This window comes from Lepus europaeus, chromosome 3 (genome assembly GCF_033115175.1).
Source record: "Lepus europaeus isolate LE1 chromosome 3, mLepTim1.pri, whole genome shotgun sequence".
NCBI lineage: Eukaryota > Metazoa > Chordata > Mammalia > Lagomorpha > Leporidae > Lepus > Lepus europaeus.
In genome coordinates this window covers 75,870,018-76,158,375 of record NC_084829.1, presented here as the reverse complement: position 1 = coordinate 76,158,375, position 288,358 = coordinate 75,870,018, and the positions used below count along the sequence as shown (strand labels likewise).

General features: G+C 37.2%; 2 protein-coding genes and 4 pseudogenes across 4 annotated transcripts; 4 read left to right on the top strand and 2 right to left on the bottom strand.

Annotated features, from left to right (window-relative positions):
- Positions 1 to 44,432: 44,432 nt before the first annotated feature.
- LOC133756969 (mortality factor 4-like protein 2) lies at positions 44,433 to 45,856 on the bottom strand (annotated as a pseudogene).
- An 18,345-nt stretch (positions 45,857 to 64,201) lies between these two features.
- PHIP (pleckstrin homology domain interacting protein) lies at positions 64,202 to 220,141 on the top strand. 3 transcript variants are annotated; one of them, XM_062186399.1, is made up of 40 exons: positions 64,202 to 64,447; positions 64,563 to 64,621; positions 64,762 to 64,791; positions 64,987 to 65,046; positions 81,457 to 81,607; positions 81,706 to 81,804; positions 103,419 to 103,579; positions 118,528 to 118,749; positions 119,022 to 119,122; positions 124,188 to 124,258; positions 126,606 to 126,706; positions 126,802 to 126,842; positions 127,589 to 127,687; positions 130,292 to 130,445; positions 130,885 to 131,019; positions 143,281 to 143,409; positions 144,488 to 144,713; positions 148,829 to 148,966; positions 149,828 to 150,011; positions 155,670 to 155,784; positions 158,757 to 158,897; positions 161,416 to 161,492; positions 164,254 to 164,485; positions 170,599 to 170,718; positions 172,379 to 172,486; positions 173,319 to 173,443; positions 173,571 to 173,653; positions 178,129 to 178,240; positions 178,424 to 178,485; positions 181,621 to 181,776; positions 182,998 to 183,118; positions 192,100 to 192,225; positions 196,546 to 196,615; positions 196,965 to 197,015; positions 197,422 to 197,571; positions 207,958 to 208,110; positions 208,865 to 209,028; positions 209,483 to 209,742; positions 210,143 to 210,334; positions 214,946 to 220,141. In XM_062186399.1, exons 1-40 carry the CDS (start codon positions 64,408 to 64,410, stop codon positions 215,581 to 215,583), a joined length of 5,457 nt encoding a protein of 1,818 aa, XP_062042383.1. In that variant the 5' UTR covers positions 64,202 to 64,407; the 3' UTR covers positions 215,584 to 220,141. The 3 variants fall into 3 exon arrangements, with proteins under 3 accessions (XP_062042383.1, XP_062042385.1, XP_062042382.1); XM_062186398.1 differs by having other exon boundaries at positions 64,203 to 64,447; positions 155,667 to 155,784; XM_062186401.1 differs by lacking the exons at positions 210,143 to 210,334; positions 214,946 to 220,141 and adding an exon at positions 209,135 to 209,205 and having other exon boundaries at positions 155,667 to 155,784; positions 209,483 to 209,573.
- Positions 220,142 to 236,866: 16,725 nt separating this feature from the next.
- Positions 236,867 to 249,078, bottom strand: IRAK1BP1 (interleukin 1 receptor associated kinase 1 binding protein 1). The gene is made up of 4 exons (XM_062187584.1): positions 248,521 to 249,078; positions 241,480 to 241,545; positions 237,672 to 237,802; positions 236,867 to 237,563 (listed from the first exon to the last, which is right to left on the bottom strand). The coding sequence occupies exons 1-4, from the start codon at positions 248,827 to 248,829 to the stop codon at positions 237,293 to 237,295; spliced, it is 777 nt and encodes a 258-aa protein (XP_062043568.1). The 5' UTR covers positions 248,830 to 249,078; the 3' UTR covers positions 236,867 to 237,292.
- Positions 242,061 to 244,604, top strand: LOC133756352 (ADP-ribosylation factor 1-like; annotated as a pseudogene).
- Positions 249,079 to 256,743: 7,665 nt separating the features above from the next.
- LOC133756967 (dolichol-phosphate mannosyltransferase subunit 1-like) lies at positions 256,744 to 257,906 on the top strand (annotated as a pseudogene).
- Positions 257,907 to 264,842: 6,936 nt separating this feature from the next.
- LOC133756580 (large ribosomal subunit protein eL43-like) lies at positions 264,843 to 265,124 on the top strand (annotated as a pseudogene).
- The last annotated feature ends 23,234 nt before the right edge of the window (positions 265,125 to 288,358 follow it).

Here is a 288,358-nt window from a genome sequence, read left to right as displayed (position 1 = left end):
ATCCTACAAGCTAGAAGGGAATGGCGAGATATAGCCAAGGTACTAAGAGAGGAAAAACTGCCAGCCCAGAATATTATATCCTGCAAAGCCCTCATTTGTGAATGAAGGTGAAATAAAAACCTTTCACAGCAAACAGAAATTGAAAGAATTTGTTGCCACTCATCCAGCCCTGCAAAAGATGCTTAAAGATGTGTTACACACAGAAACACAGAAACCCGGTCACCAATATGAAAGAAGGTAAAGGAAGGAAACCTCACATCAAAGATCATAAGGAATTCAAAGCATATATTAGAAAATATCTTTGGCAAATAATAGGGCAAAGTTACTACTTATCAATAGTAACATTGAATGTTAATGGCCTGAACTGTCCAGTTAAAAGACACTGATTGGCTGATTGGGTTAAGGAACAAAACCCATCTATTTGCTGCTTACAAGAAACACATCTTTCCAACAAAGATGCATACAGACTGAAAGTGAAAGGCTGGGGAAAGATATACCATGCCAACAGAAATGAAAAAAGAGTGAGTGTAGCCATCTTAATATCGGATGACATAAACTTTAACACAAAAACTATTAAGAGAGATGAAGGGGGGCACTATATAATGATTAAGGGATCCATTCAACAGGAAGATATAATGATAATCAATGTATATGCACCTAATTACAGTGCACCAGTTTATTTAAAAGATTTGTTAAGGGACTTTACGGGAGACTTAGACTCCAATACAATAGTACTGGGGGACTTCAATACTCCACTCTCAGAAATAGACAGATCAACAGGACAGAAGATCAACAAGGAGACAGTAGATTTAAATGACACTATAGCCCATATGGATCTAACAGATATCTACAGAACTTTTCATCCTACACATAAAGCATTTACATTCTTCTCAGCAGTACATGGAACCTTCTCTAGGATTGACCACATACTAGGCCATAAAGCAAGTCTCAGCAAGTTCAAAAGAATTAGAATCATACCATGCAGCTTCTCAGACCATAAAGGAATGAAGTTGGAAATTAGCAACTCAGGAATCCCTAGAGCATATGCAAACACATGGAGATTGAACAACATGCTCCTGAATGAACAATGGGTCATAGAAGAAGTCAAAAGAGAAATCAAAAACTTTCTGGAAGTAAATGAGGATAACAGCACAACATACCAAAACTTATGGGATACAGCAAAAGCAGTGTTAAGAGGAAAGTTTATAGCATTAGGTGCCTACATCAAGAAATTCGAAAGGCACCAAATAGATGAGCTTTCAAGTCATCTCAAGGATCTAGAAAACTGCAGAAACCAGGCCCAAATCTAGTAGGAGAAGAGAAATAATTAAAATCAGAGAAGAAATCAACAGGATTCAATCCAAAAAAAATTACAAAAAATCAGCCAAACGAGGAGCTGGTTTTTTGAAAAAATAAACAAAATTGACATCCCATTGGCCCAACTAACTAAAAAAAGAAGAGAAAACACCCAAATCAATTAAATCAGAGATGAAAAAGGAAACGTAACAACAGACACCACAGAAATAAAAAGAATCATCAGAAATTACTCCAAGCAATTGTAAGCCAGCAAACAGGGAAATCTATCAGAAATTGATAGAATCCTAGACACATGCAACCTACCTAAATTGAACCAGGAAGATATAGAAACCTAAACAGACCAATAACTGAGACAGAAATTGAAACAGTAATAAAGGCCCTCCCAACAAAGAAAAGCCCAGGACCAGATGGAGTCACCACTGAATTCTACCAGACATTTAAAGAAGAACTAATTCCAATTCTCCTCAAACTATTCAGAACAATCGAAAAAGAGGGAATCCTCCCAAATTCTTTCTATGAAGCCAGCATCACCGTAATTCCTAAGCCAGAGAAAGATACAACATTGAAAGAGAATTACAGACCAATATCCCTGATGAACATAGATGCAAAAATCCTCAATAAAATTCTGGCCAATAGAATGCAACAACACATCAGAAAGATCATCCACCCAGATCAGGTGGGATTTATCCCTGGTATGCAGGGACGGTTCAATGTTCGCAAAACAATCAACGTGATACACCACAGTAACAGACTGCAGAAGAAAAACCATATGATTCTCTCAATAGACGCAGAGAAAGCATTTGATAAAATACAACACCCTTTCATGGTGAAAACTGTAAGCAAACTGGGTATGGAAGGAACATTCCTCAATACAATCAAAGCAATTTATGAAAATCCCACGGCCAGCATCCTATTGAATGGGGAAAAGTTGGAAGCATTTCCACTGAGATCTGGTACCAGACAGGGATGCCCACTCTCACTACTTCTCTTCAATATTGTTCTGGAAGTCTTAGCCAGAGCCATCAAGCAAGAAAAAGAAATTAAAGGGATACAAATTGGGAAGGAAGAACTCAAACTATCCCTCTTTGCAGATGATATGATTCTTTATTTAGGGGACCCAAAGAACTCTACTAAGAGACTATTGGAACTCATCGAAGAGTTTGACAAAGTAGCAGGATATAAAATCAATGCACAAAAATCAACAGCCTTTGTATACACAGGCAATGCCACGGCTGAGGAAGAACTTCTAAGATCAATCCCATTCACAATAGCTACAAAAACAATCAAATACCTTGGAATAAACTTAACCAAGGACGTTAAAGATCTCTATGATGAAAATTACAAAATCTTAAAGAAAGAAATAGAAGAGGATACCAAAAAATGGAAAAAACTTCCATGCTCATGGATTGGAAGAATCAACATCATCAAAATGTCCATTCTCCCAAAAGCAATTTATAGATTTAATGCAATACCAATCAAAGTACCGAAGACATTCTTCACAGATCTGGAAAAAATGATGCTGAAATTCACATGGAGACGCAAGAGACCTTGAATAGCTAAAGCAATCTTGTAAAACAAAAACAAAGCCAGAGGCATCACAAAACCAGATTTCAGGACATAGTACAGGGCAGTTGGTATCAAAGCAGCATAGTACTGGTACAGAAACAAATGGATAGACCAATGGAACAGAATAGAAACACCAGAAATCAACCCATACATCTACAGCCAATTCCTGGAGTAAGGACAGTCTATGCAATAAATGGTGCTGGGAAAACTGGATTTCCATGTGCAGAAGGATGAAGCAAGACCCCTACCTTACACCTTACACAAAAATCCACTCAACAAGGATTAAAGACCTAAATCTATGTTCCAACACCATCAAATTATTAGAGAACATTGGAGAAACCCTGAAAGATATTGGCACCGGCAAAGACTTCTTGGAAAAGACCCCAGAAGCACAGGCAGTCAAAGCCAAAATTAACATTTGGGATAGCATCAAATTGAGAAGTTTCTGTACTGCAAAAGAAACAGTCAGGAAAGTGAAGAGGCAACCGACAGAATGGAAAAAAAATATTTGCAAACTATGCAACAGATAAAGGGTTGATAACCAGAATCTACAAAGCAATCAAGAAACTCCACAACATCAAAACAAACAACCCACTCAAGAGATGGGCCAAGGACCTCAATAGACATTTTTCAAAAGAGGAAATCCAAATGGCCAACAGACTCATGAAAAAATGTACAAGATCACTAGCCATCAGGGAAATGCAAACCAAAACCACAATGAGGTTTCACCTCACTTCGGTTAGAATGGCTCACATTCAGAAATCTACCAACAATAGATGCTGGAGAGGATGTGGGGAAAAAGGGACACTAACCCACTGTTGGTGGGAATGCAAACTGGTAAAGCCACTATGGAAGTCAGTCTGGAGATTCCTCAGAAACCTGAATATAACCCTACCATACAACCCAGCCATCTCACTCCTTGGAATTTACCCAAAGGAAATTAAATTGGCAAACAAAAAAGCTGTCCGCACATTAATGTTTATTGCAGCTCAATTCACAATAGCTAAGACCTGGAACCAACCCAAATGCCCATCAACAGTAGACTGGATAAAGAAGTTATGGGACATGTACTCTATAGAATACTATACAGCGGTCAAAAACAATGAAATCCGGTCATTTGCAACAAGATGGAGGAATCTGGAAAACATTATGCTGAGTGAAATAGACCAGTCCCAAAGGGACAAATGTCATATGTTCTCCCTGATCGGCGACAACTAACTGAGTACCGAAGGGGAAAGCTGTTGAAGTGAATTGGACACTATGAGAAATAGTGACTTGATCAGCTCTTGTCCTGACCTTTGATGTACAATGAATACTTTATTCATTATAGTATTTTTTTGTTCTAGTACTATTGTTTGAACTCTGTAATTAACACACAATTATTCTTAGGTGTTTAAATTTTAACTGAAAAGTGATCCCTGTTAAATATAGAGTGGGAAAAAGAGAGGGAGGAGATGTACAATTGGGGACATGCTCAATCGGACTTGCCCCAAATGGTGGAATTAGAAACGTGCCAGGGGATTCCAATACAATCCCATCAAGGTGGCATGTACCAATGCCATCTCACTAGTCAAAGGGATCAGTTTCAGTTCCCAATTGATGATAATGATAGGATTAAGTGTCAAAGGGATCACACAAACAAGACTAGTGTCTGCTAATACTAACTGATAGAATCAAAAAGGGAGAGAATGATCCAACATGGGAAACGGGATACACAGCAGACTCATAGAATGGCAGATGTCCTAAATAGCACTCTGGCCTCAGAATCAGCCCTTAAGGCATTCGGATATGGCTCAAGAGCCCATGAGAGTATTTTAAGCATGGAAAGCCAAGACACTCTGGAAAAAAAAAAGAAGACCTAAATGAAATATCTCTGTGAGTGAGATCCCAGTGGAAAGAATGGGCCATCAAACAAGGAGGTATCTTTCTCTGAAGGGAGGAGAGAACTTCCACTTTGACTATAACCCTGTCGGAATAAGATCGAAGTTGGCAAACCCTAAAGGCTTCCATAGCCTTGGCAACTCATGACTAGAGCCTAGAGAAATTACTGACGCCATAAACAAGAGTGTCAAATTGTTATGTCAACAACAGGAGTCACTGTGTACTTACGTCTCATGTGGGATCTGTCCTTAATGTGTTGTCCAATGTGAAGTAATGCTGTAACTAGTACTGAAACAGTATTTTACACGTTGTGTTTCTGTGTGGGTTCAAACTGATGAAGTCTTTACTTAGTATATACTAAATTGATCTTCTGTATATAAAGATAATTGAAAATGAATCTTGATGTGAATGGAATGGGAGGGGGAATGGGAGTGGGGAAGGGTGCAAGTGGGAGGGAAATTATGGGGGGGGAAGTCATTGTAATCCATAAATTGTACTTTAGAAATTCATATTTACTAAATTAAAAAAGAAAAAAAATAAAAAAGCTCTAATTTGATGTTAATAAGGGTGGCAGTGATTGATAATCTTGCCCTAGCTCTACTGGTAGAAAAAAAATGCGATTGTTCACTATAACATATTAGTTTGTGTAGCTTGTATTTATTTGTCTTTGTAGTTACTGTTTATTAGATGTAAAGTTTCTTTAATCCCTACTTTACTGAGAATTTGAGATAGCTGAGGGCTTAATTTTGTCAAATGCTTTTTCTTAATCTATTGGGAAGGCCATATCATTTTTCTTTTTGTTTCTTATTTTGGTGAATTACATTGATTTTCCATGTTGAACCAACCTTGTATGCCCACCCCCCCCAAAAAAAAACTCCACTTGGAGATGATATCCTGTATTTTAAAAGTATATGTAACGTATATAATTTACTGATATTGTAATGAGGATGTTTGCATCTGTGTTCCCTGGAGACACCGATCTGTATTCCCCCTTGTAATAACCATCATGTTTTGCAACCAGGGTAATTCTAGTCTTATAAAGTGAGTTGGAAAGTGTTCCTTTCTGTATTATTTTTCTGGATGAGTTTATATAGAATATATAGCACTTTTTTTAAATGATTGAAATAATTTGCCAATGAAGTCATCAGGGTCTGGAGATTTTTGTTTGTTTATTTGTGTTTAATTTTTGAATTATAAATTCATTTTCTTGAAAATGAATATTTGCTATTCTAGTTACTTATTTCTTTATAAGATTTGATATTTTATGTTTTTCAAGAAATTTATTCATTCATCTAAATTTTATAATTGGTAAGCATAAAATTGTTCATTATACTTAGTGAAATAAGCCAGTCCCCCCAAAAAAATCATGTTTTCTTTGATCTGTGGTAACTAATAGAGTACAAAAAATTTGTAATGTGTATGAGCAAAATTGACATTTTGGGATTTGATTATTTTTTATAGCCTTTCTCTGTATTGTTGAGGAACAGTAGTTTTTCTTTCTTCTTATTATTATTTGTTGAATTCTTTACTTAGTGGAGGCTTAAATTCATGATTATAAAATAAACTGAAAGTATGTCACTGTAAAAATCAAAAGAAAAAATAAGAAAGGAGAAGGGAAAGTGGAAGTGTGGGCATTAGGAAGTACCACTAAGCTCCTAAATCTATATATATGAAATTTATTGATTTTATATAAATAAAAAAGTATAAAAAACTGTTCATATATCCTTATTACACTTTCTTTTCAATGAAGACAAAAAATTACATTGGGTCATTTCTGTTTACATTTTTCCAAACTAATTTGTAAAATTTCCTAATTGATATATATTCATAATAAAAATTAAAAGAAAATGAAATAGAAGAAAAATAACCTATCCAATGTTTCCACTAACAGAAATACTCAGTGTTTTACATCTTCTTTAGTTTCTATTATTTTTTAAACACAATTACATTCATATTACACATGCATTTTGTATTCTGTATTTTTATTCATATAATGTTCCACAGATATATTTGCATTAAAAAAGATGCTGTGTTCTCATTACACTTTTAATAGAGGTATGCTCTGTGGTGATGCCTATTTTTGTATTCCTAGTGCTGTTATCTTTGTTTATTTATTTATTTATTTATTTACTTAGTTAGTTAGTTAGTTGAGAGGCAGAGAGAGAGAGGGAGACAGTCAGACAGATGGACAGAGGGCTCCCATACACTAATTCACTCCTCACCTGCCCACAACATCGTGGTCTGGGCCAAGTAGAATACAGGATCCAGGACCCCAGTCCAGATATCGAATCACCTGAGCTTTCACCTGATGCTTCCTGTGGTGCACATTAGCACCTCCTCCTTCCTTTATTTCTTCTTTTTTAAAAAAAAAAATTTTATTTATTTGAAAGGAAAAGTTACAGAGAGAGAGAGAGAGATCTTCCATCTGCTGGTTCACTCCCCAAGTGGCCGCAAAGGCTGGGGCTGGGCCAGGCTAAAGCCAGGAGTTGGGAGTTTCTTCTGGGTCTCCCATATGGATGCAGGGGCCCAAGCACTTCGGTGCATTAGTAGCAATCTGGATTGAAAATGGAGAAGCCAGGACTCAAACAGCACCCATATGGGATGCTAGTGTTTCAGGTGGCAGCTCTACCTGCTACACCATAATGACAGCCCCTCTCATTTCTTTTCAGATACCAGTGTTTCTCCAGATATCATTTTCTTCCTGTATGAAGAACTTCCTTTATGGCACAGATCTATATTTTCACTCACCTTTTACTTTTCTAAAACAAAGCAAAGCAAAAAAATCTACACTTTGCCTTCACTTTTGAAAGATATATTTTCTGGGTATAAAAACCCATGTTGATAGTTCTTTTCTTCAGTACTTTGAAGATGTCACTCCGCAGTCTTCTGGCTTGCTGTAAAGTTGACTTTAATTATTATCTGTGGTCCCCTGTATGTGAGATATGCTTTTCCCCTTGATGCCTTAATTTTTTAATTTCTAATTTTATAATTTTTGAATATTTTGTGTGCAGGGTTTCTAGATAGAACTTGAACTGGATTATGGTTTTCTTGTTGCTTTGATTACATTTCTTCACCTATTTGAATTTTCTCCAAGTTTAACTTGGAGTTAGAGTTGGGGATGTTACACTGAATGGTTTTTTTGTTCATTTGTCTGTCTTCAATGTTTCTGATCTACCCTCAGCTTTAAACCTTCCCTGTCAATTAAACTACATTGACAATTTTTTCCACCCTTAGTTCTTTCCCAGTGCTGCCCTGCTATTGCTTGGTATTCAGTGCTTTCCATAGGGGAAGGCCATGGAGTTGGTCTTTTGTCCTAGTTCAGCTCAGTCTTACTCCTATGATACATGCCTATGTCTTTGAAGTAGAACTTCTGGTGATCCTGTGCTTCCTCCCGTGAGAGTCAAATTCTACCTGTGTCTTTAGTGCATCTTGTTCACTAAGCTCCTTGTTCAGGAGCTTCCTGACCCTCTTCTAGCAATGTGAGAAATATACCAGTATTGATTGAGATCTGTTTCTAGAGCTTTATCTGGCCCTCTCTTATTTGTAGGTATATTTTCCTATTACCTGTGCAACAGCCACAGTAGTACTTCAACTGTTTCCTGAGAGTATCAGAATTTGCTATTTCTGCCTTTGCAGCTTAAAGCTTACATTTCGTGGGGGTGAAGTGTCCAAGAGGTGCTTCCTGTCTTTTCCACGGTAGTGCTCAATCTCTGTGAGTAAGCCTGCACAATTTAAGGGAGCTCTTTGGAGTCTCATCCTGCCCACAATATTTCCTATAAGCACTCAATGGAGTTTACAAGTATGTAAGAACTCCCTTTGTCTATCAGAATAAGACCAAAGTCAGCGAACTCTAAAGGCTTCCATAGCCCTGGCAACTCATGACTAGAGCCTAGGGAGATTACTGACGCCATGAACAGGAGTGTCAAATTGTTAAGTCAGCAACAGGAGTCACTGTGTACTTACACCCCATGCGGGATCTGTCCCTAATGTGTCGTCTAAAGCCAAGTGATGCTATGACTGGTACTGAAACAGTATTTTTATACTTTGCGTTTCTGTGTGGGCGCAGACTGATGAGGTCTTTGCTAATTATATACTGAAGTGATCTTCTGTATATAAAGAGAATTGGAAATGAAAAAAAAAAAACAACCTGGTGTTAAAATGGAAATGGCATAGAAAATTAATTATTTTGAAAAAAAAATTATGTAGGATCTCTGTCTTTAATGTGCTGTACATTGCTATTTAATGCTATAATTAGTAATCCAATGGTAGTTTTTTCACTCGATGTTGCTATATGGGCAAAATGTTGAAACCTTTACCTAATATATACTAAATTGATCTTCTGTATACAAAGAGAATTGAAAATGAATCTTTACATGAATGGAAGGGGAAAGGGAGCGGGAGGGGGGAGGGTTGCGGGCGGGAGGGAAGTTATGGGAGGGGGGAAGCCATTGTAACCCACAAGCTATACTTTGGAAATTTATATTCATTAAATAAAAGTTTAATAAAAAAAAAAAAAGAACTCCCTTTGTGTTTGTGGCTCTCAGGGATCTATAGTCTGACTCTAGATCACACACAGCTTTTTTTACAAATTTCTTAATTTTATTTACAGCATTTCATCATTTTCCTATGCTGTTTCACAGATAAACTAGCTGCTATATCTTTTCTCTCCTTTGAGGGGTCAGCAACTCATTGTTACAAACTTTTTGTCATGGTTATGGTAGAAACAGCAGTCTTTCCAGCTTGCTGCATACTAAAAGAAAGTCTTTGTTTCCATTACTGAGATATTTTTGGGATACAAAAATATAGGTTAAACTTTATTTCCCTTCAGTTTTTTAATGATGTTCCTTTGTTATCTTCCAGTCTGCACTGTTTCTTTAAGTACTTTTAAAAATTTCATACTTATTTATTTACTTATTTGACAGGCAGAGAGACAGACAAACCAGAACTCCCATCCATTGGGTTATTCATCAAATGCACACAACAACTGGGGCTGACCAAGGCTAAGCTGGGAGCCAGGAACTCAATCCAGGTCTCCCATACAGATGGCAATGACTCAACTACTTGAGCCATTATTTTTCTTTCTAACAATGCACATTAGCAGTTACTAGAGTCAGAAACTGGAACAGGGAATTGAACCTAAGCATTCGAATATGTAATGTGGGAATCTCAAATGGTGGCTTAGTCACTAGGACAAGTGTCTGCCCTGTGCATGGTTTTGGTTGAAAAGTCTGCTGTCATTTTGTCACTTTTCCTCTGAACAGAAAGTGTCTTTTGTCTCTGGGAACTTTTAAGATAGTCATTTTATCACTAATTTTTAGTAATTTTTTAAAGATTTATTTATTTATTTGAAAGTCAAAGTTACACAGAGAAAGGAGAGGCAGAGAGAGAGAGAGAGAGAGAGAGAGAGAGAAAGCGAGAGCAAGGTCTTCCATCTTCTGGTTCACTCCCCAATTGGCCACAACGGCCAGAGCTGCGCCCCGATCCGAAGCCAGGATCCAGGAGCTTCCTCCAGGTGTCCCATGCGGGTGCAGGGGTCCAAGCACTTGGGCCATCTTCTACTGCTTTCCCAGGCCATAGCAGAGAGCTGGATCGGAAGTGGAGCAGCTAGGACTAGAACTGGCGGCCATATGGGATACCAGCGCTTCAGGCCAGGGCATTAACCTGCTGCACCACAGTGCTGGCCCCTGATTTTTAGTAATTTGATCATGATGTGTGTTTCTTCATATGTATGCTGTTTGAGGTTGAAGTTGGATCTGTGGTTGTATAATTTTCATCAAATTTGGGAAAAAAATTTTTTCCCAAAGAAGCCTTTTATTTCAGGAATACAAATTTCATAAGTATATATTTAGGAATATAGTGATTCTTCCCACACTACCCACCCTCCTATCCACACTCCACCCCTCCTCCTCCTCCCTCTCCCCTTCTCAGTCCATTCTCCATTAAGATTCAATTTCCTTTAACTTTGTACACAGAAGACCAACTCTATACTAAGTAAAGATTTCAACAATTTGCACACACACACAAAAAAAAAAAACTGAGAAAAAGTTTTACAGTTAACTCTTATAATAAAACTCATTGAGAACAGAGATCTTGCATGGGAAATCAGTGCACAGTGACTCCTGTTGTTAACTCCTGTTGTTGTTAATTTAACACTCCTATATATGACATCAATGATCACCTGAGGCTCCTGACATGAGCTACCTAGGCTATGGAAGCCTTTTTTAAAATTTTTTGAAGTTTTCTTTTTTACATATTGCTTCTAAAACAGAATGCTTGTTTATCACATATTTTTTATACAGGCGACACAAACACAAACACACTTTTGTTTCTTCTTTCCAATCTTAATGCATCATTCCTTTTTCTTGTCTTATTGCTCTAGCAAGAACTTCTAGCATGATGTTGAAAGGTATGATGAGAGAGGATATCCTTGCCTGTTCCTGGTCTCATTTGGAAAACTTTATCACCATTAAGTATAATGTTAGTTGTAGGATTTTTGTAGATGTTCTTTTTTTCTCAACTTTTATTTAATAAATATAAATTTCCAAAGTACAACTTTTGGATTATAGTGGCTTTTCCCCCCATAACACCCCTCCCACCCACAACCATCCCATCTCCCACTCCTTTTCCTATCCCATTCTTCATCAAGATTCATTTTCAATTATCTTTATATAGAGAAGATCAGCTTATTATATACTAAGTAAAGATTTCAACTTATGGCACCACACAGACACACAAAGTATAGAGTACTGTTGGAGAAGTAGTTTTACCATTAATTCGCATAGTACAACACATTAAGGACAGAGATCCTACATGGGGAGTAGGTGCGCAGTGACTCCCGTTGTTGATTTAACAATTGACACTCTTATTTATGACATCAGTAATCACCCGAGGCTCTTGTCATGAGCAGCTAAGACTATGGAAGCTTCTTGAGTTCACAAACTCCGATCTTATTTAAACAAGGCAATCATCAAAGTGGAAGTTCTCTCCTCCTTTCAGAGAAAGGTACCCCCTTCTTTGATGGCCCGTTCTTTCTGCTGGAATCTCACTCACAGAGATCTTTCATTTAGGTCATTTTTTGCCACAGTGTCTTGGCTTTATGGAAACCTTTTGAATCCACAAACTCCATCAGTATTTAGACAAGGCCATAAGCAAAGTGGTAGTTCTCTCCTTGCTTCAGAGAAAAGTACATCCTTCATTGATGGCCACTTTTTTCTACTGAGTTCTCATTGAAATGCTTCATGTACATTTTTTGCCACAGTATCTTGGCTTTCCATGCCTGAAATGCTCTCACAGGCTTTTCAGCAAGACAAGGATGCCTTAAGGACTGATTCTGAAGTCAGAGTGCTAGTTAAAGTGACTGTCATTCTATGAGTCTGCTGTGTGGAATACTAACCCATGTTGGAACACTCTCTCCTTTATAATTCTAGCTAAAAAATTCTATTAGCATTACCAGACACTTGATCTTATTTATATGATGACTTTAACACTTTATATGTTCACTTTAACACTTAAGATGACATTTTTACCACCCAATTTAATAGGATTTGGGATTTTATGACAAGTTTTTAAACTGTACCCTTAGAAGTAAGTCCATGGGAATGTATGCAGAACTATATGACTTTTTTTTTTTTTGACAGGCAGAGTTAGACAGTGAGAGAGAGAGAGACAGAGAGAAAGGTTTTCCTTTTTCCATTGGTTCACCCCCAAAGTAGCTGCTGTGGCCAGAGTGTTGCAGCTAGTGCGCTGCACCGATCTGAAGCCAGGAGCCAGGTGCTTCCTCCTGGTCTCCCATGCAGGTGCAGGGCCCAAGCACTTGGGCCATCTCCACTGCACTTCCGGGCCACAGCAGAGAGCTGGACTGCAAGAGGAGCAACCAGGACAGAATCCAGCATCCCACCTGGGACTAGAACCTTGGATACCAGCGCCGCAGGTGGAGGATTAGACTAGTGAGCCATGGCGCCAGCCTGAACTATACAGCTTTACAGTTACAAACTTCCTCCTCCTTCTCTTATTCCCACTCTTATCCTTTACTGAGATCTTTTCAACTTACTTTATACACATGTGATTAACTCTATGTTAATTAAAGAGTTCAACAAATAGTTTGAAGGGGAAAAAAAAAACTGTTCCTCAACAGCCGAGACAAGGGCTGTTCAAGTCATTGCTTCTCGAAGTGTCAATTTCACTTCTACAGATTTCCTTTTAGGTGCTCTATTAGTTATCACAGATCAGGGAGAACATATGATATTTGTCTCTTTGTGACTGGCTTATTTTACTAAGTATGATGTTTTTCAGATTCATCCATTTTGTTGCAACTGATCAGAATTCATTATTTTTTTGTACCACTGTGTAGTATTCCATAGCGTACATATTCCATAATTTCTTTATCAAGTCTACAGTTGATGGCCATTTAGGTTGATTCCACGTCTTAGCTATTGTGAGTTGAGCTGCAATAAACATGGGGATGTAGATAACTCTTATTTCCTTGTTTCATTTCCCTTGAGTAAATTCCCAGGAGTGGGATGGCTGGGTCATATGGTAGGTGTATATTCAGATTTCTGAATATCTCCAAAATGTCTTCCATAGTGATTTACCTGTTTGTGTTCCCACCAACATTGGATTATGGTACCTTTTCCCCCACATCCTCACCACCATTTGCTGTCTGTTGATTTCTGTATGAAAGCCATTCTAACTGGGGTGAAGTGAAACCTCATTATGGTTTTGATTTGCATTTCCCTGATGGCCAGTGATCCTGAACTGTTTTTCTTTTGTCTGTTGACTATTGGATGTTCTCTTTTGGAAAATGTTTAAGTCCTTTGCCCATTTCTTAACTTGGTTGTTTGTTTTGTTGTTGTGGAGTTTCTTGATCTCTTTATATATTCTGGTTATTAATCCTTTATCAGTTGCATAGTTTGCAAATAATTTCTCCCATTCTGTTGGTTGCCTCTTCACTTTCCTAAGTGTTTGTTTTGCTGTACAGAAGCATCTCAATTTGTTGTAATCCCATTTGTTAATTTTAGCTTTGATTGCCTGTGTCTCTGGGATCTTTTCCAAGAACTCTTTGCCTTTGCCAATGTTTTGCAGGGTTTTCCCAATGCTCTCTAATAATTTGATGGTGTCAGGTCATAGATTTATGTCTTTAATCCATTTTGAGTGGATCTTAATGACAGGTGTAAGGTAGGGGTCTTGCTTCATTCTTATGCATGTGGAAATCCAGTTTTCCCAGCACCATTTGTTGAAAAGACTATCCTTGCTCCAGGGATTGGTTTTAGCTCCTTGGTCAAACATAAGTTGGTTGTAGATGCTTGGATTGATTTTTGGCATTTTTATTTTGTTCCATTGGTCTACCCATCTGTGTTTCTGCCAGTACCATGCTGTTTTGATTATAACTGCCTTGTAGTATGTTTTTTTAAAAAATCAGAGGGGAGGTTTATTCTGCTCAGCTGAGCTCCTCTCCTCAAAGGAGGTCAGTGCCTGAGCACTATCCTTAGAGGGTATAATATTCACCTGCTCTACCCTAAGTACTACACAAGGATCCATGCAGTTCTCAGAGTAAGCTCAGATTCCCCACCAGTGTCCCTCACCAGGTAACCAAGGAGCCCTGATCATGTGGAGCCTTCCACAGTGACTGCCCAAAGTCCCAGTCACACTATGAGCCCTCTCACACAGCCTCCAGTTTTTCACAGTCCCAGCACACAAGCCTCCCACAGTCACAAGTACCCAGCCCCCTCACAGTTCTCCCTACCAGACTCAGGAGTCTCCACTTGGCTGGTTGCTGGGTGCAGACATGAGCTTGGACAGCTGTTATGTATATCCAAAATGGTGTCCACTCTCTATCAGCTTGTTACAGGACACCATTGCAGGGTGATCGGAGAAAGAAAAACGTGCCCCTCCTTATTTTTCTCTCCTCTCATTTGGAAGGTACACTACCCACCAAGGGGCTCCAAACCAGATTCCCTCTAGGCTCTTCCTGCAGCTTTATCGCCAGTGGCTTGGGCTGCTGCAGTCTGATCTCACCTCACTCTCCAAAGCTGGTGCAGAGGCTCTCAGCTGCTGTGGTCTTGAGTTGTGGGTGTCCATGCCTTCCACGTAAGTTCACTGTGACCCTCTAATTTGCATAGAGATTCCTGTGCTGTTTTCTCCTTAACTCTTCCCTGAGACCGCACTCTCTTCACTTTTTTAAACTATCTTCTCCTAGACTAGAGCAGTAAGCTACCTCCCTTCTTCACCATCTTACTCCCCTTCAAAAGTCAGAAAAATTATTTTCAAAAATACATTTTATGCTTTTCCATCTTCTCCTGGTATTCAGTTACACATTTATTATACTGCTTTATATTGTTCCACAGCTCATTAATCTTATATGCTTTTTTTTTTACCTTTTGTCTCTTTTCATTTTACTTTCTACTGCATCAAGTGCAATAATCTTTTCTCTGCCTTGTGTGATATGCTGTTAACTTTATTCAGTTACTTTTCATTTCAGATTACCTATTTTTCATAAGTAGAAATTTATTTTATTTTAAACATATTCCATTTCTCTTAGAATTATGTTCATTCTTTCCTCTACCTTCTTGAACTTAGAAAATATATTTGCAATAATATTTTAACATCCATGTCAGCAACTTCTATTCTCTGTCTTTCTAGTTTTACCAGATTAATTTTGCAATACTCAATGCTGAATTTTGTTGTACTCATGTAAATATTGGACTTTGTTGCTTGGCATCAATGTTATCCTCTTCAGGTTTGCTTTTAGGCTTTGCGATACAAGTGTAGAATACTCTTTAGCTTAGGCTGATTTGTCTCCATTACTGAGATGCTATATGTTTGATAACTTAATGCCCATGTGTTAGAAGGTTGTTCAACTCTGCTTAACTGGAACATAAACTGTTGCTGGCTTCCTTGAGCTTAAGGATTGTTTAGTCTGTTCCTTCTTGGGGGTTCTTTATTCAGTCTCAGAAAGTTTCTTACATTCACAGATCACTAAACAGCTTCAAGAAGTGTGAGGCCAGCACTGTGGTGCAGTGGGTTAAAGCCCCAGCCTGCAGCTGGGCACCAGTTTGAGTCTTAGCTGCTCCACTTCCGATCCAGCTCTCTACTGTGGCCTGGGAAAGCAGTAGAAGACGGCCCAAGTCCTTGGGCCCTGCACCCACGTGGGAGACCCAGAAGAAGCTCTTGGCTCCTGGCTTTGGATCAGCTCAGCTCTGACTGTTGTAATCATTTGGGGAGTGAACCAGTGCAATGGAAGATGTCTCTCTGTCTGGCTCTACCTCTCTCTATAACTCTGTGTTTCAAAATAAATAAAATAAATCTTTAAAAAAAAAAAGAATTGTGAGGAACTCTCAGATTCCTGTCTCCCTCTCTCTCTCTCTTTCTCTCTGTCCCTTCCTCTCTTCCCCTTCTCCCCTCTCTTCCTTTCTATCCCCACCTGCTTCTCTGTCAGCATTAGCTTCATAAACTCTAGTTGTCTTCTCTCTGAACTCCAAGCTCTGTCTCTTCAACTGAGGAAAACTACTAGAGTTTGTTTTCATTCTCTCACTTTGCTACAACCTGGAAACTCTTTCTAGGAAGTAAGATGGATCATTCAAAAGGCTCACTTATTAGTCTTGTTTCTCTCAGGCATCAGTGTCCTGTACTGTCTAAATGTTTTCTTTGGTTTCTAGTTCTTTAAAGCAGGTTAAATTGTTATCGTTTATCATGTCTAGAAGTAAGTGTAGCACAGTTGACATTTTTAAGGTAGAAAGAAAATGATAAAATATGTAGTTAAATCATTCTGATGGGCAAATAAAGTATTAACTGGAGGACAGCAAGACTAGAAACCAAAATCAGGTTAAGATGCTAATCGTCACAGCCACAGACAGCAAGAACATGAATTCTTGGCAGTCGATACTGGCATGGAAAGAAGTAAGGGATATAATAAACATTTAAAGCAATAGGATCTCATGACTGATTGAATCTGGGAAAATCAAATGAGATAATGAACACAAAATCATTTTCAAACATCTATTTAAACATCCATTGAAAAACTACTGTGTGCCCAGTATGGTAGGTTAACATAATACAAATATACATAAGACATGGAAGCTTGGCTAAGAAAATGGACAGATTTATAAATACAATTACTAAACAATGTAGGGATGGTTATAATGAAAGTATAAACAAGGGAAGGGGCTACATTGTACACATGATGAAACAATAGCAGTTGAAGGAAGTCCTTCATATTTGAGATTGTTCTCAAAAATTAATGAGAGATTTTCAGGCAACTGAGGAGGTAAAGGACAGCTAGATCAAAATAAGTAATTTAATTAGGGGCCGGCGCTGTGGTGCAGCAGGTTAATGCCCTGGCCTGAAGCACTGGCATCCCATGTGGGCGCCAGTTCAAGTCCTGGCTACTCCACTTCCCATCCAGCTCTCTGCTATGACCTGGGAAAGCAGTAGAAGATGGCGCAAGTCCTTGGGCCCCTGCACCTGCGTGGGAGACCCAGAAGAAGCTCCTGGCTCCTGGCTTCAGATCGGCGCATCTCCGGCCTTTGCAGCCAATTGGGAAGTGAACCATCGGATGGAAGACCTCTCTCTCCCTACCTCTCCTCTCTCTGTGTAACTCTGACCTTCAAATAAATAGATAAATCTTTAAAAAAATCAGTAAATTAATTAAATAATCTACATATAGTAATTTGCAATAATAAAGACAGGTTTACTGTGAAGTATAGAATATGTTGTATAATCAAGATGTATAATATTACAAAAGCAACATGTTGTTATAACATCTCCAAAACTTGTTTCTGTGATATGAATATATCACTGGAAATGTGGACATAAATTTTAGTGATGCTATGGTACTCAGAGTAAACTCTATGTCATCACTTTCATCACATAGAAGAAATCAAAATTTGTGCCTACTTCCAATCCATGATATAAGAAATGCAATTACTTTATCCACATTTATGTACCAAGACAATGTTCAAACATTCCATGAAGCTTATAAGAAATAGAAATAAATATTCAAAATAACTCCAAGAAATAAAGAAAATGTTACAAAGCATTCATTACTTTAAAGTTCATTTTGGTAGGTGAATTCCATTGGCAATCATTTCTCTACATCAAAAGAATGTTTTTTGTTGTTGTTATTGTTGTTTTTGTTTGTTTGTTTGTTTTTGCTTTTTGGCTCCATATCCTCAGTGTAACACAGAGCTCGCCTTTCATACTTCACTTTTAAGGATTCTGATGTGAATTTTGACTTAATATACCTGTTTTTCAGTGGGAGCCTTCATCTTCAGTGTGCCTATTGTCCTCTAGTTAAGAACCTCTGCTTAACCCTCTCCAGAAAATGAACCCCCAGTCTGTTGCTGCATGGTAGAGGGCAAGCCACATGTCAGTGCAGAGAGGTGGAGGTCTCCATGAGTGTAAGTGCTTCTCAAACATTCAGCCAAGTCTATTATGGCAGGACAATTCCCTCAAATGGCAGAGGTTCTTGACACCAACTCCTGAGCCTCTGGGAAGGGAAGTGAGTACAGGATTCTCCATTGTAAATCAGACTGCGTCTCTGCTTTTCCTACTACAGTCTCCGTTCTCCTGGGTTTATTAAGTCAGCCACCATTTATCTTCCTTTTTTCTCCAGCTTTCTATATTTTGGTGGTAATTTTTGGTTCTTATTCTCTTTGTCCTTGTGGGTACATAACTTATTTTTCAAAATCCATTTATTATCACTACTATCAGGAAGAAGCTGAAAAATATATGTGTTCAATACTTCCTCTTCAACTGGAATTTCTTTGGCTCTTTCTTTTTTAATATCTATATGTGTGTTTGTCATGTACATAATATATTTGTACAATACATCCATACTTTATAAATAAATATCTACATATCACATTTCTCATTTAAAATTATTTTTTCTTCCTCTTAAAATAATAATGTATGATTACAAAGCTTTGGAAACCTCTGCTTTGCCTGACATTTAAATGGTGTTGTCCTTGGGGTCTGAGAGCTTGACTTTTTTTTATCTTTTTGTGCTAATACTTTCGCAAGGTTACCTCATTCAGTCCCAATGTTTGACTCCAAAATTTATACTTTTAGCCCTGACCTTTCCATTTAAATCCGGATATCCAGATTCCCTGTTGATGATGTCACTTGAATATTGACTAGGTATCTTAAATTAAAATCTCAAACAGAACTCTTGATTCCCATAACGCCACTCACTCCCCACACAATCTGTACCTCATCTAAGCATCAGTTAGTTAGATGTTGTATTGAATTTGATTCTTCTGATACCTGAGCCTGAGAACACAACACAAAACAAAACTGAAACGATTATTCTTATGCTGCTTTCATTCAGGAAGTGAGAGGGAGGAAACAACAAAGGATAAATCTATGTCTTGTATTTACACTTATTTTTATTTATCTAGGTTAAGTGCTTTGAGAAAAATAAAGAATGGATTTTCATGGGATGAGGTGTAGATATGTGTATCTGTGTACATACATGTGTATTTTCTTTCTAGCTTCCAAAATTTTGTCACTAATGTCTCCTCTTTTGTTCTCCTTGTCTTAATGAACTTTTGGGCTTAAAATAGATTTGTTAATCGCCACTCGCATGTGTGCAGTCCTCCACCTTTCTCTGGAAGTTGAAGAGTGTTAAGAGAATGTCTTCATGATAACGCGATACTCATGCAGAAACCTGAAAGAAGTGAGGAAATAAGCTATGCAAATATCTGACAGAGAGCATTCCAGATGGAGGGAGTTGTAAGTGAAAAAGGCCCTAAATTAGGACTGTGCTTGGTGTGTTCCAGGACAGCAAGAAGTCTAGTGTTGCTGCAGTGGAGTCGAGAGTGGAATGAAGGGGAAGTCTGTTATGAGGGAGGCTGGAAAGGTGGCAAGGTGCCAGATCATTTATTGGAGGCTATAGTGAGGATTTTTGCTTTTATTCAGAAAGAAATGGGGAACTATTAAAAAAATTTCAGCATGTTATTAAAATTATCTTTTAAATAAATTACTCTGGCTGCTATATAATATCCCATAGGGAGACAAAGGTAGACACAGGGATATCACTTAGGAGACTCTAGGCAAGAGATAATGATACTTTGGATTAGAATGGAAGCTATAGGGGCCGGCGCTGTGACGCAATAGGTTAATCCTCCACCTGCGGCCCCAGCATCCCATATAGGCACTGATTCTAGTCCCGGTTGCTCCTCTTCCAGTCCCGCTCTCTGCTGTGGCTTGGGAAAGCAGTAGAAGATGGCCCAAGAGCTTGTGCCCCTGCACCCGCATGGGATACCCGGAAGAAGCTCCTGGTTCTTGGCTCCTGGCTTCGGATGGGCACAACTCCGGCCGTTGCAGCCATCTGGGGAGTGAAGCAATGGAAGGAAGACCTTTCTCGCTGTCTCTCTCTCTCACTGTCTGTAATTCTGTCAAATAAATAAATGAAATCTTTTAAAAAATTTAAAAAAAGAATGGAAGCAATAAATGTGTAGACAAATGATGGAATTCTGGACATGCTTTGAAGTTAAAGCCAGTAGAATTTACTGATGTACTGGCCAGTAAAAAGTCAAGCATATTCCAAAATTGTTTACTTGAGCCAAATGGAACTAAGGTGTTATGGAGATGATGAATGCTGTCTCTTTCATTTTTATTTCTAGTCCTCAAGCAGTAGTTCTCAAACTTACTCATATCAAGAAGTTTGCAAACTAAAAGTATGCCATTGTAAAACTTAAAATGAGAAGGGCTGGAGTTGTGGCGCAGTGGCTAAAGCCACTGCCAGAGATTCCAGCATCCCATATGGGCACAGATTTGTGTTCCAGCTGCTCCATTTCCAATCCAGTTCCCTGCTTATGCACCTGGGAAAGCAGCAGATGACCCAAGTCCTTGGGCCCTTGTATCCATGTGGGAGACTCAGAAGAAGCTCCTGACTCCTGGCCTCAGCCTGGACCATTCCCAGCCATTGCAGCCATTTGGGGAGTGAACCAGCAGATGGAAGATCTCTCTCTCTGGATCTACCTCTCTCTTTGTAACTCTGCCTTTCAAATAAATAAAATAAATGTTTTTTTTAAAAAAAAAAAAGAAAAAATAAGAAAGGAAGGAGGAGGGAGAGTGGGAGCCTGAGCGGGAGGGAGGGTAAAGTGGGAAGTATCACTATGCTCCTAAATTTGTATATATGAAACCTGCTCACCTTATATAAATTTAAAAAAAATTTTTTTAAATAAAAAAAAAATCACTCGGGACCCCAAGAAGCTTTTGTGCATGTGGTTTAGATCTATTACTATTTGCTTTTAGAAACTGAAATTAAGAAGTTTAGAAAATATGTATTCTTCGTTTTAAAATAACATTAATAAGTCAATTATATGTTAATATAAAACATGGTTATGATGAATAATTCTATTTTCTAACACCAAAATAAAGTATTATTCTTAATTTTGCAAATCTTTTAAATGTCTGGTTTAATAGGAGGCACCTGTGTTCTGTATTCGACGTTCAGTCTGCTGTGATATGTTGTTTGGATAGAAATAGATGAAGATAATCTGTTCTCACACCAACATATATTTGGAAAGGGAATACTCCAGGCTTTCCAGATAATTGTTTGTATCTTCTTTGATACTACACTAAAGCTCAACAAATAGCAGTTCCTTAAAGGTTAATTACAGTGTGGAATCTGAAACCATATAAATTAATTTTTTTCACTTCATGTAAATTCATTGACCATTCTGAGATTTGAACAGACATTTTACCTATGTTTGATTTTGGCTATTTCATGAGTTGGTCATGTGGAAAATATTGATTCACTAGTTTATACAGATTTTTCACAGTTAAATGTTTGTCTCCTCTCAGTGACTAAGATGCCACTTGGAATTCTTGCATTCCACATTGGAGTGCCTTGTTTTAGTCCCAGCTTCTCTCCTGATTCCAGTTTCCTACCAATGTGCAGCCTGGGAAGCAGCAGGTTGAATTCCAATGTCATGGCTTTGGCTTAAGCCAGCCCCAGCTGTTGTGGGGATTTGGCAAGTAAACCAGCAGTTAGAAGATTTTTGTCTGTCTCTATCTCTGTCTCTGTCTCTCTACCTTCGAAAAAATGAAAAAAGTCAAATGCTGCCATATATTATAATATAAAATAAAAAATTACAGTTGTTTTGATCTCATCAGAAAAGTGGTGGTTTAAAATTTTTTCAAAATTCTAATTTTTATTTAAAAGTTTTAATTTTTATTGGCATTAAATAGTGTCAGTTATTCCTTTTAAATGGCACATACATATTTTTACATTGTAGAGAAAAAGTTTGCAAAATACCTATGTCTGAATAGTCATTGTTTGTCAGCCAGTTGTTCTGTCAACTAATTATGTTCTGTGAAAAAAATGTAGCTAATTTACCTTTGTTTTTTAAAGATTTTATTTGTTTATTTGAGGGAGAGAGTTAGAGAGGGGAGGAGAGACAGAGAGAGACAGAGAGAAAGGTCTTCTATCTGCTGGTTCACTCCCCAAATGGCCACAGCACCTGGAGCTGGGCTGATCCACAGCCAAGAGCCAGGAGCTTCTTCTGGGTCTCCCATGCAGGGGCCCAAGCACTTGGACCATCCTCTACTGCTTTCCCAGGCCATAGCAGAGAGCTAGATCAGAAAAGGAGCAGCTGGGACACAAACTGGCACCCATATGGGATGCCAGCACTGCAGGCAGAGGCTTAGCCCAATACGTCACAGCACCGGCCCCTAATCTAGCATTTAATCAAGTGACAAAAGTGGTTTTCCTGAAGATGATCATGGTAGCATGATACTACCATACTTAGCATGCATACTTTCCAGTTTATTACAAAATATTAAAAAGACACATTCAAAGGTTGATATCTAATTAAATTAATAATGTTTACTTTCAGCAAGGATAATCTTAATAAATAAAGCGTGCTATTTCTTCCCTGTGCATACATGTCAGTAAAAGACATAATGACCATTGGTACAACTCTGTGCAGCTGCCTAAATTCATGCTAAGACACTAGCAGTTTTACCTACCATTGCTTTTGCACCAGCACTACAGATGTCAACAGTAGAAAAAGCAAAAACACCTTAGAGTTGTTATGAGCATGGTTCGTACCCCACAGATCCCCTGAAAGGGCCTCAGGATCATTGACATCCACAGACCATACTAAAATAGCCTGGTACATGGTAGGAAGTCATAAAAATTTTCTAGTATAGGGGCTAGCATTGTGGCATAGCTGATAAAGCATCCCTGTAATGGTCCTATCCCATATAGGTGCCTGTTTGAGTCCCAGCTGCTTCACTTCAGATCCAGCTCTCTGCTAATGGCCTGGGGAAAGCAGCAGAAGATGGTACAGATGCTTGGGGTCCTACCACCCACATGGGAGACCCAGAAGAAGCTCCTGGCTCCTGGCTTCAGCCTGGTCATCTGGGAAGTGAACCAGTGGATGGAAGATTCTCTCTCTCTCTCCCTCTCCCTTTCTCCCTCCCTCTCTGTAATTCTGAATTTCAAATAAATAAATAAATCTTTAAAAAAATTTTTTGTTTTGGCGCCACAGCTCACTAAGTTAATCCTCTGCCTGTGGCACCAGCACTCTGGGTTCTAGTCCTGGTTCTGTCCCAGTTGCTCCTCTTCCAGTCCAGCTCTCTGCTGTGGTCCGGGAATGCAGTGGAGGATGGCCCAAGTGCTTGGGCCCTGCACCTGCATGGGAGATCAGGAGGAAGCACCTGGCTCCTGGCTTCGGATCGGTGCAGCACACCAGCTGTAGCGGCCATTTGGGGGGTGAACCAACGGAAGGAAGACCTTTCTCTCTGTCTCTCTCCCTCTCACTGTCTAACTGCCTGTCAAAAAAAAATTTTTTTGTAGTATAAATGAGAAATGATTTTTCTGCCACTTAAGTTTATTATTAGTCAGCAACTTCTTATTACAAAAATAATTAAATGTTAGAATTCATCATTTTGTTAGAAGCATTTTATGAGAAAAAATAAGAATCACTTAATGAAAATTACCTACCAATACCCATCTGTTCATGGAGCTTGTAGATGCTGCACAAATAAAGTTAAACAGACCTGCTTGTCTTGAGAAGTGCTACAGACATTAAGGATATAAACAGGGCTAATACTGAACAGGTACATTAAATCATTTAATGTCAATTTGCAGAGGGATAACCACATATTAGATAAGATAACATTAATGCCTAAATCCTCTAGGGGGAAAATTTAAAACCTACTAAATGACATTAAACTATAACTGAATAAATGGAGAGCTGCATTTAGATGGAGTAAATTCACAGTATAAAGACATTGACTATCTCTGAATTGCTCTATAAATTCATTGCAATCTCAATCTAAATGTCAGCTATAATAGATAAATAAATGAGTATAATGACATAAGGAAATAAGAAAAAGAAAGGGCATAATAACTGTAATATAAGAGGAAGTCCTAGAATCAGTAAGACTGAAAACCCTAGAAAGATAGGAAAGTGGAAAAACATATAAATAAATAACTAGCATATTATCTCAATAAGTAGAGAAGAAAATAAACAATAAGAAAAACAGCACAGGGGGCCGGCACTGTAGCATAGTAGGCTGAGCCTCCACCTGTGGCGCCAGCATCCCATATGGGTGCTCGTTAGTGTCCTGGCTGCTCCTCTTCTGATCCAGCTCTCTGCTTACGGTCTGGGAAAGCAGTAGAAAATGGCCCAAGTGCTTGGGCCTTTGCACCTGTGTGGGAGACCTGAAAGAAGCTCCTGTCTCCTGGCTTCGAATCAGCCCAGCTCCAACCGCTGTGGCCATTTGGGGAGTGAACCAGTGAATAGAAGACCTTTCTCTCTGTCTCTCCCTCTCTCTGCAACTCTACCTCTCAAATAAATAAATAAAATCTTTAAAAAAAAGAAAGAAAAACAAAATTTGCTAACATGGGGCAGAGGGGAATGTCCAGTTGGTTATTACTAAGTGTTGATGGGGAAATTAGAACTCCTTTATACTTGGCTGCTGCCATTTTGATGAGCAGTTTGACAAAATAAATGTAGGTACCATATTATCATCTGATCCTACTCCTAAAGGGGAAGGGGAGAGAGAGAAATCTTACAGAAAAGAATCATGTAAGATAATATATTTCTTCCCAGCACTGTTTCTGGAATCAGGAAATTTGAAGTACCCTCATGGACCACTTTCATATAATATGAAAGTTATGGAGACATAACATTGAATACCACACAGCAGTTTGAAACAACATAGATCTTTAAAAAATAATGAGTTGTGAAAAGGGGAGGGTGAGGTGAAAGTTATATTATGCAAATTTAAAAATATCTGCACAAAATATGCTACAAGATATATCTCAAGATACATTTAGATTTAGGTACAAACACTAAGCACATTACAGAGCACTCACCTAATGTTGGTGGCATGTTTTCCGGGAAAATTTTTTAATTGCTATTTTGCCTTGCTCAGATGAATGATGAGATTGTGCCATAAACCACAGTCTACACTGATCCCATCTTCTTCTGAAAGAAAGAAAAAGAAAGAAAGGGAGAGAGAGAGAGAGAGAGAGAGAAGGAAGGAAGGAAGGAAAGAAATGAAGAAAGAAAGAAAAACTAAACATATTGCTAAATGGTAACAGAATCACGTAGTCTGCATATTTAGACGAGGATAATTAGAAAAATTTGCTAGCTACTTCTTTTATGATTAATCAGGGGAATTAGGCAGAGGACTATAGAGTTCTTGAAGGCTGAAAGATCTCAATAATTTAGCCTTTCTAGTTCCCTGATTACAAATGTATCTGCTTCCTGACCATACTAAGCTGATTTGTGCCAAGTTTTCTTTGGAAAAATCATCGGCAAAGGAGACCCCATGTTTTCTGTTAATAGCCTGTTTTAATATTTAGCAAACATCCCTATTAGTAAATTTTTATGTCTGTACTATATTATCACAGTTTCAAGTAATTTCTGAGAGATGCATAAAAGTTGGTCTACATTTTGAAGAATGTTTCATGTATTAGGAAGCAATTATTGTTTCCAGACTAATTAATTCTAACACCTTCTATCTTTTCTCATGGGTCTTATTTATTCAACACTTTAATCATATTATTAATGTGCTCTGAACCTCTCCACTTCACAGCATACTCTTCAAGGTGAGGAGACATAAAGTGGGTACAACACTAATTTCACAATGGCCCAATGTATGCCTAATCAGGAGAGAAACTATTTGTAACTATTGCTTCCGTTAGTCCCCCAAGGTAATAACTAGAACCTGGGAAATCTTATAAACTTCCTAAAAATTCATTGTATATTTTTGAACCCATTTGAAGGGCACACACACGTACACACACATACAATGACAGAGGGGAGAGAGAGAAAGAGCGAGCGAGCGAGCGCTTTCGGTTTTCATTTGTTTGTTCATTTCCCAGCAATTGGGTCAGCTAAAGCCATCACCTGCTGTCTCCCAGGGCACACATTAACAGGAAACTGGAATCAGAAGAGGTTGTGACTTGAACCCTTGGCCCTCCAATAAGGGATATGGGACTCCCAAGCAGTGTCATGACCATTGTGCAAAATGCCTGCCCCTCTTTACAAATTTTAATTATAAAATCCCTTGTCTGTGTAACTGTTACTATTACAAAGCACTGCCTTATTTGATCTCTCAATCACATGGTAATGACAGGAAAGGTGTCATGATTCTCTTTGCTTAGATGACTGATGTGAACAGCAGAGACTAAGATAATTTACCTGCAGTCGTTGAGCTAGCAAGTGCCGGGGGTAAGACTAATTCTAAGCATGTATGAAGTATGTAAAGAATTTGAATAGAGGCCGGCGCCGTGGCTTAACAGGCTAATCCTCCGCCTTGCGGCGCCGGCACACTGGGTTCTAGTCCCGGTCGGGGCACCGATCCTGTCCCGGTTGCCCCTCTTCCAGGCCAGCTCTCTGCTGTGGCCAGGGAGTGCAGTGGAGGATGGCCCAAGTGCTTGGGCCCTGCACCCCATGGGAGACCAGGAGAAGCACCTGGCTCCTGCCTTCGGATCAGCGCGGTGCACCTACCGCGGCAGCCATTGGAGGGTGAACCAATGGCAAAAAGGAAGACCTTTCTCTCTGTCTCTCTCTCTCACTATCCACTCTGCCTGTCAAAAAATAAAAAAAAATTAAAAAAAAGAATTTGATTAGAAGGCAGTATGGAGTGGGAAAAAAAAAGAGCATGATTTGTTGCTGAAAGGACTTGGATTTAGCCTCTAGCTCTGCCACTGGCAGTTATGTGACCAAACAGGGATAATAGTGAACATCATGATTGAGGTATAATGAACTCTACAGATTTGGACTATTATGTTTTCCTTGTTTTGATGAGATGATTACTTCTGTCTTTAATACGATATTCTGAGATAATTTTTCTTCTCTGTTCTGCTCACATATCACCAATTCATTCTTCTTGAAAATATGTTCCTTTTTGTTGTCAATAATCGTTTGATTTTTCTTCTGCTGAACCTGGGGCAACATACCTTAGTCCTTCTAGATTTTAGCATATTAGTTTTTTTTTTTAATTTATGTATTTGACAGATAGAGTTAGATAGTGAGAAAGAGAGACAGAGAGAAAAGTCTTCCTTCTGTTGGTTCACTCCCCAAATGGCCTCAACGGCCGGAGCTATGCTGATCCGAAGCCAGGAGTCAGGTTCTTTTACCTGGTCTCCCATGCGGGTGCAGGGCCCAAGCACATGGGCCATCCTCCACTGCCCTCCCGGGCCACAGCAGAGAGCTGGGTTAGAAGAGCAGCAACCAGGACTAGAACCCGGTGCCCATATGGGATGCTGGCACCACAGGTGGAGGATTAACCAAATGAGCCAAGGCATATTAGTTTTAAAAATTAGGAAAATCAGAAAACATTCAATCCAATACCTTTGTCCATCCTTAGACTATATAGGCATTCTAGTCTCAAAATATGTATAAACTATGAACAAAATAAAAAGCACTAGATATTTGTACGCACTTATTCTGTTGCTTTGAAGCAGTAGAAGATGGAGCAAATAATCACAATAAGTCATATTTTAATGTCAAGGTAATTTTTACAAGCCCAGTGACTTTTTAAACCTTTGAAAGTTAGTACTGGAAAGCAAAATTTTGGAATGTCAATGATCTACTATTTTGATTCTTTCATTTACTCAACATAATCATAGTACATGTACCCTACATTTTTCCACCTGGGATGCCACAAAGTCTTCACAGATGGTAAGCAATGAATAAATTGTATTTTTAGCTGTGTGGCGGATGTCTGGAAGTGTCTGCCTAATGCTTTTTTTTTTTTTCTAAAAAATGCCCTCTTTTTGTCCACATAATTAACATTGGCCAAGGGCCTCTCTCCACATTTCTAGAGGTTCCTGACATGTAGTTATCTGTCTCTCTGATCTGCTTAGAATTTGATTGTTCAGTACTTCCTTGGATTACATGAGCTTCTCCTTTTCCCTGGATTGATAAAATTGAAACATCTCTTTTACCACCCTACTAATACTTCCTGCAACTGAAGTTTACATGGTTAAGGTGATTCCTGCTGGGCTGAGTAGGTCAAGTGTGAAAGAGTAGATCAGAAGTAAGCAACCTGGCAAAAGTAACATTAAGTTGACACTAAATAACTCATGAAACATTGGAATACACAAGAATTTTACCTGATGTGTATTACGGAGCACATAGTGAATGTATCAACACAGTATTGAAAGAACAACCAAGTAAACTTAATAATCTGATAACTGTCTCTACTTTTATACATATTGTGAGATATTACAATATTAATATTACAATATTGGCCAGCAACGTGGCTTAACAGGCTAATCCTCCGCCTTGCAGCGCCGGCACACTGGGTTCTAGTCCCGGTTGTGGCGCCAGATTCTATCCCGGTTGCCCCTCTTCCAGGCCAGCTCTCTGCTATGGCCCGGGAAGGCAGTGGAGGATGGCCCAAGTGTTTGGGCCCTGCACCCGCATGGGAGACCAGGAGAAGCACCTGGCTCCTGGCTTCAGATCAGCACGATGTGCCGGCTGCAGCGGCCATTGGAGGGTGAATCAACGGCAAAAAGGAAGACCTTTCTCTCTGTCTCTCTCTCATTATCCACTCTGCCTGTCAAAAAATAAAAAAATTACAATATTAATAGCCATTGAGTCTATTATAATTTTTTTGTATTGAGTCAGGTCTTTAATCTTTTCAATGTGCTGACATAAGTGTAACATGTGAAAGCATTACAGAAAAATAAAAGATCTGAGAATTCAGATTGATATACAAAATAGAAGGAGAAAAAAATAAGTTGAGACATACCATATTTTCTCAATTCTAGGCCTTTTCTCTTCACATTTAATGTGTCTAGAGTTGGAATATATTTAACAGTGGTATTTTCTTAAAAATTCACAAGCCATCAGGGAAAATAAAAGTAAGTTGTCACTGTCTTTGCATGTGCAAACCTGTGTGTAGAAGGAATCTGTCCAACTCAACGATTTGCTGTTCGAATTTTAGGTTAAATTGGGTCTTGTTTATGTGAAGCGAACTTGTTTCACTAAAGCACTGAACATCTATCTGTCAAAAGCTTCTAGCTGGCTTTTAAGAAAGGTAATTTTTACTTTATAAAACAGCCTGTGATTTTAGCAAAATAAGATGTGCAAGAAACATACTGGCATTCCTCAGTATACCTAGAAATTCTCTTGTCAAGACAAGGATGCTAAAGAGGTCAAGGTTTGAGCATGGATTATGAAATGCTGTAGGTCACCATGGTATTATTTATAATTGCTAATAACAACATAATTCTGAAAAATTCTTAGACATCAAACACTCAGAATATTTACTATCAAATTCTGATTTTCTGCTGAAAAAAATATATAATTATATGGATAAAAGAATAATATTATTGGTAGTAAAAATAATTATCTTATTTAGTATAGTTTTTATTCCCCTTGAAAACTTCTATATAGTGGATAATGTGTGTCAAAATTGCTAGCAACTTACAATTGAAGAATTTGTATATTTTTTCTATGCTTCTAACAGCTCACTAGTTGTGACTACAGCATCTGTTTTTCAAACATGTGTGTCTAAAAAAACACTATAAATACACACAGATCCAATTGAATTGCTTGACAATTTGATTCTCTTAAGAATCACAAACTTTTTTTTTTTTTTTTTTTTTTTTTTTTTACAGGCAGAGTGGACAGTGAGAGAGAGAGACAGAGAGAAAGGTCTTCCTTTGCCCTTGGTTCACCCTCCAATGGCCGCCATGGCCGGCACACCGCGCTGATCCGAGGGCAGGAGCCAGGTGCTTCTCCTGGTCTCCCATGGGGTGCAGGGCCCAAGCACTTGGGCCATCCTCCACTGGCCACAGCAGAGAGCTGGCCTGGAAGAGGGGCAACCGGGACAGAATCCGGCGCCCCGGCCGGGACTAGAACCCTGTGTGCCGGCGCCGCAAGGCGGAGGATTAGCCTAGTGAGCCGCGGCGCCAGCAGAATCACAAACTTCTAAGACATGATTTGTCCACACACATTGTTGATTGAGGATTTTTTGAGTTTCTGCTACCATAGTTTTAAAATTATCTTCTTTAGAAAATATTTTAGGGGCCGGCATTGTGGTAGAGTGGGTTAAGCCACAGCCTGCAATGCCAGTATCCCATACGGGCACAGGTTTGGGTCCTGGCTGCTCCACTTCTGATCCAGCTCCCTGCTAATGTGCCTGGGAAAGCAACAGAAGATGGCCCAAGTCCCTGGGCCCCTGCACCCACCTGGGAGACAGAAGAAACTCCTGGCTTCTGGCTTCAGCCTGACCCAGCCCCAGTCATTGCAACCATTTGGGAAGTAACCAGCAGAATAAAGAGCTCGCTCGCTCACTCTCTCTCACTCTCGCTCTCGTTCTCGCTCTTTCAGTAATTCGTCTTTCATATGAATCAAGGAAGGAAGGAAAGAAGGAAGGAAGGAAGGTAGGGAGGAAGGAAGGAAGGAAGGAAGGAAGGAAGGAAGGAAGGAAGGAAGGAAGGAAAGAGGGAGGGAATCACTATTGGGTAGGCCAACTGTCATTTAAAAAATAGAAAAGAAGGGCCGGTGCCATTGCTCACTTGGTTAATCCTCCACCTGCGGTGATGGCATCCCATATAGGCACCAGGTTCTAGTCCTGGTTGCTCCTCTTCCAGTCCAGCTCTCTGCTGTGGCCCAGGAGGGCAGTGGAGGATGGCCCAAGTGCTTGGGCCCCTGCACTCATATTAGAGACCCGGAAGAGGCTCCTGGCTCCTGGTTTCAGATAGGCCCAGCTCCGGCCGTTGCAACCATCTGGGGAGTGAACCAGTGGATGGAAGACCTCTCTCTCTCTCTCTGCCTCTGCCTTTCAAATAAATAAATAAATAAATAAATAATAGAAAAGAAAATATTTTAAAAGATTTTGTGAGAGGTTTTCACCAGAAAAACTATGGAAAGGAATTTGTGATTATTAAATGAATTTTACTGCCAATGTATGGAATCTTTATTAAACTCTCATAGAGATTGGGAATTAATTTTCAGTGAAACAAGAAAAAATCTCCAACTTCAAAACTGTTGAATAACCCAGGTCTGTAAAATTGAAAACTGTATATTTTGAAGCTACTGATTCTGAGATGATAAGATTATTAGAAATAAGGATGGACATTTGACACAGTGGTTAAGATGCCATCTGAAGAGCTAGCGCTGTGGCACAGTGGGTTAACTCCCTGGCCTGAAGTGCCAGCATCCCATATGGGCACTGGTTCGAGTCCCAGCTGCTCCACTTCGCATCCAGCTCCCTGCTATGGCTTGGAAAAGCAGTGGAAGGTGGCCCAAGTCCTTGGGCCCCTGCACCTGTGTGGGAGACCCAGAAGAAGCTCCTGGCTCCTGGCTTCAGATCTGCGCAGCTCCATCCTTAGCAGCCAACTGGAGAGTGAACCATCAGAAGGGAGACCTCTCTCTCTCTCTCTCTGCTTCTCCTATCTGTGAGTAACTCTGACTTTCAAATAAATAAATAAATAAGTAAATCTTAAAAAAAAAAATATATGCCATCTGGAACTCCTTCATTTCATATTGCAGAGTCCCCATTTAAGTTCCAGCTTCCTGCTAATGCACACCTTGGAAGCAGCATATGATGGCTCAGGTACTTGGGTCCCTGCCATTTCTGTGGGAAACCTAAGTTGAATTCTGGGCTTTTGGTTTTAGTCCTGTCCTGGATGTTTAGGGAATAAACAAATGAATGGAAAATCTCTCTCCCTTTCTCTCCCTCTCTCCCCGACTCCCTCCCTCTGCCTTTTGAATAAAAATAAATACATGTATAGGTGGGCACTGTGCAATGGGTTAAGCCACTGCTTGGAAAACCCACATCCCACACCAGTGTTCCTGGGAACAAGTCCACCCCTGCCTCCAATCCAGTTTCCTGATAATGCTCATCAAAGAAGGCAGCAGGTGATGGCTCAAGTACTTGGGTCTCTGCCACCTACATGGGAGACCCAGATGAAGTTCCTGGCTCATGGATGCAACCCGGCCCAGTCCTGGCTGTTGTGGGCGTTTGGGGAATGACTCAGCAGATGGAAGATATCTCTCGTTCCCTCACCCTCTCTCTCTTTCTCCCATTCTCCCTTTCAAATAAATAGAAAGTAGATAAATACATTCCTAAAACAAGATTATTAATGAGTCAAGTAGTAAATTTAGCTAGTGATGTACTGGCCTTTACATTCCCGTGCTATTCTTCCAGGAGCAATTGAACTGATCAGAATATTTAGGTGATCTCTAGTTCAGAGGTGCACCAATATTAAGAGTTTTTATTTCAGGGCTGGCGCTGTGGCTCAACAGGCTAATCCTCTGCCTTGTGGCGCTGGCACACCAGGTTCTAGTCCCAGTCGGGGCACCAGATTCTGTCCCGGTTGCCCCTCTTCCAGGCCAGCTCTCTTCTATGGCCCGGGAGTGCAGAGGAGGATGCCCAAGTGCTTGGGCCCTGCACCCCATAGGAGACCAGGAGGAAGCACCTGGCTCCTGGCTTCGGATCAGCGCAGTGTGCCGGCCGCAGCGCACCGGCCGCGGTGGCCATTGGAGGGTGAACCAAGGGCAAAGGAAGACCTTAATCTCTGTCTCTCTCTCTCACTGTCCACTCTGCCTGTCAAATAAATAAATAAATAAATAAAAATTTTAAAAAGAGTTTTTATTTCAGAATATCTCATATAATTTAATTCATTAACCTAATTTGTATTTTATGCAAAGGATACATGACTTTTTGCATTTATCATATGTTTGTTTTATGTGTATTTGTGTCATGATGTGTTAATATCAATATAACCTTGTGTAAAGCAAAGTTTAATCATATAAGGATGTTTAACTTTTATAAAGTAATTAAATACCCTTCTATATATAAAATGCTTCAGTAATAAAGGAAATAACACCTTTAAATAAAATATTTTTATTTAGGTATATTGCTTGACACTGTTGTGAGCAAATTTTTTTAAGATTTATTTTATTTATTTGAAAGGCAGTGACAGACGGGGGAGAGGGATCTCTTCCATCGGTTGGTTTATTCCCCTAATGACTACAAGAGTCCCTGTCAGGCTGAAGCCAGGAGCCAGGCACTCCAACTAGGTTTGCCACATGGGGGAAGGGTCCCAAGCACTTGGACCACCTTCTGTTGTTTTCCCAGGTGCATTATCAGGAAGCTGGATCTGCAGCAGGGCAGCCAGAACTTAAACTGGCATTCTGACAGGGGATGCCGGCACTGCAGGAGGCAGTTTCAACACTGCACCACAGTGCTGGCCCCAAATGCTTTATTTTTAAATATACATTGGCTAATTCTTAGATTTAAGAAATCAACATAGGAAACTGCCAACATATGAATTTGACACATGGCAGAAAAAAATAAAGAATATGAAATAATGATGAGCTTTTTAAAAAATTGCTTCATTGTCACTACCCTTTTCACCAAAGAAACATTCTCAAGTATTAAACATGAAACCAAAGGAAACTTTAGATCTAAGATAGTGCTTACCAGAAATAATTCAAGCACACATTAGCAAGTAATCTTCAAGAAAGGCACCAAGAATCTATAATGGAAACAGACTCTTCAATAAATAATATTGGAAAAAGTATCTACTGTAATAATGTGAAATTGCATTCTTTTCTTATACCACACCAAAGGAAAAAAAATCAACTACAAATGGCTAAAACCTGAAAACATAAAACTTCTAGAAGAAAACAGGATGACATTTTTCTTGCCAATGATTTTTTTTGGATATGACACAAAAAGCATAGGCAACAAAAGCAAAAGTAAAGAAGTGGGATTATATCAAACTTGAAAGTATCTGCACAGTAAAGGAAAAGTTTTAAAAAGAAAAGACAACCCACAGAATGGGATAAAATTGCAAATTACACATCCAATATGAGGTTAATATCCAAAATTAATAAGTAATTCATACAACTTAATAACAAATAACCAAATTAATTGATAAAGGACTCAAATAGACATTTTCCAAAAAGATTAGACATTTTCCAAAAAGATGTAAAATGGCCAATGGATATATGAAAAGGTGCTCAACATCACTAACCATCACGAAAATGCAAACCAAAATCACAGGAATCACTTTATTTCTGTTAGAGTGGCTATTATCAAAAAGAAAGATAATATGTGTTGGTGAGGATATGGAGAAAAAGAAAGTTTTTCCCTTTCTATTGTTGATGGCAATGCAAATTGGTATGACAATTATGGAAATTATGAAAGTTGCTCAAAAAAATTGAAATAGAACTACCATATAATCCAGCAATTCCACACTAGATATATCTAAAGGAAACAAAGACACTATCTTGAAGAGATATTACAGTGTTATTCATAATAGCCAAGATATGGCAATAAACTATGTGTCCTTCAATGAATGAGTAAAGAAAATATTATATAAATGTGAAAAGTAAAAGTTTGGTTCAATTTCAAAATAAAGTGCTTAGTTGTGAGTAGACAGCTAACAAGCATAACAAGTAGCTAGCTAGGATAACAGCTAAGTTATATGCACCTGAAATTCTTAGGCAAACAGGATTTTATTGGCCAAAACAGCTGAAGTAAATGCTGGGAAGATTGTAACCCCAAAATACTCAGCCAGTGATGAACTGGCAAAGTGATCTGCATGCTACAAAATGAATAACTTGCTGTAAACCTCCCCCCCCCCAGGTGTGGCCCACAACCCACAGTCTTGCAAGACTGTTCTACCAGGCACCAGTCTCACTTTTTCCTGCACTTCCTGAGTCTCAGTCCATCCCTTGAGTAGACTGATGAGACTGTTTCTCCAGCTATATAATGCGGGAATAATATGATAATTATATTCTTTTTCCTTTTTTTTTTGACAGGCAGAGTGGACAGTGAGAGAGAGAGACAGAGAGAAAGGTCTTCCTTTTTGCCGTTGGTTCACCCTCCAATGGCCGCCGCGGTTGGCGCGCTGCGGCCAGCGCACCGCGCTGATCCGATGGCAGGAGCCAGGTGCTTCTCCTGGTCTCCCATGGGGTGCAGGGCCCAAGCACTTGGGCCATCCTCCACTGCACTCCCGGGCCACAACAGAGAGCTGGCCTGGAAGAGGGGCAACCGGGACAGGACCGGTGCCCCGACCGGGACTAGAACCTGGTGTGCCGGCGCCGCAAGGTGGAGGATTAGCCTAGTGAGCCGCGGCGTATTCTATGTAAATATATATAGAATTTGGCCTTAAAAATTACAGAAATGCTGCCGTTTACAACAAAGTGGGTGAATCTAGAGGTCATTACACTAAGGGAAAGAAATCAGACAAAGAGGACACAGATTCTAAACATGTTGAACTGACAGAACAGAGAGTAAAAGCATACAGGGATCAGGGTTGGAGGAAACAGGGATATGGTCAAACGGTACAAGTTCACAGTTACAAGATGTCTAAGTTCTGGAGACGTAATATGCAGCAATATGACTAGCTATTTGAAATTTGCTAAGATCTTAAGCATTTGCACTGCAAACAATTTAAAAAGGTAGCTATGTGAGGTGATAGATATATTAATATACCTAAATATTGATCACTTCACAATGTACACGTTCTTCAAAACAGTATGTTATATATTCTTTGAATATATACAAATTTTGTCAATTGTGCCACAATAGAGCTGAAAACAAAATAGTGCTTAAAAGGAACAATTCAAAAATAATGAAGTAGATTTTCTCATAAACAAAATCTCTTTTAGAGGCTCTGATCTGTTAGAAATGACATAGAAATAATAATTCTGCCCCTACATGAGTCATAATAGAATTAGCTATTATTGAATGATTAAAATTAATAGCCCATATACTGGGATCTGATGCTGCTGGGGTGGAAAGAGAAAAAATAGCAAAAAAACAGTTTACTGTGAGAGAATAGTGTGATTTATTAAAAAAAAAAAACTCAAGTCTTGATATATCTCAATCGAACTTATCAAAGAGGTTTAAAAAATTAGCATAGATACCTACCTGGCAAACCAAAACCTAGTTGCTGTTACGTGAAAAGTTGAACATATAAATGAGCAATTCTGTCCTTTTTGAAATGTCAGTTTCTTAGAAATATGTTATAGGCTTCAACAAAAGCTCAAATTGAATATATTTTTATCTTTATTTCTTAACATGAGGGGAGCAATAAAAACCAAATAAAAGATATTTGAATTTTTAAGCCACCAAAGGTAATGAGTATCCTGATGTTAAATCATTAGCTGTAATGTGAATATGGCAGGAGATCATTGAGCTACAAGTATCCAATCTGAAGCCCAAGAGATCTAGATTTCTAATTCATCCTCAGAGGATGACTTTTTGGCGGTGTTATAATAAAGTTCTTTGACAAAGGATCTGGTTGTTCTATTTCTCTACTCTGTAAAGGGACTACAGTAAGGACTCCTATCATTTTGGGGATTTAAAAATCATCTTTGGGGCCAGCACTGTGGCCTCCAGTGCCGGCATACCATATGGGCGCCAGTTCAAGTCCTGGCTGCTCCACTTCTAATCCAGCTCTCTGCCGTGGCCTCGGAAAGAAGTAGAAGATGGCCCGAGTCCTTCAGTCCCTGCACCTGTGTGAGAGACCCGGAGGAAGCTCCTGGCTCCTGGCTTCAGATAGGCACAGCTCAGGCCATTGCAGCCAATTGGGGAGTGAACCAACGGATGGAAGACCTCTCTCTCTCTCTCTCTGCCTTTCCTTCTTTCTCTGTGTAACTCCGACTTTCAAATAAATAAATAAATCTCTAAAAAAAATCATCTTTGAGTATCAAATAATAGCTACAGATTTGACAAACAGTAAAAAAGAACACATAAATATTTGCATACAATTTCAAAATATTCACAGATTGACCAAAGCTCCTGTATATCTCCCAGGTTAGGAACTACTTTTCAATGTCATATGTGCTATGAAATTGCTAAGAGCCCAGCCACTGAAGTCTGTATAACCTCCTTAAGATGATAATTTCATCTGCCGGTAAATAAGATGCTTGCTAGAATGACAGAACTGCAGAGAGGGGCAGAAGCTATGGTATACTGAGTAAAACTGCCGCATGCAGTGCTGGCATCCCCTGTGGGCGCCAGTTCGAGTCTGGCTACTCTACTTCCAATCCAGCTTTCTGATATGGCCTGGGAAACAACAAACGATGGCCCAAGTGCCTAGGCTCCTGCATCCACGTTGGGGACCTAGAAGAAACTCCTGGCTCCTGGTTTCTGGCTTTGGATTGGCTCAGATCCAGCCTTTGCGGCCGTTTGGGTAGTGAACCAGTGGGTGGAAGACCTTTCTCCCTGTCTCTCCCTCTCTTTCTCTCTCTCTCTCTGTAACTCTGCCTCTCAAATAAATAAATAAATAAATTTAAAAAAAAAAGAACTGCAGACGATATGAGTTTTGTCAGTATATAGGAAACCCCAGAAGGGTACACACCTGCGAACAAAAGGGATGAACAACTCCTAGATATTAGACAGTCTATCACCACTAACAGCCCCCAAAGAAGTCGAACCTACATTTGTCTAATGTTCACATTTTAGTGCTTGATTTTATGGTACTTTGATACACAAATATGTGCTTTACACAAGTAGTTGTAGAATAATTTATATTTTTCCTCTTCAAATGGTTAAAAAACATGTCTTTATGACATGCCAACTCACCCTAGTTAAAAAAAAAAAAAAGCACAAAAGAATATGGCTGATTTCCAAGCTTTCTGCAAAGAATAGTGCAGTAGTGAAGAATTAGGCACAGCAGTTAAATTTTTTGCTTAGTTTTTCTTTTTTTTTTTCCTTTTACAATTAGGGAATGCATTCATCATACAAAGTCTTACTGTCAAGTTGATCCCAATTGCTTACACTGAAGACCTTTTATGAAGCTGATGGGTGAAAATTATATGAGTCAAACATTGAGCTGAATACAACAGTGGAAAGCTTCCTGCCCACCCTCTCCTGGGGAGAGCTGAATGTTTTTTAAGTGTCAAAGTTTCAAAGTATTACTTTAAAATGAAGTACAATGTGAGAGAGATAAGCTGGTAAGATTTGGATAAGAAAAAAATGCTTTAAAATTAAAGAATGGACTTTGTCAAGCCAAGATGAAATAACAGCGACTGAATTTACTATCCTGACTGAAACCAGTAAAAAAAAAAATCGAACAAAATGTAGAAGCAATGATTTTTTCAAGAAATTGGAGTCAGGTAATGAATGGTAGTTAGAATAATTAGATGAGCTCTAAGATGGTCCTAGCTTATTGCCTAGAAACAGTTTCTAGACTGAGGCATCTGTAAAAAAATCCAGATGGAACCTGGCAATATATCTGAGTTTAAGAGATAGCTTGGTGGGTTGGCGCTGTGGTGCAGCAGTGCAGCATGTTAAAGTCCTGGCCTGAAGCACTGGTGTCCCATATGGGCACTGGTTCTAGTCCCGGCTGCTCCTCTTCCAATCCAGCTCTCTGCTATGGCCTGGGAAAGCAGTAGAAGATAGTCCAAGTCCTTGGGCCCCTGCACCCACATGGGAGACCCAGAAGAAGCTCTTGGCTCCTGGCTTCGGATCAACGCAGCTCTGGCCATTGTGGCCATCCAGGGAGTGAACCAGCGAATGGAAGACCTCTCTCTCTGTCTCTACCTCTCTCTGTAACTCTTTCAAATAAATAAATTAAATTCTTTAAAAAAATAAAAGAGAGAGAGAGAGAGAGAGATATCTTGGGGGCCCAAGGAGGCCAATGCTGCTAGATTTCACAGGGCATGAAACTGTATAACAGATTTCTTACCTACACTAAGGAAAATCTCTCCCTGAAGAAGAATTGGACCCTTTGAACAGCTATGTATCCATTTAAACAAATTGACTTTTTAATTGAAAATATTTCCATAGATACAACACTAAAATGAGAAAGGCTTTGTAGGTAAATTCTACCCAAACCTTCAGGGAAGACAACAAACTTACAAAAACTATGCCAGAATTAAAAAGGAAAATGTACTTCCTGCTTATTCTATGAATCCAGTTTTACTCTGCTACAAAAAAAAAAAATCCATGATTTTTCAGAAAGGAAGCTTTCTTCATAAAAATAAATGAAAAAATACTACTTCAGAAAGTTTTAACAATTGGAATCAAAATCTAGATTCCAATTTCGGTTTTTCACAGGAATGCAAGGCTGGTTTAACAATCAAAAATCCACAAATGTAATTCACCATAGTCCACATTAGTGGGTGGAAAAGGTAGACGTTATGATCATCTCAGCAGATGCAGAAAAAAGCATTGAACAAAATTCCTAGTCATTCCTGATTAAAAAGAGAGGAAAAAAAAAACTCTGAGGAAACTGGAGAAAAAGAATGTTCTCAATCATTCATCTATGAAAGTCCACCATTAGGGGCCAGCACAGTGCATAGTGGGGGAAGCTGCCTATTGTGCCATCCCATGTGGACTCCTGTTTAGGTCCCAGCTAAACAGAAAGACTCTTCTAGATCAACATGGACAGTACCCAATATGGATGAACCAGAGACAAAGAAAAAGGCTGAAGGCAAAGAGAGAGAAAGGAAAGGGAAAGAGCAAAGCAAAAGCAGTGAAAGCAGCAAAGGGTCTGGCATGGTAGAGAGACTCTCATTCTAAACTTGAAAAAGACCCCACAGGACAGTTGTTTGGCAAGAATGTGTGCTTTGCTTTCAGCTCTCACCAAATGAAGACTATTTCTTTCTGTGTTTTAAGTAGGCCTTTTCCCCCTTCAATTCAGACCCAGTGTAACTGCTCAGATTTTTGAACTAAAATAAAATATTTTCTGTGGTGAAAAAAAAAAATTGTTTAGGTCCCAGCTGCTCTGCTTCTATTCCAGCTCTCTGCTAATGCACCTAGGAAGGCAACAGAAAATGGCCCAGGTCCTTGAGACTCTGCACTCATGTGGGAGACCTAGATGAAGTTCCTGGCTTTGGCCAGACTCAGTCCTGACCATTGTGGCCATTTGGGAAGTGAACCAGCAGGTAGAAGATTCTCTCTCTCTCTCTCCCTTTCTCTCTATCTCTCTCTGTCTCTGCCTCTCCTTCTCTGTAATTCTGACTTTCAAATAAACAAGTAAATACATCTTTTCTTTTTAAAGAAAGCTCCTTCCATAAAAGAAAAGTCCACACTTAACATTGGATTTAAAGACTGAATATCTTTCCCCTAACGTCAGCAAAAAGACAAATATGTCTGTCCTAACCATTTTTACTCAACATTTTGCTGGAGATTAGAATAAGAAAAAGATAAAAGGCATGTAGATTAGAAAAGAAAAATAAAACTGCTTTTATTAATAGCTACATTTCCTAATGGAACGTTTTGTGGAATCACATAAAACCTATTAGAATTATTAGCTAAAAGAACAGTAGTTCAGCAACTCAGAAGCATACAAAATTCAGTTGTTTTTCTGTGTACCAGAATGAACAACTGGATTTTTATTTTTACAAAAAAGGGAGACAATTCTGTGGTCTGAGAATGGATAGAACATGAATACTACTCACCACAAGATTTTTCAAGATAAGAAAAGTCCATGCTAAGTAATAAAACAGATTCTGCTCTCCCACAGCTCATGGAAATTACATTGGTAGGACTGGTATTTCTGATTCCTGGCAACTAATGAAATTGATAGGCCATCCTATAAACATCATAAAAATTATTTTAATTGCAACTAATTCTAATACATAATCTAAGACCATGTAAACAAGTTCACACCATATATTTCAAATTTCTATAAATCCTGCTTTTTAAAAATACTTATTTATTTTTATTTGAAACTCAGAGTTACACAGAGAGAGAAGGAGAGGAGGAGAGAGAAGGAGAGAGAGAGAGAGAGGTCATCCATCGTTGGTTCACTCCCTAATTGGCCACAACAGCTGGAGCTGCGCCAATCCGAAGCCAGGAGGCTGGAGCTTATTCTGGGTCTCCCACGCGGGTGCAGGGGCCCAAGCACTTAGGCCATCGTCTACTGCTTTCCCAGGCCATAACAGGGAGCTAGATCAGAAGTGGAGCAGCTGGGACTCGAACCAGTGCCCATCTGGGATGCTGGCACTGCAGGTGTTGGCTTTACCCACTACGCCACCACACCAGCCCCTAAATCCTGATTTTGAAGAAACTGATTGATTCTGAAAAAAATAATCAATCAACATATAGTTTGTCTTTTAATCTAGTATGTCTTTTAATCTAAATAAGAATATTGAGCTTTTTTTTTTAACTTTTATTTAATGAATATAAATTTCCAGTGTACAGCTTATGGATTACAATGGCTTCCCCCTCCCATAACTTCCCTCCCACCCACAACCCTCCCCTCTCCCGCTCCCTCTCCCCTTCCATTCACATCAAGATTCATTTTCAATTCTCTTTATATACAGAAGATCAATTTAGTATAAAGATTTCATCAGTTTGCATCCACATAGAAACACAAAGTGAAACATACTGTTTGAGTACTAGTTATAGCATTAAATCAAAATGTACAGTACATTAAGGACAGAGATCCCACATGAGGAGCAAGTGCACAGTGGCTCCTGTTGTTGACCCAACAAATTGACTCTCTAGTTTATGGTGCCAGTAACCACCCTAGGCTGTCGTCATGAGTTGCCAAGGCTATGGAAGCCTTCCAAGTTTGCCGACTCTGCTCATATTTAGACAAGGTCATAAAAGACAGAGTGAGGATAGTAACCAATGATCCTAAGAGTGGCATTTACCAGGTTTGAACAATTATACATCATTAAGTGGGGAAGAGGACCATCAGTACACACAGGTTGGGAGTAGAGCCATTGGTGGTAGAGTAGAGGTTATGATTACGAAGGAATGAGGCCCAAGTGTGCTAGACAGGGTCTAGAACAAAGGACAGAGTCATTATTAGTGGAGTTAAGAAAGGTGCTGTCTAAGCTACAATTAAGTTTTCTGATTGAGAGGCAAATAGAACCTGATAGAAGGGGCTTGATAATAATCTGGTGGGCTTTAGGCCTTGTAAGTTAAGAGGCCCAGACCTATCTATCTCTTCACATGGGGTATATCCTAAGGGAGGTGTGAACCTCCTAGGGGAAGGCACTCTGTTGACTTTCATTGCTTGGCTGGCCTGGGAGGAGAGCTGGCCAGGTAAAGGCAGGTGGCCTCTCTAACAAGAAATTTACAGTTCTGTCTGCAATGTTGCTGACCCTACTTGACCATACCCTCAGCTGCAGTGGTCACTTTGGAAGTTGGGCTGAGTGAAGGGCTTTTCAGCTTAGAGCCAATAAGATCTGTGGCTCTGACCTGGGCATCCTTCGACTCCAGGGCAGGTCCATTTCCAGTGATCCAACTCTTGGCAGAGCTGCCAGGGCTCTTCACAAGCTGACTTCTGCTGAAGCCCAGGCTTACCACATTGAAAGCCACTGCAGTGGACTGGCCTGTTGGGTCTCCTTGAGGGCAGATCACTGTACAGATCAGCCATTAATAGGCCTGCCACCCATTGCTTCTGATGCCAAGCTTTCTTTTCCTCCTGGTTTGTGTTAAAGCAGACCAGAGGATGCAAGTCAAGGGAGTGCCCAAGTCCCATCTCTAATCTTCGGTGGCCTGAACGACAAGTCTATAGTCACAGGCATGTTCTGTAGTAGTTTTTCTAAGGTAGACAATGCCCATGAGGAAAATTATATTCTCACTTTAAAACTTTCTTTCCCTTTGGTCTGAAAGGGAGGTTTTTTCTACTTACTGTATACTTCGCTGATGGCGAAGTGAATCTAGCTATGAGATTATTATTTAAGTTCTTGTTTTGGCTATGCTATTACAGAAAAATGTTAGCCATCTCTTTTATAAGGTCTAAAGATTAAATTGTGTGTCCTACAGATTCCTTCATAATAGAATTAGTTTCCTACCTTGAAGAGAATAGAGAAATGAAAGAACAAGTTGGGCTTAGAATAGAGAAATGAGGGAGCAAGTCCTAGATCGCTTGCTGACAATAGCAATATTACATGAATACTTAGCAAACCGTTTCAACCATTAGATAACAACTTAAGAAAACATTTACCAGAAGGTCCAATGCTTTCTATAAATTTTAAGAATCATGTATAAGATTGTCCATAAATTTAAGCTGCTAAAATCAATCAAAGATACATTTTAATTTGTGTGACCTGAATCTGTGTATCATATGTTTTAAACTTGTTGGTAGAAAGAAACTAAAAACATTTTATATGGTTGTGCTTAAGTTTACTGGTTAAACAAACTATACCATGTTAGATATTTAAGAGGTGTTTTCAAATACATGATTCTTAAGAATATTGAGCTTTTAATATAAATACAGAAAAATATATTGGTAGTTGAGTTAAATATTAGCCCTTTTAGTATAGTACTTAATTTGTTCATGGAGAGTAACACTGATCAACTGGTCAATCCTAGGCAAAACACAATCTGACACCTAGACCTGAGCTGTCTCCCTAAGAAACCGTAGATTACTTTAGGAGAGCCATGTTTTTGCTGACATAATTTTTTTAAAAAATCTGTACAAGACCATTTTCCTGAGAAGGGTCAACCTTTCATTGAATTCTCAGAAGTATTGTTACTCAGATGAATTTAAAAATTACTGTTAGAGATATATCTTTTATAGTGTTTAAAAATACCTTTTGTAGGGGCTGGTGCTGCAGCATAGCAGGTAAAGCCGCTGCCTGCAGGGCTGGCATCCCATATGGGCACTGGTTCAAGTCCTGGCTGCTCAATTTCCGATCCAGCTCTCAGCTATGGCCTGGGAAAGCAGTAGAAGATGGCCCAAGTTCTTGTGCCCCTGCATCCGCATGGGAGACCTGGAGAAAGCTCCAAGATCCTGGCTTCAGATCAGCCATTTGGGGAGTGAACCAGCGGATGGAAGAACTCTCTCTCTCTCTCTCTCTTTGTCTCTGCCTCTGCTTCTGTAACTCTGCCTTTCAAATAAATAAATAAATAAATCTTTTTAAAAAAATACCTTTTGTAGAGGGGAAATCCAACTCTAAATAATATATATATTTGAAATTTAGAAACAAATCTTGAGACCTGAACTACAATTCCTAAAATATCAACCTTTCCAGAAAACTGTGACTACACGATAATGTAGTGCCTCTATCATGTTAGAATGTTCATTAGACTCAAATACAAAAACCATGAAACAAATCGCCATCCTTCAATGATAGAATGCCTAAGGGACAGCATAGATGGACTTGTAGAGAACAGGCTGTTGTACTTCAAGCACCAGTTTTTAAAAGAGCACAGATGCATGGGTTTTGAGGTACATACATTAAGTTGAACATTTAGCAATAACAATTAGGGCATTTTTATCATGTAGCATTAAAACATATCAGAAAATTGGGTAGTGTTAAAGGGATGGAACCACCAGGATTCAAACAATGTTGTCCACTAGGCAATGAAATGTTCTACTAAACTTTTCTTCTTTGTCTAATTACCACAATCACTGGTTGCAACTTTGAAATGAGAAAAGAAGTTTGCAGTCCTTAATATTTGCTTAATACAGAACAGAAAACAAACTGGAACATAAGCTCTATTATATATTAACACTTTCTCAGACCATGAATTATATAAGAAAAAAAACCCTACAAACAAAAAGCATTTTACAGATACCAGACTTAGTGGGAGTGGTCAGCAGACCCACACAGGGCGTTGTGATGGTACTCGGCAGAAGCCACTTTGTAATCATCAGCAGCAAAGACAGATGCAGAGATTTTTGCCAGATATTTTACGAACTCATGCAAAAGGCCCAACAGTAGTGCCAGCAGTGCAAGGCTATTCTCATCAAGGGGCGTTTAGGCCAACATTGCCTTGATTTTTACAGTCTCAGTAGGCATGGTGCTTCGTAAACCTGGGACGTTAGCGAATGGGGTGAGTAAGAGATCTCTGCATAAGGAGCCTCTCAAACTCACAGAGCAGCTGAGTGCCCAGCATCACTTCAAAATAATCTTTTATTCCTGCCACAACTTCATTGACCACATATTCCTTATTATTGATGTTTTCCATGCTTTCTTGCCATTTGCAGGAAGTTGAAACAGCTACTTCTACCTGGTTCCTAACTCCCAGTACTCAGCAAGCCGTGGTTTTAATTCTTCAGGCAACATCACCTTAACTTCCATTCTATGCTTATTCTATTCATTCCTTGCTTTCCACAGTGGGGTCAGCACAGGCCCTCTTCTTCCTAGGAGGAGTGCTTCACTGGTACTGCCACCATCTCCGCTTCCAGGAGTCTTGTGCTTGTCGGTTCTTGAAGAGAGCTTCTCAGCAGAGGAACACCACCACCTCCATCTTCTTCCTGGGAGCTGGTTCAAAATTCTTCAGCTGTTGGTCAGCTGTCTTCTTTCCCGAGGGGGCTCCTCTCATCTACTCCTCGACACGTTACCTCCAGCTGGGCTTTTGAAGGTGACTTCTTCCTCAGATTGTTGTCCAAAAGTTTGAGAACCCTGCTTTCTGGAACTCATTCAACCCTGTTTTTATTCCAACCAGCAATCTTCCATCTTTCCTCTGAAGAACTCCTAGTGATTTCTCAGATGGAAGATTACAGTTCTTCTGAGCTGCTCTGGAAGGGTGGAATGGGAGCCACAATTCAAGGTTCTATAATCAGGGATGGTTCTGCAATAAGAATCAGATCTTCTGATCTCTGCTGTAGAATAAACTTAATTCTTTCTTATGGTGACCTTTTTGTTGTCATTGCCAAGCACAGTGACCTTCTTCAGGCAAATGCCAATACCAGGATATTTCCAGTATTTGTTTAACAGCAATATTCCACTTGCTATGACTGCAAAACAAACCATTCCAAACTTAGAACATATACAATAATCACTTTATTTAGTTTAGAAATTCATACTATCAGCAATGGCTCATGTCTACTCTACAAAATTAATGAAGACTGAAATTACTGGGCGTGAACCAAAAGGTTGGCAACTGGAATTGCCTGGAAGCTCCTCCCATGTGTCTGGTGCTTGTGCTGCGATGACATGAAGATTAGGCTCAGTTGGAGCCACTGGCTGAATCTCCTTTATGTGGCCTCTCCATTTAGGCTCTCACAGCAAGGCAGGTGAATTCTGAAAGGGAGCATCCCTACAGTGAGCTTTTAAGGAGAACTGTATAGAAGTAGTATGACATTTTATGATCTACCCTCAAAAGTTATCTGCCACCACTTCTCCCATTTTCTGTTATTTGGAGCAGTTTGTTTTGTTTGGAGCAGATTCAAAGGGAAGGAATATAGAGTCTCCTCTTGATAGGGGAGTGGCAAGGTCAGATTGCCAAAGAGCATGTGGGATGAGAGATTTTGACATCTCTCTTTGGAAAATACAACTTGTCACAAAGAATAATAAACTCTTACTTTTTTTTTTTTTTTTTAAATCAAGTGTAGGGGCCAGCACTGTGGTATAGCAGGTAAAGCTGCTGCCTGCAGTGCCAGCATCCCACATGAGCACCATTTCAAGTCCTAGCTGCTCTACTTCCAATCTAGCTCACCGCTATGGGATGGGAAAGCAGTAGAGGATGGCCCAAGTGCTTGGGCCCCTGCACCCATATGGGAGTCCTGGAATAAGCTCCTGGCTCCTGGCTTCAGATAGGCCCAGCTTCGGCCATTGCAACCATTTGGGGAGTGAACCAGTGAGTGGAAGACCTCTCTCTCTCTGCCTCTGCCTTTCAAATAAATAAATAAATAAATATTTTTAAAAAAAATCAAGTGTAACAAGAAATAACTCAAATACAGAGTAAATTAATGGGACTGGTTTCTGGTTTTTGCAAGTGGGAAATGAGGTATTCATTTTCCCAAACATAAGTCGTTAACTGTCCTATAACTTGCTCCTGGAAGCTACTTCTCTTAATAGTAACAACCAGTTCTTCAGGGGGTAGGCAGGGAGTCCTTATTTTACATAGTGTTTCTATTGACAAACTTCTTTTAAAAAGAGAAATATTATTATTTATTTTTATTATTAAATATTATTATAATTATTAGTACATAATTGTGCATATTCACAATTACAATATGACATTGTGGTACATATATATAATGTATAATGACCAAATCAGGGAATTAGCATATCCACAACTTCAACAATTTCTCATTTCTTTGTGTTGGAAACATACAAAATCCTTACTTCTAGCTATTTTGAAATATACAATAAACCATTAACAATAATCATGCTACTGTGCTATGGAACGTAATTCTTATCTAACTGTATTTTTGTACCTCTTCCTAGTCTCATCACTCCACAACCCTTCCTAGCCTCTTATAATCCCTATTCTACTTTCTACTTTTTTTTTTTTTTTTTTTTTTACAGGCAGAGTGGATAGTGAGAGAGAGAGAGACAAAGAGAAAGGTCTTCCTTTTTGCCGTTGGTTCACCCTCCAATGGCCACCGCGGCTGGCGCACTGCGACCGGCGCACCTCGCTGATCCGATGGCAGGAGCCAGGTGTTTCTCCTGGTCTCCCATGAGGGTGCAGAGCCCAAGGACTTAGGCCATCCTCCACTGCACTCCCGGGCCACAGCAGAGAGCTGGCCTGGAAGAGGGGCAACCGAGAGAGAATCAGTGCCCCGACCGGGACTAGAACCCGGTATGCCGGTGCCGCAAGGTGGAGGATTAGCCTATTGAGCCACGGCGCCGGCCTCTACTTTCTACTTTTATAAAATCAACTTATTTAGCTGCTACATATGAATGAAAACATGTATGTATTTTTCTGCACCTGACTTATTTCATTTAATATAATGTCCTCTAGTTTCATCCATGTTGCAGCAAACTAATTAATTTCTATTATGACTTAATAATATTCTATTATACATATAAATGTTATACATATAAAACATGATATATATATATAAACATTATATATATATGACACATTTCATTTATCCCCATCTGTTGATGGATACTAGTTAATTCTGTATCTTGGCTATTAAGAATAATGCTACAATAAATATAAGAGTACAGATGTCTGTTTTGAAAGACTGATTCCATTGCCTTTGGATATATACAAAGCGGATTATATGATAGTTCTATTTTAATTTTTTGACAAAACTTCATACTATTTTCCACAAATATTGCATTAATTTACATTCTCACCAACAGTGTATAAGAGTTCCTCTTTCTGTGTGTGCTCACTAGCATTTATTATTTTCTATATTTTTTTATTAGAGCTGTACTAACCAGAGTAAGGTGATATCTCATTATGGCTTTGATTTGCAGTTCCCTGATGATTAGTTTTGCTGAGCATTTTTTCATGTACTTGTTGGCCTTTTACAAATGTGCTTTTAAGAAATACCTATTCAGATCACTTGCTCATTTCTTCATTGTATCTTTTCTTTTATACTAAGTTTTTTTTCAGTTTCTTATATATTCTGGATATTAATCTTTTATTAGGTGAATAGTTTGCAAATATTTTCTCCCATTCTGCAGGCTGTCTTTTTCACTCTGTTGATGTTTCCTTTGCTGTGCAAAATCTGCTTTACTTCATATAATCCTTTTGAGAGCAGGTATTTTCATGCCTCCACCGTGTTGTATTTATTCAAGTCTGCTTTGCCTATTGAGACTTTGTGTTCCACGTGAATTTTAAGCTTTTTTATAGTTCTATGGAGAAAGCATTAGTATTTTAATAGAGATTGTATTGAGACTATAAATTATATGTAGTAGTATAGACATTTTAACAATATTACTTTTTCTAATCAATGAACATGGAACTTTCTGTGTGTGTCCTCCTTGATTTATCATGGTTTTATCATTTTCATTGCAAAAATTATTCACTTCCTCAGTTAAATTTATTTCAAAGTATTTGTGTGTGTGTGTGTGTTGGGGGGGCACTATTGTGAATGAAATTACATTTCTTATTTCTCTGCAAATTCATTATTTAAAAATGCTCATGATTTTTATAGGTTTGTTTTGTGTCATACAACCTTACTGCAGTTATTTGTCAGTTCTAATGGTCTTCAGATTTTTCTATATATAAAGTCATGTCTCCTGCAAACAGTGAGAATTTGACTACTTCCTTTTCTCTTTAAATGCCCTTTATTTCTTTTTCTTGTCTAATTGCTCTGGCTAAGATTTCCAAGTATTATGTTGAATAACCATGGTGAAAGTGGACATCCTTGACATATTACAGATCTTAAAGGAAGTATTTTCAACTTTTTGCTTTCAGTATGATGTTGACTTACAGATTTGACAGATATGGCCTTTCTTATGCTGAAGCACATTCCTTTCATTATTAATTTGTTGAAAACCTTATCGTTTGCTTAATTTTTTTGAATTACTTTTCTGTATCTAATGAGCACATTCTGCTTCTATGATATGATGTATAATGTTTATTGATTTGTGTATGTTGTATAACTGCATTCCTGAGATAAATCTCACCTTAGTTCTGGTGCTTTACCTTTTTTATGTACTTTGGGTTCAGTTTTCTGGAATCTAGTTGAGAATTTTTGCATGTATGTTCATCAGGCATATTGGTCTATGGTTTTCTTTGTTATGTCTTTGTATGGTTTTGGCCTACTAGCATGTTTGGGATATTTCCCTCCCTTTTGATTTTTCTGGAATAGTTTGAGAATAACATCCCCCTCCTTGGAATTTACCCAAGGGAAATGAAATCAGTAAATAAAAGAGTTATCTGCTCCCCCATGTTTATTGCAGCTCAATCGCTATAGCTAAGACATCAAATCAACCTAAATGCCCATCAATCGAAGACTGGATAAAGAAATTATGGGATACGTACACTATGGAATATTGCACAGCAGTAAAAAAAATCCGGTCATTTGTAACAAAATGGATGAATCTGGAAAGCTTCATACTTAGTGAAATAAGCCAGTCCCAAAAGGACAGATACCATATGTTCTCCCTTATCTGCGAGAATGAATACAGCACCTAAAATGAAATCTGCAGAAGTGAAATTGACACTTTGAGAAGAGATGACCTGAGCTGCCCTTGTCTTTACTGTAGAAGAAGTGTTTTTTTTTCTTTTTTTTTGATTTTTCATTTTTTTCTCTTCATACTATTTGTTGAATTTATTACTTAACAGAGTTAATCATATGTGTATAAAGTTAATTGAGAATGGATCTCAGTAAGAAATAAGAGTGGGAATAAGAGAAGGAGGAGGGGAGGAAGTTTGCAACTATAAAGCGGTATAGTTCTGCAACTGTGCCTTCATATTAAAAAATGTGGTTGCATCATATGAATAGTTGGCATTATAATTGAAAATCAGGTGACCACCATGTTTGGGTCCTCTTTCTGAACTCTCTGTTTCGCCTTTTCTTTGCAATGACAGTTTTATGGTCAATGTCAGAACTTGGTAGGATAAGTCTTCCAACTTCATCTTATTCTTTAAATTGTATTGACCATCCTAGGTCTTCTATATCTTCAAATAAATCTAGAATTGATTAATCAATTGCTTATTAGGGAAATGCAAATTAGAATCACAATGAGATCCTACTTACTACCCATCCTCCAGAATTGCTAAAATTAAAGACTAAAAATATCAAATGTTGACATTTTGAAAGGCTTACAAATTGCTCATAACAGGATAAAATGGAACAATCACCTTAAAAATATTTGGTATTATTTGATTAAGCCATAAATACCTGACCTCTAATTAATCAGTTCCATTCCTATGCATATACTCAGAAGAAAAGGTACATATTTCCAAAAAAAGACTTGTACATAACAATTATTCGATTAATTATGTCTATACATAATAGCCATTTTATATGTAGCAGCCCCCAACAGGGAACAAATCAAATTCTACAGGCAAATATATAAATAGATGATGGCATATTCATACAATGAGACACTATATAGCACTATAAAAATGTAAGTGATGGTTCCTGCAGTAACATGGATGAATATCAAAATTGTGTATTTGGGGAAAAAAGTCAGATACAAAACAATATCATACTGAATGATTTATTTACATGACGATCAAGAATAGAAAAAAACTCATATGTGATGATAAAATTCAGAACAGTTGTTACCTTTGGGAAGGTTATTGAGGACATGCTATAGGTAATGTAAATTCACTATATTTTGATCTGAGCGGCGATTACATGGTACATACATTGATAAAGAATCAGAAAAGTATACCCTTAAGATATAAATATATATAATATGTTTGTATATATATATATATATACACATATATATATACTTTAATTTAAAAATAAAATAGAGAGAATACAAGTAAAACTAGAGGAGAGAAATCCAAGTGAAAGAGTAGTATGGAAAAGCAGGAAAAGGCTTGAAATCTATAGCAGTGTATATAAAGTCATAAGATTATTCTAACTTTTTTGTGTTAATTATAATGAAAAATGAAGCTGATTGTTGAAGGAATTGTCAACTATGATTGGTTGTTTTTGGTGTTAATTAAAATGATGCTGTACCCAATCAGCCTGTGAATGTTGGTTAGTCATGGTCCCTTTCCTTACAGGTGGCAAAAACCAAACAGAATTTATTATATGGATATTGCATTGTCTCAGCCAACTCAAAAAACAGCAAATTAGTCTAAAGTAGAACAAGAGGACTCAGATAACATCAGTCTGGAAATTTTTACTAAGAGGAAAGTTTGGTAATATTGAAGATAACCACACAACTTGTTAGCTTATATAAAATAGAAAGTTTGAGTGTTCAGATGGACCATTCTGTTCTTGGGTTAAATCAAGGATTTTTTTGTCAGTAATTATTATAATAATAATAATTACATAAAATCATACTCTATGAATAATTGTTAGTTCTTATAACACTAAAAGGTAAGTGCTATCACTTCCATCTTACAGATGTGGAATATATAGCTTAAAGTTCTTAAATGACTTAAATATAAGCAAATAGCTAAACAGTAGCAGTTTGGGTTAAAATTTTTTCTTTATCTAAAATTTAGATTAATTTTATAATACCATACAAGGGTACTTCAGAAAGTTTGTGAGAAAATGGAATTAAAAGAGTTTTTTCTTAATTCATGCATAGTTTTGTGATACTATGAATTTTCCATGAATTTTTTGTAGACCTGCCCACTGTCATGAAATACTAACATAATTATGGTATAGAAATTCTGGAAAAATTAGTTTTTCCTCTATACATTCTCCCCAAAAAAGCTTATTGTCAATTGAAAATTAAGTGTATTCATATGCCCCATTATGTTCTAAAACATGAAATTAGACTGGTGTCCTTTCTTCATAATCTCATCAACTTATTTCCTTGCTTTCCACTCTTTATTTGCTCTTTACTAAGTTTTGCTCACCCATAGGTCAAATATAATATTGATATAATGTGTGTATGTTCCTTATTATCTTATATACATAAATACTTATATACTAAGTATGTTTTTGGTAGAGGAAGAAGAACAAAGATAGCAAATCCAAATAATAACAGTGCAAGCTGGAATTTGGGGGAAAGACCATGGGCTTTGGCCAAAGATCGAGCTTCCCTGAATCACGGTTATGTTCCACACTGGCTTCTGACCATGATTAAGCTATGGAAACTAAGGCTAAATATGGCCTTCTAGGCTGGTTGTAAAGAGAATGCCTCAAGCATAGAGGTCTTCAGTCAGTATTAGACATTCCATTCTTTTTTCAAATGAGAAAGTATAAAAATAGTAATAGGTAACTTTTTTTTAAAGATTCATTTATTTATAACTCTGAAAGTCAGAGTTACACAGGGAGAGGAGAGGCAGAGAGAGAGAGAGAGAGAGAGAGAGAGAGAGAGAGGTCTTCTATCTGCTTGTTATCTCCCCAATTGGCCACAACAGCTGGAGCAGAACGGATCCAAAGCCAGGAGCCAGGAGCTTCTTCCAGGTCTCCCATGCAGGTGCAGGGGCCCAAGGACTTGAGCCATCTTCTGCTTTCCCAGGCCATAGCAGAGAGCTGGATCAGAAGTGGAGCAGCTGGGTCTCGAACTGGCGCCCATATGGGATGCTGGCACTGCAGGCAATGGGTTTACCCACTACGCCACAGCGCTAGCCCCATTAGGTAACATTTATTAAGCCTTTTATTGTATACCTGGTTCTTCTTCATGGCAAAGGATTTATGCATATAATAGCATAAGAATTAAAGATTGATTGGCTAAAAGTAAGGATTTTGGAGCCAGACCTCCTAAATTTGATTCCATGGTTTACTAAGCCATAGCTCCATGATTCAGGAGATGTTACTTTAGCACTCTCTGTCTTGGTTCTCTCTTCTTTAAAGTAGGCTGATACTAACAGTACCTTCCTCTTTGGGGCCTTGTGAGAATTAAATGAAGTAATATTTATTAAACTCTTAGGAGAGTGTCTGACATATCGTAAGTACTCAATATATGTTAGCTTTTATTCCAAAAAGTATTATTCCATTCAATCTTCACAGTAGTGCTGAGAATTAGGTAAATTCACTGTTCTTATATTATTTGTGGGGAAAATTATACTAAATGAGGTGAAATAATTTCCCCAAGGCTATTCAGTAAGAGATGGGATTAGGATTTGATTCTTGTCTGTCTACTATTAACTACTCAAGTTTCTCCTTCTTTTTCTCAAGGCCAATTTCTTATGGGGATTATTTAAATTGTCTCTGATATAGGAACTTGTTGAGAAGCTTTCTGAAAGTTTAAACATAAACTTTCTCTCCAAATCTCCTTAGTCATGTTTATTTATCCCCTGAAATAGCTTAGTGAAACCATGTGAAGTCATGTTGACTTCTCCATGATAAATGATTCTTTTTTAGCTATTTAGCAACCCTACCCTTTAACCAGTAATACCAGAAAGATTGCAGGACTGACTGGATCTTGAAAAGGAGGGATTTGGACTAGATAATCTCTTGGGTCCTTTCCAGCTTTAAAATTCTGTGATCCTCTCTGAGGACTTGCCGAAATTACAGGAGCTCTGCATATGCACCATTCCATTTACTTGATATCCAGTCAAATCTCTACAAATATGTTTGTTTTCCCTATGATCCTTAATTAAAAAAAAAACACACACACACACACACACAAAACAATGAGATAAAAGACATGTAGGGGCTGGCGCCATGGCTTAACAGGCTAATCCTCCACCTTGCGGCGCCGGCACACCGGGTTCTAGTCCCGGTTGGGGCGCCGGATTCTGTCCCGGTTGCCCCTCTTCCAGGCCAGCTCTCTGCTATGGCCCGGGAAGGCAGTGGAGGATGGCCCAAGTGTTTGGGCCCTGCACCCGCATGGGAGACCAGGAGAAGCACCTGGCTCCTGGCTTCGGATCAGCGCGATGAGCCAGCTGCAGCGGCCATTGGAGGGTGAACCAACGGCAAAAAGGAAGACCTTTCTCTCTGTCTCTCTCTCTCTCACTATCCACTCTGCCTGTCAAAAAAAAAAAAAAAAAAAAAAAAAAAAGACAGGTAGGTAAAATGTACTAAGAAAACATATTAAGTTGCAGGACCAGCGCTGTGGCATTGCTGGTAAAGCCACCACCTGCAGTGCCAGCATCACATATGGGCGCCAGTTTGAGACCTGGCTGCTCCACTTCTGATCCAGCTCTATGCTATAGCCTGGGAAAGCAGTAAAAGATAGCCCAAGTCCTAGGGCCCCTGCACCCACCCACGTGGGAGACCTGGAAGCTTCTGGCTCCTGGCTTCGGATCAGCTCAACTCTGGCCATTGTGGTCAATTGGAGAGTGAACCAGTAGATGGAAGACTTCTCTCTCCTCTCTCTCTCTCTCTCTCTCTGCCTCTCCTTCTTTCTGTGTAACTCTGATTTTCAAATAAATAAATAAATATTTAAAAAAATAGTGGCAAGAAGAAATATGAAGGGGGAAAAGGGAATTTGATGTCCATCACCTTAGGTTAGGCCTCTTTCTTCTGTGCCATTATTTTGTGTTCTGCAACCTTTTGGCAATCATATCATCCCTTCATTTCATATTTAAATTATACTGTTGTAAACAACCTGAAAGGGTAGAGCTGATAAAAGATTACATATATCTGATTTTTTTTTAAATACAATACATGTATTGTTTCCTTTTCTCCAATGAAAAACTACAAAAAGAATCCATATGCTTCTGTTAGTCTTATAAAATTTTGGCACACCGGGGTCATCATTAGGAATCACCCTAGCATACTTCCAGAAAGGACTATAGTATATTCTTTTAAAAAAAAAGTCTTCACACAAACACACACACATACACACACACTAAAAAAATGTATTAAGTGCCCGTTGTATATTCTGAATTTCTCCACATAATGGGAATACAGAAATCCAAAATTCAAGGATTGTCATAAAAACACTTAGTTTAGTTAGTGAGTGACAACAGCATAAAACTATAACGTATCTAAATGCTATGCTGCTGTGGAAAGACACAGAAGTTCCTCTGGTAGGACACTTAGTTGTTTGCTGGGAAGAGAGGCATAATGTAAAGTATTCTAAAGAGGCGATGATCGGGTTGTGTTTTGAAAACTGCATGAGAATTGGCCTGGTTTGGAGATGAAAATAGCAGAGAGACCAGCATGTGTAAAAAGAGTAAGACATATTTAGAAAACAAAATATCTCCACATAAAATGAGTTTAAAGTGGCTGTGGTGCAGTGGTTCAAGTTGAGTGTGGGGGGTTTGATGATGATAGATTCTGAAGGACCTCACTTGTCACACTAAGGATTATCTGTGAGTCATGAAGTGTCATGGGTGGGGTTTAAGTAGTTGAAAGATATGACCCTATTTGTTAGAGGTTTATATTTCTGATCATTGAGAACTTCTAAAAAAAGAGTCCTAATGAACTTGTCTAGCCAATCAACTTCAAGGCTTAATACAGAGTCTAGAATATGATAAGTGCCCCAACAAAAGTTTAATATATGAGTTAGTAAAAAAAGAAATAAGTCAATCAATCAATAAAAGAACCAAGTTAGTTATGAATATGTTTCTGGAGGATCCACCAAATTATTATTGTTGTTTTAATAAAAATATTTTCTTATATTATACTGTGTTTGAGAGACAGAGAAAGAGAGACAAAGAGACATAGAGAGCTTCCATCTACTGGTTCACTTCTCAAATGCCTACAATGGCTGGGGATAGGCCAGACCAAAATTATGAATGAGAAACTCAATCCAGGTCTTCCATGTAAATGACAGGAATTCACACTTCTTAATCACTATACCAAATACCTAGCTAGTAGTCAAGTTAATTACAAGAGTAATGATGAGATTTACTTTAAAATATTCAAGAAGGAAGGTGGCAGTTGAGAAGGTGAAACCAGCTTTCAAAATGGGGATAATTGTGAATGCTAGAATTTGGGTGCTTTGGGGGTGGAGGGTTATTTTTCTGTTTGCTTTACTTTTTTGAACTTATTCTACAATAAAAAAAGTTTTATTGTACTCCCAAGTTGAGGTGCCTTAATTTCTTAGCTCTACATATTAATGTGTTGGGGTATAAATATCTTAGAAAAAAGAATTAAACTTTTAAAGAATAGCATTACATGTTTGAAACTTAAGACAAAAAACTAAAGGGAAAAACCGTACACACTACAAAATTCTTTTGAGTCAATGCAACTCTTGAATCTAATTTGTAAGTTTCAATATAATTGTGCCTAGAAAACTTGTTGAACCGAATCTCTCCGTGGTTAATATTGTATAACTGAAAGTAACCTTTTAGAAGTTAGTCATTAATTCTTTTTAAAACATAGAAATCACACTCTTACTCAAAAATTGTTTTAAAAATGCATGATCCTCGGGCCCGCACTGTGGCGCAGTGGGTTAAAGCCTCAGCATGTAGCAGCAGCATCCCATATGGGTACCAGTTTGAATCCTGGCTGCTCCACTTTCGATCTAGCTTCCTGCTAATGCACCTGGGAAGGCAGTGGAGGATGGCCCAAGTGCTTGGCACCCTGCACCCACATGAGAGATCTGGAGAAAGCTCCTGATTCCTTGCTTTGGATCTGTGCAGCTCCAGCTATTGCAGCCATTTGGGGGAATGAACCAGCGGATGGAAGAACTTATTTCTCTCTCTGTCTCTATCTTTCTCTGTAACTCTGTCTTTCAAATAAATAAAATTAAATCTTTTTCTTAAAAAAAATGCATGATTTTATAACACACTCAAGTGATTATTTCACAGAATTTTACATTGTTATTTTGTAGCTGCTAAAAATGTCCCGGCACACTTTATTTCTACTAGTATATGTAAAATATATACATTTTGTACTAAAAGCAATTAGATTATAACACAAAAACATAATTTATATTAATAAGTACATTCATTATTTCTATATCAAGAATGTGAATTCTTTGCAGTTAAATTTGAATGGTCTGTACTGCCATTGATTAAAACTTCTTGTATTTCATTCAATAAGTTGAGTTATTGCTGCCAAATAAAGTCAGATATTAATAATTGATACTTTGGGAGACTGGCCAGACTATCATTGAAACCTTTACTCTCAGATGTAGCCATCGGAAGGAGACACTGCTACCTGGTTGGTTCTCACATCTACAATGAACCTATGGTGAGTTGGGCATTTCCATGTGTAAGAACAGTGCAGTAATGAGGGTCAAACTGCAAGTCAGTGTTTAAATGATAGTTCTATTGCTGACACTTGAGAGGAAGTAACAGTGCTGTTATTAAGATACCATGGTAGTAGGAATGGCATACGGGGTCAAAGGCCAGATGTTAGAGGTTGACTATGGATTCCTCTAACTCACACACTTTTACACAGGAGAAAGAAATATAACTTCACAGTAGTTCAGGTCTCCCACACTTGTTAACAGAAATTCTTATTTATTTTTCCTTTCTAACATTTAAAAATAAATTTCTATTAAAAGATTCTTAATAGTAAAAAGGGAACAGGAGATAAAACAGTGCAACAGAAAAATCAATTAGATGATTGAAACAGGAAGTGACTTATGTATTTATTATTCAATAGAAGACTTGGTCCCTGTAAATAGGCATTAGGAGAAAACTATCTTCACTGTTTGGCCATGGAAATTTGCTATCATGTGTACAACATAGATTGTTTTAAAGACGATTTTCAAGGTATGATGGATCTGAAAACAACATGTGTTTCTCATCTTCAATGCTTCAAAGAGGTGAGATTAAGCAATATTAAATAAAATTTGAATTCAGGTAATTTCTGTAAGGTTTACAAAATAGAGTCTGAAAGGTGTAAAAATAATTTTGAAAAATTCAATAATTCATTCAACTCAGTAAAAAATCTAATACAAGAAGAGGACACATTTACCATTTACATTGACTTTGTCACAAATGTTGAAATAACAAAGATTTAGTAATGTACAAAAATACACACACACACACACACATATATATATATACAGTGCACAAACAGAAAGTGCTTGCTGCTTGCTTAGCACTTCATACCCTCTACCCCTCGTCCTGTGGAAAATCAGAAAAAGGAAGGAAGGAAGAAGGGAGGAAGAAAGGAAGGAAGGTAGGATGGATGGCTGTTTTTTCCTCTTTTTGACACCAATTGTATACATTTTCTTATCTTTTTTATAATAACTAGGGAAATTAAAAATAAGAGACTTAATATTGTTTAAAAAGCAAAGAATATAGATTCAACTTTATGGTTTAGAGTTTTTAGTACATATCCAAACTAATAATATAAAATGGGAATTGCTTTTCAAGTTAAATATATTTTATTTATATGTGTTTACTATTAAAAACTAAAGTTTCAGTGATGGAAAAAACTAAAATGCAGGAATGTGAGGGAAAGATGAAAATCTTATATATGGTGTTACCCAAAAAATCAAAACACTGAATGATGAAAGCAAGGGTGAAGTGGAACACGTGCAAACAAGAGAAATGTGGATGGTAGGAAAAAAAGAAAATACATTTCCTCCTTCTATTAGTATTCTACTTACTCAATATTCTTGACAAAGTTAAGGGAAAATAACATATATATCCTTACCACGATAGACCATTTTAAAGTTCTCTAAGCTTCTCTACAAATCATTGTTGGTAAATTCTAATAATATTCCACTATAACCATTTCATTTGCACCTATATTTTTATGTAGTCAAATGTAACCAGGAAAATGATGAGGACAATGTGATTTGTAGGTATGGTCATTAATCTCAAAATAAAATTATCAGCTTTCCTTAAATGTATCATGCATATTTCAGTTTGAAGATATACTTGTTATCAATATTATTTAAATTCTTAAACCGTATGATAGAATCCATTCTTTGCGTTAGTGAGCAAATCATTATTTCAATAAATGCACATGAGTATTTCCACTACAGGGAAGAAAAAGATACAGAAGATTTTTGCCAAGTATAGAAGAAAAACAAAATCAATTTAAAAATAAAGTTTTATAATTAGATAGGTCTCCTACTGGAATTCAGAAAATATAAAGGCAATTTTTGGTTAAAGTCAATTTAAATCTAGGTTGGATTCATTCTGAGTTATGAGTTGGACCTTACTTAATGTGAGTCCCAAGTCAAACTTGTTGGACACTTTGACGTTTCTTCCCCACTGACAGTGTCTACTTTGGTTTCCTTGATTCCCAGTGTTTCAGTATCTACAGGTTGCTCACTATTTGTCAGATAATCTTCACTCTTCCCTTTCCATAACCCAAACTATATTTCTTCTTTGAGATTCTTATAATTTATCAATTCAGGTACACATAAAGGCAAGTGCCTACATAACTCCTGTCCTCAAATCCTAACCTAAAACCACATATCTAATAGTATGTTTTATTAAAAATAGTACCAGCAGCAGCTTTCTACAGAACCTGTACCCCTGTTGCCTAGGTCTACCTGTTCTCTGTTCAGCTCAGCTCACTCCCAGTCCATCAAATATCTTCCTATGATAGAACATGCCTACAGACTTCTCCTTTATGTTTCTTGCCATCTGGATCAGCTTTTTCTTCTTCATCCACTGTGTTGCTGCAAATCTTGGGGGAATATGTTCTAAAATGTTTTTTCTCCTTTAATCTTAGTAATTGTACTGTTAAACTCATGAAATGATTAAAATATATAAGTTCATGAAGATGTGTACTTCTTTTGCAAATTAAGAACTATGAAAAAAATCTAAGCCACCAGATTATTTAACTTGGAGGAAGAAAAGGTTGAGTGAATTATTAACAATATACTTAAATACATAAGGAATATGATTGTTGGAGCCAGCTAATTTTTGTTACAGATTAAAAGGAAATTTAAGTAGAAAGGTTTCTTAGTGAGCTATAAAGAAATGTTAACAATGTTAAATGACAAAAAAATTGTTAAATAATGGAATGCTTACTAATGTTGGTTTTCTCTATTCTTTCTGTAGCTACCAAATAGTACAAAGGTACTTCAAAAAGTTCATGGAAAATGAATTTAAAAATTTATTTTGGTTCAAAACTTTTAAAATCTACTGTTTTTTTTTTTAAATCATATGCATTCTCTATGCAGTTTTTGAAGACTCCTTCTATGCAAGGATTTCAAACTTTTATGCACCTAAATAAAATTCTCTCTTAATTCCATTTTCCACAGACTTTCTGAAGTAGCCTCATCTATGGGCCTGTGTGCTTCAAATTTGATAAATATTCGCGCTTTGTGATGCAAGGATATGTGTGTTGAGAGAGTAAACAGATATGTAGAAACACACAAAACTGGGGAGAATAGCACAAGGAGGCGGGTGGCTTATTAAATAAGACCTTTTGGACGGTTGTAGTCTGTTGTTAGGGCAGATGGGTATTTTTAGAAAGGTCTTTTTTTTCACCAAAGTGTTTTCTGTTTTTCTATTTATGTATGTCATAGGGTAGAGCTTTTCCTATAAAAAGAGCATTACATCAAAACAAAAACAAGATTTAATGTATAAAGGGTTATATCTGTAGAAGTATTTTTGAATTATGTATTTTCACCATTCTAGTGGAGACAAACAAAATTTCATAAATGTGAAAGAATTTTAAAATTTATAAATACTATTCCTTATTGCACCATAAAGGACTTGAATGGCAACATTTGATTATTTTATTCAAACAGCTTCTCTATATTAAGTCAAAGATTTGTCCAGTGTTTGCCTGTTTCATGTGATACCAAGTGAAAGAACAGGTTTTCATAGAAACTTTTATATTTTCGAGAAAAGTTTATGATTCTCCTAAAGAGAATGTATTGAATAAAGACATTAGTTGTTGGCTTTCCAAACTTTTACTGCTTTTTATTAACCTTTTTATTTAAAGGTCATGGGCATTTTAAAATTTGACATTGTATTTTTGAACTCCATGAAAAAGTTAAACAAAGAAAAAAGGATATAAATGGAATTGGAACCATCCTTCTATGCAAAAGAGATAGCTGAAAGGAGAATTGCAACAGTCTCTGCTTTGGTAACTAAAATATAGCACTTCCAAACAAGATTTTCTTCTATTTGATATGTACAGACTATTTGTATACGTATGCATAATAAACAACTTCATTAACACTACAGCTAACTGATAATGCCAGATTTCAGAAATGTGTTTTATGTTTAAAGAACTTAAAAGGTTACATGGGGTATGTGTTACATTTGGAGAACTTAGTAAAATTCATTTTAACACCCACTGCTTAAAAACAACAGTTTATTTGGCTGAAAAGAAGTTTTAATTTTTAGCAGGTAAGATGTGCTTTCTTAGACTTACATCCATTAGTTCAAGGGCAGAGTTAACAATTATCTTCAAATTATATACTTGAAAGAGAAATTATAAACACTTTCAAAGTTTAGTCAAAATCATAGGAACATCATGTTCAGAAAACTTAGAAGGGTATTTTCCTTAACATTTTTTTAGAAGCTCGGTATTAGCATACTTAGGAAAAAGCTTTCATGGCTTCTAAATGAAAAGCATACATGAGATAATCATACTAGCTTTCCATGTTGACATAACATCCACAGGATCTATATGGAGAACTTTTCCCAGCATAATTTTATATTCCACCTTACAATTTGGTCTATTTTCCTTCACAAGGATAAAACATCTATTAGTAAGGATTAGACTAATATAAACAACTCAAATCCAGAAAATCCCAGCAATAAATTTTCATTCCTAAAATCTGTTTTTTTTGAAGAATATCTTGATAATGTAAACTATCACAATTAATTGAAAACATAATACTTTCTAAAAAGTTAAAATAGTCTCAGTCATGGACAGAAACATAATTGCAAAAGAAGCATATAGAATACTGGTTTTTTTCAAGCCTAACCATCTAGAAGCAAGCTATTTTCCGGATATAGTTAGACCAGAATTAAATGTCCTTAAAGGTACAAATATTTCCAGTATTTGAGAGTAGCCATGTCAATAAATAGCAGTTATTCTGATAACTCAGCTGCAATAGGACAAATCATGAGTAATGTCCCATTTTTATTCTATTAAGATGGAGTTACAAAAGGCAATTTTACATCTTATTATTCCAAAAGGGTTGAAGCTTTTTTTTTTTTCTTCCTCCTTACATGTGTGATGATTTCTGGATGTTTTAGAATAGGGTATCACGCCCGTGCAATCTTGCAGTGCAGCCCTAGGCAGTTGCAGCATTTCCCACTAGGAATGTAAGGAGCTAGGAGGGAACTAGGCTTGAGGAAACAATCCAGAAAACCACAGCACGGCTTCTGGGTCCTTTCCCCACAAATAATCTTTTAAAACTAGATCCAAAAAATGCACTTTATTATCTAAAATTTTAAGGGAGAATCTTTTGTTAAATGTTAACAAAAGAACGTCTATCCTGCTTCCCTTTAAAATGCAATCCTTAAAAAAAAAAAAAACAAAAAAACAAAAAACAAACCGGAACTCTCAAGTCTTTTTGGAAAGTGCTTAAAATCATCTGGAGATAAATATCACTTGGTGTCCTTGTTTTCTAACAAATGGCTTTTTCCATTGTTTCCATTAGTTTCACCCATATTCGTTTTTTTTTTTTTTTTTAAACAAGGCCCTTATCCTCATCAGCAAAACACAGATGTATGATTTAGTATACAAAGCCGGTCATTACATACTAATTTACCAAAGATTAATTTTTTCTTTTTTCATCAGTTTTCTTTCAAGAAGTCTCCTCATCATTAACTGTAAACAGGAATGGTTTACACCTCAAATTAGTAGCCATTAATTAGCATGACGAAGTGAACTGCAACTGCAAGATACACAGATAATTTAAATTATTTAATCACTAATCACCTTAGCTAAACTGTAGCATACTCTTTCAACGTCCTTCGGTAGGTTATCGATCTGTCACTAAATTACCTCCAGATCAGTTAGAGATAAATATTAACCTCTTTTCCTCTCCCGCAGGTTTACATTATCCGTTCTTGTAAACACTTATAAAAGCTTTAAGGATCTTCAGTCCCAAATCCCTAATTAGCCATCACTAGCCTTTTGGTAATCGGGAGAAAGAGTACGTGAAGTACAAATCAGGAGTTCGCTTTGCCCGTTTAACAATAAAAGAAACACACAACACACACACATTTTTAAAACCGTTCGCTTAAGGCGATGGCAGTAATAAAAGAAATATGCAGAGGTGGCTTCAGCAAATAACGGGTTTGCAAGACGCCAAGCGCTTCACACAAAAAGCAGCCCGAACCACGATTGCAATACACGGCACTCCGATAAATTACACACTTGCACAGGCTGCAGAAAACACGCAGGACGAGACTTACACAGATGCCAATCCGCAGCATTTATACACATGCACATGGCAAGAGACAGAAAGCAAACACTATCATTCAACTCGGGCCGGCTGGCGCGATCCCGAGTTCGCCCAGCGTGAGAGTGCTCTGCGTGTGCCTGTGTGCGCGCGTGAGAGCGAGACCCATCCTCGGGGCATTTCCCCTCTTTGGGCAGTTTTGCTTCATTTGTTTCCTATTTCTGCTACATAGAAACTAACTTCCATCTCAGCCCCAGCCAGCGCCGCTGAATAGAGCCTGTGCTGCGGCTGCCTGTGCGTCAGATCCCTCCGCGAAGCCGTCCTCGGCCCCCTCCCTCCCGCGGTCGGCCTCCACAGAGAAAGCGCCTCCCAGCCAACCGGCGGCTTCGGCTCCGACATCTTCTCCGGCTGGAAATAAATAAATAAATCGCACCCGCGGCGGGCGAGGAGGGGTCGGGGGGTCGCGCCGTGCAGGGTACGGGGCGCAGAGAGCTCGCTCGGAGGCACTTTTTTTTTCCCTCCCCTCTTGCGCCGGGGGGCGGGGGCGCAGGACGAGGACGGGGCGAGCCCGGGGCCGCGAAGGCGGCGGACTCCTTTCTGTGGCGGAAGGATCCGCGGCGGAGGCGGCTACAGCCGTAGCCGCTGCCTGAGAGTTGTTGTTTCCTCCTCCTCCTCCTCCGCCTCCGCCGCCGTTGCTTGAATGGTGGAGCCGAGGCTCGGCTCGTGAACACACAGTGACAGCTATAGGGCAGGCGGCGGCACCATCCCCGCTTCCCCTCGGCGGCGGGGTGTCCCGCCGGCGGCCCTGAAGTGACCCATAAACATGTCTTGTGAGAGGAAAGGCCTCTCGGAGCTGCGATCGGGTAAGTCGGGGGGCTGCCGGGGCCGCTGGCACCGGGCGATTCCGCCCGCGGTCCCCCGCCCCCCGCCGCCCGGCCGCTCAGCCTGTGTGTCTCCCCGTCCCTCTCTCCCGCGCAGAGCTCTACTTCCTCATCGCCCGGTTCCTGGAAGATGGACCCTGTCAGCAGGCGGCTCAGGTACGGCGGCGCGCGGCGCGGGCCGGGCCGGCGCTCGCCGAACGCGGGCGTGGGGGAGGGAGGCGGCGGCGGCGGCGGCGGCGGCGGCGGGGCCGCGGCCCGGGGCGCGGGGCTCAGCTCTCCCCGCTTTGTTGTTGCAGGTGCTGATCCGCGAGGTGGCCGAGAAGGAGGTAAGGGCGGCGGCGGCCCGGCGAGCGGGGCCCCCGCACTGCAGCGCCCGGGCCGCCGCGCCGCCGCCGCCGCCGGCGCGGCCGGGGCGCGGGGCGCGGGGCTCGGGGTCCCCGGCGGGGCGCGGGGCGGGCGGGGGAGGGGAGCGGGCGGGCCGGGGCCGGGGGCCGGGCTCACGGGGCGCCCTCTCCCCGCAGCTGCTGCCCCGGCGCACCGACTGGACCGGCAAGGAGCATCCCAGGACCTACCAGAATCTGGTGAGACATTCACGGCGCACAGCAAAGAAACTTTTCCCTGAGTCGAATAAAAATTGAATTTCCCGCAATTTTTTACAGAGACAAAAACTTGGCCCTAGAACGTGAAAACTCCAAAGGCCACGGGGAAGGTTGGGCGGCCGGTGCGGGGGCTGCGGGGGGCAGCGGCCGGGGGGACCCGCACCCCAGAGCCGCGGGGACCACGGACAATTTATTTGTGGTATTTTGTTAATGTGCTAGAAATAAAGATACGTCATGAGTGTTGTGCAGTGCAAGGCCGGAGGAGGAGGGGCCGGCGCGCGCGGCCGCGCGAGCGCGGGGGCGCGCGCGAGGCAGCGGCGGCGGCGGCGGCGGGAGCGGCGCGAGCGGCGCGAGGAGGGAGGGCGGCGCGCTCGCTCGCTCGCTCGCTCGCGCCGCACGCGCGGACGGCTCGGCTTTCTCCTGCCCTACACAATAGCTGGTGACTAACTGCTCCGAAGTGGCATTAGCATTTCACAAGCAGGCTATTCAGCCACGCCGGAACCCTGGCAAGATTTTTTTTTTTTCTTTTTTTGGTTTTTTGCTTTTCTAATATCCAGACCTAGTATTTCTGTTGGAGGGTTTAAGATGTGTGCTGATAGTTGGCTAGCGGCACATCTCGCGTTTACCAAAGCAAGTATTTGGCAGAAGAGTAAAAGCCTGTAATGCCCTAAAACCAGAAGTTTTAGCAGGCATTTACGAATTTTGCTACATCTCGTGGTCTGCCCCTTGTTCAGTTAAAAACTGTTATTGGTGGGCGATGAAAATAAAAAAAATGTTGCTTTTAATCTGTAGTAATTACTGCCGGATGGAACTTAGCCACCAGAAGTTTTTCTGTATACTTTGGCGATGGGGTTTGTTCAATAGTTGAAAAACATTTTTCTTACTTTTATGGGTTTTAGAAGTGAATGTTTTATTAATGGCTAAAAACTGCTTTGCAGTTGTAAATCGATCACGTTAGTATTGTGAATGGAAAGTAAAGTTTACTTCAGTAGAGCTGTATTTTTCATAACGTTTTCTCCTAAACTGAGGTTGTTTCTGTGAATATATGTGTTGGGGAATTAAAGTTGTTCTGCTGCGAGCCTTTGAGATGTATGCAGTACATTGATATTATGAGACGTTTGTAACTTTCTGACATAGAATTACTGAATTTTTTTGTTTTTTGGTCGGGGCTGCTGTAATGATTCTAAAGTTTGAGCCAGCTTGGAATGAGTGTCTATTGTGAAGACATAGATAGCATAGTTTTGGTAGCTTTTGTTTTCGTTTTGGACATAGAGCATCTAACTTTCCTGTATATATATCTTGTGATTTAATGTAAGTTGTTGAATACTGCTCACGGCTGTTGAAGTAAGCAAACGTACTTTAGGTACAATAAATCTGGTAGAGACTGAAGAGAGTATTCCTTTCCACACTTCAAATTTTGCTGGTTTTCAAGTAGTGATTTAGGTTAATTTTCATTCAGTACTTGGCTGAAGTGGAATGAGTTCGATCTAAACGCCAAGATTAACTGTAATATTTGAAATTAATTTCTAGCTTCATAGATATTTGACAAGAATCTTCAGTGGATTTCCATATCTTGGTTTGGTAAACTTATTACAAAGGTTACAGTACTCCATTTTTAAGATAGGATTTACAAAACTCATATTGCCTCTTTAAAAATGCACTGAGGATTGCTGTGTTTTCTTGGAGATTTTTTTAGTCATTAATTTTTTTAAATAAAGAAGCCAATGGTGTCTGGTCAGGTTATGGGAACACCTAAACCTTGTAAGAATAGCATTTTGTTTTCTCTAGTAAAAGCAGTGGTAACAGTTTTGATTTTGATTTAATTTTCCTGGGAAGGAGGAGGAATGAAGAGTGATTTCTTATCAAGTATTTTAGTAATCTGAATTTGTGTTCCTAGTGTGTTGATCAGGTTTAAAATACAATAAGTGTAGTTTGATTGTTTTGTTTTAAATTAGTGTTCTGTTGCTCAAAATCCACCTGTTTTTCATGGAGGCACTTTTTTTTTTTGACTTGGAAAGTTTTCAACTTACCAGAACAGTCATAGTGACATACTGATGAGATAGTTAAGACTTCTCATTTGAACTTGGAGTTTTTGATTCATCATCTTTTTATTCATTTAGCATATTGCTCACTCATCCTTATAACAGTATATTGGGTGAAAAGGTACCATTTGAGGAGCTTTCTTATCCATTGAAATATGGTGTGTGGGTCAACTTTTTTTTTCAATTGACAACTATAAAAACATTTTGGAACACCAGGTTTCTGAGCACATTATTTTTATTCTTAAAATTTTGTGTCTAGGTGAGCACATGTGAAGTCTTGTGTACAGTGTTTCCTATTGTCTTGTGACTTCAAAAGTTTTCCTTGTTGGGTATCAAACTGAATTGACTTAACGTTGGTTTGGCGGTTGTTTGGTGAGTAAAACTGTAGTTTAAGTAGTTTCTACTTGTACCTGGAAAGGATTTGTTACTACAGTTTTAACTGATGAACTGAGCTATACTTTAGACTGGAGAGTTAATATACTATATTAAGACTTATACAAAACTTCAGATTATAGCTGTTTAGGAGGGGGTATATATTTGTACTTGTAGGTTTAAAAAATAGGCACTGATTAGCATCTGTAGCCAGCTTTCACATAAAATCACAATAATTGGATTCTGATCAACAGGGAAGTGGACTTTTCAGAGAAAAGTTTGCAGGTTATAAAAATAAAATTGATCAGTTTATTTCAAGTGTGATTGAAAAAATTCTGAGAACTATTTTTCCCTTTGCTATTATAAGACATAAATAGCTTAAGATTTTAAACATTTTTAACGAAGTTAAATTTTATAGGAAATCATTGTTTTTCACTGTATGGTGTATATATACAGATTTTATATTTATGTAAATATGAGATTAAAGCAGGACACTTTTCTTCAAGTTTTTATCAGAATTATTTTTGTAGAATAAGGAAAAAAACCAACTCTTGCAAAAAAGTAAAACTGTCATTTCTTGGTGTGATTAGTGGAACTAGTTATTAAGTCTGCTTTCTAATTGTCACTTTAGTGATGATTACTTATTTGTGAGAAAAGAATCTTAAAGTGTTTTTATCAAATTTGGGAGCCTTTGATTATATTTTTCCAAAGGCACTTTTTTAGAACCAGGTTCATGTTTAGCTAATCTTCAAAATAATAAAGTTGTTGCTTTATTTTTTCATAGTGGCATTTACTTAAAGTAGTTCTACTTTACTAGAAATTTTTCTGTTGGAGTGAAAGGATTGGGAACCAGGGGTTGTGGGTTGTAGTCTTAAACTGAACTCTGTTGACAGTTTTTTTTAAAACTAAATATCTGTGATTTTGACTTTGAAATAGCCCTCAACTGTTTCATTCTTGTAGTTTAATTTTCCAAAATGCAGAAAAGTAGATCTAGAGAAATGTGGCAGATTAGAAAAGTATGTAAATGCTTTTCTTGGTGCCATTCTTTGGATATAATATCATCTGTAGTTGCCAAGATGAAGATTTCTGAGCTACTAACCACATTGTAGAATACCTCTTCATTTCTGTATAATTGTTATGTTTCCATCGAGGGTTAAGTACTAGTTTTCATAAAGTACTGGTGGTCTCAAGTTCAGAGATGAATGGGAACCGTGAATGGGATTTATTCAAGTGTGTGTCTTCTTTAGAGTATGCTGATTAATGTGAAAGGTATAGTATAAAACCTGTGAGGCAAGTTTTAGGAGAAAAATATTTTGATGCCATATTTAAACATTTTTGAATCAGAAATTTCACATTAAGGTCCATTTAAGACTTCACCAGTGTAATTTTGGGTTTGGGTTGGGGAGGGATCATATAATGAGGTAAATGTGTGTAGTAGAGTTACCATTTCCTTTTTTAATAGTGTCAGTGAAACACTAAGCTTTGCTTGGTAGTTTTAAAATGGGGCTTTAGAATCTCAAAATCATTTTAATGAAGTTTAAAATGTTAAATGTGAAGGGAATAGTGTATTCCCTTTGTGAAGAGGCAGCCTTCATTTTTTACTTATACATACAATAATTATGTTGATACTCAATATCAGCTTTTAAAATTTGAGACACTTAGAAAAAGTCTTAAATGAAGCAAATATTCTTAGTACTCTTGAATAATTGCAAAGTGGTCTGAACATAAAGGGAGAGTTGGTGTTTTATATGATTGTTATGGGTGAGTCTGTTTCCCAATCTGTAAAAAGGGCTAATAATAACTGATTTTGTAAGATTCTGTGAATAATAACTGGCATGAATTATGTACTGTGTAAAGGTTTGGGTTTGCTATCATCAGAAATTTAGTAGGAGTGGTAAAGATCCCAATTATAGCTTTCTACATGGTGTTGAAGGATTTTTTTTTTTTTTAGAGAAATATTTTTATTTCAGATACAAGTACTTATAGTATGTTTAACTGTCTGAACATGGCAGCTGCAGTATAAAAAAGGCCACTTTAAAATTTCAAAAAGTACTGCTAATATAATTTATCAACTCAAGGGTGAAGTAATTAAGAAATATAGGAAAAAAGTTTAGTAATTACCCCCCAATGATTTTTAAGGCATTGTGGATAGACCTTTAGAAAAAAATGTGGTAATTTTAACTGTGATTGTTGCTTGTATAGAATAATGAACGTCAAGAAACATTTGGGTGATTCAAATATCCTGTATTGATTAGAGGCTACATGGAACTTTCTTTTTTTGGTAATGATCCAGTGGCATTTATAAATACGAAGGGAACTTAACGGCTGCTCTTTCTGTGCAGAGGTTTGGGGAATTTAAAACCATTCCAGCAGTTTTTTTGGTTTGTTTTGAATTGTCAAAGAAGAGATGTTTTATTTTCTGTTTTGTCAGCCTGTTTAAAAGTATATGTGTTTTTAACAGAATTTAAGAAAGATTTGTTGAATTAATTTTTAAGCTAGCTTTAGGTTAAATGAAGCCTATCAGTGGCAATTACTGAATCCATTCAAAATTTCTTTGTAAAATAGACCACAAATTGTTTTTTGGTTCATTTATTTGTTTTAAAACCTGGAAATCTTCCTTCCTTTTTGCAGCCCAGATTTTGTGGTTATCTACCATGTTACTACAGAACAGCATGTTCTGTACAAGTAATACAAATAGGTAATGTTTATTCTTATTAGTGATTTTGTTATATACATTCCAGGATTCATAGAAATATGTCTGTAATATTAAGCCAAGTGGCTGTTGAGCGGATATATCTAAAATAGCATCCTGTTTTAATGAACTTCTAATTGGCTTCAGGAAAGTCAGACATATGAGTATATAGAAGAAAAATTTAGAGTGATTATTCAGAGTATTTAAGTTGCTTTTATAATTATGATTGTATCTAAAAGTGGTAAAGCTATTATTGGAATCAAATTTAAAATTTCAGAAATTTTAAGTGGTGAAGATTTTAAGTTTCTGTTATTTGTAAGAAGCTGTTTTGGTGAAATTATGAATAATTTGTGAAAGTTGATAAGTTACTTCAGAGTTAATATTATTGAATATGTGGCTATAATGTAGTAGAGTGTATTTTACAACAAATTGGAGAAAGTAATTTTTGTCCTTTATGGAATTTGAGGATGTGGGGTACTGAAAAATCAAAAATTACCATTTTGAACAATGACGTATATGTATGAGTAGTAGGACTTTGGGTCACTATAGAGTAAGATTTACTTGTGGAGCAAGTCTTCTCATACTTAACTGCCATACATAACTATGCTTAGTTGAGCTTAGAAGTCACTGATAAAGCAAGAATGGTTGGATGAGTTTTTGATAAGAAAATTTAGATGGTAATATGGTTTGGTACATCTTCTATTTAAGTTAAAACTAAATTACAAAGATAGTTAGATTTCTAAGCCATAGATTTTCCATGCAATATGGACGATGACAGGAAGTCTCCTAAAGAGTCTGTGTATTCTGAATTTCACCTGGTCTGTGGTCATGGTGGTATGATCCATTTGTTCTCAGCATGGATTGAGTAGGCACGTAGCTTGTCTGTTTGAGATTATAGTATGTATGTTAGACATTTATTTGCCTTTACTTGCTTCATTTGACTCTGGTTTTTTGGCTATAGAAACATGAAATTCTAGATACTTTGATGAATTGTATTGTCTGAAGCAATTACACTGTCACTTTATGTGAAGTATTATTTTGAGTAGTGTATTTGAAACTGAAACATTACCAAAAATGAAACCGGCTACTTTCTTAAAATTACTTACATTGCCATTTTAAGAATAAATAGTTTAGGAATTTTTCATTTTTAAATTAATACATGACTTTTTTCAACAGATTCACAGATTTGAGTTTTATTTATATTTTGAGAGGCAGACACACACACAGAACCCTGACAACTGGGTCACTCCCCAAATGCCACAACAGCTGGGCCTAGGGACTAAATCTGCGTCTCCCATGTGGGCGTCATGGACCCAACTACCTGAGCCACCACTTGGTTCCTCCCAGGGCGAGCATTCCCGGGAAGCTGGAATTGGGAATGGTGCTGACATTCAAACCTAGGCACCCCAGTATGGATTGTAGGATTCTTAAACAGCAGCTTGACCAGTAGACTACACATTCGCCTTAGATTTGATTCCAAATACTGAGTAAATTGTGTATTTTTTAAAGATGTTAATACCAACCTTTGATGGCTGCTCATTGCTGTGAGGTTTTTTTTTTTTAAGCTTTATGATTTATGTATTTGAAAGGCAGAATGATGAGAGAAATCTTCAGAGAGAGCTTCCTCCCACTGGTTTGTTCCTCGTGTGCCTTGCCCCAGCCGCAGCTGGGCCACATCAAAGCCAGAAGTCAGGAACTCCATCTTGGTATTTGAGACATTCTACCTGCTGCTTCCTAGGCACATTAGCAGAAAACTAAATGGGAAGTGGCATAGCCTGGACATGACCCAGGCACTCTGTAGTAGGGGATGCAGGCGTCTCAAGAGGTGGTGTAACCCTTTTTGCCATAACATCTGCCTCATAAATCAGGTTTTTTTGTTTTGTTTTTTTTTTTTTTTTTTTTTTGACAGGCAGAGTGAACAGTGAGAGACAGAGAGAAAGGTCTTCCTTTGCCGTTGGCTCACCCTCCAATGGCCGCCGTGGTTGGCGCGCTGCGGCCGGCGCACCGCGCTGATCCGATGGCAGGAGCCAGGTGCTTCTCCTGGTCTCCCATGGGGTGCAGGGCCCAGGGACTTGGGCCATCCTCCACGCACTCCCTGGCCACAGCAGAGAGCTGGCCTGGAAGAGGGGCAACCGGGACAGAATCCGGTGCCCCGACTAGGACTAGAACCCGGTGTGCCGGCGCCACAAGGCAGAGGATTAGCCTAGTGAGCCGCGGCGCCGGCCCATAAATCAGTTTTAAAGAGGAATTCATTTGCTCAGCAGATACGACTTGATGTAAAAATGGAGCCTCATTGTTTTTGTTATATTTGGTCATGTTATGTTTTAAAATAATTTTTATAGAGCATCTGTAGTTCATGGAAATCTTAATTTTGAATAGTTTTTTAATTAGCAAAATATAATCATATTGTGATGAATAAAATTTTGAAAGTAGTACTGTGTTTTATGAAGGACAGTTTTCAGGAGCTGGAGTTGTGGTGTAGCTGGTTAAGACGCTTGCTGCCTGTAGTGCTGGCATCCCCTATGGGCACCGAATCGAGTCCTGGCTGCTCCACTGCCCATCCAGCTCCCTGCTAATGCACCTGCTAAAGTAAAGAGGCAGAAGGTAGCCCAAGTGCTTGGGCCCCTGCACCCATGTGGAAGACCTGCGTCCGTAACTCTGCCTTTCAGATAAATAAATTTTTTGAAAAAAATGACAGTTTGCATTGATAATACAGACAGAATTATGAGTATTATCTAAATTCTTTTTTTTTTAGATTTTTTAAAAAATTATTTATTTATTTGAATGACAGAGTTAGAGTGAGGTAGAGCCAGAGAGAAAGAGAGAGAGAGAGAGGTCTTCCATCCACTGGTTCACTCCCAAATGACCGCAACGGCCAAAGCTAAGCTGATCTGAAGCCAGGGAGCTTCTTCCGGGTCTCCCACGCTGGTGCAGGGGCCCAAGGACTTGGGCTATCCTCTACTGCTTTTCCAGGCCTTAGCAGAGAGCAGTATCAGAGGTGGAGCAGCTAGGACTCAAACTGGCGCCCATATGGAATGCCTGTGCTGCAGGCTGGGGCTTTAACCTGCTGCGCCACAGCACCAGCCCCCTACATTCATAATTGTTGACTAAATATTATATATAAGATACAGTCTTTCAAGCGTGTTTTTTTAAGAATTGAGAGTACATATGGCACCGAGATTAATTTGACATTAAGAGTTATTATCAGTTCTATTTTATTTCTACTTATAAAGAAATTACAGGCATCTGCACGTCTCTTTGAGAGTAGTTACCCAGCTTAGAGAATTTGATTTAACTGGACATGTATGAGTTTTATTATTTTTGGTGATTTGACCTTTGTGACAATGCAGGGGAAGCTAAACTTCTGAGAAGGAAATAATAATGTAATGAAAATAACAGTAAACTTAGAATTAAGAGTACTGGATTTGATTTCTGTTTTCTCCTGTTTCCTAAATTTTTGTCCTTGGACAAATGGTGTTGCCTTTGGATTTTAGTTTTCTTTGCCTATTAAATAGGGAGATTATTTAACTTATTTGCTTGTGAAGATTAAATAAATTTTAGGAACACTTGGAAGAAAGTACTTTGTATTTTTCTGTGGTGAAGCTACTACCAGAAGATACATACTTAATTAAAGGTAATAGGTATAATTTAACTCATATTTTCTTATAATGGTAACAGATTTATAATTAAAATTCTGGAAGTTTTAAGAGTTTTAGGAGCTGGGCTTTTAATAAGGGGCCTTATGAACTAATTGAACAGTGAATAAAGTCTTTCAGTTTATAATTTTGTTTACATGTTAGAATAACCATAAAATAATCATTAAGTCAGCCTTTTAGAACTCAAAACTATGATGGAAATAATTAACCTTTTAGATCTGACAAAATTGTGAGAAAACATGTGTGAGACTATCTCAAAACCTGACTTTTTAGAATGAATCAGATATTCCAGACGTAAGAATGAAGTGAATAGCTTAGTGAAAATAGATCATACTGGTACCAGATTTATGGCATTTTCAGGTGTCCACTGATATATCAGGTATTTGGAATGAATATGTTGATCTAATCTCCCTTTGAAAAGATTAATAAGAAAATAGATAATTTGTGAGACAAGTATGATCAACTTTATAGGTTGGTCATACCTTTTATATGTTGAATAACTTGGGAATTTGAAAGCAGCCATGATCATGAAAAGTACTGAACATTTAAAAAATTGGAGATGTTGAGGGTGGTATTTCCTCCCAGGTAATAGTGGGGAACAAATTACTGAGACTCTAAATGTAGACATGGATAAGAGATTTTATTTTGATACCAGTTAAAATGTTCCTTTTAAATACTTGCTACTAATAAAAGTTAAAATAAAAAGCGTAAGTTGGCCGGCGCCGTGGCTCAACAGGCTAATCCTCCGCCTTGCGGCACCGGCACACCGGGTTCTAGTCCCTGTTGGGGCACCGGATTCTATCCTGGTTGCCCCTCTTCCAGGCCAGCTCTGCTATGGCCCAGGAAGGCAGTGGAGGATGGCCCAAGTCCCTGGGCACTGCACCCCATGGGAGACCAGGAGAAGTACCTGGCCGCAGTGGCCATTGGAGGGTGAACCAACAGCAAAAGGAAAACCTTTCTCTCTGTCTCTCTCTCTCTCACTATTAAAAATATGGAATACATTCTAACCTGAAAGTTTGAAAATTATACTCCTATGAATAGCCATAATTGAGCTATTTTAGTTTTTCAAATGTTTTTGTCTTAAATTTTAAATATTGAGCATAGTGAAAATGGGTTAGTACTTAAGAAGAATGTGAATATGATTAATATATGGAGAAGAATGTTTTGAAAAAGGGAGTTGAAAAAATACTGTTTTCCTTTAAAAAAACTGTTTACTCTCTGTGCATGAGATGCATTTGAGAGCAGTTCTCTGGTAGTTTGTAATGAAATAGAGGCATTGAATCCTTAGACTTTTAAATGTAAACTGACACATGAATTGCAAAAGGAAAAGTCAAAGAGTATGCAGCCATTAAAACAGACTGAGTTAAGGAAAACAGAGGAGTTAAATTGGATGAAAAACCTGATGCACATACAAAACTGGGCGAGAGGAGTGTGGGGGGAAATGCAAGGTGAAAAAAAAAAAAGCCTGATGGAGAAATATAGGAAAATATGGTCAGTGTGCCTAAAATATGGACACTGAAAGGGAGTGGGGCCTAGGAATGTGCCAGTTTAAGCTAGAAAAATAGGAAATGGAGCAGGCGTTGTAGTGTAGTGAGTTAAGCTGCTGCCTGTGACACTGGCATTCCCATGTGGGTGCTGGTTTGTGTCCAGACTGCTCTACTTGGGTTCCACTTCCCTGCTATTGCTTTTGGGAGAGCAGCAGAGTATGACCCAAGTGCTTGTGGGCTTGCACCTGCATGGGAGATCTGGAAGAAGTTTCTGACTCCTGGCAAGCCCCAGCCATTGCAGCCATCTGGGGCTTGAACCAGCGATAAGATGATCTCTCTCTGTCTCTCCCTCTCTGTAACTCTGCCTTTCAAATAGGTAAATAATGTTTAAAAAAATAGAAAGGGGGGCCAGCGCTGTGGCTAAGTGGATTAAAGCCCCTGACTGCAGTGCCTGCATCTCATATGGGGGCCGACTTGTGTCCCTACTGCTCCATTTCTGATCCAGGTCTCTGCTGTGACCAGGGAACCTAGTAGAAGATGGCCCAAGTCCTTGGCCCCCTGCATCCCTGTGGGAGACCCAGAAGAAGCTCCTGGCTCCGGATCGGCCGCACTCTAACCATTGGGCCATTTGGAGAGTGAATCAGCAGATGGAAGATCGATCTTTCTCTGCCTCTTCCTTTGTAACTTTTTCAAATTAAAAAAAAAAAAAAAAAACAGGAAGTGACCATGCATGCCATTTCTGAGCTCACAGAAGGATCCTTATCCTAAAGGTAAAGAATGTCTCTGAATTTTTTTAAGTAGAAGTGGCTTGGATCAGATAAATGTTTTGAAAAGAGCATTCGGATTGCAGGTTGCAGAATTTGAGTGAGATGGAAGGAATGAATGGATATGGGAAAGATAGTTTATTGCAAAGATAATTTCTCCTTAGGCTGTCATGGAGAAAGTGGTAGATAGATTTAAGGGTAAGAAAGAGAAATCAGTTATAGTTGGTGACTGATTGGGTATTGGGGATAGGATAGAAGAGAGGAATGGGCAGTGTGACTCCTTAGTTTCTGGCTTTTGGTATTGAAATTGACCATTTGGTAAGAAACATTTTTGTAGGGAGGGTGTTAATTAGAGAATCACTTAGTTTAGTTTTGTATATGTTGAGTTTAGGAGGTTTGGGGACTCCAGATGTCTTAAGAAATTTTATATACAAGTCTAAGTTGTAGATATAAATTTGGGAATCATTGGTTAAGAATTATCTAAGGAAGTCAGTAGCGTTATGTTGTAGTGGATTAAGCCACTGCTTGCAATCCTGGCATCCCATCTTGGGAGTGTTGGTTTGCGTCCTGGCTGTTCGGCTTCTGATCCAGCTTTCTATTAGTGCTCCAAGGAAGGCAGTAAAAAATGACCCCCAAGTACTTGGGCCAGTGTCACCCATGTGGGAAACCAGCATAGAGTTCCTGGCTCCTGGCTTTGTCCTGTCTGGGCCAGACCAGACTGTGTGGCCATTTGTGGTGGTGGTGGGGGGTGAATTAGCAGATAGAAGATTTTCTTTCTTTGTTGCTCCTTCTCTCTGGTCTGCCTTGCAAAAAATATGTAAATCTTAAAAAAAATTATCAAGGAGAGAGTATATAGTGAGAGGAAAGCAGGGTCTCGAACTAGGTTCTGTGAGCAAAGACCTTAAGGGTTTTCAACATTGAATGGCCACGTGGAAGACGGTAAACCTACGAAAAATTAGAAGGAATGGCTAGAGGTAGGAGGAAAGACAGTATTGCAGAGGTTAAGAAAGGATTTACAGTGGAGGAAATGTTCAACAGGGTTAATGATTATTGAGATATTAAATGAGTTAATTTTTAAAATGTTTATTGTGTTTACTAGCAATTAAGGTAAACTTTTGGGAGCTATTGTGTGTGTGTGTGTGTGTGTGTGTGATGTCATGAGGGTGGAAGCTTATTTGGAGTAAATTGAGGAGAGGAAATGGTACTGACTATGGACAATTGAAAAAACAAGTTTCTGAAGAAGAAAAAAGAAGGGTAGGTAGTGTCCTTGAGGATAGAAGAGATGACTATAAAGGTTAGGTAGGAGTTTTGTTCTTGATGTGGAAGCAGAGTGAGCTTGTTTAAATTTAGATATAAATAGGAAGGAGTTAGTGAACATAAGGAAGTGTGGAGAACTAATTTATAGTGTAGAATTTCTTTGAATTTGGAGAAGTTAGGATTCAAGGCAAAGGTAGAATGATTGGATCCTGGATGTTAAGAAGGGCAGTTACATTAATAAGCGACAGAATATGTTCAAGTATAGGTGAGTTTACAGAGTTTGGCAGGAGAAAATAGCTATACTTCCTTCCCCTCCCCATCCTATAAAGCAGGCCAGGTCATCTGCTGAGAAAATGAGGGTTGGGAAGAAGACTCAAGAGTTTATCTTCTGGGTACTAGAGCATTGTTAGCCTATTTTTTATTTTTACTACTATTTTCAGAGACCCTTCTGCAGTGTGTTACCTCAGGGACTGCTAAGAGGAAGCAAGTGGAGGGTCTGGCTTTGAGATATGTGCTTCCTGAAGTCACTTAAGAATACTTTCATTGTGTTTGTGTTTTTATTTTGCTTGAAAACATAATTCGTGGCTTCAAAAAGTTTTAAAACAGAGTAATGAATTGTGCCATATAAAGTAGAAATTTTTTTACTACCTTAAAGGTAGGTGCTGACAGATATTTGGTTTTTTGGGGAGTAGAGAAGTTATGTGTTTACAATTGAGTACTTAACTATAAATATCACATTAGGTACTAGGTAGATACACAAAGTTTAATCCCTTGTCATCTTATGTAGGATATAGACAAGGCCACTGGCAATTTTAGTATGGTGTGGAGGTCTTATGAAACCCCTATGTGAGGCATATGGTGGTTGGGCCTGAGTGTATATTTCTTTGGGGAAGAAGAACAGAGCTATTGTTAGATTCCCACTGAAGTCTGCGTTTCAAAATATATTAAGAACAATATGCTGTGTATGATAAGTACTGGAAAATGTTAGGAACATTTGAGCAGGGCAGTGTGCTGCCAAAGCACAGAGATAGAATGTCCCAAAAAAGGGGGCAAAGGTGGTGTAAATAAGTCATGGAAGGCAGTGAAGCATAGACTAAGATATGAAGGAGAATGACGTATGGAGGTGTGAAGATAGAGAAGATTGTCAGTGGAGCCATAGAAAGCATGAGGATTTTAGGATTGAAAGTGTTTCTCCTAACTTTAAAATTAAATTTGACTTTGAAAAACTGAATTGTTCTATCTGTATCATTAAAGAATGATTTAGTCAAAGTGGATTCATAAAACTTTATTAAAGGATGGAATTCTACAGTAAGAATTTTTAGATTCACCATCCTTGTTTTGCTAGAACAGGATCGTCACAAAAAGTGCATTTGATAACTACATGAACCTCATCTTGTTGATGTAAAATTTTTTAAAGGACTTTTGAGCAATTTAAGAAGTCATAATCATATCCAAGTTTAGAACTGAAACAGACCTCATTCCAGAGCTTGTCTTTAAAAATTTTCATTTCCATTTATAATTGTTTTTAATTTTATTTTTAATTGACACAGTAACTGTACATATTTATGGAGTCCAGTTTTAGTACCTGTATACAGATATTTATCCATCATTTCATATAGATATCATTTATCATTTCTTTGTGGTGAGAACATTCAAAATCTCTTAACTATTTTGGCAAATTAGCCATAATACTATTAACTATAGTCATGTGACTATAACAGAATGTCAGAACTTACTGGGGAATATTAAAGAACAGTATAAATAAAATTTCAGAAAATCGTGTTTTAGTGTATTTTAAGTCCTTTTTCTGTCTGTTTATCCAATCATACCGTTGTGTCCTAGTAAGTTCTGAGTGAATATGATAGTTATAAATAAGGAAAGGTGATTCTGTTGCTAAGTAAGTTTGAAACATAGGTTAAACATAGTTAAATATATTTGTCTTGGGATTTCTTTGATAATATAATGTCAGTGTGCTATTTGAATATACAAATCAGAGGAATGGTATATATGATTTGTGTAATACATACTTTTCAATAATGTTTTTTTCCAGAAGTATTGATTCTGCCAAGACTTACTGACTGAGGCAGGCGTTGTGGTGTAGCAGATTAAGCCCCTGCTTGGGATGCCTGCATCCCTTATAGGAATGACAATTCCAGTTCTGACTACTATGCTTCCTGTTCAGCTTCCCACTAACGTGCCTGGGAAAGCAAAGGATGATGACCCAAGTACACATAGAAGCAGTTGGTGTTCTGTGCTCCAGGCTTTGGCCTGGACCAGCCCTGGCTTTGTGGGCATTTGGGGAGTAAACCAAACATTAGGTAGAAGATCTTTCTTGTTGCATTTCAAATAAATAAATAAATAAATTTGGAAATTCTTTTAAAAAACGAATTGGTACCTACTGTATGTCATTTTGCTGTAAACTTTATTAGAGTTGACTCTCTGGCCCCATGTTTTCTTAACAACAGAAGTGTATTATGGTAAAGGTTAAGGCAGATTCCTCTTAGATGGTTGAGTATTAACTAACTTTAAAAAAAAGAATCATGGTCTTCTCAGTTTGCATCTAATAGATACTGCAAAATGAAATATTTTAACTCCTCACCTGCTAAGTCAGTCTCATCATAAGAAGTTCATATTAAAATTGTCATTACTTAGATAAGTAGCAAATTTCAAACTTGATCTAAGAATACACTACTAAGTATTTTGGTTAAGTAGGTTATAATTTAATATTTAAATTGTTAGAAATCTATTAAATAATAAACTAATTTCCTACTAATCTGGATAAAATTTATTAACAATTATTTCCCAAAATCTAACATATTTGTGAGGAGAGTGAATTTCTAATGTCCAGCTTGCTGAAAGCTATTCTTTTTTTATAAAAAAAAAAAAAAAAGAGAGATTTATTTATTTGAAAGGCAGAGTTACAGAGAGGCAGAGGCAGTGAGCTAGAGAGAGAGGTCTTCCATCTGCTGGTTCACTCCCTAGCTGGCCACATGGCCGCAGCTGTGCCAATCCAAAGCCAGGAGCCAGGGTCTCCCACACAGGTGCAGGGGCCCAAGGACTTGGACCATCTTCCACTGCTGTCCTGGGCTGCAGCAGAGAGCTGAATTGGAAGTGGAGCAACTGGCTCTCGAACTGGCATTCATGGATGCTGGCACTGCAGGCGGTTGGCGGTTGCTTTACCTGCTACACCATAGAGCCGGCCCCAATATATATTCTTACATATACATCTGTGGTCCTATAAAGTTCATGGAAAATGGAATTAAAATACAAGTGTATTTTGATGCAGAAAAATTTAGAAATTCTTGCATAGTTTTTCATCATATGCATTTTCCATGCACTTTTTTTAAAGATTCCTCATACTTTGAGAGCAGCTGCAGTATTTAGATGCCAAAAGTGGGAAATTTTTTACTTGGTTTCTAAATATAAAGTTATAAAATGGTATATTTTTTCTAATTTAACTCTTAGATTATTACATGCATACTGTTTATTTACTAAAAGACTTAGAATTTTATATCATGGATTCAAATGCTGGCATAAATTAAGCAGTATTTTGAAGTGCTCAAACTTTTTATAGTAGGTATAATTGAAAGTTCTTTAAGACACCAGTTGTAATCTTGCCTTCTGTATGGCTTTTGATACATTTATAAAATTCAGCATAGATGTTAATTTAAGTGTAGTTACATTTTGTTATGAGAATATAAACTGTCCTCTTTACCAATTATTCTGGAGATTTTCTTTGTAATATCAAAGGCTCATTTTTATATTTTATAGTTGGATTTTTCATTTTTGGTTGAAATCTTTGAAAATTCCAATGATAAATGGAAATACACTATTTTAGTCATTGTACATGTGTTTTCAATTCTTGGTATTTGTATTGACCAGCATCTGTTATTTTTTGGTTGCTACATTTAGCATTCATTAATTTTTATCATTTTTTGTTTATCAGTGAATTAAATGACTGTTGGGGTAGCAGTTTTATTCTGTGCATGAGATGCTTTCACAAAATAAATGAATCTTTTCCACCTAAGTAAAACAAAATGTTAACTAGCCAGAGCAGATTACATAATATTTAATATAACTACATTACTTTGTATAGCAAATATTTTGTTTTTTACATAATAGGTGAAATATTACAGACATTTAGCTCCTGATCACTTGCTACAAATATGTCATCGACTGGGACCTCTTCTTGAACAAGAAATTCCTCAAAGTGTTCCTGGAGTACAGACTTTATTAGGAGCTGGAAGACAGTCCTTGCTACGCACAAATAAAAGTATGAAAGTTTTCCAGTAGGATTTATAGATCCTTTTTCTCACTTTTTTTGTTGATGTATCCTATCTTTATATGCGTAACAATATATGTGTTTAATAGGCTGCAAGCATGTTGTGTGGAAAGGATCTGCTCTGGCTGCATTGCATTGTGGAAGACCACCTGAGTCACCAATTAACTATGGTAGTCCACCCAGCATTGGTGAGTTGTTTGAGTTGGTAGCCTCTTCATGAAGAATATTTGTAAATTAAAAAGATTTTCTTTGTATTGTGTGTTATCATAGTACTTCATGTTATATATGTCAGCATTTAAAGTCATCATTAATGCTATCAGATTTTTCTAATCTTGTCATAATCATGTAATTGTGTATTATAATGTGTTATATAGGCTAATTAGCTCATTAGTATTTTTGAAAAAAATTCCTTGCCAAAATGTATATTGTTAGATTTAGTGAGTGAGCATTGGTATCATAATTCAGAATAGTTAAACTGGTAGAAAACAAAAATCACTGGATTGTCTTTTAGAGGCGGTGTGCAGTTTTTGTTTTTAAAGTCTCAAAGAAGGAAAACTAATGCAGAAATATCTTCTTCTTGAAATGCTTCCTAGACACATGTGTTTGATCTCTACTTCTACCAAACTCTTATCTTACCTGGATTAATACATCATTCTCCAAAATAGTCTTATTTTTGGTGTTTTTTGCCACTCCCTTCTGGTATATTATGTAACACTATAATATTAATCCTACTCAGTTCTAATTCTGCTATATCATTTTTCTGTACAAGATAATATAAAGAGGTTGATGATGATATTTCAGTGGTATTGTGCTTCTCTACCATTAAGTCAACTCCTGACTTTCAGAGACTCTCATATTTGAATTATGGCCTCATCTCCCACCCCTAGTCTGCTGCCTATCTGGGAATGTTATCTTTCTTTTCCATTTACCCAAATTTTCCTCCTTCCTTTTCTCAATACGTACTATCCTGATAGTCATTATTATAGTTTTATACAGCTTGTATTTGATGTTTACTTATGTATTTTTTTCCATTTTACTTTCAAGCTTTTGGCATCTTTTTATTTTTCCTAACTGTTAAAAAAAAAAAAACATAGAAATGACTTTAAAAACCCAATATAAATATCATTTTGAGCCGGCGCCGCGGCTCAATAGGCTAATCCTCCGCCTTGCGGCACTGGCACACCGGGTTCTAGTCCCGGTCGGGGCGCTGGATTCTGTCCTGGTTGCCCCTCTTCCAGGCCAGCTCTCTGCTGTGGCCCAGGAGTGCAGTGGAGGATGGCCCAAGTGCTTGGGTCCTGCACTCCATGGGAGACCAGGAGAAGCACCTGGCTTCTGCCTTCGGATCAGCGCGGTGCACCGGCCGCAGCGCGCCAACCGCGGCGGCCATTGGAGGGTGAACCAACGGCAAAGGAAGACCTTTCTCTCTCTCTCTCTGTCTCTCTCTCTCTCACTGTTCACTCTGCCTGTCAAAAAAAAAAAAAAAAAAAAGATCATTTTGTTTTACCTGGAGCATTTAGTTCTTTGTATTTAAGTGTTGATATATTTGGGTTTAAATCTATTATCTAACTTGCTACTTTGAAGGTGATCTTTTTTTATGGTTACGTTTAAGATTTTTTTCTTTTGCTTTGGTTTTCTGAGGTTTGCCTGTGATACATCTTGCTGTTAGTTTCTTTTTGTTTATCTTGGTTTGAGTTGCTTTAGGCTTCTTGAATCTGTAATGTCTTTTATTGGCATTGAAGAATTCTCAGCCATTATCTCTTGCAATAACCTGTTCACTTCATTCTCTCTCTCCTTCTCTAGGACTCTGTTAAACAAATGGAAGACTTTTTCATTTTATACTCTGTTATCCTATCCTCTACTCTGTTTTATATCTTGCTGTCTCTGATACATTCTGGATAATTTTTTCTGACCTATTTTCCAAAGGTGTCATATGTGATATTTGCATGGTAGGTAATCATGGATAGTCATGTTTGTTTATAAACGGGATTGTCCATGTTAAGCAATAATTTCGATACATAGTTTTACTATGATGAATAATCATTAAAACAACAAAGGATTTGAGGGAGTAGGGTATGTTTGCACTTAAAAAATTATACTAAGGGGTAGAATCGTTTTCCTGAAAGAAAGGGATGGTAAAATATGGGATCTTTCCCCTGTAGGCAAGAGTTTATACTCTCTTTGAAAAATTGCACATCCATATAATAACATTAATATGATATGCATGTTCTTTCAACACATTTGTCAGGTAGCCCAGTGGTAGGCAATGAAAGTGTAAGAGTGATTGATGGTAAATAACTTTCCTCTTAATGTTTTCTTTGTGAGTAATTACTATGTGCCAGGCACTTTTCTGAACATTTTCCATTAACATTTTCTTTTAAAATCTTAAATAGTTTAGTAGAAGAATGATTTTTATTTTATGGAGAAGGAAACTGAAGCATAGAAAGGTTTGGTAACCAAGGCCACACATTCCACATATAGTGGGATGTAAAACCAGGATTCCAGACAGTTTGACTCTATTATGCCATGCTTTAATCCCAGAAAGCTAACAATAATAATAACACTTGGCTACTCCAGAAAATAGGTGTTAGTTACTATTATTGTTTTTATTATTTTTGCAAAAAGATGCTACAACTTCCAGAATCAGCTAAAATATTTTAGGTCAGATCAGGAAATAACTACTGACATGGGTATAGGGAGTACCATATGTGACAAAAATACATTGGGTTTTGTATCATGTTATAGAAATGTGTCTTATTCAGGTAACAGAATTAGGTGCTAAACATTCATTGTTAGACATTAAGATAAGCCTTTTTCTTTTCACATTTTCATGAAAATCTTAGTTCTCTACACTAAGATTTCTTATTTATCTGTACTAGATTTCCAATTTTGCTTACTTTTTAAAAAGTTGTATTTACATACAGTTTTTGTAATCAGTAAAGAGAAATCGGACTGCTCAAATTCTACTTACATTGTTATAGTTTAGTGTCATGTCTTTTTGAGTTCACCATGGTGTACAATAGTTTGTCTTGACGTTGCCAAAAAGTTGTGAAGTTGATGATGATGGGAAGAAAAAATTAATCAGGTTTTTTGGGCAGAATAGTTTTTTTGCATAGTGATACAATGTATAATTTCAAGCTGTGGTCAAGAATAGATCAGAAGAAAATTTTTTTTTAAAGATTTATTTATGTAGGCCGGTGCCGTGGCTTAACAGGCTAATCCTCCGCCTTGCGGCGCCGGCACACCGGGTTCTAGTCCCGGTTGGGGCGCCGTATTTTGTCCGGTTGCCCCTCTTCCAGGCCAGCTCTCTGCTATGGCCCAGGAAGGCAGTGGAGGATGGCCCAGGTGCTTGGGCCCTGTACCCGCTTGGGAGACCAGGAGAAGCACCTGGATCCTGGCTTCGGATCAGCACGATGAGCCGGCCGCAGCGGCCATTGGAGGGTGAACCAACGGCAAAAAGGAAGACCTTTCTCTCTGTCTCTCTCTCTCACTATCCACTCTGCCTGTCAAAAAAAAAAAAAGATTTACTTATGTACTTGAAGAGATATATGGGGAGAGAAGGACAGGGAAAGAGGGAGAAAGAGAGAGAGGTCTTCCATCTGCTGATTCATTCCCCAGTTGGCTGCAGTGGTTGGAGCTGGGCCGATCTGAAGCCAAGAGCCAGGAGCTTCCTCCGAGTCTCCCACATGGGTGCAGGGGCCCAAGGACTTGAGCCATCTTCTACTATTTTCCCAGGCCATAGCAGAGAGCTGGATGGGAAGTGGAGCAGCTGGGATTTGAACCGGCTCCCATATGGGATGCCAGCCCTGCAGGTGGCAGCCTTACCCCCTATGGCACAACGCTGGCCCCCAGATGAACATTTTTAATAAATCTGAACGTTTGTGCTTTTGTTGATTGCTTTTGCCATTTTCTGCCTGGCTTCCTTTAAAAAGTTTTCTTTGTTCTGTCATTGCTCAGTGTATTACCAAGTATCAATAGAAGTAAGAAAAAACTCTGAACATATTAGCCTTCCTTAAAGTACAGATTTAAATTTTTAAAAAAGTTATTTATATTAATCTACTTAAAGATAGAGTGACAGAGAGAGAAGGCAGACAGACAGGGATCAGTTTATCTTCCATCTGCTGGTTCACTCCGTAAATGTCTGTGATAGCTAGGGTTTGGTTAGGGAAGAGCCAGAATCCTGAAATTCCATCTGGGTTTCCCATATGAGTGGTAGAGTACCAAGTGCTTAAGCCATCACCTGTTGTGTCCCAAGATGAGGTAGCAAGAAGCCGAATCTGAAGCAGAGCCCAGGACTCAATCAGAACTTTGATTTGGGATGTGGGCCTCCCAAGTGGTGGCTTAACCTCCTGTGCCACAATGCACACTCCAAAATGCTGAATTCGATCCCAAATATGGAAATTTTATTTGGTATAGTGTTCTTTTTTAAGTAAACTTTTAATTTTGGAATAAGAAATTATTTATTGAAAGTTACACAGGTAGTTCAAAGAACTCTTGTATACCCTTCATGAAGCTTATCTCGAATGTTATAATTTTCCATCACCTACTACGTTTTTCAAAACTGTGCAACCAATATATGTATTACTATGAACTAAACAGACCTTTTTCATATCTCGCCAAATTTTTTCACTAATTATATTTTTCCAGGATCCAATCCTGGATACTGTACTGCAACTGTTAGGGTTTTTTTCATTTTTGATTGAACTTTTTGCAGAATTATTTAAGATAGAGTAGTGGCAAGATTGGATTTTCGCAGGTAAACTATTAGACCTCTCTATTTGAATATCTCCCATTTTTTCCCAAACTTAAAAATGTCTGAAATAGGACGTTTGACTCTCTGAAACTTATTATTCCAAGGCACAAGCCTGGAAGTGATTTTAGATTTAATGTTCATTTCTTATGTCTGTTTAGTAAATAAGATTTGTATATTTTGTTACACTCTCTTGAATCTGTTCTACCTACTATCGCCATAGCTACATTTCAAGCCTTGATACACTTCTTGCTGGAACTACTTCATTCCTTCACTCACCAATAAATATTGAGTCCTTACATTTGTCTGGCACTGACTACGTTCTGGATTCTCCAGGTAAACAAGAACATGGCCTCTGCTGTCCTAGAATTTATGTATTGTCCTGAACCCTACCCCTAGTCTTTTTTTTATACCTTAGGATTTAACTCTAACCAGAGTTTCTTAAGCTTGGCATTGTTCATATTTTGAACCAGGTAGATCTTTTTGTAGGCAGCTGTCTCATGCATTGTAGGATGTTCATCCTTTGTTTTTACCTGCTGATTGCTGGTAATACTCCCTCAACTTCTGGTGACAATAAAAAGTCTCCAGGGGCTGACATTGTGGCGTAGCAGGTTAAGCAACGACAGCTTCTCATATGGATGCCAGTTTGAGATTTGGCTGCTCCACTTCTCATCCAGCTCCTTGCTAATGCACCTGGGAAAGCAGCGGAAGATGCTTAACTGCTTGGGTCCCTGTACCCGTGTGGGAGACCCAGAAAAAGCTTTGGGCTCTAGGCTTTGGCCTGGCCCAGCTCCAGCTGTTGGGGGCCATTTGAGGAGCGAGCCAGTGGATTAAAAAACTTTTTCTTTCTCTGTCTCTGCTCCTCTCTGTAACGTGTTTTATGAAGAAATAGCAAAAGAGGAGCTCAAAGGCTCTAAACAAATAAATAACTGGAAATTCTAATTTGGTCAGTAAATTCTGTATACATGTGTAAAAATATTACACTGTACTCTATAAAAATATACAAGTATTATATGTTAATAAAAAAGGTCTTTACACATTGGTAGTATCCCCAGGGCAAAATTAATACTGCTGTAAGCTTTTTGAATACAAATAGGATCAATCATGTCATGCTTCCTCTTTACCCCCATTGATTTCCAGTAGTGTCCACAGTATCCTTCCCTAATCTGTACCTGTGCTTTAGCTTTGTACAATTCTTTGGCAGTTCTTAAAATTGACCCTCTTCTTTGTTTTTTCATCCCTTTGTCTCTGAACATGTTTTATTTCTCTCTGGACTGGGCAGAATTCAGTGTATTTATCTCTGTTTTAGCATTTTTTTTTTTTTAATTTGAGAGGTAGAACGACAAACAGAGGGAGAAACAGAGAGGAAAGGTCTCCACTCCTCAAGTGGCTGCAACAGCTGCAGCTGGACTGATCCGAAGAAGCCTGGAGCCAGGAGCTTCTTGTGGATCTCTCAAGCACTTGGGCCATCCTCTCTTGCTTTCCCAGACCATAAGCAGAGAGCTGGATCAGAATAGGAGCAGCTGGGACAGGAGTAGGCGCCAGTGTGGGATGCTGGCGCCCTAGGTGGACGCTTGGCCTAGTATGACATAACGCTGGCCCTACTGTAGCTTTTATTACATGGTTATGGTTATGTGTTTACCTTTGGGTTCTCTACCCTTAGGTACTGGAAGGCAAAAATTATGTTACTCGATAAGCCCGTCTCTTTAGTACATATTAAATAAAAAGACTTTATTGGGAATTGTTGTTGTGATGCACTGGTACAAGAAAAGTTAAGAGTTGGGTAAAAGATAAAAGAAACGAAATAATTGGTAGGAAGAAGACAAGAGATTTAGTCCAAGCATAGCTTTGATATAAGAAGGGGAAAAAAACCCAAAAAATGATTTTTAAGAAATTAAGGATTGTGAGTGAGCTAATTTATCAGTTCATTACACTTAGAATATTAAATCCCATCCCTATACAATTTAAGAACCACTTGAGGCTATGTCTGTGTTTTCTTATTTCATTTTATCTGCTTATAAATTCCAACTACTTTGTACCTCCTAGTCATTGATGTATATTATGAAAATTGAAGTAGACTTTGACTTATGGGAGGAGACCAAAGTGGTCGGCTGCTTTGCAGAGCTCTAGATCCTCCTTTAATACAGTTTACAGAAGCAAAAAACAAAAGACCTCACCAATCTGTTACCTGTTGTTATTACTTCTAATCAATCTATTGTAATTCATTTATTGTTTAGGAGAGAAATGTGAATGTGTAGGTATAGGCACCATTGCCTGTAGAAGCACTAAGGAATTTCTGGTGTCCTTTCCTTTACCTCATTATTCAGGTATAGTTTATTTTCTATGATACACAATTGTACATCAATAATAAGTGGGCATCAGCAGGGGGAGATTAGAAGAGACATATCTTGCAGCTTTTAAATTTATATTTGGAGATAAGTTATATGCATGTTTATCTTGTGAAAAAGACTGTAATAGAGTAAATTAAAGCACTCAAAAGCTGATCACTTTGTTTGCATTTTTCTTACATTTGCCATTTTAACAAAGTAAACTTTTTATCTCTAGGTCTTTCATTTTTCATCTTTTGGTGTCTTGACTAAGTACTTCCCTACCTTTGTGTTTTACGTGTTGATTTTCAGAATCGTTACTGTTAAGTTCTGTTGTCTGAGTGGGTGAGGGTGAATAGTTTTGAGGAATCTAGTTCTTAAAAATGAAACTTTGCCTTGAGAAATAGCTTTATTACAGAAACATCCAATTAATGCTAAGGAGCCTGAATGTTACAAGGAATCTTAGATCTTGTCTATGTTTGTGATTCTTTGATAAAACTAATTTGAACAGAGGCAGCAAGGAGTTATTAAAACTACATGCAGGCCGGTGCCGTGGCTCACTTGGCTAGTCCTCTGCATGCGGCGCTGGCACCCTGGGTTCTAATCCCGGTTGGGGCACCGGGTACTAGTCCCGGTTGCTCCTCTTCCAGGCCAGCTCTCTGCTGTGGCCCGGGAGTGCAGTGGAGGATGGCCCAAGTGCTTGGGTTCCTACACCCACATGGGAGACCAGGAGGAAGCACCTGGCTCCTTGGCTTTGGCTTGGCACAGCGCCGGCCGTAGCGGCCACTAGGGGAGTGAACCAACGGAAGGAAGACCTTTCTCTCTGTCTCTCTCTCACTGTCTATAACTCTCTCTCTCACTAACTGCCTGGCCAAAAAAAAAAAAAAAAAAATTAAAAAAAAAAAAAACAACTACATGCAGATCTTTGAAGAAAACACTCTTCTCACTTCCAGTGTTATATAAGAGTACTTCAAAAAGTTCTTAGGAAAATAGAGTTAAGAGATTTTATTTTGGTACAGAAAATGTTTGATATTCAGGCATATTTTTATCATAATATACATCCTCCATGAGCTTTTTGAAGACCACTCATACTTGGATTTCAAAATTTTTTGCACTAAAATAGACATCTCTTAATTCCATTTTTCATAAACTTTTTGAAAGTACCCTCATTTTATCACATTTCCAAGTTTGAATTATTCTGCAGTTGATAGTTTTGTAATGCTTAATCAGGAGTTCATTTTCTAGACCCTTGATTTTCTTTTATTCTTCTCATATATTTCCTTTTTTTAATGTTTGTTTTCATCTACTTGAAAGGCAGAGAGAGAGAGAGAAAAGAGAGGGAGTGTATGAGAGCACTCTTCCATCCACTGGTTCACTCCCTAAATAGCCACAACAGCTGGGGCTGGCCCAGGTGGAAACTAGGAGCCTGGAACCCAATCTGGGTTCCAATGTGGGTGGCAGCAACTCAAGTACCTGAGCCATTATCGTCTGCTTCCCAGACACATTAGCAGCTAGCTGGATGGGAAGAGTATCTGGAACTTTGTATGGGACTAGGGCATCTTAAGTGGAAGCTTAACCTGCTGGGCCACAGTGCCCATTCCCTCATATGTTTTTTTTTTTTTTTTTTGACAGGCAGAGTGGATAGTGAGAGAGAGAGACAGAGAGAAAGGTCTTCCTTTTTGCCGTTGGTTCACCCTCCAATGGCCACTGCGGCCGGCACATCACGCTGATCCGAAGCCAGGATCCAGGTGCTTCTCCTGGTCTCCCATGTGGGTGCAGGGCCCAGGGACTTGGGCCATCCTCCACTGCCTTCCTGGGCCATAGCAGAGAGCTGGCCTGGAAGAGGGGCAACCGGGATAGAATCCAGCGCCCCGACCGGGACTAGAACCTGGGGTGCTGGCACCGCAAGGCAGAGGATTAGCCTGTTAAGCCATGGTGCCGGCCTATTTATTCCCTCATACGTTTTTTACATAATGATTAGAAAGATTGCTTTATGTTATGAAGCTGTAAGATTTACCATATAATTTAATATTATTTGATATATAATTCAGTAAAATGTGAGATCATAATCTGTGGGTTTTTCCTTGTTCATTTTTTCCTAATATTCTCTACTCAGTCTTGTTCTTTCCCTTTTTTCAATCAACTGAATTTGTATTTTAACCCTACTTAGATATATATTCATCTTTTAAATATATTTATTTCTACTTTTGTTTTCTCAGGAGCTTTTTTTTTTTTTTAGAGCTCATTTTTCTTCAGCTTTTCTAGTCATAATTTTAGTCTTACAGTTTTATAGTTTGTGTTTTTGTTTAATGATTTCTGACTTAGCTATTTTGGTCTTTGTGTGTGTGTGTTTTTTTTTTTTTAAATCTGTTTCGTTAATGATCTTCCTGTTTCTATTTGGGACAGTATTAGACTTTTTCACTTTTTTCTTTCTGCCCCTCTATGCCTTCTGTTCTTTTTGTCTCTTAAAAGCAAGTTAGCTGTGAGAAACTCCCAAAATATAATGGTGTTTTCTGTGGTTTTTAGAGGAATAAAGTTAATATCCATCATGCCCAAGTTACACATATGTAAAATAGAAAATTTTTTATTTTGCTTGATTTTATTATTACGATTGATTAAGGGGGGGGGCAAAAGTTTGAAAAATGACAGTTTCCTTAAGAGCGTTTAAAATCACTGCTCCTGTAGCTCTATTTTAGTTTCTTTTATAAATAATAGAAAGAAGTTTAATTTTAGATTACAGACTTGATGAAAGATCTCCTCTGCTACCCTTTTTTGCTGATATATTAGACAAGCAATTCCAGTAGCAATTAGGAAGCACTAGTGATTTCCCTTTAATTTGCATCATATATGAGTGCACATCAAAAAGTTCATGGAAAATTGCATTAAAAGATGTTTATTTTGACGCAAATTCTGAAATGCATGCATAGTTTTTCATAATAGGCATTTTTTCATAATTTTCATAATATGAACTTTTTGAGGAGCTTTTACATTTTTCCGGAGTGATTACTGGTTTTTATATTGAATTTTCATATCTGTATGAAGGAAGCAAACTATATTATTTTCTTATAAGATTTCTGACTTTTTTTTTGTTGCTGCTGTTACGATTTGTTTGTTGGGGCTGGTGTTGTGGTGCAATGGGTTAAGTGGCCATCTACTGGCATCCCATATGGGTGCTGGTTCTAGTTCTGGCTGCTCCACTTCCAATCTAACTCTATTCTGATGTGTCTGGGAAAGCAGCAGAAGATGGCCCAAGTGCTTGGACCCCTATACCCATGGAAGACCTGGAAGAAGCTCTGGGTTCCTGGCTGGCCTCGTCCAGCCCTGGCTATTGTAGCCATTTGAGTAGTGAATCAATGGATCAAATATGTCTCTCTATTTCTCTCTCTCGGTAATTCTGACTTATAAGTAAATAAGTCTTTAATTTAAAGAAAAAATTATGTATTTGAAAGGCAGAGTTAGAGAAAGGAAGAGAGAAAGGCAGAGTTAGAAAGAGGGGGAGAGAGAGATCGAGATCTTCCATTTGCTGATTCACTTCCCAAATTGCTATAAAGGCCAGGGCTGGGCCAGGAAAGCCAGGGCCAGGAGCTTCTGGGTCTCAGGTACTTGGGCTATCTTCCACTACTTTCCTAGGCACATTAGCAGGGAGCTGGATAAGAAGAGGAGCATCCAGGGCATGAACCAGCGCCCATATGGGATGGCAGTGTCCCAGGCAGCGGCTTCATCCACTATACCACAACAACAGCCCCAGAACTCTTTTTATTTTGAATTTTTTTGAAGATCTTTTTGAAGTTAGGATTTCAGCATTTTTCTATACATATTTTGAAACTAGAAAGTCTGATCAAACTGAGTAGATATTTGTGTAAATGGAACAGAAATTTGCTTAGCTCCTTAAAAGCTGCAGGGGAAAAATTTCCACAAAAGTCTTGAAAAGCAGAAGAAAAAATATTTTTAGTCATATTTACTTATATGATACTTGGGGGTTTGGTTGGTTAGGGACAGTTCCTGTAGATGTTAGTATAACATACCTTTGAGTATGGAAAATATTTATTTGCTTTAAATAACAACTATAAGATAACCCAACTTTATTAATGAAGAAACTGACACTTTGAGAGATGGTAATTAATTCTGTGAGATCTTTGTTTATTTTGCTTCAGATCTCATGCATTTAACTTTGTCACATTTTTATAGCACTTTTTGCCGCCTTTTTAAAGTTCTTAATGCACTAATGTTGTATAGGTTGTATCCATTTATTGTTTTGGATATGGCAGTCATTTGAATTATGCTTCAGTATATGAACTTTAGAAACAATGAAACATGGTATGTTCTTTTAAGTATTGCCAGATAAATATTTAAATTTGTGAGAATTTTGGTTTCTTGAGAAAACTCTTATCTTGGTGTTGAATTGATTAAATCTTTTCTAAATGAAATTTTGTTTTTTGAACCTTTTGATTTCTTTTGTAAAATCAGCTTTTGCTTTTAGTTACATCTTTTCCAAACCATTCTCATTGTCAAGAGAGAAAACTGTAATAAATTATCCCAAAGCAAATCTTGCTATACTGCTCTATTCTTTTCTTCCCCAAAACCTTCAACCTATTATTACTTGAATTTAGCTCAAAATGCTCAGCATAGCTTGTGAGGCACTCTGTAGTCTGCTCTGCACCTTTTCAGTCTCTTCTCTTGACATTTGCTCTTTTGTGCTCTGTGTGTTAGTCATGCCTAACTTTATACTGCTTGAATGCTGTGCTGTTTTCAGCCAAGGCCAGTGCACATGCTGTTTCTCATCCTGAAATATGCTTACCTTATCACCATTCTTTGGCTGTTCATTTTTCAAATTTTGCTTTAAATGTCAGTTACTCAGAGAAGTCTACCCAGACTCCTTGATTTATACCACTGTCATCCCCTCCTGCCTCTGCTGCAAATGTTTAGAACCCTTTGCTATATATTTCAAGATTTCCCTATACCTTCTAATTGATAATAGTTATCATTGTTGTAAGTCCTTGTTTCATGTCTTTCTCCCTTGCTTGACTGCAATCTCCATGAGGGGGTAAGTACATGTTTTTTCTTTTTCCCTGTTATACCCCCTAGCCCATAGTTAGTTGACTCAAAACTGAATGATTAAAATGTTTGACATGAAACTGCTAACTTAAAAAATATTTTGAGTTAAAATAAGTGTAAAGGCATTTAAAAATATTTAAAACAAAACTTTGTACTGTTACAGTGTTTTCTGTTTGAAATTGTTTTGGGCCAGTTTCCAGGAAAGAAAAGAAGTGGGCAAATAAATAATATTTTTTACTAATTTTAGTATATGCCCATTTTTAATGCTTATTATATACTTGGTTCATGCAATTTTTTTGCTTAACTCTTGGAATCATTATCTGGTCACTTTCTCTTTTCTTTCAGTTTTTGGAGTATTTTCACACATTATTCATCTTTATGGTATTTGCTTAGAAACATGGGTTTCAAACAGGAGGCATAACTAAACAGCAAGATTGAATAAGTAAAGATTCAGTGAATAACTACTGCTCATAGTAATTATTTTAGTTACAGTACTAAAATGAGGAGAGAAATGCTGATAAAAGCTGTGTTTGCCCAGGTGATATTTCTCTTTACTCTTTTCCCTGTTTATCTCCTGCCCCTCACACTTTTTTTTTTTTTTTTTTTTTTTTTGTGGACAAAAAGTTGATTACAGGGTTATCCTTCTTAGGTTATAGCCCCTTCTTATTTTAGCTGAAGTTGGGGATATTGTTCATTATAGTTACCATTACTGTGATTTTTTTGGTCTTGTTCATGTGCCCCATGTATACTGTTGCAGGATGGTATAGAGACCAGCTAATGCTATAGAAATAAACCAACTTGTGTTGAATTATTTCCAGATTATCCTGGGAAATTACCCGGTTATCCCATAATTATCTAATTATGAATATTTCATTGTCATTTCCTGCAAATATCTATAATAGTAACCTCAGAAGAATTATCATTGCAGTCCTTTCCAGTGTGGCTCTACAGTGACTTAAATGTTCCTCATCGTATGGGTCCCTCTTAAATAGTAAAAAATGGAAACTAAACTATCTTTGATATGCTTTTCTTTTACTTTAAAACTTCAATAGGAAGGCAATTTGATGGCCTGTTGTATTCTTAGGACTTTTGAATCAGAGCTTTATTTATTTTGAAGAGAGAGAGCGATCCTCCATCTGCTGGTTCACTCCACAGATGGCCGCAGTGGCATGCTGGGCCAGGGCAAAGCTAGGAGCAGGAGCTTCATCTGGGTCTCCTGTGTGGTTAGTAGGGACTCAAACACTTGTGCCATCTTCTGCTGCTTTTCTCAGGCCATTAGCCAGGAAGCTGGATTTGAAGTGGAACAGCCAGCATCACAGGCAGCGGTGTTGCTAGCTATACCACAACACTGGCCAGTGAATTTTTTTTTTTTTAGCAGTAAATCAGTTTTCAACCAACTGTCAGATGAGAAATAATCATTCTTGGTAGTATAATACACGTTCATATACTTTAATATATTGTTTTTAGTTTTTTTATAATGAGTTAAATTTTACATGTTTATCCTTGAGTGTATTTTTATCAGTCTTTGAATATAACAGTATTTCAAGATATTTTATACTTTCTTTTTTAAGATTTATTTATTTATTTGAAAGAGTTACACAGAGTGAGGAGAGGCTGAGAGAGAGAGAGGTCTTCCACCTGATGATTCACTCCCCAAATGGCCACAGTGGCTGGGCTGATCCGGAGCCAGGAACTTCCTCCGGGTCTTCCACATGGGTGCCAGAGCCAAGGATTTGGGCCGTCCTCTACTGCTTTCCAAGGCCATAGCAGAGAGCTGGATTGGAAGTGGAGCAGCTGGGTCTTGATCTGGAGCCCTTATGGGATACCGGTGCTTCAGGCCAGGGTATTGACTGCTGTGCCACAGTGCTGGCCCCTGTACTTTCCCTAATTCTGTTTTGGGTTCTTGAGGTAGATTGACAATGTAATTAAAACATTAATTAGATTGAATATATGCTCAATGGAAAAAGGTTGAAAAACATAACAGCTCAGAAATTAGTCTCATTGTTTTTGTAGTATTTTTCTGCATTTTCAGCACATAGTAGTTAATAATATACTACTTGATACTAGACTGAGTCATACGTGGTCTTCACCTCTGCACAAGTTACGTTTAGCCCTTCAGTTTCCTAACTGATAAATCTTTCTTTTCTGGGGATCATAATCGTACTCATTTCACAGGATGGTTGAATGTTAAATAAGAATATATGTAAAGTGGTGCTGGTGTTGTGGCATAACAGTAAAAAGCCACTACCTGTGATGCTATCATCCCATATGTGCCCGTTTATGTCGCCGCTGCTCTGCTTCTGATCCAGCTCCCTGAAATGGCCTGGGAAGAGCTGCAGAAGATGGTCCAAGTGTTTGGGCCCCTGCCACCCTCATGGGACCCCTGGAAGAAGTTCCTGGCTCCTGGCTTCAACCTCACTCAGCCCTGACCATTGTGACCATCTGGAGAGTGAATCATTGGATGGAAGATATCTCTCTATAATTCTTTCGAATATTTAAATAACTCTTAAAACTAAAGAATATATGCAAAGTGCTTTGAATTGTGTCTGGCATGTAGTAAAGCACTTAGTAAATGTTAGCCATTATTTTCCGAACCTGCTACAGGTAATAAGGTTCTGTAGCGTTTACCACTACATTGTGTATTGTATTGTATTTTCATAGTTAGCCATGTTGTTAATTCTGGCATATAATGTCATCAGATTATTGAAGTCCGTCTAGTAAGAACTTTTGTGTAGCTCCAAGCCATGATGTTTTCCTTCTTTTTTAATAACATTTTCTCAAGGTATTTATTGCTTGAACTTAGTATAATCTCTCTGTTAGTGAACTAAAATTAGCTATTTTTTTTGTGATCCACAGTCATAGCTCTATTTTCATTTGTTTTAACTTGTGGTTCTCTAAAATGAGTAAAGTTTTATGTCATTTTATGCCTTATTAAATACTTCACACCATACAGTACAATTACCTGATAGAAATTTTGAAATCACCAAAACCATACATAGTCTACTATTTGTATTTGTGATGAATTTGAATGGTTACATCCATAAAACTTGTTCCTTGGAGGAATGTATCGTTATTTGTTGGGAAATGTAATTATCGCCTTAAATCGACATTCGCATATAAGTGGTAAATCAGTTTGGAATTTATTTTCACGTATACTTATGGTTATCAGTTTCTGCAGTTCACTGAAGTTTGGGTTCATAGATTTCTAAACTCTTGTTTTATAGAAATTAGTTTAGTTTTTTTTTTTTAATTTTTTTAAACTTTTATTTAGTAGATATAAATTTCCAAAGTACAGTTTATGGGTTACAATGGCTCCCCCCCAATAACTTCCCTCCTACCTGCAACCCTCCCATCTCCCGCTCCCTCTCCTATTCCATTCACATCAAGATTCATTTTCAATTATATTTATATACAGAAGATCAATTTAATATATATTAAGTAAAGATTTCATCAGTTTGCCCACACACAGAACACAAAGTGCCAAATACTGTTTGAACACTAGTCATATCATTAATTCACATTGAACTACACATTAAGGACAGAGATCCTACATGGGGAGTAAGTGCACAGTGATTCCTGTTGTTGAGTTAACAGATTGCCACACTTGTTTAAGGCATCAGCAATCTCCCCAGGCTCTAGTCATGAGTTGCCAAGGCCATGGAAGCCCCCTGAGCTCGCTGACTTTGATCTTATTTTTTTAATTTATTATTTGAAAGTCATAGTTACATATATATATATGTATATATATGAGAGAGAGAGAGGGAGAGAGAGATATCTTCCATCTGCTGGAATGGCTGCAGTGGCTGGGGCTTGGCCTTGCTTAAGCCAGGAGTCAGGAGCTTCTTCAAGGTATCTCATGTTAGTGCAGGAGCCCAAGCACTTGGACTGTACTCCACTGACTTCCCAGATAACTTTTGCGGTGACCTGGGTTGGAAGTAGAATAGCCTGGGACATGAAACAGCACCCATATGGAATGCAACATTTCAGGCAGTGGCTTAACCCTCTTGTTGTGCCACAACACTGACCCCTAATTAGTCTTGTATTAGAAAGCCTTTATTAAAACAGATTGTGGGGTCCGGTGCTTTGGTGTAGTGGGTAAAGCCGCTGCCTGCAGTGCTGGAATCCCATATGGACGCCAGTTTGTGTCCTGGCTGCTCCACTTCCTATCTAGCTCTCTGTTGTGGTCTGGGAAAGCAGTGGAAGATGGCCTAAATCCTTGGACTCCTGCACCTGCATGGGAGACCTGGAAGAAGCTCTAGGCTGCTGGCTTCGGATTGGCACAGCTCTGGCTGTTGTGGCCAGTGTGGAGTGAACCATCAGATGGAAGACCTCTCTAACTTTCTCTCTCTACCGCTCCTTCTCTCTGTGTGTAACTCTTTCAAGTAAATAAATAATAATAAAAAAAAATGCCCTGATTATCCATAATTCATTCTTTTGTATTTTAATTTAGGAACAGTTTCTTTTGTTATTAATTATAAAATATAATTACTTGTACATTTTATTTACACAAAACCTGGGATCCTTCCTTCCAATTGTTTTTCTTTAACCAGAGTTGGAATTAGTCAAAACAAGGGTAAAAAATGGATTTCAGAAAAATTAATTAAAGTAACCTTCTGGTGAAATTATGAGAGAATAAAATAAAATTTATATTTATAATAATTTTGCTTATTTTAACTTTTAAATGATTAAAAATTAGTTGATAAAGAAGAATAAGTCACTTTCTAGTGGATACCTTGTAAAGTAGAATACCAAAATAAATATTAAAACATTAACTAGAAAAATTAAAATTCTGGTATTGGCATATAAGTAAACAAATCAGTGGCCTAGCACAGAAATAGAAGATAATAGAATCACATTTTAAAAAATATATTTTATTTATTTATTTGAGAGGTAGAGTTACACTGGCAGAGACAGAGAGGAAGGTCTTCCAACTGCTCATCCACTCCCCAAATGGCCACACTGGTTGGAACTGGGCTGATCTGAAACCAGGAGACTGGAGCTACTTCCAGGACTCTTCAGATTCCTTCCTAACCACATTAGCAGGGAGCTGGATTGGAAATGGAGTAGCAAGGACTCGAACCATTGCCCATATGGAATGCTGGCACCACAGGTGGAGGCTTAGCCCACCACTCCACTGGTGGCCCCTAGAATCACAATTTAAAGGAAAAGACAGGATTAGTAAATGGAAAGGCTGGAACAAGTAATTGACTATTTAGGAAGAAAAGTATCTTTAGAGATTCATGAATAATATGTTAAAATTGCACATACATATTAAAAGGTTAACCGAGAAATATTAACCACAAAGAACTAAAGAAAATGTCAGTGGCTTATTTATTGTACTGTTGACTGAGTAGGACTCTTCGTACTAAAGCAGTAGAAAAAAATCAGAAAGGCAAAATATTTATTGATCAAATCGTGTAAAAATTACAACAATTAGATGTCAAAGAACAATATAATATGAAAGCCAAGGATATTTTATGGGAGATATTTATGTTTGCCTGGTTTTCTCTGGAAGAATTGAAGTTTAGGAAGTCTACAGTGTTGCATTTGAAGTCTGTCATGCCTAAAGTCTATCTCTTACTAAGAAATAGAGAATGGCTGTTAAAATGCTATTTATGAGGAAACTTCTGAAAATTTTTAAGTGATTTCTTTAGATGATTTGCAAATTTTTCTTCTTTGATTGATGTTCTCATTTTCTGAGTTGAGTATCTATTATTATTGTAATTAGAGAATAGATCGAGTCTTATTAAGAAGGTATGAACCAAGAAATGACTACTAGAGGGGTTTGATTTATCATTCCAGTACTTGGGGAAGAAATGGGTAAGACCCCACCAAGCTAGATAAGTATGTGGTTGTGTCTGAAATTTAAGAAATCATTGGCCCTTTGTTTATCCCTAGTAACTAGTTCTGCAGATTTCTGTACAGGGGCTTTGTTTCAAAGACTATTGTGAGAAATTTGCTACAGATGACACTTTTCACTATTTTACTTTTTACTTCAGACTTTAAGGGACTGGTATTTCAAATGGGTAACAGACTTTCTGGAATTTTTACTACATTTACTAGTCTATTTTCAGAAAATTGAGTAAATATATTTACTTTTGTTTTTTCCCCATGTTAAATGCATTTAGCAAGGCAGTTGAAGTACTCTTTAGAGTTATTTTGTACCTCTTAATTTGTCATGTAAAGAAATCCACTTTTTTATTCCTAAAATGAATTGGTTTATTAATACATAATATATCTAATTCCTCTAATTTGTATTAGTCATCTAATAAGTACAGCCACCATTGTTAACTCTTAGGTTAAAGAACAAAACAGACAACAAAGTCCTGCCCATATGAAATTTGCTGTGTTAATAAGAGGTGACAGGAAATAAGCAGTGAACATAATTAGCAAATAAATGAGTGTTATCAGATGATAAGTGATGGACTAAGAACAAATGTAGAAATACATAAAGGGGATTGGTAGTTACAGGGGGTGATAGAGGATGGGTTGCTGTTTTTAATAAACTGATCAGTTTAGGCCTCATTCAGAAAGTGACAGACATCTGAGAAAAATTTTTAAAGTACAGGGAATTAGCCATATACAACGGGAGCATTCTAAGCAGAAGAAACAGCCAACTCAAAAGCCCTAAGTTAGGAGCATTTCTGATGTCCCTGAAGGATGGAGAAGTTAGTGGTTGGAGCAAGCCAGGGGTGAAGTAGCAGGTAAGGCCAGAGAAGAGAAGTAATAGGTGACCGATTTATGCAGGAGTATGGTAGTCTGTTATGTAAAGAAGTTGATGTTACAGTTTTGAGCAGAGGATGTGTTTGAAATTTACCAGTCTTCCTTGGGGAAGTGACACTTGAACTGGCCCTGGAGAATAAGAAAGAATTTGCCAAATGAAAAAATCTTAGTTTGCTTTGGTAATCTTTAAGAATAATTCTGTCACCATAATTAGCAAAATAAATGCACTTTTAAGCCCAAGTCATATATGCTACTTGGCTTAAGATTAAAACTAATTATGTTACATAAAGAACTTATTGCTTTGTATCATTTTAGTCTGTTCAACCAGTCATTTTAAAAATTGATATTTTAATTTAATAAAATTTAAGAAATTCCTATAATGCAGGAAACATTTTTTAGTTAGAAATCCAGTCTGTTATTAATTTCTTTAAAAATTGAATAATTGCCATTTGCCTTTCTGACACAAAACTATATATTAAATTGAAATATCTTGTATATCAAGATTCATTTATGTTTATTTTTTATTTATAAGATGACATAATTGTGAAAAATAGAAGAGAACTTCTGTCCTTGGTATTTAAATTTCGTAAGGGGAAGACAGATATTATGTTATGTTATGTGGTATAATAAAAGGAAATGTGAATTCTAATGAGCTTTTGACATCCTACTACCCTTGGTAAGAATTATCTACCTGTTTGGTCAGGAGCCTCCTCAAATTCATCTTCCTCACCTTCTGTGTGTATCACTTCTGACCCATATTTATATTTTTTCTTCTGACACCTGTAGTTAAAAGTTTGAACTCCATTTTATCACTAGGGCACTCTACGTATTGTTCTTTCCGACTGTTGTACTTTTAGAGCTGTTAGAATGATTGTAAATTGGCTGAGAGTAAGTAATCGTCTAGGTACCTCCTTTAACATGCAGCCATAGTATGGATAGTAGTTAATTTCTAGCTATTATGAAGAATATCATGGAATGTAGTTTTAACTATAAATGTATTTCACTGACTGTGTTTCTGGAAAGTCTTGTTTGACAAGTTGACTCTAAAGTAACTTTCTAAAAGCGACAAATCTTTTTCATTTGACTCCCAGAATTAAAAATAAAGATTTAATTCCAGTGTAGGTCAGAGTCAGTAAAGACTATGTTTGAGGCAACAGTAACATTTTCTCTTGGAAGTCTTTGCTTAGAAGATACCTTATCAGCTCAGATTTTTAAATGATTTTTATAATGAATTCATCAAAAAATTCTGACATGTATATAATAGTGTTTGATCATCATTAAGAAGTAATTTTGATATTTTATGTGTAATTATATTTTCATATCTAAATTTCATAAAATTTGACATTTTGAGAATTTTGTAAATTTTGGATAGAGGGTATTAAAGTGTTTCTTGGTAACAGTATTAGTTTTTTGTGTCGATAGCATTACTTATTTGCTTACAGACACAACAGGTGAGTCTGAGATGTTAGTGGTCCTTGATGTTTGGACAAGATGATTTGAGTTCTCATTTAGCAGGACAATTGATGTCTGTGATTTTGTATGATTCTTGGACTAAATCATTCTGGAATCAAAGTACTGGGAGATATCTCACCAAGCTGTTTTTGGGTTAAGAAAAATGTTTCAGAACTGAAACTGTGGTAGAAACAGAGTCTCTATTAAATTATTGTATAACCAGCTTAAGCCTAAATATACTAACTGAAAAGTGTCAAACTTTGAGACATTATCAGATGTTTGGATGGATTGTTGCATAGAATTTATATGCTAATAGCGAGAGAAATACTCAAAATATAAAGTAATAGCTATGATAAAAATATAAGCATAATATAATTTTCATTACAGTATTATTGCTTTATAACATGTAAAGCATCCAGCTTTATAACTACCCAAGCTGTTTCACTGACTTCTGTTGGGGTTGGATTTGCAAAATTGTGTGAGCTGTGGAAAAAAATAATACCTGAGAGATGTACATTTTACCAGTTTTAGAGAATGATTGCTAGACTTTGACTTGGTGTTAAGTGGTATTTAGTATATTATTTAATTTTCTCTGGAACAAAATACACATGAGAAGCTGTGGTGCTCAAGTATCCAATATAGGTGCCAGTCACAGGAAAAAAAAAAAACCCTCATATTCAAAGGTTATCTATAGATTTATAATGTGCCTCCAGTTCAGTCAACATATATTTATTGAGCATCTCCTTTGTCCATAAGTCTCAGTGTAGAAAATACAGCAGTAATTTAGATAAAAGAGAACATTTTAGGCTGGAGTAAGCAAATCTAGCTTTAGGGCAGAAGATAAATTTTAGTCAGATTTTGAAGGATGGTTAGAATGAATGAGTTGGATTCTAGAGAAGGAATCATTATGCAGATGTTTGGCAGGATTCCCAGTTTAATTTTTACCTTTTAATAATGCTAATGACTTACTCCTCTGTCTTTACTTGTTGCAAAGGTTCTTTTTTGAAAATAATTTTTCATGTCATATTTAGAATTTTTGACTACTGCTGGTTGATGAAAAGTAAAAATCACTAGATTCCAGTTTTTACTGTTTATCTAAGAATATCTCCTAGGGGGCTTTTGAAGATATAATATTTAAAATGCTTTTTGTTTTTAAATACCTTAGTCAGAAAGTAAAGAAGTCTGGATTTTAATACTAGTTTTATGCCATACATTGTGACTTTGGATAAGTCATTTAACTGCATTTTTTAAAATTAACTGTTTTTATGCATATTTATTAAAATGTATTTGTAATTTATTAAAATAAGCATGATGGTGCCAGACTTATTTCAGGAGAAATATTTTTATTGACTGTTTTGAAGACAACCGGGAGCCATATGTATTAGCATCTTTATTTTTACCAACATATGGCAGATTAAAATACGTGAATACTTAAAAGGTTATAAATTGATAATATTAATTTTTTGGGTTATATTTATTTCCCCCTTTTTCTTGGTAGCGGATACTCTGTTTTCAAGGAAGCTGAATGGGAAATACAGACTAGAGCGACTTGTCCCAACTGCAGTGTATCAGCACATGAAAATGCACAAACGAATTCTTGGACATTTGTCTTCTGTGTACTGTGTAACTTTTGATCGAACTGGCAGACGTATATTTACAGTAAGTAATTGCAAAGTATCATCTTCACATGAAATTGAAGAAACATTGCTCACAGATGAATTTAAAATAAAAATTTTGTTTTTAATAGGAAACTTGAAAATTCATTTAATTTAACTTAGCATAACAAAAATTTTACTCAAATTTAGATTTCCTCCAATTTTGGAAAACTCCTGAAAGATGTGATGTCGAAATACAGTCACAGGTAAATAGGGATACTCACAAAGTTTGGAAAATGGAATTACAAGATACATTTATTTTGGTGTGAAAAATGTTTAAATTGATGCATAAGAGAGGTTTCCAGAAAGTTCATGGAAATGTGTATTAAGAAAAAAGAATGGGGATTTCAACATTTTTTTGCCCTCAAATAAAGTTACCTTTTCCATGAACTTTTTGAGGTATCTTCATATTTTGGCCTTGCATCATGAGTAAATGTAATTCTCAACATGTTACCGATTTTGGAATTTGACATTTTACAAAATGTCATACAGTAATTTTAATTGTAAACCAAGGGAATTTCTTGAGTTAAGCTAATTGTAGAAGATTATTAAATGAACCTTTTAGTATTATCCTTAGAAACCCACTTACCAGCCTGTGGGAACTTTCCCTTAAGATTGTAACAGAAAAAAACATGGAACAAAAGATATTTAGTACTCTGCTTATCACATTTGTCCTGGCCTGGTCCAGCCCTGGGTGTTAGAGCATTTGAGGATGAACCAATGGATAGAGGATCGATCTCTGTCTTTCAAATAAACAAATGGAAAAACAAATAAGTATTAAGTATTTGGTTGTTATACTTCATGAAACATTGTCTATGTTTTGATGTTTGTTACATAATAATTTAGAATCTTGTGAGGGGGCATACAGTGACATAATATGCTTGTTGGTATGTCATGAATTTAGTACAATGGTTGGTATAAAGTTGGTAAAACACTTTGAACCAGGAATTAGCAGACTAACTCACCACCGAATCTTACAAATCAAATTTTATTGAAACAGGCATATTCAGTGTTTATGTTGTCTATGGTTGCTTTCCCACTATAGTCACAGAGTGGAATAGTTATGACAAAGACCATACGGCCTTGCAAAAGCCTAAAATATTTATTACCTGGCTTTCTACATAAAAATTTGCAGTCCTTTTCTAGGCATTTAATTCCTACTTCTAAGGGCATTTGTCTTGGGAAACAAGAATGAGATGTGAAGAGGAAGCTGTTTTCTGATTGTTTCCTTTAGTTGAAGATATATGAAGAAAGCAAAGTAGTCCTGTGGTGTGTAAAAGATGTTTGTTCTTTAAGTATTGATAGAATTTGCTAATTATGCCTGTCTCATCTGTAATTATTTTACTTTTACTGGTGATTTTCAGTTACCTACAACAAAATGCTTCCTAATAAGAAATGCAGAGAAGAGAGCACGGTTTGTCTAAAATTTCCTGGTACTTTTATGATTATCACCTCAAGCGATAGTGTGTGTATGAGGGGGCTTCAAGAAAATTCATGGAAAATGGAATTAAAAGATAATGTGCATTTTCCATAAACTTAAAATATTATTTTATGTATTTGTAAAGCAGAGAGGGAGAGAAGGGGGAGAGAGAGAGAGAGAGATAGAGCACCCATTAGCTGGTTCACTTCCCAGTGCCCACAACAGTCTGGGATGGGACAGGCTGAAGTCAGGAGCCAGAATGGGTCCAACCAGTCTTCCTCTTTTATGTATTTGGTATTTTAATCTTGTAAATTTATTTCTAAGGAACTGGTGTGTGTGTGTGTATAGTTGGAAACTTTTCCCAAGGGATTCTTTTGAGTCCTTTTAAATAGGTGCAGCAAGAGGCAGTATAATATTATGGTTAAGATCATCAGCTTTGGCATCAGAGGGCTCTCAATCACAGGTCTACCACTTCTTATTAGTGTATCTTGGCATTTCTTTCATCTCTAATTTTATTATCTTAAAAAAAGGGGGGAGTGGAGAATAGGTAATATTAGTACTGAGCCCACAGTATTTGTTGTGGACTTACATGATAGAATGCATATAATTAGTACTGAACAGTGTATACAGTAGCAGTCATTAAGTTTTATTTGGTGCTGCTGTAATTTTATAGACATATTTAAGTAAATCTTACCTGTTTTAATTTTTATTCCACTAAAATCTTATTCTATAAATGCCATACAAGATTTAGAAGCAAATCATTGTAATTAAAAAGTGAAATTCTATTTAATGAAAACTTATATTTCATAGTATAATATTTTAGTAATGGGTGTATTCCCAATAGAGTAGTAAGAAAAAACTAAAGGAGGGAGTTAGCATAATTACCAGGTCACATTTTACCCTGGATCTCTTAGTCTTTTAACTTTTCTTACTTGGTTTCTGAATCACTGCCTCAAATAATATTTACCAAAGAAAATCAGAGTTAATAAATTCTCAGGACTAAGGCACTCACAGTACGAGAGTCTGTTCATTGAATTGCCTCTAAGAAGCAAAGATTTCCTCTCTCTTCTTGGAAATGTAAAATGTGTCTCTCTTTCATTGAAATTAAAACAAAGGAGTGATATAAATAAGGAATAATTAAGCTGTTAGTTTAGGCATTCTTTTAACAAATTTCAGTCTTTCACAACCCATCAGTATTCCAAGCAGTTGGGATATAAAGACTTAGTACTTGGCCTTTGGAGAGTTCTCAGATAGTAAAGAGACAGAATTGGCACAATGTATTAAGAACCTGTATGGAGTATGCATGATCCCAGGAGATGGTAGGGAAATTTACTGGAGAAGTAAAATGTCTGCAATGTTCATCTGGATATTTCATACCTAGAGGAAGGCCTTTCAAATTTTGGGAGAATGTAATTGTGGCTTATTGCTTACAACATACATGTAACACAGAAAGAAGTATGGATGATAATTAAGTTGATGGGGAACAAAATCAAGATCTTTTTATGATGTGCTAAAGAGTAGATTTCTTTCCTGAAGGCAGTGAAAAGCAAATGATGGATTTAGATCGAAGAGTGAGTAGAATTTCTCTTTAATCATTCTTTTGGCATTGTTGTGGAGGATAGACTGAAATGAAGTATTTTACTCAAAAGACATTGGTGGAAGAGTTCTGACAGTGATTCAAGAAATCATCAGGGCTTGAACAAAGTCAGAGTGGAAGTATAGATGAAATTAACAGATTACAAATAGATTTCTGGAGGGACATTTAGCCAAGAAGTTAAGATGCCCACCTTCCTGTCAGAGTGCTTGAGTTTGATTCTTGGCTCTGGCTCCTGACTCCAGATTCCTGCAAGTACAGAGGCTGGGAGACAGTGTTGATGGCTCAGGTAGATTCTTACTACCCAATGGGATACCTTAATTGTATTCCCAGCTTCTGGTTCTCATACCAGCAGTCTTGGTCATTGTGGGCATTTGGGGAATGTACCAGTAGTTAGGAGCTGTGTCTCTCCTCCCTCTCAAATAAATATCTAAATAAATAAATGAAAATAAGTTATCTGGGATTTGAGAAACTTACTTCTATGAGAGGACTTTAAAAGTTTATGGAAAAGTTAAAAAGTTCTGTTTTGGTACAAAAAGTTTTTAAATCTATGCTTTTTTTCTTTCTTTCTTTTTTTTTTTTTTTATAACAAGTATTTTCTGGGCCTGGCATGGCACAGCAGATTAAGCTGCAGCCTATGACACCAGTATCCCATATAGGCATTGGGTTTGATTCCCAGCTGCTTCACTTCCAATCCAGCTCTCTGTTAATGCACTTGGGAAAGCTGCAGAAGATGACCCAAATGTTTGGGCTCCTGCTACCCTCGTGGGAGACCTGGATGGATTTCCAGGCTTCTGTTCCAGCCTAGCCCAGCCCTGGCAGATGCAGCCATTTGGGGAGTGGAAGCCCGCAGATGAACGATACCTACCTCTCTCTCCCTCTGTAACTCCACCTTTCAAAATAAATAAATACTAATTTTTTTTGGAAATGTGTTAACAAAATAACTATTTTCCATAAAATTTTTGAGAGGGAGAGAATATGAGATAATATGTTTTTAACTTAATGTGACTTAAAAGGCTCATTCATTTACTGTGCTGAGTATTTAAAGGGAGAAGTTTGTTCTTGTTGTCTTTGAGATATTTATGCAGAAAGCGATGTAGAAATGGCCAGTAGGTAATGAGAACTCAGGAGAGAGATCTGGAAAGATGATTCAGTTTAGGAATAATTCAGTACGGAAATAGAAAGTATAATTGCTTATGTATGGTTAAGAAAGCTGAAACTTCAACGTTGGAAGCAAAGAGAAGAGTCAGTGATTGCACAGGAAAGCTGCATGAGAAGCCAGAGAGAAAACAAACAAGGGGATCTCTTAGAAGCCAAGAGATGAGTATTTCGTGAAAAGACTGAAGTCTAAAGTAAAATTAGGACTGCAAGGCATCTTTTGGATTTGGCAAATCATTAATGAGTGCTATGGTCTGAATGTTTGTTCTGCCAAAATTCATATGTTGAAACCTAATCCCCAATGTGATATTAAAAGGAGGTGATTAAGTCAGGAAGACCCTGTCCTCATGGATGCATTAGTGCCCTTATTAAAAAAGCCCAAGGGAGCTTGTTTGCCTCCTTTTTCATGTGAAGACACAGCCAGAAGAAGGTGCTATCTGTGAAACAGAGTGAGGTCTTTCACCAGACACCAAATCTGCTGTTACTGATCTTGGACTTTCCAGCCTCTAGAATTGTGAGCAATAAATTTCTGTTGTTTACAGATTGCCCAATCTAAGCAACAAACTAGGACAATGAATGACCTTGATAAAAAATGTTTTATTTTAGTGTGAGGGATAGGAATGACATTGTAATACACTGAGGAGGGAATGGGAATTGAAAAATTGAAGGTACTTATTGTGGACTAATGAAAATTTGATAGTTAAAAAAGTCTGTTTTCTGAATATCCAGTTTTCCCGCTGAACTGTGTACGTCTGTTACCATGTAGCAATGAATTTTTTTAGATGTCTGTTTCTCTACTAAATTGTGAACCTCTTAATAGCAAAGATTTTAGTATATTTTATAGATCTGTATTGCCTTGCTGCATGTGTTGTGCATATAAAAGCATACAAAAAAGGATGAATCAGCCAATTTAAGATATAAAAATAATCTCATATCTTACAAGAAACTTAGAATCTGTTGGAGATAACATATAAATACCTGTAAGACAAGTTCTTCTTTTCTTTGCTTCCGTAACATTGGGTTTTTCCTAGTCTTTCAAACTTGCACAGTTGACTTGCACAGTCAACTTGTGACTTAGAGCCTTTGTACTAGTTACTCTATTTGCCAGTATATATCTTCTCTAAAAATATCCTGGTGATTGATTTCTTTATTAACAAGTAAAAGCTGGTAGAATATCTTGGTTGCAGATTTTGGCATGCTCTTGCAATGTGCCCCCATAAGATACTAAATTATTTTTAAAGGTTAGAGATGAGAAAAAGAGGAGGAAGCACCACAAGAGCAAGTTAACTTCACTAGTGGTGGAATGTATTAACTAAAGGTAGTGTTCTGATAAAAATGCAGCTACTTGTCTGTGGGGTTCCTATAAAGACAGTGTGACTTGGATCTGGTCATGAAGAAACATTTGTCAGAGGAGACCAGTGTTGTGCCACAGCAGGGTAAGCAGCCACCTGTATTGCTGGATCCCTTGTCAAAGCTCAGGTTTGAGTCCAAGCTGCCCCACTTCCAATCTAGCTTCTTGCTAATGTGCCTGGGAATGCAGCATATGATGGCCCAAGTACTTGGGCTGCTATCACTCACATGGGATACCTGAATGGAGTTTCAGGGTCCTGATTTTGGCTTTGCCCAGTCTCAGCCATGTTGCAACCAGCTGGGGAGAGAACCAGGAGATGGAAGATCTCTCCCCGCCTTTAAGATAAATAAAAATGGGGCCGGTGCTATGATGCAACAGGTTGAAGCCCTGGCCTGTAGCGCCAGCATCCCATATGGGTGCTGCTTCAAAGCCCGGCTGCTCCGCTTCTGATCCGGCTCTCTGCTATGGGCTGGGAAAGCAGTAGAAGATGGGCGAAATCTGTGGGCCCCTGCACCTACATGGAAGACCCGGAGGAAGCTCCTGGCCCCAGATTGATCCAGCTCTGGCCGTTGCAGCCATTTGAGGAATGAACCAGCAGATGGAAGACCTCTCTCTCTTTCTCTGCCTCTCTCTGACTCTGTATTTCAAGTAAACAAAATAAATCTTAAAAAATAAAAAAAATTTAAAAATCTCAAAAAATATTTAAAAAGCTAAAAACATTTGATAGACCCGTGTTCTGGGCTGTTTTACAAACTGTAAGGTTTGTATTTATAAACTGCTAAGGGTGTGAATGAAGAAGTATTCCAGGAGACAGAAGAGACATGACAGTTAAATGTAATGTGTTACTATATGGGATCCTGGATCCAAAAGGAAAAGAGAACTTAATTGGGATACTTGAAAAAACTTGAATGGGGCCTGTGGATTGGATAGTAATGTTACTGAATTGGTTTCCCAACTTATGTTGAGAAGTTTCCTTGTGTTAAAGAGATACACAATGGGTTATTTAGAGGTGATGGGGAATCCAGTCTGCAGCCTGCTTTTAAAAAGTTGGGAAAAAAATTAATGTGTGTGTGTGTGTGTGTGTATGTTACATAGAGTGGGAGGGAGGATAATAATGGAGCACAAATAGTCAATTGTTGAGTGTTGATAAATCTGGGTGCTGGACATATGGGAGGCATTTGCTATTGAGACATTATTAAAAGCACATAAGAAATTTATAGAAGTGTATTTTAATAGTATATTTTAATAGTAATAAAAAAGAGACCTGTAGTATGGTAATTTAGAGCAAAATAAATTGTGAAATAACTGGGTTAATGGGAAGGGAGTAGAAAGCAAACTGGAAGATATAAGATCATTGTTATATGATGGTTTTAAAGGAAGAAAGATAGTAGGTGTAGTTGGGATGTTTGAGAATAGTTTAGTCGGACTTGCTAGAAAGGTAATTAATTAGGTCCACAAGAACAGATTCTGATTTTTTATGTGGAATATTTTATCTGGTGAGGATATTTTATCTTGGTTAAGGAATAAGGCTGAATTCCATAGGTGATTGATAAAGTATGGCAACAGGAGTGAGTACTGAGTTGGGAGCAGATTTTTTTAAAAAGTATTACCGATTAGATTTAACATCCCAAATATGGGAGTACTTCAAAAGGCTCATGGGAAACAGAATTGCAAACATACTTTTAGGTAGGCAATTTATTGATTTGTAGTATTGCATAATTAGTATACTTACTTTCTTTGCCATGATGGCATTTGGCATGCTGATAGGAGGATTGTGACAAGTGATGTTAGAGCTACACTAAGTTGGTCACAGGTGGTATAGATGGAGAAGGGGTCAAGGAAATTGGACATATAATAGAGTGATACTAAAGCTTCGGCTAATTTGTGAGGAAAATTAAATAGCTCTGACAGATGGGCAAGAAAGGAAATTGAGCACATTTAAATTAATAAGCAATTTTTAGTTCTGCCTGAAGGACTTGTCCCCCTTCCCCCCTTTTTAATTTAAAAAGTAGCTTTAAAGAGGTCTAATTGATATAAAAAGAAATATGTATATTTATTGTGTACATACAATGAATTTAGATAAATGCAAATAGCACGATAACTTCATCACTGTCAAGGTCATAAGCATATCCAACACCTGCCAAAGTTTGCTCCTTTTTAACTTGAATAAGAAAATGGGTTATTTATAGTATGCATGACAGTTTACATGGTTTTTTTTTTTTTTTTTTTGAGAGTAAGATGGAGGGAACTTGTATTCGCTGGTTTACTCTCCAGCTCTCTGCAGTTGGGGATGGCTAGCTTGAAGTTGGGAACTAGTAACTCAAACTAGATGACCGATGTGGGTGGCAGAAACCATCCACAAATTAACCCAGCCACCTGAGTCATCATTAGCAAGAATCTGGAATCAGGAGCCAGAGTCTGGATTTGAACCTAGGTACTCTGATGTGAGATATGGATGTCTTAATCCCTATGCCAAATACCCTCTCTTACATGACATTTTTGACATTTGTTTACTGTTTTAATGACACTAAGCGTTGAGATTTGGGACTTAAAAGAGATTGTAATTCTGTTTGTTGGCTCCGTCTGGTAATGGTATGCTTTCAGGGAATGCCAAATATTCTAAGGTGTTAAAATAAATCATAATTTATTTTCATGTCAAAGTTGTAATCGTTGATGTGCATGATTGATGCTTCTCTCAATGGGAAGATTTATAGATTCAAATTTTTTTTTTTTTTTTTCAGATTTATTTATTTGAAAGAGTTACACAGAGAGCTTCATCCACTGGTTCACTCCCCAAATGGCCATAATGGCCAGGGCTGGGCAAGGCTGAAGCCAGGAGCTTAGATCTTCATCTGGGTCTCATGTTGGTGGCAGGGGCCCAAACAATTAGGCCAGTTGCTGCTGCTTTTCTCAGGCCTTCAGCAGGGAGCTGGATCAGAAGTGGAGCAGCTGGGACGTGAACTGGCACCCATATGACTTTACCTGCTGTGGCACAACACTGGTCCCTAGATCCACATTTGTTTTTATTGATTTGAAAATCAGTTACAGAGAGAGGGAGAGACAGATATTTCATTCGCTGGTTCACTCCCCAGATGGCTACAGTGGCCAGACCTGGGCTGATCCAAAGCCAGGAGCCAGAAGCTTCTGGGTTGCCCATGTGGGGTCAGGGGCCCAAGTACTTGGACCATCTGCTGCTGCTTTCCCAGGCTCATTAGCATGGAGCTAGATCGAAAGTGGGATTTGAACTAGTGCCCATATGGGATGCTGGTACTGCAGGTGGTGGCTTTACTCGCTATGCCACAGCGCTGGTCCCTAGATCGTTTGTGTGTGTGTGTGTGTGTGTGTTTATGTGTGTATAGTTAATTTATTTGTGAGACGGGGAGAGTTCTCCCATCTAATGGTTCACTCCCCCAGATGCCTGCAGTGGCCTGGGCTGGGCCCAACTGAAGTTGGCAGCCAGGAACTCAATCCAGGTCTCCTACATGAGGGACAGGAGACTATCACTGCTATCTCCTAGGATCTGCTTTAGCAGGAAACTAGAGTCAGGAGCTGGGAGTCAAACCTGCTCACTCTGATTTAGGACACAGGCATTCTAACTGTAAAGCCAATGCCCACTCTTAATGATAATAAGATTATCTGAGTAAAATGAACTTATTTTCAGATATATATAGAGTTTTCTGCTTGAGGAAGTCAGCCATTCTTTGTCATTACCTGCTGCATCCTGTAAAGTATTTTCGTTATTGACTAGTTCACATGGTTGTCACCTCTAATCATCTAGCTCTTATTTTTACAATAGCTTCTGTAATTGTCTACTATATATAGTAAGATAAAAAGCTACACAGACTTTGTTTTTGTTGTGATTTTGCCCTCCCAACATTTGCTAGGTTTAATGTAAGCACATGTTTGCCAACTCATTAATGATCACTCTTTCATGGTATTGACAATTCAGCATTATTGTTTGATTGCTATTAAATACTAGTTTATTATTATAATTTGACTGAAAAATGAATTTCAAAAAATCATTTTCAACTTTGTACCCAGCTAATGGATTTCTTTAAAGTCATTCATGGTTTTCAGATAAATGTTCTGTCTTGGTAGTCTCATCCCCTATCATTGTTTTCCTTTTTTTTTTAAGATTTATTTATTTTTATTTGAAAGTCAAGAGTTACACAGAGAGAGAGGTCTTCCATCCGATGGTTCATTCCACAATTGGTGGCAACGGCCGGAGCTGCGCTGATCCGAAGCCAGGAGCCAGGAGCTTCTTCTGGGTCTCCCATGTGGGTGCAGGGGACCAAAGACTTAGGCCATCTTCTACTGCTTTCCCAGGCCACAGCAGAGAGCTGCATCGGAAGTGGAGCAGCCTGGTCTCGAACCAGCTCCCATATGGGATGCCTGCGCTTCAGGCCAGGGTGTTAACCCACTGCGCCACAATGCTAGCTCCCATTGTTTTCAACTTTATCTCTAGCATTAGACCTCTTGTAGCTTCAGATCTATTCTATATTCTGACTCTAGAAGAGTCTGGCTAAAATGCTATAGTGACTATGTCTTGCCTTCTTTAATAGCTACTTCACCAAGTTAAATCCAACTTACTTAATAGGCATTTAAGACCCTTTCTGGATTAATTTATTATTATTTTCATTTGCACTCCCAATTTTTCCCACCTGGACAATCTCCCACCCTGTCAGCAACAATAGATGTTATTAAAAACAAATAGCCTGGACATTGGAGCTTTGCCGGGAAAACTGTCAGTTGATGTGTTTCTACATTAGACCTTAACCAAAAGGCCGAGAAACGATAGTTGAGGTGTCTCTAAAATCATGCTCTCTAAATTTAGCGAGTGTTTCATTGTTGGTTTACATAATTTTTGAGTCATTGTTTTATTTCCTTTTTCTCCCTCTTTTAAGAAGTAATCTACAGATTTTTTTTTTTTTTTTTTGCTAAGGTTAAAATCATCACATTTCTTTTTGCTTTACAGAACCTCTATCTGTACCCTACTTCTACTTCTTCCTCCTTTATACATCTTAGAAGTTGTTTTTATTGGTCCATTCAATTGTTTACTTAATATTCCCTTTATTTTAATATCCATCCCTCTCTACTGACATTTTAGTTTTCTTTGAAAGATTATAATCCTACTGTTTGGCATGTTTTTGCCTTTAGTAACTTCCAGAGCTGGAATTAGGCTTGTGGAAATAGTTTAAATTCTGCTCAACTTCTTAGTCTTTTTAAAAATGAACAGTTTGTACTACTTTTTAATTCATTCTTCTACATTCATTTTAAACACAAATATAGTGGTTATGAAAATGATTTCCCAACAAATTTTCCTTCTGTAACCCTTTTAAGGATTTACTTAAATTTGTATTCTTCTTTCTTTAAGCTCTCCATAAATATACATAAATGAACAGTCACAAATAATGATGAGGTAGGAGTTCTGATTGAAATTCTTTCAGTAGTTCTTGGGGGGCAAAGATGAGGGTAGGGGGAGCAAACTATTTTATAGTTCATGGAAGAGGATAGTAAGGAGAGTTTTACTCAAAAGGGCAATCCAAACATTTTCTCCTGTAATTTGATGGAGAAAAAGTAAGGTTAATTTAGAAATGTGTATTTCAGGGGGAGAATATGCATTGTCTTTTCTTTTTATTACCTATCTAAATAGAATAAAATTATAAAATAGAACTTAATTAGTAAGATTACTAAATATTAAACTCAAAAAGAATGTAGTGGTGAAAAGTCACTGTAGACTGATTTTACATCACAGCTTACCACGGTTCCTTCCATTAGTTACATTTTAGTCAAAAATTTGGAGTGGTGTTTTTTGTTGTTGTTGTTTATATACATGAAACACCTTCTGTGGTAGAATGTAAAGCAAACTCTTTAATCAGATTCATAAGAACAAAGTGAATTATATCAGTATTGTGGAGCTTTATGAGATGCTATGATTTTACTTTTATCATGTAGTCTACCTATGTTAGAATAAATAGTTTTACTATTGTATTGAACATAGGTCAGAACTGAATACTGTCATCCCTCAGTATCCAGAGGGGATTGGTTCCTGGAAGCCTCATGGATGCTCAGATCTCTTATATGAAATGACGTGTCTACATGGGACCTACACACAATTACCTGTATACTTTAAATCTTACCTAGGTTACTTTTTATATCTAATACAATGTAAATGTTGTGTAAGTAGATAGTTACACTGTATAATTTAGGGAATAATTAAGAAAAAGTCTATATAATGTTCAGTACAGGTACAATTTTTTTCCCAGGTACCTTCTATCCATGGTTGGTAGAATAGGAACTGTGGATACTGAGGGTTGATTGTATTGCTTTAATTTTTGAAAGATAAGCAAAAAGTGAATAAATTGACTAAATCTGTAGAATTTGGTTAACTTGAGTTGAATGAATACTTTCAAGCCATTTTTTTTTTGGTTCAACATATACCTGGTATACTTCCCATATGCAAGAGGTAATGTAGACTGTTTTTTTAAAAGTCATAGTCTCTTGTTTCTTCACTTTTTAAAAAAAATTTTATCTGTTTATTGAGTTACAGTGAGAGGTAGAGACAGAAAGGTCGCTCCCCGATGGCTGTAACGGCTGGAGCTATGCCAGGAGCCAGGTGCTTCTTCCTGGTCTCCCATGAGAATGCAGGGGCCCAAACACTTGGGCCATCTTCTACTGCTTTCCCAGGCCACAGCAGAGAGCTGGATTGGAAGAGAAGCAGCCGGGACTAGAACCGGTGTCCATGTGGGATGCAGGTGCCACTGAGACAGCCCCTGTTTCTTCAGTTTCTACAGATAATCAGTTATATAATCCAAACCTCTTTTATTCCCAGGTAATTGTTACCATCTCTTCTTATCTTGTGCTATAACAATCTGAGTTTTACCATTCATTCTCTCCTTCCTGTACTACTTTTAAAACTTTTTGCCCATCTCCTTCTTTTTAGCTTAATTCAAACTTATGCAAGGATCTTTGGAAAATATACATATAACCCTGGTACTCACTTGCTTGATATCTTTCATAGATTAATATTACATACTCTTTTTTAGTACAATGCAAAAGGTCCTTCACATTTTTTTTTCCCTGCTTCTTTCTCATGCCTTTACCTCACACTTTGAATTATCTTATAAGTCATTTACAGTTCCTTGAACTTCTCACATTTTCATGCTTTTGAACATACTTTTCTCTCTAGTTGCTATATGGGATATTTGTTCTACTTTTAAGTCATAAGAATATTATTAACATAAGAATTAGAATACTACTGCCAACAATGGTGATAATAAGGTAGTCCATATATAACTTTTATCATGTACCAAGTACTGTCTTGTGTCTTCCCTCTCATCTGCAGTAATCCTGCTGTGTAGATACAGGTGAGAAAAAAGGCACAGGAAATACACATAACAAGTCCAAGGTCTTGCGACCTGAAAACAGTCATGCCAGGTCATGAACCCAGACATTTGACCCTGGGATCTGTGCTCTATGGTACTAACTATATTGCTTTGCCTCTCCATGCATAAGACTTCAACATCCCAGCTTATGGACTTATTGCCTAAGCCTATCTGTCTCTCCCCTTTCTTGGAAGAAAAAGAACACTCTCTTGTTGGGATCTTTGATAGCCCTTAGAACACGTCACTGCATTTACATTCTTCTGCCTTACTTTCCAAGGATAGGATTACTGTATCTTTGTATCTCATCCTTGCATCTCTAGTGGCTGGCACCTACTTAACCATAAGGCAAATGGATAAATGAATGTATGAATTATTGAATTTAAAGGTGCAGGGAGCCAGTTAACGTCCTTATTTTATAGATGAAGAACCTAGATTAAGTTTATGTAATAGCAGTACCAGTTTTTAATGTGACTAGTTTATCAGTTAAGTTTCATTGCTACTCCTTTATTGGTTTGATTAGTAACCAATCTAATTTGCTTTAAAGCCCAATCAGAAGAACTGATTTTATAATTACTTGGGGAGTGTTTTAGGTAGTGTTGTCAAAATCTGATTTAATATATAACTATAGCATTTAACATGTATCACTAATACTGGGTTATCATTTATATATTGTATTTGTTGTCAGTATGAAGCAGAAAACATCTTGGAATCCTTTGCCTTTGTTGGTCCTCAGAGTATTTAGATTTTGTAATGGTTTTGTTTTTCTTTAAATGGATTAAAAATTTCTAAGGAAATCTAGCATGAAACTTTAGTAAAACTTCATCTTGCGAAACATTTGGCAATTTTGCAAGTGTTTGTTTCCTGCTTTATGTTAAAGACTAAAAAATGTGGCAGAGATATTGATAAGTTTTGAACCTGGGGCTTGGAAATATGGAGACTAATGACTCTATTCTCTCTACATTTTTATATATTAAAAACTTTCATGATAAAGCCTGGAATTCTAGTCATTACTTTGTTAATATAAAATTTAAATGTTAAATATAGGTATTAGTGGGAAACTGTACCTTTTTAATACCTTGCTGAGTTTCTTGCTATAGTAGATTAAGCAAGGAATTTATGTAATTTTACTTTATACAGATAAGATTAATTTTTTCTTATTTGTAGTTTTAGATAATGGCCTTAGTTTTTTTTTTTTTTTTTTTTTTTAAGATTTATTTATTTAATTGAGAGGCAGAGTTAGAGAAGGAGAGACAGAAGAACAGTGGTCTTCCATCTGCAAGTTTACTCCCCAAATGGCTGCAATAACCTGGCTGGCCAAGCCAGGAGCCAAGAGAATTGGGCCATCCTGAGCTGCCTTCCTTAGCAGTTAGCAGGGAGCTGGATTGGCAGTAGAGCAGCTAGGACTTGAACCTGCAAAATCAAATGGGATGCCAGCACTGTAGGCATAGCTTTAACCTGCTGATGCACAGAGCTGGCCCCATGATGACCTGTTTTTAGCTAGAGATCAATGATAAGATTTTCCTTCCTGAGAGAAAAACCCCCAAATTGGCAGTTTTATATAACAATAACATAAAAAGTATCAATTATAATTTTATATTACACTTATTTTGCAACTATATCTTTTGTTTTATTACTTTAGAAATTAAAATTCTTTTAAAAGATTCCAGATAGCAGTTACCTTGGATGGTAGGTAGGGGACCATAGGTAAATGTTAATTATTACCAATGTTCAGCTTCCCTTGCTTGTTGATGGGCACACAGTAAATTATAAATAAATGTCTTACTTTAAGAAAATGAAAGATTGATATATTATTAGTAAATTTTATTTACTAATATATTGTTATTAATATTTACTAATATTATTACTGATATTTTATTTAATACAGAGTTTTATGGAAAGGAAAATTCCTAATACAAATACTTAGTGCTTTGCAGTGTTACAAATAAAATTATTAGGAAGAGAATGTAACAGATATGATTTATTTATAAGCATTAAGAATTTAAGTTAAAATTTATGCTGTCAATTTTATGACTATCCATTTAAGGGTTCTGATGACTGTCTTGTGAAAATTTGGGCAACAGACGATGGGAGATTACTAGCTACTTTAAGAGGACATGCTGCTGAAATATCAGACATGGCTGTAAACTATGAGAATACCATGATAGCAGCTGGAAGTTGTGATAAAATGATCCGAGTCTGGTGTCTTCGAACCTGTGCACCTTTGGCTGTTCTTCAGGGCCACAGTGCATCAATTACATCACTACAGGTAATTGTTTTAATCCCTGTAAAATCCTTTTTTGCTTCTGATTTAAAGTTGATTTTAAGAAGCTACTTTTTCAATCCAGTTTATAAGATCAACCAAAATGAAGAAATGAGTATTTGGGTTAAATATGTGGACTTCAAGTAACATGCTAGTTATGACCTTGGCCTGTTCTGGGTGTTTTCTGTTGTTATTAGTTACTGTTAATATGGTAAAAAGTGGATTTTATTTGGACCATGTCATGCTTATAAATTTTTTTTTCTGTGATTGTTTTTCAGTTTTCACCATTGTGCAGTGGCTCAAAGAGATATCTATCTTCTACTGGGGCAGATGGCACTATTTGTTTTTGGCTCTGGGATGCTGGAACCCTTAAAATAAAGTCAGTTGCTATTTTGTTTCATAGAATAATTGTGTTTGATTTAATGTTTGAAATTGCAGTAGTGGTTGACAATGGGAATAAGTTTACTTTTTTTCCTTGCATTAATAATAGAAATTCTTTTTAACTATTCACTGACTGCTTTCAGTTTTATGCCTTTCACCCACCCCTGCTGTTTTTTTTCTTGTATGCTTCAAAGAAAGTTTTCTCTTGTTAACATGTCTACGCCTTTGCTCTCTTAACTTTATCCTAGCCCTTCTTTCATTCATAATATACTTGATTTATTACAATTTCTTTGTGTGCTATATATACTGTTTTGTCTCAGTAACTCTTTTTGGTACTGAGGACATAATAGTTTTTAATGTTATTCTTTAGGATTATTTTATTATGTTACTAAATCTATAAACACTTGACTTTATTATAGGCCTAAGGAAACTTAGGAAAACAGAATTAAAGTTTCACTGTCTACCATTAAGGTAGATAGGTGCACATATACACCTATAGTAGCATTTTGCATTTATGTTTTCAGTTATTTTAAAAATATTTATTTATCGAAACAAGTTGACTGGAGAGTTACCTTTGATTAAGGACACTGAAGTAAAGAAAGATTAAATGACTTTCTTCTAATTAAAACCATTTTTTTTTAATTGGCAAGTCCTAGTATATAGCACTTCCCTACCCTTTGTCTCTGTGTGCTAGACTCTATGCTTCTTAAATGGCTGTAGTAAGAGAGGAAGTGCTGTATTTGTCCATGGGAAGCAGTGCATCTAGTGATTTCACAATACTGAAATGGTTATTTCTACCACTGTCAGGATTGAAAGTAATTTGGATTAAAAGGCATATCTCAATAATTATCTCTGGTTTCTATTTATAAGTTATCAACCAAAGTTGAATTATTTAATAAAATAATTTATTTACACCTTTTCTAATTTTAGAACAGCGGTGCTTAGCTAATAGTTTCTAATTCAAGGCATAGTTTTCTTAAACTTCATGTGTTTGAACACTCCTATAGAATGGTTCATGTGACAGAGCAGTAGGGGGCATAGCAACTAGAGTAACATAAGAAAAAGTATATTTGAGAAGGAATTATGGTAAAATATAGTTCTTTGGACAAAGTAAGTTAATTTCACTTTAGTTATGTTCTTAGTACTTAAAGACTTTCTATAGAAATTTAGATAAAAATTGAAGTGTTTTACTGATGTGAGTAGCTAGTAGCAATTATTTAATTGTTTCCTTTAAGGATGAGGGGGCTTCAAAAAGTTTGTGCAAAAAATATAATTAGGTATAGGCCTTTGGCCTACTGATTAAAACAATACTTGTGACCCTATGTCCCATATCAAAGTACATAAGTTTGAGTCCTGGCTCTGCTCCTGATTCCAACTTCTTGATAATATGTAACTTGTGAAATAACAGTAGTGGCTCACGTAGTTGGGTCCTTCCCACCCACATGGGAGACCTACATTGAATTCCTGACTCTCAGCTTTAGCTTAACCTTGGATATTGCAAGTACTTTGGGGAGAGAACCAGCAGATGAGAGCTATCCTCTGTCTTTCAAATAAATAAAATAAACAGCTAAACTTTTAAAAAAGGAATTAGAAGATACATTTGTTTTGGTGAAAAAACTTGAAGTCAATTCATAGTTTTTTCATCATAGATGTTTTTGTTAGAGGGCAAGGCAGGGAGAGACAGAAAGATATGCTGGTTCACAACCCCAGTGCCCACAACAACTAGGGCTGGGTCAGGCCAAAGCTAGGAGCCCAGAACTCAATCCAGGTATTCTGTGTGGATGGCAGGGATTCAACTACTTGAGCTGTCACTGCTACCTTCCAGGGTGCATTTCAGAAGGAAGCTGCAATTGGAAGGGGAGCCAGGAGTCAAATCCAGACACTCCCATGTGGGATGTGAGCACCCCAAGGGTATCTTAAACTCTGATTAGGAATTTAGTATAGAAACAGAAAATGTTTTATATAGTTAAACTGTCTTATTTGTGCTTTCTGAGGATGACAGTACTATTTGCAATAATGTTTCATGTTTCTAGATCCTTGAGAGGTGATTTTTTTTCATATAAATAATTTTTTCAGAAATTTTATCTAGAGTTAGATATAACCCACTATCCTTACACAATGTATATATATTATTTTTCATACAAATTAATGATTTCATACAAAATAATTAGGTAAGTTTATATAATTTTCTGCTGTTTCCTTAATTGTATTTATTGAAGGCACTTATGTTAATTTTTATAGTTGCATTATATTCTTCTAAGTGTTACATTATGATTTTTCTCTTTTGAGGTATTAAAGTTTCTTATTTACAAGTGATATTCTTTTCTATTTGCTGTTATGATTATCCTCTTAAAAAATTAAGCCATAGACAGGCATAGAAATAGGAATAACCCATTTCTCCTTAGATATATTGATTTCGGGTCATTTATTTTCCTTTCTGTAATTACACATGACTGATAACTGCCCAAAAATTTGACAGGATATACATTGTTACTGTATTTATGTCAACTGTGGGTTTTTTTTTTTTTTTTTTTTTTTAAGATATATTTATCTTTGAAAGTCAGAGTTACACAGAGGGAAGACAGAGGGCATCCATCTGCTGGTTTACTCTTCAGATGGTTGCAACTGCCACCGCTGGGCCAGGCCAAATCTAGGAGCTTCATCCGGGTCTCCCACATGAGTGGCAAGGACCTTAAATCACCTTTTGTTGCTTTTCTTAGGCCATTAGCAGGGAGCTGGATCAGAAGTGGACCAGCTGGGACATGAACTAGTGCCCATTTGGGATGTGCGGCAGCTATAAACAATGTACCACATCGCCGACCCCTCAGCGAGCCTTTAATATTTCAAGACAAATATTGTATTGCTGTGATGCTTTGGTATAAACCAATGGGGAAATGACTTGGGAAACCCCGCTGTCTGCAGTAACTGAAAAAAAATCAATTCAATTTTGGGAACCCGAGTCTATTGATAAATTGAGTTTTATCTAGCTTTTATGTGTATGTTACCAACTACCACTGGTAAAGATACTGTTTCTAGATGAGTAATTTGAGTGCTTGGTAACTAAGAAGCTAGCTCCAGTAGGAGAAACTGTCCAACTATATTTTGACTGCATGTAAAAGAATGGAGATCCTAAAATATGCAGATAATAATGATGTCTCTAAATTTTTGGTAAAGCATTTAGTCTGTCAAGCTAATACTGAGCACTTCATATTTGTTACATTGTTAGTCTTAACTACCCTATGAGGAAGGGACAATCACTATTTTTTGTGCAAATAACGGAAAAAAGAATGAAGCATAGGCAGTTCAAGCAGTTAGCAAGTGGGAGTGGAGCCAGGATTTGAATACTGGAAGTATACTGTCAGGATCACTTTTTCAGCACTGTTCTAAACTAAATAGCAGTTATTATATGGGCTATCTAGAGTTTGTTGAATCTAATTAAAATACTAATACTAATTTTTATTGAGGTGTTAGGCATTATAGAAAGTATTTTACATGGATTAAATTCATTTAATTTTGTCAGCAATTCTGAGATAGCTTCTGTTGTTACCTTCATTTTGTAGAAGAGGAAACTGAGGTATAGAGGTATTAACTACCAAAGGTCACACATCTGATAAGTGGCAGGGATGTATACTTGCTCAATTCAGAGTTTGAGTCTAAGGCCCTCTTTCGAAAAATTTCCTCAACCATACATTTAAAAATAAATTATTGTTACCTGCTTATCTATTTAAAAATGACACTATAGACTCATTAGCATATTCTGGTAATGAGTTCCAACTAAATGGTTGTTTGACATTTATATGAACAGTTGTACCCAAAATTAACAAAAATGTGGAACTATAATCCATAAGATATGATAAGTGGTACTTTCTTGTTTTCATAATTTCAGATTTATTTACTCAAACTGTAATTGTTTAATTTTGCTTTGAATAAGTATTTTCATAAACACCTGTTTCTTTAATCTGTTGTGCTCAGTTAAAAGTATTAGCGCTTGTGACCATTAAGAAAAATTGTCAATTTAAAATAATTTACAAACTCATTAATTTAGTTAGCCAAAACTTTTTGTTGCATTCTACATTAGTTAAAAAAATGACTGTTCTCACTGCTCAAAATACATAATTGATAGATCAAAAATAGTCACAGGCTTTTACCCTAATAACAAAACTAAAACCACTGTAAAACTTGATGTTGTGGATTGTGAAGTTATGCAGTGCTATCAAACTTAAGGCTATAAATATTTTTATATTTCTTCCACTAATAGAGACAAACTAGGTCAAAAGTACAGTAAATAGGCTTCAAATATAATTCGTGTACTAGAGCATTATATATGCATTGTTGTATGATGAATAGTGGAGCTTTTAAGATTGAAATTGATAGTTTTCTTTCTTTAATCTGATTGATTGTAACATTAAACATTTAATAGTATTAAGATAAAACAATATAATACAGTTATACAAAATTAATATAAATATGGTCAAGTAGATTTCTATTTTTTTTAATGTGAGTTACATGTGACCTAACAGTCATGTAGTCTTAGTTGATTTGACTGGGGCATGCTTAAGATTTTTACTTTTGGAGCCTTAAGGGATATGTTTTGTCACATTAGAAGGTAAACATAAGGGAGAAACTTAATTAACAGTGGCTAATACTGGACAAGTTTAGTTGTTGATAATATGTGTCAGCAACAGAAGTGGCACCTATTTTGTTAGTGTCCATATTTACAAATAATTAACTTCCTTATATATATTTGTATGTTGCTATTCTACTGTATGAAACACTGAGTACTTGTTTAACTGATTAGAGGTGAGTGTAACTACTAACTGCATGTCCAATGTGACGTGACTTTGGGATGGTTCCATATGCAGATTGTTGTGTAAGCAGGAGCTCCTATGAAATCTATATCTAGAGTTTGTACAAGATCTGCTGATCATGACACATAATGATGTTTTTAGGAAGGGAGCCATCTGTTGCTTCATATTTAGTTTGGTTCTGTGATTACTTTTTGATACAGCTTATTTCTGGTATTACTGGTTTTTATTTTTTTTTACTTATTTATTTTTTTGTAGTCCAAGACCTGCAAAATTTACTGAGCGCCCTCGGCCTGGAGTTCAAATGATCTGTTCTTCTTTTAGTGCTGGTAATATCCCACCTACCCCACCTACCACTGCCCCCATAATTTTCTGCTTAAAATTGTGTATTGGAAAGCTTCTGGTGCAACACATAAAAGTTTTTGAAAATAATTTACTGTTGCATTATAAATCATATTTTCGTACATATGCCAGAGCTATTAAGTAAACACAAAATTCAATTGAGAAGTATTTTAGCTTCGTTGAAATTTAGTTTATCTAATCACATGACTAATTTTCTTTTAAAGATTTATTTATTTTTATTTGAAAGGCAGTTACAGAGATAGAAGGAGAGATAGAGAGACTGAGCTTCCATCCACTGGACCACTTTCCAGATGGCTGCAATGGCCAGGGCTGGGCAAGGACAAAGCCTGAAGCCTGGAACTCTATCCAAGTCTTCCACCTGGTTGCAGGGGCTCAAAGATTTGGGCCATCTTCTCCTTTCCCAGGCACATTAGCAGAGAACTGGTTGGGAAGTGGAGCAGTCTGAACTGGCACCAGTGCCCAGTTTGGATGCTGGCATCACAGGTGGTAGCTTAACCCTCTGTGCTACAATGCCAGATCTAATATTTTCTTGAAGAAGGCCATAATGCTTTAGTAGGAGAGAATAAATAATTGCAAAATTATCTCTTACAAAGTGATTCTTTTAATGGTTGTTTCAGTGTAAGAAAGATATTATTTGCCCCAGACTGTTCTTATTTGCTGTTTAAAAAGTAGCTGTATAGCAGTGCTAATATTCCAGTTATATTTTGAATTTACGAAGCAGCATTTTGAATGGATGTTACAGATTTTTAAGCAAGCTATGACCTAGATATTTAAAGTGAATTGATGATAAAGTTAAATGTGCATAGATCAAACATAATATTCTGATATGTTTCTGCCTTTATTTTCACTTTTACTTTTTCTATTCTTTCTGTAATGGGGGATAGCAGAAAAGAGATAGCAACAAATGATAAAATGAGTCTCTCTTCTTCCATTGAAATACCTGTACATCTTTGATTTATTTAGATTTATTTATGTATTTATTTGAAAGGCAGAGGGAGGGAGAGGCAGAGAGAAAGAGGTCTTCCATCTTTTGGTTCACTTCCCAAATGGCTGCAATAGCCTGGTGTGGGCCAGGCCAAAGCCAGGAGCTGGGAACTCCATCCTGGTCTCTAGTATGGGTAGGCAGAGGCCCATGTGCTTCTGCCATCATCTGCTGCCTTTCAGGTGCATTAGCAGGAAGCTGATTCAGAAGCAGAGTAGCCAGGACTTACCCCGGATGCTCCATTATGGGATTCCTTTGTTGTAAGTGGTGGTGTAACCTGTTGCGCCACAACACTGGTCCCAACATCTTTTGGTTTCTTAACTCCTACGTTAACAGTGCTAATGCCATGTTGACAGTGTTCCTTCGAATAATAACATAAACATAGGCACTGTACATGCATGTGTCGTACTCTGAATTTTTGCCTTTTTCAGAGATAAAATGTTAAAGGTTTGGTGGCTAGGTCATTTAGCACTCATTTAAATATTTCATTGTATATAAGCACTATTAAGTGCTGTGCCAGATAATGGTGTTAAGAAGGGAACAAATTACATACGCAAATAATGCAAAATAAAATGTACTGCTACAAAATTATTTGATTTCAGAAGAGTGCAGGCTCATTGTAATAAGTTAGGGCCTTAAAATTTTATGGAATTTTGGCAGATGATAAATGGGCTAAGAGTAGGATTTTAGTAATGTTAAAGGAGACATGTTTTCTAGTGATGACTGATTTTTAACATGGTAAGAATATGTAAACACTTAGCAAAATTATTTTCTAGAAGAAAGCTTTTCTTCTGTAAATATTAAAAAAAATCCATTCTAGTCAAAGTTATATTAGCTAACTTCTTTTCTTAAATTTCAATTATATGGGGCCAGTCCTGTGATGTAACTGGAAAAGCCACTGCCTATAGTGCAGGCATCCCTTATGGGTACGGGTTTGAGTCTCGGCTGCTCTACTTCCCATCCAGCTGCCTGCTAATGTGACTGGGAAAGCAGTGGCTGATGGCCCAAGTGTTTGGGTCTCTGCCACCCATGTGGGAGATCTGGAAGAAGCTCCTGGTTCCTGACTTCCCTCTGGCCCAGCTTCTGCCGTTGTGGCCATTTGGGGAATGAACCAGTGGATGAAAGATCTTCCTCTCGCTCTTTCCCTCTCTCTCTGTAACTCTGCCTCTCAAATAACAAAAAAACAAAAAAACAAAAGAAAAACTTAAATGTCGCTTGTATATTTAAGATAAATGATTGGTTTTAGAGAAAAATTCTAATATCACTTGAATTTTGTTTAATTTCATATATTTTTGAGGTTATGTTTTATTTATGTGTGTTATTCTTCATAGGTGGAATGTTTCTGGCTACAGGAAGCACAGATCATATTATTAGGGTTTATTTTTTCGGATCAGGTCAGCCAGAGAAAATATCAGAATTGGAATTTCATACTGTAAGTACTACTGAATGAATTAGATAAGTATAATTTAAATGAGTTTAACAGTTTATATTTAGCATCCATTTTATTATTTATCTGTTTGTGTTTAGGACAAAGTTGACAGTATCCAGTTTTCTAACACTAGTAACAGGTAAATACTTATTACACTTGTCTAATTCAATTTTAATATTATGAGATAAAGATGAGTCTAGTCTCTACAGTTTTATTTATAAAGTTATATAGGAATTAGTTGCCTGAAATAAATATCTTTACTACTTATACTTAAAATGAATATAGCCTTCTTGTGCATGTAAACGTATCTTAATTTATAACATTAGTTTACTTGAACACATTTATAGTAAGAAATCATTTATGTTTTCTGTGTATTCTCTCTATGTATTAAAGTATAGAGAAGCTTTTGGTAGAGATTGGAAATATATCCCAGCGTAACATTTGAGACAAACCTATTTATTGATAGAAAATGATGATAGTGTGTTAATTTTCTCATGTCTTATTTTACAAAGAAATAAAGCTACTTCTAAACACTTTGAGTAGAACTCATCAGTTTCTTCTACACTGAGAGGAAAACATTTTTTTCCATTGGAAGCTATCAATTCTATTTCTAGGGTGGTGAATAATAGCCTTGAATCACATTTGAATGTTATTTTTAAGAAAAGACATGACATTAGAACATTTGTGCATAAAATATTAAAAAGCCTACAAAGTTTAAGAAAGTCTTAGATTTCTAGAGATTATTTGCAGGAATTATCTGTATTGCATTAGAATGCTGTATAAATAAAGATGAGTGCTGTCTTTTAAAATGAAACTTTGGGAAGAACGCATTTTCATAAAGCATTTGTGGTTTGTCCTTGGGGGACTGTACTCCTTTTAATATAGATTTGTAAGTGGCAGTCGTGATGGGACAGCACGCATTTGGCAGTTTAAAAGAAGAGAATGGAAAAGCATTTTGTTGGATATGGCTACTCGTCCAGCAGGGTAAGAGTTAAAATTTAAATTATTACATAGTTGTAGATAATTTAAAGTAGGGGTGTAGAACATCCAGTTTACCGGCTGTGTAAGGCATGTAAGATTGTTTGGTCTGCCCTCTTGATGTAATCACAGTCAGAACTCAAAATTAAATAGATCTGCATATAATAGCAGGCTAATTTGATTTATTTATTTAAAAGGCAGAGTTACAGAAAGGCAGAGAGAAAGAGAGTGATAGAGAGAGGGGTCTTCCATCCACTGATTTACTCCCCACATGGCTGCAATGGCCAGAGTTTGGCCAATCTGAAGCCAGGAGCCAGGAGCTTCTTCCGGATCTCCCATGCGGGTGCAGGGGCCCAAAGACTTGGGCCATCTTCTACTGTTGTCCCGGGCCATAGCAGAGAGCTGAATTGGAAGTGGAGCAACCGGGACTTGAACTGGTGCCCATATGGGATGCTAGCACTGCAGGCAGCGGCTTTACCTACTATGTCACAGCACCGGCCCCAGCAGGCTAATTTTTAAACTGATAATTTTGTATGACCTGCACATGATGTTATAAGTACACAAATGGTCTTTGGCAGAAAAAAGTTTCCTACCCCTGATTTGAAGTATGTAATATTATAAGGTGGAGTGATTCTTAGTCTGTGAAATCATATCACAACAACTAGAGCTGTTATAGAAGATACAGTGTTGAATTTTATGAAATGATTCCTTGATGGATATAAGACTTGCAGGACCATTGTTATGGCAGAGGCTTATCTCACCACCTGTGATGCCAGCATCCAGTATGCGAACTGGTAGATGTCCCAGCTGTTCCTCTTCCAATCCAGCTCCCTGATAATATGTCTGGGAAAGCAATGGAAGATGGACACAAGTACTCGGGTCCTATTACCCACGTGGGAGACACAGAAGCTCCTGGCTTCTGCCTGGCCCAGCTGTGGCCCTTGTGCCATTTGAGGAGTGAACTATAGGATGGAAGATCTGTCTCTGCCTCTAACTCTGCCTTTCAAATAAATAAATCTTAAAAGAAGATAACAACTTGCATTCTAGTTCAGTTTTCTGGTTTTTTTTTAAAGATTTATTTATTTTATCTGAGTGACAGAGTGACAGAGAGGGATTCTTCTTCCGTCTGCCTGTTCATATCCCAAATGGCTACAATTTGCAGACAAGGCAAAACCAGGAGGTAGTAACTCCATCCTGGTTTCCCAGATCCATGGCAGGTGCCCAACTCTTTAGATCATCTTTTGCTGCCTTCCCAGCCACATCAGTGGGAAGCTAAATGAGAAGCAGAGTAGCTGAGACTTGAACTGTGCATTCTGGTGTGGGATGCTGACAGCTTAATCCGCTGTACCACAATGCTGTCCCCAGTTCAGTTTTTTTTTTTTTAAAGATTTATTAATTGTTTATATGAGAGGCAGTTACAGAGAGGGAAAGAGGGAGAGACACAGAGAGAGAGAGAGAGAGGTCTTCTATCCACTGGTTCACTCGCTAAATGGCCACAACAGCTGGAGCTGGGCCAGTCTGAAGCCAGGAGCTTCTTTCTGGTCTCCCATGTGGGTACAGGAGCCCAGGAACTTTGTGCCATCTTTCACTGCTTTACCAGGCCATCAGCAGGGAGCTGGATCAAGAGAGGAGCAGCTGGGACTCGAACCAGAGCCCATATGGGATGCTGGTGCTGCATGTGGAGGCTTAACCCGCTACACCACAGTGCTGGCCCCAGTTTAGTTTTCTAAATAGGATAATAGTATTTGTAAGACAGTTACAACTTTTGATGTTTTTTTCAGAAACCAGAGTATATTAAAATATCCCATCTACCACAGAGGGATAATGTTTTCTATCCAAAGGTTTTCTTCAGCTGAGATAAATTATATTACGTATTGTAACTGTTATTTTTGTTTAATACATTACCATTTTTCTCTACTTGTATTTGTATGTAGTTAACTCAAATGGATAGGAAGGCAGAGTAGTCAGAACATGATGGAAGAGTAAATGGTGGAGTTGATAGTGTAGAGTTCTTACATCTAGATAGTTAGAACAGTAATGTTTACCCAAGGTCATTGGGTACTAATAGCTTAGAATAGAATCCTGGACGGCGCCGTGGCTCAACAGGCTAATCCTCCGCCTTGTGACGCCGGCACACCGGGTTCTAGTCCCGGTCGGGGCACCGATCCTGTCCTGGTTGCCCCTCTTCCAGGCCAGCTCTCTGTTGTGGCCCGGGAAGGCAGTGGAGGATGGCCCAAGCGCTTGGGCCCTGCACCCCATGGGATTCCAGGAGAAGCACCTGGCTCCTGGCTTCGGATCAGCGTGGTGCGCCGGCCGCAGCACAGCGGCCATTGGAGGGTGAACCAACGGCAAAGGAAGACCTTTCTCTCTGTGTCTCTCTCTCTCTCACTGTCCACTCTGCCTGTCAAAAAAAAAAAAAAAAAAAAAAAAAAAGAATAGAATCCTGGATTTCCTGACCCAATGTAGTGATTTTTGCCATTATTCTATGTGGATTCAAATTATTCTCAACTGCTATAAATAAGTTAAATAATGAGAAAATACATTTTGACTTTTGTCATACTATTATTTTATAAGGTCGTTGTAAACAAATACTGCCTCCCTTACTTTCAGTCAAAATCTTCAAGGAATAGAAGATAAAATCACAAAAATGAAAGTGACTATGGTAGCTTGGGATCGACATGACAATACAGTTATAACTGCAGTTAATAATATGACATTGAAAGTTTGGAATTCTTACACCGGTCAACTAATTCATGTCCTGATGGTGAGAAAGAAAAGATTTATTTTTATTTGATATAACTGAAGCTGGCTATGGAAAGGGATATTTTTATTAAGGGCTTTATAGTCTTTTATGTTAGCAAAAAAGTTGTTTTCTAGAGTAATAAGGCTTTGTGGGTGGTTGTAATGATTTTAAAATGCATTTAAACAAGTTTGGCTTGGAAATACTATGTAGATGCTTGCTGTTTTTTGGTGTGTAGGAATGCATTAATAGTATTCTCATGTTTCACTAATGAATGCAAAATCCTGAACAAAATTTGCTTAGATTCATTATTATATACACATTGATAAATTTGGATGTTTTTGCCAATTTAAATAATTCTTAGAACTCAGTTTCTCAGTTCCTAGGAATGTTGCTATATTGGTGTTTAATTAATTTTTTTATTTTTATATTGAAAATCTGTGACACTTCAAAAATATTTCAGGGTCATGAAGATGAGGTATTTGTTCTTGAGCCACACCCATTCGATCCTAGAGTTCTCTTTTCTGCTGGTCACGATGGAAATGTGATAGTGTGGGACCTGGCAAGAGGAGTCAAAATTCGATCTTATTTCAATATGGTAATTATCAGTCATTGTTTTATAGCTGTTAAAGATTTGGGAACTTCTTGAAGGTACTTTGCATATCACAAAGGAAATTCATTTATGACTTGCTTTATACATGTTTTGACTTTAGATTTCCATTTGTAAAGAACTAATTTATTCCATACCTGAATTAGAATGCCTATATGTTGTGAAAACTGGTATAGTTGTAGTTTAATAGTGTAGTTTTAATAGTGAGCAGAAGCTCACAAGCATGAAGATAAAAGAAAGAGAAGAAAGAAATGTTTGGAAAATGATTGGCACAAATGATAAATATTTATGTTGCATTATTGAATGTTATTGTCAATCCTGTAGTGCAAAGGAATTAGATTCAAATGCATTTCAAAATTAAAGCTGAAGAATTAGGCATTTCTTGCCTTTGATTATATTATAGTATATTATTTATTTGTTCTTAACCTTTTTCTTTTATAGTTTATTTCCCATACAGATTTTACCATATTTTGCAGAGTTTTTGAATTATAGTGATTTAGTCTCATAGATAATTTGAGCAGTGTTTCCTCTCATTTCTAAACACTTTATAAAATATAAAGGCTTCCTAAAATAAAGCAGTCATATAGTCATATTTTCTAAAAATAGATTTGAATTACCTGTATGGACACATTCAGTAATACATCATAAAATAATAGTTAATAGTGTGTGGTCAGATTTTTTTTGTGAAACAAATTATTTCACAAAATAATCATTCATGAATAAAATGTAAAAAAATTGTATGGAAGTGATGCAATTCTTGATTAGTAATCATGGAAGTTAGTTTTGCATAATAAATAGGAAGATAAAGAGAAATTTTATAAGTGAAAGAATTAACTTTACCTATCTTTATGATATCAGTAAGAAATCAGGTTTGTAAAATTCTCATCTTTCTATAAATACAATGTTGATTATTTGGGGTGCAATTGTTAATCATGGATGGATTTCCTTTGTGATTATATAGAGAATTTTTAAAAAGCAAATACATAAATATTCTGGTAAGAAGTGTTATTTCTTTTTCTGTCCTTGTATTTCTGATTTGTTTATTTTTGCAACATTCTCTGCCTTCAAAGAATCATAGCTATAAAAGGGGCGTTATTTAGTAATTTCATCTTTTTAAAAGGCATTATTGTATTGATAGAGTGTTTGGAGAGAAAATTTTCTCTCTTAGTTGAATACTGTTTTCACCTTTTAGTTACAAAGGTGAATTTTTCCTCATCAGGTAAGTTGCCACACTAATCTTTCACCTTTTTCATAGATATAAAAATCATACCTTGAGTGTTAGATAGTTTGCTTTTAGTGCATTACAGGTTAGTGTATTACAAGTTAGTATTGTAACCAGAAGTAAGAATTCAGCCAAAATATATATTCTTTGAAATTAGCTAAGAAATTATTCTGGAACGGCCTTCAACTTAATGCTTAGTGTTAGTTTTAGATGAGAATGTTTTTCTTGTTCTTTATATGGATAAGATAAAGAAAACCTGTAAAGGGCAGTAGAAGCAAATTATGTAATATTGGGTGTTATCCATAGACTCTTGACACTGTGAGAGAAACAAAGCATAAACTAAAATAGATATAAAATATATCTTGCATTAAAAACATTAGCAAAACAGAAAATGAGCTTACTTCACCTTAATTAATTAAAGATATTCCCTTTACTTTTTTTTTTCTTTCTTTCTTTTTTTTTTTTTTAATTTTTGACAGGCAGAGTGGACAGTGAGAGAGAGAGACAGAGAGAAAGGTTTTCCTTTGCCGTTGGTTCACCCTCCAATGGCCGCCGCGGTAGGCGCACTGCGGCCGGCGCACCGCGCTGTTCCGATGGCAGGAGCCAGGTGCTTCTCCTGGTCTCCCATGGAGTGCAGGGCCCAAGCACTTGGGCCATCCTCCACTGCACTCCCTGGCCACAGCAGAGAGCTGGCCTGGAAGAGGGGCAACCGGGACAGGATCGGTGCCCCGACCGGGACTAGAACCTGGTGTGCCGGCGCCGCAAGGCGGAGGATTAGCCTACTGAGCCACGGCGCCGGCCTTCCCTTTACTTTTTTGATGCTTTTTAATGATTTGCAAAAAGCTTCCATATATATTACCTCATTTGGGTTTCATGAAAACCTTATGTAATTAAGGTGAGTTTCATTATTTCAGGTTTTATAAATGGAGAAAACTGCACATTACAGAGATGAAATCTGTTGCCTAGATTTACCTGTGTTTCACACTTATTTTGTGGAAACTTGGGCTTTTACTCATGATTGTTGCTAATGCTTTCCTAATAGTTCATCTAGTTATGGTTTTTTTTTTTTGTTTTTTTTTTAGCTTTTCTCAATGTCCTTGCAAACCAAACTTCCAATTCCCAGTGTATGTCCAGGGGATAGGCTTTTACAATGTTAACTCTTGAGTGGATCTTTTGAGATCTTATTCTTAAATTTGACTTTTTTTTTTCCTGTCAGTTTACAAGTTATCTAAATGCCCTACTTCCTTTTGCTCTTCATTCTTTTTTTCATTTCATTGCCTGTTTTATCTATGGGCAGGTGAAAGAAAAAAAAAAAAGAAAAAAAAGCATCCAAAATTTCTATTATTGAAAAAAATGAAAATTTTAGGGTGTAGGAGTTTATTCTTGGTGTCTACTATTATGAATGTTGAATTTTGTAATTAACAGTTACAGTTATTTGGCTCTGTATGGCTAATCTAAAATTTTGAATTACTAAGATAACTTAAAAATCAGTATAAATTAAATTCCTAATGTTAAGTTGTACTAAGTAATCCCAAGTTCAGGTTAATGTTTTCAGTTTTTCTCTTTTTTTGAATGAACCAAGGAAAGAAGCAAAAGAATTATGAATATAACACAACTTTAGTCTTTTAAGAAAAATGAATTTGTTAACATACATTCCTTTAAACCACATCAGTTATTGTTCATATTTCAGCATAGCATTCTTTATATTAAAAATAGTATATGTTTGGCTTTTATCAAAGCATGTAACATATATTAAAAATATGCCTAACTAGTTGAATATAACTTAGGAAGCCTATATTTTTCTAAGCTCTAATTAAATGCTAATAATGTAAATTATTATCAGAAATAACTTCAATGTATGTACAGTTCTCTGGACTGAAGTTGAGGACATGGTAATAGTCACTTTCCCTGAAAGAGGTAGGCAGGTTTAAAATTTTACTTATTATAATCTTAAGTGCTCCTAAATATAAACTTTTGTGGCTTTTTTTTTCCATTAAATTATCACACAGTATAACTGATTTTTAACTACATATTCAAATGAATGTGAATTTCTAAAGATAATGAAAAGAGAATTTTTCACATTTCTTAGTGCTTAGACATTTGGCTGTTAGTAGCTAAAAGATACTAGTAGTTGTATTTAAGGACCCCATGTTAGCTCTCGCACTTTTGCTTTGTCTTGCTCTCTTTTTCACTGTAGTCTTAACTGTACTCTGATTATCTCTTTTCATATCTTTCTGTTTTCTGTTATGTTATTTAAAGCTATAATTTGTTGCCTCCTGTCTGGTTTTGATTTTAATTGAAGATTTCAATATGTCTCTTGTTAGAAAGTGGTTTTACTGAATTTGATTTTTGCTTTACTTTGTTGTCTCATGGGTAAATTCAAAATAACAGTTTTTATTTAATTAAAGGTTTCCTTATTTTTATAATTGTTCTCTTAACCTTTCTTTTACTTAAGAGTTAAAAAAAAAAATGTTCCAGTGTCCACTAATCCAGAACAATGTATTTCTCCTTGCAACGTCCCAAATGAGCAGAGGCTGCCAATCTACCACTCAGAATTTTTGCACATACATACTTCTTCTGACATTAACATGTTCTCAGTGTGACCTATATTTTAGTTTTAGATAAATGTAGCTGCTCGTATCTAGGAAAGAAAGAAAGAAAAGCTCAAAATAGCTATATCTCATTTCTGTTCTCTTCTGAATCAGAATTTCGAGTTTCTGTCTTTATATCTATCATCCATCTACTGTCATTTAACAATATAATGTCAATATTTATATTGAGTATGTTAAAAGGGCTCCCTGATACTTCTAGTTCTTATTTCAACTTCTTTGGTTAAGAATTACCTTCAGTTTTCTTATCATAAACCTTAATTATTATCATTTTCTTTCAGCTTTCTGGGGTTCTTATAGATACTATCTTATTTTCATCTATGTATATCTTGGTGCCAAAAACATACCATAAGACTGGTTGCCATGAACATGAGTTTGTCATAGTTTTATGTTTGATGGATTACTTTTGTGTAGTAACTTTTTCACATACTCCATGATCCATTATCACAGAAGTGTTTGAGATTTGATAGTTAATAAGGGAAAGTATGTGGTTATACAAGTACAGAATGTACACATGCAGGTGAAGATATTTTGATTGACATATATTTGAGTGATTATTTTGTGTTAAGCACAAAATATGAGAACCACAAGGAGGGGTATAGTCATTTTTAACCAATTCACAGTTAAGTTAGGAAGATAAATATAAACCTGAAAATCTAAATAGTTTCAAATGGTAGCATGACAAATGATAAGACAATTGTGATATCTAAAAATGTAGGCATTCTGTCAGGGTGGATGTTCAAAGGTTTGTTGATGAGGAAGAATTGAAACTATCTTGAAAGATAAATAGATGTTCAGTAATTTTATAAATGAATGGGACTTTATAACTACAAGGTAAATGTTACACATGTTCTTTAAGTGATTTAGAAAGTTTGTGTGGAGTAGATTTTGCAAATAATGGATGGTAAGACAGAAAGCATAAATTGAAGTGGATTATTGATGGCCTGAAATGATCTCATAAACATAAAGAAGAGTAAATGTAGTAGGGGTTGGTAAATTATGAGAAAAAATAATTTTATTGCCAGAAGTAGTATTTCACTTATAAAATCTTATCAATGTAGATGGAACTGCTTTTATCAGTAAGATTATAATAAGAAATTATACAGGTAGGTAGTAGTGAATTTGCGAAGTAAGGAAAAAAATATTTTGTGTCATATACTGGGATTGGGCTGTTCCTGGCTGTTTGAAGTGACTAAAAGGAAAGGTTTAATAGTTAAATTCAGAGTGTTAGGTCAATATGTCCTTGACAACAACGTTATTTATTAATGAGAATATGAAATACATGAGGAAAAGCTGATTTGTTTTTAATTAATTTGTATATATGTTTATTGTATTAGACTACCTTTGTGGAAATGGCCATTAAGCACTTGGAGATAGAATAGTTGGAAGAGCTAGGAGTAGAGAAAAAGAAATGTTAAGATGGTTCCTTACAGAATTATGTTTGCCTCCTCATGGAGATATGGAGATATAGAGGGCAGTGTAGAGGGCTTAGAATTAAACTTTGAAACGTACTTAATAATTACAGAATGGGGAAGAGAACACAGTCCCTAGAGAATGTGTTAGGAGGATACCTTGCTAGTATGTTAGACTAAAGGAGGAGAAATTAAGTTTTAAGGAAAGCTTAGTGAATAATATTGTGTCTACAGAATCAGATAAGCAAAATACTGATAAATTTGAAAATGAGTTACTTATTTTGGTAATATTTTTCCTTTTTTAAAGGTTTATTTATTTATTTGAAAGGTAGAGTTAGGAAGAATGGGAGAGAGAAGGAGGGAGGGAAAAGGAAGGGTGGCAAGGAGAGAGAGAGAAAGGAAAGAATCTTCCATCAGCTGGTTCACTCACCAAATGGCCACAACATCCAGAGCTGGGCTGATCCAAAGTCAGGAGTCGGGAGCTTCTGGGTCTCACATGTGGGTGCAGAGGCCCAAGTACTTGGACTGTCCTCCACTGCTTTTCCCAAGCACATTAGCAGAGAGCTGGATAGTAGAGCAGCTGGGACTCAAACTGGTACCCATGTGGGATGCTAGGGCCACAGGTAGCTGCTATACCACAGTGCCAGCCCTGATATACATGAAAATCTAGAGCTGATTCCTCAGAATCACTTTTATATAATAAATTATTTTAATTTCATACAGTAATTTGATCTATGATTTTGTCAAGCTAGATATAACAGTTTTCTTTTTTTATATAAATTTCCTAATCAGCACTACTTATTTTACAATAACGGCCATCTTAGTTCAGATGAAATAATGTTCTGTAAATTAAGTAATTTTCATTGTTAAAAGAAAAGTAGAGTAATGGTCTTTTAAAGGAATTTGACAGTACTTGAATACAGATAGCCTCTCTGATACAGTCTTTGTGTACACAATAATAGTTGTAATGATCAAAAATAACTAACATGTATTTTAAATATAGTCTGTAGTGAGTATCTAATATATACTATTTGTTAAGTTTATTTTCCCTCATGTTACTGAACTCTAATTTGAATTAATGAAGGACTCAGGATAATTTTTAGTATAAGTTTCTTAGGGCACAAGTTAAGCGCAGCTATTAAGATGCCTTTAGGGGGAATGCCCGCACCCCCTATGAGAGTGCATAGTTCAAATCCTCATTCCTCTTCTTCTGATCCAGCTTCTTACTAAATTGTATCTGGGAGGAAGCAGATGATGGCTCAAGTACTTGAGTCCCTCTCACCCACGTGAGACCTGGATTGATTTCCAAGTTCCTGACTTTAGCCTTGAATCTTGAACATTTGGGAAGTAAATCCGCAGATAGATCTGTTTGTCTCTCTTTCTCACTCTGTCTCATCTTTCTGTCTTTCAACTTAACTGAAAATGAAAAATTCTGTTTCTTACCCTCTTGGTTTTTGATATTTAAATCTGTATAATAAAATTATTAGAGCAAGATATGCATGTTAAATATCCTCCTCTACTCAGTAGTATGTTCAAAAAATGAATAAAATGTAAAAAGTAACCTTGATCATAGAATTGAAATAATTGTATAACAGGATAGTTCTGCCTAAAATAGCATGTTTTTTTAAACTTAACATGCTTTGTTTGGAGGTTTTGTAGAAGTACACACATCTTATTTTCTACAACAGATTTATATTCCTCATAATTGAAAATACCCTAGATCCTAGGATTTTATTCTATATTCTAGAGCTTTTACTATATTTAATTTCTAGATTTGTTAGTAGATTCTTTAGCAAGCTTTCTGAATATCAGATGGTAGAATTTTGGAACAGAGTTGAAATCTAGTGATCATTTCAGTTATCTTCATAATTCCACAGGGAGGTTAGGGGATTTGTTCATTACTCAAGGTGAGATCTTTGGAACTCATTCCTGCCTTTTATTATTCAACTTTCTACTTCACAAAAATTGTGGTAAAAGTTGTATTTGGTATTCCCCCTCTCAGAATATGTACTAGAATACTTTTTTTTTTTTTTTTAAGATTTTATTTATTTATTTGAGAGAGTTAGTTAAAGACAGCGAGAGGGAGAGAGAGAGAGGTCTTCTATCCACTGGTTTACTCCCCAAATGGCCGTAACTGCTGGAGCTGTGCCGATCCGAAGCCAGGAGCTTCTTCCAGTCTCCCATGCGGGTGCAGAGGCCCTAGGACTTGAGCCATCTTCCACTGCTTTCCTAGGCCATAGCAGAGAGTTGGATTGGAAGAGGAGCAGCCGGGACTAGAACCAGTGCCCATATGGGATGCTGGCGCCTCAGGCAGAGGATTAACTTGCTGCGCCACAGCGCTGGCCCCACCAGAATACTTATTAAGTATAATAATTTGATCATAAACAAAGCACATACAAGTTTTTTGTTTATTTGCTTTTTTAAAAAATTGATTATGAATCTCTAAATTCCTGATTGGCATTGTGGTGTAGCATATTAAGCCGCCACCTGCAGAGTTGGCATCCTATGTGGACACCCATTCAAGTCCCAGCTGCTTCACTTCTGATCCAGCTTCCTGCTAATGCTCTTGGGAAAGCAACAGCAGATGAGTCCAAATCCTTAACCCACATATGAGATCTGATGAAGTTCCTCGCTCCTGGCTTCAGCCTGGCCCACCTCTGACTGTTGTGGCCATTTGGGGAGTGAACCAACAGATGGAAATCTCTTTCTCTCTGTGTCTCTCTTTCTCTATCTCTGCAACTCTGCTTTTCAAGTAAATGAATAAATCCTTACCAAAAAAAACTCTAAACTAATATTTTTTAGAACTCCTTAAGCAGTATCAAAATTTTCTATTAAGAGAGTCATTATTTTAACGTATTTCCTTTAGATAAACAAAATATTGAAATTGATGAATTATTTTTATTTATTTTAACTTCTCCTATTCTTGAAATTTTTGTTATTTAATATGTGTGAGTTTTACTAAGTGGTCTTTATTTACATATGTCCCAAAAATGTATAATAAGCTTCCTTGATTTTCTTAGAATAGTTCTTTTAAAATATACTTACTTTGAAAATTTATCATTACTTATTAATGTCTCAGCATAAACTATAACAGTATTAAATTTTATGTTGACTTATTCTCTTGTTACATAGTACATTTAATTTTATAATAGCGCCATATGCCTTTCATGTGGATACAGTGGATATTTTCTTAATTTTGATTTTCAAGGAAAAGGTTCATTGCCTTCTGGATACACATGTGTATTCAAAAAGTGCCTTCATTGGCCGGTGCCGTGGCTCACCTGGTTAATCCTCCGCCTGCGGTGCCGGCACACCGGGTTCTAGTCCCAGTCGCAACGCCAGTTCTGTCCCATTTGCTCCTCTTCCAGTCCAGCTCTCTGCTGTGGCCCAGGAAGCCAGTGGAGGATGGCCCAGGTCCTTGGGCCCTGCACCTGCTTAGGAGACCAGGAGGTCTCTGGCTCCTAGCTTCGGATCGGTGCAGCGTGACAGCTGTAGTGGCCATTTGCGGGGTAAACCAATGGAAGGAAGACCTTTCTGTCTCTCTCTCTTACTGTCTAACTCTGTCAAAAAAAAGTGCCTTCATTATTAAATTTTTCCTTTGAAAATTTTTCCTTATAAATACTTTTACTCTGGTTTTAAAACATGAAATCCTTTTCAAACAAATACTTAACTTTCTTTTCTGGTTGGCTTAATTAACCATAGAATACATAATTTTTTTCTTAAATTTATTTATTCATTTGAGTGGTAGAGAGAGAGAGGTCTTCCATTCCCTAATTCACTGCCCAGATGGCTGCAGCCGCTGGAGCTGTGCTGATCTGAAGCCAGGAGCCAGGTGCTTCCTCCGGGTCTCCCATGTGGGTGCAGAGCCCCATAGCAGAGAGCTGGATTGGAAATGGAGCAGCTGGGACTTGAACCAGCGCCCATATCGGATTTTGGCACTGCAGGCAGCGGCTTTGTCACAGCGCCAGCCCCCATCATTTTTTTTAAGTTTATTTATTTGAAAGTCAGAGTTACAGAAGGCAGAGGCAGAGAGGAAGTCTTCCATCCGCTCGTCTATTCCCCAAATGGTGCTACCTCTGGAGCTGCGCCGATCTGAAGCCAGGATCTAGAAGCTTCCTCTGGGTCTCCCACGCAGGTGCAAGGGCCCAAGGACTTTGGCCATTTTCTGCTGCTTCCAGGCCATACCAGAGAGCTGGTTGGGAATAGGAGCAGCTGGGACAGAGACTGGTGCCTGCTATCCACAGCGCCCGCCCTGCATACAGAATTTTTTTAAAGTATATTATTTTTGTTATAAAAGGAAAGTAAAATATTTTCTATTTGGAAAACCTTGTCTTTGTTTTATGGGTATAGGTGTTTGTTAACTGAGGAGCCATTAATAAAGATAAACTTGATTTTTTTAACTAGTAATATTATAGACACCTTTTTAATTGGTTCATGAGTTGATTCTTTTAATGCTTTGATTTGTTTTCAAGATTTATTTATTTATCTGAGAGGCAGAGTTACAGATACAGGGGGAGATAGCAAAGTCTTTTCATCTAATGTTATGTTCCCCAATTGGCCACAGTGGCCAGAGCTGAGCTGATCAGAAGCCAGGAGCTTCTTCTGGGTCTCCCACATGAGGGTAAGGGCCCAAGTGCTTGAGTCATCTTCCACTGCTTTCCCTAGCTATTAGCAGGGAGCTAGATCATAAGTGGAGCAACTGGCATTCAAATCAACACCCATATGTAATGTCAGCACCGCAATCGAAGATTTAACCTCATACAGCACAGCACTGTCCCCCTTTAAACCCTTTTTTAATGAACAGTGATTAATCCAAATAATGTACTATTTGTTTTTTCTGATGTGACTTCAGTAGACTGTCGTTTTCTTCATATTATGGTTGCTTTGGGGTCAAACAAATGTATTAGACCAAGAAAATTAGTATCACTATGCCATATGCACAATGCAAAGTGTTATATAAGGTGCATAATGGTCTTAAAAGTGATTACTATTTTTCCTTTGCTTTTTAAAAGCTTACTAGGTTCAAACTTTTCCAAAATATTCTTTTAGAGCTCTACTAACTGTGATGTGACAACACTGGTAGGTAGCCTGGGCATATGGTTGATTAGTCCTCCCCTATCCAAGAAGAAGTTGAAAAAAGGTCGCCTCAATATCACATGAAGGATATGTTCATGAACATCTGTCCGATTTCCTTTGGCATCACTAAGTTGGACTATTTTTGAGTCTTTTTCTCTATACTACTCTATAGTTCTAGAAACATTCATTGTAGTTTATTTATAATGTAGTAGCTTTTTTCTCTTGTAATTTTGAGTGAACCTAGATAAATAGATCAGTTAACAAAATGTGGCTAAATTTTGAATTTATTAAAAACTTGTTTTGGGGTAAATTTCATTTTATGGTTACTTAGAACAGGTCATGTCACTTTTTTTATTTGCCTGTTAAAACATTGAAAAAGACTTGAATCCTGAGAGCTCTACTTGTAGGCTTTCATTTGATGCACGTTCTAAGCTATATGGCTACTTAAGGCCTGTGCTAATCTGGAGAAAGAGTTCTGTTCTTTCTGGGTTTTGAATTGTTTTAAAGTAGATTTGAATCAGTTTTGTCTTCCTTTGTTGTCCTACCATCTTCCCACTCTCTTCACAGGTAGGAAATAATTCTGTTTCACTTTATGATTTACTTTCTTGCTTTACGATAAATATTTGTGTGTAATTAGACATTAGTTTTCTTTGATATGATTACATTTTAAGGAAAATTATTCTTTTCTAATATTGTCACCATCTGAAATAGCATTAATAAAGTTCCATTGTATTCATTTCTTCTTTTCAAGAAGCCAAAGGAAAAGGCTACTTTTCTTTTTGAGGAGGTCTTGTTAGTGGTATTAACTACTTCCTGGGCAGAGCTCTTCATTTTATACTGGTATTTTCTCTTTTGTCCAAACAATAAAGCTTTGAGAAAACAGCTGTTCTTCTGAAAGTTAGGTCATTCCTGGATTTGGTGAACTGTATCTCCTCCTTTATGCTTGATTTTTAATAAGAAATAAAATTAGCACTTTTCTCTTTTCTAAGCATTTCCTAGGATATTACTAATAAAACTCACTTTGTTCTAGATCAGTGGATACCGGAACAGAAAGGAGGTATTTCTTACCTGATAATGTGTGTGTGTTCCGATTCTGCTAATCCAGAATTCCAATCGCATCTGTTAAAAAATCATCCTTAGTTGTTATTTGTTAGGGAGTCAACTCCCTATTTTAGTTGTTTCTGAAATTCAGTCCTTAGATGTGCTTTAGATAGGGTAGAATTTTTACCTCTTTCAGAACACTGCTAAAGAAGTTTTCAACTGGAACATAGTATGAAGAAGCACTGAGAGCAAAAATTCAGAGTGGTGATTGGCCACCTCTGTTTGATTGACAGGTTGCAGGGAGAAACCCATTCGTTCTGGATTAATGGAACTGGAAAACAGAAAACAGTTATCAGGTAAAAAAAACCTTTTCTTTAACCTTTGAAATTCATCATTGAAAATATGAGTCAGACCACCAGGGAATATTACCAAAAGGAATAAAACTTAGTGTCTTATGAGCAGTAATCTTTGGCTACTACTTTGAAAAGTTACCAAAAAATCACTATAGTTGTTACATGTTGTCAGCCTTTGCAGAATGGGTATGATTGAATGGAGATAAATGGAATGTGAAGTGCAATCATGTTTTAAATCTGGGTTAAAAACTTGAAGCAGATTTCTTTGGGGTTGGGGGGAGATTGGTATTCTTTTATTGCCTGAATTGTGTTTGGTCCATTAATAAATAAAGTACTTTGTTTTTTAGAGGTATTAATCTGGCACTTTTAGTGATTATTCACAGATTTTATTGCTGTACTGTGCTTGCTATACTTAAACACTACTTCATTAAGATGTATTCTTACACATCTTTTATCATAGAAATTTTAATAACAGTACTGACCAATTCTTTATATTTTAGTGATAATTTTCTGATTGTTGGTTAAATATATTTCAGATTGAAGGCCAAGGACATGGTGCAGTGTTTGACTGCAAATGCTCCCCTGATGGTCAGCATTTTGCATGCACAGATTCTCATGGACATCTTTTAATTTTTGGCTTTGGGTCCAGTAGCAAATATGACAAGGTAGTGTATGTTGAATATACATCTTCCCCTTACTTTTTATTTTTATTGATGTTTAAGGAATTGTATATGTTTGGAGTAAGAGTCAACATTTTTTGACATCAAAATAAAGTATGAAAAATAATTTTTAAAATAATTTTAAATAGTCTGCAGACTTATGTATTAGAAAGGAGCATGCAGGCAGCAGTTGTTAAATCTGTTTTTTCTAATAAACATTAGATAATAATTATGTTTTACTTTGTAAAAATATTCATATTTCTGAAGAAACAACTTTTTGCCTAATCTGCTGGAGCAATCTAGATTAAAGTGCTTAATTTGGAGTCAGTATAAGCTGAGGATGGAAGCTATCCATAGAGGGGTCTTTGACATTATATAAAATTTTTTATTTGTTTAAATAACATGTTTTTTCTAGGATAATCTGTGTTAAAAATCTCTGGCTTTCATGTGGTTTTCAAAAAAAATCTATGACCTACTCTGATTTTTCCTTATGACCCTGTCTTTAAGATTAGTGACTGGGAGAATGAAATTGCAAATTACTGGTGGAGTTGATAGTAAATATTGAATAGGTAATAATTGAGTTTAACATTCTAAATTAACCAGTAAAATTTTGTTAGAATTGTGCAAGGCTTAATATTAATAATTTTATATTACCTCAGAAATTTTAGAGAAAATAAGCCATACTTACCATATATATTAAAGTATGGTAACTGTGAAAGTAAAAGTACCGTTGAATTACTTATGTCTGGATTTGATTTTACTATGTAACTTGAAATTAAGTAACTTATTTTTAATGGTAACTTCTGTAAATAACACACACATACAAATACATACACAAACACAGTCTCTCCTTTTTCCAGAGAAAACGTAAAACAGCTACTTTTCTGATCATAAAATTTAATGTAGAAAACAGAAATATTTGTTTACCATTATTTCAAGAAAAGAATACTCTTTAATTGTTTCTTAACACCATGATTTGTATTAAAATATTTTGTTTTCATTAGAAGTGTTGTAGATCTTTATACAATGATAAATTTTTATTTTCCGTCTTTTATGAGCTTTTTTTTTTTTTTTTTTTTTACAGATAGCAGATCAGATGTTTTTTCATAGTGATTATCGGCCCCTTATCCGTGATGCCAACAATTTTGTATTAGATGAACAGACTCAGCAAGCACCTCATCTCATGCCTCCCCCTTTTTTGGTTGATGTTGATGGTAATCCACATCCATCAAGATACCAGAGATTAGTTCCTGGTCGTGAAAATTGCAGAGAAGAACAGCTTATCCCGCAGATGGGAGTAACTTCCTCAGGTATGTGCTCATTTTCATAGACAACCAAATTGTCCTTTTCCCACTGAAATTTCATAAAATTGCTAATTGAAGAAAACCTTATTTTGGGCAAATCAGAAATAAAAAAAAAACTATTTTATACTTCCTTAAAGTCCTTTGAATAATACTTTAGAATTAAAGATAATTAAGGAACAGTAAAGATATAAAGCAATAATTTTGGTTTATATCTATTTACAACTTCTGGGGACTAATGTTTGGTATGAGATGAGTCAATTTATTTACTCATTCAGCTACGCTTATTGGGGACCTCTACTGTACTGACACAGCCAGGGTTGAGCCAGGCCAAAGCCAGGAGCCAGGAGATGGCAGTTCTAGGTCTCCCGTGTGGGTGCATGTGCCCAAGGATGTGGACCATCCTCCACTGCTTTTCTCAGGTGCATTAGCAGGGAATGGGATCAGAAGTGGAGCAGCTGGGACTTGAACAGGACCTCCATATGGGATGGCAATACTGCAGCTGTCCATTTAACCTGCTACACCACAATGCTGGCCCCCAGCAAGCTAATTGTTGATATTTTTGTATAGCCCACAAATGATGTTATAAATATTCAAATCTCTGTTGACAGAAAAAAGCTTCCCATCCCTGGTGTAAATAGATCAATAAACACAATTATAGAAAGAAACATAGTTTAGCATTGTGATGAATGTTATTAAAGGGAATAATAGTATGATGTGAGAGAGAATAAGACTAGATGGCCTGTTTTCATTTAAGAGTGCTTTAAGAAGTGATCAGTTTTAAATGCTTGTAAAAAGTAAAGATAGGGCTAAAAAATCTTGAGCTGTTTGTGTGAAGTGTGAAGTAATGGAATGTGAAAGTCAAGTTAGTTGAAGAATTCAATAGGAATTAAAATGAGAACAAGGTCTGTAAATGCATCCTCTTCCTTTTTTTGACAAGAAGTATGGCATTAACTTCTTAAGTGAAAATAATGGGAAGCTGTCCTTTGAATCCTTCTATTTTTTAGAGTAGAAAATGTTTATGAAAAATAATTTAAATTATAGACTGTGACGTAGTTGTAAAAACCTAAGTAGGTTATCTTAAAGGATTGAGCATGAAATTGCAATGCAGATGGACATATTGGATGGAAAAGGCTGTTCTTGGAGTTAGATACTTAGATTTAGTATGGAGAATAGGAGAAATATTAGAAGAATTGTCTGCTGTCACTTGTAAGAGAGTCTTACGGTCCAACAGATTTTGAATGTCTGCAGTACATGAAACTAATGGGTCTCAGAATACGGACATAGCATGGAATCTAAGAGCAAGTAGTACCCAAGAAGTCTAGGCAGGAATTCAGATTGGAGAAAATCTTAAGTTTTATAAAAGTACTGATTATAAGACTGAAATTTAAGAGACATGTCTTCAGTTACTTGGAAAGGAACTAGCAAGAAGCTGATTGTGCCTGTGTCTTAAATCAGTACCTAGGCTGGGTTTCAGGCACAGGAATATAAGGAAATGATTCATTTATTAAAATATCAGTGCAGGAGCCGGCATCCCATATAGGCGCCGGTTCTAGTCCCAGCTGCTTCTCTTCCAATCCCACTCTGCTGTGGCCTGGGAAAGCAGAAGATGGCCCAAGTGCTTGGGCTTCTGCAACTGTATGGGAGACCAGGAAGAAGCACCTGGCTCCTGGCTTCAGGTCAGCACAGCTCCAACTGTTGTGGCCATTTGGGGAGTGAACCAACAGAAGGGAGACCTTTCTCTCTGTCTCTCCCTCTCATTGTCTGTAACTCCACCTCTCAAATAAATAAATCAATAAGTAAATCTTTAAAATATCAGTGCGACTTAGTTATTAGCTTTATTATTTCATTTTTTTCCAATTAACAGTTTATAAAGGGCCTTCATAAATAACATTTATTTAGCTTTTAAAAAATTATTTATTTATTTTGAAATTCAAGAGTTAGAGTAAGAAGGAGAGACCTTTTCCATCCGCTGATTCGCTCCCCACTCAGGTGGTTGCAACAGCTAGTGCTGGGCCAGGCCGAAGCAAATAGCCAAGAGCTTTATATGGATCTCCCGCATGAGTGGCAGGGGCACATCTTCTGTTACTTTACCTAGGGCATTAGTATGGAACTGGATTGGAAATGGAACAGCCAGTACACAAACTGGCATCCCGTACCTTCTATGCCACAATGCCAGCCCAGCCCCAAGAACATCTTATTTAATCCTTAAACCTATGCTATCCTAATCCTAAAAATTGAAACAATGAAAATTTAACAGTATTCCCTTATATAATCATAGGAATTTGAATCCCAGCTCATTGAATTACCAGTTTATTATTCATTCTTCCATACCAATTTGCTCTTAGAGTATAAAGAAGGTATGATCTCAAAAATGAAATAGATACAGTTATTAATGCTGAGCCACAACTGAACATATAGCAGTAACTCTGGCTTCATAGTGAGTCATAAAATTTCTCATTGTGCTAACTTATAGAATTCAGAGTATACATTTTTTATATCAGACTTATCATATATAAATTAATATAAAAATAGAACAAAATACTTTTTGTAAAAACTCTAGCATTATTACTAATTGTAAATCTACTTGCAGTTCTAGTTCTCTAATAAAATTTACTTTGGGAAATCTCTTAGAATTCGGTAGAAATAAAAGTTGGCTACTATAATAATAAATTGATTTGATGCGGTTTTGTTATTGATACTAGACAACACACTTTAATGTTCTTTCTCAGTGGTACCTTGAGCCATATTAGATTACTCATCGGTATTCAAATATAGTAATGTTTCCTCAGCAGCAGACCAGCAAAGAGACATGTTAAAGACATTTTGATCTGTTTTCTGATTTTGGACAAATTAGATAGTCCTGTTGAATTTTATTTTTTGTAAAATGAACTAACATTATGTGCTTAGTACATGTAATTTCCTGTCCTTGCTACTTTATTGTTACTACTTTGTTTCAAGGTATCTTGGTATTTTCTCTTCCAAATTTAAGGCCACCCTAAATTTCTATCGTGATCAAATCTTATATATCTGTACTCCTGACACTAATTGCTCCCTTTTCCAAAGTTTACTACATTTAGACACTATTAAGATGAGTAAAAAGGGGGTGGCATTGTGGCATTGTGGATAAAGCTGCCGCCTGCAGTGCCGGCATCCCATATGGGTGCAGGTTTGAGTCCTGGCTCCTCCACTTCTCATCTAGCTCTCTGCCATAGCCTGGAGCAGTAGAAGATGATAGCCCAAGTGCTTGGGCCCTTGCATCCAGGTAGGAAGCTCCTGGCTCCTGATCAGCGCAGCTCCGGCTGGTGCGGCTGGTTGGGGAATGAACCAGTGGATGGAAGACCTCTCTCTCTCCCTGCCTCTCCTTCTCTCTCTGTGTAACTCTGATTTTCAAATAAATGAATAAATCTTAAAAAAAAAAAAAAAAGTAAAACAGTACATGTTTTTGAGGAACTAACTAGTGGCTTTCTCTTAGGTACGAAGCTAATTAGTACGAAGCTAATATATAGAGTAGTTAAGTAACTGAAAGGATGGCAATTTAATTGTTTCAGTGGTAATCTGCAAGGGCTTCACAAAGGAAATACAGAGGTTTTATTTCACTCATGCTTGAAGGATGAGTTAATCAAATTTATTGTGTTGTGACCAAAAGTTCAGAAGCATGAAGGTGTTTTCCTATTAAGGAGGCTGAAAAGTCAGGTGGTCCCGTATGACTGGTGTAAGTGAAAGTTGATGCTAGAAAAGTAAGAGTGCATTAAAATACCCCAAGTGCCTTTCTCCCTTTGAGTCTTTGTACTTCTTGTCCTCTATCTGGAATACCCCTGTTCTAACTTTTCACATGAACTGATTGAAGCCTTATCACAAATGCTCCTTCTCAGAGAGGACTTCCTCTGACTTCTGATTCACCATAGATATTTCCTATCTGTCTTCTTCCTCCTTATCTTTATTTTAATACTTTTCATAATCTGTACTAATCTACAGGTTTAGTGTCTACCTATTCTTCTGTAAAGGGCAGGGATCTTATTAACCACAGGATCTCTGGTACTTGGGCTCCTAAGTGAGGTTGATGAGTAAAGTGGTTTAATAGTGGCTAAAATGTTCTTTGCATTTTGTTTGGTTTTACATAGGACTGAACCAGGTTTTAAGTCAGCAAGCAAACCAAGAGATCAGCCCACTGGACAGCATGATTCAAAGACTACAACAGGAGCAAGACTTGAGACGTTCTGGTGAAGCAGGTATCAATAATAACAGTCGTTTAAGTAGAGGTAAGTAAGGACTCTTTTAAAAAAGTGAAATAATAAAAAAATTTGAAATAGCCTATGCCTCCATCGGTAGAGAATTGATGAAATAGATTATGGTATGTCCACAAAATGAAAGGTTAGGATGCCATATGGTCAGTTTGAAGAATATTTAGTATTAGATAATATTCATAATTGAGATTCCAAATTTTTAAAAATCATCTCCAAATTTTCTATCATAAACATGTACAGATTTAAAATTTTTAAGAAAATCAATTTAATCAGAAATTTATGGTTTATGGTCAAAGCCAAATTTTTTAACATCTCATTACTCTTACTGTTGTATATTATTAAATTTTAAAGTTAAAAAGATTTATTCACTTATTTGAAAGGCAGAGTTAGACAGAGGGGCAGAGAGAGAGCGCGAGTGAGCTTCCATTTGCTGATTCCCTCCCCAAATGACTTCAAGGAGCAAGCAGAAGCCAGGAACCTGGAACTCCATCTGGGCCATCTTCCACTGCTTTCCCAGCCTTAGTAGGAAGCTAGATAGGAAGTGGAGTAGCCAGGACTCTAACCTATGCCCGCATGAATGTCAGTGTTTCGATGGCAGCTTAACCTGTGCCATAATGCCGGCCCCAGCATTTTTTTCCTTAGGTAATGATTTTAGATCTAACGGTTCATAGTTATGATTCATTGACTTGTCAACTGAATAACCAGGTTTTGTTTGGGAACTTGTATGTATGATTTAGCTCTTGATTTGGTAATTTAATTATTTGTCGCAATATGAAGCTTCATGTGAAAGATAATATAGTATTTTTTTTTTTTCTGTTACAAACTAACGGGGAAGTGTCTCTAAATAGAACCTACTATACTAATTTTCTCATTTAGGCTCCTTAAGTTCTACCTCAGAGGTTCACTCACCACCAAATATAGGACTGAGGCGTAGTGGACAAATTGAAGGTGTACGGCAAATGCACAGCAATGCACCCAGAAGTGAAATAGCCACAGAGCGGGATCTTGTAGCTTGGAGTCGAAGGGTGGTAGTACCTGAGCTATCAGCTGGTGTAGCCAGGTAAGAGAAACTATGAATTTTTAATTTTTTTATACCTTTTAAGATTTTATTTATTTGAGAGGTAGAGTTACAGAAAGAGAGAGGGAGAGACAGAGAAAAGGTCTTCCATCTGCTGGTTCACTCCCCAGATGCTGAAATGGCCAGAGCTGAGCTGATGCAGAGCCAGGAGCTTCTTCTGGGTCTCCCATGTGGATGCAGAGGCCCAAGCACTTGGACCATCTTCCACTGTTTTGCCAGGCTATAGCAAAGAACTGGATCGGAAGAGAAGCAGCCGGGACATGAACCGGTACCCATATGGGATTCCCACACCATAGGCGGAGGCTAAGCCCACTAAGCCACATCACTAGCCTGAAGCTGAATTTTTAAGCACCATATTTGCTTGTGTTCATCTTGAATTAATATTGTTCAAAGTACTTCCCAAATTTATAATTTCTCTTTGAAAACCTAGTATTTTAGACTATCCTTGATTGTAGAATTTCTAAACTTGTTAAATTTCTAAATATGTCTTTTTCTAGAATGGCTTATAGAAATGATTTGAGATGGAATAGATTAAGTTGAATTTGGATTGACCAAATCAAAGATTTTACTGACATTTTAAATTTGAGTTTTTCCTGTTTATGTAAAGCACATTTCAAAAAGTTTGTCATAATTGGGACTGGCACTGTGGCATATAGCAGGGTATGCTGGTGCCCATATGGATGCTGATTTGTCCCGACTGCTCCATTTTTGATTCTACTCTCTGCTAATGCGCCCAGAAAAGCGGCAGAAGATGTCCCAAGTGCTGGTGCCCCTACCACCCACGTGGGAGACCCCTGGACTCCTGGCTTTTTGTTGGTACGGCCCTGGCCATTGTGGGTATTTAGAGAGGAACCAGTAGATGGAAGATCTCTTTGTGTCTTCCTTAATTCTGCCTTTTAAATAAATAAAGCAGACATTTTTTAAAAAAAGTTTGTGATGATTAAGTTTCAGGTGAGTTTTTGTTACTTCACATATAGAAGCACAAAGGAGAATAATTTTTATTGCTGTATATGTATGTATTTCATATATTAAAATGAATGGTTTTTTAATTTAAAATGATGCATATATTAATTGAAAATATTTGGTGTAATCCTATTACAGTCCATAAAATGAGACACCTTTTTATTTTGTTTCTCTTGATTCTTTTATTTTTTTAAGATATATTTATTTGAAAGGCAGAGTCACGCAAAGAGACAGAGATCTTCCGTCTGCTAGTTCTCTTCTCCCAAATGGCTACATTGGCCAGGCTAGTCCTGGCTGAAGCCAGGAGTCTAGAATTCCATCTAGGTCTCCCATGTGAGTGGCAGGAGCCCAGATACTTGGACTGTGTTCTGCTGTTTTCCCAGGTGCATTAGCAGAGAGCTACATTGGCTGAGTAGCTGGGACTGTGAAATGGAGTTATCAGTGTTGAAAGTTGCAGCTTAAACCACTGAACCACCATGCTGGCCTCTTCTCGATTCTTCATTTGTGAAATACCCATGAATGAGGTTCATGTGAACCTAATGAACAATGCTGACATATACTATATTAAAAAGTATGACAACCAAAGTGTGAATTTGATTTGAAGGTTTTATAATACTTAAAAGCTAATAGTAATTATATAATTAAAATATATTTTAGACTTAGTGTTCTTACAGATTAAGCTTTTTGATAAGACATATCTCAAATTTGTCTTGGGATTTAGAATTAAATATACTACTGAATTGTAAATTTGAGCAATGACTTTACCATATGAAAAGTATATCCAGATGTCCTTAATAAAAAACTAACTTCCATAGGTATTTTTAGTTTAATTCCTATGCAGATTTTAAGTCTGATGTTAAGGTTTTAAGGGGGTCTAATGAAAATACCCATACCCATCTTTTTTTTTATCTTTTTTTTTTTTTTTTTTTTTTTTTGGACAGGCAGAGTGGATAGTGAGAGAGACAGAGAGAAAGGTCTTCCTTTTTGCCGTTGGTTCACCCTCCAATGGCTGCCGTGGCCGGCGCATCGTGCTGATCCGAAGGCAGGAGCCAAGCCAGGTGCTTCTCCTGGTCTCCCATGCGGGTGCAGGGCCCAAGCACTTGGGCCATCCTCCACTGCCTTCCTGGGCCATAGCAGAGAGCTGGCCTGGAAGAGGGGCAACCGGGACAGAATCCGGCGCCCCAACCGGGACTAGAACCCGGTGTGCCGGCGCCGCAAGGCGGAGGATTAGCCTGTTAAGCCACGGCGCCGGCCATCTTTTCTGAATAATAGAACCAAGGATAAGAAGCATAGAAAATCAACATAACTTTATTACTGATATTGCTTTGAAGATTGTGGCTTTTATCTGCATGGAAATGTGCTTCCTAATACTAAACCTCCAAAGTAGGCAGCACTGGATCCCCCAGTATGTCTTCCCATGTGATATATTTGCTTTTTAATGTAGTACAGAATGCACGTGTTACATACAGTGGCATAGAACTTGCCATTTTAAGCTGGTTTTCTTTCTAGAGCATATAAATTGATGAGTTCATTCCTTCTTTCTTGGAGAAGGTATGAGGAGTGTTGCTAGTTGGTGATTCAGGTTCCTTTCCTGCACATGGAGAGAAACATGATGAATGAAGAGAATTTGTTTCTCTTCAATTAATTTTTACCTTTTTGTCTTTGGTTTTAAACCATGAAAGCCTGTAGTCAAGCAAGGCTTTAGTTGCCATGTTAAATATTATTCTTACTTCAGCCTTCTTAGAGCATCCAGATATTTAGAATTCTTCCTTTGGGAAACTTTCTGGGATACACTATTAGGTAGTTTAACATTTCTTTCTAAAAAGCTCTGAAATGAGTCATACTAGTTCACGAATTAAAATTATATCCAGTTACACATTTTAACAATGTACTAATGTCTTTAACATATAAATTACTCTGAAATTTAGCGGCAAAGTAATTGAATCAGCAAATTTCACCAAAGAAGATGGCAAATAAGTACATGAAAAGATATTCAACATCACTAACCATTTAGGGAAATGCAGATTAAAAACCACAGTGAAATATTAGTACATATCTATCAGGCTAAATTAAAAGGGAAGATTACTTAAACATTGCTGGTAGGAGTATAAGATGATGCACCCGTTGTGCAAGAGTTTTGAACTTCCTTAAATACCTAAATACACAATTGCAGTTATGACCCAGTACTTGTACTCTTGGAAATTTATCACAAAGAGATAAAAACTCATGTTCACACAAAAGCCTGTACACAAATGTTATGGAGTTTTAAGTTTATGTATTTTATTTTATTTATTTGAAAGAGGGAGGGAGAGAGAATGGTCTTCATCTACTAGTTCTATTTACCAAATGCCTGCAACAACCATGGTTGGGCCACACTGAAGGCAAGAGTGAGGAAGTCTATCTAAGTGTCCTACATGGGTGGCAGGCACGCAACTACTTCAGCCATCATTTGCTGCCTTCCGGGGTGTCTTAGAAAAGATCTAGGAAGCAAGATCAGAAGTGGAGGCAAGAGTTAATCTCAGGTACTCAGTACCAGTATGAGATGTGGAATTTCCAGGATGCAGCTTAACTGTTGAAGGCTGCTTTACCTTTAATAGCCAAAACTTAGGGGAAAAAACTCAAATGTCCTTCAGAATGCATGGTTAAACAGTGATCCATCCATACTATAGAATATTACTCTGGCAGAAATAGGAACAGTCTGTTGATAAATCAGTTGAATGAATTGTGAGGGAATTATGTTAGGTGAGAAAAATATCCCAAAGGTTACATGTTACATGATTTCATTTATGCAGTTTTTTTGAAGTGAAAACATAGAAATGAAAAAGAATCGTTGCTAATATTTGGGGAGAGGTACAGTTGAAGTGAAGGAGGTAGAGGTGAGTGTAATATAAGGATACCACAAGGAATCTTTGTGCTGATGTAGTAAATATTCTGTGATTTGACATCATGATGGTTTAACACAGAGCTACATATGTGATAAATTTGCATAGAACTCTTCCCAGCCCACCTCCCCCTCTCCCACCCACCCAGATGCACAAACTCAAAAAATAGTAAAACTGAGAACCTGAGTATGGTTAGTGGATTTCATCAGTTAGCATCTATTCTATAGTTTTGTAAAATGTTGCCATTCTGAGTAACTGAATAGAGGATACCTGTGAACCAATAATCATTTCAATAAGAAGCTTATTTTGAAAAACAACAAAATTCAAGGTCATCCTTTTCACTGCATTAAAATTCACTTCATAGTTTCTGTTCAAAAATATGACTAAGCCACATTGGAGATTCTTCAGTTAAGTAAGATGATAACATTACTATATTCTTGTCATAAAATATAATATATAGGGATTCTGACATTGACTATTAACTCCTTTACCACGTGAAATCTGGGAGAGAAATTAAATGCCTTTACAATTCAAAAACTTGGAAGTTGTAAGAAAAGTAAAAAATAAAATTTTCTAGTTTTTGCATTCAGGTTCTATGAAATTAAAGTTCGGCCAGCGCCGTGGCTCACTTGGCTAATCCTCCGCCTGCCCGGTACCCCGGGTTCTAGTCCCGGTTGCTCCTCTTCCAGTCCAGCTCTCTGCTGTGGCCTGGGAACGCAGTGGAGGATGGCCCAAGTGCTTGGGCCCTGCACCTACATGGGAGACCAGGAGGAAGCACCTGGCTTCTGGCTTCGGATCGGCGCAGTGCGCCGGCCGTGACAGCCATTTTGGGGGTGAACCAACGGAAAAAAGAGGACTTTTCTCTCTGTCTTTCTTCTCACTGTCTAACTCTGCCTGTCAAAAAAAAAAAAATTAAATTTCAAAATTAATATTTCTCAACTTCTCTTCAGTTTCACCTAGATGTTTGGGTAGAATTGAAGTTTTTTTCTGAAAGTTGAAGCCTAATCTTTATTTTTTCATAGCTTTGAGAGTTACCATTTCAGCTTCAAGACTGTTACGCCTCATCTTTAAAAGATTGCACTATCTGCCACACAGTGTTTTCAAAGCAGAAGATCTATACTCACCCAATTAAAAAAAAAAATCTAATTTCACACTTTGAGTGGTTAGTGAAGGAATAACTGTTCCTAGAAACTAGTGCTTCATTTGCCAAAGACTATAGCAGAAACAATAATACGAAGTTCAAGTGGGCAGAGTTCTGTGTTTCTTGTATTTCATGATTTAATTGCCAGATATCTCAAGCCCAAAACATGTGAGTTGAAACTCAGAAATCGGGGCTGGTGCTGTGGTGTAGCGGGTTAAGTCTCCACCTGCAGTGCCAGCATCCCATATGGGTGCTGGTTTAAAACCCGCTGCTCCACTTCCAGTCCAGCTCTCTGCCAGGGCCTGGGAAAGCAGTAGAAAATGGCCCAAGTCCTTGGGCACCTGCATCCTAGTAGGAGACCCAGAAGAAGCTCCTGGCTTCTGGCTTTGGATCAGCACAGCTCCGGCTGTTTTCGCCAATTGGAGACTAAAGCAGCAAACAAAAAAGACCTCTCTCTCTCTCTCTCTCTCTGCCTCTCCGCCTCTCTCTGTGTAACTCTGGCTTTCAAATAAATAAATAAATCTTTTTTTTCCATCTGGAAAGAAAACAGCAGGAATGGCATTCTTTTCCTGATGTTTAATATTTGTTTTGGGGACAGTCAGCTGTAATATTATAGATTAATTTGTATAACTTCTAATATTCTCTTTTTAGTAGGCAAGAAGAATGGAGAACTGCAAAAGGAGAAGAAGAAATAAAGACTTACAGATCAGAAGAGAAAAGAAAACACTTAACAGTTCCAAAAGAAAACAAAATACCCACTATTTCAAAGGTAAAGTTGATTATTTTGACATGTTTAATATTAGTGTAGTAAGCATGATGACCATTTTAGGCCCCTTATTGTAAGTAAATATGTTAATATTACAAGTAAGGTAATTAGTGCAATAAACTTATTGTAGCTAATTTTTAATTATGTATTTGGATTATCTGTGATTTACCATTTGAAACTATAGTTCTAAATTTCCTGCCTTCTAGCATACTTTTTTCCAATGCCAATTCTTATATATTCAGTAAATCTAATAAATTCCTACATATGCCTAAGAGTTCTTTTTAGTTCTGCATTGGTTTCCCATGTAAAACTTTTTTTTCCTATTTTTTTTTTTGCATTTTTGTTATTCTAGATAATCAGTCAGCTAATGCTGCTATAAAAATGTTATTTTCTATTTCTGTATTTGTTTTATTCTAATTTATTTCTCTATCATTTCCCCCGAAAATACTTTAGAATCCAGTGGATTTCAATATATGGACTCCTCTGATAGTGAAGAATCTCATGTATCCATTTTTTATTTTTTTTGGAAACTACTCAGCTTGTGAAAAAACCTATATGAAACTTGTTTTAGGTCCAAGTCATCATTTAAGCGATGATTTAAAAAAAGAAAAATTAACTGTTCTTCTGACCCAGTGCCTTAAATAGTTACTCTTTCTCATGTAAAAGCCTTGGTAGGTTGTCCAGGCCTGATGTGGTGCCCTCAGTGTCAAAGACAAGCTCTTTCATTTCTCTAATCCTCCTAGATTTGACTTCATGCCTGAAGATAAGAATGTCCTCATATAAGTTTGCAGGATTGGGGCAGGTGTTTTGGCTCAGTGAGTTAAGCTTTTGTTTGGGACCCTAGCATCCTATATTTATTGGAGAGTCTAGTCTACTGTGCTTCTGTTACAGCTTCCTGCTAATGTGCCTGGAAAGGTCGCAGAAGATTGCACAAGTCAGTTGAATCTTGCCCCCCATGTTTAGAGGTCTAAATGGAGTTCCAGGCTCCTGCTTTCAGCCTGGCTTACCCCTGGCTACTGTGGACATTTGAGAAGTGAGCCAGCAGGTGGAAGATAAATGTCTCTGTCCCCCCGCCCCTCTCTCTGTCTCTCTGCCTTTCAAACAAATCTTTTTTTTTAAAAGGTGGTACAATGGGGGATAAGTCAAAAGAGGAAGGTGCAAAGGCCACATACTTTCTCCCTGCGAAGGTTACTTGATGTTCCTCTCCAATATGGTGCCAGATGTTCCACTGGCCAAAACTTAGGCATATTATAGTCCAATAAAGCAATTTTTTTGTGGAGGAGAGAACAGATGTTGATAACTGACTATTTTTTCCACTGCATTATTTATTAATACATTAGAAATATTTATTTTCTCTCACATGGAATTTATTTTATATAAGTGTCAGGTTGGAGATAATGCATTATAAAATGCAATTAATCACAGTTTTAATGACAGATTTGAGTAAATAGAAATATTTGTTAAATGAAGAAACACAATAAATTCTTCACAATGAGTCAAAATTTGTGATTATAATTGAACATCATTTCTTTTTTATACCTTTCCATATTTTTCAAAATGTTTACAAAATTATGAAACTCTTCAATACTTCTTTTACTTTTAAATATTTATTTGAAAAGCAGGGAGAGTGCCTGGTGCTATGACATAGCAAGTAAAGTTGCCACCTGCAGTGTCAGCATCCCGTATGGGCACTAATTCGAGTCCTGGCTGCTCTACTTTTAATCTAACTTTCTGCTAATACAGCCGGGAAAGCAATGGAAGATGGCCCAAGTCCTTGGGCCCTGCACCCATGTGGGAGACCTGGAAGAAGCTTCAGGTTGGCCGAGGTCCTGCCTTTGAGGCCATATGGAGAGTAAACCAGCAAGCAGATAGAAGATCTCTTTCTCTCTCTGCCTCTGTAACTCTGCCTTTCAAATAAATAAATCTTAAAAATTATTTAAAAAACAAACAAAAATGAAAGGCAAGGAAAGAGAGAGTTGTTCTATCCTCTAGTTCACTCTACAACTGCCTTCTAAAACCAGGGCTAGACCAGAACAAAGCCAGGAGCCTGGAACTCAGTTGGTGTCTCTCATACGGGATATATAGACCCAAGTATTTTAACCATTGCTTGCGTCCCGAAGCAGAGCCAGGAACCAGGCACTCTAATATGGCATGTAAGCATTTCAAGTGACATGTTAACCACTGTGCAAAACACCTGTCCAGTAGTTCTTTTAGAGAATATACATGTATGTGAGGTAAATCTTGTGTCCTATTTTGGTGAAAATTTCACTTTTTAGGATCAGTAATACAAAGTTCAAAGTTATTCTCTGTTAACAATCTAAAGGCAGTATTCCTTTTTCTTTTTGTATGCTGATAAAGTCAGTCTCCTTGTTTCATTGAAGGCAATCTCTAGTGTTTTCTTTTCAGTGTTTTATTTTTTATATTCTCAAGTTTGACTATGATATGTCCAAATGGAGATTTTTCTTTCATTTCTTTGAATGCTCTGAAAGCTGGTTTTATTTTGGTTTTAAGCTTTGAATACATGTTAGCCTCTTTTTTATCTTTCAGATCACAAATACACATTTTAATTTATGTGATAAGCCTGCTGTCATTTTTTTTTCCTCCAAATTTAAGACTCCATGTCAGTGATTCTTAGTTTTTGAGATTGTGTAGTTTAATTTTCCAGGGGTAAATTCTTGTTGATTTTCTGTCAGTGATCATGTTGAACTGGAAAGTCACTTGGTATCCTAGCCTCAAAGTGGCAGGATAGCTATGTGATGACCATTTTGGTTTCCAGTTTATCTCAGCCTCAATCAGCAAGTGAATTTCAACATAGCATAATAAGCCTGTGATTTAATTTAATGTAATATGGAAATTGAGTTGGTACATAATTATTCTATTTAAGTGATAATATAAATACGTATAAGTTTTTTATGACTGAAAAATTAACTCTCAAATTAAAAAGACTACTCTTTAATAATTTACTTTTTTCCCAGAATCATGCTCATGAACATTTCTTAGATCTTGGAGAATCCAAAAAGCAACAGACTAATCAACACAATTACCGTACAAGATCTGCCCTGGAAGAAACTTCTAGACCCTCAGAAGAGGTTGAAAATGGCACTAGTTCTTCAGATGTAAGATTTCACCATTGTAATAAATATCTGTTTTCATTTTTACTTATTTTTAATAACTGAATATGATACAGATAAACTTAAACATACATTTTAAGTCTTAAAGTTTACTGTTAGCTTCTTAGACCTATTTCCAGGCAAGGCACACACATTCTTAATCTCAAGTCCATAAGACAAATACATATGAACTTTTCTCATCTTATATGTACGGATTCTGAGGTTTAAAAATGTTTATTTAGATCATGTATTTACCTGTTAAAATGGTAGAGCAGGGATTAAATGGAGCTTCCTTTTACTTTAAATCCAAGTTCTTTAAAAGGTACTGTGATGCTTTAGTAAGCATCTAAATGTAATTTTTCAATACTCCTTACACAAAATTATTTCCATAAATATTGGCCTTATTAAATTATACATTTTTCATCAAAGGCAATAAATTTGTAATCACAAACCATTCTTATCTGGCATTTATGACCATATCCTTTCCTGTCTCTTACCTTCATCATCTCTTACTTTCCCTTCCCCACAATCAGTCATAGATTCAGTTATCCTTGATGACTGCCTCAGACTTTTGAAGCCTTGTTGTAGTTTGCAATGTTACACATATATGAAAATTCTGTAAATGTATTCTCTTTGGACAAAGCAGTATTCTGAAATTCTAACCACAGATTAAAAGTTACACTTCAATAATGTCAAGTCCTAATAAAGCTAAGTCAAAATGGTGTATTCATTCTGGCAAAAAAGACAAAATTTACTTATAACATAAAACACATTACAATTTGTGCTCATACAAAGCAAAATATGATGATACTTTAGAAAGTACATGGAAAATGTAATTAAAAGGTTAATTTTGGTGCCAAAAAATCTTGACACTAATGTGTAATTTCTTCATAATACACATTTTCCATGAGTTGTTTGAAGACTCCTTCTATACATGGATTTCAAAACTTTTTGCACTGGAATAAACTTAACTTTTAATTTCATTATTCCATAAATTTTTTGAAGAACTTTTGTATATGTAGTCTTTTTATTTGTCCTCTGAGAGGAGTTAAATAAATTTCTAGAGGAGTATATTGAGAACAGAATAACTTTGGCACAACTTACTCATTAATGGAAAGAATCTTGGTGTTTTTTGTTCAGATACTTTGTACTTCATTGTTCTGTATTTAAAATATAGAAGTACACCTGTTTCTTTTCTCAGCATTTAAGGAAATAACATGAAATGTGAGAATAATTCTATCACTTGTTTATATTTTGGTTACATTGAGCAGAAATTAAATTTGCTAGTTAAAATACCTAATGGATTTTGATCTTTTCACAATTCTGTGGAATTGTCATATAATTCAGTCTTCATTAAGACATCAGGATGAAAAATCTTTTTCCCAGAATATATGATTTTTATTAAAATGGTAAAGGAATACATTCCATTGACCTCTTGGAAAATGTTTTGAATGTGTCCAACAAGTAATAACTCTATCATTTTTGCAGAAATTCCTGGGTAATTTAGGCTGAAATAATGTACATTCTAATTAAGCCTTATTTCTTATTAGTTGTGTTACCTTGTATATTTTAAAATAGTTTCTGATATAAAAGCTTAATAAATAAGAGTTTATTGTTAATTGGAGCAAAAAGTTTATTTGAGCAAGAAAGAAGTGTTAAGATTTTGTGATTCAGAACTCCCAACTTTTATGAAAAAAATGCCTTGATAAATATTATCCTACACTGACTCAAGAATATTTAATAAAGAGTGTCTGGGTATTATTAAATCCTCTACTATTTAGATAAACTAAGACCAGATGTAGAATATCATTTTCCATGTGTAAAACTATTTAAATAGTAGTAATAGTAAATAGAACATAAATATGCTTCTCAAAGCAACTACAGAAAAAAAAGTTCAATTTTTAAAAAAAGATCTAGGAAAGGGCAGGCATTTGGCACAGCGGTTAAGACACAGCTTGCCATATTTGAGTCCCATATCAGTGTGCCTGGTTCAAGTTCCATTTCTGCCTCCAATCCAATTTCCTGTTAATGCATACCCCAGGAATCAGCAGGTGATGGCTCAAGTATTCTCAAGATTCTAGGTTTCTGCCAACCCAGATGCGAGTTCGATTCCTGCCTTTCACCTGGCCCAGCTCCAGCTATTGTAGACTTCTGGGGAGTGAACCAGAAGATGGGAGATCTCTGTCTTTGTCTCTTTGCCTTTCAAATAAATGAAAAATAAATTTTAAAAAATTTTAAGACTGAAGAAGTAAAAATTAATTTTTGTATAAACTATGGAATTGATTTTCAATCTAGAAGATACACATTATGAAGCTTTAAAATTGTTAATCTGAGAAATTATTCTGAATCTATTATCCATAAGCATGCCTTTTTATAGTCTCACTTTTTGTATACAAAAGCTGTGTTTTATAAGTAAGGTTTTCATTTAAATATCTATTACTGTTATTAGGTCATTGATATTTTCTATAACCATAGAATGTTGTTTTCTAAAATTATGTGTTAATGTGTATGCAATTTTTCTTAGGAAGGTGAAGTAGTTGCTGTCAGTGGTGGAACATCAGAAGAAGAAGAGAGAGCGTGGCACAGTGATGGCAGTTCTAGGTAAGTGAATGAATTTTTATTTCTCCAAATGTTACATAAAATTTTTAGAAAGCTGAAGATTCCTTTTTTAACCAGCAACACATTTTAAAGTCTTATATGGTTTAAAGTTAATTTTTCAGAGATTGCTTAAGTTATACAAAATTTAGATTTTCTTCCTGACATTTTTTATATATAAGAAATTTTTTTGGTAATTGCGATCAGATCTGAAAAATGCTTTATCTTGTTACTTGGGATTCTGTTTTCTCAGTGCTGTTATTATGATACTGAATCACAGACTGGTTTCATGATTAACTTGGAGAAATATTTAAGCATGAAATTATGAAAAGTAATTAGCTGTTGTAGAATTAACTACCTTACATAAATTATTTGTACAATACTACTAGTAATATTGTCTTCTAGCAAAATGAAAGATAAATATTTAACAGTGCAAGTATGGATTATTCCAGTGATCCACATTGCTATGAGGCTGATTTTTTTATTTCTTTAAGAATTATTTATTTATTTGTAAAGCCTATTTATTTATTTGAAAAGCCTACTTTCCCAGGCCATTGCAGAAAGCTGGATGGGAAGTGGAGTAGCCACGACTTGAACTGGCACCCATATGGGGATGCCAGCACTGTAGGTAGCAGCTTTACCCGTTAAGCCCCAGCACCAGACCCTGTGCTTATTGTTTCTAAGACACCAGAACGTTCTCTGGAAAGTGTCAAAGAAACATGAGGATTATTTTGAGTTCTATCATCCTATGTGAGTTTCCATACTTAATTTATCACTTGAAGTCTGTCAAAAAGATGTAATTGGCTTTTACTGGAATCATTTCAGAAGTTAATTTTCTTACAGGGCTAATAGCAGGGTCTCTGGCTGCAGTTGACTATGTCTTTGGATCGTTTGATGTGAATTTTGACTCATTTTTAAAAATTGTCCCTTTTAATTCCATACTGCTATGGTCATCCTTACAACATTGTTTAATAATCCCAAGCTCTTTTTCCTTTATGTTAACTGAGCCCATATGGCTTATTTTGTGGATCAAAATTCTTATAAATATTAATAAATTTTAGCACTGTTATCATTTTTAATTTTATGAAATCACACTAGAAACATTATAATTATTTGATTTTTGCATTTGATTATTCTTGGGGAGATTTTAGGTAAATACCTTTAGAAGATTTGAAGAAGGGTAGTGATGGCAGTATTAAACTCACATGCACAAAACTGTCTTCACCATGTTATCAGCAATATTTTTAGATCTGTGAGGACATAAAATTTAAAACTAGTCACATGGTTGCTTTTAACAGTATAGCTTGGGTTCCTTTAAGGCATTTTTATTTATAAAACTACAAAATAAATAATTAAATATTCTCATCTACTAAAATTAAAACAATAGATAGTTAAGTTGTGTTTTTTTTTTTTTTGTCATAACATCAGCTTAGTAAAGTGTATGTCTGAAAATGCACTGGAAAGAAGTGGCAAATATGATTGGTTAAATACTAAGGCTTGTATTTTTCTGAGCATGCAGTGCTTTAAACCATATGATCCACACCTAAGTTATAGATAATTTTATGTAAAGAAAGTTTATTTTCTTTACATGTTAAATAAAGTTTGTAAGCTCAGCCTTTCCACTGAGTACTAAGCTAACATGAGAGCACCACGGCTGTGCTTTGGGAGCTGTCCATGTTAAGAACTCCCAGCACCCCCTCTAAAAAGGAAAGCTCCTGTCTCCTCCTCAGTGTTGACATCTGTTAGGCTTATCAGGGCTGTTTCTCTACTCGTTCAAGAATTGAGGAAGGTAACAATCTGCCACCAATCCTTCTTCTTTTTGTATGTGACATAGTCTTTTTTTAAAAAATTTTTTTTAAAAATTTTTTTCTATTTATTTGACAGAGTTATAGACAGTGAGAGAGAGAGACAGAGAGAAAGGTCTTCCTTCCATTGGCTCACCCCCAAAATGGCCACTACGGCCGGCGCTATGTTGATCTGAAGCCAGGAGCCAGGTGCTTCTTCTTGGTCTCCCATGTGGGTGCAGGGGCCCAAGCACCTGGGCCATCCTCTACTGCCCTCCTGGACCACAGCAGAGAGCAAGACTGGAAGAGGAGCAACTGGGAGTAGAAGCTGGCACCCACATGGGAGGCCGGCGCCGTAGGTGGAGGATTAACCAAGTGAGCCACGGAGCCGGCCCCAAGGTCTATTTATTTATCTAAGAGGCAGAAACCGGGGCGGGGTGTCTTTCCATCGGCTGGTTGACTCCCCAGATGACCACAGTGGCTGGAGCTGTGCCGATCCAAAGCCAGAGGCCAGGAACTTCTTTTGGGTCTCCTGTGTGGATTCAGGGGCCCTAGGACTTGGGCTCACTTCCACTGCTTTCCCAAGATATAGCAGAGAGCTGGTTCTGAAGTGGAGCAGCCAGCACTCGAACTAGCACCCATGTGGGATGCTGGCACTGTAGGCAGCAGTCTTACTTGCTGAGCCACAGTGCTGGCCCCACCACACACACCTATTTTTAACAAGTGTGTCACTTGGGTATCATTTTTTTAAAATCATAAAAAGTACATAAGTTTGTTTTTTCACTTAAACCTGTGGCCCTATTTTTCTTCATTTTACTTTTGAGATGTTAAATAAAGCCTACACAACTTTAAGAAACTTTTGAACATTAGTTAAAAGGGAAATATTTTTTAATTCATTACTATTCTGTAATCCCTTATTATCTTTATTTTCCTTTGTACAAAACAAAATCTTGAAAATTTTAAAATCTCTTCTCTCCTTGTAGTGACTACTCTAGTGATTACTCTGACTGGACAGCAGATGCAGGAATAAATCTGCAACCACCAAAGAAAGTTCCTAAGCATAAAACCAAGAAAGCAGAGACCAGTTCAGATGAAGAAGAAGAATCTGAAAAACAGAAGCAAAAACAGATTAAAAAAGAAAGGAAAAAAGGAAGTGAAGAAAAAGATGGACCAGTATCACCAAAGAAAAAGAAGCCCAAAGAAAGAAAACAGAAGGTTGATTTTTTTAAAATTATAAATTTAGTATTTTCTATGAAAATTCCTTAAAGCACACTTAAATAAAGTGTGATTTTTTTTTTTTATTTACTTGAAAGAGTTATGGAAGAGGGTGGGGAGAGATAGAGAGATCATCTATCCACTGGTGCAGTCCGTAAATGACCGCAATGGCTGCGGCTGGGCCAGGCAGGCCAGTACTCTATTACGGAATGCCAGCTCCAGAAGTAGCAGCAGCTTAATCTGGGTGACATTGCAGCCTCCAAAGCATGTACTTATAAGTGCATTTAATAATATTCAAGTAGTATTAGGAAAAACTCAGATGTATACAATAGTAAAATAAGGTATATTGAAATATATTTAGTTTACTTAAGTTTTCAGATGCTTAGCTTGTAAGATAATTTACTTACATACCATATTCTAAATATTGAGCATTTAATCTTAAAGCATGATCACATTTTTCTTGACAGGTCAGTGAAATTACTCATTTTTTGATGTAAAACATGTAATGGTAAAAACACAGATTTTGTTAGTCTATTAATTGCCTGCATGTTTAGCCATCCTTATTAATTGACATTGCTGAAAATAAAGTTTAGAGAGAACATTACATGCAGTAAAATTGACATAACTTTTTGTGGTTGATCACAAAACAAATACAAATCCAAAGTGAGATAAAATAGGCTTATTCTAACAGGGCTTCATTAATTTACACTGCTTTGAAGGCATAATTTTTCAATCCTTAAATCAGTAGAAGTATTGATTACTTCATGTTAAATCTGTGGATAATTAGCAGAGAAAATAAGAAATGAATATCAGTAAAAGTAAGAAAATCTATCAGATCCAATGGAGTTAAAATTCTTTAACCTGGGAATGAAAATACTGTTTAACTTTTGCTTTGATGTAGAGGCAAAATGTGAGCCATGTTTTCTACTACCCAGAAGACTATAAATGGGAAGCATATTTGGTTAAACAAAGGGAAAATATCTCTACTATTTTAGGAATTAATAAATTGTGATTTGTAGAATTACTTAATAAAAGACTCAATTGTCTTTATCCCCACCAAGCTTTGAAAAAGTATAAGAATACACCTGTCTTGTTTTTAAGTGTTTATTTTTTCTGAATTGGTTGAATTCTTGTTTGTTTCAACTTCTTGCTTCCTTTACTTTGCTCTGGGGGAAGCTTTACCAAAGACCATGTTATACATTTGCCTGCAATTTTCTGCCTTTTCAGTGATGATACATTATTTTATGTGATAGAAAGATTGGTTAAATAAAACTTATTTAGCCATGTATTTGGATAATAAAGTAAATATTCTTTTCCATCTCATGACTTTTACTTTGAGAAACCAAGAGAGACAGTGAATGAGTGCTTCTTTCACCTGTGAACTCTCCAAACGCCTGCCACAGCCAGGGGTGAGAAATCAGTAACTTAATTCAGGAACCCAATGCCTTGAGTTGTCACCACTGCCTGGCAGGGTCTGCATTAGTAGGAAATTTGAGTCAGAAGCTGGAACCAGGATTCAAATCTAGGCCCCACAGTGTGGGACAGCGTCATCTTAACCACTAGGCTAAATATCTACTCTTTAAGGTCGTTTAAGGAACTTTTGAGGTTTACCAGTGAAAAGTCATGGTGATGATATAATTCTTTTGTCCCAAAAGTACAATTCACTTCACCCTGCCTCCTTTGATTTGATAGTTGTCTATGAACTAACACCATGGGCTTCCACATGCTAGTGCCGTATTTGGACTCACTATAACTGTTTAGTATATTTTAATTCAATTGTTCTTCTGTGAAAAGATGTTACAACAGAATCTACCTGCTTTTAAATATCATAAGATTTGATTTATACAGTATTTTCTTTAGTTTGAATTTTTTTCACAGGCCTATCAGTGGATCTAACAATAAGTCGAGTTGTTCTTACAACTTTGTCCTCCAGTTATATCAAATAAAAACTAACAATTTCCATGTTGTGCATAAAATAGATGGAAAACAATGGAAATTTCATTAAATGATTGGTATACATTAACTGTATGTGTGAAAATAATAGAAACATTTTCCATGACTAAATTTTTTTTAATTAATTAAACAAAACAGGCCATTATAGAAAATGCTTGTTAAAAATAGAATTCTTGGAAGTTGACATTTAGCCTAGCAGTTAAGGTGTCCATGTCCCATATCAGAGCCCTTGGATTAGATTCCCACCTTAAGTTCCTGATTGCAGCCTCCTGCCAATGCAGCCCTGTGGAGGCAGTAGTGATGGCTCAATTAAGGATTCCTGCTACTCAGAAGAGAGGCATGGATTGTGTTCTCTGCTTCTGGCTACAGCTCTGGATTTTGGGGCATTTGGGGAATGAGCCAGTGGTTGGGAGTTCTCTTTGTCTCTCTTGAGCCCTCAAATAAATAAAAACTAAAACAACAAAATAGACTTCTCTAAAGATACAGTAAAGTCATCTCAGATGACACATTATATGTATCTCTTAGGTCATTAGGAACTCTGAAAGAAGCCAATATGTATCGCATACTAACTAAGTATTATGGTAGATAAAAACTTAAATACCCTAAAATAAAAATGGAGAAAAGATGATATGCCATCTCATCTATTAATATGTTTGTAATAATGTATTCAATTTTAAGATGGATAATTTTTTTTCATTTATTAAACTTTTATTTAATGAATATAAATTTCCAAAGTACAGCTTATGGGTTACAATGGCTTCCGCCCTACCCCGATAACTTCCCTCCCACCCGCAACCCTCCCCTTTCCCGCTCCCTCTCCCCTTCCATTCACATCAAGATTCATTTTCAATTCTCTTTATATACAGAAGATCAGTTTAGTATATATTAGGTAAAGATTTCAACAGTTTGCCCCCATATAGCAACACAAAGTGAAAAAAATACTGTTGGAGTACTAGTTATAACATTAAATAACAGTGTACAGCACATTAAAGACAGAGATCCTACATAATATTTTTTTTTAAATTAATTTTCTATGCCATTTCCAATTTAACACCAGGTTTTTTTTTTTTTAAGATAATTTTAAGATGGATAATAACACAAAAAGGGAGATGGCAGGCATTTGGCCTAGCAGTTAAGACATTGGTTAAGGCCGGTGCCGCGGCTCACTAGGCTCTGCCTGCGGCGCCGGCACACCAGGTTCCAGTCCCGGTTGGGGCGCTGGATTCTGTCCTGGTTGCACCTTTTTCAGGCCAGCTCTCTGCTGTGGCCAGCAAGGCAGTGGAGGATGGCCCAGGTCCTTGGGCCCTGCACCAGCATGGGAGACCAGGAGGAAGCACCTGGCTCCTGGCTTGGGATCAGCGCAGTGTGCCAGCCGTGGCGGCCATTTTGGGGGGTGAGCCAATGGAAGGAAGACTTTTCTCTCTGTCTCCTTCTCTCTCACTGTCTAACTCTGCCTGTCAAAAAAAAAAAAAAAAAATTGGTTAAGATGCTTGCATCACCATATTGGAGTATCTGAGTTCCACTGTCCTGTTAATGTGCACCTTGGGAAGTAGTAGTTATGGGTCATGCCTATATATTAGAGACTTGGATTGAATTCCTAGCTCCTGACTTTGTCCTGGCCCAACCCAGGCCATTACAGATAATTGTGGAGTGAACCATCAGATGGGTGTGGTGGTGGAATCTTATGTTAGGATTTCAGGTAAGGTTTCCTAGAAGAAGTAAGATATATGGGCCTGGAAGCATTTCCCATGGATGTCAAATCAATCACCTGTACATTTATAATTTTTAAAAAATCTGAAATGTTGAAATTGAAAGTTAGTGCAAACGCTTAATGGTTTTAAGTACTAAGCAACAGAAATGTGCTTTAGTCAAAATTCTAGGTTATCCAAGAATTATTGAATAATAAGATTTGTCATTGTAGTGATTTCTTTAGTGACACCAAAGTCTTAAAATTCTAGTCATTGTTCCTATTTAATATGCAGCCTACCTGTCTTCATTTAAGAATTATTAGTTATCATAGTCAATTTCAGTACCCTCCTTAGGAGAAGTACATAGTGCATTTAATGGTCCATAATTATATGATTTTCAAACTTTTCTTTTTTCTTTTTATCAAAATATTTTTCAAACAAACTCATGCTCAGAACCTGAGTAGATAAAACTAATAAAATCAAAGCTACTCTGAATAAATCACTGTGGAAATTCCAGGGTTGTAGGAACTAACTCTTTAATATACATAGTACATAACACAATGATTATCTAATACCTGTTTATGAATTACTATTTAGATATTATTTGACTTAATATTGTATCTCAATTCTAACACACATAAAACTTACTTCCTAAGCTTTCTTCTCAAAAGCCTTCCATGCTTTCTCTTCCATGCCTTCCTCATTTGGTGATGGCAACTTCATCTTTATTTATACCTAAACTCCTGAAGTTAACCTTAATTGCGTTTTTTGTCTCATATTTGACATTTAATCTACTGGGGAGGTGTCATGGCTCTGTCTTCTAAATGTGTTTAACACTTGACTGTTTTTTACCACTTCGTTGTTATCAAGGTAATAGGAGCCACCATGAGCTTTCATTTGTATTATTATGTAACCTCCTCTCTGTCTTGCTGCTTCTATCCATTTCTCACTGGGGTCTGTTTTTTAAAGCAGGGGTTGATCAACTTTTCCTGTACAAGGATAGCTACTCTAATGTGATAGCCTGAAAGCAGCCATAGATAATACATAAACAGATGGGTATGGCTGTTTCCATAAAATTTGGTTTATTAAAAGATTTATAAAAAGATTTATTAAGAGTTGGTAGCCTGGACTCAGGTTATGGACCATGATTTTCTGTTTTCTATTCTGATGCATTCAGAATGATCCTTTTAAAATCAAAGTTGGATCATATCACTCTAGGATTCCTCTTACATACACTAAATAACGAAGGCCTTTACCCATCTTCTGTAACGCTCCAAGGTGAGAATGTTCATGGTACGTTTGAGAAAAAGCACAATTTGGTTAATAAGAAGAAGCAAAAAGTGAATGTTATGAAGTAGCTATATATGGTAGTATCTACTTCAAGTAATGTGCTTTGATACCACATTCCTTCTTATAGTGAACTTTCATAACGAAATGTTTTTTGAAAAACAATAAAATTTAGAAGTCTTACTGTACTGAAACAGAACATTTTTAATTAATTGCATAAAATTTCTCCAGTTATAAATAATAAATCTCAAAAACTGTTTTTAGTCCATTTTCCCTAAGACTAAACCCACTTATATGTGACATAAAGTTAAACACAAAGTTAAACAAGTTTTTCTCAGAGGCATGCTTTTTTTTTTAAAGAATTTTTTTTTTTTTTTTTTTTTAAATTTAAAAGTGTTAGCTGTAGACAGAGAGAGAGAGGTCTTTCATCCACTTTTCTCTCCCCAAATGCCCAAAACAGAGCTGGGTTGATCCAAAGCCAGGAGCCAGGAGCTTCTTCCAGGTCTCCCACTGCTTTCCTAGGTGCATTAGCAGGTATCTGGATGGGAAATGGAGCAGCCGGGACTGGAACTGGGAGGCATGGGTTTTTTAATCTATGAGAACTACAAAGTAACTTGGCTTGGTAACATTTGTTTGGGAAAAACCTGCCTTTTGTATTTATTTTAAAAGCTTAAGTTGAATCAAGAGTGTGAAATAACTACTTTCAAAAGAGGAGAGGACTTTCTCTGGTTATGTAGAAGTGTAATGCCCAGCATGTGGAAATAATTAGTCTTCTGTATCTTGTGTTACTTAAACGCTATGAGAATATTTTGTTTAGTTGTTACTGCATAGTATTAAGACTAGAAGGATTTTTTGTTTTTAAAAACTGAAGCATGTGTTGGTTTGTCATGTGGAATATTTTTAAAATTGATAGTTATTTTTAAGAGAAAAGACTACACAGACTTGTACTTCAAAGTTTGTGTAGATATCTTTGTTATCTAGTTTTGTGAAAGTTGTAAGTTTTGATTTTACTTTCTGGTTCTCTTTTTATGCAGTGATTTGGAGAGATTGAAAAATTCTGTTGCCAGTTTTTTCCAAATTGTTTTATAATGTTTAGAGAAAATATACAAATGTCCCCTATCATTTGTTTAACCACCTCTAGTTTGAAGTTATGATATTACTTCACAATGTTCTAAACTTTCTTAGAGATTGGCTGTGGGAGAATTAACTGAAAATGGTTTGACATTGGAAGAATGGTTACCTTCAACATGGATTACAGATACTATTCCCCGAAGATGTCCATTTGTGCCACAGATGGGTGATGAGGTACTTTTAAACTTTCAAATTATTTGTTTTCTTTTTTTTTTTTTTCAAGTAGCAGCTTTACACATTTTTTAATCTCTCTTGTAACAGAACCCTAGAAAATTTTAACAGTTTTATACAAGTAGCTCATTCTAGATGTAGCTCTGGAGAAAGTACAATTAGGAGGAAAGATCTAATGATAATCTTTTTAGAGAATATTCTGAGTATTTCTGTAGTAAATCTGTATACTATGTAAGAGAAAAGAAGTTTTGTTAGGATATTAAAAACTGGTATGTATTTTTTAGTAAAGTTTTATTGTTTCCTTAAATTAAAATACATTCATTTTTCTTGTTTAAGATTTAAATGTATAGCATGTTTAAAAATAAGATTTAGAACTTTATTTTCATTTAATTTAATTTCAAAAAGTTTCATTTACCAAAAATCTATAATATTAGGATGTAATATTTTATTTCACCTTTAAGAAAATTTGATTGGTACCATTCAGTTTGAACTATGTACTTCTTTATTTAGAATGGAAATATAAGGACTTAGATTAAGATTTTTTACTCAAATTTTGTGCCTCATACACAGTTGAATAGGCAGTGTTATTTGGCGTCTCAACAAAATGGTAGTGGTAAATTAGGCAGTGAAACAAAGGCTCTTCTAGCCAAGCATGCTAATTAGCAGTATAAAGTGATAATTGACATTAAAAAAAGAGAAACAGAAACTTCTTAATGCAAGAGTAAGTGTAGAGAACAGTCTGAAATAATTTATTTAGAGACCGTACTTGCCTCAAAGTGCAGTATTACAGTATAGTATGATGATAGATCTTACAGACCTGCATTAAGAGACTGAATTATATTTAATGTATTTTCAAGATGACCAGAAACTTTGTAATACCATATTGAATGATATCCTATCTAAATATTTTAAGTTATCTTTTTAGTTGCTGAGGGTTGAACAGTTAAGTCCTCATTTATGATTTCCTTATTTGAAGTTCCAGACAACTCAAGCAATGATTAATAGAATGAAAATTTATGATAGTGACTGTTTCAAAATGTTACTTAGATCTTAATAGCATTTTTTTAAGATGATTACTATTTTTTTAATTAAAGATTTTTATTTATTTATTTGAAAGTCAGTTACACAGAGAAAGAATGAGAGGCAGAAAGAGAGAGAGGTCATCCTACATCCACTGGTTTGTTCCCGAATTGGCCACAACGGCTGGAGCTGTGCTGACCCAAAGCCAGGAGCCTCTTAAGGGTCTCCCATGCAGGTGCAAAGGCCCAAGCACTTGGGCTGTTTTCTACTGCTTTCCCAGGCCATAGCAGAGAACTGGATTGGAAGAGGAGAACAGAATTCAATGAGTGATAAACTTATGAACTCTTGTTGTAGTTTTAAATTTATTATGCAAAGTAAGCTTACTTGGAATCCAAGAAAAAAATAGTAAATCTAAAAAAAAAAAACTCAACTTCTAAGTGTATAACCAAGGTGATGTTATAACAGAATACTTCAGAAAACATTTGAATAGCTTGAAGAATGGAATTAGAAAAAAAATCAATATTTGAATTTCTGTAGCTCAAAGGACTTCATATTTCTCTGCAATTTTAGCTGATACTTTGCATTTTGGGTTATAATAGAAACATGTATCAGTTTTTAAATTATCACTTTATTTACTTTTTAGGTTTATTATTTCCGGCAAGGACATGAAGCATATGTTGAAATGGCCCGGAAAAATAAAATTTATAGTATTAATCCCAAAAAACAGCCATGGCATAAAATGGAACTACGGGTATGGTATTGATTTTATTTGGCTATTGACCCAACAGGTGCAATTATGAAAATGTGTATTACGTGCTACTAATTTCACTATAAGAAACATTATATCGTGAAGATACTTTGCTTAATTGAAACAGTCATAAAGAATAGTTTATTTCCTAAAGACACACAGGATTGGGTTTATATTCTACAGTGTATAAATGGGCTACAAAATTTTGTTACAGTGAAATTTAGACAATACTGATTTTTCAAGTAAATTTGAATTTATAAATTTGATGAATATTTCTAGAATTGTTAGCATTAATTCAAAATTATCTAGCAGTCTTTAGAACTATATTTAAAAACTCATTTCAGTAGTGTTTACTTATTATTTTTGTACATAGTCCAGTGATTTTTTAAAAAAACTTATTTGCAAGTCAGAGGAGAGGTAGAGACGCAGAGAAGAGAGAGAGAGGGAGAGAGAGATCTTCCAGCCGATGGTTTACTTCCCAATTGACCACAACTGCTGGAGCTGTGCGGGTTTGAAGCCAGGAGCTTCTTTTGGATCTCCCACGTGGGTGCAGGGGCCCAAGGACTTGGGCCATCTTCTACTGCTTTCCCAGGCCACAGCAGAGAGCTGGATTGGAAGTGGAGCAGCCGGGTCTCCAACCAGCGCCCATATGGGATGCGGGTGCTTCAGGCCAGGGTGTTAACCCTCTGTGCCACAGCGTTGGCCCCAGCTCAATGATTTTTTAAATACATACAGAATAGTCACCAGATTAAGATTAAAGCAATTCTGAATTGTTTTCTTGTCTGTGTGGTTTATTTTGTAAAAATGGTTTCCTGTTTTTTTGTATCTTTCTTAGGAACAAGAACTGATGAAAATAGTCGGCATAAAGTATGAAGTGGGATTACCTACCCTTTGCTGCCTTAAACTTGCTTTTCTTGATCCTGATACTGGTAAACTGACCGGTGGATCATTTACCATGAAGTAAGAACTGTTGAAAGAGGCAATTATTTCTTAGTATTGTAGATCATTTTCAAGATTCAGATAAATTTGAATATCTTTTAGATATTTTTAAGTGTGTGTCCTAATGAATTTTTCTCTTTATAATTAGATACCACGATATGCCTGATGTTATAGATTTTCTAGTCTTAAGACAACAATTTGATGATGCAAAATACAGACGGTGGAATATAGGTGAGTAATGCATTTAAACCTTTAAGTGTTTGCTATGTCTTTTTCCTAATAAATGATCATAATTTAGAACAAGCTAATCAGATAAATCTTACCATTTATAGGAATGCTAATAAGAAGGTAAGATATGTTTAAGATATTTTTAAATTTTGTTTAGGGATGAAATATGAGTTGTTAAGAATGAAAGACTTCTCATATTTGGTGACTATAAATTATTATTACTCTTCCTTTTAGCTGTTTTACATGTTGAATTAATTTTTTTTCGAGATTTATTTATTTATTTGAAAGTCAGAGTTAGAGAAGGAGGGGCAGAAAGAGAGAGAGAGATCTTCTATCCACTGGTTTACTCCCCTGATGGCTGCAACGGCCAGAGCTGGGCCAATCTGAAGCAGGAGCCAGGAGCTTCTTCCCATTCTTCCACATGGGTGTAGGGGCCCAAGGACTTGGACCATGTTCTACTGCTTTGCCAGGCCACAGCAGAGAGCTGGATCAGAAATGGAGCATCGGGGATTAGAACTGACAGCCGTATGGGACGCCGGCACTGCAGGCAGCAACTTTACCCACTGCGCCATAGCACCGGTCCCTGAATTCAGTTTTTATCTAAAAAAATTAATACCAAAATTCAAATTTGAAGTCAAAGGAAGCCTTAACACAGTGTAAAACAATTTGGACTAGGAATAAAGCTAAACTGAATTTTTAGGGTTTGATTAACCATATTTTCTTTCTTCTTTTTTTTTTTTTTTTTGACAGGCAGAGTGGATAGTGAGAGAGAGAGACAGAGAGAAAGGTCTTCCTTTTTGCCGTTGGTTCACCCTCCAATGGCCACTGCGGCCGGCGCATCGCTCCGAAGCCAGGAGCCAGGAGCCAGGAGCCAGGTGCTTCTCCTGGTCTCCCTTGCGGGTGCAGGGCCCAAGCACTTGGGCCATCCTCCACTGCCTTCCTGGGCCATAGCAGAGAGCTGGCCTGGAAGAGGGGCAACCGGGATAGAATCTGGCGCCCCGACCGGGACTAGAACCCCGTGTGCCAGCGCTGCAAGGCGGAGGATTAGCCTGTTAAGCCACAGCGCTGGCCCATATTTTCATCTTTAATTTGTAATGAAGTCTCAAACTTTAAAATCTATAAATATTTCCAGGTACTTCAGGTACATTAATTTGTGTACAAACATATATTATTTATTGTAGTTCTCTTAAAAATTTCAAAGAGAGACATTGTCATTTTGAAATGTAGTATGGATGTACTTGTTTTATATGGTTTGGAAAAGCATATGAATTGATGTACCAGTCCATCTCTCCTCTCATGCCATTGAAAAACATTGGTATGGTGACTTGCCTTTTCTTCATTGGTCTTGATAAAGTTGGTTAGAAAGGAGAGAAAAATACACAGAATTCCCTCAAAGACCAGAATAGGAAACAACAAACGGAATTCCCAGGGAGCAGTCAATAGGAGTCTTAGTAAAGCAGCTACTTTATCCAGTCTTAAAAATAAGTTTTCCAGAGTGTTATCCTCCAATGTCTTTAGTGAAAACAAAAAATGAAACTCATAAATTAACAAGTTGACTTTGTAAGAAATAAAATGGAACAGTGCTTTTTATAACTTGAGTTTGTACAGAATGTGAGATGATTAATTAGAAGTTCATAGGTAATCGTGCATAATGAAGAAAATTACGCAAGAAGTGAATTGTATGTTCTTTAGTTTAGTAACAAATGATATTTACATTGTCATAATAAAAACTGAATATGGATTAAAGATGATACACATACCTTTTATATTCAATTATGTTGAAAGGCCAATGCCTGATGTCCAAAATTGATGAGATAAGAAACAGCTGTATACTTATTATTTAGAAATCTATTAAGTAAATTCAAGGAGAAATAGTTAAGTTAAAATAGATGAAAACGTTTTTCTTGGCTTTGGTCATAAGCAATGGTATATTTGATTTTTTAAAAAACAATTCACATAGATTAATGACGTGCATCTGCCAATAAATTGCAGAAGAACTACTAGAAAGCAGAATCCAAGAATATTCCTAAAGTGAGCTGAGAACCTAGGCATAGAAATATGGCAGGTATTGGACAAATTAAAGAGATTTCAAATGAATGAATGAAAGAATTTTCTCACTTGAATCTTGTAAGTTTTTTCCTATATTTATAAATTAGTATTTTCTATAAATGTAGTATCTGATTGGTCTTTTACATCTGAAGATATGTATATCTACATACAAACTGCCATTTAAAATTAAACTGGTAATAATTTTTACTTTAGCCTATCCTTTGAAGTGTTTTCAACCTATTCTGAATGGTGGCTCCTAGTCTTTGCTTCTTCAGTACTATTCTACACATATTGTTGATTACCAATAGGCACACATGACACAGTTCTTAACATAATATCATCAATCTGTATAGGGTCATAAGAAATAGGTCTCTGATACTCTTCTTTATGTTTACTGTAAAGTTAAGGTGATATCAAGAATGCTGTTTCTTAAATTATATAGTAGCTTCTCCCTAAACACAGTGTTGCCAGTTTGCATCGGAGGAGCAATTAAAGACTCCTAATCTAGTAATAGTTCATATTTCATTATTTTAAAAGATTGATTTATTTATTTCAAAGGCTGATGGACAGGGAAAGACAGAGAGAGGTATCTTCTGTCCACTGGTTCACTCCAGAGATGGTCAAAGCCAAGAACATGCAACTCCATCCAAGTCTCCTATGTGGTAGCAGGAGGCCAGGTAGTTGGCTTTCTTCCTCTGCTTTCCCAGGAGGAACATTAGAAGTGAGTTGCATCAGAAGCAAAGTAGCTGGGCCTTGAATCAGCACTATATAATTCAGGATGCTGGCGTCACATGTGGTGACTTACCTCACTACACCATAACCCAGATCCCTCATGTGTCCTTCTTAACACTTGGATACAAACAAACATATATACCCACTGAAAATGTTTTAATTTCTCTCTAAATTTAAACAATGTGCAGTTGTATTCTGTTTACATACTCCGATCACTAATTTTATTTCTTTTTTACCATCTTTAATTTTTTAAATTTTTAGTCATTTTATACGATATGTCTTTATAAATATAAATTTTAATTTCTTTTTGGTTAAAAAAGATAAATACTTTTGTCTTTATGGGTTTGAATACAAATACTTTTGTCTTTATGGGGTTGATATAGATTAGTTAATAAAATGATTCATTTTTTAACTGTTAAAAATGTGAAGAGTATTCTAATAAGGCATTACTCAAAAACTACAATAATACAGATGTCACCATTTCTATTTTATAGATGAAGAAAATGAAGTTCAAAAATACCTACATATTCAAAGTCACACAGATACATTATTGAATCCAACTCTAGCCTGTGGTAGCTGGAAGGAAACTAAGTATTGTAGAAGCTATGGGAGGGCAAAGTATTGCACAATGGAAGAGAATCACTACAGATTTCATATGGCACATTTGTAGTTTATCAGTGTCTTTGGAAAAAGTAGTTTATCACAACAGCTGAATGGAGTTGGATAATCAAGTAGACACAAAAATATGCTTTCACAGATGACTTGTTTTTGTTTTTAAACAGGAAAGTGTAGTATAATGGGGTGATTGAGATGAAAGAAGGCAAGTTGAAATTTTTGGGTTGTTTTTGTTGTTTTAGGCAGGAGTTTTGATTGTTGATTGGGGAAACTTGTCTGCAGAATTTAAGAAATTAAAGATAGGCTACATCGGAAATTACCTAAGCTATATTTTATTTAAATGAAAAGTTTAGACACAAACCTAATGATGAATTTAAAATCTAGTTGTTTTTTTTTTTAATACAAAGATCTATTTTCAGTTTATTTTGTACTCCTAATGTTAAGCCTACACTAAAAGATTGACAAATAGTATGAAGAAAAAGACACTATTCCTGAACAGTAGAGACAAGGGCTGTAAACAATCATAGAATCTCAAAATGTCCATTTCACTCTAATACATTACATTTTAGATACTCTGTTGATTACCCCAGATCAGGGAAAATAGAAAATGGATCTTTGTATGAATTAAGGAGAAGGAGGAGAAGTAGGGTGGGAGTGTGGGCAGGAAGGATGGTAGGGTGGGAAGTTTCTAAATCTGTATATATGAAATACATGAAACTTGCATACCTTGAATAAAATTTTTAAAAAAGATAAAAAAAAAAGTCAAGGGTCAATTGGAAAATCAGGACCAGCATGTAAAAAAAAAAAAGATTGTTTGGTAAGAATGCTTAAGACAGTATGTTTGTTCATATCTTAATGAAATTTAGAAATTGGAATTGGCAACTAAGTCACACTTGAAGTATGTTTGTTAAATGCCTTTTCCCCCTCAACAATATTGATTTTACTTATGTTTGGAACTGGTAGATCACTTTGTCTTATGAAATACAGGCAGCTTAAGAATGTTAAGGGCATACTTTAGGGGAAACAAGTAACGATAACAGCAGCACATTTCAGATTAATAAGAGGATGCTGTTCTTTTCCAGGTGACCGTTTCAGATCAGTCATAGATGATGCCTGGTGGTTTGGAACAATTGAAAGCCAGGAACCTCTCCAGCCTGAATACCCGGATAGTTTATTTCAGTGCTATAATGTTTGGTAAGGAAATTTCTTGGGTTTCAGTTCAGTCAGACTTGCTTTGAATTTTTCACCATTTATTAATAAAAGGGTTAAAGACATCGATTTTCAACACTGAAACAATTATTTTAATGTGATTTTATAAAAAGTGCTTTACAAGAGTTAGATTTTTTTTTTTAATATAAGAATTTTTCTTCCTTAAAGCTGGGACAATGGAGATACAGAAAAAATGAGTCCTTGGGATATGGAGCTGATACCAAATAATGGTAAGTGTATGTTAGATTTTGGAGCTACTTTCTTAACTAAGAAATCTGATTGCTAACTTGATACTGCATAGGGTTGTTGCAAGGATCAAATAGAAAGTTTTCAGAAATAGTGATTGTGTACCTGCTGTTGACTCTCTAGCAGTAAGGGAAGAAGCCCTCTACAATGAACAAAATAAACCTAATCTTTGCTCACTAGGAATTGATAGTCTAAAATGGAATATTGAATTAAACTTATTATAACAAAATATGAAGCTGTTTTGTTAATTATTGATTCCTAAAATTGAGCATTTAGGGGGGCAAAGAAATTTTAGTTAACTCTAGCAGAATAGTTAGACTCTAGAAAGTAACATAATAGTGAAGAAAGGTCAGACTTTTGAGTTAGAATGACATAGTTACATTTTGACTGTGACATTTTCTGTGTGATCTTGACAAATTCCATGACGTTTCAAAATCCCAGATTCTTAGGACTCTGCCTTTGAAATTATTGGGCTGATTTGAGGGCTAACTAACATTTTCTGTGTAAAGTGCATATTATAGAGCGTAACACATGTCAGATGTCAATGAAGAGGTACTTAGAATTAATAATAGCCATCATCTTGCACGTGACCTGAGAATCAGGATTTGCAAGTTAGCAGTAGGCTTGAATATAACATTTTCCTTATACTTAGAAGAGATCTTCAGCTGAAGTCTGGAGATCATGTATTCTATCTCAACACCATTTTTGTTTCAATTCTTAAAAAATAACACGCAATTGTATATGCCTTAAAAAATTGATTACTAATCACGATGATTTATAGAGGATACGATTATGAGGACTTCTTTTATTCTGCACACATACAGCACAGCGTATTATTTTCACTATTAGATAAAAATAAAGGTCTTTATGGGCTAGTGTTTTAGCTTATTACTTGAAAACACTTGCGTCCCACATTCGATATCTGACTCTGGCTCCTAACTCCAACTTCCTACTAATGTAGGCTCCAGTGATGTAGCAGCTGTAATGGCTCAAGTCACTGGGTTCCTGCCATACATGTGCAACACCTGGATTGAGTTCCCAGATCCTGGCTTCCTGGCCCTTGGCTATTGCAGATATATGTGGAGTGAACCAGCAGATGAAAGTTTCTTCTTTGTCTGTCTCTTTCTCTCACGTTTTAGAAAAAATAAGATTAAAAAAAAAAAAAACATTTAATTTGTAACATAGTAGAAATAATCATTTACAATGAGATTATTCAGTAGTTAATCTAAAAAGTGCAAGAAAAGATTCGATTGGAGAAAATAAACCCAACCTGGTAAACTTTAGAAATTAGAAAAATGATCATGCTGATATTTGTTGAAGTTTTAGTTCTTTGCAGGAATTGTCATTTTGAATATTCTGTACTACTAATACATTTCTCATGTCCCTGCTAATTTAGAGCTTTTCAAAAATAAGAAATAGGGTAGGCATTTGGTACTCTGATTTGAGACACCAGTTGGGACACCCACATCTCACATCAGACTGTCAGGTTTCAAGTCCAGGCTGTACTCCCAACTCCAGGTTTCTGTTGTGTGCCATGGGAAGCAACAGGTGATAACTTGGGACACTGCCACCCACAAGGGAGGCCCAGATTGAGTTCTCAGTGGCTCTTGGCTTTGGTGTGGCCCAGTCCCTGTTTTTGTGGGCATTTTGGGAGTGAACCAGCATGTGGAAAATCTTCCTCTCTGTCTTAGTCTTTTGCTGTATATCTCTCCCTTTCAAATAAAAATAAAAATTTGAATAAAAATCCCAATATGTTAGTTTGTAACACTGTTACATGACTTAAGTTTTGGTTATGTCTCTCTCCCGTGTCAGAGTTTGAAAGAAGTCACATTGCACTATTAGGAGTTCAATATTGGACTATGAGAAATGAAGCTAATAGGTGTAGTAATGCCTTGGTTATTTAAAAAAATGAATTATAACACTAGTTGATTTTGTTTCCCAGTAGGTGCTTCAAAAAGTTTATGGGCAACTATAATTAAATTTTATGTGGCGCAAAAAGTTTTTGAAATCTATGTATAGTTGTTTTCGTACCATGCATTTTCTGTGAACCTTATGAAGACCCTTCATATAAATGTTTCACAAATTTTTTATACCCAAAACAGCTTTTAATTCAATTTGCCATAAACTTTTGACGTATCCTTATATATGTGTGTATAAAGAGGTTTTTATTTTGTTTGATTCACATATGTATGTACCCATAAAGTTTAGTTACAGTTTGCAAGAAGGAAGAATTCTGATTATTTACAAACAATGGCTTATTTTCCAATATTTCTCTGATGAAATCTAGTCTAAAGGGAAAAGTACTTGGCACATTTGTAGATGTTATATTGCTACCAATAGATCTCTATTGATCTTACTTAAAATGTTAAGATTTAGTAGCACAAGAAAGTATACCATCATCATTTAAGAGCAAAATGTATTAGAATTAGCTATATCATTCTCTCTCCTGCATTAAAAAACTTGAAAAACATCTTCTTTAGTTCAGTCACCTTGTGTTTTATCAAAGTAAAAATGCAATTAAATTATAAAACTCATGAAACTTGGAAATTTGCATCATTTCATAGAATTGATTTCTACTTCACCTGAAAATTTGATTATTGTGCTGTACACTGTTATTTAATGCTATAACTAGTACTCCAACAGTATTTTTTCACTCTGTCTTGCTATGTGGCGGCAAACTGTTGAAATATTTACTTAATATATACTAAACTGATCTTCTGTATATAAAGAGAAGTGAAAATGAATCTTGATGTGAATGGAAGGGGAGAGGGAGCGGGAGAGGGGAGGGTTGCAGGTGGGAGGGAAGTTAAGGGGGGGGAAGCCATTGTAATCCATAAGCTGTACTTTGGAAATTTATATTCATTAAATAAAAGTTAAAAAAAAATAGTGTTTTGAGATATAGTTTTGGAAAATAATTTTCTAGATTACTGTATTGATAAAGGATAATTTATACTTAGCATCTTTTAAAAAATAAACTTTATTGACCCTTGAAATATACTGTCCTTTATGAAAATATTTACCAAATTTTTATAAGGTATTTTAAGACAATAATCGGTTTTATTTTCTAAAGATAACCTAAATATTAATATTAACCTGCTTTTTCTGTCTCTGCATTTCAGCTGTATTTCCTGAAGAACTAGGTACCAGTGTTCCTTTAACTGATAACGAATGCAGATCATTAATCTATAAACCTCTTGATGGAGAATGGGGTACCAATCCCAGGGATGAAGAATGTGAAAGGATTGTGACAGGAATAAACCAGTTGATGACACTAGGTAAATATTAACAATAGCATCGATATAGGAAAGCTTGCAAAAAGCACTGTTATTTGAGAGTTTTATCACAGTATCATAAATTTTTGAGCATTTTTCACTAGAACCTGTTTTTTTTTTTTTTTTTGAGTGAGACTTTACATAAGATCTAAATATCCAAAACTGTTATAATGGTGTTATTCTAGCTGAATTTCAGAATGAGGACCTTCTAGATTTTTGATTTTTAATTTTTTATATCTGAAAAATCTGGGTCCTCCACAACCTACTTTGAAAACCTTTGCTATTCAAGCTGACATGAGGTGAATTGGAGAAGACTAGAAAGCTGAACACAGGCACAGAAGAATCTTTTTAAGGGGATAGAAAAAGGTATATAAGCTACTTTGCTTCATTTGAAAAAAAAAACGTCAATACAGACTGTAAAACCTGATTATCTGAACTCTGGGTTCTCTAAGTAAATATAAACTCATGGGTTTATATCAACCCACTGTGTCTGTAAGAAATCAGTGTCGAAGAGTCTGGGAAGAAATTAAAATGAATGAGAAGAGCTGGACACTCAGATTGAATGATATTCAAAATGGAAGTGTTTTATAAAATGGCAACACTTCATAGTTCTACTTCTATTACTACTTTAAATAATTATGGCATTATTAAAACATGAAGTAGTTTTATATGTGAATGAGCAAAAAAAATAGTGATTTTGACTGTTCTGGTTTTTAAAAACTTTACCAGTTTAGTATATGCTATTAAGTTAGTAATGCTGAGTGAAATACTTCTGGGTTTGTTTTCTCTGTTTTCCTAATATTTTACAGAATAACATTGTAAAGATTTATAAGGTGATAAGTTTTGATAAAATCAAAGGTTATATTTAAATGCAGTATATTACAACATAAATGGTAGAGTGGCTTTGTCAAAAACATGAAAATATATAGATTTAGGGATGGCCAGCTATCAGTTACAGAAATACATATGTTTTGTTTTTACTAATCATAATTAATATATATTACCAGTCGTTTCTTCATACTGATGGGTCTATGAATTAAAAATATCCCTAGAATTTTGCTGTGCTAATATAGATGCAATAAAAGTGAAACTTATGTTAGCTGAACTGTAGTGGCAGACTAATGGTTATCTGGATTAGGACTGAAGTTTTAATTCAAGCAGAATTCTTTAATAATTTTAAGCAACAAAAATACATTTTAAAACTTATTTATTTATTTATTTTAGATATTGCTTCAGCATTTGTGGCCCCTGTGGATCTGCAAGCCTATCCCATGTATTGCACAGTAGTGGCATATCCAACGGATCTAAGTACAATTAAACAAAGACTGGAAAACAGATTTTACAGGTTAGAACCATTTGATGTAGCTACTACCAAAGTAAAGCTGTAATGATCCTTTCACCCATTTACTGCTTTATAGCAGTGTTGTCTCAATTTTAGATATTCACTGATACACTCATGAATCACCTGAGAATTTTGGGAAATTGTAGAAGCTGTTCAAATGGTTTGGAAGTAGCACTGAGATTCTGCATTTCTAACAAGATCCCAGTAGTGCCTTTACTGTTAGTCATAGACCACACCTGGAAATGATTCCTGGATAGTTGTTTTCCTAGGTGCTGATATGACTTGATGCTCATTGTCTTTACATTATGTTTTATAAAGCAAGCCAAAATATTTAAATTCTCCTAGATAACATAAAAGTACTTGTTTGTTCATGGATTTTTCTTAATATAAAAGTTGTGTTCATTTTACTTGTATTTAGCCTATGAATAATTATGAAAGATGAAGTTAGAAAAGATGCAGATGAATTTTTATACGTGTGGTTTAGTGTGAAATAGAATTACAGTTAAAGACTAGATGAAATTTTAAAAATATATATATATTTTATTTATTTGAAAGAGTTACAGAGAGAGAGGTCTTTCATCTGCTGGTTCACTCCCCAGATGGCCACAGTGGCCGGAGCTGCGCCGATCCGAAGCCAGGAGCCCGGAGCTTCTTCTGGTCTCCCATGTGGGTGCAGGGGTCCAAGCACTTGGGCCATTTTGCACTGCTATCCTAGGCCATAGCAGAGAGCTGGATTGGAAGAGGAGCAGCCAGGACAAGAACCAGTGCCCATATGGGATGTTGGCGCTTCCGGCCAGGGCTTTAATTCACTGCACCATAGCACTGGCCCCTAGGAGAAATTTCAGTTTATTTGCATCTCAGTTAAAAATTTCAATAACATTGCATTCTTAGTCTTTGTAGGTTTATTTCCTAAAATGGTCAAAAAATAATTTTAAAACTTTATATAGAGCTTACATAATGAAATTTATTTTTGGTTTTGATTTTTCTTAAATATTTTTTGCTTAGCAAGTCAACATTGTATTTTCCGCTTTTCTCACTATTACTGGTTTATAATAAAAGTTAGAACTCGGGGATAGCCAGATGGAAGAGATTCTTGGGCCCAGGTTTTAGGTAGAGGCACTAAGCTGGCTTTCATGACACCCTCCTAGCACTTGGTATGTTCAGCAACCTTAGAAGGAAGCTTTCTGAGACTGATTATTCAAGACATCTTGGGTTTTTGTTTGTTTTTAACTGACACATAAAAAATATTTATGATAGGAGATTGTTCTATACAAGAATATACTTGCATAATGTCCAAATTGGATAAACATCTGTGTCCCCAAACATTTAACATTTTGGTACAAACATCCGAAATCCTATCTTTCAATTGGTATTTTTTAATAGCAAAAAATGTAGATATTAGCATTATCTTTAGTCACACAGAATATCAGAACTTCCTATTGTTACCTAGCTATCACTTAATACCTGTTAATTAACCTTTACCCATCCCTCTCTTCCTGGTCTCTGGTAGGCACCATTATGCTCTTAACGTCTGTGAGATCATTTTTTTTTTTTTATATTCCACATATGAGTGCTGTTGCAGTACTTGTCCTTCTGTACTTGGTTTATTTCAATTAACACAATGACCTCCATTTCCATCCATTTTGTCGAAAATGACAAAATTTCACCCCTTTTAAGGCTGAATAGTACTCCATTGTGTGTATATACCAGATTTTTTTAATACATTAATACAGTTGATGGACTAGTGGGTTGTTTTCATTTCCTAGCTCTTATGAATAATGCTTCAATAAACATGAAAGTGCAGATTTTTCTTCAACATTGTGATTTCATTTCCTTTGGATGTGTACCCACAAGTGAGATTGCTGGATCATGGGATAGTTATATTTGTAGTTTTTTGAGGCACGTTCCACTGTTGTCACAATGGCTATACTAATTTTTATTCACCCCAGCAATGATCAAAAATTTCTTTTTCTGCATATTTTTGCCAGCATTTATTGTCTTTTATTATTATTACAGTCAGAGTGGAAAGTCAGAGAGAAAGGTCTTCCTTTTTGCCATTGGTTCACCCTCCAATGGCCGCCGCGGCCGATGCGCTGTGGCCAGCGCATTGCGCTGGTCCGAAGCCAGGAGCCAGGTGCTTCTCCTGGTCTCCCATGCAGGTACAGGGCCCAAGCACTTGGGCCATCCTCCACTGCACTTCCGGCCATAGCAGAGAGCTGGCCTGGAAGAGGGGCAACCGGGACAGAATCCGGCGCCCTGACCAGGACTAGAACCCGGTGTGCTGGCACCGCAAGGCGGAGGATTAGCCTGTTGAGCTGCGGCGCCGGCCTATTGTTTGTCTTTTTGATAAATCAATCTAGCTGGAATGAGGTGACACCTTTTTTGATTTTAATTTGTATGTCTTTTTTTGAGAAATGTTTGTTTAAACCTACTGCCCATTTTTTAAATTGTTATTTTGCTTTTTTACTATGGAGTTCCTTACTTTTCTGGTTAGTAATATTTTATCAGATATATAGTTTAAACATGTGCTCTGGTTCTGTAGGTTGTCTCCTATTCTGTTGGTTGCTTTATTGCCTGTGAAGACTCACTTGTTCATTTTTGCTTTGTTTCCTATGCTTTTGGGGTCTGCTTCCATCCCAGTGTCCTGAAGCATATGCCCTTTTTCTTCTAGAAGTTTCATGTTTCACATCCTATAGCTAGGCCTTTAATCCATTTTGAGTTAATTTTTGCACCTGGTAAGATATAGCATGTTTAGTTAGATTTTTCTGTATATGGGTATCCAATTTTTCCAACACCATTTATTGCAGACGGTGTCCTTTTGCCAGTTTATCAGCACATTTGTCAAAGATCAGTTGAGGGTTTAATTCTAGTATCTCTATTCTGTTCCATTGCTATAAGGATCTGTTTTGATGACAGCATCATGCTTTTAAATTACTGTTGCTTTGTAATATATTTTGAAGTCAAGTAGTATAATACCTCCTGCTTTGTTCTTTTGGCCCAGGATTGCTTTGCTTATTTGGAGTCATTTATGTTGACACATAAATGTTAGTAGTGTTTTTTTCTAGTTTTGTAAAAACTGTCATAGATGTTTATTTAATTTGTGTTTGTTTATTTGAGAAACATGTGACAGAAAGCTCCCTTGTTTTGCTTCACTTGCCAAATTGTCAAAACAGCTGGGGCTGAGCTAGGCCAAAGCTTGCAGTTAAGAATGCAATCTAAGTTTCCTACTTTTTGAATAGGGCTCCTACTGTTTGACTGTCACTTACTGCCTTCCAGGCTCCACATTAACAGGAGGCTAGATCTGAGAGCAAAGCCAGGATTTGAACCTGGGCACTCTGATACGGGGTGTATGCATCCCAACTAATATATTAATCCACTAGGCTAAATGCACATCACTGTCCCTATCACTAGTATTTTAATATGGATTGCACTGAATCTGTAAGTCACTTTAGGTCGTGTGGGCATTCTACTGATGTTGATTCTTCCATACATAAATATGGGTTATTTACATTTCTTTGTGTTCTCTTCAGTGTTTCATCAGTGTTTTATAATTTTCATTGTAGATTTCTTTTCTCTTTGGTTAGATTGATTAATTCCCATCTAATGGGAATAAGATTGCTTTATCAGATGATTCATTTGTCTAAGAACACTGCTGATTTTTGTACATTGATGTTATATCCTGCAACTTCTGTGGATTCATTTATTCTAACAATTTCCTGTATATAAGATATGTCACCTGCAAGCAGTGACAGTTTGACTTCCTTCTTTCTGATTTGGATACACTTATATCTATCTTTTCTAATTTCTCTGGCTTGAATTTCCAGTACTATGTTGAATAAAAGTAGTGAAAGTAGGCATCCTTGCCTTGTTGCGAATCTTAGAAAGTTTTCTGCTTTTCTGTCTTTAGTTTGAAGTTAGCTATTGGCTTGTTATATGTCTCCTTTATTATGTTGAAGTACATGTCCAATTTGTTCCATTTTTATTATAAAAGGATATTGGATTTTATCTAATTCCTTTTGTATGTCTGTTGAGATGACTATATAATGTGTGTCCATCACTCTGTTGATGTGGTGCATTATATTTATTGGTTTGCAAATGTTGACCCATCTGTGTATCCCTGGGTTGACTGGATCATGGTTAATAATATTTTTAACATGTTGTTGGGTTCAGTTTGCTAGGATTTTGGCATCAACTTAAGACTGGTCTTATAAAATGAATTTGAAATAATTCTCTCCTAGTTTTTTAAGTAGTTGCAGAATAAGCATTATTCTTCTTCAAGTATTTGATAGAACTCAGCAGTAAAATCATCTGGCCTGGAATTTTCCCTTGATTCTAATGATTCAGTCTTGCTGTTATTGGTCTGTTTAGGAGTTCTGTGTGTTTATAATTTGATCTTGGTAGGGTATGTATATCCAGAAATTCATCCATTTCTTTTAGATTATCAAATTTGTTGCCATATAAAAATTCATAGTAATCTCTGACAACCCTCTTTGTTTCTGTTGTGTCAGTTACAGTGTTTTCCTTTTTATATCTGATATTATGTATTTGAATCTTCTATTTTCTTAATCTAAGTAAGTTTGTCAATTGTTTTCAAAGAATCTCCATTTTTTTTTCTTTTGCTATTTTTTAGTCTCATGTCATTTGTGCTCTGAGTATTATTTCTTTTCCTTATACTCATTTTGGGCTTGATGTATCCCTGTTTTTCTAGTTCTTGATTTGTAGCGATGAATTATTTATTTAAGATTCTTCTGCTTTTTTGATGTATAGAATGATTGATTCCCATAAACTTCCCTCTTAGTACTGCTTTTTTTTTTCCATCCCATATGTTGCATTGTGGTCAGGAGAGAGACTTAGCATGACTGCCATTTTTTTAACTTATTGAAACTTATTTTGTCACTAACCAAATGATTTATCCTTGAGAGTGTTCCATGTGTGCTATTGAGAAAAATGTTCATTCTGTAGATACCAGATAGAATGTGCTGTAGATGTCTATTAAGTCCAATTGATATAAGGTATATTTTAGCTCTGCTATTTCATCCTGTCTGAATGATCTTCCCATTTCAGAAAGAGGGGTATAAAAGTCTTCTACTATTATTTTATTGGACTCTGTCTCTTTCTTTGGATCTATTAACATTTGTTTTGTATATTTTGGTACTTTAGTATTGGGTGCATATCTGTTTATAATAGTTATTTCCTATTGTTGAATTGAACCCTTTATCATTGTGTAGTGGCCTTTGTTTACCTGCCTTGTCTCCTTTTCTGCTTTTGATGTGGCCTATTTTATCTCATATCAATATGATTACTCCTTATTCCATCCTTTAACTTTCACCCTGTCTGTAAAGGTAAAGTGAATTTTTTGTTAACAGTAACTATATGTTTGCATCATCTTGTTTTGTTTTTGTTTTTCTAATGTATTTATTTGCATGGCAGAGGGAGAGACAGATGACAGAGAGGTCCCATCTACTGGTTTCCTTCCCAGATGTCTATGATGGCTAACTTTGTGCCTCGCCAGAGCCAAGTGCCTGAAACTCAATTCAGGAACCCATTCACTTGAGCCTGCATGATGCCTCCCTTCCCAGTGTCTGTATTAGGAGAAAGCTGGAGTCAGGGGCTATAATCTGGTCTAGAACCTCAGGTACCTAATAGAATGTCCTGATGGGCTATAGACATCTTTTGTGATGTCTTAACTGCTAGGCTAAATGCTCTTTGTGTCTTGTTTTTTTAATTCACTTGGTAACTCTTTTAATTGGAGAATTTAATTCATTTACATTTAGGGTAATTATTAATAGCTAAGGACTTAATACTGCCATTTTGATACTTGTCTAGTTTCAGTGTGATTTTTTTTTTTCTTTTTCTCCTCTTTCAATCTTCTGTTACAGTTAAATGAACTTCTAGTAGGGTGTTTTGATTCCTTATTATTTTTGATAAGTCTGTTAAATATTCTTGCTTTGTGGTTACTATGAGGCTTATAAAAGAAAGAGAAACAAAGAAAAAATACTGTTAAAGAACTCTACATTTTTACTGTTTCTCTTCCAGTTCTGAATTATTACATTTTACATCTCTTTATTTGCCTGTCTCTTAACATATTAATACATTCATTATCATTTTAAATTATTTGGCTTTTTAGTCTTCATACTAAAGATGTGAATGGTTTCCATTCCATGTTTACTATAAGCATTCTGAATTTGCATAGATACTCTTACTAGTGAATTTTCTTCCTGCTGTTATTTTGTTTTTGCTTACCAGTTTCTCTTTTTTTCAATTTGAAGAACTCCTTTTAGCATTTCTCATAAGCCAGATATGGTAATGGTAAATTCTCTCAACTTTTGTTTATATGGGAATGTCTTTCTGTCTCCTTATCTGAGGGACTGCTTAAATGTGTGCAGTATTCTTGGCTGGCAGTTTTTTCCTTCAGTGTTATAAAAGTTCCATCTCAGTCCTCCCTGGCTGTAAGGTTTCTGCTGAGAAGTCTGCAGAAAGGCAATTTGGGACCCCTTTTACATGTGTTTGCTTTTTTTATCTTGCAGTTTTGAGAAGCTGCACTTTATTCTTTTAAGAGCTTGATTACAAAATGTCTTGCTGTAGACTTTATTGGTGATCTCATACCTTCCTGAACCTGGATAAATTGTATCTTTCTTTTGGTTTGGGAAGTTTCTTGTTATTTTTCCCTTTTGATATTAAACCCCCTAAAATTTATATGAAAATGTGGCCCTTTGAAGTTCCCCAGAAGTGCCATTTGGGGTGCCACATATGCTACTGGAATTTGGAGTACCATATGATATCACCATATGCTTATTAATAAATCCCCAATATTAATAAGCCCAAGAGGGTTCTTGGCTAATATTTAGAGAAGAATTCTAAATACCGGCATAAATAAATGAGGCAGCATGGTACGTTTTAGGCTTTTATTTAGTGAGACGATGCATAGGAGAGTGAGAGCTTTATTTAAGAGAGAGAGGTAAATCTGGGTTCATACTGAGCACCAGGAACCAGCCACGTGGAGGAGTATCTAGGCCAGGAAGCCTAGGGCAAGTCCCCTCTTGGCGAGAAGGGAAAAGAAGAGCATGAGGATACACCTCATCCCAGGCTTTTAACCCACTTCCAAAGGGGAGTGGTTAGTTAACCTGATTGGCTGGTGGGTACCCAGGTGTGGCCAGGTAGGGGAATGAGGTCACACAGGGGCATGGCCAAGGTATCAGGTAGGGCATGAGGTCACACTGGGGCGTGGTGAAGGCGTGGCCTTGCAGCTCACAAACCTAATTGATTTTAACCTGTATGCCTGCCTACTTCACTTTGAGTATTTTTTCTACTCACTTTTGCATTCTCAAGTCCCTCTTGAACCAAAGTATCTCAGATACTTGCACATAACATTCTGTCTCAAATTTCCTGTTAGCTTTCTTCATTCCTCTTGATTCATTTTTTTTCTCCCCAAAACTGTGTTTTCAAATCACCTTTGAGTTCATTGATTCTTTTGTTTGATCTCTTCTGTTATTGAAGCTATCATATTTTAGTTTTGCTTAAAATACTTTTCAACTAACAAGAGTATTAAATTGTTTGTGTTCTTGTAAAGTTCATTGAGTTTCCTTAGAACAGTTGTCTTAAATTCTTCACCTCAGCATTTGACAATGTTAGATCCAAGATGGTTTGGATTTTGTACTTTATTTTGTTCATTAAGGTAAGGTAAGGTCATGGTTCCTTGGAAGTTTTTTTACACTTATTGTATAATATAATTTGCACATTGAAGGATTAGTTATTTTTTCCAGTCTTTGTAATCTAGTTTTTTTTGGGGGGGTGTGGGGGCTGTTCTTCCAGAAATTTTAAGGAGTCCACTTTGAGCCTATACATGCTTCTGAACTTGAGCAGTAGGTGGTGCTACAAAGTGGTTTTATTCAAGTTTGCTGCCACTGACTCAGTACCATCCTGGGTTCTAATTTGCCCCAATTAATAATTGGTGTGCTGCTCAAGAGTGAAAAGATGGAACATAGTATTTATGCTAAAGATCTTTAAAAAGTTCATGGAAAGTGCATATTATGAAAGAGCTATACATGGATTTCAAAATTTCTTACACCAAAATCAACTTAGCTTTTAGGCCCCCTTTCCATGAACTTTTATATGGAGGAATATAAATTAGAAATTGCCTGTCTTCCAACCTAATCATAGAATTACAAACCTGAGTTCTGTTCTTATATAACGATGCCTTCATGTACTATTTCACTATTTAAAACTTTTTTGCTTCCTCTGTCATTCAGTAGTTTGACTTCTTACAGTTTGTGTTTTTCCTCTCTGATGCTTCTAGCTCAGTCTCTTGTTAACTTCAGTTTGTCCTAGTAGATTTTATTTCCGCACAGTTTTCTCAGTGGTGCACTGAAGATGTCTGTGACTCTGATAGTAGAATGAGGAATCTGTTTCAAATGTACAGAAGTTTTTGTGCGTACTTCTGTATCCACAATTATATATATTTGTTTATTCCCTATAATTATATTACTGTTTACAAATCAGATTTTCCAAGTCTTTTCTTTATTAAATTAGGCCAGATATTGGATGATATTCTTAGTTGTGATCTTTGGAGTTTTCTTTTCTTTGAAAAATAAAATTATAAAACACTAGAATTTATTTTAGCATTGTCAGTGAAGTGCTTATCTGAAAATAATTGTCATTTATTTGTGTTTCTTAGTAACCCAGCAAACTCACTGTGTTTTTATACTTTTATTTCTAAGATGCAGGCTGTGAATTACCTTTTTAGTTTTATCACTTGACTACTGTAAGATAAGTGATTAAAATTGTTTGTTTTTATTTAGTTGTTATTGCTCCTCTCTTTCCCCAATACAAAATAGTATTTGCTCTTTTGAAAATGGTATTTTTAAATGTGAGTTTTGCAGTTGATTTAATACTGAAATTGAAAAGACAGAATGTATTGGTTTTAAATTATATACACATTTCTAAATAGAAGAAGGTTAAGACTTCTGTATTTTGTTTTTTTAAAGGCGGGTTTCTTCCCTAATGTGGGAAGTTCGATATATAGAGCATAATACACGAACGTTTAATGAGCCTGGAAGCCCCATTGTGAAATCTGCTAAATTTGTGACAGATCTTCTTCTACATTTTATAAAGTGAGTTTTCCATACTTATTTATAAAGGCTCTAATAATTTATGGTACTGTTTTAAATTAAAAGTTTAAAGTGTCAAATGTCAATATAAAATGCAGTCATTTTATATGCAAAATGTCACATACTGTTTACTTAAACACAGTATCTCTCAGAACCATATACTATCTAAATAAAAAGCATTTGGTTATTTCAGTGGCTAGTAAAATCATAAAAATTGTGGTACAGTTGTATTCTTCAGTTAAAAAACTTAGAGCCCTCTATCCAACTATTGGATAATAATAGTAAAGATTTATTAAACATGTAATATTTTACTCAGAGTAGCCAAATATTATAGGTGGGAGGGATCATTATCTGGAATTTCCAGTTGAGCAAACTAAGGGTTTTAGAGATTTACTTGTGCACAGTAAGTATCTGCCATTTGATTTAGGACTGTTTCATCCTCTTTTTTAAAAAATTTCCTTGTTTATTTGAAAGGCACATTAAAGAGTTATGGTAGGGAGAGGTCATCCATCCTCTTGTTCATTTCCCAAAGGAGTGCCATGGCCAGGGCTGTCCAGGCCAAAGCCAAGAGCCAGAAACCAGGTGTCTTATGTAGGTGACAGGAGCCTAAGCACTTGGGCCATCTTCTTGCTTTCCTGGGCCCATTATCAGGGAGCTGGAATGGAAATGGAGCATCTGGGATTGAGGCACATAATGAGATGCTGGTGTTGCAGATGGTAGCTTAATCCACTACACCATGCCAGCCCTGAGACCTTTTCATGTAATGCTGTATTGCTTTCAAATTTGTAAACTGAAATAGAACTTTCAAGATTCTTCCTCAAAATTTGTTTACCTCTTAATCATTGATCCAGTAGCAGGAATGATAAATGTAATTTAAGGCAGAAGCATGTTACCACCTAATTTAATTTTCTGATTTTATATATACATAGAATGAAATGAACCTTCCAAATTGAAGCCAGAAAAATAAATCTTTATTTTGTGCAAAAGATGGCTCTGATTTTATAATAATGTTGTTATTTATATTGGATAATTTTTTTCTGGTTAAGAGGAGATAACTGGTTTTTAAAAGTTTTCTCAGCTGTTATCACCTTTCGTTTTTACATAAAGGGCATTAGTTAGGCTTTTTGTCTGCTTTTTAAAACCCATCTCCAGGGGCTGGCGCTGTGGCATAGTGGGCTGAGCCTCTGCCTGTGGCGCTGGCATCCCATATGGATGCCAGTTTCTGTCCCAGCTGCTCCTCTTCCAATCCAGCTCTTTGCTATGGCCTGGGAAAGCAGTAGATGACCCAAGTGCTTGGGCTCCTACAACTGTGTAGGAGAGCTGAAGAAGCTCCTGGCTCCTGGCTTCGGTTTTGCCCAGTTCTAGCCATTGCAGCCATTTGGTGAATGAACCAGTGGATGGAAGACTTTTCTCTGTATCTCCCTTTCTCTATCTATAACTCTGCCTCTCAAGCAAATAAATAAATCTTTTTTTTTTTTTTTTTTGACAGGCAGAGTGGATAGTGAGAGAGAGACAAAGAGAAAGGTCTTCCTTTGCCGTTGGTTCGCCCTCCAATGGCCGCCGTGGCCGGCGCACCGCGCTGATCTGAAGGCAGGAGCTGGGTGCTTCTCCTGGTCTCCCTTGGGGTGCAGGGCCCAAGCACCTGGGCCATCCTCCACTGCACTCCTGGGCCACAGCAGAGAGCTGGCCTGGAAGAGGGGCAACCGGGACAAAATCCGGCGCCCCGACCGGGACTAGAACCTGGTGTGCTGGCGCCGCAAGGCGGAGGATTAGCCTGTTGAGCCACGGCGCCGGCCAAATAAATCTTTAAATAAATAAACCCCAAATCCAGTTTCATTCTCATTGCTAATCATAGTCTTAGGGTTTTCTTTCCTAGAGTACTGTTTTGGTTTTTTTTGCTAAAGAATACAGATAATTTTAGTATAAGGAAATATCAAATAAAATTAGTAAAATAAACTTTTTGCCCTTCCTCTACCTTATTCTCTGAAAAATATTCAGGGTTTTTTATTTTTATTTTATTTTTTAAAAACATTTATTAATTTATTCAAGAGACAGAGAGCTTCCATCTGCTGGTTCACTCCCCAAATGGCTACAATGACTAGGGCTGGTCCAGGTTGAAACCAGGAACCACAGACTTCCTCTGGGTCTCCATGTGGGTGCTGGGGCCCAAGGACTTGGGCCATCTTCTGCTGCTTTCCCAGGCACATTAACAGGGAGCTGGATCAAAAGTGGAGTAGCTGGGACTCTAGCTGCCACTCATGGGATGCTGGCACTGCCTACCGTGGTTTTAGCCAGCTGAGCCACGGTGTTAGCCCCAGAAATCTTCAGTTTTTCAAATGGTTTTGGGCTATTTTTTTGCTATACTTTTACTTAAATGAAATTAGTAATCAAGCCTTAGCTACTCCTGAAGTCTGTTGAACCAGTAGTCCAATAATATATATAGTACTGTTCATATTTCTATGAAACTAATTTAGATTAAAAATATTTTAACTTTTTATATAATCCATGGAAGTAAAAACATTCTTTCAGATATATACCTTGAAATGCTTTTGAAATATAAATTAATATGTAAAGCATGTTATATATCTATAAAAGGTAATTCCTCCCTGGCATTTACAAAATTTATGTCACTGGGCTGGCCTTGCGCGTAGTGTGTGAAGCTGAGGCCTACAATGTCAGAGTCTCATATGGGTGCTGGTTTATGTCCTGACTGTGCCACTTCCAATCCAGCTCTCTGCTAATGGCCCGGGGAATAAAATTGAAGATGGTCCAAATTTTGGGCCCTGTTGTCTGCTTGGGAGACTTGGATGAAGCTCCTGGCTTCTGACTTCATCCTGTCCCATCTCTGTCTGAACATCTCTGTTCAAATGTTGCAGCCATCCAAACCAGTGAATGGAAGATCTCTCTCTTTCTCTTTGTCTCTTCCTCTTCTCTTTCAAAATAAATAAATAAATCTTTTTAAAAATATATCATTTATTAAAAATCATATCTGACACCAATTTTTAAGATGTAAAGTATGCCTTGAAATTTCGTTAAATTATTTGCCATGTAAAGTAAAACGATATGGTAGATACTTGGAGATAGAAGTAATAGTATTTTTCCCTTAGTAGTGTAATTTTACAAGATAGATAAATATGAAAGAAATGTAAGGAAAATTGAAAGTAACGAGAATTGTATGAAAATTTAGATGGACATAGGGTGTTTTCTAGCTTTGGTGATTGGAAGTTCAGAGAACTAATTAAGAAAATGTTACAACACAGATATTTCTAGATTTAGGAGAAGCTAATTGAAAGAAATATTATTTCAGTGACAAGGAGTGGCTTGAGGAGTTATTAACAGAAATTTAAATAGTAATTTAAATTTGATAAAGTAGAGAGTTACATGAATGAAGTCAGGAATATAATGCTGTGAATGTGAGTTGGAACCACATCATAGATGGCTTTGAATGCCAATCTAAGAAACTAGACTTAAATATGAGTTCTGGGATCAATGGGCTGTTGAAAGTATTTTAACATGAGATAACTTGTTTTATAGTTTACCTCAAAAATACTCATTTGTCTGCAATGTCTTTAAGTGATAGAGAAGAGACAAAAAACTTAAATAGCACTTTTGCTGCCAAAGTTGACCAAGTAAGAGTTTAGGTAATATGGGCTTAGTTTATAAAAATGAGAAGGGAACAGATACCAAGAGATCTTTGAGGATAGAATTCATAGGGCTTGACCATTTGAAAGAGGAGACAAACAATGGAAGTGAAAAATCAAGACCTCATTATTCTAAGAATGATATTCTAACTTAGAAAAAGGAGGAATAGTAGGGAGTGAATTGGGTTTAAATGTGGATTTTAGGTGATAGTAGGATGTTCAAGTATCAGGACACGTAATAGGGATGTGCAATTCATTTATACAGATAATTGCAGATTAATAAGGTTATCAGAACAAAAGGTACAGCATTAAGAGATGACTAGGACAAAATTTTAGGGAATACCTACATTTAAGAATAAAAGAAGGCATTGGCAGATGGGAGGTATATTAGCTTTACTGTGAAGACTGATGAATGGAAGAAGACATCCCAGGCACAGCAGTTGTTTGAATAAGACTGAGAAGTGAGAATTGAGTTTGCTGTAGTGAAGCAGTCAGGCCAGAGCAGAGGCTCTAAATAGATTAGAGCAGAAGAGGTAGAGTAAATGTGTCACTAGAGCCAACCAATGGAGATGGCCTGCAGCTTCAACTTCTATTTTAGAATCTGGCTTTAGGAATAGATTTTAATGGGAAAAATGTTCATGGCTCTAATGTTATATATTAACCTATTCTTCTTGTCATTTAGGGATCAGACTTGTTATAACATGATTCCACTTTATAATTCAATGAAGAAAAAGGTCTTATCTGACTCTGAGGTTTGTGATATTTCATTACAATCACTACATTGGTATTTTTATATAAAAGAAATTTACACAGTGTAATTTTTCAGGAAAAAGCCATTATTTTCTTATTGTCATTATTTTTTTAAATGGGGAGAAGACTTTGTAATGAGTCCATAATATGCTGCGTATATATTGCAATATTTTAAAAGTATAAATCCAAAAGTTGTACTTTTGAAATTTATATTTATTAAATAAAAGTTTAAAAAACTAAAAAATTCAATTAAAAAAATAAAGTATAAAGGAAATTATTGGTAATTAAACAACTACAGAGTGTAATGAAACCTAGAGTATTTTATGAACCTGATAAATTCTTGCCTCAAAGGAAGAAGAGAAAGATGCTGATGTACCAGGAACTTCTACCCGAAAAAGGAAGGTAATATATTCTAGTTTTAGCAGAAATATTTTATATAGATTATTAGCTTTTTAAAAAAACTGTTAAAGACATATTAAGTACAAAAGGCATGCTTTTGAGAACTAGGTGAATGATATTACAAGATGAAAATCCCTAAACCACAATACAAAATACTCCAAAATCTGAAACTGTGCACCAGTCTGACACACCAAAATTTTGGACTTCAGAATGTTTTAGATTCTGAATTTTTGGATTAGGGTTGCTCATCTGATAATGTTAGTGCAGGTTTTCTGAAATAAAAATGCTCTGGTTTGAAGTATTTGGATAAGAGATATTCACCCAGTAGTTAATTATCAAAGGCTGCATTAAAATACATTTTTTATTATATCAGTACTTCTTGGTAATATCGATGAACATTCTATTTTAGGACCATCAGCCTAGAAGAAGATTGCGTAATAGAGCTCAATCTTATGATATTCAAGCATGGAAGAAACAATGTCAAGAATTACTAAATCTTATATTTCAATGTGAAGATTCAGAGCCTTTCCGACAGCCAGTAGATCTCCTTGAATATCCAGTAAGTGTTCTTAAAAATAATTTTTTTAACTTGTCAGTTTGCTATACGTTATACATGGCAGTTGACAATTTTTTTTCTTCATTATATCATACATGTTATCATCATCTACTTGATAATATAGAGCATTTAAGTTGAATAATGTAGTAAAATGTAAGTCTCCAAAGAATTGGGTTATGGTCCTAAGTGTGCTCTTATTAGATATATAACTTTGAGCACGTGGCTTAGTTTCCCATCTGCTTTTTTTTTTTTTTGACAGGCAGAGTAGACAGAAAGGTCTTCCTTTGCCGTTGATTCACCCTCCAATGGCCGCCGCGGCCAGCACACTGCGGCCAGCTCACTGCGCTGATCCGAAGGCAGGAGCCGGGTGCTTCTCCTGGTGTCCCATGGGGTGCAGGGCCCAAGCACTTGGGTCATCCTCCACTGCACTCCCTGGCCACAGCAGAGAGCTGGCCTGGAAGAGGGGCAACCAGGACAGAATCCAGCGCCCCGACCGGGACTAGAACCCGGTGTGCCGGCGCCACAAGGTGGAGGATTAGCCTATTGAGCCGCAGCGCCGGCTCCCATCTGCATTTTTTAAAAATACTTGTTTTCTTCCTCACACTAATTCCATGAATTTATTATAGCAGTTATCTAAGAGACAATAATAATAATTCCTGCTTTTTACAAGGTTATGGAGAAGAGATGAATACATATTAAAACAGTTCTAAATGGAAAGGCAATATAAACAAATGTAAAGTGACATTATCATAGATATTTAGGCTGTGTCAGTGTATGATATTTATGGAATACTGTTGAAAAGAATTGTGGAAAAAAAAAAGAATTGTGTAAACATGATCCAAATATTTATTTTGATTGGTTTTTTTACTCTTTTAATAAATTATTAAAGGTTGTATAGTCTATATAGCATTTGTGGTTCCAATTAACAAGGAAGACTTTCTTAAGACAATGAACTAGATGTGGTATCATTGAACTTAATTTTCTATATTTTATCTATACAGTGATGGAAATGTAGAAATTTCATCAATCATAAAATGACCTTTTTTGTTACTTAAAAAACCAGAAACAAGGAGTTTTAAAATGTGAAAGAGAGATCTTTAATTCCAGCAATGTGGTGAATGGAATTAATTTGAACCTCACTCACCAAAAAACACCCTCCAAGAACTGAGCTAATGTTATGGTGCTCTAGTTTTCAGTTCTTTGTTTTTGGAACTTACGGATTTCCCTTTCTTACATACTTGACTATAGTTTATTGATTGTTTGTATCCTGGGTTTTTCCCAGAAAATAAGAGATTAAAAAAGAAATCACTGTTTAGTTTCTAGAGGCATAAGTATTAACAGTATGCAAAGATAGGTGAGACATTGAGCCATAGTGAGGAAGGAATTTGGAACTGAGACCCTGCCCTAAATCTAGAATTGTGAAAGTATGCACCTGCAATGAAAAAAAAAAAGAGTAATTCCTTCTACATGGAAGAATATCTCTCTCAGTCTCTAAGGTATTTTTATGTATAGAAAGCCTTCAGGGAAAAACAAAAACAATAGTCCCTATTGAAGATGAACTAATGATTTAAAAAGAAAAAGAAGAAATCACCAGTCATAAGACTGGGCGATGCATTATATATAAATACAGCAGAAACAATAAACAGAAACATTAACTTTTTTCCAAAAATTTTAATATCTAGAATTTTAAAATTATTATCTATGTATTATTCTAAAATTACATACTTGCATCAATGTGTATTTTTTGTGTTTTTCAAAGAGACAATATTCATTGTTAAGATGACTACATGCCAGTGCTGCAGCTCACTTGGCTAATCCTCTGCCTGTGGCACCGGCATCCTGGATTCTAGTCCTGGTTGGGGTGCCAGATTCTGTCCTGGTTGCTCCTCTTCCAGTCCAGCTCTCTGCTGTGGCCTGGGAAGGTAGTGGAGGATGGCCCAAGTGCTTGGGCCCTGCACCCGCATGGGAGACCAGGAGGAAGCACCTGGTTCCTGGCTTCGGATCTGCGCAGCGTGCTGGCCATAGCAGCCATTTGGGGGGTGAACCAACGGCAAAGGAAGACCTTTCTGTCTCTCTCACTGTCCACTCTGCCTGTCAAAAAAAATAAATAAAAAAGATGACTATGTGCCACCAGTAAAAAAATGCTTTTGGTTAAGGGGACAAGTGAATTAGTAGCAAGTGGAAAAGAAAGACTTATTTTAGGGAAAAGTGGTATAAGGCATATTAAAACCAAGTAAATTAGGATTCTGAAAAATAAAATGTAAAATCATTGAAATTAAACCTGCTGGGAAGCTGTACAATCAGATCAGCTCTCTAAAGGGATAATTCATTCAAAGATCTAGGGAAATAATATAGAATTTCCCACAGAAAGATGTAAAGAGTTGAAAGGTCTGAAAGATTAAGAGATATAGTGGAGGAGCCAGCGCTGTGGCAGAGCTGGTAAAGCTTCCACCTGCAGTGCCCATATCCCATATGGGTTCTGGTTCAAGACCTGGCTGCTCCACTTCTGATCCCAAGTTCTTGGGCCCCTGCACCCATATGGGAAACCTGGAGAAATCTCCTGGCTCCTACCTTCAGATAGGCCCAGCTCCAACCATTGTGGCATTTGGGGAGTAAATCAAGAAGAGCTCTCTCTGCCTCTCTGTAACTCTGCCTTTCAAATAATTAAATAAATCCTTAAAAAAAAAAAAAAAAAAAAAAAAAGATGGATAGAATGAGAAGGTCCAAAAACAGCTATCAGAAATTCCAGTAGGAGAAAATGAGATTAGGAGGGGGCAATATATGAGGAATTAATGCCTGAGGATTTTCAAGGGTTGATAAACTGACAGAACATGATTCCTGAGTGTGATACATACAAAAAAAAACTTTACATAGAATAATAATGAAAAATCAAAACTCAAAAGACAAAAAGGAGAAGACTGTCATACAGAAACAAATGGAAGAGACTAGGATTGGAGTCATTATACTAGTTTTTCACTGAGTTTTATATTTAGGCTTTTGTTGACAGTGCCAGAGCAAGAACCTGTAATTGCAGTGTACCACAGCTGTATGTGATGTTCTTAGAGAATAAGCAACTGAGTTTTTATATGAAGGAAATAGTTCCCTTCTTAAACCTAGGGAGCAAATACTCACAGATGCTTTTAAAGGTTTGTAGAAAAATGGAATTAAAGGATAAATTTATTTTGGTGTCAAAGTTTTTGAAATTCATGTACCTTTTTCTTTAAGAAACATTTTTAATTTTATTTGAGAGGCACAGAGAGAAAGAGGCAGCTCTTATCAGCAGATTCACTCCCCAAATACCCACAACAGCCATAGGTTAGCCAGGCCAAAACGGAACCAGGGACTCCTTCTGGGTCTCCCATGTGTGTGGCAGCGATCCTACTACTTGAGCTACCACCTGCTGTATCCCAAGGTTTACACTGGCAGGAAATTGGAATTGGGAGCAAAACCAAGACTTGAACCCAGGCTCTCTGATAGGGTAGATGGATATCCCAGCCAGTGGCTTCACCACTAGGCCAAATGCCTATCTCAGATTTTTAGTACTACGCATTTTCCATGAACTTTTTGGAGATCCCCTCTTATAACAATGTTGTCATCCCTTTTAAGTATTAAAAATAATGAGAACAATATTTAACAGGTATGATCTGTCCTAACTACCAGTAAAAAATCAACAAGGGGCTGGAACTGTGGCTTAGTGGGTTAGGCCGCCTGCAATGTCAACATCCCTTATGTGCACCAATTTGAGTCCTGGCTGCTCTGACCCAGCTCCCTGCTAATGCACGTGGGAAAGTAGTGGAAGATGGCCCCTCTTCCTTGGGCCCCTGCACCTACCTGGGAGACTCAGCAAAAACTCCTGGCTCCTGGATTACACCTGACCTAGCCTTGGCCATTGTGGCCATTTGGGGAGTGAACCAGCAGAAGTAAAATGTCTCTGTCTCTGTCTCTCTCTCTCTCTAACTCTCTCTAACTATGCCTTTCAAATTAATAAATAAATCTTTAAAAAAAAGTCATAGCAAACAAAAAATAGAAGAACCAAGAAAAAAAATTCAGCCTCTTTGCTTTCCTGGTACTCTCTGATGTAGATTTTTTTTTTTTTTTTTAATCACTATCACAGAGAAGGGAAAATTCGGTAATCTGTTTTTTATACTTTAGAATTGAAAATTAAGGCAGATCATATGTTTTGTATTTCAGCTTTTATATGAAAATATTGTGTGTATTTTTAAGGACTTGTTTATTTATTTGAAAGGCAGAGTTACAGAGAGGCAGAGAGAGAGCTCTTCTACCCATTGGTTCACTCTCCAAATGACCACAATGGCCAGAGCTGGCCTATCTGAAGCCAAGAGTCAGGAGCTTTTTCTGAGTCTTTCACATGGATGCAGGGGCCCAAGGACTTGGGCCATCTTTTACTGCTTTCCTAGGCCATAGCAGGTAGCTGGATTGGAAGTGGAGCAGCCAGGTCTTGAACGAGCACTCATGTGGGATGCCAGCACTGCAGACACTTGCTTTACCTGCTATACCACAGCGCTGGCCCCTTAATTTGTGTTTTTTTAGTCAGATATTCAAAGCAAGTATGCAACTTTTGATGAAGATTAATATGCTAAATATTCTGGCTATTTGAGTAGCTGTATGTACTGAATGTGGAAACTCAAGATGTAAGACAGGAAGAATGAAGTATTCTACATAAACAAATTTTACATTTTACTAAAATTTTTGAAAAGATAAAATTATATCTTCAAAATTTTCTCCTAATCTACAGAATATGTAGAGCCAATAATAGCATAATATTCAGTATTCAAACAGTTATAAACTGTGTCAAAGTTGTTACCCCCATGAAGGTGGAAGGGCTGGACAGGACACTGTTTAGGTGAATTTTACAACTCTAGGGAGCAATTTTGTAACCTTAACTTTTTTTGTAACTATCTCAAGAGTTTGGGGTACAGTTTTTGTTGTATTTTCTTTCCAAATGACAGTTTTCTACTAATGTTGAATTTAATTTCTATAACTGACAGTCATTTGGATACATTTTGATGCTATACATGATAGACTATTTTTGCCAAAATCAAAATATTACTGAATGATAACTGAGTTTGATTTTTATTGTGCAGCTCTAAACTCATTTATGACATTAAAAAGTTTTTAAGATGTATTTATGGGGCCGGTATTATGGTAAACTGGGTTAAGCTGCTACCTGCTATGCTGGCATCCCATATGGGTGTTGATTTGAGTCCCAGCTGCTCCACTTCCGAGCCAGCTACCTGCTAAGGCATCTGTGAAAGGAATAGAGGATGGCCCAAGTTCTTGGGCCCCTGACACCCACTTGGGAGACCTAGATGAAGCTGATGGCTTCACAGTGGCCCCACTCTGGCTGTTGCAGCCATTTGGAGAATGAACCAGTGGATGGAGGACACTTTCTCTCTCTCTCTCTCTCTTTTTCTCTTTCAAGTTTCAGAAACAATCAAGAAAGGGACAGTTTGAAACACCAAGAATTTAGACAATAACTGCTCTACTCCAGCCAAATACTATGGAGAAAACTATGGTCCCACTCCTTTCTCACTAGCACAGGCCAGTAGAATACCCCCTCACTTCTCACAAATAGCTCAGACTTCTGTCTGCACCTAACAATAATAGTGCCCCTCCCTTATCTCCCTGAGATAGTGTCAGTGGAGGTCTATGAAAAGTAACCACTTTTTACCGCCTGTCAGTGATAGTAGAGCTAACCCATGTAGTGTCATGGAGGCTGTATATGGAGCAGTAACAAGGCATTTACCCCTCCCCAGCTTAGGTGATATCTATGAATGGATGGGAGTCTGAAATTCAATCTGTTCCCAATAGTAACAAGAACACCCTCTCTACTCTTTGAGTATCAGTGTTAGCCAAGTAGAGAACTTAGACTTCCACTTCCACCTAGAGTAACAAGGCAGTATCCTCTTAGCCCACTAAAATTGTCAGAGGAGGCCTGCTAAAAAACAAGATTTTAATAAGATACACCTAAAATGTACAGGTTTCAATTCAAAATCATTTATCAAGCAACTATGTTGATTGCAACCTGAATGAGGTAAGACAATTGATAGATCGCAACCCCAGATGACACATGTGTTAGAATTACCTGACAGGGATTTTTAAGTAGTGTCATAAAAATGCTTAAACAGTTAAAAACATAGTTGAAACAAATGAAAAGAATAGAAATCATAAGGGAAGGTTTCTATACGTAGGTTAATTGAAGCAAAAATTAGAACACCGTCCAGAATGGTTCTCAGTTTATGTAGAGAAAATATTTAATATAGTTATATTCTAAGCAGGAAATAGACTTACGGTAATTAGTAATTTTCTGTATATTAATTGAATCAGTAAAATGTTGATGCCGATAGGCTTTGATATATAAAATGTCTAGAACAACCACTTAAGATGCTGTACAATAAAATACTTCAACAAATAGGATAGGTAAATTCGAAAACGAAATTCTAGAACTTGTTCAGGTAACCCACAAGAAGATTGGGGAAAAGTAAATAAACCAAAATTTCATTGAAAACATATGTAGTGTGTTTGTAATTAGAAGTCTGTAATAAAAATCTCCAGACACTTGAAAGAAACATTCTTCCAAATCTGTTTATCTGCTAATTCTCAGAGAATTTAAAGGAAAGAAAAATGACAGAAACAAGTGTTTAGTTGCATTTCAGATACAGATCAAGTTGCCCGTGTTCCACATTAGGGAATGTGGTTTCAATACTTTGCATTAGCTTCTGATTCAAGATTCCTGCTAATGTAGGACCTGGAAGGCAGTGGTATTGACTCAAGTAATTGGGTTGCTACTATCCATGTGAAAGACTAGCATTGAGTTCCTTTCTCCCAGCTTCCACCTGCTTGTTACAGGCATTTGGGAAGTGAACTATTAAATTTTTTTTAAAAATACATTGAATATAGTATATCAAAATTTGTAAGATGCACTTAAAGCAGTGCAGGGAAACTTATAGCACTAAATGTACACAAAAGAATATGTCAGAAAAAAAGTTTTGAAATCAGTAATTAAGCTCAAGTACCTAAAAAAAGGAAAGTAAAATAAGCCAAAAGTAAGTAGGAAAAAAGGCATCATAAAGAGCTGAAATAAATGAAAGTCAACCATGAAACCAAAAACTGTTTTTTTGTAAGGATCAATAAAGCTGACAAGTGCCTATTAAGATTTATAAGACTAAAAAGAGAGAAAGCAAACACTGCTAAAATCAGAGATGAAATAGAGACTATTATTACAGACCAGGAAGATAGCAAAAGAATTTAAGTAAACAAAAGGATATAAGTAAACGAATACTGCAACCAGTTCTTTGCTTATACATCTGACAATTTATATGAAATACTAATATTCAAAGTATAAACCATCAAAGCTCACCGAGTATAAAATAGCTAAGTTCAATAGCCTTTAACTATTAAGTGAATTTAACTTGTAATTAAAAATTTTCAAAAAAGGAATCTCTAGTCTCAGGTGACTTCGCTAGAGAACTCTAACAAAATTTAAAGAAAGATTGACGTAAGTTCTAGATAATGACTTCTAGAAGATAGAAAAGAAGGGAATTACTTGCCAACTTACTCTGTAAAATCAGTATTATTTTGATCTCCTATCTTCCCACCCTCCAAAAATGGGCAAAAACAGTAAAAAAGAATGAAATGCAAAATTTATTAACAAATTAACAGCAAATAGAATTCAGGAATATATAAAAATTATTATAAATCATGACCAAGTGGTGTTTATTGCAGAGATAGAAGGCTGGTTCAATATTCAAAAACTAGTCAGTTTTCTCCATCACGCTAACTGGAAAAATCACATCATATTGATTAATATATAGGAAAAGCAATTGGTAACATTCCATACCCTTTTGTTCTAAGAGTATACATTTTAGGTATGTTATGGCTTTGTTTGGTCATAAGAAGAAATGAGGACCTGGCTTAGAAGAAACAAGTTTATTGTATTTACAGATGCCAGAGAGGGTGATAATCACATGCCACTTAGGGCCACAGGGTAGGTTCCATATTTTGGTCAGATGACAGAAAGACAGGAGCTAGGGAAAAACTTAGAAACCCTTTATTGAGAGGCTGGTGCTGGTGGCACAGTGAGTTAAGATGCTGCCTGCAGCACCAGCATCTCATATGGGCGCAGGTTCACATCCTGATTGCTCCTCTTCCTGTCCAGCTCCCTGCTGATGTGCCTAGAAAAGCAAATGAGTATGTACTTGGACTCTTGCACCCATGTGGGAGACCCTGATGGAGTTCTAGGCTCCTGCCTTTGCCCTGTCCTAGTCTCATCCCTTGCAGTGTATTAGGGAGTGAACCAGTTGATAGAAGATCTTTGTCTCTCTGCCTCTCCTTTTCTGCAATTCTGCCTTTCAAATAAGTAAATAAAAAGAAACCCTCTTTTGAGATTTGTGAGGCAAGTGAGAGTAAGCTGTTTAGGATTTGCTAGTTTGAATAATTCCAGTAGGCTCTAGGGCATCTGGATAATCCTAATTGTCTGATCCTGGCCTTAAGATAACTCAAGATAACTTAGCAAAGAGGAAACACTACTTTGTTGTGTGTGAGTTAGAAAGGGAGATAACGGAGGCTATATACTTGGGATTGACTTATTTATTTTTGAAATATATGCTCTCAATTGAGCCCTTTGCTATATCTTAAGGATTGATTAGCCCTGTGAGGGGCTGTCTTTCCCCAAATATTTAAGGTTACCAAATAGCAGGGTATCAGAATATAGAAAATATAGTAATGCAGTTGGCCCTGAAATAGGCACATACAGAATCTAATAAAAAGAGAACACCATTCATGATTTAAAAGAAAAAATTTAAGAAAAATTGAAGTAAAAGGGAATCTTCACTACCTGTTGAAGAACATCTATTTAAAAAAAAAAAAAACTTACAGATAACATGCTTAATGATGGCAGATTCAGTGCTTTCCACCTGAATTTGAGAAGAGGACAAGGACGTCCACTCTCACCATTGTTCACCACAGTTATAGAACAGTACTGGAAAGTCTAGCCAATACAATATAAAAGAAAAGGACATGAAAGGCATGCATATTGAAAATGAAATAAAAGTTTGTAAAGTCAGTAACCGCATCTTATATTGCACCATCTTCACTGTAAAATCAGTGTATTTGATTCTTCACTTGATTTTACAAAGTTAGGGTTTTATACTTTTTTTTTTTTGACAGAGTGGACAGTGAGAGAGAGACAGAGAGAAAGGTCTTCCTTTTCCGTTGGTTCACCCCCAATGGCCGCTGCAGTCAGCACACCGCGCTGATCTGAAGGCAGGAGCTAGGTGCTTTTCCTGGTCTCCCATGCGGGTGCAGGGCCCAAGGACTTGAGCCATCCTCCACTGCACTCCAGGGCCACAGCAGAGAGCTGGACTGGAAGAGGGGCAACCGGGACAGAATCTGGCATCCCGACCGGGACTAGAACCTGGGGTGCCAGCACTGCTGGTGGAGGATTAGCCTATTGAGCCGCGGTGCTGGCTTGGGGTTTTATACTTTCAAAAATATATACTCAGAGCTGTTGAAATGATGAAGAATTTTTTGTCCCTACTAAAAGATACCATATTCTGATAATTTTATTCTGTACTGTGATAAATTTTTGTTGCTCTTCTGCTTTCACTTCTTTTCATTGCTTCCAGTCTGTTGCTTTACACAGTTGACTAGGTAGAGATCTTGGGCAGTTCCACTTCTCTGGAATGAAGTGCATAAACTTGGTGACAACTGTTTGCATTGATTTTTTTTTTATGTGTTTACTAGTTTCATATCCTTGAAAGGTAGAGAGACAGAGAGAGAAGTTTTCTATCCACTGTTTTACTTCCCAAATTCCTACAACAGCCTGGCAGAAGTCAGGAGTCCAGAACTCCCGTTCAGAATTCCTACGTAAGTGAGAGGGGCCCAAGCATTTGAGCCATCATCTACTGCCTCCCAGGATGCATTTGTAGAAACCTGAATTAGAATATCCAGGACTTGAACTGCCACTCCAATATGGGGTGTGGATATCCCAGTCAGTGACATAACCTATCATGCCACAATGCTCACTTCGCACTCTCATTTTTTTCATTTCTACAAAGCTCCCAGTTGTAGTACTGAAGTTGAGGTTACTAGAAAATTGACCTACATAAATGGGTTTTGTTAACATACTTTCACTATTTTTATTTCTTCATTTCATAGTTAGAGTTGTGTGTTAATGAGTCAACGGCCTTTAGAATTTATAGGTAGTTTATTATATAAGTTTTGGTATTTTTTTATAAGAGTGATTATTAATAGTTCTAGGACTTGGGACTCGCTCATTGTGTGATTACAGTCCCTGTGGTGAGAAGTAATGCTTTGTGGTAATAATAATGATGATGATGATGATAATGTTTATTTTCCCTCCCCTAGGACTATAGAGATATCATTGACACTCCAATGGATTTTGCTACTGTTAGAGAAACATTAGAGGCTGGGAATTACGAGTCACCAATGGAATTATGTAAAGATGTCAGACTTATTTTTAGTAATTCTAAAGCATATACACCAAGCAAAAGATCAAGGGTATATAATTTAATTGTTCTCTTTTATGTCTAGTTAGAAGAAAATCATATTAAATAACTAAATACTGCTCTTATTTAAAGTTTAGAGCAGAATCAACTATGATGTTCTGAATGGTCTCCTTGTGGAAAAAGAGCCTATATCTTTCTACTCAGTTTTTTTCTGTGAAATAACACTGATGTCATTTTTGATGTTTGAAGTGGTATTGTACACATGCTATATATGAACAATACTGGTGTGTAAGAGCCATCTGGGCTTCTGCAGCTATTATCTGGAGTGGCGGAAAGGAGCATTTCTGTGAATGATTTACAAAAATCCATCTGTATGATTTACAAAAATAAATGTAAATATCATTTACTTCTATTTGTCCAGACAGGACCTCATAAAGGTTGATATATGGCAGTGGGATGAGAAAGAATAGATACTTACCTTAGATAGTCATGGAAAACAGGTTCAGACGCTCAGGGATAGTTTCAGTATGATAGAATTGACAGGGAGTTTTGTCTGTTCTGAATTCAGAGTAAGATTTTGCATTAAAAATCTCAAAACTTGGAATACCCCTTACCTAAACGCAAAAATAATTGTAACAATACTTCAGTTTACTTTTTATGAAAAGAATTTGGGAAAAGGGGATGTAAAAACCAATATTTAAATTCTAAAAAGAAATTACTAGACAAATACCCAAATTATTTATATTTAATGAATATATTTATTTTCCTTTGAAGAGTATTTGAACACAGTTTTCCCCCTTCCATAGATTTACAGCATGAGTTTACGCCTATCTGCTTTCTTCGAAGAACACATTAGTTCAGTTTTATCAGATTATAAATCTGCTCTTCGTTTTCATAAAAGAAATACCATAACCAAAAGGAGGAAGAAAAGAAACAGAAGCAGCTCTGTTTCCAGTAGTGCTGCATCAAGGTATATAATTTCTTTGAAATAACTTTAACTAATCTATAACTTTGTCATCTATATGATAGAAGTTGGTGTTTTTTTAATACTTCCTTTACTATTCCCTATATTGCAGAATGATATATTTGACATGCAAGTTCCTATGATGTGGAGGATTTTTAATCTTTTAACTAAAGCTTTACTAGTGTAAGTGCTTAAATTCAAACTGCTAAATCTATACAGTAAAACAGCATTTTTAGGATAGTGATGGTATCATGCTTTCTGTCATATAACTGTAGCATTTACAGCAATCCTTCACTAAATATTCACTTTTTAAAGGCTCACAACCATATGAAATCCACTACAAATCTCATGTTTTAACATATTTCATAATAGTTCAAATATTGAATCCAACACTATTATAAAACTTTCATTTATCCATTTAGAGTTACCTAGCTGACTAACAGTATTATTTTATTCACAGCCCTGAAAGGAAAAAAAGGATCTTGAAACCCCACCTTAAGTCAGAAATCTCTACCTCTGCATTTTCTGCACCAACACGCTCAATACCACTGAGGCATAATGCTGCTCAGATAAATGGTAAAACTGAATCCAGTTCTGTGGTTCGAACCAGAAGCAACCGAGTGGTTGTAGATCCAGTGATCACTGAGCAACCCTCTACTTCTTCAGCCACCAAGACTTTTATTTCAAAAGCTAATACATCTGCAGTGCCAGGGAAAACAAGTAAGACTCAGTTACTAAATTAAAATGTGTATGATATTTTTGATTATTTTTTGTTTTGTTCTTAATGAAAAAATTGAGGCTTATGAGTATCAGCATAAAATAATGCTTAAAAGTGAAGACTGTGATCCAAACTCCTTGAATTTAATTCTTAGTAACCAGACTTGTTAAGCATTTTGCCTATACTTGCCTTCATAATCTTAAAATAAATGACAGCTTAAAAAAGAGCTGCAACTGTGAAGAGTTTCTAGTTGGGTAGTTTTTTTCCTGAGGAACCTTTACATATCCTTCAGGTTTTGTCCTCTTGGCTAATCTATACAATTCAAGATAGAAGCAATTTCAATCATTTTGCTTATTTTTAGATTTAGCAACTCTTAGTTTTTAATCTTGTGTGTGGTTTCAGTACTAGAGAATTCTGTGAAACATTCCAAAGCCTTGAATACTACTTCAAGTCCTGGTCAATCCACTTTTAGCCATGGCACTAGGAATAATTCTTCAAAAGAAAACATAGAAAAGGAAAAGCCAGTCAAACGGAAAATGAAGTCATCTGTCCTCTCAAAGACTCTCTCTAAGTCATCGGCTGTCATTGAGCAAGGTAAGGTATTATTTGTAACTTTAAAGATACAGTAGATTGTTCTTTACCAGTGATGCTTTTTTTACAGTTAATATTTATATACAGAGTTTGGGTTGCCCATTTAAAAGTCACACAGTCTGTATCACTTGATAAATTTAAGGCAAGAAAATCCTTTTATATAGAAATAAGCACAAATGTGCTGTAGCTTAATTTATAACTTTATTCCAAAACCCAAAGAACTATACTCAAAGTGTAAGTTGGATTTATTTAACCAAACCTAACGTTTTTGATAGAAGACAGCCCCAAAATAAGCAGTTGTATCATGATGTCCAGGTATGTCTAAGTTGTTTCTTCTAAAATATTCTTCCCAGAAAGCTCACTTAAAGCTTCTCTACTGAAATCTCATTGTGGTTGATGGCATTGAAGTCTACCAACCTGCATAAGCTTAAAATCTGGGATAATCTTAGTCTTCTATTCAGTATGTGAATCTTTTCAACAGTCTTTAGTTTTTGTTTCTACTGCCATAACAACATCTTGATTTCATCTTGTCTCTCTACTGTCACTTCCATGACCTTAATTCAAGCCTACATGATTTCTTGTATGGATAGTTTTCTAACTGAACTTCCTGCCTCAGTTCTCAAATCTTTCCTGCCTAGTCCATCTTTGCATTGCAGCCAAAGTTACCTTTTCAAACATTTCTCTTTAGCCTGTGTGGGTTCATATGCACACATACACAAAACACCGAATTAAAATCCTTTATTGCCTCAAATTATATATAGAATCAGATTTATTTACTTACTTACTTATGCCTATCATGCAAGACTCTTCATTACTTGGCTCTTTCCTAACATTCCAGGTTGTCTTATCATCTTTCTCTCTTTTATGTCCCAGGTGTCATAAACCACTTGGATGGTGGTTTGTCCTTTTCTTCCTTCTTTAGAATAACTTTTTCTCTCCTGCTTTCATGGCTTCCTATTATCTTCCAAGTCTCACTTGAAGTATCGTCTTCTATGGTAAAGCTTTTCTGGCTGCATTAAATAAAACCAAGTACTTCCTTCTTTATGTTTCCAGGACATCCTGTTCAAAGTCAGATTTACAGAGAGAGAGAGTGATCCTCCATCCAATGGTTCACTCCCCAATTGGCTGCAACGGCCAGAGCTGCGCCAATCTGGAGCCAGGAGCTAGAGCTTCTTCCGGGTCTCCCACGCAGGTGCAGGTTCCCAAGTGCTTGAGCCATTTTCTACTGCTTTCCCAGGTCAAAACAGAGAGCTGGATTGGAAGTGGAGCAGCCAGGTCTCAAACCGGCACCCATATGGGATGCCGGTGCTTCAGCCCCGGGTGTTAACCCTCTGCGCCACAGCGCCGGCCCCAATTACTCATTCTTTAATCACTTGTAGTTGGTATATAGTAGATAAGAAGTCTTTGAATAAATAGCAAATGACTTTACATATTAACATTTTACATTTCTTTGTCTACTTCACTTATGAACTGAATTCCTAGTTTTGAATAGTATGTTGGCATTGCGTCTATCACTCCTGAATCCTAGAGAAAGAAATTTAACTTATATGGTTAGTTGTTTCTAGCATTAGGACAAGGAGGTCCAATCTCTTAGCCAAATTTTTTTACTAAATTTTGAGCATCTTTTAAGTTTCTTTTTATTTATTTGAAAGGTAGAGAGGGATCGTCCATATGTTGGTTCACTCCCCAGATGCCCACAGTTCCCAGGACAGGGCCAGGCCAAAACCAAGAGCCAAGAATTCTGAGTTTTTCCCATAGGTAGCAAGAATCTCAAGCATTCATGCCATCATCTACTGTCTCCCAGGTGCACCAGTAGGAAGCTGGATTGCAAGTAGAGGCAGGACCCAATCCCAGGCACTCCAGCATAGGATGCCGGTGTTCCAAGGGGCAATTACCCATTGCACCATAACACCTAATTACCCATTGCACCATAACACCTACCCTGTATTACAAATATTCAAGAGTACCAGTACAGTATAGAAATACTACAATTACACTTGACTATTAGAATCAAGAACAATGCTATTCAATGGAAATAATATTTAAACTTTCTAGTCACTATATTTAATAAAAACAAGTAAAATTTTATAATGTATTTACCCCATTTAATCTAACATATTTTAGCATGTAATCAATATTTTTTTCTGGGCTTCTGGCTTTGGCATGAACCCTTCCCATCTGTTACAGCCATCAGGAGAGTGAACCAGCAGATGGAAAATCTCTTTCTCCTTTTCCTTCTCTCTGTCACTCTTACTCTGCCTTTTGAATAAAATAAATACATCTTTTTTTAAAAAAAAGATGTTGATTAGTAGCTATTTTCTTGGATAACGTAGGTTTACCTGTTGAACCTGCTGAATTCTTTTTTTTTTTTTTTTTTTTTCTTGACAGAGTTAGAGAGAGACAGACAGAACAGTCTTCCTTTTACTGTTGGTTCACCCCCTAAATGGCCGCCACGGCTGGCACACTGCACCGGTCCGAAGCCAAGAGCCAAGTGCTTCCTCCTGGTCTCCCATGCGAGGGCAGGGCCCAAGCAGTTGGGCCATCCTCCACTGCCTTCCTGGGCCACAGCAGAGAGATGGTCTGGAAGAGGAGCAACCGGGACAGAATCCGGTGCCCCAACTAGTACCTGGGGTGCCGGCACCGCAGGTGGAGGATTAGCCAAGTGAGCAGCGGCGCTGGCCTGCTGAATTCTATTTTTAAAAAGCTGCATTTGTTTTTTAACCTTTTTAGGTTATGTATAGCTTTGTAAAGTTGATGAAACCTGTAGTCCTTTCCCCTAAAAATGTACATAGGCATAGCCACACAAAATTTTGTACTATTTCAGGGAGTTCATAGAAGCCTTGAGGCCAGTACATAGAACTTTGTATAGTAGGTACATGCATTGGATATTTAGAACTCTTTTCAGTAGTCTTTTTAAAATATTTATTTATGTAAGAGGCATTAAGACAGTACTGCAAGTACTAGTTAAATCTCCAAGTGTCTACAACAGCCCCAGAGCAGGCCAGAGCCAGCCACCACTGCTGTCTCCTAGTGTCGTCTTTAGCAGGAAGCTGTAGTCAATAACCAGAATTGGTCGTGGAACCCAGGCACCCTCCCACACACTTTCATCAGCAGTCTTAATGTAAAACAAAAGCAATAACCAGTATCACCAGACAGTTTTAATGTAATTGCTTGATGGAAAATAACTACTTTGTGCACACAATCACATTCTTTCCCCAGTACACACACATACACACAGTGCTGTAGAACCACTAATCTCAAGAAAATCATCTATATTATGAGGTCAGGAAATGAGGGCTTTTTGCCTATTCCTTTTACTGTAATCTCAGACTTTTGAGTCTGTTGATCAGTTTTTTTTTCGATATTTAGAAAGTATAACTGGCCAGCGCCACGGCTCAATAGGCTAATGCTCCGCCTGCAGCGTTGGCACACTAGGTTCTAGTCCCGGTCAGGGCGCTGGATTCTGTCCCGGTTGCCCCTCTTCCAGTCCAGCTCTCTGCTGTGGCCCCGGAGTGCAGTGGAGGATGACCCAAGTGCTTGGGCCCTGCACCCGCATGGGAGACCAGGAGAAGCACCTGGCTCCTGCCTTCGGATCAGCGCGGTGTGCTGACTGCAGCGGCCATTGGGGGTGAACCAACGGAAAAGGAAGACCTTTTTCTCTGTCTCTCACTGTCCACTCTGTCAAAAAAAAAAAAAAAAAAAAAAGAAGAAGAAGAAAGTATAGCTCAAAACATTGTCTTTAAAAGCAGTTTCCATTTCTCTGTGGATTTTATCAAAAATACTGTATTGCAAATCGCCCACCATAACCAAACAAAATTTCAGAACTTTTGAAGAGAATCAGGAGTTAATAATAATGCATCCCAATGTTGGAGCACCTTTTGGGAGCCCTCACTGCTCTGTTTCTGATCCACCTTCCTGCTGATGCATATGGGAAAGCAGCAGAAAATGACCCAAATACTTGGAGCCCCTGCTATCCTCATTGGATACTCAGATGGAGTTCTGAGCTGAGGGCTTCGGCATGGCCCCCATCTTGGCAGTTGTAGCCATCTGGGGAGTGAACCAGCATATCGAAGATACCGCTTGCTCTTTAACCTTCCCCTATCCCTCCCGCTTTTCCTCTCTCTGTCTCTCACTCCCACACTCTTTCCCTCTCTCCTCCTCTCTCTGTCACTCTGCCTTGAAAATAAATGTTTTTAAAAATGTTTAAAAATTGTTTAATAACCAAAGCATAAAAGACTTTGTTATTGTTAAACTATACAAATAAATATCACTTTGTATAGTGAAAACAGATAGTGTCATTAGGGTGGGTGGTAAAAATAGTAAGAATAAGAACCATTTGCTAATCCCAGTTTTATCATCAAATAAAGTATTAACTGCATCAAATTACTTTGCTCTGAGCTTTGGGTCTCTCACAGGGTCATTAACAACTTCATAAAGACTGTGAGTTTTGGTTAGAAAATACTGTCATTTAACAGCCTTTCTTGGTTCTTTTGTCATTTTATTAAAAAGTGATTGGTTTATGTCATTACATGTAAGTATGCCAGTGAAGTTATTCACTACTTTGAGAATTAAACAAAAAAGCAATTTCATTTGTGTGCTGTTTTTCCCTTTCAGGAGATTGTAAGAACAATGCTGTTATACCAGGAACCATTCAAGTAAATGGCCACGGAGGACAGCCATCAAAACTTGTGAAGAGGGGACCTGGAAGGAAACCTAAGGTAGAAATTAATACCAATAGTGGTGAAATTATTCACAAGAAAAGGGGTAGAAAGCCCAAAAAGCTACAGTATGCAAAGCCAGAAAATTCAGAGCAAAATAATGTGCATCCCATCAGAGATGAAGTGGTTCCTTCTTCAACATGTAACTTTCTTTCTGAAACTAATATTGTTAAGGAGGATTTGTTACAGAAAAAGAGTCGTGGAGGCAGAAAACCCAAAAGGAAGATGAAGACTCAAAAACTCGATTCAGATCTCATAGTTCCTGCAAATGTTAAAGTGCTAAGAAGAAGTAACCGGAAAAAGACAGATGATCCTATAGACGAGGAAGAAGAGTTTGAAGAACTCAAAGGCTCTGAACCCCACATGAGAACTAGAAACCAAGGTCGAAGGACAGCTTTCTATAATGAGGATGACTCTGAGGAGGAGCAAAGGCAGCTGTTGTTTGAAGACACCTCTTTAACTTTTGGAACTTCTAGTAGAGGACGAGTCCGAAAGTTGACTGAAAAAGCAAAAGCTAATTTAATTGGTTGGTAACTTGAACCAAAATATTTTACTTAAATCTATAAAGCAGGTACAGTTAAGGAAAAGTGGGAACTAAGGCTTCTGCTTCCTTGCTGCTATGGTGGATTAGGGAGTGTTATGATTTGATTTGCAAAAAAACCCACAAGACACTTCACTCTTTAAATGAATATATATATATAAATATATACATATATATATTTTAAATGTTTGCTATTTATTGCCCTTAGATAGGTTATGCATTTCCACATTCATTTCACTTACTGTTTGAAACAAAAGAAATGGAGGACCTATAATGGATTCCTGATTTGCTTATGGAAAAGATGGTTCTGCTACAATCTTAAGGAGTATAATATTCCTAGTGATAGAACATTTCATCATGTTAAAATGAATTATTTTTGACCAAGCAAGGTACATTTTTATTGATAAGAAGTCATGCACCTAGAAGACAGGTGTTAAATAGAGTAGCAGTAAATCAAGAAATGTGTTTCCTCTGAAGATAGAAGATTCCCACCATTTGCTACTCCCAAAATTTAATTTTAGTTATGTAGAATGTTTATCTACAGCATATTTAAAGGAGGCTCTTGCTTTATTCCATTTCTGCCAAACTTAAGAGAAAATGTACTGATGAAAAGGAAACATATCCACATTGGAAACATTTGACTGTCTAATTTTTCAGACCTTGATTCTTAATATCAATCACTCAATCTCTGTTTATTGTGCCAAAGACTGAGAATCAGTGCAGTGGAAAGCCTGTTTTTGACTGTCAGGACAGCATACACTTTTCAATGTTGGAAAGGCTATATATTCTAAAGAGCAAGTTATTAAAGAGTTATGCTGAAATATATCTTTTTTTGGTAATAATAGTAGAAAATAATGCACTGGTGGGTCCTTTGACAGAGATGTTTTAGAGAATGTTTAAGTGGTTAAAGGATTCAAGGAAAATACAGGAAAAGTGGGAATTGATGTTTACTTGTTGATCTGGATTAATGTCATTTCTAAACTTTAGACATATCTAATAGGCTAAAATGACTTACAAAGAAATGTGTCTGTGTGTGTATGTGTATATATTGATAAATGGGTATAATTAAATATATATACAAACACATACTTATATACTATTACCCAGGTATAAATTCTTTTTTCAGGATTTTTTAGATAGTGGTAGAAGAAAAATAATTTTAAAATGTCATACTTTATAGTTTAATTTTAAGGGGAAGATTGGTTATTTTCAATTATTAAAGGTTAAAATAGGCCAAATCACTTTTTATGCAATCATGTTTTATACAGTGGTCTCATTGCACATTGTGTTTTTTCTGCACTTTTTACGGTATCCTTATCACGCTGGTATGTCAATATACACCCTAAAGAAAAACTCCATTTAATGATTGTGCCTTGTATTCTATTATTTTTTGCATCATTAGTAAAATTAAGTTGTCTATTGTAAATGATAACTATATGACTTAGGAGAATGTATTGCTATATGTACTGCTATGGAAAAGGAAAGCAGTTATTTATTTGTTTATGGTACAGTTATTTTATACCTTAAAAACCAACATAAATACCATTTCTATTGTTTAAAAATTATTGTCCATTTTTTAAAAACTTTAAAGAATGTAGTATTTTCTGAGGACTAATATGGTACAAAAATGTAACCGAAATTTTCAGATACTACATTTTTAATAAGGATGGGAAAAATATGTATCAGCATGACCATGATGTAGAAAAATAAAGTCTTCAATTGAACCTTGGCAAAAATACAATACATAATTATTTCTTTTCTTATTTCTGATAAGGATAAATGTTAATGTCATTTAACTGTCTTGAAGAATGAAAAGTGATGCATTTGGGCTTTTTAGATTGTTTGTAACTAAATTTGTATAGAAATCCTCCTGTGAAATTAAGTAAACCATTTTCCAGATCTTGACTGGATTGCTGTGATTTTGCAATTGAAAAAATAATTTCAAATTTTTCAGGTTTTTGTATATTTATTTTTTTCTAACAAATATATTTAACTATATAATTAAAATTCAGTAGTTAAACTCTTCATAATGCAGAAATGGATGGCTTGGTTGTATAGTAAAATGAGTCAGTTACACCATTGAAAATAATAGTGTGTATGTTTGAAATTTAAGTCATTAAAGTAATTAGTTTCTTTGGAAGGCAATCTATTTGAAATATGTAATTTCCTGATGTTATCTGCATTGTGTTAGAAAAAATCAAGTGTAGAAAAAATAGACTATAAATCCATGTTTGTAAAAATAATTATGTACAATTTTAAGGTGTGTACAGAAAAAGGAAGAGCGTTACACAGTCTTAGAGTGGAATATGTTGGATGGGTTAGTTCCAACTCTTGAGCAAAGAAATGAGGATTTACCATTTTTCCTCTGACAAAATGTATTGCTGTTCTAAAGACACTATGTATTTATGACCTTATTTGGACATTATCAGGCACTGGTTTCTTAGTAAAACAAAACAACTTAGATTGTTTACAACTAAAACACTTAAAAATGTATTAGTAATACCAGCTATATTTAGCTTTTATACTTTTTATAAGTTAGCTTCTATACATTGCAAAAGGTAAATTCAGAATTCTACATCATTGCCTCATTTTTGTTTTTAACCCCTTGGAAAAACATCTTCATTGAGACAGTAACATTATGTATGTACTGTGTGTAGGTCAGAAGGAAATGTTGGCAGTGGTTTTAGGTGAATAATAAAAAAGGAAGTAGACAAATAGCTTCTTAAACTGTTACCCTTTTCAATCTGGTGTTATGGCATTGGACTATTTTGTGCAAATATTTAGAAACTAAGATCTGTTGCCCTTATTCTGTTGTGCTCATTGGACAACTTCACCACATTAAAAACTTTTTGGTAGCATTATCACAAAACTGTCTTCCTCCTTAAATGTAATTAGAATATCTGTATACAGTATTTATGAATTTGAGTAGGTCGCATCTGAGACATGTATTGATTGAGTTAAGCAAGGCTTGGAAATGAATTATGTCACAGTCATCAGAGAAATACATGCAGCATGTACTTTAACATCTATAACTGTCTCTTTTCTACATTGCAGTAGATTAATCAGACACGTTAACAGGTGTATGTGTATTTAAATAACATTTTTATCTGATGTGATATTATGAGCATTTACATGTTAGAACCTATGATTTGCAGCATAAATTAATTCTTCCAGTCAACAGCATTTATTTCTGACATTCCATTTTATACCTACCTATCTGCATATCTCTGAAATGTCAGTTGGAAGCAATTTTGATCTTTATTTTTTTTCTAAGGAAAATGAATTTATTCTGAATGTTTGGTTCACTTGAAATTTGAGTAGGTTGAAAGGACCAAGATATTCAAGTGGTTAAAGGGCTATAAATTTTCTCATTAAATGCAAGAGATACAAGATTTTAAAAGTAGTACCAGGAGAAGTAATTTTATTTTCTGGGAAATGCCCCACTTACTGAGACAGTATTTCTAGCATAGCAGATTGAGCAGTGGTGTGGTTGGTAAGAATTTATTTTTCTACTAAAATCGAAAAAAATACTCCTTTCCTCTCATACCTCCTTACATTTCCATTTAGTTCCCTTAATTTCCATGTGGTTGGTTGGAAGTAAAAATAATTACATTTACTAAGAAACTAATTTTGTTTGTAATAACGCTGGCAAACACTCCAAATTAAAAGTCATGTTGAACTATGTACAGTACCCAAGAGGAGGTCATACTGAGTCAAGACTGTATGTACTACTTTAGGCGCTCCAGACATAGATATTGTTTTGTACACACTGCAATAAAATAAGTAGAAAACTTGAGCTATAAAGACATAGTTTTAGTTTTGATAGCTCTCTTGAAATGTTTGTAATGCAGATAAAATTATCAGGAAATTAAACTTTATATGGCACAAACCAAATACATAAAGGATATGGCTGAGTTTCTACATTCAAGGAGCCAAGAAATAGGTTCAAGATGTTATTGAGTACGTGCGCGCATAAGAAAGATGAACACACATGCTGTTGTTACTTTACAGTTTTGCGTGTTGTCACAAAATGGACTACGAAATGAGGCAAAATACAAAGTTACATTTTTGGACCATATTAAAACTGCAAGAAGACAAGAGGTCTTATTAAAGATCTTTTAGAAAAAAAATCCTTTCACAGGATATTTAGACATGTATAGAATGTAGCTCAATTTTTTAAAAGTAACTGACCTAGAGGGTTAAGTTGAAACTGACACATTTTCAAATTAAAATTATGCTTATTTTGTACAGAAAATAATGTTAAACACAAGCAAATCTGTTGTATGTAATAAGTAACAGAGTTTAAGACCAATTATTTAGCTTTATTGAAGTTTTTGTTTTTTTCCTTCCAGACTTTATGAATATCATGTTATAAAAACAGCATTCTCACACCAGAATAGCAGTGCCCTTTCTTTTTGTACATACTGATTGGACCTTTCTTTACTGTTACGTGGACACTTTCTATGTTAGTTTTGATGCATAATTCTTTGAATCCTTTTATACAAACTAGAATGTATGTGTAAGAATTCCTGTCCCTGCAATGTAGTAACTATAAACTTATTTTTAAATAAATAGAAAACTTGTTTTTCTAAGCTGTTTCGTAAAGCCTCATAATTTCTTTGCCTTTTTTCTTTCTTCGAGGGTAACACATAAAACCCTTTATAGATAATTTCAATAGACATTGTATCAAACTGTATGTAAAGGCTGGTTTGTTAATTTCCAATGCCCTTGGCAAAATGTTAAAAAGAAATCATAAGATTTTGGGGTACATTAATTCCAAAACAACTGAATGTTAAAAACAACTGATTTGCTTTTTTATTTTTATTTTTTATTTTTATTGATTTGTTACTGTGTTTAAGTTACTATACTAGATGATAAATACTTCAATATTCAGAGTTTTCTAAGATATTTCAAAGAGACACTTGCGATAGTTTTCCTGAAATGTAAAATTTCTAGGGGAAAACAGAAGCATGATGAAAATTTTAATTGCTAAACAGTTGTATAAATATTGATTCATAAACCTAATGCCGATTTCTTAGGAATTTGTTTTTTTGTTTGTTTGTTTTGTTTTTTAAAGCTTTTATTTAATGAATATAAATTTCCAAAGTACAGCTTGTGGATTACAATGGCTTCCCCCCTACCCCGATAACTTCCCTCCCACCCGCAACCCTCCCCTTTCCCGCTCTCTCTCCCCTTCCATTCACATCAAGATTCATTTTCAATTCTCTTTATATACAGAAGATCAGTTTAGTATATATAAAGTAAAGATTTCAACAGTTTGCTCTCACATAGCAACACAAAGTGAAAAATACTGTTGGAGTACTAGTTATAGCATTAAATCACAATGTACAGCACATTAATGACAGAGATCCTACATGATATTTTTTTTAAAAAGTTGATTAATTTTCCATGTATTTTCCAATTTAACACCAAGTTGTTGTTTTTTTTTTCATTTTCAATTATCTTTATATACAGGCATATATTTTTATTACCCGTCCTAAGGATCTCAGTTTTAGTATGAAAAAAAATGCCTAAATCTATAATAAATAATTCACTTTAAGCACATGATGTGCTATAATCATTTCTCCCTAAGTTTTGCTTAAATCTTTTTTCCTTTGGTAAAAAAATTTTTTTAAGATTTATTTATTTGAAAGGCAGAGAGGTAAAAGAAGAGACAGATCTTCATCTGCTGGTTCACTTTCCAAAACGACCCAAATAGCAAGGTCAAGTTGTCGTCAAGGGCCAGGAGTTTAATCCAGGTCTTGCATGTGGCTGGAGGGGCCCAAGCACTTGGGCCCTCTGCTGCTGCTTTTCCTGGGCCACCAGCAGGGAGCTGGAAGGGTTGTGGAGTAGCTGGGATTTGAACCCGTAGGCCCATGTCTCAGGCAGCAGTTAAACCCACTGCACCACAACACCAGCCCTATGTAAAATAAATTCTAAGTTGAGGAATACATATAAAAATGCCCAGGTACCTTTTTTCTTTTGAAAATGTAAGAATTAGGTAGTTTATACTTAGAAGAACCAGCCGAGAAACATTCACTTTCAGCAACCACTTTATGATCTAAGTTTCCTCAGTATTTAAAGACACTGTGTTCTGTGCATGATAGTACTGTGTATTTTTAATGTCTGCATTGAACACATTGTATGTTAATTACTCTGGGAAGAGAATGGTGGAGTGAATTCTGTGAAGTACTTTTCTGCCAAATTAGACATGTTGGCAGCATAGTGTAATGGATAGAAGCAGGCTTTAGGTTGGAAAATGGGAGTTTTTGACTTTCATACCTTGACAGTTGTACCCTCCAAGAAGGCCATTTCAGCACCACCTTCATTTTCCTCATCTGTAAAGCTTAAGAAGATTGGCTTATTGCTGAGTCCAATTCCACTCTCATAGCCTCTTAGTGTATCTCATTTGTATAATTTAAAACTGTACTCATGGCTCAACTTTGACTTTTCTATTTAGTTCCTAAATAAAATTTGCCATTACAGCTTCTAGGCACACTGTGACTGTGTCAGTGACCACTAGTGTAATAAGTTACTGAACCCTTATAAAGACTTGACTGTTAGAACACACTGTTGTATTGCTATAAATTGTGAGCTGATTGAAATACTTATTTACCAAAATGGTAGTAAAGATAGTTTTAGGGTGCAAACATTATTCTAAATTTTATCTTAGTTCTTTTAAATGTAGGAGCCAATCTTCTGAGAAACCAGGATCAATTGTTTTCAGAGATTTCATCGCTTGATTAAGGTAAGATGGGAAGAGAGGGTGCTTGGATGCATCCCCATATCAGAGTGCCTGGTTTGAGTCCTAGCTCCTGTGTTTCCCATCCACCTTCCTGCTGGTGCACATCTTGGAGGCAGCAGATGATGGCTTAACTACTTGGGTCCCTAAAATTAAAATAAATTTTGAAAAGATAGAATCATGGATTCCTCAGAAAAATAATTGGTTTTCTTTTTAATCAAACTCTTTTAAGGTAAATAGAGAAGTGGGGAAACTTGTTTTTTGTTTTACTGTTTTATTTTTTAGTGACAAAGTCAAAAGGAAGGAAAGTTATTCTAAAGTAAGAAATATCTGATATCTGAACATTATATTTAGAGGTTACAGAGCAACTTAATCTTCTTTTGAGCACTTAAAGAACAATTTTATTTTTAAAAAGTTGTAGTGTGAGCCAGTGCTGTGGCTCAACAGGCTAATCCTCTGCCTAGCGGCCCCGGCACACCAGGTTCTAGTCCCGGTCGGGGCACCGGATTCTGTCCCAGTTGCCCCTCTTCCAGTCCAGCTCTCTGCTATGGCCCGGGAGTGCAGTGGAGGGTGGCCCAAGTGCTTGGGCCCTGCACCCCATGAGAGACCAGTAGAAGCACCTGGCTCCTGGCTTCAGATCAGCACGATGCGCCAGCCGCAGTGGCCATTGGAGGGTGAACCAACGGCAAAGGAGGGCCTTTCTCTCTCTCTCTCTCTCTCACTGTCCACTCTGCCTGTCAATAAAAAAAGAAAAAAATAAATAAAAAAGAAAAAGTTGTAGTGTGGTATTGACAGTACTTGGCTATAAAGATTTCACATAATCTTTTTTCTGGCCTGTCTGCTTTTAACATATTTTGTAAGTAAGTACATCAAAGCTCAGAAAACTTGGCCAAAGCTGTAGCACATTTTATCATTCTTTCCAAAATCTTATTCTTTCTATGTACAGATACTGAAATTTCTCATATTTTGGAACAACTTGACACATTAGGATAAAACTCTGTCCTTGAAAAGCACACTCATTCTATTACCCCAGTGCAGTTGTATTTATTGCTACTCTCTTATGGTTCCCTCAGCTACTTACACATAAATTAGAAGTTTTAACCAGAGTAACCTCTATTTCACAGGAGAAGAAAAATCTGAAAGATAATTTCAAACTATCACATGCAGGCATTTGTGGAGAATATTAAAGCTCATTAAAAGCATAAAGCACAACGTTTATACCATGAATTTACAAAAATGAACATATCTTAAAAATATGACCCAAGAGATGATGATGTTGCAAAGTGGATTAAGCTACTGCCTGCAGCAACACCAGCATCCTATGAATGCCAATGATCCAGTTCCCTGCTGTGTGCCTGGGAAAGCAGCAGAATGTGGCCTAAGTACTTGGACCCCTGCACCCATTTGGGAAACCTGGATGTAGCTCCTGACTACATTGTAGCCTGACCCAGCATTGACCATTGCAGCCATTTGAAGGGGAGTGAACCAGGGAATGGGGTATCTCTCTAACTCAGCCTTCAAATAAATAAGTAAATCTTAAAAAAAAAAAAAAAAAAAGTTCCAGTATATAGTATACAGATCACCAAAGGGACTTTCTTGTATGACCAATAATCATTCTGGTATCAAAGGATTTGACAAAACTTCATCAGTCTGGTGTGGATCACATGACTTTTAATTGAATCACCAACTCTGTAGTCTGTGTCCTTCAAATAACAGGATGTCACATGGGATTAAATGTGCAAGGATTTTAATAATGGAAATATTTGTGAAAGAAAATTGGCTGGGAGCTAGGAAAGGCTGGGAGATCAGAAGAAAAGAGGAAAGTAAGATTGAATGCGTTGTCCTAAACTGCCACATAGTCTAAGGAAAGGTTGACAAGGCTGTTGGGGGGTCCTTGAGCCAAAGTTGGCCTTCAGAGGACTTCACTGTCTCCAAGGTAGGCACCGCTTGCATGCCTGCATGTTCAATAACAACTGGGAACAGTCAGGGAAGAGTGCATCCACATAGCAGTAAAATTCAAAGTTCAGTGACTGGGACTCTGGTCTATTAAACTTCCTGGAGATGGAGTTCCACAAGGCATATTTTCATGGACACCCAAATATGCCTTACCATCTTAAAAGTTTTTGGTTTTATTTTAGTCATGAGGCCACAATTTAGTTTATATTATCGCCATGCTTTTCAACCTCTTCATGAATTACATTGTTAGAAATGCTGGCTTATATTCTGAATTATGTTTTCTGCCAATTTTAGTTTCCAAAAGTTAATGCGTCATTTGCAGTCTAGTATATAGGGATCCGTATGATATGTCCAGAAGTTAACAATTGATGCATGACAATTTGGCAGGTAATATCTAGGCTATAAAAACTTATTACTTAACCGTTAGTATTAATTGGTACCAATAAAAATTATTCAGCGTGTTAAGCCAAATGTCATAATCACCTAAGAAGAGAATTGTTCCATTGCTACATACAGGCAATAAATGATTCACTGGAAATCTTGCAATTTTTATGCATATATGCACCATATTTAGCAGAAATCTTTGAAATTCTTTAGGAGTGCCACCTGAAATTGATTTTCACATGGAAGAGGTTATCAACCAAGGGACTGTAAAAATCGAATTTAGGTAAAACAGCTCCACTGAACATTACATGAAAGTCAGTTTCCAACTGTGTGTGTAGTTTTGCAGCCTGGAAAGCACTCAGTTGTTGTTTTTTTTTTTTTTTTTTTTTTTTTTTTTTCCTTTTTCCTTCTCTTACATTTCAGATGACTGTCTACCAATAACCCTGGGGTGCCAAAGCAAGATGTTTTGTTTTGGAATCATGGAAGTGGTATGTAAATCATTTTAATGTGCTTGATATTGGTACCAAAACTCAGATAATGCCATACCTTCAAAATTAAGTTTCATTTTCAGGCAATATTTTAAAATAAGTTACACTTTGACTTAATATTTTTACAGTTCTTGTCAACTGAAAGGCAAGTGAAAAGATATTATTTGTCTCAAGTTTTGAGAAAATTTTAAATATTCCCTTGAAAGTTGTTAAAATTACCTAGGAGTTAGTTAATAAACTGATTTATTAGTCACCAATTAAAGCAAGTTTGTTTTAAAATTACCTAGGAGTTAATAAACTGACTTATTAATCACCATTTAAAGCAAGTTTGTTTTAATTTAGAAGAATGGTTAAAGTGACCTATATTGCAAATGAAATTTCATTTTGAATACTTCATATGACTCAAGTATTTTGGCTTAGTATAATGTTGTAATTACTACAAATATAGGTTTTAAATTCTGTCATCTCTTGTTTACTAAGGAGAGGGTTTCCAGGATCAGCTTGGCAACCACTGCTGGAGGCGCTCATCCAACCTTGGCCCAAGACAGGACCACCAGCAGGGCGGCACCTTAGGACTCCCCTGGAAGCTAATTCATTAATCCCAAATCCAACTCGCTCACTCTCATTTCCCTCTACTTCCTGGTGTGAATGTACTTGTTGATCATTGTATCAGTTATGGGTTTTATCAGTGTGATCGTGATTCCCCATTGCCAGAACTTCATGTGTCTCACCAGTTTGACCCAGTTACTACCGAGTGGGCAGGGGCTGAAGTCACTGTGCCCTTAGTGAAGCCAGGTGAATGTGCGACTCCTGAGGCCTAACATTGTGGAAAGCACAGCTCATGTAGACAACCGGTTTCTTATCAAACAGGCAGGCTTCTGCTCCAGGTGTGCCCTTTGTGTTAGCCTGCCCTATAGGGTGTGACAGAAGCTACTTCACAGAGTAGTTCTTAAGCCGCCTTCTGCTTCACCTTGTGCCTGGTACAGGGTGTGCAGGTGGCAAACCGCTGGGAACTGAGAGGTAGAAACGGGCATTTCCACAGCTGGAGCAGTGAGACGGTTATCTGACTCAACTGATGTGGCCATTCTGGAGGATGTGATGACAGGTTTTGTTTTGTTTTTAACTTAAAGGCAAGTAAATGAGCCAAACCAATGGGAGAGGCATGGGAGTGGAAGTCAGACTAGCAGAGGATCCTGATTCTGAGGGGGCGTTGGAACCATGCAGAGGATGTTGACCTGGACTCTGTCATCCTGCAGGAGCACCCAGCAAGTTTTAGAGCCACGTTTAAGTTACCCACAGGGTTCCAGCCTCACCCTGGAATATGGAGATCGGCAGGGCAGTGGACTGATGTCAGGCTGTCGCAATAAGGAGCGGAGTAGAGGTCTGAGAGAGAGGAGACTTTGTGGGTAGCAGGAGGGGCGTGAGGGATGCGTAGGAAGGGCCATCCTAATCCTTGGCACCTGACAGGCAAAACAGGTAAGTGCTGTGGCCTAAGTGTGGAGCTCATGGCCTGAGATGAACCCCTGGCTGGACCGTGGTGGACATCGTTTGGGCTGGGTGAACCAAAAATGCTGAGAAAGTGCAGTTCCAACCCCTGTATTGGTGGGGTCGCAAGGCTCACGCAGCCACCGCTCGCTCCCTGCCACTCCGAGGGTGCTCCCTCAGCCCCCCAGGCTGGGGCTCAGAACTTGGCATGCTGGACAGGACTCCCTCCCCTGGCTGCTCCTCTTCCAGTGCAGCTCTCTGCTATGGCCTGGAAATGCAGTGAAGATGGCCCCACTCAAAAGGCTTCCACAGCCTTGGCAGCTCATGACAAGAGCCTGGGGTGATCACTGATGTCACAAATAAGATTGTCAATTTTTAACAACAGGAGTCACTGTGCACTTGCTCCCCATGTAGGACCTCTGTCCTTACTGAGTTGTGTTATGAAAATTAATGGTAAAATTTGTCTTCAAGCAGTACTTTATACTGTGTGTATCTGTGTGGTGCAAACTGTTGAAAGCTTTACTTAGTATAGAGTTGATCTTTATATAAAGATAATTAAAAATGAATCAATTTTTAAATTTCAAATTTTTAAATGAACACAATGTTTAAAAGTAATATTTTGGGATACTATGAATTGTCAACACTTCTACAGATTGAAACCAATATAATCAGTCATTCTTACAATATAGTCTAACTTTTGTGGTTTGCAAATTATTTTAAAGTTTCAGCTGCATAATCATGCTGGTTTCTTTTGCAGAGTACATGGATCTGTGTCACTGATTCTTCATTTACGAATGGGTATGATGAAGATGAAGAAAAAGTCTGCTTAATTTGTAGGTACTGACTAGTGAAATAGCTGATATGTTAAGAATTATTTTGTGCTTTATTGGTTGACATTCAACTCTAAATTAATTATACTTCATTAATTATAATTCCATTTCATATGGAATACCTTCAGTTCTCATAATTAATTTAGCATAATAAACTCAGAAAAATGCTTATGTCATTTACTTACTTGGTCTGGAGTTGATTTATTTGACTCATTATACTAATTCTTTTTAAATAGAATTATAATATATATGACTGATTCCATAGAAGGAAAAAGTACAACCAGCTACACACATTCATTATTGCTATCAAGTACAAATATGATTTTCTGAAATAGGCTTTGGAAGCAAAACTAATACCAATGAAAACAAATTCAATTTAGGTATCTGCTTATTAAATGGTATATAAACTGAATTTATTAGATGTAAGTTTAATAGTGGCTGCAGACTTTCAAAAGGAACTTTCTCTAATCAACAGGTTATCACCCTTGCCTGCTGATGAGGAATTGTGACACAAGTGGTAATCACCCTTAGAGATCATAGGAGGTAAAGGGCAAAAAAACAGGTTGCTAGCCCACCCAAGAAGCTTGAAATGAATGTAGGTTTTGAAACAATGTAAGAGATGAGATTACACAACAAAATGCATGTTGTTGCATGGCCAGAGACTCCTTTCTGAGACACCTAGCTTTGAAGACTAGAAGCCTGCCTTCTGGAGTCGTAAAGTACAGTTTGCCTATGCATTTGGAATCCATGTCCTGCATTCCCCTTCCCTCTTCCACAGGTTCCACTGTGCAGGTACTCTGTGAGGCTGTCCAGTGGGACTGGGAGGCCTTGGGCCCCTCAGACACACGTAGAATGATGCCCTTCACAAGCAGACTGCCAGCTGGGACTGGACAGCTTGCCAGCATCTCTCCCACTAATAGCTTCTTGTGCTGCATGTGTGTCCTTGCAGCTTTAGATCTCACCTGCAGGGTGGTTGCAATCTTTCACCCAGAGCTGGCAGAGAAGGAGGCTGAGCCCCTGGGGGGAGTCAGGCCAACTCCAGGAGATCCTCACACCACCCCCACCCACCCCCCGCCCCGCTATCTCCACGAGCCCCAAGTCAATCAACATACAGTATGTGAAACCCCTGTCCCGTGGGCACCCCCAGTAGAATGACCCAATGAACAGATAGAAAGGCCTTAAAAGTCCACGGACACTTTCTGAAACCCGGTGTCCCGCCTAGGCACTCCACCTGGTCTCAGACCAGATGCTTTTTCTGTCGCTTGTCAATCAAATAAAAGTTTCTGCTGCTTTGCAAATTGTTTCCTGTCATTTTATTTCAATTCTCAGCTGTGGAAAAGAACCCATAAAACTCGCTCCTGCAACCTCCCTTCCCTCCTCAACTGATAACACTCTGCTATAAATGGCCTTCCCTCTTGTTTGGGAATGAAGCAGAATGTCTGATAGCCAGCTTTTCCTCTCCTTAGTTGTTTGGTAGCCTGATGTTGGGGAGATAAATGTTTCAGATATAATCCTACTCTTGAGAAGTTCATTAAAAAAAACTGATTCATTAATGAGCTCAGTTTAAAATTTTTGTATACAAGGTTGGAACTATTTCCTTGTTTTTGGCTCTTTCACCTGAATAGTTTGTAAGGAAAGAAGCAGGATAGATGATCAAATATTTATTTTTGAAAGACATTTCTCCCTTCACATCCACATACCCCCTACCCGCACCCCTTCCCACCAATGTGCAATTTTGAAAGTTTTTTTTAAAAAGGTTTATTTATTTATTTGAAAGTAAGAGTTACACAGATAGAGGAGAGACAGAGAGAGAGAGAGGTCTTCCATCTGCTGGTTCACTCCCAAAATGGCCTCAATAGCCAGAACTGTGCTGATCTGAAGCTGGGAGCCAGGAGCTTCTTCTGGGTCTCCCACACAGGTGCAGGGGCCCAAGGATTTGGGCCATCTTCTACTGCTATCTCAGGCCATAGCAGAGAACTGGATCAGAAGTGGAGCAGCTGGGACTATAACCGGTGCCCATATGGGATGCCAGTGCTTCAGGCCAGGGCATTAGCCCGCTGTACCATAGCACAGGCCCTGAAAGTTTTTTTTGTTTTTTTTTTTTTTTAATTCAGAAATCAGTAACTTGTTTTCAGGATCATTTTAAAATAGTGCTTTTTTCATCTCTTTGTGTATAAATTATTGGGTTTTGGTTCACTAATATTGTACCTTGTTTATTATTTGAGCATATAAAACTCTGATAAATCTTAAATTCTATATAGCAATTATGCTTTTGTTTAGTATTTTTTTCCACTTTTTTTTTAACTTTTATTTAATGAATATAAATTTCCAGTGTACAGCTTATGGATTACAATGGCTTCCCCCTCCCATAACTTCCCTCCCACCCGCAACCCTCCCCTCTCCCGCTCCCTCTCCCCTTCCATTTGCATCAAGATTCATTTTCAATTCTCTTTATATACAGAAGATCAATTTAGTATAAAGATTTCAACAGTTTGCACCCACATAGAAACACAAAGTGAAACATACTGTTTGAGTACTAGTTATAGCATTAAATCACCATGTACAGCACATTAAGGACAGAGATCCCACATGAGGAGCAAGTGCACAGTGGCTCCTGTTGTTGACCCAACAAATTGACACTCTAGTTTATGGCGCCAGTAACCATCCTAGGCTGTCGTCATGAGTTGCCAAGGCTATGGAAGCCTTCCAAGTTTGCCGACTCTGATCATATTTAGACAAGGTCATAAAAGACAGAGTGAGGATAGTAACCAATGATCCTAAGAGTGGCATTTACCAGGTTTGAACCATTATACAGCATTAAGTGGGGAAGAGGACCATCAGTACACACAGGCTGGGAGTAGAGCCATTGGAGGTAGAGTAGAGGTTATGATTACAAAGGAATGAGGCCCAAGTGCACTAGACAGGGTCTAGAACAAAGGACAGAGTCATTATTAGAGGAGCTAAGAAAGGTGCTGTCTAAGCTACAAGTAATTTTTCTGATTGAGAGGCAAATAGAACCTGATAGAAGGGGCTTGATAATAATCTGGTGGGCTTTAGGCCTTGTAAATTCAGAGGCCCAGACCTATCTATCTCTTCACATGGGGTATATCCTAAGGGAGGTGGGAACCTCCTAGGGGAAGGCACTCTGTTGACTTTCATTACTTGGCTGGCCTGGGAGGAGAGCTGGCCAGGTAAAGGCAGGGGGCATCTCTAACAAGAAATTTACAGTTCTGCCTGCACTGTTGCTGACCCTACTTGACCATCCCCTCAGCTGCAGTGGTCACTTTGGAAGTTGGGCTGAGTGAAAGGCTTTTCAGCTTAGAGCCAATAAGATCTGTGGCTCTGACCTGGGCATCCTTCGACTCCAGGGCAGGTCCATTTCCAGTGATCCAACTCTTGGCAGAGCTGCCAGGGCTCTTCACAAGCTGACTTCTGCTGAAGCCCAGGCTTACCACATTGAAAGCCACTGCAGTGGACTGGCCTGTTGGGTCTCCTTGAGGGCAGATCACTGTACAGATCAGCCATTAATAGGCCTGCCACCCATTGCTTCTGATGCCTAGCTTTCTTTTCCTCCTGGTTTGTGTTAAAGCAGACCAGAGGATGCAAGTCAAGGGAGTGCCCGTGTCCCATCTCTAATCTTCGGTGGCCTGAACTACAAGTCTATAGTCACAGGCATGTTCTGTAGTAGTTTTTCTAAGGTAGACAATGCCCATGAGGAAAATTATATTCTCACTTTAAAACTTTCTTTCCCTTTGGTCTGAAAGGGAGGTTTTTTCTACTTACTGTATACTTCACTGATGGCGAAGTGAATCTAGCTATGAGATTATAATTTAAACTCTTATTTTGGCTATGCTATTGCAGAAAAATGTTAGCCATCTCTTTTATAAGGTCTAAAGATTAAATTGTGCATCCTACAGATTCCTTCATAATAGAATTAGTTTCCTACCTTGAAGAGAATAGAGAAATGAAAGAACAAGTTGGGCTTAGAATAGAGAAATGAGGGAGCAAGTCCTAGATCGCTTGCTGACAATAGCAATATCACATGAATACTTAGCAAACCATTTCAACCATTAGATAGCAACTTAAGAAAACATTTACCAGAAGGTCCAATGCCTTCTCTAAATTTTAAGAATCATGTATTTGAAAACACCTCTTAAATATCTAACATGGTGTAGTTTGTTTAGCCAGCAAACTTAAGCACAACCATCTAAAACGTTTTTAGTTTCTTTCTACCAACAAGTCTAAAACATATGATACACAGATCCAGGTCCCACAAATTAAAATGTATCTTTGATTGATTTTAGCAGCTTAAATTTATGGACAATCTTATCTATAAGCCATTTAAAATAAAACTCTTAATAAAATTTCCCCATGTGGACATACAATATGTACACACATATAATATAGCATAATAGACCAATATAGCAATTTTAATAATAGCTTTTAAAATCTTTAACTCTTTTTGTAGATTGCCAATTGATTTGAATTGCTTTTTCTTTTTAGTAACCTCAGTTAACCATACTTTCTCTCAGTTGGTACTGTTAATACATTATTGGCTTCATCTGTTTACAGAGCCATCCCAAAGTACTGAATACAATAAAAGTGGCTGGAAAAAGTCTATAGGAACCTATAGGAGGACAGCTAAACACAAACCAACAACGCTTTAGTTTTATGAGCAGCACATCATATATAACTGTGGATGACAAAAGACTTTAAGTCGCCATGTTTAAAATTATAAACTCATCAACCAACAAGAGGCACTTGCTTTTTTTCCACTTTCATAATAGAACCTGCTTACACCTGAAGTCCAAAGCTAGCACTTGTTCTGATGTGGAACTACAGGTCATGCATAAAGAACACAACTACCTGGATGTTATTGTTGGCTGTGATGTTGAGGCTGGAGTTCCAGAAGAATAGAGAGACAGAAATATCCTCTGGACAAACAGGTTTAACAGGGTATTATCATTTTAATAAAATAGTACAAATAACCCTTCTTGAAAGATTTCTATTACTTCTCTCTGAAAGTGGTATCTGACTAGGATTATTCACTGCGAATTTCAGTCTTTTAAGATACTTGAACATTTTAAAGTATTCTGACCACATTAGGTTATTGGTAGCTATGATGGGTATTCAAAAAGTTCATTGAGAATGCTTATCATAAAAAAATTATGCATAGCTTTCAAAAATCTTTGCACCAAGATAAGTCAACCCTTACTCCTCCCTCCCTTTCTTTCTTTTTCTTTTTTCTTTCTTTTAATATTTTTACTTATTTATTTATTTTTTGACAGGCAGAGTGGATAGTGAGAGAGAGAGAGACAGAGAGAAAGGTCTTCCTTTTTGCCGTTGGTTCACCCTCCAATGGCTGCTGAGGCCGGCATATCTCCCTGATCCGAAGCCAGGAGCCAGATGCTTCTCCTGGTCTCCCATGGGGTGCAGGGCCCAAGCACTTGGGCCATCCTCCACTGCCTTCCCGGGCCATAGCAGAGAGCTGGCCTGGAAGAGGGGCAACTGAGATAGAATTAGGCGCCCCAACCGGGACTAGAACCCGGTGTGCCGGCACCGCAAGGCAGAGGATTAGCCTGTTAAGCCACGGCGCCGGCCTATTTATTTATTTGAGAGGCAGAGTTACAGACAGAGAGGGAGAGACAAAGAGAGAAGTCCTCCATCCCCTGGCTCATCCCTCAAGTGGCCAGAGCTGGGCCAATCCAAAAGCCAGGAGCCTCCCACTGTCTTCCATGTGGGTGCAGAGACCCAAGCACTCAGGCCATAAGCAGAGAGCTGGATCTGAAGAAGAGCAGCAGGGACACAAACCAGTGCCCATATGGGAGGCATTGTAGGTGGAGGCACCACGGCACAGCCCCCTCTTTCTTTCTTTTTAAAGATTTATTTGTAAGGCAGATTAATAGAAAGAGACTTTCCATCTGCTAGTTCACTCCCCAAACGGCTGCAACTTCTGGGGCTGAGTCAGGCCAAATCCAAGATCTCCATCAGTGTCTCTTATGTGGGAGGGGCCCAAGTAATTGAGTCCTCATCTGCTGCCTTCCCAGGCTCATTAGCAGGGAGCTAATTTAGAAGCAGATTAAAACCAACACTCTGATATTAGATGTGGGTGCTGCCCTGGTATACTTATTTTTAATTCATTTTTTCCATGAACTTTTGAAGTATCCTTTTATTTGGTTTCAAATATCATATGCATAAAGCAACTGTCTGTTTTAATTCTTTTATAGTTTTTTTTTTTCTCCTGGAATGAATACTAAAGCATTTGTTTTCCATTAAACTTTAATAATTATATATTAACTCCCACTTTTGACCTCATAATTTATGTTTTTACTTTTGGAGGCTCTAAGAACTCCTCCCTGTTTTTGTCAAAAAATCCGATGGGATTGTGATATGCTTGGCCTTCTTTTCTGAAGAGGATATAACAGTAATTATAAGATATGAAATATAGCATCTTGAATTACAAATTATTTGCCAAGTCTTTCTTATTTAATTATATTAAGCTCAAACTGTCAAATGAGGATAATAATAAAAGGAACATAGATTGCTACAACAAAAAATGACTTTTAGTGTGTAATTGAACAGAATTATAAATTTTACCTGTAATATATAGAAACTGTATATTAATACTACTTCTATTTAAAAAGGAGCTCAGAATATAGTAGGTTTATTCCATAATATCTTGAGTAGAAATTTTTTTTCCTTTCTGAGAGCAGCAATTGTAATTCTTTGCTTCCTGGAACTTTTTTTTTTAAAAGAAAGTTCAGAAGAAAGAAATTCTGTCAGGGTTAAGTTCAGGAAAGGTTTATTTTTGCAGACTTTGTGGCACAGGTTCCCTAAATGATGCACTGTGAGTGAGACTGCAGTGTATGCTGTGGATCACAAATTAAACTGTCAAGTGTCAAGTAAATTGGACACCCTGAGTCTTAAGTATACTTGGACAGGATGCCACACATATAGCAGTTCAACCTCTGGAGGACTTCCCTTACCTTCTCTAAAGATGTGTAGGGCAGAACATTTTACGGAATTTTTCTTAAGGAACATCTTTAAAAATTCCTGTATATGCTCAACAGTGTGTGCTAACTTAAAATTTTTTGAGTATTTCATGTCAAATTGAAAGCCTTCTTTATGAATTGTGATGCACTAAATATATTATGAAGCATGGCTAAGAAAAATCTACCCATGATGTTTTGGTGAATATGAACATTGTTTTCTTGATGTAGAGCTCTAATTCTACTTAATTTTTACACAAGTGGATAAATAAAAGCAAAGGAACAATTTAACTTTTCTTTGGAAATAAGAATTCAACATCTCAAACTACTTTTCTGATAACTTTATTTTCAGTATGACTATTTTAAAATTCATCTTATTGGAGGATTTGGAAAAGCCAACTTTTAACTGGGTTGACAATACTCTAATAATGCAGCTAATATAATGGCCACCACATACTGAGTACTGCTACATGCCACATTGCTTAGTGGTCTTTTGTTATCAACTTCAATCCTTATAGTAACACCACAAAGTAGGTGTGTTTAACATCATTATATTGGTAAGTAAAGGGGAAACTAGAGAGATTAAAGTGTCATGTCAATTTTATACAACTGGTGAGTTTGCACAGCGTACATTTGAGAGCATACTTGGTGTTAGCTCTGCCCCTACGCTCGGCTGGGAATACATCTGTGAATAAGATGGACAAGACTCTTGTTCTCAAGGAGCTAACATTCCAGTAATAAAGTCAGTATTTACATATAGTGGTGTTGGATTCAAATTTTTCTTCTTAGTTCCACACTTCCTCCCCCTAACAACATTCCAAGTGGGTATAGATAGAAAATATATCCTGGAATATGTTGTAAAAAAATGTTGGTATGTATCAAGATTATATCAAATAAATAACTCTATGACCTAGATGTGTGGAGAATGGAGAGCCCATGCTGCATAATAAACATGGATTATGACTGCTTATGGATAGTATGTAATGTAATGAAAATGACAAGTAAATTTCAGATAGCCTTAAGGATCACTGTTATCTATAACAGTATAAGAGCCTAAACTATCCAAAAAGGTAGTGACTACACTTAGGATCCTCAAGTACTTGAAATGTGGCTACTGCAACTGAGGAACTGAATTTTAAATTTTATTTAATTTTAATTAATTGAAATCTGATTCTGATTTTTTAAGCATATCTGGAACTTGGGTATATGACTCTATTTTTAACTGTATTTGTGATGACAATTTAACATCTGAATTGAAGGATGCCTTAATGTAAAATATACCCTGAATTTTGAAGACAATACCAAAAAAAAGGAACATAGTATCTCACTGATTTTAAAATATCAAATACATGCTGAAATAATATTTTGGATACATTGGGTTACTGGTTAAATAAAATGTTATTAAAATTGGTTTGTTTTAAAGTATATATGTGGCTTGTATTATATTGTACAATTCTATGAAGCCTTGTTGAAGGGAATCTAATCCATATATTATCTTTTATTTTTGGCATACAAATATTTTCCTTGCATGGGCATTTAGCCTAGTAGTTAAGATGCCAATCGATCCCACATCAGAGTACCTGGATTCAATGCCTAACCCTGATTCCTGCTGTCAGCTTCCTGCTAATGCAGGCCTTGGGAGGCAATGGTGATAGCTGAAGTAATTGGGTTCTTGACACTCACATGGAGACTTGGATTAAATTCCTGGCTCTGGGCTTTGGCCTCAACCTAGTCCTGGACCTTGTAGGCATTTGGGGAGTGAACAGTGGATGGGAATGCTCTGTCTTAAATAAACAAATTTTTTTAAAAAGTTCTTCCTAGTATACCTTTTCTTAAAAGTTATACATTATTTATCATTGTTTCTATTAATGTTGCAAAGTTGTTACAGTTAGAGTCAGTATCTTAATAAAATGGTCTCTGCACCTATTAAGAAAACCACTGGGTGTGGGAAGAGGTAGTCTTTAATGGATCTCATTCTTTTACACATCTTGCTAGATATGCCAAGAAGGCAAGACTGACTTCTCTTTGCCTGGGCCATTTCTAAGATTGAGTTTTGTAGTGAGCATCCTTGAGGGACAAGGCAGTATCTCCCTTCAGGAGAAAGAACAGGTTAATTCTCTTCATGATAAAAAGCAGGGAGTCCTCCAAGCCTGATCAGTATTCCTCAGTTACAATGAAAACCCCTTTGTATGTGTAGTAATGCTGTATATGGCCATATTGCATTGCCTCCCTGGAACCTGGGACGAGAAGAACCAATGAAAATATGCTGATGCTACTGCTCCTTGCTGTGTCATGTTCTTTGTTTCTATCGAAGGAGTTTCCTGTTTTCCCTCAGCATCCATGAAAACGTAATAGGTTAACATATTAGTTTGTAAGTAGGGTAAAATAAAATCCAAGACTGAATAGGATGAACTTAAAAAATTTAATGGAAAATAAAATTCCCTTTCATTTATAAACACTTTTGTCTTACAATTTTTAGACTTTAACTTGTTAAAACATGGCTGTAAAATATTAGCTTAAAGCTCAGAATTATGAAATAAATGTTTCAATATTTCTCCCTGTAGAACTATTACTCACACATGCACTTGTATGAATTGCCAGTACACAACTGTGCACCTAATATATTTATTCCCAAGAATATTTCTTAGAGTATATTTTTGGAAATGGAAAGTTAACATAAATATTCTGTGGAACTATATTCAAGAGTGGACTATATTTTGGACATAAAGTTTATTACATAATAGTTACATACTCAGGATAAAAGAAAACATTATACAGAGTATAAAAATAGACAAAAAATACAAACACAATATATTTTGATTGGAATTTCAGAGATACTTTCTTTTCTTCTCTTTTCCCTTTACCTCAAAAGTTACAAAAACTTTCGAAGCAGCATGCATTGTTGCATTTTTGATTTTTTGTTGTATTGTGAGTGAACTTGAGAGTCCAGATGACTGGTGGTCATCTACCTGGCCTTCCCATTCTTTTGTTTCTTCTTCTTTGATTAGTAAAGGTTTTCCTAGGGTTTGGCCAACAAGGTCACAGACTTCGTGAGCTTTACGCCTTGCATTCTCAACAGCAACAAGACAGGCTTGCCGCCTTAGGAATGAAAATGCAAAGGTTATCAATATGACATTCAAAGAATATGGCAATGAATGATTTTATTTAACAAGTTAATAATTTATTTAAAGAAGTGCTTAAACTTACCGAAGATTCTCAACAGAACCTGGAGTATGATAAAACTGGGGTGGGCTGATGACAACAGAGCTATCTAGCTTTTCAACAAGAAAGTTACAGATATTTTGCATTTTTCCAAATTCAGTAAATGTAATGCAGACCTGTAAATGAGAATGCTTGATATTATTTTCCTGTCAGATTCAAAATTTTCTCTAAATATTATTTAAAAAAGAAAAGCCAGATTACAAAGTTATTTTATAGTATGGAACATATAAGAAAAAAATCAGTTGATGTTTACAACCAAATTACTTTATTAGAGCTAAGATTTTTACTGATGAATTTAGCTTAAATATTGACTTGAATATTTAAAAATTCATTTTAAGCCAGAGATTTTTTTGTGAAATTGGAGGGCTGTGGGCTTCAGCTTTATTATTTGGCTAAATTCTAACCTTGATAAATTTTTTATGAATTTTTAGTCTAATCTATGCCATGAACTTCTGATTGTAGTAATTATGTCATAATTCACTGCCGTCATTAAGGTGTATTTCTTCTTCCAATCGTTATCTTAAGATCAACATGTGGAAGCTAATCTATTTCACTGTGTTCTCTGCCTCTAAATATGTGGAAGCAGTCCACAAATCCAGCAAGACTTTAAAAGCATAGTCTTTAAACTTTTTATGGAAGAGAACAAAACCTTTTCTTCCCAAGAACTCTTACACAAACTCATAAATCAAACAAAAAAGTAAGACCAAATATAGAAAGGCGAGATGACCTCATTTCACACAATACACAATAGCTGCCTTTTATCATAAATGTTATACATTCAAGACTAATGTTTTAACTTGTTTCAGTATCAGAGCAACAGGGCAAGGTAGTGAAGATTCGGTTCATTACTTTAAACTGCAAAATACTGGGGTACTCCAAAATAATCAAATTTTTTTGCAGTGAACCAGTCTCTATTTTCAATTAATCCAGTAGACTTTCAAAGACTAATTTCTGTCAGAACAGTCCATCCTGCTTCCATTTCATTACTGTTACTTTTCTTATCTCTTATCTGCATTTATATTTACGTTCTAAGAAAGTTTATGAATTGCTTTTGGTATCCTTATCTGCTCTCCTGCTTTCTATTTATTCTTTTACACAGCTCACACTTGATTCTTGTCTATATTGAATTACAAATTCCTAAGTCTATGGCTTCCAACAGAATATTTTCATGGTATTTCTTTGACCAATCTTTGTTTTGCTTTCCATAGTTTCTACTTCATCTTCCTCTTTTATTCCTTAGCATGCAAAATTTAGATTTCTATGATCCTTGTGGACCTCTTCTGCTATTACAGTTTTTTTTTTAACTTTTAAAACTATTTTTTATATAAAATTTCAAACATATACAAATATAGAGCTAGTAGTATAAAGGAGCCACTCAGATTAAAAAATTATCACTTCATGTTAATTTTAATTAATTTCTTACTTTACATACACTGCATATATTCCACATTTTGGGAGAAGAGAGAAAAATTCCATTAATTCTGAAAAAACATTTAAAGCTTTGTAACTACCATGACAGATACTTATACCTGTTCTACCACCCTCAACTAATCCCTTATCAGTTCCTTCCTCAACTCTAAGATGCGGGCAATCACTGATCTGTTCTCTGTTGTTACAGATTGGTCTTTTCAGAATGTCATATAAATGGAAGTATAAGGTATGTAGGCTGCTGATCTGCTGCTTTCCCAGGTGCTTTAGCTGGGAGCTAGATGGGAAGTGGAACAGCTAGTGGTTGAATCTGCACTAATATGGGATGCTGGCATTGCAGGCAGTGCCACAGTGCAGGCCCAGACTTACTCCTTTCACTGAGTGTAACAGATGTGGGATTCACCAAAATTGTTGCACATGGTTTGTTCCTTAATTAGACTCATTAATTTTCAAAGGTAAACTAACATTTCATTTCTGGGGTAAGCCACACTTGATCATTATGTATTACCTCAAACACACACAAACATGAACACACGTACAAATAGTTGTTGGATTTCATTTGTTAAAACTTTGTTTCTGGGCGCAGCAGGTTAACACCCTGGCCTGAAACACTGGCATCCCATGTGGGCGTCGGTTCTAGTCCTGGCTGCTCCACTTCCCATCCAGCTCTCTGCTATGGCCTGGGAAAGCAGTAGAAGATGACCCAAGTGCTTGGACCCCTGCACCTACATGGGAGACCGGAAGAAGCTCCTGGCTCCTGGCTTCGGATTGATGCAGCTCCAGCCGCTGTGGTCATCTGGGGAGTGAACCAGCAGATGAAAGACCCAACTGGCCGCTAAGGGCGGCAGCTGGGCTGATCCGAAGCCAGGAGCCAGGAGCTTCTTCTGGGTCTCCCACATAGGTGCAGGGGCCCAAGGACTTGGGCTATCTTCTTACTGCTTTCCCAGGCCATAGCAGAGCTGGATCTGAATTGGAGCAGCTGGGTCTCAAACCGGAGCCCAAATGCGCTTTAGGCCAAGGCGTTAACCCACTGCGCCACAGTGCCAGCCCCTTAAGATCTTTTTGTTATGGCTTGTAATTTAATTCCCCTGTGGATAAATAGTCAAATTTGTATGATTTTAATACTTCAAATTTTTGGGATTTGTTTTATAGTATTGATTATTAAGATTTATTTATTTATTTGAAAGATAGAGTTACAGGGGCCGGGGGGGGGGGGGGAGGTGGAGACAAAGAGAGGTCTCCCATCTGCTGGTACACTCCCCAAATGGCTGCATTTGGCTAAGTCAGGAGCCTAAAATTCCATCCAGGTCTCCAACATGGGTGCAAGAGCCCAAGCACTTGAGCCACCTTCTGTTGATTTTCCAGGTGCATTAGCAGGGAGCTGGATGAAAGCAGAGCAGTGGGATTTGAATTGGAATCCATGTGGGATGCCAGCATTGAAGATGGCGTAATCTGATGCTCCACAATGCTGGCCCATATTCACTTACTTTCATATCAGAGAGGAAATTTCCCTCCTGTAGTGTTCCCCGCTCTCTAGGCAATAGTATCACTAAAATTTTATTCACATGGCAATGAAGTATTTCTCTCATGCTATTTTTATTTCATTAAAAAATTCCTTTTGCTGGGGCCTGGCGCTGTGGCATAGAGGGTAAAGCTGCTGCCTGCAGTGCCAGCATCCCATATGGGTGCCGGTTTGAGACCTAGCTGCTCCACTTCTGATCCAGCTCTCTGCTATGGCCTGGGAAAGCAGTAGATGGTCCAAGGCTTTGGGCCCTTGCACCTATGTGGGAGACCTGGAAGAAGCTCCTGGCTTTGGCTCGGCCCAGCTCTGGCCATTGCAGCTAATTGGGGAGTAAACCAGCAGATGGAAAACCTCTCTTTCTTTGTCTCTCCTTCTCTCTCTGTTTAACTCTGATGCTGGTCAGGGTAATTTGTTGCACATCAGTGTGCCTGGGTTTGATTTCTGTCTCTTAGCTTTCTGCTAAGAAACCTAGATTGTACCCCTGGCTGCTGGCTCTTGGCTCCAGCCCTAGCTTAGCTCTAACTGCTGTGGGTAATAAGGGTTTTAATCAGTTGATTGCAGGTCTCTCTTTAGCTCAAAAAAAAATAAATTTTCAAAATATTAAAAAAATTTCTCTTGCTATTTTTATTCCACTAAACCTTTTCTCACAAATCTTGTTAAATTTAAAAGCTCGCACAAATACATCATACCAAAAATGATTTTGAGAAACATGATCTTTTATCAAGTATGAGATGCATTTCTTGTACACATTTATATACATTTCAGTTCAAGAATACAAATAAATGGTAAATTATCCTCACAGAGTCATGCTGTTTCCAATTATTTGTTAAGAAAAGTACAAACCTCTGCTTCCATGTGAAAAGCATTTTCTACTCTTCTAAAATCCTTTGTCACAGTTACATTTTCTGTCTGAAACGAAAAGTACAAAAAGTGTGATTACTAAATCTTTGGCTGATAAATGAAATCACTCTTAAACATGAATCAGAAATTCAAACTTATTAAAATCAGGAAGATTAAAAAGTATTAAAAATGACTTTTCTCTGATGCTTTAGAATTTTCTGAAAATTTACATAAAATAAACTGAGAAACCTGTAATATTTGTTTAAATTTCATTAGTCACTTCATTATAGTACTTTTTAAAAAAATATTTTATTTATTTGAGAGAGTTACAATGAGAGGCAAAGGCAGATAGAAAGTCTTCCATCCTCTGGTTCACTTCCCAGATGGCTTCAATGGCTAAAGCTGAACCGATCTGAAGTCAGGAGCTTCTGGGCCTCCCATGTGGCTGCAGGGGTCAAGTACTTGGGCCACCTTCCACTGCTTTCCCAGGTCATAGCAGAGAGCTGGATCAGAAGAGGAGCAGTCGAGACATGAACCGATGCCCATATGTGATGCCTCCACTGCAGTAGAGGCTTAGCCCCACTATGGCAGAGCACCGGCCCCCATTTATAGTAACTTTTATATTAGCTGGTAAAGAAAGTCACTCAGTTTTTTGAGCCTTATTTTCTACTTCTATAAAATCTGGTTAATACCATGTATACCATATAAAATTATTATTAAAGTATTGGCATAAAGAAAGCATTCAGCAAAAGTGGATGCTGTAGGGGCTGGCGCCGTGGCTCACTTGGTTAATCTGCTGCCGTGGCGCAGGCATCCCATATGAGCACCGGGTTCTAGTCCTGGCTGCTCCTCTTCCAGTCCAGCTCTCTGCTGTGGCCCGGGAGGGCAGTGGAGGATGGACCAAGTGCTTGGGCCCCTGCAACCACATGGCAGACCAGGAAGAAGCACCTGGCTCCTGGCTTCAGATCGGTGCAGCACCGGCCGTGGTGGTCATTTGGGAGGTGAACCAACGGAAGGTAGACCTTTCTCTCTGTCTCTATCTCTCTCACTGTCTATAACTCTACCTGGCAAATTAAAAAAAAAAAAAAGTGGATGCTGTAAATATTATTATAACATAGGTGTTTCCTGAAACATTGAACAGGGTCAAGTATGTTTTAATTCCCTGGGAAAATGTAGGGTGCACAATTGTGAAAAAGTTAAATTTCTTATTTACTTTTCAAAAAGGTTTATTATTTATATTTCTGAGAGAGAAAGAGTGCACACTCCCATCTCATGGTTCACTCTCCAAATTCCCATAACAGTCTAAGCTGTGGGCCAAAGCTGGGAGCCAGAAACTCAGTCTAGGTCTTCCACATGGGTGGCAGGAACCCGATCATTCAGACCATCAGCTTTTAAGACAATTTTTAGATTTCTTGAGATAGTTAAATTCTAACTGGAGAAAACCATTAAAGTAAAACAATGGATCAACAAACAGAATACTGTGAAAATTACTACCTCAGGAGATAAGAAGGTAGAGTTCTAATTTTTCTTCTAATTCTTGTTATATGATTTTTGAGATGTCTGGTCTTAAGTGATATGAATCTCAGGTTATTCCCTTAAAATTAGAAATAAATCATCTGCCTGAAGTTAGGGCTAGGTGCCTCCCAGGGTTTGTATTAGCAGGAAGCTACAGTCAGGAACCGAGTCAGATATGGAAACAGGGATTCTAGTATGGGATGTGAGCATCTTAACTACTAGGCTAAATGTTTGCCCTTCAAAAAAAATCAGTGAAATGAACTTGTCTGCTACTCTCATCCTTGCGAACAAGCAAATTTGTATATATATTTATTTTTAATAATATCTATTTAGAGAGCTGCCATCTTGTGGGAATGCAACCACTGCCTGACTCTGACCAGCGGCCACACAGATCTCTGTGGCTACTGTAGCTTCTACTGTCCACAGTCTGGGGACCATCTTTGCAAACCTCTTCAAGGGCCATTTTGGCAAAAAGGAAATGTATATCCTGCTGGCAGGCCTGGGTGCTGCAAGGAAGATGATAATTCTGTGGAAGCTGAAGCTTGGTGAAATCATGACACCACTGCCACCACAGGTTTCAGTGTGGAGACTGCTAAATACAAGAATATCAGCTTCTGGGCCTGGCATTGTGGCCTAGTGGGTAAAGCCACTGCTTGTGATGCTGGCATTCCATATGGGTGCTGGTTCAAGTACCAGCTGCTCCACTTCCTATCTAGCCTCCTGCTAATGGCCTTGGAAGAGCAGCAGAAAATGCCACCTATGTGGGAGACTTGCATGAGGCTCCTGGCTCCTGGCTCTTGCCTAGTCCACCCCTGTCTTTGTGGCCATCTAAGGGATGGACCAGAAGACAGAGTATCATTCTCTCTCTCTCTCCCTGCTCTCTGTAACTCTGCCTTTCAAATAAATGAATAAATCTTAAAAAAAAAAAAAATCAGATTTACTGAGTAGTCAGGACAAAATTCAGCAGCTATGGCATGGCAACACTACTTCCAAAATACCTGAGATTGATTTTTTTTTTTTTTTTTTTGGACAGGCAGAGTGGATAGTGAGAGAGAGAGACAGTGAGAAAGGTCTTCCTTTTTGCCGTTGGTTCACCCTCCAATGGCCGCTGTGGCCGGCGCATCGTGCTGATCCAAAGCCAGGAGCCAGGTGCTTCTCCTGGTCTCCCATGCGGGTGCAGGGCCCAAGCACTGCCTTCCCGGGCCATAGCAGAGAGCTGGCCTGGAAGAGGGGCAACCGGGATAGAATCCAGCGCCCCGACCGGGACTAGAATCTGGTGTGCCGGCGCCGTAAGGCGGAGGATTAGCCTGTTAAGCCACAGCGCCGGCCCTGAGATTGATTTTTACAATGGACAGAAATGACAGCATGTGAATGAGGCACAGGAGGAACTCATGAGGATGCTGGCTGAGGATGAGCTGTGAGATGTGGTCCTCCTGGTGTCCGTCTGCCAACAACCAGGACTTCCCAAGTGCCATGAATGCATTGAAATCACAGATAAGCTAGTGCTGCACTCCCTTAGGAATTGGAACATTCCACCCACCTTTGTCACCAGTGGGGTTGGGCTCCATGATGGACTGCATTGGCTGTCCAATCAGCTTCAGGACCAGAAGTGAATGAGAACACCTCCACTTCTTCCTCTCTGCCCTCCACTTTCCTTGCATGTGGCAAATGTGTGAGTTGGTGGCCCTGAGTGTCAGAAGCAGTCTCCATGTATAGCTCCATGCTGTCCCTGTGCAGATGCAGCCTGCTGCCAGATATTTAATGTAAATGTTTCAACAAAGAGTTTCTGGTACCCTATGCAATAGTACTAAGCTTTTTTTCTTTAATTTTAAAAAGAAAACCAATGCACTGTTTAGTCCTGAGAAGGGACTTAGGTGCATTGACACCAGGCCTCCAAGTGTTAAATTAAGAGCTGGGCATGCTCATGAGGAAGATCCATTTGATGGTTGTTGGTTTTTAAAATGAATTCAGTGCATTTAAGAAAAATAGTTAAAAATACAAGAGGAGAATACTTGAACACAGCAGCAAGACTGCCTAGTGCAGGTTTTGTGGTAACCACCTAAGTGTTGGTCTATTAGATTGGCTGCTCCCTTTGGGAACATGAAAGCCAGTGACAAAACCAACCACAATCCATTCTGCACAATCATAATAGAAATCCCTGTGGCTCACTTGTGTTTGAATCACCCTGCATTCTACAACCTTGTACTCACGTGGTCATCCAAGGATGGGGAGGGCTGTTAAATTTATCTTGGTGACAACCTCAGAACTATTTTATTTGGTGTCATGGAACCTCTTCTGCTTTCAATATACTTTTTATTTGTGACAGGCAGAGTGGACAGTGAGAGAGACAGAAAGGTCTTCCTTTGCCGTTGGTTCACCCTCCAATGGCCGCTGCGGCCAGCGCACTGTGGCTGGCGCATTGTGCTGATCGGAAGCCAGGAGCCAGGTGCTTCTCCTGGTCTCCCATGCAGGTGCAGGGCCCAAGGACTTGGGCCATCCTCCACTGCACTCCTGGGCCACAGCAGAGAGCTGACCTGGAAGAGGGGCAACCGGGACAGAATCCGGCGCCCCGACCGGGACTAGAACCCGGGGTGCCGGCGCCGCAAGGTGGAGGATTAGCCTAGTGAGCTGCGGCGCCGGCCTCAATATACTATTAATAATTGTTTTTTGATACTTGTTTTCAGTTTTCATTTTGACAAGGATGGTAATTATAGCTATCAGAATAAAATCCCAACTATTTAAAAAAGATTCATTTTACTCATTTATTTATTTAAAAGGCAGACCAACAAAGGTGGAGGGGGTAGGGAGAGGGAGGGAGGGAAGGAGAGAGTGAGAGAGATCTAATGTGGAACTGGAATGCTTTCCTTTCAGCATTGTTTAAAATTTGATATGGAATCTTTCTGGAATTCCTCAAATAAAAAGATCATTACTTTTTATTTTTATCTTATGCTACTGTACTGTACCATGTACATATTTTCATCATACCATATAGTTACCATATAGATTAGTCGGTCCCTATCATGAGACTCCCTCAGTAGAAGGCCTGAGTTTTACTCATTCTGTACTGCTATTGCCCAGCAACATGCCTAGGGCATTCATTACATTTTTTTAAATACAGTTTTCAGTATGTTGAGAAATATTGGCCAATACTGGAACTTAAAGCTTATGGTTGGCATATAAATAGAAGACTAAGTAATTACATATTGCTATGGTTTGAATGTGCTCTCCCAAAATTCATATGCTGAAGTCTAATCACCAATGTGATGGTATTAGGAGGTAGTCTTCGGTGGGTGATTAGGCCATGACGGCAGGACCTTCATGAATGGAGTAAGGAATGAGCCTTATGAAAAAGGCCCCAGGGAACTGCCTTCTCCTTCCACTACATGAAGACACAGAGAGAAGGAGCCATCTATGCGCAAGGAGATGGAACCTCACCTGACATGAAATCTGCTGGTGCCTTGATTTTGGACTTCCCAGTTGCCAGGACTATGAGAAATAACTTTCTGTTGTTTATATGCTACCAATCTGTGGCATTTCAATACAGCAGTGCAAGCAGACTGACAAAATTATGTTATGTGTTATTTCAACATGAACAGTGATAGGGAATACTTAATAAACGTTTGTTGGTTGAATGAGTAAATACTACTTAGAATTTGAACACATTTGAAGCCAACCCCAAAAATGAGGGTTATATATTCACATAAGCTCATAATTCTATGATCCACAATATAGCTGAAATAATTATTTATCTATGTAGTTTTTCATTCCTTTTTTCTTTTATTCATTCAAAATCCATTTTTTCTAAATATACATTATATGCTATATGATATCATATAAGTATATGTATATATGATATCATGAACATATCCATGAATGCAAAAGAAAGACAAATGGTTTCTGCTCTGGAGAAGTTTAGAATATGGAAGACAGACAAGTAAATCAAGAATTGTAATACAGGGTGTTAAGGGAATGAAATGTCACTTGGCAGAGATTAGTGTTAGGAAAGGATTGTCAAGGAGGTGAGCTTGGGTTGGTTCTTTAAAAAAAAAAAAAAGTCAGCTTGTCAAAGAGGGGAGAGAAATGACAGGAATTGAGGATAAAGAGTTCGGTTTCATCTATTAAGCAAAAGAGTTTGGATTATAAGGAGCCCTTTAAGCAGAGGATGGATGTTTATAAACCTTCCAATGCTAGCATTGCAAAGTTGAATATGAAAAGGACTTTGTGAAGACCCATAATTTATCCTGAAAATATAAATTATATTTTGTATTATTTATTCAATCTAGATGACTGCTTTCTTCGATTAGAAGAAATAACTGGTCCTTCTATGTCTCACAATGAATACTGAATCTTAATGTAATCACTCTGAGCTGAATTTAATAATTTATTTTGGCTTACATACTAGAATTCAGAACCAAATAAGCTTAGTTTACATTTTCTGTAAATGACTTAAGAATTAGTTATATTATTCAAACAGGACTGCGGTGTCCTGGCAGCAGTTTTTTCAGGAAATATTTTTCTTCATGTTAGATATACTTTATTCATATTATTTATAATTAGCAGTTGAATTCAAATCATTTCATGCAAATTTTTTTCCAAATAACTTTTTTAAAACACTTGTGTTTCCAGATATAGACTTGCTTTTCGGGATCTGAAATCTCTACCAATAGACTGGCAGGGAGAATGTGCACTTTTACCAACTCAGTGTCACCTGGATGAACCACAAGTTTGTCCCTGGAAGGAAACAGGTAGTTGGTTTCTATGGTTTCTAACTTCCTTTTATTCTAATTATCTGGAGTCTAGTACATTTGAAAGTGATCTAATATAGAGTGTGTTTTCCAAAACACATGAGTTCAAATACTACCCTGACTAAAGTTCAGAGTGTTACTTAACCTATTTAAATTTGGAAAATGGGGATATTAAAAATGCATAATAAAGTTACTGTGTGCTAGTTCATTTTTTTTTCCTTCCTTATAAGTATGCTTAGGTAGAGATCGTTTAGCGGTTTGACAACATGCACATTTCTGGTAAGTAAGTAGAAGTATTTCATATGTGTGACATCTTCAATACGTAGGCTAAATTTTTAAAGTTAACAGCCTCACCCCAATGTTACTGTTTGTAAAACTCACTGAAGAACCACTCCAGGTAAAGTTTTCATGGTTAGGAGGAAGGAAACTACGCTCTTTCCTTGTCAATTGTTCGGTACGGAATAAATCAAATATGCTTAGCGTTCAGCGCCCTATCATGGCAGGTACTCACATCTAACATTTCTCGTTTAACTTTTCATAATTTCAAAGTTAAAAAACAAAACCGTTGCAGCAAATACTTCCCAATAAAAAACCTACCCACTTGGCATTCGTTTATTTTTCCATTGCTTTATCTACGGAAGGATGCGTCCTGGGATACCCCGGCGACAAGGGCGTCCTAAACACTCAGAAACCGGCAGCCCTCTCTCCTCGCCCCAGGGGCTCTTGGGCCCGGCATCTGAGGGTCCCCGTCTGACAGCAAGGGGCGCCAGGGCTGAGCGCTCACCTGCAGACCCCGCTGCTGAAGGCTCTGCGTGATGTAGTCCAGGCGTCGGCAAACGCTCTTCTTGGCTTCCGCCGCAGCCTCCTTGGTGCTGCTCACTCGCACCGCCACTTGCGCCCGGTCTGGGCCCGCAGATACCTCTGCGGCGCCACTTACGTGCACCTCGCGGGGGGCGGTTTGGGTCTGTGTAGAGGAGAGGGGGCGGCGGACTCCGGGCAGTGTTTCTCCTGAGACCACATTCTCCCGGCCCCGGTCCGCCCAAGGAACCAATTCCACGAACACGCGCGACGGAGGGGCCTGTGGCAGCGACATGGCCGTGGGAGCGCGGTCTCCATAGCAACACCAGACTGACGGCGGCCGCAGGGGCCCAGGCGCGCCCGGGCGTCGCTGTGTCCGGCGCAAAGGTTGCCGGGACCGACTCAGAGGCGGGAGAGTTTGTTGATGGCTCGAATGACGCGCTGTGGAAGTGCAATTTCTCTCGCAGGCTTCAGCTGAGGGCGTCCTTAGGGTGACTTAACAGGTTCTTCCTCGTGGTCATAAAAAACCTTAGCGGACTTTGTGGCCTGCCTCTCAGTGAGCCCCGCCCTTCGACGCACAGCCCCGGGGTGGGCCCTCGCCCGCCGCACCGCGGAGAGCGTTGCAGAGGCGGGAGGCGAAGGCCGCGGGATGGCTTTCCTACGCGGGCTTCCTGCCCTGTGTAATTGGCCCCAGCCGCGTCCGTCTTGACCTTCCTGTCCGTGGTCAGTCTTTGATGCTCGAATCTCAGTGTCTACGGGCTGCAAAGCGATGCGGAGAATGTGTGTCACAGTTGCTGAGTTGTTAAAAGCTGTCCAGTGTAGCTAGTGTGGCATGAATTTTCAAATTTTCTTTATACTTGAACATGGACAGGAGAGATTCCAGCGAGGTCAGAGCATACGCAACTTGCATTTTGCTGGACCTGTACGACTTAAATCTTGTCTGTATCTTTTACTTAGAGAGCCTTTTTGATACAACCCTCAACTGCCCCTCTCCGACGTCTGCCCCTTAGGTGAGTTCTCTTTTAATAGTAAAAGGTGAGCTTGGTGAAGGAAAAAAAAAAAAAAATAGTCCTCCTCGGCTACCCCCCTACCCCGCCACTTAACTACCTAAATTTTATCAGAAGAATTAAGGAGGAATAGAGATTTTATATGTACATTTAAAAAAAAGGTAAAAACTACTCATTCTCTTGAAAGAAGCCTGGAAAAGCCAATTGAGAATCCTCGTGCGTTTCTTCCCTACTGTTTTTCTCGTTTGTGATTCTTGTGATACTTCAACTAAATCAGGTGATAGCCTCCCTCCAGGCAATTTGGTCCATCACAAGGCTAAAATAATTTTGAAAATTCTTATGTTTATTGTTAGGTAAACACAATTACATGACATCATTTTAATTTAAAAACTGTAAGAACTTTCCCCAATAATTTTACAATTCAAGACTTCCAAAATAATGTTTCTTAAATCTGCTGGAAAATTCTTTTTTTTTTCTAATGGTAAATGTGGAAATATCCAGCCTTCAAAATGAATTATTGTATGAGTGAATGTCATAAGCAAATAGGATATGATAAAAGGTTTCATATCAGTGAGAAAATGATTGAATAAATAATACAAGGATAATTGTTTAGCTATATTAAAAAATTGATCTGCATCTTATAGGATGAAAATAACATTCAAGTGAGACCAAAAAAGAAAAAAAAAATAACTGGAAGAAAATACAGATAAATATAGATATAATTCTGGGGATGGAAGACATTTCTTAAACATAATTTCAGATGCAGCAACCAGAAAGGAAAAGTTTGAAAAATTTGATTTTATTTAAAAAAAGTCAATGTGTAATGCAAACCAAAACCAAAAGAGTTCATGAGGGGGCCACACGAACTGGGAAAGATATTTGTAACATTTATGAGGGAATATTCTGTAGAGAGCTTTTACTAGAAGAAACAGACATCTCAAAAATAGATAAGGAACACAGAAAAAAACTACTAATGTTCTAGGACTACCATAAACAAAAATACCACAAACTTGGATGTTTAAACAACATAAATTTACTTTCTTACAGTTTCGGAGACTGGAAGTTTAATATCAGGATATTAGCGAGTTTGTTTTCTTCTGAGGCTTCTTTCCTTGGCTTGCAGAAGCCTGCCTTCTGTGTTCTTAAATGGCCTCGCCTCTGTGCACACCGCCCCCTTCCTCTTCTTACAAGGAAACCAGTTCTTTCAGATTAGAGCCCTTCCTTGATGTCTTCATTTAACTTTACTTACCTGTTTAAAGGTCCTGCCTCCAAATCCACTCACACTGGAGTTAGCTCTTCGGCGTATGGATTTTGGGGGCATACCACAATTCAGTCCATCAGAGAGACTAGTAAAACAATACTAAAATGTTTAGCATGGAAAAAAAAAAAAAAAGAAAGTTTATTCTCATTGCTAGATAAAGGATGCCAGCTGGGGCTGGTATTGTGGTATAGGAGTAAAACTGCCATCTTTGCCCTGGGCATCCTGTATGGGTGCTGGTTTGAGTCCCTGCTGCTTCACTTCTGATCCAGCTCCCTGCTAATGTGCCTGGGAAAGCAGTGGAAGAAATACTTGGGCCCCAGGACCCATGTGAGAGACCAGATGAAGCTCCTGGCTTCAGGCTTTGGCTCAGCCCTAACCATTGTAGTCACTGGGGGAATGAACTAGTGGATGGAAGATATTTTCTCTCTCTCTCTCTCTCTCTCTCTCTCTCTCTCTCTCAATCTGTGTGTGTGTGTGTGTGTCTTTTCTTCTGTCTCCCTCTGTAACTATGCATTTCAAATAAATAAAAATAATAGAAATGCCAACTTAATAGCATATCCCTTTTTTGAATTCTCATGCTGGTAAAATAATAAAGAGAATGAGAATGGAGAAGGAATAGAATCAAGAGTAATTTTGAAGCATGAATAGATTACTTTTTGGTGACAGAATTATATAATAAATAACAACAGAGTGTTTAAGGTTTTCAGCAGGAATAACCGAGAGAGAGAGGGTTAGTATTATAAGGTATATCTGTTTGTTCATTTCACATTGACACAGTTCTCAGGCAAATCGGATCCCCTGGAAACTGTTTTGAATAAGGCGATTGTACCAAGTTGATTGGACCAAGAGCTAACACCTGGTTAAAGCTAGGCCAGTTAGGTATTTGACATGAGAATCTATCTTCATACAGAATTTCAGAAATTTAGTTTCTTATGTACCTGGATCGTTACCTGTGTGCTTCAAGACATTTGTAGAAAATGGACATAGAAGATTTTGGTGCAAACATTTTTGAAATCTTTGCATAGTTTTTAAGTAATATGCAATTTCCATGAAAGTTTTGAAAATCTCTTTATATAAAACCATGAGAAAGGTAGACTAGCTTTTTTTTGTATGCTGTTTCTACCAGAGAAGCAGAAAAAGTCTGTGTATACAGAAAAGAAGGAAATGGGAACAGAGATGTGATGGAAAGAGTCCAGATGTAATTCCAGTCTCTGTTACTAAAATTTTCCATAGGCCTGATTTCATTCTTATCCTGGAGATTTATAAAATATCCCGGTATCCTTATCATAACTCCCCTTTTTAACATAAGTAGCTTGATTAAGTTTTTTATTACTTTATAACTAAGAGTTTTGACTGATAAGAATAGATGATGGAGAAAGGAGAATCCAAAGCTGATTTGTATACTTTTTTTTTTTTGACAGGCAGAGTGGATAGTGAGAGAAAGAGAGAGACAGAGAGACAGGTCTTCCTTTTTGCCGTTGGTTCATCCTCCAATGGCCTCTGCAGCCGGCGCATCGCACTGATCCAAAGCCAGGAGCCAGGTGCTTCTCCTGGTCTCCCATGCGGTTGCAGGGCCAAGGACTTGGGCCATCCTCCGCTGCCTTCCCGGGCCATAGCAGAGAGCTGGCCTGGAAGAGGGGCAACCGGGACTAGAACCCAGTGTGCCAACGCCGCAAGGTGGAGGATTAGCCTGTTAAGCCACGGTGCCGGCTTGTATACTTTTAGTCTTAAGGAATATGTAAGGTGGCACCAAAAGTTATCTCTAGGTGCACCACTCAAAGATTCATGCTTTGGGAAATTTCTCTCTCTCCATTGTCATTCAAGGACTTTGTAAGTCCTTATTATCACACAGCTGTTTTCCCTTTTGACTAGATCTTCATATCTAGTCAATATATTAATAAAAAACACGTATGCTTTTTCCTCCTCCTTCAGATGGCCATACTGTAGACCCCCAAATAACTATTGATGTAAACAGAAGGATATGTTTTGATGCAACCTTGATGGGTGGCAGGAGCTCTGGGCTATCTGCTTGTACAGCTCACTTGTGCCCTGTGGTCCTGCATATGCATGGGTTCTCAGATGTATCATTTTTGTCATTTAGAAAAAGTTTATTTGTTTTAAAATCTTTATTTATTTGGAAGGCAGAGTGACAGTAAGAGACACAGAGATGTATACCAACTGCTGGTTCACTTTCTAAATAGCTACAACAGCCATATTTAGCCAGGAGCGTAGAATTCCATCCAAGTCTCCCATTTGGGTGGTGGAGACTCCAGTCCTTGAACCATCATCATCTGATAGACATTAGTAGGGAGCTGGATTAGGATGTGAGTGCTCCAAGTGGCAGCTTAACCTGCAGCAGCACAATGCCCTCCATGTTTTCATCTTCAGACAGAGTTCTGCTAGGCTATCTGACTATAATTTAGAGTGTCTGATAGGACCTAGTTTATAATGTGAAATTCTGAACAACTCAAAGGATAAGAAACCACAAGTGTTAGAAGAGAATGGAACTACATGTACCAAATGTTGAGATGGAAAAAAAAATTGACAACAATATGTACATGGGAAACTGTTATTAAGAATGAGGGCAAAGTATTTTTAGACACATACAGATTGAAGAGTTTACCACCTCCAGACTCTCACTAAAGTATTCCATACCACATGCCTACATAATATTAGTAAATTCAGAAGGAAGGCATATTGTAGAAGAAACAACAATAATCACAGAAACTGATCAAGTACATCCAGAAACTCTAAAAAATTAATTACTCATTGAATATGATATGATCTTTATGTTCAAGTAGTTAAAAAGTTAAACTACAATCTCTCTCTTTTTTTAAAAGATTTATTTGTCAGAGTTACACAGAGAGAGGAGAGACAGAGAAAGAGAGGTCTTCCATCCAATGGTTTAGTCCCAATTGGCTGCAACGGCTGGAGCTGCGCTGATCCAAAGCCAGGAGCCTCCTCTGGATCTTCCACATGGGTGCAGGGGCCCAAGCACTTGGGCCATCTTCTACTGCTTTCCCAGGCCATAGCAGTGAGTTGGATCAGAAGTGGAGCAGCTGGGTTTCAAAACAGCGCCCATATGGGATGTCAGCGCTTCAGGCCAGGGCGTTAACCCACTGTGCCACAGCGACGGCCCCAAACTACAATCTAAACAGTGATAGTGGAGGAATGATATTCCCTACGTTTGATTACAGTGTCTTAATGTCCTTGACTTGTTCCAAAAGATGCCAGAGGTACTGAATCACTTTAGATCTTGTTATTATACTTTGCATTAAATTAACTTTAGAAAATTTATTAGTAAATGGAGAACTCAAAGGAGATGGAAAATAAGGCTCAATAAGGTAAGAGGAAGATTACACTGTTGTAGAATGACAGTTTGTAAAAATTAAGGAAGCTAGAATCAGAAGTAGAGCTGAAACAGACACTCTGATATGGTGTCTTTGTTGTGCCTAGCACCTGTCTTACAGTTTGTAAAATTTTCAAAAACAGAAATGTGATAAGTAATATCAAGTGATGCAGGTAAAAAATTTGAGGATGGACACTGGCTATTGAACATGATATTTAATGGAGTATTATTGACCGTTCGAAGAAAGTGTCACTGACAACTAGAAGACGGGGCTAAAGGATGAGCGAATAACTAGGAAAAGTACAAAGTGATAAATATTTGTTAATATTGACTGAAGTGAGGTTTCTTTTCTTAAGAAAATGTAATTGGATTCAGACTTTTGAAAAATGAGTTGAGATAATATCCTATCTTATCTCACAAATAACCTAGACTCTGGAAATAGCTTTCCTTCTTGCCTTTTCTCATTTCCAGGTTTGTTTGTTTCTTTCTTATAAGTTTCAGATATTTATCATCTGGTGACTTGAATGATACAGGTAGAAGGGAAGAGTGGGCTTAGGGTATACTACATGGATCATGGGACTTTAGCTAGGCAGGGTTGTTTGTTTGTCACCCCCTGTCTATCTTGTACAGAGTTCCAGAGTTTAATGATCATATCTTCACCTTGAAAGTACAACTTAATTCAGAAAAGTATTCTCAAGTACTTGTGTGTGTGTTCTATGGCAAAATAAGCGTAAGTCAGCCTACCTCTATATTATCTTGTTGTTAGGCTGGGCTGCTCTATATTTTGCTGCTGGATTGATACCTCCTAACTGTGTACATGCTTGACTGACCGACCTATGGACACTTCAATTTTCAGGTAATCTTTTGGTTTAAATATTTTTTCACTTTGCTCATTTTCTCCTTAATTAATTTCACATCACTGGTTGTCTTTCAAATTATCTGGTTTATTTTTTTTTAACTTTTATTTAGTAAATATAAATTTCCAAAGTACTGCTTATGGATTACAATGGCTCCCCCCCCCCCATAACTTCCCTCCCACCCACAACCCTCCCAACTCCTGCTCCCTCTCCCATTCCATTCACATCAAGATTCAATAATATATACACAGAAGATCAATTTAGTATATATTAAGTAAAGATTTCAACAGTTTGCACCCACACAGAACATAAAGTGTAAAATACTGTTTGAGTACTAGTTATAGCATTAATTCACATTGAACAACACGTTAAGGACAGAGATCCTACATGGGGAGTAAGTGCACAGTGACTCCTGTTGTTGACTTAACAAATATTCTTATTTTTCACATGCTTAGTTACACAGTCTATGTTCTTGATATTTTAATTGTTTATGCAAAGCACTGAATGCTTCATTTAATTAGGGAAGGAATGCTTCTTTATAAATGAAACTATCATAACAATTATTAATTGTGATTATATCTTAACTGACCTGCACTGCTTGTATCCAAGAGAATAAGAAATGTTTGTCAGGTTCTTTGCAAATTTAAGCTGTGAAACTCTCACTTGTGTATAGGCTGCTTCTCTTAATAGTAACTTTCTGAATACAGTAGATTAGAAGTGGCTTTGGCCGGCGCCGCGGCTCAATAGTCTAATCCTCCGCCTGTCCCGGATGCCCCTCTTCCAGGCCAGGGAGTGCAGTGGAGGATGGCCCAAGTGCTTGGGCCCTGCACCCCATGGGAGACCAGGAGAAGCACCTGGTTCCTGCCATCAGATCAGCGCGGTGCGCCGGCAGCAGCGCGCCTACCGCGGCGGCCATTGGAGGGTGAACCAACGGCAAAAAGGAAGACCTTTCTATCTCTCTCTCTCACTGTCCACTCTGTCTGTCAAAAAAAAAAAAAAAAAAAGAAGTGGCTTTACCATAAATATTTTAATTTTCAAAATTATTTAATTCCAAACACTAGTAGTGTGCAAGCTAATAGGATATTGAAAATATATAACTTATAAGGACAAAAATGTTTTTAAATATTTATTCATTTGAAAGCCATAGTAAGGTTAATCTGGTTCATTCCCCAGATGGCCACAACAGCCAGGGATGGGACAGGACAAAGCCAGGAGCCAGGAATTCTATCCAGGTATCCTATATGGGTATTAGGGGTCTGAGCACTTGGGACATCATCTGCTGCCTTCCCAGGCACATTAACAGAAGCTAGAAGCTGAACCATTCAAGAGTCAAATCTACACTTGAATTGGCATTCTGATAAGGGATGCTGGTGTCCCCAAGTGGTGGCTTCACTCACTTTGCCACAATATCAGCCCCTAGGGAGAAAAATCTTAACTTAGTTTCTTGAGTTTATATTGCAACATCCTGTATAGTTGTAACAATAGAAGCTCACTTGGATAAATTGTTTTGCTTTTCACAAATAATTACGTGTTGTAGAGGAATTATTGTAACTATAACTAAGCATACAGAAGGAAAAAGAAATTTTGGTTAGATAGAGATAAAAAGACACAGAGAGGTAGATGCTAAGTAAATTATCAAAATTATCCAAGAAATAAGGTGGTATGCACAAAATTAGATTAAGTAAAAAGAGAATATATTGTAGGAAAGAAGATAAAATTTGGGCGCAGTTCCACCATGGCGTCCACGGAAGGGTGTCGGGCGCTCCCCGGATCTCGGCAGGAGCAGGCGGGACGCAAGCGGCGACAGGACAATTATTCCGTGCTTCTGCCGACCTACAACAAGCATGAGAACCTGCCGCTCGTTGTGTGGCTGCTGGTGAAAAGCTTCTCCGAGAGTGGAATCAACTATGAAATTATAATCATAGATGATGGAAGCCCAGATGGAACAAGAGATGTGGCTGAACAGCTGGAGAAGATCTACGGGTCACACAGAATTCTTCTGAGACTCGAGAGAAGAAGTTGGGGCTAGGAACTGCATACATTCATGGAATGAAACATGCTACAGGGAACTACATCATTATAATGGATGCTGATCTGTCACACCACCCAAAATTTATTCCTGAATTCATTAGGAAACAAAAGGAAGGGAATTTTGATATTGTCTCTGGAACTCGCTACAAAGGAAATGGAGGTGTCTATGGCTGGGATCTGAAAAGAAAAATGATCAGCCGTGGGGCCAATTTTTTTTTTTTTTTTTTTTTTTTGACAGGCAGAGTGGACAGTGAGAGAGAGAGAGAGACAGAGAGAAAGGTCTTCCTTTGCCGTTGGTTCACCCTCCAATGGCCGCCGCGGTAGCGCCTGCGGCCAGCGCACCGCGCTGTTCCGATGACAGGAGCCAGGTGCTTCTCCTGGTCTCCCATGGGGTGCAGAGCCCAAACACTTGGGCCATCCTCCACTGCACTCCCTGGCCACAGCAGAGAGCTGGCCTGGAAGAGGGGCAACCGGGACAGGATCGGTGCCCCGACCGGGACTAGAACCCGGTGTGCCGGCGCCGCAAGGCGGAGGATTAGCCTGTTGAGCCATGGCGCCGGCCGGGGCCAATTTTATTACCCAGATTTTGTTGAGACCAGGAGCATCTGATCTAACCGGAAGTTTCAGATTATATCGAAAACAAGTTCTACAGAAGTTAATAGAAAAGTGTGTTTCTAAAGGCTACGTCTTCCAGATGGAGGTGATCGTTCAGGCAAGGCAGCTGAATTATACCATTGCTGAGGTTCCAATATCATTTGTGGATCGTGTTTATGGTGAATCCAAGTTGGGAGGAAATGAAATAGTCTCATTCTTGAAAGGATTATTGATTCTTTTCGTTACTACATAAAAGACAGTTGCTCCTTTGTGCTTACCATGTTTGAATTTAAGCAAGAAAGCAGCCTGATTACTGTCTATAAATGTACTCTTAGAGCATGAAGCAGAAGGGAAGGTGAACCATGCAGACACATTTTGTGGAAAAGCTCCATTTTATACTAAAAATTAAACAATTTCAAATTTACTGGTTGAATGGGCAATGTTCTCAACTTTGATTTATGTTTTGCTGCATTAAGACCTATGAATAAATGTATATGGATTTTTTTGCATAAAATATTGACTTCATTAGAGCATATGAATCCAGAATTTCTTACATGAGAAAGTGAAATATTCCATATAAACTAGATTCATAGTTCTTTATACCTAGTTTGTACCAGAAGAGATAGGTTAAGAACATTCATGATTTATATGTGGTGGCTTCTGTATGAATTAAAAAATACAGACATCTAGCCTTTCCTTAAAATAATGTCTCCAGCTTCTTACAGCAGATTAAAGAGGACACTTTGAGCACACTGTTGAGTTGGGTTCTTTCTAGCTGCTGAATGGGGAGTCATCTGCCAGTGAAGTGTGCAGCGTGTGGACTGGGAGTTGGAAGCAGGGCAGCAGTTAACTGCACAGTGTTTTTCTTTTCTATTGAGCATAACCTGTATCAACAAGAAAGCATATTGGTAACAGGCATAAACTTAGCAGTTACAGTAATTTTTAAACATTTTACTGAAAACATTTGTTTTCATGCTATTTCAAGACCTTCCACCGAGCTCCTGTATCCTTACTAATATGACAGAATCTTCCCAGTAGCTCATGTCTCCTGTCAGTTAAACTGCTGGGTAAGTTGCTCAAGGCCAGGGCAAAAATTCCACTTACCAAGCTTCTCTAAAGCAGGTATTTAACCAAAGAAATCGTAGCACAGCTTTTAGCTCCTGTAGTATCTATGAAATGAGTAACGACAATATGCTTAAGATCAAGTGGACTTTTCTTTGTAAATAAATGTCTCAGCTATTTGTCATATTTAGTGAACAGGAATCCTAATAACTACATTTTCCTGAAGGCTTTCAGTTTTCATTTGTGTTTCTCTCTGACCCTACCAGAAATGAATACTAGACTTAGAAATGCTTTGGCACCATTTTGAACATAAACCCTCTTCATCTTTATCATTGAACCTGTAATACACATTCCAGTAAGAGCCACCACTGTTGTGTTCCCTTTGGCCCAGAGCTGTTCAGCTGGCCCACCAGTGAGCCTTGGGTAGTTTCTTCATCAATAGCAACTGGAAAATTAATTAGTGCTTGTAAATGTGGTTTTGAGTTGTAATAATAGAAGTGTGATATTCTCAAGTGAAAAAAAAAAGATAAAATTTGGCAACTTAAAAAAGCATAACCTCATTTTACAGGTGAACAAACAAGAACCTAGAAAGGTTTTTTTTTTTTTTTTTTTTTTTTGACAGGTAGAGTTATGGACAGTGAGAGAGAGAGACAGAGAGAAAGGTCTTCCTTCTGTTGGTTCACTCCCCAAATGGCCGCCACGGCCAGCGCTGTGCCGATCTGAAGCCAGGAGCCAGGTGCTTCTTCCTGGTCTCCCACGCAGGTGCAGGGCCCAAGCACTTGGACCATCCTCTACTGCCCTCCCGGGCCACAGCAGAGAGCTGCACTGGAAGAGGAGCAAGTGGGACTAGAACCCGATGTCCATATGGGATGCTGGCACCGCAGGTAGAGGATTAACCAAGTGAGCCATGGCGCCAACCCCCAGAAAGTTTTTAAAGCCAAGTGCCCAGGGTACTGGCACAGGCAGTCTCACACTTCCCCATCTGTCACTCAGCCTCCCAGTGATCGGTGATTATTTGCACTACCTTAAATCCAACTGCTGCCAGCAAAGCTCTTTCTCAAAGAAATGAACACGAAATCTGCTTCATCTCTAGCCTCCCTTGACTCCTTGAATACTCTGCTCATGTATTACTTTTTTCTGTCTGTCACTTTTTATCAGATGTTTTCGCTGCTTTCTCAGCCTAATTCTTCTCATTGTGCATTTAGAGCTGCTTTCATGGATTCAGTATTCATTTCTAGTGATTCAATTTTCTTATTTGTAAAATGAGAGAATTAGAGTAGCATCTTGCTAATTCGAAAGCATAGTCTGAGATAATAAAAATGATCAATATTATAAAGGTCTTATTAAAAAAATTGTCTGCACAGACACCTCACCCAAGGTAAACAGATGGTAAGTAAGCAAATGAAAAAAAATGTTCAACATCATATGTCCTTAAGGAATTGCAGATTACACAGAGAAATGCCATGATGCACCTTTCAAAATGACAAAAATCCAAAAACTTTATTTAGTGGAGCATTAAGTCTTTGACGATAATGTAAATTGAAAATATGGCCCAAGTGCTTGGGCCCTGCACCCCATGGGAGACCAGGAGAAGCACCTGGCTCCTGCCATCGGAACAGCGCGGTGCGCCGGCCGCAGCGCGCTACCGCGGCGGCCATTGGAGGGTGAACCAACGGCAAGGGAGGACCTTTCTCTCTGTCTCTCTCTCTCTCTCACTGTCCACTCTGCCTGTCAAAAAAAAAAAATGTTTAAAAGAGAGTCCAAGTTTCCAATATGTGAAGTTTAAGATTTTCTATGAGTTGTTCCAACTTTATTGTCTCAATTATAGGCAAATTAGTTTAATGATTTTCTTGTACACCTAGCAATTTTATCTGCACTTCAGATCCAGTTCACTAGTCATTTGCCTATGAAGAAAATGCTCTAATTTTATGGTACTCTGTGTTCTGTCCTTTCACAAATGTAATTAACTTTTTTTTTTTTCAGAAATTAAGTTAATTCTGTTAGAGGAATTAAAGTATTATGGATATTTAAGCACCTGGAAGTCTACCTCTATCTATTCCTCATGCTTCTCCTAAAACTGTTTCCACCTGGCACTAATTATGTAGCAGGGGTTGGGGCTTGATTGACTATTTCTAGCAATTGAAGACATCAGTGTAGTTGAAATCTCAGTAATGTATATTGTCCTTTTGTAATAATTTTCTTAAATGCCAAAAAACCTAACTGGTTTCTTGGTGTTAATTTTGATACTAGATCTTTTTTTTTTTTTTTTTTTTGCCAGAGTGTCTTGGCTTTCCATGCCTAAAATACTCTCATGGGCTCTTGAGCCAGATCTGAATGCCTTAAGGGCTGATTCTGAGGCCAGAGTGCTATTTAGGACATCTGCCATTCTATGAGTCTGCTGTGTATCCCACTTCCCATGCTGGATCGTTTTTTCCCTTTTTGATTCTATCAGTTAGTATTAGCAGACACTAGTCTAGTTTGTGTGATCCCTTTGACTCTTAGACCTATCAGAGCCATCAATTGTGAACTGAAATTGATCACTTGGACTAGTGAGATGGCATTGGTACATGCCACCTTGATGGGATTGTATTGGAATCTCCTGGCACTCCAGCATTTGGGGCAAGTCTGATTGTGCATGTCCCAAACTGTACATCTCCTCCCTCTCTTTTTCCTACTCTTATATTTAACAGGGATCACTTTTCAGTTAAAATTTAAACACCTAAGAATAATTGTGTGTTAATTACAGAAGACCTAAATGAAAGATCTCTTCGAGTGAGATCCCAGTGGAAAGAACAGGGCCATCAAAGAAGGAGGTACCTTTCTCTGAAGGGAGGAGAGAACTTCCACTTTGACTATGACCCTATTGGAATAAGATCAAAGTCGGCGAACCCTAAAGGCTTCCATAGCCTTGGCAACTCATGACTAGAGCCTAGGGAGATTACTGACACCATAAACAAGAGTGTCAAATTGTTAAATCAACAACAGGAGTCACTGTGTACTTATGTTTCATGTGGGATCTATCCTTAATGTGTTGTCCAATGTGCAGTGATGCTATAACTAGTACTGAAACAGTATTTTTACACTTTGTGTTTCTGTGTGGGTGCAAACTGATGAAATCTTTACTTAGTACATACTGAATCGATCTTCTGTATATAAAGATAATTGAAAATGAAAAAAAAAAACCCTGGTGTTAAATTGGAAATTACATAGAAATTACATAGAAAATTAACTTTAAAGATAATTTCCTTCTAATCTCATCCAGACTAATCTTACCAGCCTTCAGCTTCCACAAACATTCTGCAGCATGCTTACCCCTTCAGTACCTCTTTTGTTTTAAAAAAAACAAGAGTCGGCAAACTTGGAAGGCTTCCGTAGCCTTGGCAACTCATGACGACAGCCTAGGGTGGTTACTGGGGCCATAAACTAGAGTGTCAATTTGTTGGGTCAACAACAGGAGTCACTGTGCGCTTGCTCCTCATGTGGGATCTCTGTCCTTAATGTGCTGTACATTTTGATTTAATGCTATAACTAGTACTCAAACAGTATGTTCCACTTTGTGTTCCTATGAGGGTGCAAACTGTTGAAATCTTTACTTAATATATACTAAATTGATCTGTATATAAAGAGAATTGAAAATGAATCTTGATGTGAATGGAAGGGGAGAGGGAGCGGGAGAGGGGAGGGTTGCGGGTGGGAGGGAAGTTATGGGAGGGGGAAGCCATTGTAATCCATAAGCTGTACATTGGAAATTTATATTCATTAAAGTTAAAAAAAATTTTTAATTAAAAAAAAAAGAAAATCAATTTTTAAAAAATATCATGTAGGATCTCTGTCTTTAATGTGCTGTACACTGTTATTTAATGCTATAACTAGTACTCCAACAGTATTTTTTCACTTTATGTTGCTATATGGGGGCAAACTGTTGAAATCTTTACTTAATATATACTAAACTGATTTTCTGTATATAAAGAGAATTGAAAATGAATCTTGATGTGAATGGAAGTGGAGAGGGAGCGGGAAAGGGGAGGGTTGTGGGTGGGAGGGAAGTTATGGGAGGGGAAGCCATTGTAACACATAAGCTGTACTTTGGAAATTTATATTCATTAAATAAAAGTTAAAAAAAATTTTTGACACTAGATTCTTAAATGGTCTAAGCAAATTAACAAGAAGCCACAGCATTGTCTTTTTTTTTCTTGGATTCTTAAATATTGAAGATTAAAATTATTTTGGTAAATGTTACTTTAGGTCAAAAATAAATGCAAATAGATTGTAATTAAGGTTAACAGTATGCTCACTTTGAAAAAGCTAGGTTAATATGATTCTCTGTCACAATAGGATTCAAATAAAGGGTGTATACTTTTCAGTAATAATAAATAAAGGTTACCTCAGTGATGTATTTTAGACTCCTTTTTTCACAAAAGCTAGTCTGATAGAATTACAAATATTTGAATGTATCTGTTTTCTGAATTAAAAGGTAAAATAAAGTAGATTCTTCCTCCTTCCTAAAAAATCTATTTTAAATTCTATTTCCATGAACTTTTTGAAGTATCCTTGTGTTGGATAGCTCAGGATAGCCAAAACATAAATGACCTATTACTATTTTTGAAAAAAAAAAAAAAAGAGAAATTACAAATTTATGGGCCACTGATACTGTATTAGTCACTTTTTTTTTTTATATGAGGGTTAGCTCTATTTTTACTGTTCTGGTAGAACAGATATGGAAGGGCAGACATCCACATCACCAGGTCCTGGAGCATATAATGTAAGAAGTGTCATTTATTTGGGGACGGCACCGTGGCTCACTTGGTGAATCCTCTGCCTGTGGCGCCAGCCTCCCATATGGACGCCGGGTTCTAGTCCCAGTTGCTCCTCTTCCAGTGCAGCTCTCTGCTGTGGCCCGGGAGGGCAGTGGAGGATGGTCCAAGTGCTTGGGCCCCTGCACCCACATGGGAGACCAGGAAGAAGCATCTGGCTCCTGGCTTCTGATCGGCGCAGCGCTGGCCGTGGCGGCCATTTGGGGAGTGAACCAACAGAAGGAAGACCTTTCTCTCTGTCTCTCTCTCTCACTGTCCATAACTCTACCTGTCAAAAAAAAAAAAAAAGTGTCATTTATTTGGAAATTCAATGCCTGAACTTTCTTTGCAGCTCCACCCTCTATAGGGCTTTGCATATAGAAGTCTCTTACTGAGAGCTATCAGTAGGAATGATGAGTGTTCACTTAATTATGTACTTAACAGTCATAAATTTACAAGAAAACATTTATAACCCTTACAGGAAACATAACTTTCCTAGCACATATCCAAAGGGAAGCAGTATCATAAAGCAACAGGAAGTGTTTTTCTTAAGGGAGGACTAATTATTGCTGTTCTCAATTTTCAGAGGAAATTAATTTCTTTTTACAAAACGTAGATTTTAGAAATCTATTACTGTATATTTAAATGAACATCTCTTAGTTTCAATGATAGCACAAAAACCAGTCACTTTCCTATATACAAAATGAAAGAATTTAGTTAAGACATTGGGTTTACCTTGGTAAACAACATTTGAATATTGTGATTACCTTAAAGATGACAGGTACTGACTCCCTGGAGGGAAGTAATATATGGCAAGCTTAGAGAAAATGGATTATTCAAGATGTCATATCTTGAAAAAGAAATAATATCTTTGATATTCAAAGCACCAGAAGATCATTTAATACATGTGTAGAGAAATCAGTGATACATTTGATGTTTAGAAAAGATAGGGTGGCTGGTGCCATGGCTCAATAGGCTAATCCTCCGCCTGCAGCGCCGGCACCCCCGGTTCTAGTCCCGGTCGGGGCACTGGATTCTGTCCTGGTTGCCCCTATTCCAGGCCAGCTCTGTGCTGTGGCCCGGGAGTGCAGTGCAGGATGGCCCAAGTACTTGGGCCCTACACCCACATGGGAGACCAGGAGAAGCACCTGGCTCCCAGCTTTGGATCAGCGCAGTGTGCTGGCCACAGCGCATTTGCGGGCCACTGCGGGGTGAACCAACGGCAAAAGGGAAGACCTTTCTGTCTCTCTCTTTCACTGTCCACTCTGCCTGTCAAAAAAAAAAAAAAAAAAGAAAAAGAAAAAAGAAAAGATAGGGTTTTCTTTCTCTGGGCTGGGACCTAGGTGGTGGCGATATGGCTAAATGTACCAGGAGGTCAGGATCGTGGGTAAAAAAATACAGGACCCACTATGGTGCCTCCTTCTGCAAAATGGTGAAGAAAATTTAAATCAGCCAGCATGCCAAGTATACTTGCTCCTTCTGCAGCAAAATTAAGATGAAGAGACCAGCCATGGGAATCTGGCACTGTGGTTACTGCATGAAAACAGTATCTGGTGGTGCCTGGACATATAATACCACTTCCACTGTCACAGTGAAGTCTGCAATCAGAGGAATGAAAGAATTGAAAGACCTGTAGAGGTTTCATCTTTGAGACATCAATAGCCTATAATAAATGGGTGAATTTTTATAACAACAACAAAAAAAGATAGGGTTTTAAGAAAAGTTGCTATGTTTTCCTCTTCCATCATGTAAAGGAGACTGGATATGTCAGGTTGGGGAAAATTCAGAGGAAAAATTATTAAACCTAAATATTGTTAAATGGAAGGAAACAGGTCATGTTTAATATAATGACATATTAAAAGTATAGATAAGTTGTTTCCTTTTACTGGGCTCATTAATATTAAGATCTGCTCAATGAAGTCAAGTTACATATAACTATTATAAAATCATCCTTTTTCTCCAGAACTGCTGAAAAACAGTGATGGACTCCATTTCTTGCCAGTGAGGCTGCTGTATCAATCTCATAGTTGTACCAGTCTCACAGTTGTGACAGTATTTATTTGGTTTAGTTGGTTTCAGAGTCTGGGTTAGTGCCTTTTTTAAAAATAATAACCTGTTTTTTAAACTAATTGAAATTAACTCACCATAGGTAAACCCATTTGGATTTTTATGGATTTATTCTTTTTTTTTTTTTAGACAGGCAGAGTGGACAGTGAGAGAGAGAGAGAGACAGAGAGAAAGGTCTTCCTTTACCATTGGTTCACCTTTCAACGGCCGCTGTGGCCAGTGCACCACGCTGATCTGAAGCCAGGAGCCAGGTCTGGTCTCCCGTGCGGGTGCAGGGGCCAAGGACTTGGGCCATCCTCCACTGCACTCCTGGGCCACAGCACAGAGCTGGCCTGGAAGAGGGGCAACCGGGACAGAATCCGGTGCCCCGAGCGGGACTAGAACCTGGTGTGCCGGCACTGCTATGCGGAGGATTAGCCTGTTGAGCCACAGTGCTGGCCGGTGGGTTTATTCTCAAGAGGTAATAGTCTTGGACTGTTTGGCTATCATTCCTTATGAAAGATAGCAGGCTTCAATATGGACACACTATTACTGATTACTGCTGTATTTTTTTTAATCACTTTAGGAACTGCTGATTATTTGTGTTTTAGTCTTATGTTTCTTAGAATATCAGAGTCATCAGAGATGACTATTAGTTTGTAGATTCTAGGCCTTGCACCTGATCTTCGTAATCAGTTTTACTGTGTCCAGGAATCTATCCTATAACTTTAAACTTCCCAAGTGATTTATTTGTGCCCTAGGGTAATACCTTAGAAAAATGAATTGGTAATTTCCAGTGGATAAATTAGTGGTATGGGCACTTAAAAAAAACAAAAACTTTCAGTTTAATGACTTGCTACTGCTGGATTAGCTAAATTCATCTGCCATTTCTCCAGTTACCCCTACAGAGAATCAAAAACTAAGCTTGCTCTTAACGCATATGGCATGTCTTTATAGTCACAACTAGGAGTTGACAATTAGCCCAACTGTTTTATTGCTGGTGGAAGAGAGAATAATTAATTACAGTTGTAAGATTAACTATTCAATATTTTGGGGGGATGTTCCCTGTCTTTTAGTTTGCTTATAGCATCAATCTAATTAATTTATTAAATAATAAATATTTGGCATATAAATAATAAAACTTATTTATTAGGCTACCTAGAACAAATTCTACAATGTTTTACTCTTAGAAGACATACACAGAAATTATTTTTATTAAAGATACACATTTTATGATTATTGTAATAATGATAATTTAAAGCTAAGTTAGGTATTAGATTATCCCATTCTTAAAATATTTTCTGATTTGATGATTGCAATCACTGTATATCATAGAATGTTTGCTTTTAACAATCACTTTTCCCTTTGTGTATGTGTGTGTGTGTAAGCAAAATTTGAGAATATTTAAAATTTTTCCATCTTTATTGAGGTAAATGATAGACAGGATTACATATGTTTTAGGTGTATAATATGGTATTTTGACTTGTGTATATTGTGAAAATACATATACTGTAGTTATCACAATCAAGTTAATTAATATATCCAAAACCTCAAATACTTACCTTTTTTTTGTGGTGAGAACACGTAAGATCTACTGTTTGCAAATTTCAAGTATACACTATGGTCTTAGTAATTGTAATTGCTGTGCTATACATTAGATTGCCAGAATGTATTCATCTTATAGCTAAAAGTTTATATCCTTTGCCCAATATCTTCCCTTTTTTCCCACACCTCTTGTCCCTGGCAGCCACCATTTTACTGTCTGTTTCTATGAATTTGTTTTTAAAAATTTCACATTTGAATGAGTGTCTTTTTATGCCTAGCTTATTTCACTTAGCGTAATGTCTCCCAGGTTATACATGTTGTTGCAAATGACAGGATCTCCCTCCTCTCACTCCCCCACCTTTTTAAAATACTGAGTGATATTCCATCATACATAAATACAACATGTTTTTTGTTTACTCATCTGTCAATAGACACTTAGTTGTTTCCATATCTTGGCTATCCTGAGTAACTCTGCAATGAACAGTATCTCTTTAGAGATACTTACTCCACTTATTTTAGGGAAATATTGATAAGCAGAATTACTGTGTCATTTGTCACTTGTATTTTTAATTTTTAAGAAAGCTCCATACTATTTTCCTTGACAGCTGTAGTTATTAACGTTCCCACCAATAGTGTACAAGGTTTCACTTTTCTGTGTATTCCTGCTAAAACTTAATTGTGGTTTTGATTTGCATATCCCTGATAGATGATATGGAACACTTTTTCATATACCTGTTGGCTATTTTTAAGTCTTTTTTGGAAGAAATGTTCAGACCCTTTGCCCCTTTTTAATTTTTTTTTTTTTTGACAGGCAGAGTGGATAGTGAGAGAGAGAGAGACAGAGAGAAAGGTCCTCCTTTTGGCCGTTGGTTCACCCTCCAATGGCCGCTGCGGCTGGCATTTCTCGCTGATTCGAAGCCAGGAGCCAGGTACTTCTTCCTGGTCTCCCATGCGGGTGCAGGGCACAAGGACTTGGGCCATCCTCCACTGCCTTCCTGGGCCATAGCAGAGAGCTGGCCTGGAAGAGGGACAACCGGGATAGAATCCGGCGCCCCAACTGGGCCTAGAACCCGGTGTGCCAGCGCCACAAGGTGGAGGATTAGCCTGTTAAGCCACGGCGCCGGCCATCAAATACATTTTTTAAAAAAGGTAAAAAAAAAAAAACCCAATATCTGTCTCTGGCTCCTGACTCCAGCTTCCTGCTAATGTACATCCTGGGAGGCAGTGGTGATGGTTCAAATAATTGGTTTCCTGTCAACCATATGGGAAACCTTTCTGGCTCCTAGCCTTGACTCAGGCCTAGCCATGGCCATTGCTGACTTTTGTGGAAGGACCCAGCAGAGGGGGACTCTGTTTCTCAAATACATTTTAAACCATTAATTTTTGCAGCAGTTTGGCAGTTGTAGAAACTGAAGCTTAGAGAGTCAAATCGCTTGTGAAAGTCACATACTGAGAGTCATGATTCATACTCTGTTGATTTCAAGGTTCCTAGCATAAACTACTGTATACCTCATCATGTTTGTGTAAAGGTGATCCTGTATTTAAGTTTAAGCACTTCTGGGGATTTGGATATAGAAAGAAAATACCAATACCAATATTAATAATTATAATGGTAAATATTAATATAAATGGTAGGGATAACTTAAGTGATAGAATTAGGTAATGGTATTCTAATAGCTAACATTCATAGTATTAATAGCATGATTTATATTAATGATCAAGTAACTAATATCAATAGCTATTGCTATATGCTAGGAAATGTTCTGTGCATTAAACATGCATTCACTCATATGCTTAACAGCAAAATGTAAGGGAATCCAGATAGAGAGATATGAGAGTCATCCTGAGAAGTTGGAAGGTATATTGTTTACATATTAAAGAAAGTACCAATGATGATAAACATCTAGATAACTGTTAATTTTAGGAGAGAATTTTTGCTTTAGATTCTTTGAATTTCTCAGTAATCAGCCCCTTAGATAATTTCTTAGTGCCTTCACTACTATAAGCTGTCATTTTTGTATTAGAGATTATAAATATTTTATATTCATGGTCTAATACACTTTGGAGTAGACTCTTGGTTTGTAACAAATACCTGCTTTGGGTGTTTTTTAACTGGAATTAAGTTGTTTGCTTGGTACGATATAGTGTTATGATTTTTAGTCCTTTCTCTTTTAAAATCATCTGAGGAGTTAAATAAATAAGCATCAGCTCAATTTCTAAAGATTCTTAGTTAACTGGTCTGGAACTTTTAAAGAATACCTCCCTAGGAGATTTACATTTTCATCCAGTGTTGAGAAACACTGATTTCCCAGGTGCATTTTCTTTGTTATTCAGCATTTTAATAGCTTTCCATCTCTGAATTATGGTGTCTTTCCCCCTGAGCACTATGGTGTGAAAGTTGAATTTCCTCAAAGTAGCCCTCTGAATTAAGTTTAGGAAGCCTGGGCAAAATATACAAAACAGAATTAGATGAATAGTTCAGATTATTATGGAAATAATACCATTAGCTCTTGAATTCAGGAGAGCTATATATTGTTTTATGCTTAATTTGGGTTAAATAAACTTGATAATTAAAGATGACTTAACAGCAATTTGTATAAGTAGATTTTTGTTAGGAAACCAGACTGATAATTGTTCTGTTATGTTCCTGTGTGAGTCACTGTCTTTGCAAAAAGTAAATTTTGTCCAATTTTTATGTGATCTTATTGCTGTTTGTCGAATTATTTTATTATGTTTCTTTGTAGCTTTGTTGATCAATTTTTAGAGCTCTATTATATAATGAGGCAGAATATAGTCATTATTTAGAATTGTTCCTGTGTGTACCTTACCTTATCATACTTATTTCTCTATATAAAGGAAATTATTAAAAGAACTTGGAGGAGTATGGGCATGATGGTTGATTAGGAAGGTAGCTTACTGCTCTACTCCAGGAGAATATAGTTTAAAAAAAGTGGAGATAGTGCAGTCTCAGGGAAGAGATAGGGAGAAAACAGCAGAGAAAACTCTACACAAATTAGAGGGACACAGTGGACGTATTTGGAGGGCATGTTTACTCACAACTCAGGACCCCAGCAGCTGAGAGCCTCTGCAGAAGCGTTGGAGAATGAGGTGAAACCAGACTGCAGCAGCCAAGCCACTGGTGATAAAGCCACAGGAAGAGCCTAAAGGGAATCCAGCTTGGAGCACCATGGGGAATAGTGTACCTGCCAAACTAAAAGAGAAAAAAAGGAGGGGCATGTTTCTCTCTCTCCAATCACCCTGCAATGGTGCCCTGTAACAAGCTGATAGAGAATGGACACCACTTTGGACATACATAACAGCTGTCCCAGCTCATGTCTGTACCCAGCAACCAAGCATGTGGAGACTCCTGAGTCTGGTAGGGAGAACTGAGAGGAGGCTGGTTGCTGGTGACTGTGGGAGGCTTGTGTGCTGGGACTGTGAAAAACTAGAGACTATGTGGGAGGGCTTATAGTGTGGGTTGGACTTTGGGCAGTCACTGTGGGAGGATCCACACACTTAGGGCTCCCTGGTTACCTGATAATGGGTAATTCTGGGCAATCTGAGCTTACACTGAGTACTACATAGATCCTTTCTGTGGTCTTTGGGACAGAGCAGACAAATATTACACCCATTGGGGTTAGTGCTCAGGCACTGGTCATTTTTTTTTTTTTCATGTGCATCTTATTTTATTTTAGTTTTTGTGTTTTTTAAAACTTTTATTTAATAAATATAAATTTCCAAAGTACAACTTTTGGATTATAGCAGCTTTTTCTCCCCATAACCTCCCTCCTACCTGCAACCATCCCATCTCCCTCTCTTTCTCCCATCCCATTCACATCAAGATTCATTTTCAATTATCTTTTTATACAGAAGATCAATTTAGTATATACTAAGAAAAGATTTCAACAGTTTCAGGCACTGGTCTTTAAGGAGAGGAGCTCAACTGAGCAGAATAAACCTCCCTTCTGATAAAAAAGAGATTTACCATGCCAAAACTGGGTGTATCACCTTATATACTCCCTTTATCCTGGAAAACTGAACAAGGTATTCAGTGAAAGCAAGCACTCCGCTAGTCTACAAAAGCATAGTACAAAGATAAAAGCTGCCACAGCAAAAAACAAAGAAGAAACCAATGAGTATCTCCACAAATGCTGAATAACAAACTCACCAATTCATGAAACAAGAATAAAGTAGACAACATGACACCCGCAAAAGAACACAACAATTCAATACCAGATTGTGAAGATGATGAGACTGAAAAAATGTCAGAAATGGAATTCAAAAAATTGATGATAAGATTACATAGAAGTAACCAGAAGCAAATGCATGAACTAATGAAATCTGTACATGAAATAAAAGAAAATTTAACCCATGAAATTGAGATCTTAAAAAGAAATCAAAATGAAATCTTGGAAACGAGTAGAACAAATAAAAAATGCAATGGAAGCTTTAAACCACAGAATCAGTGAAGTAGAAGAAAGAATATCTGACTTAGAAGACAAAACACAGGAAATTATACAGTCAAACCAAAATCAAGAAGAAGAAATTAGAAAACTGAAAAACACTGTTGGCAATCTACAGGATACTATCAAATAACTCAACATATGGGTTTGAGGAGTTCCTGAAGGTATGGAAAGAGAGAAGGGATTAGAAGGCTTTTTCAGTGAAATAATAAGAGAAATCTTTCCTAATTTGGGCAAAGAAAGGGGCATCCAAGTACATGAAGCAATGGAACTCCTAATAGACATGACAAAAAAGATCTTCACTATGTCACATTGTAATCAGACTCACCACAAGAAACATAAAAAAAGATTCTAAATGTTCCTGAGAGAAATGCCAGATTATTATCAGAGAATCTCCAGTTAGAACAGACTTCTCATCAGAAACCCCACAGATTAGGAGAGAATGGTGAAATATATCCCAAGTCTTAAGATAAAAATCTGTCAACCCAGGGAACTAAACCCTGCAAAACTCTCATTTATGAATGAAGGTGAAATAAACACTTTCCATCACAAAGAGAAATTAAAAGAATTTATCACTGCCCATCAAGTCCTGAAAAAGATGATTTAGGATGTGTGGTGCAAAGAAACAAACAAACAAACAAAAAAATGGTTATCACTATGAAGAAGGTAAAGGAAGAAACTCAGTAAAAGAACAAAGGAATCCAAAGTAAAAAATAGGAATATTTATGGAAAAATTGCAGGGCCAAGTTGTTACTTATCAGTAGTCAGCTTGAATGTAAAGGGCCTCAACTCTCCATTTAAAAGACACAGACTGGCTGAATGAATTAAAAAGCAAAACCAATCTATTTGCTGCCTACAAGAAACACATCTCATCAACAAAGATGCATGCAGACTGAAAGTGAAAGGATGGAAAAAAGATATTCCAAGCTAACAGAAACCATAAAAGAGCTGGTGTAGCCATCCTCATATCAGACAAAATATATTTAACATAAAAAAACTGTTAGAGACAAAGAAGGGCACTATATAATGATTAAAGGATCACTTCAACAGGAAGAAGTAACTATTATAAACATATTTGCAGCTAATTACAGGGCACCTAGCTATTTAAAAGAAATGTTAAGGGATCCAAAGGGAGACATAGACTCAAGCAGAATAGTAATGGGAGATTTCAATACCCCACTTTCAGAAATGGACAGATCAACCAGACAGAAAATAGCAAGGAAACAGTAGACTTAATGAACACTATAGATAGACCAAATGGACCTAATAGATATCTAAAGAACTTTTCATCCTACAGTTGAAGAATACACATTCTTCTCACCAGTGAACAGAATCTTCTCTAGGATTGACCACATACAAGGCCATAAATCAAGTGTCAGCAAATTAAAAAAAATCAAAATCATTCCACACATCTTCTTAGACCACAGTGCAATAAAGCTGGAAATAAGCAACTCAGGAACCTCTAGGACAAATGCAAACTGAAAAACATGCTCCTGAATGAACAGTGAGTCATAGAAGAAATCAAAAGAGAAATAAAAAAATTTCTGGAAACAAATGAAGATGACAAAGCAACAAATCAAAATTATGGGATACAGCAAAAGCAGTGTTAAGAAGAAAGTTTATAGCAATTGGTGCCTACATCAAAAAATTGGAAAAACACCAAAATAAATGAGATATTAGTGCATCTCAAGGATCTAAAAAACAAGAGCAAATCAGACCCAAAAATAGTAGGAGAAGAGAAATAATTAAAATTAGAGAAGAAATCAATAAAATTTAAAAAATACAAAAGATCATTGAAATGAAGAGCTGTTTTTTTGAAAAAGTAAACAATTGGCATTTCATTGGTGCAACTAAAAAAGAGAAAAACACCAAAATCAATAGAAGTAGAGGTGAAAAGGTAATTAACAAGACACTACAGAAATAAAAAGAATTATCAGAAATTACTACAGAAATTACTACAGAGGGGGGCAGCTTCAAGATGGTGGAATATGGAGGTAGCTCACTGATAGTCTGGGAAAAAATAGTTGAATAAAAGTGGAGACACTGTAGTCTCCAGAAAGATTTAGGGAAAAAATTGCAGAGGAAACTCTTCCAGAATTAGTGGGACATAGAGGACCTACATGGAGGGCACGGGTGCCCATGGCTTAGAACTGCAGTAGCCCAAGACATTGGTAGAAAAGTGGCAGGAAGAGCCTAGAGGGAACGTGGCTTGAAGCCCCGTGGGAGAAAGTACAGCACCTAACCTGAGGAGAGAAAAAAAAAAGGGGACCGGTATTGACACAATTCTCTCTCTCCATACACCTTACAAAGGCATGTGAGACAATAGAGCAGGCACCATTTTGGACATATGTAACAGCTGCACCAGCTTAGGGCTGAGCCTGCCCTCAGCCAAGCAGAAAAACCTGACTCTGGTGGGGAGAAATAACAGGAGACTAAGAGCTAGTGAATGTGTGGAGCTTATGAACCAGGACTGTGATAAAAAAACAAAACAAAACAAAACAAAAAAACTGAGGGTGTGTGTGAGAACTCACACCCTGAGACATGAGTAGTCTCAGTGGGAGACACCACAAATTTGGGTGGCTTTGGCTACACAGTGAGATACATTGCAGGGGAATCTGAGCTTACACTGAGGACTGCACAGATCCTTTGTGTGGTCCTTGGGACAGAGCAGACAAATATTATACCTACTGAGGCTAGTGCTTAGGCACTGATTGCCATCAAGGAAAAGAGCTCAGCTGAGTGGAATTACTTCCCTTCTGAATAAAATAAAAGAGAGATTTACCACGCCAAAGCTGAGTGTATCACCTTTGGCACACCCTTAACCTTGAAGAACTGAACAGAGCTCTCTGGCCACACCCACCACATGCCTGTAGAGTTCACCAAAAGCAGACAGTCCATTTAATCTAGAGTCATAGTATAACGAGAAAAGCCGCTACTGTGAGAAAAAAAAGAAGAAACCAAAGAATATCTCCACAATGCCAAACAACAAATGCAGAAACTGAAAAACCAAGAACAAGGAAGATATCATGACACTCCCAAATGAACTTGACACTCCAAAACAAGATTATGAAGATGATGAGATAGAAGAAATGCAAAACAGATTACAAAAAATTTATGATAAGAACATTTAGAAGTTATCAAAAACAAATGCATGAACTACAGAAATCCATACAGGATGGGGCAGAAAATCTCTTTCGTGAAAATGAAATATTAAGGAGGAATCAAAATGAAATGAGGAATTTAGTAGAACATGAAATTGAGATATTGAAGAGAAACCAAAATGAAATGATGAATTCAATAGAACAAATGAAAAACACATTTGAAAGCCTTAAAAACAGAATCAGTGAGATAGAAGAGAGAATATTGGACTTAGAAGACAGAGCACAGTCAAACCAAAGAAAAGAAGAAGAAATTAGAAATCTAAAAAATATTGTTGGGAATATACAGGATACTTTTAAAAAACCCAACATTCGGGTTCTAGGGTTCCTGAAGGCATGGAGAGGGAGAAAGGGTTAGAAGGCCTTTTTAGTGAGATACTAGCAGAAAATTTCCCAGGTTTGGAGAAGGACAGAGACATCCAAGTACAGGAAGCTCATAGAACCCCTAGTAAACATGACCAAAAGAGATCCTCACCACGACACATTGTAATCAAACTCATCACAGTGAAACATAAAGAAAAGATCCTAAAATGTGCAAGAGAGAAACGTCAGATTACTCTCAATTAGACTCACAGTAGACTTCTCATCAGAAACCCTATAGGCTAGGAGGGAATGGCGAGATATAGCCCAAGTATTAAGAGAAAAATACTGCCAGCCCAGAATATTATATCCTGCAAAGCTCTCATTTGTGAGTGAAGGTGAAATAAAGACCTTTCATAGGAAACAGAAATTGAAAGAATTTGTCGCCACTTGTCCAGCCCTGCAAAATATGCTTAAAGATGTGCTACACACAGAAACACAGAAATACGGCCATCAATATGAAGGAAGGTAAAGGAAGAAAATCTCCCAGTAAAAGATCACAGGAAATTCAAAGCATATATTAGAAATATCTTTGGGAAAATGGCAGGGCAATGTATCTACTTATCAATAGTCACACTGAATGTAAATGGCCTCTACACTCCAGTTAAAAGGCACAGACTGCCCCGTTCTTTCCACTGGGATCTCACTCACAGAGATCTTTCATTTAGGTCTTCTTCTTTTTTTTCTTTTCCATGGTATCTTGGCTTTCCATGCCTACAATACTCTCATGGGCTCTTCAGCCAGATCCGAATGCCTTAAGGGCCGATTCTGAGGCCAGAGTGTTTAGGACATCTGCCATTCTATGAGTCTGCTGTGTATCCCGCTTCCCATGTTGGATCATTCTCTCTCTTTTTGATTCTATCAGTTAGTATTAGCAGACACTAGTCTTGTTTGTGTGATCCCTTTGTTTCTTAGACCTATCAGAGCCATCAGTTGTGAACTGAAATTGATCACTTGGACTAGTGAGATGGCATTGGTACATGCCACCTTGATGGGATTGTATTGGAATCCCCTGGCACATTTCTAACTCCACCATTTGGGGCAAGTCCGATTGAGCATGTCCCAAAGTGTACATCTCCTCCCTCTCTTTTTCCACTCTTAAATTTAACAGGGACCACTTTTCAGTTAAAATTTAAACACCTAAGAATAATTGTGTGTTAATTACAGAGTTCAGCCACTAGTACTAGAACAACAACTACAACAACAACAACAAATACTAAAAAGGATAAAGTATTACATTGTACATCTAGAGTCAGGACAAGAGCTGATCAGGTCATTGTTTCTTATAGTGTCCATTTCACTTAACAGGTTTCCCCTTTGGTGCTCAGTTGTCACCGATCAGGGAAAACAAATGATATTTGTCTCTTTGAGACTGGCTTAATTTACTCAGCATGATGTTTTCCAGATCCCTCCATCTTGTTGCAAATGACTGGGTTTCATTGTTTCTTACTGCTGTATAGTATTCTACGGAGTACATGTCCCATAATTTCTTTATCCAGTCTACTGTTGATGGGCATTTGGGTTGGTTCCAGGTCTTAGCTATTGTAAATTGAGCTGCAATAAACATTAATGTGCAGATGGCCATCAAAGAAGGAGGTACCTTTCTCTGAAGGGAGGAGAGAACTTCCACTTTGACTATGACCCTATCGGAATAAGACCAAAGTCAGCGAACTCTAAAGGCTTCCATAGCCCTGGTAACTCATGACTAGAGCCTAGGGAAATTACTGACGCCATGAACAGGAGTGTCAAATTGTTAAGTCAGCAACAGGAGTCACTGTGTACTTACATCCCATGTGGGATCTGTCCTTAATGTGTTGTCTAATGTGCAGTGATGCTATAACTAGTACTGAAACAGTATTTTTACACTTTGTGTTTCTGTGTGGGTACAAACTGATGAGATCTTTACTAATTATATACTGAATCGATCTTCTGTATATAAAGATAATTGGAAATGAAAAAAAAAAAACCTGGTGTTAAATTGGAAATGGCATAGAAAATTAATTAATTTTTAAAAAAAATATTATGTAGGATCTCTGTCTTTAATGTGCTGTACACTGTTATTTAATGCTATAACTAGTACTCCAACAGTATTTTTTTCATTTCGTGTTGCTATGTGGGGGCAAACTGTTGAAATCTTTACCTAATATATACTAAACTGATCTTCTGTATATAAAGAGAATTGAAAATGAATTTTGATGTGAATGGAAGGGGAGAGGGAGTGGGAAAGGGGAGGGTTGCAGGTGGGAGGGAAGTTATGGGAGGGGGGAAGCCATTGTAACTCATAAGCTGTACTTTGGAATTTTACTCATTAAATAAAAGTTTAATAAATGAAAAAAAAAGAAAAAATAAAAGGCACAGACTGGCTGAATGGATTAAAAAACAAAACCCATCTATTTGCTGCTTACAAGGAACACATCTCACCAACAAGGATCTATGCAGACTGAAAGTGAAAGCTGGAAAAAGATATTCCATGCCAACAGAAACCAAAAAAGAGCTGGTGTAGCCATCTTAATATCAGATAAAATAAACTTTAACACAAAAACTGTTAAGAGAGACAAAGAGGGGCACTATATAATGATTAAGGGATCAATTCAACAGGAAGATGTAACTATTATAAACGTATATGCACCTAATAACAAGGCACCCATTTATTTAAAAGATATGTTAAGGCACTTAAAGGGAGACTTAGACTCCAATACAATAGTACTGGGGGACTTCAGTACACCACTTTCAGAAATAGACAGATCAACCGGACAGAAGATCAACAAGGAAACAGCAGATTTAATCGACACTATTGCCCAAATGGATCTAACAGATATCTGCAGAACTTTTCATCATACATTTAAAGAATTTACATTCTTCTCAGCAGTGCATGGAACCTACTCTAGGATTGACCACATACTAGGCTATGAAGCAAGTCTCAGCAAATTCAAAAGCATCAAAATCATACCATGCATTTTATCAGACCACAGGAAAATGCAGCTGGAAATTAGCAACTCAGGAATACTTAGAGCATAGAGAAACAATGACTTGATTAGCCCTTGTCTTGACTGTCGAGGAACAACTTACTACTTTATTCCTTTTAGTATTTTTTTGTTCTACTTAATACCATCGGTTGAACTCTTTTAATTAACACACAATTATTCTTAGGTGTTTAAACTTAACTGAAAAGTGATCCCCATTAAACATATGAGTGGGAATAAGAGAGGGAGGAGATGTACAGTTTGGCACATGCTCAATCGGACTTACCCCTAATGGTAGATTTAGAAACGTGCCAGGGGTTCCAATACAATCCCATCAAGGTTGCATGTACCAATGCCATCTCACCAGTCAAAGGGAACAGTTTCAGTTCATAATTGATCATAATGATAGGATTAAGTGTCAAAGGGATCATATAAGCAAGACTAGTGTCTGCTAATACTGACTGATAGTATTAAAAAGGAGAGAATGATCCAACATGGGAAGTGGGATACACAGCAGACTCATAGAATGGCGGATGTCCTAAACAGCACTCTGGACTCAGAATCAGCCCTTAAGGCATTCAGATCCGGCTAAAAAGCCCATGAGAATATTTCAGGCATGAAAAGCCAAGACACTGTGAAAAAAAAATTGATCTATATGAAAGTTCCCTGTGATTGGGATCCCAGCGGAAAGAACAGGCCATGAAAGAAGGAGGTGCCTTTCTCTGAAGGGAAGAGAGAACTTCCACTTTGACTATGGCCTTGTCTAAATAAGATCAGAGTTGGTATACTCAAAAGGCTTCCATATCCTTGGCAGCTCATGACAAGAGCCTAGGGTGATTACTGACATCATAAATAAGAGTGTCAATTGTTAAATCAATAACAGGAGTCACTGTGCACTTATTCCCCATGTAGGATCTCTGTCCTCAATGTTTTGTACTATGTGAATTAACAGTATAACTAGTACTCAAGCAGTACTTAATACTTTGTGTTTCTGTGTGGATGCAGTCTGTTGAAATCTTTGCTTAATATACACTAAATTGATCTTCTGTATATAAAGTTAATTGAAAATGAATCTTGATATGAATTGGATGGGAGAGGGAGCAGGAGATGGGTTGGTTTTGGGTGGAGGGAGGTTATGAGGGAAAAAGCCACTGTAATCCAAAAGATGTACTTTGGAAATTTATATTTATTAAATAAAAGTTAAAAAAATTACTACAGAGATTTGTATGCCAACAAACTTGGAAACCTAGAAGAAACAATAGATTCTTAGACACATACAACTTACCTAAATAGAGCCATGAAGACTTAGAAAACCTAAACAAACCCATAACCAAGAGAGAAATTGAATCAATAGTAAAGGCCCTCCCAACAGAGAAAAGCCCAGGACCAGATGGCTTCACTGCTAAATTCTACCAAACATTTAAAGATGAACTAACTCCAGTTCTTCTCAAGTTATTTAAAAAATTGAAAGGGGAGGAATCCTTCCAAATTCTTTCTATGAAGCCAGCATCACCTTAAATCCTAAACATGAAAAAGATGCAACAGAGAAAGGGAACTACAGAACAATTTCCCTGATGAACATAGACAGAAAAATCTTCAACAAAATTCTAGCCAATCATATCCAACAACACATCAGAAATATCATTCACTCATACCAAGTGCAATTTATCCCTGGTATGCATGGATGTTTCAACATTCACAAATCAATCAATGTGATATATGACTTTAACACAGTGCAGATGAAAAATCATATGATTTAGCCTTGGCAACTCATGACAAGAGCCAAGGGTGATTACTGATGCCATAAACAAGAGTGTCAATTTGTTAAGTCAAAAACAGAAGTCACTGAGCACTTACTCCTCATGTAGGTTCTCTGTCCTTAATGTGCTGTACATTGTGATTTAATGCTATAACTAGTATTCAAATGGTATTTTTCACTTTGTGTTTCTATGTGGGTGCAAACTGTTGAAATCTTTATTTAATATATACTAAACTGATCTTCTGTATTTAAAGAGAATTGAAAATGAATCTTGATGTGAATGGAAGGGGAGAGGGAGTGGGAAAGGGGAGGTTTGTGGGTGGGAAGGAAGTTATGGGGAGGGGAAGCCATTGTAATCCATAAACTGTACTTTGGAAATTTATATTTATTAAATAAAAGTTAAAAAAGAACCATATGATAGATGCAGAGAAAGCATTTGATAAAATACAACACCATTTCATGATCAGAACTCCCAACCTGTGTGTACTGATGGTCCTCTTCCCCACTTAATGCTGTATAATTGTTCAGACCTGGTTAATGCCACTCTTAGGATCATTGGTTACTATCCTCACCCTGTCTTTTATGACCTTGTCTAAATATGATCAGAGTCGGCAAACTTGGAAGGCTTCCATAGCCTTGGCAACTCATGACGACAGCCTAGGGTGGTTACTGGCGCCATAAACTAGAGTGTCAATTTGTTGGGTCAACAACAGGAGTCACTGTGCACTTGCTTCTCATGTGGGATCTCTGTCCTTAATGTGCTGTACATTTTGATTTAATGCTATAACTAGTACTCAAACAGTATGTTTCACTTTGTGTTTCTATGTGGGTGCAAACTGTTGAAATTTTTACTTAATATATACTAAATTGATCTTCTGTATATAAAGAGAATTGTAAATGAATCTTGATGTGAATGGAAGTGGAAAGGGAGCGGGAGAGGGGAGGGTTGTGGGTGGGAGGGAAGTTATGGGAGGGGGAAGCCATTGTAATCCATAAGCTGTACACTGGAAATTTATATTCATTAAATAAAAGTTAAAAAATAAACAAAACAAAAACAAAATGTCCATCGTTTTGAAAATAATTTACAGATCAATGCAATACCAATCAAAATACCAAAGACATTATTCTCAGATATAGAAAGAATGATGCTGAGATTCATATAGAAACAAAAGAAACCTTGAATAGCTAAAGCAATCTTATATATATTTAAAAAGAGAGGCATCAAAATACCAAATTTCAGGACATACTACAAGGCAGTTATAATCAAAACATCCATGTACTGGTACAAAAATAGAGGCATAGACCAATGAAACAGAATATATAAAGAGATAAGAAACTCCACAACAACAAAACAAACCACCAAGTTCAGAAATGGGCAAAGGACTTAAACAGACATTTTTCAAAAGAGGACATCCAATGGCCAACTGACACATGAAAAAATGTTCAGGATCACTGCCATCAGAGAAATGCAAATCAAAACCACAATGAGGTTTCATCCTACCTCAGTTTAAATGGCTTTTATACAAAAATCAACAAACAAGAAATACTGGCAAGGATGTGGGGGAAAAGGTACCCTAATTCATTATTGGTGGGAATATAATCTAGTTAGCCACTATGGAAGACAGTATGGAGATACCTCCAAAATCTGAATATAGACCTACCATATGATACAGCCATCCCACTCCTGGGAACTTACCCAAGGGAAATGAAACCAGCAAATAAAAGTGTTATCTGCATCCCCATGTTTATTGCAGCTCAATTCACAATAGCTAAGCCATGGAAACAACCTAAATGCCTGTCAAATAAAGACTGTATAAAGAAATTATGGGCTATGTGCACCATGGATTACTACACAGCAGTAAAAAAAATGAAATCCAGTCATTTGCAACAAAATGCATGAACCTAGAAACCATCATACTTAATGAAATAAGCCAGTCCCAAAGAGACAAATACCATCTATTCTCCCTGATATGTGATAACTAATAGAGCACCTAAAAGGCAATCTGTAGAAGTGAAATGGACATTTTGAGAAGCAATGACTCTAAACAGCCCTTATCTTTTCTCTGAAGGGAGGAGAGAACTTCCATTTGCTTATGGCCTTGTCCAAATACTGATGGAGTTTGAGGACTCAAAATGCTTCCATAGCCTAGGCAGCTCATGTCTCATGTTGAAATCTTAACTTATTATTGAGTTGGTGCTCTGTGTGAAGTTAATTAAAAATTTTAATGGAGAATGGCACTGGGAATGTGAGAGGATGAGAAGGAGGGGTGGGAGTGTGGGTGGGAGGGAAGGTATGGTGGGAAGAATCATTATATTCCTAAAGCTGTACATATGAAATTTTATTCCTTAAAGGTTTCTTTGTGAAAAAGAAAAAAAAAAGAATTTGGAGGTGAGTAGTTGGGACAACTGTAGATGTTTTCCATTTACCTTTTATTTTCACCTTTAAAAGATTAGTACAAGATAACCTTTTGTTAATTAGACTCTTTCTTTGGAATATTTTGGTTTTGTTGAGGAAACCTATTGCCTACCTTTTATAACATTTGTAATTATTGCTAAAGACATTTTATCACCCTCAAGTGATTGACCAGTTAAGAACTAAACCAATTATCACTTTGACGCTAAAAACTGATTAGTCATTTTATTTGAAATGTAGAGTTGAGGATGGGAGGGGATAGGGAGGGCAAAAGACCTAGAGACAGTAGAGAAATAGTTCACTTGCTGTTTATTCATTCCCTCAAATGGCTGTAACAGCCAGGGAGTCCAGGCCAAAGGCACGAACCCAGAACTCCATCTGGGTCTTCCATATGGGTTGCAGGGATCCAGATACTTCAGCCATAACCTGCTGCCTCCCTGGATGTGCATCAGTAGTGAGCTGGGTCAGAAGCAGGGATGAGACTCAATCCCAGGAAGTCCAATATGGACATTGGCATCCAAAGTGGCATCTTAACCACTAAACTCAGATTACCCACTCTGCCTGGATATTTTATATTGCTAGATTTTACATCGATATTCTATCAAATATATATATATATTATATATATTATAATGGAACGTAATTTGTGGAAGCGCTTTTTCCTTGTAGAATAAGTTACCTAGAGAGATTTGCATATCTTCCCACTCTCCTCATTCAGGCAATGAATAGTACGAACCATAGTAGTTATCTTTTCAATTTTTTAATTAAGTGTTCTCTTATCATTAAAATGTAATACAGGGGCTGGCGCTGTGGCACAGTGGGTTAATGCCCTGGCCTGAAGAGCCAGCATCCCATATAGGTGCCAGTTCGAGACACGGCTGCTCCACTTCTGATCCAGCTCTCTGCTATGGCCTGGGAAAGCAGTAGAAGGTAGCCCAAGTCCTTGGGCCCCTGCACCTTTGTGGGAGACCCGGAAGAAGCTCCTGGCTCCTGGCTTCGGATTGGCACAGCTCTGACTGTTGAGGCCAATTGGGGACTGAACCATCGGATGGAAGACCTCTCTCTCTCTCTCTCTTCTCTCTCTCTCTCCCTCTCTCTCTCCCTCTCCCTCTCCCTCTCCTCTCTCTCTGTGTAACTCTGACTTTCAAAAATAAATAAATAAATCTTAAAAATGTAATACAGACATTCTACCAAGTTACAAAAGACAAAATGAAAAGCACTCATAATTCCATCATGGTTGATTCTTAATGAATGTGTAGAAATGAAAGTTTCTAACCTGAAAACTTATTTCAGGGTTTATTATCTTGAAAGGCATAGATCCTTACTTTTGTGTATAATTTCTGTTTCAATTTTGTTTCTTCACCAATAATAGTAGTTTAATTTTATCCTAAAATACCTTAAATACTCTGAAAAAGAATTTGAACAAAGTATTCTTGTATCTTCTATGTGAAATGAAGGAAATCCATTTAATCTTTGCTTATAATGCTGATATCCCAACCTTTGGACAAATAGAACATCTTTTGAATCTCTCCAGCTTTTCTAAAGCTTATTTAATATTTGTGCAGTTAGAACAAAATACAGATTTGTCTGTGTAGAAAGGTGACTATGTGGTAATCTGATAATTATTTTTTTGTGTTTCCTTCAACCCCACACATCCTTCAGAATTCATCATTTTTTGGATGCTTTCCTTGGCTGATGTCCCATTTGGTCTGCTGCATTCATCTTTGTGATGATGTTTTGGAGACCCTCAGAGCCAGGGAGTATGTCTTTACAATTTTTGATTGTATATCCTGTGCTCTATATCCCTTAGCTTTCTAAAATTTAATTGGTCTTATATTCATTTGTTTTTATAAATGACTCTTTGTTCTACAGTCCTTTCATTTGTTTTCTCTGAATGATATGTATACTCATTTTAAGGTCATGGGAGGAAAGCAAAAGTCAAGTCTTATATTTCTTTAATATATTTCTCTTGTTCCCCTTTCCTAACTTCCCAGGACCTTTATAGGCTATGGTTTTGTTCTTATTTATTGAATTTGAAGGAGTATTATGAAGACCAGAATTAGAAGAGAACAAATAGCTCACTCTTTGTTTAAAGAAATTTTGTTTCTATGAACTATATCAAATATGTGGAAGATATTCCAAATGATTTCCTGAAAACGTTCTCACCACTCTGCACTACTAAATTTGAGATTCTTTAAGAATTACTTATATTCTACTTTATTTCTCATTCATAAAACTTAAATTTGGTTCATTTTTAAGTCTGATTATTTTTTTTCATAATAACTCAGCCTTACCTTTATAGTTACTATTCCTTTCTATATTTTAAACACTCTCATTACAGAGTCCTTTTGAGACTGGTCTGTGGATCACTGAGTATGGTTTCTCCCATTTAGTGTCCCACTCATGGCATTTGCTTTTCCATGTTTGCCAGAAACTTCCTCTTTTGCAGCAAATTTCTTCTGTGTGAGCTGAGTTATGAACATATCCCTTTGAAGTTTTGTGGGTTTTAGACCATTTTCATTGATTTCCCCACTTTATGTTTCCAAGGGTGAATTGTGTGAAAACTTAGGCTCCTCACCTGCATACAGTGCAAGCCAGGTGCTCTGATTTCTTCCAGGAGACTCTGGTTTGATTCAGGCTTGAGGTACACTGTCCATATCTGTCATAATTTTCCATTGGTGGAGGATGATCCTCCTATGAAACCTCCCTGTCTCAGCTACCAGTGCCAGTTCTTGCTTGTGTACTGCCTCTGGCATCTTCCCATCTGCCTCTTGGATACATTGATTTCAGTTACCTCTGTAAAGTCTGGACTGCAGCTCCCTAAGTAGTATTTATTGGTTTTCATTGTCTACATTATTTGAAGATCTTGCTTCAAGCTTGGCTCTGCATTTTCCCTAGCATTTTACTTCACATTATTAAGTGTTTGGAAAGAGAAGGAGGCTTTTGTTTCAGTTTAGCCCACTATCTGGACCTAAAATCCCATTTAGAGATCAAAATTTGTCTCACTCCTTTTGGCAGACTTTGTTTCTTTCCACTAAACATTCATTCCTTGAAGTTGCAAATTTTGTTCACGGTGACTGTGCTGAACTCAGTACTAACTTTCTCAGCTTCCTTTGCAGTTTGAAATGACAAGGTGATATAGTTCTGGCTACTGAAACCAATAAAAACAGTAAGAGGATGGATGTATTCTGATGCTCCTTTTTTCATTTTGTTTTAATCTTGATCCTAACTTCATGTTCAGAACTATAGTAACTATTTTGTGACTGAGGTGACAAGCATGAATACAAAGGTTAGCTTGCTAAGGGAAGTGGAATGGAAAGCTGTAAAGAACTTGGTAACTGATGACATTTTTGAGAAATAGAATAAAAGAAAATGTACTACTAATTGTGGAATACATTTGTATAAAACCTGATTCATTGGCTTTTTGTTACTTGTGAGTGAGAACTTTCCTAACCGGTATGTATCTCTAATAATTGGGATGTTGATATTAGGTAGTAAGATAAAAGTGGTGAGATTGTCCTGTTGACAGTTTTACAGATTGTATTTGGTTATATGGCCCTTTGAATAGTAATTGATTCATGATATGTATTAAACAGAATACTTAGAATAAATAGAAAAATCAATACAAATTCAATGTACTTCCATTGATTTTTAAGTGAATATGCTGGTATATATTTATAGATGGCATGTTAAAATTATTTGAGAGAGAATTGCAAGCACTCTGCCACTGGTTCATTCTCTGACTGCCCATACTGGCCCCAGGCTGGGGCCAAAGCAGGAGCTCGGAACTCAATCCTGATTTGATGACTTGGTGTTAAGGCAAACTTCTGTAAGAAAGCTGACTTCTGTTGCTTTAAAAATAGAACTCTATTCAATTTCTGCATTATTATAAGTTTTACTTATGTTTTCTTAAAGATTTATTTGCCTATTTGGAAGGGCGGGGGCGGGGGCGAGGGCGACTGACTTCATCTTCTAGTTTACCTCCCAAATGGCTGCAATCGCAGGGACTGGGCTACACTGAATACAGGCATACAGAAGTCTACCTGGTCTCCCACATGGATGGCAGAGTCTCAAATACTTGTACCATCATCCACTGCTTTTCTCAGGTGCTTTAGCAGGGAATTTGACTGAAAGTGGAGCAGCTGAGTCTCAGTCTGGTACTCTGATATGTGATGTCAACATCACTAGTGTTAGCTTAACCTGCTGCACCACAGCACTGGCTCCTCTTCTAAGTGTTAAACTCCAGCTTCTGCAATGCTCATGCATCTAAATGATATATGATACTTCATAGCATGTTGCATGATGATGTATATAGAAGATAATACAAATGATTAGAATAGAAAATTTAAGTAATTAGTAGGGAAGAAATTATAAATAAATGAGTAGTCAAATTTTAAAAATTTTCATGTAAATAGAGGGAATAATGGAACAATAGGTATTTACATTTTTATGTGGGAAATAAAGGCTTGATACTCAACTTCCAGAAAGTAGTCATGGTTTTCCTTCATGTATATTCTTCCTTTTGTGTAGTGCAGTGACAAGACATTACATAAGGTGGCAGTAGGAGATTACAAATGTTCCCTCTCAGAGTGTCACATCCCAATGAATAGGCCTGTGAAGTATAATAAACACAATTATGTAATAGCTGTTTTGGATTGCTAGATGTCTTGTATATATTATTTACATTGACTACCCATGCCCTTTTCTAGTGGAAACAAGAAAGCTTCTAATTTTGAGTTCACATAAAAATTTTAAAAAGAAATCATACAACTGTTGTATTTCAGTTTACTTTTCACTGATTCTCTGAAAACTAAAATTTTGCTTTTTTTCCCTGGGGTTAATGGCTTAATAGAGTAAGCCAAAGTGTTTTTTAAGGCTGTTTTAGCATCTTAAAAAGATAAGTATGTTATTACCTGCTGTAAACTCCATAAAAGAGGTTAACTGTTCCATTATTGCTTTCCCATAATCAATTATTAGATTGAACTTTTTTTTTAAAGATTTATTTTATTTATTTGAAAGACAGAGTTATAGAGAGAGGTAGAGAGAGAGAGAGAGGTCTTCCATCCACTGGTTCACTCCCCAGATGGTCGCAACGGCTGGAGCTGCACCGATCTGAAGCCAGGAGCTAGGAGCTTCTTCCGGGTCTCCCACATAAGTGCAGGGGCCCAAGGACTTGGATTATCTTCCACTGCTTTCCCAGCCATAGCAGAGAGCTGGATTGGAAGAGGAGCAGCTGGGACTAGAATATGGGATGCTGGCACTTCAGGCCAGGGCTTTAACCTGCTGTGCCACAGTGCTGGCCCCTAGATTGAACTTTTTAAAGAGTATGTCATGATTTTGAATCTTACAAAGTTAATCTTAGATGAACTACATTTTCCAGGATGTAGTTAGAAGATTGATAATAAACTTTATGTCCTTCAAGGCTTCCAAAAAGCTGAATGGATTGCTTTGTTCCTTTCAACATTAGACACTCAGAAATTGAAATGGCCCATAAATAATGATTGTATATTTTTGAGTAATGGAAAATTATGGATGAAATTTCTAATATTAAATTGTTATTTATTTTTTCTCAAATTCCTCCTCTATATGTAATTTTAATCTGTAAGTACTAGGGAACCATTGGAATGTGGGCAACTCTGCACATCCTTCAGCTAAATCAAAAGAGAACATCAAATGTATCTGTGTAGGATATATGTAGAAGGTTGATTTAGAGTGGCCGTTACCTGCAGAGAACTGTAGCTCATACACAAAAGAGAAAATTATTATAGGAGAAATCTTCATAAACGACAAACATGATCCCAAACAATTATCCTCTTCTATACAAACAAAATTGCATTCACTTCCTTATTATTAATTTTCCAGAATATTAATGGGTGTTAAATGCTTCTAAATACTGAGGATTTGGAATTTTTTCTGTTCTTCTGGGATAAATTCTGTACTGTTGGGATAAAGTAAGAGGCGTGGTTTTTGTTTCACATCATATATATATATATATATATATATTCAACTCAAGTTAAAGTGTTTATCCAGAATGTAATTAAACAAATATGCTGTCTTAGGCATATTACAAACCTATTACATAATTAAGTTTCATACTTACAAATTGATAGCTATTAAAACATATTAACTAGCAAGGGTTACAAGTTGTAATTTAAGAGGACAT

Bases quoted from the DNA above. Each gene is read 5' to 3' on its own strand.
- PHIP (XM_062186398.1), top strand. From the start codon at position 64,408: ATGTCTTGTGAGAGGAAAGGCCTCTCGGAGCTGCGATCGG. The intron at 164,486-170,598 runs GTTGATTTTTTT...AAACTTTCTTAG, and splicing joins CCAAAGAAAGAAAACAGAAG to AGATTGGCTGTGGGAGAATT. The intron at 197,572-207,957 runs GTAAGTGTTCTT...TCCCTCCCCTAG, and splicing joins TAGATCTCCTTGAATATCCA to GACTATAGAGATATCATTGA.
- IRAK1BP1 (XM_062187584.1), bottom strand. From the start codon at position 248,829: ATGTCGCTGCCACAGGCCCCTCCGTCGCGCGTGTTCGTGGAATTGGTT. The intron at 241,546-248,520 runs GTGAGCGCTCAG...TTTTCGTTTCAG, and splicing joins TTCAGCAGCGGGGTCTGCAG to ACAGAAAATGTAACTGTGAC. The intron at 237,564-237,671 runs GTAAGTTTAAGC...TTCATTCCTAAG, and splicing joins GGTTCTGTTGAGAATCTTCG to GCGGCAAGCCTGTCTTGTTG.